This window comes from Hemibagrus wyckioides, linkage group LG16 (assembly GCF_019097595.1).
Source record: "Hemibagrus wyckioides isolate EC202008001 linkage group LG16, SWU_Hwy_1.0, whole genome shotgun sequence".
Lineage (NCBI taxonomy): Eukaryota > Metazoa > Chordata > Actinopteri > Siluriformes > Bagridae > Hemibagrus > Hemibagrus wyckioides.
This window is the reverse complement of record NC_080725.1, coordinates 6,825,591-7,113,948: the sequence shown is the minus strand read 5'-3', so window position 1 is coordinate 7,113,948 and position 288,358 is coordinate 6,825,591. Positions and strand designations below refer to the sequence as shown.

Below are 288,358 nucleotides of genomic sequence, written 5' to 3'. Positions count from 1 at the left end.
CAAAGCTCATCCTAGTCTCAGTGGTGCGTCACCCATCGATTCTTTTTCTTACATTGCTTGTGAATTTCTTAACAATGTCATAAAATTTTGGGTGATTAAGTTCTTCTAATGTAGCTCTTCTGGGTCACAGCCACCAATTTGGTATACTTTGGCAATATCAGAAGGACTGAGAACATTGGGAGCCCGAGGAGGGAATACCAATAAAAGTGACTTCAACTCAGTGCAGAATTTATTTGAACAATTAAAATCAAGAAGCTTTTATTGCCATTTCAACCATATACAGCTGACGCAGCACCCAGTCAAATGAGATGTTTCTCCAGGACCCTGCCGCTACAAAAGACAGAGCTACATTGAAACAAGAGATAAGGACTGAAAGTAAGTTGTCCTAGCCACATAAAGTGCAACATGTGCCACCTAGTGCAAACAGTGTAAAGACAAAAAGAATAGACAACAGATAATACAAAACAAAACAGTGCCGACCAGTATACATTCAGTATATTATGTTATACAGTATATGTGCTAAATAGGAGAACTGTAAAAGAGTGTTCTTGTAAATATATACACTTCTGTATAGCAGCAGTTGGTGGCAGTTTAAAATGTGTGCAAAAACAACAGCAGCAGCAATTGAGTAAATGTGCAAATAAAAACATCATGTAAACAGTTGTAATATGGGTGGAGTTATAGGTTACGTGGATTCACATAGTTGAGGGAGTGAGAGTTCAGTACAGTTCAGTCCTGGGTGCTGTGGAGCCTGATGGCTTGAGGGAAGGCACTGTTACACAGTCTGGTTGTGAGGGAGATGGGCTTCTCAGCCTTCATAGAAAGTAGAGACTCTGATGGGTTTTCTTACTGATGGAGCTGGTGTTGAGTGACCAGGTGAAGATGAACACGAAGGAATTTGGTACTCGTGATCTCCACAGAGGATCCATCGATGTACTGTGGAGAATGGCCACTCTGTGCTCTCCTAAAGTCAACAACCATCTCTTTAGTTTTGTATTAGATATTTTACAGCCTCATTTGTATATTGTGACACCCCCTGTACAATTAGAATAGTGTTCTGACATTTTGCATACTCAAAGATGTCTTAAAAAAAAAAGATATTTACATTTACCAGGTTTGTGGTAGGAGTGAGTGAAATATACCCTAGTTTATTATAGATTTAAAGATAACTCACCCATGCCAAATGTTCAATGAAGGAGATACAGCATATAGAATGTTATTTTGTGTATAGATATAGAGGTTGTTATCCTCAAAATCCTAGTGGGGTTGACATCTTCACCCGTCGTTTGAAGAAAGCCATTAACTATGTTCTCATTGGTGCGTCAGAAGGTTGAAAAAGTTGCACAGCTGCATTTTGGATCATTTGAAGAGGACGAATTGTGTTCAGAAGTAGACCTGCCAGCAGAGGGTTGCAGTAGTCCAGTCTTGAAATGACGAGTCTGAACAAGCACCTGAGTAGCCTGTGTGGATAAAAATGTCCAAATCCTTCTGATGTTATAGAGAAGAAACAGACATGAGCATGTAACATTAGCAACATGCAAGGAAAAGGACAGTTGATTATCCATGGTTACCCCAAGGTTGCGAGCAGTGGCCAAAGGAGAGATCAGAGAGTTGGGCAGGAATATTGCAAGATCCTAACTTGGTGATGAATCACCTGGGATAACAAGTAGTTCAGTTTCACTGGGATTGAGATTCAGCTGATGAGCCCTAATCCACGATATGTCTGCCAGACATGCTGAGATCTGAGCAGAAGCCGTGGTATATGAGAGCGGGAAGGAGAAGATAAGTTTAGTGTTATCAGCATAGCAGTGGTAAGAGAACCCATGTGAGGATATATCTTCGCGAAAAGAATGAGTATAGAGGGAGAAAAGGAGAGGACCATGTGAGATACCAGTGGAGAGTCTGTGTGGAGCAGATGTCGATTCTCTCCATGTTACTCGAAATGACGGACCTTCCAGGTAGGAAACAAACCATTCCCATGCTGCTTCACAAATTCCAAGACTCCTGAGGGTGGACAAGAGAGTCTTGACAGAGTCAAATGCTGCAGAAAGGTCAAGGAGGATGAGGACAGATTACAGCTTGGCTGATCTCACAGCATGTAGTTTCTCCATGACAGCCTAAAGGGAAGTCTCTGAGGAATGTGCCACTATGACACTGTTTGGGATCTTGGAGATTGTTCTTAAAGAAAAAGAGAGAAGTAGGTTACTTTGGAAATGTAATAGGTTACAGATTACAAGTTACTCTTTAAAATGTAATAAGTAGTGTAACTTTTCAATTACTTTATAAAAGTAAAGTAACATTACATTTGATTACTTTTTTTTACATTACTTTTAAGTTTCTAATGGATATTTTCAACAAAATCATTTCCAAACCTTTATACCAGGCAGGGTTAACCTTACAGTAATACTCAGTAAAATACAGTAAAAATCTGAAGAGAGTCATCATAATGTATGCTACAGTGCTAAAAGAACCAAGTTATATTAGAGCTGACATTACCAACACATTTTCAAGGAGGAAAAATGTGAGCTATACATTTTCTGTCAAAGGGTTCATAAATAGAAGTGTGCCTGGTAAAGGCAGCAGGGACGATTTTAGGATTTTCATTTAAGGGGGGGGCTCAGTCCCCAATGAGGGTATAATAGTAAAAATAAATAATAAATAAATAAAAAATAAAATAAAAAAAGGTTTGACTAACAGGGTAGGATTGTAAACTTATTGCAGCATTCCACTGTATTGCATAGATGTGTATAACATTTGAGTACTGAACAAGCCAAATACGAGTCTTCCTGATCACACACACACACACACACACACACACACACACACAGGATTGATATTTGTTCGGAATGTTTTGAATACAGGTCTTGAGTACACTATGGGCTCGATGAATGCACAGGCACGTTTTAGTGGATTTTTTTACACTACAGTAAATTGACTGACCACTCCGTCACCTTTTATTATACAGAAACGAGTAATATCTCATTCCAAACTAAATGGTCTGCTTTTTTTTCTGTACACTCACAATGACAAATTTTACATTTTAAATATATTATAAAATAAAGAAAGGCTAGGTTACATACCAGCAGATGCTTCCTCAGGTTCAACATTGAAGCCTTTGATGCTGAAAGCATTTTAACAGCCGGCAAACAAATTTTGCACTGAACTGTTATATTTGGCCCTTATCGGATTTCAGGATGAAATTATTTTTAAATTTCCAGGACTGAAATGCATTTATCACTTGCCATGGTGGCAACTCTCAGACAGTGTATTAGCCTAAAGCTTTCAGCGGCAATGTGGATTAATGTAATTGGCAGACGCGGCGCAAATTCAAACCAGAGAACCAATCAAAAACATCAGAATAGCACCGCTTTACAAACTCTAGCAACAAATTTATATCATTTAACATATCCTAGTTTTTTTAAAAGAAAATATTCAGATGTAACTATTTGTAATCTTTAACATTTTCAAAAGTAACTAATTTAATTACATACTGTATTTCTCTAAGTAACTAACGAGTTACTGTTACATTTATTTTGTAATTAAGTTACGCAACGCCGTTACATGTAACTAGTTACTCCCCAACACTGGAGAGAAGAGATACCAGACTGTAGTTGCTGATGTCTGAGGGAGACATGACCAGATGCTATGGATCCATTGATGATTGTAGTGATAAAGTGCAGGTCGTCTTGCAAGATGGTCTGGAGCATAGTGGGAGAGACTGGGTCCAGTGGGGAGGTGGTACGATTGCAAGACTGGATGTCTTGTAGAATCTCTTCTGCTGAAAAGGTTGAGAAATGTGACAATGAAGGAGTAGTGGAATCCTGGCTGTGCAATGTATGCATAGGCAGGGAAGAATTGAAGGTCTGGCAGGTTCTCTCAACCTTCTCATTGTGAAAGGAGGCAAAGTCTTCAGCAGTCAGGGAGGATGAAGCAGGTCGAGCTAGGGGGTTCAGTAGTGAAGAGATGTGGAGCTTACGAAGATCTTCTGCACAATCTTCAAGCTTTTCCTCGCAGAAGGCAGTCTTAGCAGAGATCACCATCAGAAGAGAATTTGGACAGGAGCACGTAGTAAGAGGCAAGATCTGTGTCGAGTTGCGATTTCTTCCACTTGCCCTCTGCTGATTTTAGTTCTCTCCATTTGCTGTGCACTACATCTGACACCCAAGGGCAGGACAAGCTTAATTGTTTAATAACTGCCAACTTTAGGGGTTGAGGGATGTGACCTAGAGATAACATGGAGTTAATAATATTGAGAAGTGGCTCTTCCACTGTATGTAGAACTTCTTTCAGTAACTTAGTTGGAATGGGATCTAACAAACATGTTGATTTAGCTGTAGCGATTAGTGTTATATATATATATATATATATATATATATATATAGAGCACTTCCCCTCCTATACTTGTAAAGAATTGTAGTTGTAATTATGGGGCTTTAGGCAAGACTGGATGAGTCACTTCCTCTAGATCATTTGTGTTTACAGTTTAGTAAGAAGTTGAGATAGATCAGGCAGGTTAATTGTGAATCTGTCTTTAGTGGTCAGAATAATAGTTCTACCAAGTCAATAAAGAGGTGAAAAACAGCTAATCTGCTCTACACATAGTGTGTACAGTATGAAGTAGTGGTCTGTGACCTCACTTTAAGGTTGAATATCCAAATCAGTGGCATAATTAAATTTAGTGTATGGCTAAAAAGATGAGTTGGTCCTGTGATGTTTTGTTTACACCAAAGAGTTTAAGTCCATAAATGCGAGTCCTAAAGCATTATTTGCATTACCTATGTGAATGTTAAAATCTCCGACAATCCACACTTCATCAAAATTAACCAATGTGCAGACACTTTTAGAAAATCAAAATAGGGCCCTGGGGGTCTATACACTGTGGCCAGAGCAAGACAGCAGGGATTTTTTTTGTACATCTCAGAGTGCAACATTAAGAACAAGCACTTCAATTGATTTAAACCTAAATCCAGAGTGCACCAGTGCTTGGGGAGCAAGTGTTCTAATATTTAGAAGCCCAAAGTTGTTTGCTTATTTGACTTTTTTCTGGTTTAACTGAGAAAATTATTGATATATCTTGTAGTGTATTTATTCTTTGGAGGAACAACACTTGTATCAGTTAAATGAGTTGAAGTTTAACCATCAAAATTATGACTTGAGATACGACTCATCAGTCAGACAGTTCATAGTGTCCTGGAGATGTTGTGCAACAGGAATTCCTCTCCAACTCTGCTGGGGTGCAGACTATCAGCATGGGAGAGCCTAGGATGCTCCCAGAAAACATTTCAGTTATCAACAAAGTGCAATTTCTGTTCTTGACACCATGACTGTAAATATTCATTTAAAGATTCATTTAATCTACTGAACCTCTCAATTCCTTGTTGGCACAGTCTCAACCAAGTCCCTCTTCAGGATCTTCTGCTTCAGCCTGGTGATGTTCATGCCAGCATGGAGGACAACAGCATTGATGTTCTTTTTCAGGAACATGGGTCCCTGTGCAGCAACATTGAGAACATAAGCACAGAGAAAACAGACATCTGCATATGAATGCTAAATTGTCGTCAGTCTAAAGCCGATAGGTTCCATAATAGACTTGGCTGCACTCGAGCCACTGCCCCTAGCCTACTTAAATAAAAAAAATCAATCATATTAGTGCAAATAAAATCAAATTACTTATCTGGGCTTTTTCATGTCGTTCCTCACACGGTTTGTGATGCAATCTCAAACACTGCATCTTTCTTTTAAACCTCTTCATCCTGGCAGGTAGAAAAGTTTGAGAAATTGAGCAATTTGTTTCTCTTGTTGTTCATGGAGAGCTCTGATTGGATAATCACTAATTGGTGGTTAACTTAGTTGGGGAGGGGTGAGCTCTGTCTTAAGCATACAGGCAAAGTGAAAAGTTCCTTGGAAAAGTGCAGCTCAGGCCTCGGTGGATGAGGGGAGCAAGCTCTGGCTCAGGAAGGATGAAAGTTGTTTGAGGCATGGTTTACACAAATCAAACTGACAGATTTTATTAATTTAAAAAAATAACTTAATGCTGTTTAGTTGGCTTAGTTTTAAAGCAATACAGTAAATATGATCATTTTTCATGACCCACCTCCTTCTAAAAATGTGAGCATACTGCATTCACTTAAAATTCTGAGATATTAAAATGAATTATTTTGTCAACCTTGGTGTTTAATTTCAGGCAAAAAGCAAAGATTCCTAATGCAGTTATCTGTGAGCAAAACAGAAAAGATGCTAGGATGATCATGTCACACAGTTTGTCCTCCCCCACTGTCTCAATGTCAACTTATAAACTGCAGATATTTAGATTGTGATGTTATACTATTTTAATTATAGGAACCTTGTGTAGATATTTTTTTTTAATCAGAGAACAAGGTCTAATATTCTACTCTATAGGGCTGTTTTATTTATTTATATAGACAATGTTATATCAGACATAACATTATGAGCACTGACAAGTAAAGTGAATAACAATACCATTTGACAATACCATTACATTATAAAGCAACATTACCATTACATAATAACATTAGCATCCAGTAAATATCTTTTTCAGGTCTGGACGACATCAAGGACCACATGGAAGAAGAGACCTTGAATCATTCACCAGCTGTTTGCTCCAGTGCCTCTGATGAAGAGGACTTCTTTGCAAGCATGAAGCCAACTCATTGTCAGGAAACTGTTAGGCAGTTAGATGGTTACCTTGCACAGTATTTGGATGCAGAGAGAAGAAAACAACTCCGAAACCAAGGGACAGGCTCTTTTGACACAGTGGAGGGTGAAAAGAATTTACACTTCTCCTTGACTGTTCAGTCCTGGCTTTTCAGTCCCTTTTGAAGAAGTATCAAATCACAGAACTATTGCCACTACTGATTAGGCTTAATTAATGTATACACTTTGTTAATGTAGAATAAGTAATGTACATTAATTGGAATTATGATATATATATATATATATAGAGATGTGTGTGTGTGTGCATGTGTATATATATATATACAGACTATATTGCCAAAAGTATTCGCTCACCTGCCTTGACTCGCATATGAACTTAAGTGACATCCCATTCCTAATCCATAGGGTTCAATATGACGTTGGTCCACCCTTTGCAGCTATAACAGCTTCAACTCTTCTGGGAAGGCTGTCCACAAGGTTTAGGAGTGTGTTTATGGGAATTTTTGACCATTCTTCCAGAAGCGCATTTGTGAGGTCACACACTGATGTTGGACGAGAAGGCCTGGCTCTCAGTCTCCGCTCTAATTCATCCCAAAGGTGTTCTATGGGGTTGAGGTCAGGACTCTGTGCAGGCCAGTCAAGTTCCTCCACACCAGACTCTGTCATCCATGTCTTTATGGACCTTGCTTTGTGCACTGGTGCACAGTCATGTTGAAAGAGGAAGGGGCCAGCTCCAAACTGTTCCCACAAAGTTGGGAGCATGGAATTGTCCAAAATGTCTTGGTATGCTGAAGCATTCAGAGTTCCTTTCACTGGAACTAAGGGGCCAAGCCCAGCTCCTGAAAAACAACCCCACACCATAATCCCCCCTCCACCAAACTTTACACTTGGCACAATGCAGTCAGACAAGTACCGTTCTCCTGGCAACCGCCAAACCCAGACTCGTCCATCAGATTGCCAGATGGAGAAGCGCGATTCGTCACTCCAGAGAACGCGTCTCCACTGCTCTAGAGTCCAGTGGCGGCGTGCTTTACACCACTGCATCCGACGCTTTGCATTGCACTTGGTGATGTATGGCTTGGATGCAGCTGCTCAGCCATGGAAACCCATTCCATGAAGCTCTCTGCGCACTGTTCTTGAGCTAATCTGAAGGCCACATGAAGTTTGGAGGTCTGTAGCGATTGACTCTGCAGAAAGTTGGTGACCTCTTCGCACTATGCGCCTCAGCATCTGCTGACCCCGCTCCGTCAGTTTACGTGGCCTACCACTTCATGGCTGAGTTGCTGTCGTTCTCAAACTCTTCCGCGTTCTTATAATACAGCTAACAGTTGACTGTGGAATATTTAGGAGCGAGGAAATTTCACGACTGGATTTGTTGCACAGGTGGCATCCTATCACAGTTCCACGCTGGAATTCACTGAGCTCCTGAGAGCGACCCATTCTTTCACAAATGTTTGTAAAAACAGTCTGCATGCCTAGGTGCTTGATTTTATACACCTGTGGCCATGGAAGTGATTGGAACACCTGATTCTGATTATTTGGATGGGTGAGCGAATACTTTTGGCAATATAGTGTAGGTGCTCAGTTGGGTTGAGATTTGGTTTGAAGTCAATGGCATATCATCTACTTCCTCCACAGTTTATCAAAGCCACCACACATATATTTTTGGCAATATAGTGTATATATATATATATATATATATATATATATATATATATATATATATATATATATATATATATATATATATATAATTTTTTTTTAGAAATGCGGGCACAAGATACATCCATTTATTTCTGAGGTTATATTTTTTGGAGTACACTGATAGGCTTCATTAAGCAATAGGTCCTCCAGGACATCACCACACTACAGCTAACCAAACTAGATGTAGCTGACAAGAAGAACTGGCTCCAACCAAAGGATATTGACATTGGCTTTGGTGCTGAGTCAGTCCTCAAGGTAGTGTGGTACTCTAGAAAGATTTCTTAATAAATTTTGTTCAGCAGCAGCAAATATCAGTTTATTATACAAATTATGACTGCTTAATTCCCACATGCAGAGAAGAAAAATTGTTAAGCTCGGAGTCCTTGAGTTTAAAAGAGACTGCATGCAGAGACTTTCAAACATTGTCAGGAAAATGCAGGAGAAGAGCCCTCTCAAATATGCAACAGTTAGGCAGATGGTGTGTCTGGACCCCTCTGTCATGTTCAGACTAGTGCAAGAGGCAGATGAAATGTCTTGTTCAGATATTTCTGCAAGACATGCAACTGACAGGAGTTGGTTATTGCTGGTAGGAATAGAATAGAATAGAAGAAGCTTTTAACAAAAGTAAGAGGTCAGGACAGAGAAATCTTTTGAATATTTTAATAGCGTTGTTAACACGATCTGACCTTTTTTGCTTTACCTTTTTAGATGTTTAATTTCTCACATCTAATAGCATTGCTTTTACAAGTTTCTCCTTTTCAGTGCATTGCGTCTATGGTTTGGCCACCCTTGTTGTATAATTTTTTGGATGATGCTGAGCTCATTTTTTTTGAGCGCTCTTGGAGCTCAGAGTATCTCTGCTCACTAACAGAGACAAAGCTGAGCATAGAGATACACTCTAGACCTTCAATTTTTTCTCGGCTAGTTGTGCTGTGTTGTGTCAGGCAGCTCCATGTCTTTCTCTTGCCTGTATCTGACTGTCAGGTCATACCACTGGAGTTGAAGATGCATGCTTTGTATTTGCATGGGGTAGGGAGGAGGATTTCTTAAAATATCTTCCAGAGGCTTGTGGTCATTGTACGCCATGACATGGTTTCCAAAGGTGAAATTGTGAAACTTTGTACAGGTGTGAACTACTGAGAGCATTTCCTTCTCAGTTTGTGCATAGAAAGTTTCTGTGTCTGGCAGCGATCGAGATGAGACGGCAACTGTATGATCGTCCCGCAGCAGGACAGCACCCAAGCTGCTGCTGCTGGCATCACAGAAAATTTCGACAGGCTTGGAAGGATCAAAGAATTTTAGCACTGGGGACTGTGTGCATAAGTTTTTTAATTTGTCAAAAGCTTGCTGCTGCGCTGACTGCCATGCACACTTGATATCAGTCTTTAGAAGCTACCTTGCATCTGCCTCACTGAGATTTGGCTGGAACTTTGACAAGTAGATACAATAACATAGCCTAGGAAGCGATGGACACCATCCTTGTTTGTTGGTGCTGGCATGGACTTCGATTTTAGCTGGGTCTGCCTTTAGACCCTCAGCTGTTATTAGGTGTCCAACATGTGATTGCTTGATGTGGCATTTATCGAAGTTAAGGCTCAGATTGTAACTTGTGGCTCTCTGAATTACTTTATGGAGGATTGCATCATGCTCCTTTTCTGTGGGTGCTGCTATCAGGATGTCGTCCATAATGCTAATCGCACCACTGATCCCCTCAAGCATTTCATCCATTATTCGCTGAAAAATCTCCGGTGAGTATTTCAAGCCAAAAGGAAGCCTCAGCCACCTGAACCTCCCAATGGGCATGTTGAAAGAAATGCTTCATCCAGATCTATCTGCAAGAACCCAGATTTCACATCCAGGGCTGAGAAGACTTTAGGGCCAGGGATTGCAGAGACTACTACTTCAATGGTGCACACTGGGTAGTGCTCCCTCTTTATGGCCTTATTTAAATCTGTTACCGTTGAACTCACCCACTCAGTCAGTTGGTCGACTTTGGTGATGTATACCATTTTAACCATCTCTTGTATTTTCTCTATTTTCTTTCTGAGCGCCGCTGGTTGAATTCGAACTGGATGAACTACGCCTTTTGCATTTGGGTCAGTTTTGATCGTGTATTTGCCTGGCAAAGTTCCCGTAGTATGCGCTAGCTCTGGATAATCATCTAGACCAGCTGGCACATTCTGTGTTTCCATTGCATCACTGGAGCATTTTCCTTTGTCTTTCAGATTTGTTGGCTGCAATGCATCCAGCTGAATGACTAAGCCTAGCACTGCAGCTGTTTCGCCACTCAGCACGTTTTCTTGTGAGATATCCACAATCTCAAACTCTGCTATTACAGTAGCACTCTTGTATTTACTCCAAAGATTAAGAACCGCTGCTACTGGTTTTAGCTTGTAGTTGGAGTATGACTTCAGCATTCGATGTGAACGTTTAAGCTCACCAGTGTGCATAAGTGCCTGATAATTACTCAAAGTCAGTGTATTGCACTTTGCACCAGTATCAATGGTACTTTCTGTGACAGAATTTCAATGTCTGCTGTCCATTTGTCACTACTTACATCATTTGTCTGTGTCAAATCAATGTTGAGAATTTCCTCATGTATAGTTTCTGATTCCTCCTCAACACTTACTGTGCTGACAGATCTTTTGCGACATACTGCCACCCAGTGTTTTGGCTTCTGACAGTAGGAACAGACAGAGCCTTTTGCTGGGCATTTTCCTTGATTCCAATTGTGCTGTGGGTTGTGGGCCACAACTTTTTGGGGCGGTTTACATGCATTTTTTTCTGAACATATTTTGCTTGATTCTTTTGACAGGCTTTTTTGTTCACTTCTTGGTATTTTGTTTTCACATGCACTGCTCGCACTTGAGACTCTTCTTCCCTGACGGTTTAAATCTGCTTCTGTGAAAGTTCAAATTGCTGAGCGATTTCAAGTGCTTTCGGCAGCGTTAAGTCTTCTCCTTTGTCTAACAGTCTTTCTTGGACGTGCTTTTCTCTGACACCCGCGATTATGGCATCAATAATCATGTAATCTGGATCGGCATACTCGCAATCCATTAGTATAGGTCTCAAGTCCTTCACAAAGTGGTCAAAACTCTCAGCAGTCCCTTGCGTTCTTTGGTTAAAACAGTGTCTGGCTATTCTCATTTGTCCAAAACTTTGAATGGATCATTTCTCTCACCTTCCACCCAGCTGAACGTCTTGCAGATTTCCCGGCCCTGTTCACCAATCCACGTAACCAGGTACCGTCTCTACCTTGAGACAGAGAGAAAGAAGAAAGTATCCCTTGGACAGAGCCAACAGCGAAAGTTGGCAGAGGATTACTTAGAGGAACTTAAAAAAAGGACTATACAAAACACCATACAAAAAGTTGCTGAAAGTCTTTCCAGAGATGCAGACAAATTTGCAATGGACGCTGAGGGCAAGGCTGGCAGTAAGATGGCACAGCTAATAACCAAGTCAAATGCTTTGAGGAGGGCCAGCAATGGCCAAAGGAGATTAATGTCACACAAACACACACACACACATACATCTGCAGACTCATGCCAAGATGTTTGTATGTTTCAACAATGCATCTAACCTGTCTTCAGTACTGTGTTCAATTTGAATAAATTTACTTTACCAGTAATTTTGTGATTCTGTATTACCTTTGTGTTTTTTTCTGTGTGTGTGTGTTTTGATGTCATTATATAAAATTAAATTCCATTTTAATGCTCTTAAAAAGGTCTTAAAAAGTCTTAAATATGACTCGGAGAAACCTCCAGAAACAATTGAAATCCTTCCCAGCACTCTGCAAGTTGTCTTTAAGAGTAAATACAGCTTTACCTGCTTCAGCTGCGTCTGAGAGATGTTTCAGTACAGCGGGTCTTATTTTCAGTCCCAAGAGAGCAAGAATAGACTCAAGCAACTTTGAGAACCAGCTCTTTCTCAAGCTGAACAAGAGCTTCTGTAGCTTTGCTTAAACATTGGTATCCTCTACTGGTGGCAGAATGTAGCTGATTTGCAGAGAAATCTTGATTTGGTCCAGTTCTGTTAAAGGAATATCTACATCTACTCATCATACACACTTTCACATATATGCACCTGCACAGACCTATACATATTCATGTACATTCAGTGCACCTGACATGACAAACACCATGATATGCCTTATAATGTTTACTTCCACAACCCATTGTGAGATGTTGTTATTCTAAATCATGTGATTTCTAATGGCAAGTTATCTTTTATGTTTGTATATTTCAGTGCCATGATTTGGTCAACTTTTATTGTTGATATTTGACCACCAAGTAAATTCTACTCTATTCTTTTAATGTATAGCAGGATAGAATTACTGCATAAATACTTGTAACTGCCCATTCCACACCAAAGCATTAGTTAGCATTAGACTGTGATGAATTTGAACTTACTTAGATTCTTGCTTGATATTTGTTTAAAACGTATTCCTAGGACACAGGCGTGTCCAGCACACATTAATTATTCTGTATGAGTTACCAAGTCAGACTGTGCTGCTACAGTACTAAACATTTTTTTCTGCCATGATGCAAAGTCAAGTCAAAGTCAAAGAAGCTTTATTGTCACTTCAACCATATATAGCAGATGCAGTACACAGTGAAGTGAAACAACGTTCCTCCTAGACCAGAGGTGCTACAAATAACACAAAGTACAGTAACGCAGACAAACATAGGGCTCATAGTGATAAAAAAATTAAACTATAATTTAAAAATGAAAATTAAACTAAAAAAATTAAACTGTACTTAAGTGCATTTGTAAACACAGACCCTGTCTTTATGTAATGGTATGTTTTGTTGTGTAGTGTCCACGCACAAAAACCTGTGTCCTGTAAACACTGACACACGCACGCACACACACACAGTATAAAATAGAACAGGAAAGCTTCACTGTTCACAGATCCTGCTATTTTACAGCCCCCATATGCCCCTTGCATACCTCCACTGCCCAGAATAATGTTAACTGTCATCTTTACCGTGTTCATTTCTAAGGCATGTAGGAGTACAGTGACATTATGACAGTATGAGAAAAATGACATTAGAGCTAGTATAAATATAGTAGTTTTTTTAAAGTACATCCAAAATGCTGTCCATCCAATGTGGCCAGAGCAACAATTAGACTCACTGTGACTAAGCATGCTATCTGGTAGCAGAACTGATCTCACTGAAGTTTCCAAGCACCCCTAAGGCTCATAATATGCATCTGAGCTTGCATCTTTTCCGTTTTTTAGCACTCGCAAACTTTTTCCGCGCTCTACTCTACTCCGCTCTAGAGCAGACTTAACCATAGATAGGTTAGCTAGGGGCTTGAATTTGGGTCAGCAGTGTGGGAGTTAAGTCATCAATCTGAGAGCCAAAGGAAAGGCAAAGCAGGTGTGGGCAGGTGAGAGACACAGAGCAATAAGAACCACAAATAAAGTACAGGCAAAAACCGAAAACAATCATGGGTAGGTCTGCCGAGTTACCCCAGTGGAAGCTGGACGATCTGACTGGAGTTTATATACACTGTTGACTGGGAAAGGGGAAACAACAGGAGTCCAGCCAGTCCAGCCACTCCTTAAGATCCATACAACATGGCATTCAGAAGTGTTTTGGGTGATGTGATGAAGGACCCACAGTGCATTGCCGCCTCCGTCCTCCTGCTGAAGTTCAGTACAGGCTGGACAAAAGATGAGAGCATCTTAAAAGCAGGTAATAAATCTTCATTAATTCAGAATCCTGGCTTCTTTGGCTATTATTTAAATAGGTTAGCCTTGATGGTTTGTTGAGAATGGAAACTTTAAAATCACACAGATATACATCAGAAAATGCCAACAACAGAGAAATGATTCTCCTAGAAACAAGACTTGCTCTGATGAGGATTACTTCTTTGCATCCATGATAAAGACAGGAAACTCAAAGGTTAGAGAGCTTGACATGCCCGTCAACAGGAGGTATGGATCTCTTGCACTCTTTTCCTCAACTAAAGATATTGTCACTGAGACTCAACACAAGTCTCCCAGTGTCTGCAGCTTGTGAAAGACTCTTTAGTCATGCAGGCGTTCTCTTCACTGCCAAAAGATCACGACTCGAGTGCAGAAATCTGGAGAGCAAACTGTTTCTGAAGCTCAAAAGTTACCTCACTGAGTGAATTTACAAGTTACTTAGTTCATAGCTTTTTAAAACACTTTCATGGAGAGTGTTGTGTACAATTACAGACAAAAATAACAAAGAAATATAATGAAAAGGTTTTGAAGGTATAGATTTTTTTTATTTTTTAGAATATGATTTTAATGATTTATGATTGTCTGACCTTCCAACTGTGTGTTAGATTTACAGCTGTAAGTTTAATTTCACTTTGTTATGGAAACTGAAAGCATGTATAAATGCACACTGCACTGAGCTTGTGCTTTGAGGATCCACTAACACATTTATTTTGACATTTGCCTGGTTAATGTCATTTTATTAATAACAAATGAAAAGCAGTTTCTGAAAAACTCAAACCGGTCCATCTGACACCAACAACTATGTCATAGTTACAGAGATAACACTTTTTCCACCATTCATCATTATAAATTTGTTAGTGAGTGTAAATGCATAGCAAGTTTAGAGAGCCTAAATGTCACAATGATGCATTTACATGAGAAGAGAAAGCACTCCTTTACATACTGGTGGAGTATGTTGCATTTGCAGTGTGAAACATGCATGAATTAAAGTCATTTACTGACCTGGATGCAGGAAGCAGATTTGTGCTGCATGCTGGGTGCAATGGGGATCATTTCTAGAGGCACATTATGACCCCAGACTTTTGCTGTAAGACTCATTTTATCCTGATTTGTTGTGATATAGCCCCTTCTCATTTGATTTGCTTATAAGCATGACAAAAATCACAATAAATCAGCAGTTTCTTTATAATATTTCAATGTGTGTGAACATTTTTGTAACATGCAGGTAAATGTAAAGGAAAGTGAAAAGACAGAAACCTATTTCTGGTGTTTATTCAATACAAACACATCATTCATTTCTAAATTATTATATTTGTGTATATTTGGGGAAATAAGATTAAAAAAAATCATTAACAAACACTGAAATCTAGCAATGATTGTGGGAGGCAGGATCATTTTAGTTGCATGAACCTTTACATGCTGCTGGTTGATAAAGCAACAATTTCACTACATTTGTTTGAGCAACCTGTTTAAAAACAATTTTATTTGAAATTTTTATTTGTAAAGTATCATTAATAATTTCCTTAATTAATTAAAAAAAAATCTTGTTAAAACTTGTGCTTTTGTTTTGTGATTATGTGAACAAACTTATCTTTGTTGTATTTTTGTTGTCCTGAACAGAATCAGAAAAACAAAATGAAGCGAGGAGTAGCTGAGGAAGTACAGGGCATCACTCTTAAGGGAACATTGTACCAAAAGGTGGTCCCAGTTCATGGGATTTGCTGTAGCTTTAGATAATTTAAACTCATTTCTCAACAATGTGAGCTCATATTGTCATCACACCCTGTTTGTGCATTCCATGTGCATGTGTACATCTGAGTGTGGAAGTGTTAGATCAAAACCTAAATAATGTTTAATAATGTATAAAAGTGCTAATTCTGCTGTGGTTATTTCTCTGTTATAGGATACAGATATTAGAAAAGATCAGTGAAGATGCAGAACCTCAGCCTCTGGAAGAAGCAGAAAAGGCTTCATCCCTGAATGAGTATAGTTCAGAGGAGAGCAGAGAGGATGAGGAGCTACAGCCTGAGAGAAAGAGCCTGAAGGACTTCAACTTCCTCAGCATACTTGGAAAGGGTACGTTCGGGAAGGTGATTTTGTCTGAGCTCAAAGGCACTGATGAGGTCTATGCGTTGAAGGTTATGAAGTAGGAAACGATTTGGGAACAGGAAGCCATCAGCTGCACTCTTATGGAGATGCGGATCTTGGCTCTGGCCAGTGAACACCCCTACCTGACCCACCTCTACTGCAGCTTCCAGACCAGCGAGGCATTGTGCTTCGCAATGGAATTTGTGAGTGGACGGGATCTTGCATTTCACATCTCCCACTCATGTGGATTTGATGAACCCCGCACCAGATTTTATGCTGCTGAGGTCGCCTGTGCCCTCATGTTCCTCCACTGCAACGGGATTATTCACAGAGATCTCAAACCCAGAAACATCCTCCTAGATGCCGATGGCCACTGCAAGCTTGCTGACTCTGGCATGTGCGCAGAGGGCATACTAGATGGCAAGACTACCAACACGTTTTGTGGCACATTCGACTACGTAGCACCAGAGATAATACAGTATTGTGAATACAATATTGTGTTGTGTTGATAATACAGTATTGTGACACATCAGTTGATTAGTGGGCTCTAGGTGTGATCATGTACGAAATGATGACAGGCTACAACCCGTTTCATGATGACAATGAGGAGAAGATGTTCGAGTCCATCGTCAATGCTGAACCGCATTATCCATCAAACCTCACCAATAAGGCGGTCAGCATCCTCAAAGCGCTTGTGATGAAGAAGCCCATGGATCGTCTCGGCTGTGTGGGGTCCCAGGGCAAGGAGAAAGCCATAAAATGTCATCCTGTCTTCAAGAAGATCAACTGGTCACAGCTGGAAAAGAGGAAGATCACCCCTCTATTTCAACCACAGATAACATCGAAGGGGGACGTCAATAACTTTGAAGGCAGTTTCTCCTGTGAGGAGCCCAAGCTTTCTCGTGGGAAACACTCCTTCTTCATCCAATCCATCCAAGAGGAGTTTAATGGCTTCTCCTTCATTAACACCAAATATTAAGTGTGTTAATCTAATATTAATTTATCATTTTGATGTTTAATTCTTACTGTGTTAATAAACAAACGTTTTTCCACATGGAAGACTTATCAATTGTTTTGCGTACAAATTTACACGTGAAGAAAAGAGCAAATCAAACATGTTCAACCATAAAAAGTGTTATAAAAATTTCTTTATATAACAAAAAGTCTTGTAAACTTCAATACTCTGTCTGGAGTATAATATATATAATATAAACAGATGAGAGCAACTGTGTAGTGTACTGATAAGAAACTGGTAAAGAAGGTAATAAACCATGTGACTCGCTTTATCATTTTGAGTTGAAAGATATAATTTGATATAATAATAATAATAATAATAAAGACTAAAATAAATCACAGACATCTATAATATGCGCTGCAAAGCCAACAGCATTGTGGGTGACCCCACACACCCCCTCACACACACTCCTCACCCTCCTGCCCTCCACAAAAAGGTACAGAAGCATTTCAACCTTTCAACTAGACTGTGTAACAGTTTCTTTCCTCCAGCCATCAGCCTGCTCAACACCCAGAAATGAACTGTACTGAACTGACACAAACACACACTCATATTCAATATACATCTTTGTTTACAGCACCACCTTTTTCCAGTGCTGCCAAAACGGTTTATGTTCACTGTACATTACACTTTAATGCTGTTTAAATGCTGTTTTTGCACATCACACTTTGCAATCATATGTGTACATGTTATTTTATTTCTTACACTCTTTACACTAGGTTGCACACTATATACTTCATGTGGCTAGATTAGCTTAGTTTTTAGTCCTAATCTCTGTGTTGTTTTATGCAGTTTTGTGTGTCATGTAGCACCAGGATCCTGGAGGAACGTTGTTTCATTTCACTATGTACTGCGTCTGCAATATATGCATGAAATGACAATAATAGCTTCTTGACTTAATACCTGATGTTACACTGACCTCAGGTAAATTATTATGCAAATTATGCAGGATAAAATAAATCACAAGGAAGAAAAATTAAATAAGTAACTCTGCAGTATAGCGTTCATTTCTGTATGTCTGTGTACAACAGAGCTTTGAGCATCATAACTGCATAAGCTTTAGGACATAATTGTCTAGATCCACATAAAAGGACATAAATACAGAAACATGTTAAACACTACAAAAGTGTAGGTCAAATGTCACTAGTTTTCATTCCACATATCAACAGAACTGCTTTACAATGTTGTCAAGGCCATTATATTGCTTTATTTTATTTAAAGAGAACAAGAAAATACAAGTTACATCAGCGATCACCAACTTGCTACAGGATACTAAAAATAGATACTAAAATTTAGTATAAAATAAAATTAAAAAAACAACAACACCAAAATCAAAAAACTTTACCTGTCTCTCACTAAAACGAGCTGGCCAGCTCACTTTAATTTCAGATACTGGAGTCTTCAACTATCTCGTCTCCTGAGAGAATATGTGTTGCTCCAGGTTGCATCCACAAAACTCATGTCTGTACTTCTCTTTTTCCTTTCCTAAGCCATTGATTGTCTTTCATCTTCCAGTGTTTTCTGGTCTTTTCCTGTGAGCAGATCTGAGAAAAAGTGTTTAGGCTAGTTTTACTTTTCTCACTGTAAGTACCTCATAACCTGCATCCCTTAATTTTGATCTGTAGTTTCCCATCTTCCATTTCAAGTCAAGTCAAGTCAAGATTCAAGAAGCTTTTATTGTCATTTCAACCACATATAGCTGACGCCGTACATAGTGAAATAAGTGAAAACAACATATAAGTAAAAACAGAGCTAGGACTGAAGTTTGTCCTAGCTACATAAAGTGCAACGTGTGCAACAGGTGGAAACAGTGCAAAGACAACAGCAGAAACAGGGAGTACAGAAAAACAACACAGGACACATAGCGCGGAAAAATATGCGCAATGAAACAAAATGGAATGTGATTGTGCAAACTTGAGAAACTGTAAAAAACAGGTATCTAATTACATATATGTTTGTAAACATGTATATAGCAGCTTGACAATGTGGATTGTGCAAAAAAAATAAAAAATTCAGTAGCGGCGGTTGAAGTAGTGCAAATAAGAAGTAAATATTATATTGTGAGTTTGTTCACACAGGTGAGTGTGTGTGTGTGTGTGTAAGAGAAAGAGACAGTTGGTATAGTTTTAGTTTTGGGTGTTGAGGAGCCTGATGGCTGGAGGGAAGAAACTGTTACACAGTCTGGGTGTGAGGGCCCGAATGCTTCAGTACCTCTTTCCAGAGGGCAAGAGGGTCAAAAGTGTGTGTGAGGGGTGTGTGGGGTCATCCACAATGCTGTTGGCTTTGCGGATGCATCGTGTGGTGTAAATGTCGGCGATAGAGGGGAGAGAGACTCCCCTCAGCTGTTCTCAGCTGTCCTCAATATCCGCTGCAGGGTCTTGCAATCCAAGACAGTGCAATTCCCAAACCAGGCAGTGATGCAGCTGCTCAGGATGCTCTCGATGTAGAACACTGTCGATGGTGACTGTGACTGAAACCTATCAGAGTGACTGAATAGGGTCTTCAGCATCACCTTCTCCTTTTGTAGTTTGCTTTTCGGAAGCTCTTTGAGATTTTATTGGTTTAGAAAGTTAAACAACTTTGAAGATGTTAAATGAACCTCTATGGAAGGCTTTTTTTTTTTTTTTTACATCAGAAACAACACAAAGAATATCAAAAAGAACAGTGGGATCACAGAACACGTGTGTGTGTGTGTGTGTGTGTGTGAGAGAGAGAGAGAAAGAGAGAGAGGCTTTATTGTCATTTCGACCACATATAGCTGATGCAGTACATAGTGAAATAGAGAGAGAGAGAGAGAGAGAGAGAGAGAGAGATTTTAGCACGTACACAATAAAAAAAATAATGTAACATGAATAAATCAATATTTCCTTTAATTGTACAGGTATGAAGTCGAGCTTAATGTCTTATTATCATGGTATAAATTCACTGAGCAGTTTATTAGGAACAGCTGAATGTCTACACTTTCATGAAATTCTCTAATCAGACAATTGTCTGGCAGCAGCGCTTTAAATAAAATCCAAAGATCAACAGTGTCGTTTAGTTCAAAACAATCTGCAAAGTTATGCCACCTACTAGTGTTTTGTATCCAGTCAAATATTTAGCCAGAATTGCAATAAAGAACAAGTCCTGTGAAAACTGAGCTCCCCTGGTACCAGGGGTAGGACAGGGCAGGAATCCTTTCTCAAGCATACGAAGCCTGAATGTTACTACATATGCAGCATACCAGAAAACCAGGAAGAAGCTCAGCTATAGGACTACCAAGACCATTTCCACCCAAAGCAGAGCACATAGAAAAAAGACAGAAAAATTGTGTTGCAAGCAACATGTTACAAAAAAATCTGGGGCCTGAAAGCTGAGATTTTGCAGATTCCAACGGTATGAAGACGACCAAAACTCACTGAACCCGAAGCACTGATTTCACTTTTACCTTTGTGCTTCACCATCATAAATCATATTCCAGTACAAAGCTCCATTTATTCAATTTAACCCCATGTCTTTGTCACTAGATAAAATAATTTTTCGTGACCTCGGCTTATTTTCCAGGAAAGGCTTACAAAACAAAGAATGCAGTTGGCCAGCACAAAATTTTCTGCCTTAAATTGGATAATGCTTCAAAGGAATTAGGGGCCTGCCATTCGATTCTATTGGCTGTAATGTTTCCATGGGCATGTCAATCATCCAAACGAGCCGATGGGTTCTCGAGAAATCACTGTGCGTAAACAGTGGGGATTTACATCCCTGCTTTTCATTTAAATACAGAAGCATTCACACCGTGATGCCCTTATATACAGAATTTGATGATGTTCTTCATTTCTTTCACTTTTTTATTACATTCAAAATGGGTGGAAAAGAGAAGAAGCTATATATTACACGAGATATGCTGGATATATTGAGAAACAACAGCAGGGCTAATATTTTTGTCCTTCACATGAATAGTGAACAGGAATACCTTATATCATCTGAAAGATATGTAAACCTCTCTATAACCTCTTCGATACATAATAGATAACGTCTTCTAGCAGTTAATGGTGAGAGATTATATAACGGATTTATTGAAGTTTTCGGCCATGACTGCATGAATCCAAAGAGATATACACTCTAAAATTGTACAAATTTTGTCATATGGAAGTTTTTATTTTATTTGTGTTTTTGCTGTTTTCCATCTTCTCTTACTCTGTAATATATATGTGATATGTACTTATTCTAACACTCCTGCAGCAATCTCACACGTGTTACCTTTATTTTGGTACCAGAATAAAATTGTTTTGTCTTTGTCTAATTGCTTGATTATTGCTATATTATCTGTTTTTCAGTAAGTATAGCCACCAATCAGGCATAACATTATGAGCAGTGACAGGTGAATTAAATAAGACTGAGTATCTCCTCATCATGGCACCTGTTAGTGGGTGGGATATATTAGGCAGCAAGTGAACATTTTTTCCTCACAGTTGATGTGTTAGAAGCAGGAAAAATGGACAAGAGTAAGGATTTGAGAGCGTTTGACCAGGGCAAATGATGGCTAGTGATGGCTAGACAATTGGATCAGAGCATCTCCAAAACTTGTGGGGTGTTCCCAGTCTGCAGTGGTCAGTATCTATCAAAAGTGGTCCAAGGAAGGAACAGTGGTAAACCGGTGACAGGGTCATGGGCGGCCAAGGCTCATTGATGCACATAGGGAGCGAAGGCTGGCCCGTGTGAGCTGATCCAACAGATGAGCTACTGTTGCTCAAATTGCTGAAGAAGTTAATGCTGGTTCTGATAGAAAGGTGTCAGAAAACATAGTGCATCACAGTTTGTTGTGTTTTGGCACATAACAAACAAATTGATCTGCATCTTAATATTATAGTACAGATTTTAGATTTTAACAAGTCTAAATTTTTTACAAAATAGGACTCGTCACTAAAGTGAGTGTTACCTGAAGGAAGTAGACGTCTTCATGTGTTTGTGAAAGCTGCATCTAGCTCATTGAGACTCCTCTTGGGATCAGTGATCTCCAGCTCGTGTTGCTCCAGAAGTTGTTCAGCTCGACATACACTGTAAAAAATTACAGTAAAATAGCATTTTATAGCAAAAGACTATAAAATCCAAAATAATATATCACCATAGTGCATGCATTGAAATTCCCTAAATAAAGAAACAGTATACATCATTTTTACTGTCCTAATATGTAAAAAATACACATTGTTACTGTAAAAATAGACGATTTTGGTCAAATTAACAGTAAAATAACATCACTTCATAAGCATGTAGTTACCCTTAAATGAAATATGTTTATTTAAAGTTACAATATAAAACATTTTACCATTCAGCAAAAACATACCTTTTATACGGAAACAAAAACATGGTACGATCTTCGAGATAAAGGGCAGGTTTGATATTGGCCTATAATTGGACAGCTGACAGCTGAACCAATGAAAATTCTGGAAGACTATTGGTAAATCTCTCTGCAGTAGCATTTTACTGCAGTTTCACATTTTAATTGAAATAAGGTTGTGGAACAGTGACTAGGTTTTCTATGTTTAAGCCGAATGTTAAAATAAGATCCAGAGTGTGACCTGCATTATGAGTGGGTCTTATTACATTTTGATTAACACCTACTGATAACCTATTGATTGATCGACTCTGTGAATTTATTTTTTGTGGCTACAGTTAGGTTAGTATAAAGAACTTTAAATGTGTTGAATTGATGTCTGGGTTTCTGTGCGGCACCTAGCTTATCGTCATGAATAACTGTGACACCTCCTCCCCTGCCTGTTAAACGTGGTTGATGTATATAGCTATAAACAGGCGGACCAGATTCATGTAATGTTACATACTTGTTTGATTTAATCCATGTTTCTGTTAATGAGAGTACAGTAAACTCCTGACCAGTAATCAGTTCATTAACAATAAGTGCTTTCGATTGAAAGAGATCTAATATTTAACAGTCCTAGCTTCAGATCAAAGGTGCTGGCTGTGCATTAACTATGATCTAGTTTTATGTTAATCAGGTTACTAAAACTAATTTTCTGATTGTTTATACATTTTTGTTTAGCTCAGGGAACAGACACAGTCTCAATGTTTCGAACCCTGGGTGATGACTCATTGCAGCTAGCAGACGGTCGGATTAGCTTGCTTGTCTGCTCCCTGGCTATGCTGCAATAAATGAGTGGGATGGACACCGTCCTGTCCTAACAGGCCAGCTTTGCCCTCAAAAGAGCTCCAATTATCTATAAAGCCCACATTGTTTTCAGAGCACCACATGGACATCCAGCAGTTCAGTGACCATAACCTGCTGTATGCTACATCGCCATGTCGCATTGAGATGGGACCAGAGCATACTACAGCATTGGACATCGCCTTCACTAATTTACACGCCTCTACAATATTACTCTTGGTAACCTCAGACTGTTGAAGGTGTATATATCGTTAGCTCCTACATGGAAGACTATCTTTGAGAACCTATGCTTTTCTAGGACCCTAAGATTATGTCCGGTGCCCTGGCTCCCGGAATACACCTAACTTGTTCTGTTGGAGCCCCCAAAGGCCTAGCTAATTTCACATGCCTTAAGATAAAGTCTCCTATAACCAGAGCTCTTTCAGGTTTCTCAGCGGGTGCTTCACTGAGGAGAGCACTAATGCCGGAGGGCTCTAATGCCAGAGTTGGGGGGTTACTAACTCCACCTAAGGCATCCAGACTTCCCCTTACAGACACTACACTACTTTCACTGTCACTAACACTCTCTAATGTCTGGATGCGCACCTCTGAAGCTAATATCTTCTCAGTCAGAGAGCTAACCAGCATACACTTATTACGAGTAAAATTAATGCTAACAACGGAGGAAGAATTACTAAACATCCTGCAGCTCACACTCTGTACAAGCTGAAAATTTGCCATAGTTTATGATTACGTACCTTTAAGTGAATTTAACCTGGATATTGAAGAGCTCAGAAGTGGGTTTCCTCCGATTGCTGTTTGAAGACCGAGCAATTAACTGAAATAAGCAAGTAAAACATTTGAAAACAAAAGGTGACAGCGTAAAATATTGAGGCAAAAGAGAAAATTAGACAGTATAAACTAAGATTAAAACACAGACACAGGCAAGAAACTCGTGGTAAGTGCCACATTCCCCCAAACACAGTGATTATTTCTCTTTTTCCTGTATTGCAACTATTTTTTTTCTGACTTGCCGAGGAAATAAAATGAGATAAAAATGAGAAAAAAAATCTCTAATACCTGTCTCACTGACAAGTATTCATTCTTTTTTTTAGCAGTCTACTGTAAATTAGACTATTAAAAAATAGTGCTAGATTTTCATTTTTATGAGCTCACACAAAATATGTCAAAGAGGGAATAGCTCTATTCATTTTAAATCCACTTGTCTCCAACTGCATGCTTGCATAGTTAATATCTCTGACTTTAAATGGTCTCACAGCTAAAACAGCAGAGCAGATCAGTCCCGCTGTCATGAGGTCCAAGAAACTGCCTGTGAAGCTTTAAGATGAAGTTGTTAGGAGGATAAAAGCTGGAGAAGGTTATAAAAAAGATTTGAACCTTCTAGAAGCACTGCGAAAACTATTATAACAAAGTGAGAAAATATGGCACAACTGAGACACTACTGAGATCAGGCCAGGAGTGCTCGGGTAAGAAGAGCAATACAATTCAGATACAATGCTGGAGGTGTTAGAGAGCTTACTGGCTGAAATAAAAGTGCAGACTTCAACAATATCATCAGCGCTTCACTGATCTGCCAGAAGGAAGCCACTTTTCAGAAAGGTCATGTTAGAAAATCTGAATGCTTTGGAAGATGATCTTGTGATCTGATGAAGCTAAAGTTGAGACACTCGGTATAAAGGCAGAGCATAATGACTGAATTAGAGAGAAAAAGACTTGTGTGTTTTTTGGAGTCAAAACTCAGACTTGAATCTAATTAAAAATCTGCGTCACAACCTGAAAATTGCTGTTCATCATCTAGACTGGCAGTGTTGTGGAAAAGTTGCACTGAGGAGTGGAAGAAAATGTCAAAAATCACAGTGCAGTAGCTCATAGAGACACAACTGAGACATCTGTAATATCTCCAAGAGCACAATTCACACTGAGGGGGTAAATATTTATCAGTGAAGAAGATTTAATTTTTTAGAGGACATCTAAATACTTTATTTCCGTTTATTTTCAATAGAGAATAACTTCAAAAAGAGCAGAAAAAACTGATATAATTAAATTTGACATTGCAGTACAGCCAACAGAGAAATAATCACTGCAGGGTGAATGCTTTCTGTAGGCAGTGTGTAAATGTGAGCAGCTCAGTGTTACAGATGTGACTGTGTGTGTGTGTGTGTGTGTGTGTGTGCGTGTATGTGTGTGTGTGCGTGCGTTCGTGTCACAGCTGTTTAGGACTTGTCTGTGCCTGCTCAGTGGGGTAAAAAGTGTTAAGTGCAGGCCAGTGAATTACACACACCTTCTGATTAGCAAGACTCTTCTCCCCTGTGCATCTCCTAGTGTCATTTACGCATAGTATGTGTGTGTTTTTGTGTGTGTGTGTGTGAGAGTGTGAGAGAGAGAGAAAGAAAGAAGTGCTATTTAAGGTGTAACATTTTGTGCATTCTTCTAATGCTAAGTATCCTTCGGAAGCTCATCATTTATACATTTGCTTTATCATTTTTCATTGATAGTTGCTAAAATATGACAGTACAAGAAAGATAAGACTGCAGCATAAAATGCTGCCAGAAGCTGTGTGTTAGCATGCGATTCTAGCTGCTGTACGTGCTAACTAGCATCTAGTTAAGTGAAAAGCATGCTGAATTTTTAAAGGACATCATGTGGTATCTTTTTAAACACGGATTAAACATCCCCTGTTGTGTTTTTGTAACATGCTGGATAAAAACATGTTGGTCAGTCTATCTCTGTTTCCTCCCTGATGGGTCGCAGCATTTGGCAGCTGCTTCTCTGGTCGTGAGGTGATCAGTCTTTGTCATGTTTTTGGTGCTAACAGAAAACTACATGATGGGAGCACAGTGGTGTAGAGAGCAGCCCGGATACCTCACTGCTGCAGGGAGCCGAATTTCATCCTGAGCTCAGGTTACAGTCAGGGAACAGTTCTGGATGTTCTTCTTGTGTATGTGTGAGTTTTTTAGGTTCTGTGTTTTCTTCTTACTGCCCAAAACATGCTGTTAGGTTAGATTGGGAATGCTAAAGTGATCATAGATGTCAATATTTAATGTGCAATATAATATCTACCACTTTATATCCATATTCATCATATCATTCATACCACATCACTGTACCATATACAGATGTATTCACTGCAATCACTATATTCATTACTTGTATCTTATTTGTATTTTATTTTTATTTGTATCTCATTTTAATTATTATTATTATTTTTTTTACATTAGTCTTAATTGGCTCTTAATATCAAGGACAGTTGTAAAAAGCATTTCACTACATGTCACTCAGATGAGGATGTGTTTCCCTCTAAGCCTGGTTCCTCTCAGGGTTTTTTCCTCATATCATCTCAGAGAGTTTTTTCTTGCCTCCTTGAGTATTTCCATTTAGTTTTAAACTTTGTCATTTTTATTCTATGTTTTTATACTTCTTTAAAGCTGCTTTGAGACAATGTCCATTGTTAAAAGTGCTATATAAATAAATTGAACTGAATTGAATTGCATGTACTGTGTATGATTGTGTATGTGACAAATTTGAATCTGAATATGTGTGACGATAAAATTATCCCCAGTGTTCCCAGTATAGGCTCTGGATTGACCACAGCCATGACCTGGATATAGAGGTGGCTGAAGATGAATGATGAAAATCAGAAACACTGCATGTGTGGCCTAATTTACACCTGCTATTAACTTTGAGTGATCTTATTACTAGTAGGCAGTGCTACATACAGGTGTGAACAAGGTCCAGCGTGAGCTGAACACCATCCTTTGTAGTAGTTAGAAGTAACCATGTTACATGTGCAGTGTGAATAACTTGATCAGCTGCATCATGGACCTAAGCTGAAAATTCAAAAAACAAGGAAAAAGCTCCAAATCCTGAAAAAAGTTAGAAAATTAGAAAAAGCATTATTAAACATACACAATACATTCCCTGTCCACTTTATTAAGAACCCATGTACACTTGTTCATTTATGAGTTTATCTAATCTGCTTTGTTCTAATCATGTGGCAGCAGCACAATATATAAACTCAAGCTTTGATTAATGTTCACATCAAACAACAAAATGGAGGGAAAGTGTGATCTCTGTGATTTTACTGCCATGTTTTGTTTGTATCAGCTTGGCTGGCTTGATTATTCCATTTATTTATATAAAATCTCTTGGGAATTTCAAATGCATAAGTCTTTAGGATTTTAGGAAAAAAAACATGGGGGCCTGCCAGCTAAAACACCTTGTTGATGAGAGAGATCAGAGGAGAATAAGCAGGTTGGTTTGAGCTATAAGAACGCAGACAAACATGTGGGGATGTGGTAGCTTAGTGGTTAAGGTGTTGGACTACCTGATGTTTTTTTCCCCTGTATTTTAACATTCTTGTGTCTGGGTGAGACTGTTAGGGTGAGACTGTGCCCATGACAGCCTTAGATTCCTGTTCTTGGCTGACAGGAGCAGAACCTGATGTATTCTTCTGCTGTTGTACTTCATCCACCACAATGTTTGAGTGATTATTATAGTCCCCTTATATCTTTCCTGTCAGCTCAAACCATTTTTTTTCATTGTCTGTACCACTTAAAACATCTGATCTATACTCAGGTCACGGGGAGCCTGTGCCTATATCTCAGGCGTCATTGGGCATCAAGGCAGGTGTTTCCCCCCAAAGAACTGTCACTCACCAAGTTATTTTTTTTCATCCTATATAATCACTAGTGTGTGAAAATCCCAGGATATCAGCAGTTTCTGAAACTCTAACCAACCCATCTGGCACCAATATCCAACAATCAATGTGTTATCCATCGCAGGGCACACACAGTCACACACTACAGGCAATTTAGAGATTCCAATCAGCCTAGAAGCATGTCTTTGGACTGTGGGAGGAAACCAGAGCACCCAGAGAAAACCCACCAAGCACGGGGAGAACATGCAAACTCCAACTCCACACTCCACAGTGAGCGGGAGCGAGACTCGAACCCAGGACGTTTTCCTCTGACCTCTCTAATCATCAAGAACTGTCACTCACCAAGTTATTTTTTTTCATCCTATATAATCACTATTGCGTGAAAATCCCAGGATATCAGCAGTTTCTGAAACTCTAACCAACCCATCTGGCACCAATATCCAACAATCAATGTTAGAGAAAACTGCATAAATTTGCATGAGTATAGGCCTTTCTAATAAAGTGGACTGTGAGTGTTTATATTTATTTTCACTTTTAGGGAGTGTTAAAGCATCATTTCTGAATGAAACCACCTTTATTTATTTTGGTTTTATACAACTACAATAGCAACAAAAAGCATATCTTTGTTTTTTTATATTAGCATTCAAATGTAAATGTGTGTAAATTTATGCAAAACCTCATATGACCTCTTAATGTCGAGTTTGTCTCCAAACAGCTGTGAATGCTAACAGATGGAGGTCATGAGATACATTTTTTTTGTAGTTTTTCATATTTACAAGGACTGGACATTTTAACACTTATATTTAACCGTGTTACTATCAGATCAGAGTGTTACCTGATCAATATCAATATGATACTTCATCATTTCAATTTATTTATTTGATAAGCACTTTTAACAATGGACATTGTCACAAAGCAGCTTTAAAGAAATATAAAACTTACAAAGTTTAGAATTAAATATATGAGGAAGAAACCTTGAGAGGAACCTAACTCAAAAGGGAAGCCATCCTCATCTGAGTGACAACGGAGAGTGATTAGAAATAATTTCTTTTCTACAGCTTTATATAATTAAGTAGATAATTATAATTTCTGAATTCATTATAGATTTAACACTAATTCCTTCCTGCCAAAGCCAACAAATGTTCAGTGATGGAGACCCAAGCACAAATCTGACCAGAGCAACAGCAGTTTAAAGCCACCGCCATGGTGGTTCTGTCCACAGCAGTCCCATGTATCTCCAGGAAAATCTCTTATTTGCGTCTGGTTTTTCGATTGATCCCATCTAATACCAATCAAAGTCAAAATATCTCAGATACTTTGGACCGTCACACACTGCTGTCTTCCTCAGCGCACACACATGCTGAATGTCTGAAAGGGTTTGAGGCTGCCAGTCATCCAGCTTGTTGTATGAGGAGAGAAAAGCCATTAGAAGACAGGAGGAACCTCCGTGAAGATTTACCACCTGTGGACGTCCTCTACATCACCCAGATCTGCCTGTTTGGATGTATTACTCTGGGCTTGGATTAATCAGCAGCTTCGCTAAAGCTTGGTTTCAAAAACACAGAAGGTGTTTAGAAATGCTACTTTAACCAATGACCTGCGATCGCCTGCAGACATGCAGCCTGTTAGGTGCCATGTTCCTGAAAAATCTCATAGAAAGGGCCAGGAGGATGGGGCAGTTTTCATGTTTCATGCTTCAACACTGCCCTCTAGCGGACAAGGAGAAATTCCAGCTAGTATACATAGAAGTACTTGGGCACATGTAGAAGTACCAGACACAATAGGCAAGTTTCCAGCCACTTTTTTGTGTTGTCGATAAAGTGAAAATGCCTTAAATCATTTCCAGCCTGTTCCCATCTAGATTTGTGATAAAATTTTCCAGCTTACTGTCATTTTATTTTCACAAATAATATCACGAGAAGGTGTCAGAATGGAGCAACTTCTCGTTTGATAGGGCTCCATGTTGGAATGATTAACTTGGTTTGATATATTAATACAGTGATATTTAAAGACAGAATTCAGCACACACCTTATTATTAAAGCTTAATATGTACAAGCAAGCAGATAAAACCATATTCTTAATTCAAGAAGGCGAGACGGATGTGCATTTATGCCTAGGGACAATATAGGGCTCTCTCTGTGTGTGTGTGTGTGTGTGTGAGTGGACCGGCATCCTGTTCATGAAATATTGCTGCTTTGTGTCCTGTGATCCCAGAAGAGTAACCTTAAGGTTAGTAACTGCCCAGTTTACACCATCTGATTATTTATTTATTTATTTTAATTTTTAATTACTCTATTCATACTAATACATATTTATATAGAGTCAAATCGTGCTTAAAGATGACCAACAATGATTAAGATATTTATCCATGCTTAGAAATAGAGACATAGAGTATGTAATAGAAAATGGAAAAAATACACTGATGAAACATGAAATTATACTTGTTTCAAAATTATTATTAGACATAATTATGATGTTAAAACTGAGCAAAATATCTGTGATGATCATTTTAGTAATTATCAGGTTGTCCCTTGACACAGTAATCACGACTCCGGTGTGTTTCATTTTATTTATTACAAACAGCAAATAGATGGTTAGACACACACACACACACACACACAAAGGAGAAAGACACCATGTGAATATCACTGTAAGGTTGCATACCACAGGTTGAATGGCACAGCTAATTATCTTGGGCCATTTAAAAAATCTCAGAAAGCGTGTCTGTCTTTGTGAATCACAGGAAATCCAATATTCACTGTGTAAAGCGAGTGCATTTTAGCTGTATTTGTGCTGCTTTGAAGGATGATAGCTATCTGAATAGAGGAAATACCACCATCCTGTTGTTAGCTGCCTGTTAGGAGAGCTTTTAGCCTTGGTGTATTCACATTTAGTCTTTAAAACAGCTTCTTGTAAGCAAGGCATTTGATTATTTGATCATCCTAATGAGATGAAGGTATTTCCTTAATGAATAGCTGTATCACTGGAAGCAGACTGTATCACAGTGTAAACTGGTAGCTTTCTGGTGCTTTTCAAATTCCCTATGTCAGCTTGGCACAGTACACAGCTTTTCCACTGGCTGTATGCAGCCTCTCAGTTAGTATTCATGGCACCTTTCTTCTTTCTGCAGCTTTGGAAACTACTTTTTGGAGCCTGACACTGCCATGTAGCTCACGTCCATCTCACACACACGTACACAGACAACTCACAGCCCAATGGAGAGGCAGCCAACAGCGTATAGATTTTGGTATTGCATTATTTTCAACATATCAATATGACACGAGAAAAAAAAACTATAAGCAACAGAAGCAGATCAATCTGCCTATTAGCATAATGTATGTACAAAATATACTGTAAAATAGGTATATGTACATTTCACACATACACATGCAAGTATATACAGTGACACAATTGGTTCTAGCTATACAGTACTTAAAAATGAACATAGACATGCTTCTCAGAAGCAGTGAAATGGATTAATGTCCTAGACATTGTATAGCACGGAAGCATAATAATGATAATAATAATAATAGTAGTAATAATAATAATAATAATAATAATAATAATAATAACCACGTAATGTCTTATTTGGGTGAATGTCCTTGAGCTAAAATTAGGACTGGTGTATGCACAAACATCTGCAGGCAAATCCAGCTCTAAGAATTCACAGCTGGTGGCTTTTTGGAGCTGTCTTCAATGTCCTTCCCAATCAACTATTTTTTTTCTCATATACAGACTATTTAAAGAGGCTTACTGGGGTAAAAAATGAACCACAGAATACTTGTATATTAGGATAAAGCAGTCTGAAATAGTTCTACTATTTACATTATGATATACTGGTACAGATGATGATGCCACCATAATTGTTTTTAAAACCTAGTGGAGTTTTTAACAGAACTTGATGAAATGAAGACACAAATCTTACACTCTGACATGGCAAACTTCAGTTAGTAAGATTGGGATTTTCTTATTCCTAATCTCTGAAAATCATTTGAAAGCATCTGAGCTATTGTTTCATTGGGAAATGCAACAGCAGAAGTGATATTTTAGTGCAACACCAAACATTTAATGGATCTGCCTTATTTACTGAGGTGATGGCGAACGCAGCATTGCATGCTTTAGCATAATCTAATCTATAGGTATTAGTACAGTATTATGCTCAACAGACAGACATCTGCAGGAATTAGAAGTGCACCTAGATGTAAAGACCTTGTTCACCATATCTGCACCGATAAGCACAGCTGAGATGCTGCAGAGCCTCATATCACTTTCCCTCTGGCCTTTAATTCCGATTATCATTCCGCTTTCCTCATACAAAACTATAAAGCTGGCAGTTCTGACCATCCAAAAATAAGTGCCTTTCTTTAGTAGTATGCCTGTGAAAATATTGTAGAGTAAATAACTGCCATCAGATACGGGTTACACACTTCTGATAGCATTAAGTCACAAATACTCATTGCCTCTAGATGATTATACAACAGGTCCAGTTGTCTTGACTTGCACTAGAAGTAGATAATTCGGAAAAGATGATTAGAGGATTAAATACCTTCACAGGGGTTATTTCCATCTAAACATCAGTGTTTCACAAGAATGTCTATTTAGGCATTTTCATTATAGCTATAAAAGTTCCATCTTTCTTGTATTGCCAGCATTAACTTACTAGACGTCCACCTTTACATCCTCATTAAACTAAACACTTTACTACTTTCTCGCCTTTCTCTTATATAACTTCACTAGTTGCAGCATACAAAGTTTGTAACATGGTCCAAACCCTGATTCAAATCTTAATCCCTACCCTGTTTGTGTCCCTGGTCCTAGACCAATCCCTGATCCTTATTCAAACCCTGGTCCTAAATGTCATCCTGGTACAACCCCTAATATCAGCCCTGTTTTGTTTTTTTAATCCCTGATCCTAGTTCAAACCCTGGACTCCAGTCTGTACTCCATATCCAGGCTCAGATCTTGGTCTCGGGGCCATCAGGATCCAGAGGTTGGAAGGAGTTCCGAATGCGAGCTGCTTGAGCAGCACAAATATGGCCAAAGGCTTTGTTATACCATTCCGGAGACTTCCCCCTTACAACACAACACAAAAAACGAGATTATTATTATTAAGAAGATTTGACTCTACTGAATTACACACAGTGCAAAGTCTAGATGCAGACTGGAGTAAACAGGACACATGGAATAAACAGTGTTTCCCACAGATTCATATTATACTTGGGTATGGGTTGAGGAACTGATGGTGTATTGTAGGGGGTTCTATTATTATTTAATACTGAGTACACAATTCTTCCTTTAACTCCAAGGACATATGTAATTACTTTCTATGATGGCTGTACTCATGCTCGACGCATGCGAGTGGAAGAAAGCTTGAAATGAATTCTTGTTGTGATGGCGTCACACAATGCATCTTGGCCCAAACCTGCAGAAATTTCAGATTTAATTTTTAAAAATTCCTCTAAATGTTGTGGGCTTGAATTTGCATTAATTTTTGTAATTGCAAACTTATGGAATCCTGGAGGGATTGATATCTATCTATCTATCTATCTATCTATCTATCTATCTATCTATCTATCTATCTATCTATCTATCTATCTATCTATCTATCTATCTATCTATCTATCTATCGAAATGTCTTAGTGGACTGTTCTCTCTGCTGGTGACTTGCTCCTCTGTTTCTGTGGAAAATAAGAGCATGCTAATATTAGAAGCTCCTCTGTCACTGTCCCTGTGCCATGAATTTAAGCGAGCTAACTGCTAATGCAGCAGCTTTTGAAAGGTAACTAGCCAGCAGTAAAACTCATAGGGTAAATGATGTTTACCCAAGTATTAAGAGGAAATGCTAATATTTAAAATCCCTGCCTTGCTTCCTGTGCTTTTTCTCTTTCATTAGTAAAGACTTGGAAAAGATTAATACATTATAATACATATTATTAATACATTATAAAAAAGGCACAGTAAATGAAAATATCTTTATAGTAACATTCATCTGGGATTTCTGTACATATATATATATATATATATAAAAGATTATTAAACCTATTTCTAGATGTTTGTTTACTAATATCATGCTTTAGATTTTGAGTTTTGTTCTAGTAACAAATAGATTTGCAAATTTTAAGCCTTTATTTCTAGAAAGAAGCAATAGAGGAACAGAGTGCTATTAGTAAAAATGTAAATTGAAATAGGTTTATAAATATTTTATAATCTTCATAAAGCATCAGTGTTTCACAACTATTCTATTTAGGCATTTTCATTATAGCTATAAAAGTTCCATCTTTCTTGTATTGCCAGCATTAACTTACTAGATGTCCACCTTTACATCCTCATTCAACTAAACACTTTACTACTTTCTCACCATTAAAAAATGTAAATTGAAATAGGTTTATAAATATTTTATAATCTTATAATAGTAAATACTAGATAGATTATTATATATTTAAGATATTGAATACCACTACTACTGCTTCTGATGGGAAAAATTGTATACAGTGTACATTTTTGCTAGTGATAGTGAGCCTCGTGTGCAGTTTACTAGATCATTTTAGCTAGTTTTATCTGTGACAAAATGATCTCAGGTTTTCTCCCAGAAGACAGCCAAAGAATTTAAGGATGTTTTTAGCTTGTATGGTTCCTAACATGAAACATCACAATAAGTGAACCATTTTACTGAAAGAGCACTGATTATAAGCACATACTTGAGGTCTTTTCTGCAGATGTGTGTGAGTCTCGACTTTCCTGACCCACAGGGCTCAAGCAGGTAGTGTGACTCCAGAACGATGCCCCGTACCCCGCCCATAGGTGCACTGTCCTCATGCTCAATGGAAACTGTCACTAATGCACACACACCCTTCGTTAGGTCTGTCTGCCACATCCTAAAATAAAGAATATTTATGTATTTAATGAGAAAGAAATTCCATTCAATAAACAGATATCCACATATGTACAGATGCATACATACTGCTGCTTACAACACTGCCTCTCGCTTAGAGCAGATTTTATGAAGCTGCAGGAAAATGTCTTACTCAGAGGTCTGTAATCACACTGCCCTGCCAGACTCACCTTCAGAAACAGAGATGCAAACTAATTTCTCTAAATCTGGGATTTTCTACCTTGCTATAGAATTGAAGGGATTTCTGGATCATTCTTAGAAAATGCAAAAATGCAAGGTTTAATTTTTTATGGGTTTATGAAAAACCGTCAAATGTACTGTTATAACTACAAGGAACAGGTAATGATTTGGGGAACCATTTGAAGTCAGTTTCAGACTGGTTGATAACATATTCTCCATGTCAGATTATGCAATGAAGATTTTCTGATAACCGAATAAAGATGTTCGATTAACTGAGTTGAAGAACACTGGAGGCCGCTCGCTGCTGCTGGACAGGTTTCTACTTAGAAATCATGAAGATGGCCCAGATAGTGGAAAGCTGTTTTAGACAAGATTTGACTTCAACAAGATAGACTTCGTGTTAAAACTAGAATGAATTTCCTGGTTACACAACTGCAAATTTTGGACCACTTATAAAAAATAATTATTTATAATCACACTCTCTGGTGTCACTCAGATGAGGATGGCTTCCCTTTTGAATCTGGTTTCTCTCAAGGTTTCTTCCTCATATTGTACGGTGCTTTTTCCTATCTCTGTCTCCTCTGGCTTGATCATTAAAAATACATTTATTTATAATGTATATTTTTTTAAATCCTGAATGCACATTTGTGACACGCTGCTTTGTGACAATGTTCATTAAAAAAGTGCTACACAAATAGAATATTGATCTGAATTACTATATTCTATTTTTGTCATCAGTCAGCACAATCCTGTCTCTCTCTCTCTCTCTCTCTTTTTTTTTTTACTAAAAAACAACTAGCTTTTCTGTCCGTTTATGTGGAATGCCTCTATTTGTAGCTGTCCTGTGAGTTTTGAGTAATTCTATGCTTTCAATTCAGTTCAGTTTTATTTGATAATGAACATTGTCACAAAACAGCTTTATAAAAATATATACATTCAGGACATAAATTAGATATTTTAAATGTTAAATTTATCCATAAGGTGCAAGCCAGAGGCAATGGTGACAAGGAATAACTCCCTGAGAAGATAATACTATGCTTTCCTCCTATTGGTGGCTTTCACATGAATGTTGTTGTAGCAGTTAAATGCTTAATACAACAATTAATAAAAAAATGTTTGGCAACATTACCTTTTTGGAAGCAGTGGCAATAAATCAGCCATCAGTGAGCATGTCACATTATGTGTTCCTAGACTGTTTATTGATTTGGACCAACTAAATATTTTACTGAAGAAATTATACTATGTATGATTTTTAGTAGACAAAATGAAGGACAAACTCAAATATAGAGGTAAACATACCGGAGTACCACAAAGTCTCTGCTGGGGTGAGGGGCCATGCTGTTGAGAGCATACTGATACACTTCAGTCTGTTTGTCCAGTGTTTCCAGAACTTTCCATTGTAGGAGGTCATTGTCCCAAAGGTGGCGCTCTCGCAGAACCCGGTTCAGCAGCACAGACGGTGGAGCCTCCACTTCAACTGAGACACGCCAGCGCCGGAGTGGAGTTCCATCACCCATCTGAGAGACAGGAGGAGACATCAGTATGTAGGTGTGTGACTGCACCGATCCAAAAATCAGCCCGATAACTTCTGTCAGCCTGACTTAATGTTAGTGTATGCTTAGCTTGAAAGTGATAAGCATCCAAACATGAATATGATTGGTTAGAAGCTTTTGATTAATTTTCTATAACAGCACAGCTTACACGGTATCAACTAACATATCTTTAGTAAAGCTTTCACATTAATGAATGAATTATTATTTAGAGAGGAGATGTTTATGAAATCGTCAGTGATTTGTAAGTCAGGCATAAAGGTGTAACTTTATATTGACAAAGTCGTCAGGATTGTAAGCAGTTTCTTTGTAACGTGAAAAGCTGCATTATTTTTCTTATTCATTTTTAGAGAAATAAGGCTGATGCGGGAACAACAGAGCATAAGTAATAACAGGAACTAAATTGCTTCGCATACATCCTACAACATTAAATTTAACTGTAAATAAAGAAAAAGTATGATGTGTCAGTCTTTATTTAACTAAATTGTTGTGGTATAAAAGGAGTGAATTATTTTTGGATGTGCCGTTATTGGAAAATGAATCACGGTGAGATGGTGACAGCCTGAGGCGAAGCATCCCAAAGCCACATGGTTGAAAATGTTCCTATAACTGCAATCCAGTGTGTTTTATTCCTCACATATTATCATATGAAATTGAAGTGTAATTAGTAATTAAACATAGTAAGCAGTGATATGTTGTGCATTATGAAAGGACCTGCTTATAGCAACTGCTTTGCTATAACCTCAGCACCTGGGAACATGGTGTGCCAACAACAGCCTTGAAACCTTAACACAGAGAAAACCAAAGAACAGAATTTGGACTACCAATGTAGTACCAATGTGTTAACATTCGTTGATGAGCCACAGATACACCTCTACCTTATTAGTTCAGGTTTCTGGGTGTCCACCACTCTGCTCATCTGTCCTTGACACTTCCTCTCTCGTTAACGGAATAAAGCTCAACTTGCTCCTCAGATCTATCACTTGTACCATTGAAAACTGCACCACACTATAGAACTACATCTGCGGACAAGTGTGTGACCTGAAGGTACAACTGCAGGTAGTCGGAACACAGAAGCCTGACATTATAGACATTTATCAAAAGCGGAGAGTGAGTGATATTATCAAGGACGTCTTCCATCCCTGCCTTGAACTGTTTGTATGTCAGCCCTGAGGAAAACAGCTACAGGAGTCTGCACTGTCGCACAAAAAGCCTCAAGAAGAGATTTTTTTTCTTCTCAGCTTCTGAGAGTTAACTGCTAGCTTCATCCTAGTAACTAATGATCAGCATTAGACACCATACTATAGTCTACTGTACAGTAGATAGATAGATGTCATACTGTCACACTCGGTTGCGCTGTGGTACAATGTTATTTTGAATGGTAAGAATGACCTCCTGTAATGTTCTCTGTTACCCCGTGTTGTGTTGTAGAGTGGTGTTATTGCTGTTTTCTGCAATTATTTGAAAGTGCTGGCACTTTACCACACCTGCCATTTATATTTGACTGTTATAAATTATTGCTATTTGCACTATAATCACTGGAAATATCCACTTGTGTCACATTGCATGCATCATGCTGTTTAACTCTACCACCATACTATTTATCTCAACTACTGCACTATAAGTGAGTCGGTGGTCGCTTAGTGGTTAAGACCTTGTGCTGATTAGGAGGTCATGAGTTCAAATCTCATCATGGCCATGCATCATGGCATCAAGCCAAATATAACTATTTTTATTTAACTAGATGGGCATTTACATTACTGACATGCATCATACTGTTTATCTTAACTTTACTGAACCATAACCTATTTACATTTGCACAGCTGGTTGGATGCTTACTGCATGCCATTGCATCTGTACTTGTTCTCTGACAATGACAATAATGCTAACCGATGCTAACCTTTTTGTATGTGAGCTCCACGTTGTCGATGGTGGGTTGGCTCGCCCAGCACTTGCTTTTGTCTCTGGCTTCTTTTAGCAGGTTTTGAATCAGTCCTTCCATGTGGCACCGATAGGAGCCTTCCTCCTCCTCCTCCTCATCTTCTTGTTCTTCTTCCATATGCGGTTGTATCTGCTTGCAAAGGTCGTCCAGAGGGGGTGCTAGTACCTCAGCCTCCACATACGAGTTCCTTGACTGAGAAATCATCTCCTGAGGGACCTGCAGAGAACAACAGAGATGTGATTCATATCCTGTCAGGAGGAAGCCTGTTTTCAACTGCACTGGCATCCAAACTGAAATGTTATCTATGCTGTACCACAGTGTAACATATGCACATTTATTCTTACTCTTACAGTGCATAGGAAAATGCATATAAAGAATTTTGTGTTTTCAGAACATTTTCTTATGTGATGACTTCATGCTCTACGTTTACATAATATAACACTATCAAAAAACTTTTTACTTTGACCTTTTAATGTCCTCATTAAATAATTATAAGAATAATTCCTCATATCAGGTGTAAGATATAAATAGCATACTTAAACCACTTATACTTATACTTACACTTATACTTAAACATAAACCATATAAATGATGAACTACTTTTAATTAGATTTCAGTATGAATAAATTATATGTCACAAGAATGACACTCAGTGATTGTTGAGAGTTTTTCTTTTTATGTAGCTGAATGTCATTCACAGAGTGCACTGTGTAGGTTATAGAGAATGGAGCAAAAAGCAGTAATAAAAAAAAATTAGTGTGAGAAAATAAATAAACACAATATTAGCATCCATATTGCCTCTACATATTTTTCTTTGCTTAGCGACACAATTTTATCCTAAGATTTCAGCACTGTGTAGAAGTGCTGGAAGTAAATTTTCTCTCAGTGGCAGTATAATATTCAGCTTTATGCTTGAGTCTCCATTATTGAACATTTCATGGCTTTGGCAGAAGGAATTTATGTTAAATCTATAACGAATTCAGAAATTACGCTGATGCTCATACTTATCAGTTGCTCAAAAGCTCCTGGTTACATAATTCCACTGACTTCTGATGGATAAAAAAAATATAATTAATTACACTCTCCAGTGTCACTCAGATGAGTATAGCTTCCCTTTATCTCAAGGTTTCTTCCTCATATCACCACAGGGAGTTACGTTATTTTACCTTTGGCTTGCTCATTAGGGATAAATCATTTAAACGTTCTAATTTTCTAAGTGCTATGCAAAAAAAAATTACTGTATTGAATATATTTAGATATACTGTTAGCGGCGGTAGCAATGTAAGTATAATACAGTCTTTATTTTCATTCAAAAGCAGAGCAGGACTTATTGAGAAAAAAAATAAAGGTCTCAGTTGTCTAGATGATGGAAACACTTTGTTTTTAGAGGTGACTCTAACCTCAAAGAGTCGGTTGCACTCAGTGATCATGTGGGCAAGCCCCTGAGTAGCAGCAAGGTTCTCATTAAGATCCTTCTGGTCAGGACGTCCTGTGGCGTACTTCTTCTGGATTGACCTGTGAAAAAGAATATATTTAATTCTGCAATAAGGTGCATTTGTTCAAGAAGATAAACTGTGCAGATAAATTCGTAGTGAGAAGGAGATACTACTCTAATTTTTCACTCTGTCTGCTGAAGCTAACTAAGCAACATCCTGGTGAAGAGCTACAGCAGAGTTAGCTCCCTCAGGCTCCAAAATAATAACATCACATGCTCGAGGCTACATTCAGAAAGCGACTGCAAAAATAATATGCCTGCCTGATACCTTGGTGAAAGGTTGTCATTCTTCATAATGTTCAAATGAAAAAGTGATGGGGCGAGGCACACAGCCAGGTTCATTGGCGTCATCTGATTCTCCTCTACAGAGGAAGTGACATCGCTCAGGAAACACAGCAAGGTCTGCAGCACTTCACGGTTCTCATCCGCCATTAGCATAATCGCAGCTCGCACTGCCTGCAGTCGCTGCTCTTTAGGGACTTCTAAAGCAAAAGACAATGAAAGAAAGAGAGGTAGATCTGTGAGATGCTTTCTTACATTACACAGTGTGTGTGTGTGTGTATGTGTGTGTCATTTTTCAAACACACTTACGCTGATATATATGGAGGAAGGTCTCTCTGAGTTTGCTGGTAAGCAGTGGTTCAGGAAGGTCTCGGAAAAACTGCTTCACCATGTCGGCCACATCATATGCACACTGATCCTCATAGTCTACAGACTCTGGAGAACTCTCACACATCTGTCTCAGAGCCTGGATCCGAGACTTCACACCAGACTTACGGAAAAGCCCCACCTGTAAACAGGAAAGCCTTGAAAATCAGTACTATACAAAGTCTAGAGCCATGCCACATACATACACACATTATTTCACATAACAGATATTCACATATAGTCCACAAGACACAATTATAACTGAATTTACACAAATGAATCAGTCCAAAAGTTTACATCTCCTTGATTCTTTATACTGTGTTCTGCTCTTCATAAAAAATCTAGTTATTCAGCATCTTCTGCATAGTTGACCCCTTACTAACAGAGGCTATATGATTTTAAGATCCATCTTTTCACACTGAGGAAAACGGAGGGACAAACATTGCAAACATTTTCATCACTGATGCTCAACACGGTACAGTTGGAGCCAGGGGGGTGTAAACTTTTGAGCAGGATGATCAGTGTAAACTGCTATTATTTTGGTTAAAGATCTTTTTCTTTTTCATTTAGAACTGTCCTTCAGAAGACATTTAAGTCATGTTTCCAGAAGACAAAATAAAAACAATTGGGACCAATCATCCTGTTCACAAGTTTATACCCCCCTGGCTCTGAACATATCATGTTGCCTTCTGGAGCATCAGTGAATGGTTGCACTTTTAAATGGATCTCAAAATCATATAGCCAGCGCTTGAAAGAGGTCAAATATGCAGATGATGCTGGAAAAGAACATTTTTCTGAAGAACCGTGGGCAGTTTAACTGCTCAGGACAAACAACACAGTCATTGATCCTTATTGAAAACATTGATAACATCACTTATTGTGACTATATGTAAAAATATGCAGTGAAATATAATAAAAACAAAGTGCAATTTTTATAAACCCTCTTATTTTTTGGGAAAAATTATGAAAATTATGCGTATATAACTTCATGACCTTGACTGTAATTGATGCTGTACCTGGTCGAGGCATTGCCTTCGAAGGTAGCGTAGTGCTAGCTGGAGGCAGAGAGGTAGAGGCTGGCCATATCGCTGCACATGGACAACCAGAGGCACTCCATACACACCCTTATCCTTGTACTCTGGTCCCTTCATCCGCTTCATGAACTTTGGCACTGACCTAAAAGCAAGGAGAAGTACTTAAGTGTTTGTGTACAGTGGGAAGTGTGTAGATGATTAAACCAGGGTCCACTGGGCCAGTTGAGCTCTCCTTTTACACTAAACTGCTACTACAATTGCAGTCTTCAGCCTGGATTCTTTTCACTGACTGGAAAAGCAGCATGACAGGATGTGAATGTAGATAACTACAAAGAACAGCATGATTTCATTCATTTTCTGTGTTTCCAGATCGTTGTCTTTCCCTAGCACACATGTTCTCTTTCATTCCTCTGTCGCCTACACAGCATACTGTACAGAGCAGACACTGAGGCTCTTCTGAGCAGTTCTGATGCTTTCTCCTGATATGGCCGGATAATTAGGTATAAGGAAACCCCAAAAGAGTAGCACACATTAAACCCTCACTCAGAGGTGCAGGGTATAAAATACCACCAGTTTAATTGTTTCCACTACAGAAAATGTGTGACTAAAGTTACTATGGCCAACTCTTTATGCTCTATGCTACTGTTTTAGTTCTAGTCCCTCAGAGGGACCAGGACAGGAAATGAGAAATGTTTCATTGTAAAATATGATCATACTTCTTACATATATTCATTTGAACATGCTGCCAAAAAACATTGTTTTTAAATCATTGATCATAAACTAATGCTCAGGTGACATTTACAGTTAAATTTCATGTCATTTAATAGATGCTTTCATGTAGAGAAACTTGGAAAACATCTTTATGCTATTTCAGATTGTCTGGGGATAACAACAATCTAACAGGGCTGATAATTAGAGGGACAGGAAGGCAGTATTTTGGCAGACCTTCCACATCATTAAATGTAACTAGAAACTGATAGCACAGTGATTCATTTTTCAATTAATAAAAAATGCAATTGTCGCCATTTAGAATAAGAAGGATAAATCTGTTTGGTATGTGCTGCTACAGGAAAAAAATCAATGTGGAATGATTATTTTGGAGCTTTGTGTGGCTATCTATCTATCTATCTATCTATCTATCTATCTATCTATCTATCTATCTATCTATCTATCTATCTATCTATCTATCTATCTATCTATCTATCTATCTATCTATCTATCTATCTATCTATCTATCTATCTGTCTGTCTGTCTGTCCGTCCGTCTGTCCATTGATCGATAGATAAATGCAAGAAATAAAAAATGCTCTTTCTCTGCATATAGACATTGCGTCACTCACCATGTCCAGCCATGCTTATTGGACATTGAATATTTCTCCATGATGGCTGTGAGACGGAGCAGTGAGAACTTCTGCAACAGACTGAGCTGGCCCGCTGACTGGTTGGAGAGCTGTAATGAAGTTCCTGATTGGCTGAGGCGATTAGACATCCTGAAGCTGGGCCATCTGAGACTACAGTTCAAAATCATCCAAAAATATATTAGAATAGATATTATATCATTATTATACACTTGTTATACAATTATATAATTATGCTATTTTAAAAATTGCTTGAGAAAATTACATAAAAATTTTTTTCAAACACAGTACCAATATTTGAAAAAAAGACTAAAATTTGATTTTATAAGCCTGTACTTACTAATTTGTTAAATATTATTGCTATGTTTTTTGTTTGCCACACTGACAAAATTTGAGAAGAGACAAAATAAATCTAAGTAATTTAATTAAACATAATCAAATTAAAACATATGAAGACAGCAAAAACTGACATATGGGTGTGGCTGGGTGTGCTTTCATCTAAACTTAATGTGAAATGCATGAAAAAAACCCCAAACAATTTATTCAGCTACGATGGAATGATCACTTACCGAGGCCGAGTGAGCGACGCACCAACCCCTGAGTCCCGCCTCTCTCTTGTGCTTGAAGCATCTGTTTCATTCAAAGACACTCCATCTCTGTCTCCATCACTAGGTGTCTTCACCGAGGTCCCTTCAAAATCCAACGTGATCTGACTGGAAGACTGAGCATCCATCATTTCATGGTCCCGTTCCCCATCATCCTCACCTTCCCCCTCAGGCAGCACATTTTTGGACCAGTGATCCACGATCTGCTGCAGGCCGTTCACATGCTGCAGGATGTCATCAAGGTGCGGGAACAGGTCCTCCTCCTTCTCTAGGTCCATAAGATCTCCAGTACTGGCATACAGGTGGGAACCTGGAACATTGTCATAAATGCTAATGCGGCTGCTTCGTGGACAGCAGCGTGTCATGGGTCGGTTCTCTCGCCCTGCCCATTTCCTGTTCCTCGACGGTTTATGCTGCTCTGATTCTTGAACCTTCCACTTCCCTCCCTCCCCATTGGCTGTAGTCAAACTCTCTATGGACAGTGCTTTGGGAAAAGTCCCAGGCTTGTGGTCCTTTGGGATGTGTACCATAAGATCCTCATAGGAGTGAAACTCATTCCTGCGATTATGTTCTATTGATGTCCTCTGCTGGCTGTCATGAGGAAGCACATTCAGATTTTCCAGATACATGCCTGCACGCTTGCTGGTGTTGTGTGGTTCTGGAATATGCTCCTGCATGTTGGGTGTGCTCTCAGTGCTTCCACCCGTCTCAGATTGGCTGGTCTCCTCGCTGGTAGTGAAAACAGATGGGCAGTTGCTAGCAGTGGGCGTGATTTCAGTGTCACCTGGCATTCCGTTGAAAGTGGGGATGCAGCGCAGTGTACGTAGAGCCTCTGGTTCGCTCTGGAGAATCGGCCCACTAATTGTCATGGCTCGCCGCTCTGGACATGCCCGCAATGCCCCCCACGAGCGTCCCAGAGTCTCCATTCGCCGAAGGAAGTCCTTGGCACGTGTGCGGCCGTGTCTGCCACTCTTTGCAGGAAGCGTGTTGTAACGAGGCAGGTCTGGGTACTGGGGCATGCTTAGTGGGCTGAGAGATGCAGACTCTGGCATGACAGACAGTGAGTCCTCACTATTTAGCGAGCAGATCTCAGGTTCGCTCAGATCAGTCAGGACACTCTCACTACTCACAGTCCTCCGCCGATCTCTTGCCCCCAGGATCAGATCAACGTCCTGCAGGCGAGACCAGCGCCGGCTGCTCCACTCAAACGTCCATCTGTTGCTGATGGCCAGCAGGTCGTCCTCGTCCGAGTCCTCACTCTGCAAAAGAAAAGTGTGTATTTATTTAAATGTGTGGTGGCTTTGATAAACTGTGGAGGAAGTAGATGATATGCCATTGACTTCAAACCAAATCTCAACCCAACTGAGCACCTATGTGAGATTCTGAACAAAACAACATCTACGTTTGCCATTTGTTAGTGAACACACAGAGTCGTCCCTCTCACCCATGATGAACTTGTCTTCACACTTATGATGTCATCGCAACCTGATCCGACCTAAACATAAAGGCCTAAACATAATATGAAGCATTTTCTTCTAGACATTTTGCTAAAAAGTGTTCATTTCCTCTATGTATGGAGACCTATGGGACACCCTGCAGTTCATAAAAGCTGTTACAGTGCAATTATTTTACAACAAAACTCACTGCTGTTTATATAATAGCTCAGTTTTACACCTCCACACACATGTTCTTACATAATAAATTGCATATAAAATATATATTACAGTGATTAGGTGTGAGAAAATCAGTAGGGAAAATCTGGAGGAAACTCACATGAACATGGAGAGAACATGTGAACCTCCTAAGATAACGGATTAATAAATCGACACTGAAAGGTATTACATTTAAGTCAAATGTAAGCATTCTAGAAAAAATTCAATTGCCAAATCTTTGACTACTTGCAGTGTTTAAATGTGAGTACATAATGCAAAAACCTTGTCCATTTATATAGTAAACCTCTGGGCAAGAGCATGATAATTTAGTAACTTACTCTCTTCTTAGGAAATCCTACGTCCAGTTTCATGGAGGCACACTTGTTTAGAGTCTGAAGCCGCCTGGAAAATAAACAGTCCACATGTCAGTCACTGAAGCATCAATTCAGCTCCAAAGAGAGTCAAAGGAAAAGAGACAATACTATGCAGATCTTCCACACAAAATCGCATGAACCTCTGCTAGCCCCTCCTACACTCAGGTGTTGGAAAACCCAAACCAGAGATCTGATAGGATGATGGGATGAGTTGGGGTGGGTCTGATAACCAGGAGATAACCGCTTTCTGTCAGAAGGAAGGAGAGCTGAGAGAGTGGGGAGGAGCTGATTGGCTGTTTTCTTCCTCCTCTTTGAAGTCACCCTTAAGCAAGCTTTAATGTTCTAATCTGTCTGATCTTCACCCCAGGAGCAGGGCTGTCCACTCCTCAACACACACACACACACACACACACACACACACAAACACCCTGCATTTAAGACTACACATCACTCGTTTAAAGTGGCAGAATTTCCAGACACATTATTTCACTCATAAAACATTGGCACCTCCAACACGTCATCCCGCAAACATGTCCGTGACATGTGCCAAATAACTCTCTTAACCTCTGCAACTTAACACCACAGTTTTTACTTCACATATATTTTCCTGACCTGACTATGAGCTTGATGGAACTATTAAGCCTTATTAAACATCAGGAGCCCAGACTGGCACAGTTATGATGAGAACATGCCCTGTGCTCTGTGGTAATCATCACCATTCCCACAGACTGCAGAGCTCAAACAAAATGTGTGAGTGTGTATTCTGTGACAGTAAAGCTTTCAGCTCTCACTCTGTCATTACTGTCATTAGAGAGGGTACTGAACCTGCTAGAAAGCCTCACAGCTATCACTCACTCACATACAAACACATGGACAGCCATCTGTTAGTGTGGCACGCCAGCCCCTGGCCCCCCGAGGCTCCCTCAAGCTAGCAAGAGGACATCAGAGTGAGCTCCAGAGGGGAAAACATTAGGCATCAAAGCAGCAGAGACAGGGACAGACTTTATAGAGGACACAGGTCAGACTGCTCCAGAGGTGGGGTCGCCACCTAGGGACAGCTCAGGCTTTCCCGGGACTGGAGATCAGTGGACACTTCCATACTTTCTTTTTTCAATAAGTAATATTCATAATAAAAAACACACATCCTTCAAGAGAGTAACCAAAAGTTTAATCATTTAATACTTCAGCTTAACAAACTTGTTTACATTTTTTTTTTGCCTCAAAAGGATTTAAACTTCTTAACCCTTTAATGTTCTGTGCGACCGTTTGGTAGAGTCACTATATTTCATTAAAATTTTTTTTTTAACTAAACCCAAGCTGATTGGGCAACCGTTTGATAGAGGCCTATATTTAAATACTTATGAGGTCTGTTAAAAAAACAGTTATATATTGTTGTTATTATTGACCGAATTAAATAAATAATGCAAAGTAAAAATTTTTCTCTTCTTTTTTTTTGTTTGCCATCAAATTTTACAAGATTGATGAATAACAATCTAAATCTGACTGCAGAGCAAAATAATCAAAATATTCCACTTTCCTCTCTTTCCCAAGACACTGTATTATTGACTGATATTATTTACTTGATTCACAACAAACCAAACATTGTAATAACTAGTAAAATATGACAGCCCTAGCATGCTGGAAGAAAAGATTCTAGAAAACACACACACACACACAAACACAGAAACCAGATCCATCCACTTGACATTTGAAACATTTCTCTTACCGGCACAGAGGCTCCACCAGATCTTTGTCCAGGAAGTCATGGTCCTTTTCCACAGCAGTTATGTCAATAGGAAACTGAGAATCTACAGCAGAAAAGACAGAACATATTACCAGGCTGTATAAATGAGACAGAATAAGATGGAACCATGATTGCAGGAGACACAAGAAAGTTAATTTATACTTTTATAAGGGTCATACAGACAGCTGGATGTTATATTGAACATGCACATGGTATTGTGCATGATAACAGTCATCAGGATCCAGTTGTGTTTAGTGTTAAATGTATTTTGGAGACAATGGTAATAAGTAGAAGTGAGACAATGGGAATATAGAGGCTCTGTAATGGCAGTAATGTCACTAAGTGACACTGATTTTATCTGCTACACTGCTGTTTTTACAGAATGACTTTTTAAAACATTTATCTCATTTATAAAGCTGAGGATCCCTGGGTTAAGGTTATTGGGTTGACTGCTATTTGTAAGAAGTGATTAAATCATATAAAATATTTATCTGCCACACTGCCAATAACTAAGCAATATTTACCCATGATTACTAGTATTAATCATTGTTGCGTGGTGGGTCAAATTGACACGTTTTATATTTTTACTAAAAGTGTTTTGCATTTGTTGTAAATCCTACACGTTTTGCAGATGCATTTTTGAGGACCAGGAACTGTATTAATCTTTTGTTTCTTCTCCTTCAATTGTTGTTCATCACCTGTATTTGATAAATCAGTTCAAAATACTACACATCAATTGAAACTTTGTTCCATTTCAGTTTTCCTTCTAGGTTTTAAGCCACCAAGGTCTTTATTATTATATAGTTTTTAACAAAACACAAAAAATGAATGAAACATTCATTGTAAAAAGTGATCTAATAATTTCAAACAGGTTAACTGGAGCTAACAATGAAAAGGATTAACTGTGCCAACAATGAACACTTTCAGGCAGTAGCTAGTTCCAGGAGTGAGGTGATAATTATAATAATTTATTGACAGTAGAAGACTTCATTGATTAACACAATTTCATTTCAATAAATAGCATATATGTCTAGTCAATCAGATTATGACTAGTAAGTTTAGCTTCACTTTTTGTCATGTAGCTTGCACTGTAGCTTGCTAGCTTTGTCTGGATTCACACGAAAAAAAATGACATTTTCTTTCCCAATTAGTGTGTGGGTTTATTTCTTAATAAACCACTGGGATGTGGAACAGGATAACAAGCCAACATTTGGGTCTGTTTAGCTGCGCCAACATGAACACAAAGCTGCTGAAAATGTGTAGTTAAGAGGTGAAGCAAATGACTGTATAACAATCAGTAAGCCCCTTATTTCTCACTTTATCCTGGGATTTAATGTGCTCTAAGTACCAAAATATAATCCTGGATAGCTAACATACTGTGAAATCTATACTCCCATGTGAAATCTACAAAAACATCACCAAGAATCAGTGATTTTCCAGTAATATGAATCTGTTTTTGTATAAAAGGGTTGGTTATCTGGTCAGGTTACTTCCTTTCTGTTTGATAGTGACAGAGACATTTAGACGAGTTTGATATAAAATTTAGATTGCTAGCATCAGACTTTACAAAAAACCCTTATGCATCATCACCTAACACAGCTCCAGCCAGCTGAATAGAAAAGCAACATTTTAGAAGTTAAAATAATGAAATTAAAATCCAAGCTTGCTCATAACACTCATAAACTCACAACTCAGATAGCAAGGTATGAGAAGACACCACCTTGGAATGTCTATGGTTTCCATCTTTCCATTACTTTATCACGAAGTCTATAAAATCCATTAAATTTATACAAGTGTCATAAAAAGCTGTCATAAAGCAGGGAAGAGGAAGACTTTTGACTCTTCTGACGGGCTTGTGGAAGACTAAGGCAAAGGCCTGTGTTTTCCAGGCTTTTTTTCCCATGACCCCTTATTCCCTGTGGAAAGGAACTGCAGACTGGAAATAGCTCTTCTTGGCCCTCAAATGAACTGAGAGAGGAAAAACCTCCCATTTTTAGAGTGAGAGCACACAGCTGTGTCAATGCAGCCGGCAAACCATTCAAATTTGCTGACAGAGGAGAGAGACAGAGAGGCATGCATATCTTATAACCTAGCATATAAGCTATGCAGCTTTCTCCAGAAATATTGGCACCCTTGAAATTTAGCAAAAAGGCATGTGTAAAATAAACATTAAACCCAACAATTCATTTTTGCTTTGTTCTACCAAAATTATATTATTAGAACTACTTTGTCAAATAATTGTATTTTCTCTAAGACATCTATGTGCCAATATGATGACAGTTGGCAGGGACTATACCCATGAGTTCAATGACTATGACCAACGAAAAAGAAAAGAAAAATAACTGATAGTTTAGCCGATTTGTTTGCTGATGAAATGAAATGTAAAATTTTGATGACAGTTTTTTGGAAGAGTTAAAAAAAGTGAACAAAAAAAATGCAGCTCCTGAGCGTCACCAAACACAAATAGAAATACAAATGACATCAAAATCATACGTTTTGCTTGTGCACACCATCAGCAAGTTTGGTGACAAATGAGGACTGGATATTAGGGAAAGCACATGATAAATCTGTTAAAAGATCTTTCAGGCCTCAGGGCTGTTTTGTGGCTGGTATGTCTGGGGTTCTTGTGAAGATTGATGACATCATGAATGAAGTACAAAGATATTTCACCTCAAAACCTGCTTGCCTCTGCTAGGAGGATCAAACATGACTGTAGATATGCTGCTAATTTAATAAAGAAATGTTTAAAGCAAAAGTCAAATGTGTTGTAATGATAAATGATCGTTTTGAAATGAGTGTTTTGTAGAATTAAAATCACTCATGTATAACTAGGTAGGATATTTGATATGCTGCTTAATAAACTTTTCAGATATTTGCTCTGTAAGGAGGTTTGCAGGATGCAATACTGGATCTCTCCCATTGTGTGTTAGCCTTGCCGTTTTCAAAGCTTTATGCAAAAAAACTAAAAAGCTAAAAGCTTTAGATTTGTGCTGTTGAGGGAGGAAGCAAAACTATTCCAAACTGCATAGCCTTTACGTCATATACGTAATGAGAGAAGAAAAATGTAGCTAGTAACCAATAATACAAAAACCCTAGTGAATATACTGAGACACAATTTTCTGATCAGACTCTGAATGCGTGTGTGTGTGTGTGTGTGTGTGTGTGTGTGTGTAGACATGCCATAGGTAGAGTCAAACCAGGTACCTCATGACACTAGTAGATTCTTGGGAGTCGAGTCCTTCATCAGTTGACATCACTGTTCATTTTTTCAATTACTAAAAGCACTTTATATTAAACCAAGAGATTCAAAGTGAGTCTAGCTGATTAAAAGTTTTATGGCAGTTTTAGGAAAGTTTATAAGTTCATTCATTGGATTCACTGCATGGTGGCACACTAAAGAGTCTGCTTCATAGGTTGTGAGTCACTTGCTGTTTTTCTCTGAGAAGCCTAGTATGAGTTTAAATAATGTGTTTGCCCATCCTTTTATCTTTTCTGTAAAGTAAATGCATTATTTTTGGTCAAGCTATGTTTTCTTTTCTGTTTTTTTGAGTGTGTTTCTTTGTTCAGTTTCCTGTAGACACCGCAGACTACTATCACTTCCAGTGCACTTATCACCCTGTTTATTTGCATGTGAAAGTTGAAGTGCCTCAACAGGATGCTGCGCTTTAATTAAGTGCTGTCATGAGTATCTCTTCTTGTAAAATGGACTGCTAAATCAGCACTTTTGACGCAATGTGCGTTCAGATGAACATCACAGCCTTGTACACAACTAATAAGTAGTTCAACACTGTATCTGTCTAAAAGAATATTAATTGGTCTCTTGTCATTTAACTGAATCTCTGTAATGTGGTGAACTGTTAACTTGGGATTTGTTTAGTGCAATATTTAGTCATATTAGAGCCAGCTACAAAATAGTATACATGAGCTTTTCACAGAAATCTAACAACAAATAGCACACTGCTGCAAAAGATAGCTAAACTGTCGTAAATGCTGATCAGTGCAAATAGTGATAACTCTTCATCCTCCTTTATTCATATGACAGATAAAACGAACAAAAAAAGATTAGTTTCCCTATCCACTGCCACATCAGCAATATACAGTAAGTCCTGCAATATCGTCCTTCATGAAAAGTGTGGATGTAAGCAGATTATCCTGGCATAAACTCTTCAAAACTTATACACTTATAACCATATACAAGTTTTGTCAGTGTGAAAAGATATATCTCAACATCATAAATCATATAACTGCTGGAACAGGGGTCAAATATGCAGAAGATGCTGAAAAACAAATAATGTGCAGGCCCTAAATGATATTTCTGAAATATCACTACTATCACATAATGTAATAATAACAATTATAATAACACAAAATTAAGAACTGAGCCAATGTAAAGTCTTGATTTGGTTCATTTGTGTAAATTCAGTTATTACTGTGTTCTGTAAACTAAATGTAAATATCTGTCACGTAAAATGTGTTACGTGAGCTCATTCAGAGCAACATGAAGCTAAATTAAATACAATGTATAATATATACGCATATATAATACATATAATATATACACGTTGTCTTACCCTCGTAGAGCTGAGCATACTGCGGAAATCCAGCCGCTCTCAGCCAATCACACGCCTCCTTTGCTTCAATCTCTAAATAAAACAGACAACAGGTAATTAGCCCTTTGATTGGCAGCATGCATTATTTTATCCATCTGTTGTGCCTTTATCCACACACACATCAACACCCCGTCAAGCAACACATCTAACTGAAAAGCAGAGCGGAGAACACACAGCTAAATATAATGCCTGCTTCAGGAAGGACTGATCAGCAGGTGACTGAACAGCATGTAAATCTGCACACATACCGTAAAGTTGCACACACACAGGTGAATGGAAAACCCAAGATATTTTACTAATACAGAAAGAAAGAATCTATACAAATACAGAACAATTTCAAAAGTGCAATTTACTGAGAAGCTCTGGGTAAATGCAGCTGAATTTGTATTCTTTCTTTTAAAATCTTTTTACTTTTAGACAATGCTTTATACAAATAAAAAATAAATACATTTTTTTATTTGTATAGCGCATTTTTTTAATGTAATATGCAAAGACAAGCTAAATTTTTATCAGCCAACATTAAAATCCTAAAGACATTCAAATACAATAAAAACAGTACTTTTCTAAAAGACAAGTAAAGGGGTTTTTTTTCTGTCATTTATCCACACGTTAGAAATAATGATACATACGAGGCAAATCCACTGGCCATACAAAGCAATTGTTAAAATGGAGATGAGACAGGAAATGATCTTACCACATTATGACAATTATACCCGCTTTCTTTCAATGTTCTCGGAATAATTCTGAGAGAGCTGTGTAGTAAGAAGGTGTATTATTGCTGATAGAAAGCGATCAGTGCTGACCGCTCACTGGCTGTGCTTGAGTTCCATCCTAGCAATGAGACCGAGTGTGTGTATGTGAGTGTTTGGTGGGTGTGTATGTGTGAAAGAGGGAGAGAGAGAGAGAGAGAGAGAGAGAGAGAGAGAGATGGACTATTCTGCTCTCTCGTAAACAGATCTGATACAAGTCTTTTCCTTTATTTCTCTCTCTCTCTCTCTCTCTCACACACACACACACACACACAGAATGAAAAGCTCTCAAACAGTTGCAGTGATGACATATAAAATGTTTGAATGAGCGCCCCATCATTAACAATTCACCACAGTGTTGCACCAAAGGGGAAAAAAACATTTGAGCAATGTTATGTGTGAAGATGCACCTGTGCTCCTGCAGTGATGTCAGATCCGAACTATGATGTCAGATTAGCATTAGCGTGAAAGAGAAATTCATTTGTGAAAATGTATCATGTATCAGTGGCATTATACTGAAACTTAAATGCCATTCGGTTTACAGATTAAGCGGAGATAAAAACAGGCTGCTGTTTGGCTCAAAATGATATCATAATTGCTGAGTTCATTTAAAGGTTAGATATACGGTCATAAATGTCAGCAATGGCACACAGTAATTGGTCTTATATTCAATGAGTATCAGGGTAGTTCATCCATTCATGTTCAGTAACCACTTTATCCTGGTCTACACCCTGAATAGGACACTAGGGCGGCATGCACAAACTTGTTCACACACTCGTTGTAGCCAGTCCACCTATTGACACTGTTTCCTGGTGGGAGGAAACCAGAGTATCAGGATGGAAACCCAGAACATGCAAAACTCCATAATAATTGCTAATCTCAGTCATTGTGACATTCATTTGTATGGGTTTAAAATGGGATTCCAGAAATACAAGGGTGATCATTTATCTTTTTAAACTCCCCTTCACAAGCCTGAGCATTCAGATGTCATATACAGTATATCCCTGACATCTCATAAGAATTTAAGAATAAATAAAATATTTGCACACACACTATAGTAAACAGCATCAACAGCAATAACATCATAACAGACACTACATGTACCAGAATACCAGAGTATCTAAATTACAAGGACAGCACAGAACTGCCCACATATGTAAACTATTAGAAAGAGATGTGGAGGGCCTTTCTGAGGGTGGAAACAAGGCTATCTGGGGAAAAGCTCAGCGGGGTGCAGCTCGACCCACGCTCACACACAGGAAGTTATTTTATATCTATTCTGCCTCTTTAAAAGAATGTGTTTATTTTACTTGTATATAGACAAAAAGGTCACATTCTTCCGTGTGTGTGTCACAGGTCAATCTTACTGCTAATGGAGCATAGAAAGAACAATGTAAAGAACATTTTGATGTATGAAAGTCAGATTGTTGCAATTACTGGAATCAGATTCAGTGGATCAGGTCTAAGAGAGTCCACAGGAGACTCCTGGGCTCGTTTAGTGCTATATTAAATGGAACTCTAAACCTTTGAGAGAATTCGGGTTAGTGGCAAAAGAATGTAAAAGTCACGGAATCTGAAGCTGTGGGAACAAAGTGCTGCTGTTTTTTTTCTGCCACCCCTTTTAATTAAACACGGACCCCTGGCATCTTTGGCGACAAGAAAAAACCCAGCACAAAGCCACACACCAATCAACCCATACAAACGGCCTGCCATCACACCATGGCAGCACAAAACATGAGTCGTTTCATCACCTCACCAACACAAAGTCATGTACCTATTGTGTGCCAACAAACCCCACACAGAGCAATCATGGTCCTGTGGCACTCTGCAGCTCTAATCCTGCCCCACCGAGGCCAGTCCAACAGCCCCACAGGCTCAGGGCCTTAAGAACAGCCTGCAGGAGACAAAAGAGGTTTGAAAGCCACCAATATTTGAGGCCAACAATAAAAGGCATTCTCCTTTTGATTGAGCAGGCAAGACCTCATGTTACATAAGAACACCACCTAGTGTCCTTAGAATTCACTCCGGGCCAATAATGTCTCTTTCAGGTCTCTTTTAATCCCCCTCATGTACTCCCCCACTCTCATTCTCTCATTCTTTCCTTCCTGCTTCCTCACTTTTATTAAGTGCTCAACTCTTGAAGCTGGTGCCAGTGTAGCGTCGGTCACTGTTGGATGTGAAAGGGGCTGGAATTAAAGCACTTCCTGTAAGTTTGGTTTCCACAGCAGTATTAAGGAAGGCATGGATGGGCTGCCCCTAGCAACAGGGACAACATTTCCTGCAGTAAACAGAGAGATGGCAGATGAGAGAGACGGGAATCATTTTCAATCCAGCCGGTTCAAACACACAATTAACACAAGAGGACAGAAACAACTGTGTCTAATGAGATCTAAACACGCACACACATGCAGGATTTTGAAATTCAGGACCTTTTGCTTCACATCAAATACACAACTAAACACACACACACACATACACACACCTAATAATTTATTCGAATTATTTAAAATGCACCAGTTTGTCTAACCTCACAAACCAAATCCACCTAACATGGAGCCTGCCATGGCAAACCATAGCTGTGTCCCTACTACTCTGCTATACAGTAAGCAAACAACAGTACGATAAAGAACGTCTGAATTCTCAGTATTCATAAAACAGTAGGTGCAAAATTCTAGAATTATCTACTGTGATTTCAGTAGGTCTCTAGTATATGGTGTTCTAAGATATAAGTAAAGCGTGGGGTTGGGGGTTTGATTCCTGCCTCTGTCCTGTGTGCTATGAAATTTGCATGCTCTCCCTGTTCTTTCCTCCAGTTCCCTTCCCCTACTTCAAAGATATGTTCTGTAGGCTGACTGCTGTCTCTAACCTGTCTGTAGTGTGTGAATGGCTATGAGTGTGTGATTGTGTATGTGGTGGGTTGATGCACCATCTAGGTTGTCCCCTAACTTGTACCATGAGTCCTCTGGAATAGACTCCAGGCTCTCTGTGACTCTGTGTAGGATAAGTGCTACAGAAAATGGGTGGATGTATAAATAAAGTGTAATATTATCAGTCAGCTGTATTCTATATCAGCTTATGCTGTATTTGACTAAAGGTCGTAACTCATTCCTGACCTCAGACCAGGGAAAAATGGAAGAATCTTGGAATTCCTAGCTGGGAACTCGGTACCTATAAATGAGTTATGTCATATATACAAGTATTATCTCTAACTCAATCAACATACAGACATATTAGTTTGTTAAAGCTACAGCATTGATTATATAGTCCATGTTTTCCCCCACTCAAATACGATATCTTCTGAGGTAAGTCAGATGCTTTGATTTAATTTACGTCATTGTCTCTTGTCACTCGAAAATACAACAGTTTCAAGTATTTTGTGGACGTGAAATAGATCTTGAAAAAATTGTGAACACAATATACTCATGCATAGCCACTCCACCTTAAAAATAACCAGCATGTCACATCAGTGAGTCCAGATATTACACAGAAACTGTAAAAAAATAAAATAAAATAAAAAAATTTAATGAAAGCACTCATTCTAAACCTGGTGTTTATTTGTGGATCTCTGTTCGTTTTACTATTTTACACGTGTTGCTGGTCAGTTAGTGGAAAGTTTGTCACTGTTGGTTGCTATAGCAGGCATAGAGTGGATTCATTCTTCATGGATAAATCATCTGCCAGATAAATGAGTTTTACTGCAGATAAATCAAACCCCACTTTGGTTAGTTATCCTATGAAGTGTGGGATGTCCTCAAGATAGAAATACAAACACTACTGAAAAAGGAGCTATACAGGACAATATCGACAACAGACAAGAGAGTGTGTGAGTGTGTGTGTGTGCTTGATAACAGAGTGTAACACAGAGTGACTCAGCGTAGTGGAGAGGTCACAGACTGTAATACTTGTACTGTAAACACCAGACTATTCCCTGACTATTCTCCAGGAATGGAAAATCACTTAGTAGATTCTTAAACAAACAGTTAGCACATAGCTAGATCTAAATCATATGCTGTCCCCTGACACACACACATGCGCACACACACACACACAACTCTAAAAGTGATGGATGACTTGCTGTAATAATCAGTTTTGCTCTACAGTTAAGCTTATGATCACTTTTCTATTAGCACTGAGAATATCAGCAGTAGCAATGTGTGTGTGTGTGTGTGTGTGTGTTGGGGGGGGTTCTTTTGAGGTCACATATATACGCACTGGATAGCAGGCCTCTAGAGTGACCTCAGATAACCACCCCTCCTTTCCCACCAGAACACAGACACACACACACACACACACACAAGCACATGCACACATCTGGATCTCCGCCACTTTCCCACACATACTGAAGTACTTTCAGAACCAAGATTTAAGCTCCTCTCTAACATAAACACAACTCTGGAATTCCTGTGTTATGAAGCCTGTTAAATCTAACTCCATCTAACATATTCAGATATTATTCCTGAAAGTTACGGTGTAGATTAACCAAACAATTAAGATTGATTCGTATAAGTCAAACAAATAAAAATTCACAGTTGAATAATGTGTAATTATTATTAATAAACTTAGGTGCAAGTGACCCATGAATTGTCAGCATAAAAACATCATAAACTGATATAAAAAAAAAAAACATAAAATACACTTCCTAAGCATCACAAAATTAGGATTTTATTTTAAATGAGTTTCCATTTAAAAGATCTAAAATGTAGAAGATAAAGTGTATTACCTTTAGGCATCCGTATTTCAGTAGTCAAGCACAGGGTTCATTGCTAATTGTAAATTAATGAACATCTGGATTTATCAGACTTCGTCTGATCTTCTGATATGTTCCTCTCTTTTTCCTTGAAAGCTTTTATTTTCCTTCTTTTTCCCTCCACTCCTGCCTATGACCCCTCCTCTACTCTCCCCCTCCCACTCACAACAGCTGGATTATGTACTGTCTGCACACAACCCCGTCTCAAGCATGAGAGAATCAATCACCAGTCACATACACACAAAGTGTGCAACAGAGGGAGAGACAGACAGACAGACAGAAAGAAAGAAACAGACAGAGAGTGAGGAAGAGAAACAGAATGACAGACCAAGAGAGACAGACAAACAGAAAGTGAGACAGAAAGACAGACAGCGATAGAGAGAGAGAGAGAGAGAAAGAGAGAGAGAGAGAGAGAGAGAGAGAGAGAGTTTGACTGTAGAGGCAGACTGTAAAAGTAGTGAAGAAAAAAAATGCTACAGCACAAATTATGTCTTTTATACTGCAACAAAAATGATCAAGTAAGACAGACACCCTAAAGAGGCACAGCTCTGTGTGTGTGTGTATGTATGTGTGTATGCATATGTGTGTGTGTGTGTATGCATGCCAGGATTGAAGAAGGCATGAGACACACCCTCGCCATGAGAATCACCGTGAAGTGAAGTGGCAGTAAACCACATGAACTTCCCACCCCCCTGCACCTCAGTCTCCCCTGCGTCCAAACTCTACTGAAGAGTACTACACACACACACACACACACCTATCATATATACAGTATACTCCTAAACAAGAAGGTGCCAAAAACCTTTCTTTAACATTTATTAAAAATGTTATATATGTATATTAAAGAAAATTAATAAACATGTATAAAAAAGTTATAGAACATTTATTTAATTACTGACAGAATAAACAGGACAATCTCCTACATCTCCTAATAAATAACATTTATTCTGGGATGTTTTTTTCCTTTTCTCTTTGGCATCATAAAAAATGTATTAAAATTCATCCATTTTTAATGGATGGTCTCAGTCTCAGTCTCCATGGTTCAGAAATCAGAGCACTGATCAAGGAGTCGGCCATTTTAAAGGCTGCATCAATCGCAAAATCCTTCCAGTGGATCCCTAAAAAATCTCCTGCAAATACAGCAGAGCACGCGATGCTCACTTTGTTCCTTTACCATCGAGTTTTCTGAAGCCCCACATCTAAAAAAAACCCCAAAAAACCTCCCAACAACTTCCTCTACAAATGTAAGCAGTTTTTGATTTTTGTTGTAGCTCTCAAATGATTACATACATTGACTTTATCTGACTATAAATGGTTTGAATCTAGCAACTTTTATGTGTTTAATAATTTTTTTTTTAAATACACTAGCTAGGCTGTGATTCTGTTTTATATCACATACACTATTAGTATTTTATATGTTTGCATTTGTACAGCAACTGATTTCAGAAATTGTGTCCCAGTATGGTCGTGACTTAACCCTAACCTTAGGGAGCTGATTGAGACGTACCCAAGATTATGATCACAGATTGAAATATACATGGAATTAATGGTGCTGCTGTACTTGAAGTATACAGTATGTAGTCTATTGCCTAAACCACATAAGACAGACACTATGGCCTGCATTACAAGTAAAAAAAAAAAAAAGGTAAAAAAAGAGAATATAGTAAAATATTGGTCACATTGCAGTTGTTGTCACCTGACAGCTCCAGGATGCCTGCTTCAATCCTAATCACAGATTATTATCTATGCTCTAATGCTGTGTCTGTATACGTTTGTTCAGTGTCTCCTTGCAATGAACTGGCCTTCCAATCCCTTGCCATATTGCTGCCTTGAACCTGGAATAGACTCCAGAACCACCTCAACCCCACTATAATGCAGGTGTGAGACCACCATCTGCTTTTTATTTCTTATGATCATTGTTAATTTACTCGTTGATGGGATTGTCAGAGGGGGAATAATTATTAATTAAGATAGAACAGCGTTAATATAATAATAATAATATTATCTCCATTTCTTTTGCTTGGGGGAGAAGGATTTGGTTTGTCTGTTTTGAAATGTAATCTGCTTTTAATGGAAACCTGTTTTGTTTTATTGTTTTCGGGAAGTTACTACACCTTTATAGGGAATAAATAATGGCCCATTGAATTGGGTGCTTTCATATTAGTCGACTGTTAAGTTTCCTTAATGGAAAAAGTCACAATGCAACACTACTGAATGATGCTGTTTGCACCAACAGAGGACAGCAATGAGCAACAATAAATTCAGTGCACGCAGTGCCCACAAATAATAATGAAATAACAAAAATAGTTTGCAGCTGGGATTTTTCATCTAGTTTCACTGCTGGGTGAAATTTATTGCTGTTAGAAGACAGGGATTTACATTAACTTGTGATATCGAGCCCCAGGGAATCCAACCGAAGCTCTGTGGAGTGAAATAAGGGAGGGAGAACAGCTCTTGCGTGCTCCCAGTGTGGGGAAACTTCATCCTCAGTCAGGTCACAGTAGTGTGGCTTTAATATGTCTGCCAATGCCAGCCTTGTGTTCTTGTGTCATTCAAGGCTTTTAAAACCTGGCCTGATTAGATGACCATTTCACTTGGATTTCATTTAGTAGATGTGAATCAATTGACCCATCGTGTGATTGCTAAGCTGCATTGCTTCACCATTCACTATAACAAAGACTCTTACAGCATGCCATAGCATGCTGCCAGAGTGACTTATTCATACATACAAGTATGAAGGTATGCACACACACACACACTCACACACATACAACATTATGTTGAAACAGAAGACAACATAAGAAAAAAGTATGAGCAGGATGAAGAACAATCACATCTGAAGGGTATCTGATGTTTAAATCTTTCATGATTGGACCAAACCCTCTCACACCAAATGCACTACTGAACAGCAGCAGCAGAAGAAGATGATGATGATGACGATAAAGAAGAAGCCTTTATTTGTCACATATATGTTACAACACAGTGAAATTCATTTTTTTTTTGCATATCTCCGCTTGTTAAAAACTCGGGGTCATAGCACAGAGTGAGCCATGATACAGCAACCCCAGACCCCCCAAGACATCATAGCAGCTCATTAACCCCAAACACACACACACACACACACAAAATATTAATCAACCCTCTGTACTCACACACAGTCACACACAGCTAAGGGATATTTTAAAACCTGATCATTTTTTCTTCAAATTATTTCATCAGCTGCTTTCCCTTAGACTCTACACTGTACTTAACATACAAGCACTATAATCAAATCACTAAGGTTTGCACTTAAAGTGTGCATTTGGTTGGAGGATAAAGTGCTTCACTGTGCATTACTGCAGCGATTATCTCTGCGTTAAGAGCTTGAGAGCAATTCAGTTGTTGCTCAGTTTGCAGCTAGTAGCACCACAAACGCTTCAAGAGTCTCAAAATAATACGATTTAGTTCAAGAAACTATTATTGCGATATGTTACATCAGAAGTACATGAGAGTTAGAAGTACCATTTATTGTGTCTAATTTAGACTCTGGCTGGATAATAAAAGCACATAGTGTGTGCTGTGAGAGCATGCTGGAGCAAGGACAGACATGCTCACAGGATCTTGATTTCCCGAGATCCTGCAGGACTGCACAGCTCAGTGGAGATAGCATCCACCCAGCAGTGTCAAGACAGTGTTGCAGAATTCCAACATGACGCCAATCACAGCCCTGAGCAATACCAGTGGTTTAAACTGATTCAAAAAGGAGCGCTATCTAATATAATGATCTATGTGATCATGTGATCGATGTGATCTATCTTAAAAAATGCTCGATGAATGTACTTTTTCAGCCTATATTAAATGATAATTAATGCTCAGGGAAAAAGCCAAATTCAGTCACATAATACAGATTAAACCATTATATAAAACAATATGTAATCCAATAATGAATTAAATACTGAAAAGTGTTAGAGAATTCAATTAAATACAGAGCAAAAAGGCATTCCATCTAAAATAATTTTTTTTTTTTTTTTTAATTAGTGACTGCATATGCTGCTAGCATCTGATTCTTCAAGAACACCTAAAGTCCAAACCATGTGTCCCAACAGATTCAAGGCTCTTTCAGCCACTTCACACTGGGTGTGTGTGCTGTGGCCCATATGAGAGTCTTCCAGTATTCTCTGCAGCGCTGGTCTAGTTTCAGACTCATTTGATTCTAATGAACCCCGGTGCATTTGCATTCATCTTACATCATCACAAACGCAGATGGAGAACACAACACAACTCACCATATTTTTGGTTTCTTATTATTTTGGCACTATTACATGTCTGCAATCTTATGAGTTTTGTTTAACTGTTCATGTATACCTCTTCTGTGTCCCACAACATTCCCCTGTCACTCATGGTGCACGTGTGTGGTGGAAACTAATGATGTCGTTATCGGCTAAAACATACACACAGGTTACTGTACTTCCTGAACAAGTGTGGACGCGAGTATGAGTTGTACTTACGTTCATGGGAATCGTGGCACATTTCCAGTGCAACTAAAGGAAGTCTCAGGATCAGTACTGTGCACTTGCTGGTCCACAAGACAGGTGTCACGTTACTGATTTTTCATGCAAACCTGCTATTTTAGTCTACACTACCAGTGTGAAAGCCCCCTTAGAGAAAGTTCCTGAGATACAGCAAAAGAGAGCAAAAGTGGGTCAGTCATGTGCACTGTGCACTTCCCTTACCTTGCTCTATCTTGTGGAGCAGCTGCTGGCGGGCGACAATTCGGGCCAAACGCAACCCAGATCGCTTGTGGCGACTGTCCAGCCTCAGGTAAATGTCCTGAGTCTCAGGTGTCATGCTCCCAAAACTCTCAGCTTCTATACACTTGTCTGTTAATTCCAGTTTCATTACATCCATCTCTCTCTGTCGCTCTGTCCACAAAAAGTTGTGGATACATAAGGGAGGTGTCTGTCTTCCCGTGTCTTATCTCCTGGACACTCCTTCAGCTTTCACACAGTGAGACGCAGCTGTTCCACATTCCACAATGCTGAGAAACCCACTTCCACTCACACTGGGAGCAGCATAAAGACTGTTTATAACTTTGCAAATACATACAAAACACATACGCAAGAATCCAGGCTAAGGAAACACTCCTCACTGATCTACCCACCTCATGGTCATGTGACTGATAAGCGCCAATAAGGACAGGATATTGAAAGAAAAATCTCAGCCAAATATGTGCTTTATTCCAAAGCATGTGAGGCCAAAAAAATCTGAGCAGTAGTATGATTTATTGTGCATGTGTGTTCATGTTCAATTTCTCATCTCAACCATAATGCTAAACAGAAACACCTGAGTTTACACCATTTATACTATATTTGTACATTATAGACAACAGAAAATTATATATATTTATATACTTCTCTTCAAGAGGAAGAGAAGAAAATCATTTTTTCCCCTCAGCAATAATGAAAGTGAAATGCAGTGAAATGAATTACACAGATGCAGATCTCCCTCTTGTGGCACTTAATGCACAAACACATACAACATCATTTGATTTATTATTCTGATTTATTTAATCTGATTTATTGCATGCTGTGTGTTTGAATTTGCAAATAACAGCATCCCACCCACACAGACACACATACACACATATGCATTCACTCTAATTAAACTAAGGTGAATGCTAAACTAAGGCATTTTTCTTGTTTTTGCTGGTTTGTTGAGCTTGTGAGTGACAAGAAGCTGATGCTGCAGCATGCCTTTACACACACACACACACACACACACAGCCATGTACATTAAGCAGTGTACAGTAAAACTGCTATTCTGTACCCCTTTTTGCTCTTTGCCTTGATATGTATTCCTGCATAACACACACACACACACACACACACACACACACATACATCTCACATATCTACTGAATATACTGAGTTGAATTACGGACAGGTTGACATTGATGTCTGTGCTGCCCTACATTCTCCCTGGCTGAAAAGAGCTCACTAACATTCCTCACTAAATGCCTGAGCTGATACAGAATACAGATTTAGGATCTGCTCGTCTCTGTTCATCTTGATTAGATGAAAAACATCAAGGGAAGGCATAATATATCATATGCAACCAAACTGACCAGTGACCGAAGTGGGTTATATATTGTACACTAGACTGAGGCAGAAGTGGTCTTCAAAAATCCATAAATCTCCACATCAAAGTAAGAATTAACCCCTGATTTGCCACACCGCTTCCACATGCTAACAGGACAGGACCTTGCCAAAAAAACTGCAGGCAACAGATTAATGCTTAGAGGTCACTGACCTCTAGTGGCCACCACTTTAATTTAAGAAATGAACAATAAAAATGTCAAATGAACAACTAAACCAACCCTTTACATATCCCCCATTTCATCATGCATTATTGGGTGCATGTGGACCTAAATCCAAGCGCACCTTGGTCAGTCTACATCAGGAGACATTCCACATACCGTAATCATACGACGGAGCCGGGAGTGGGAATCCCCGAATTCCACCTGCATTAAATTACTAGGAAACTGGAACTAATCCACTTAAACTGCTCATGAAGCTCATGAGTTTTAGAAATGATACTTAGCAATATTTGTATATATATATATACACCATAAAAAAGAAAATCTGGAAAAATAGCCTGGTTTAGCATTACCATTTGCTATAGCCTTGGAATATCATTTAAAAATATATCTGCTGAATAAAATCATATGATTGAGAATGACAGAGAATTACCTGTATAGCACTGCCATTACAATTTTTTTTAATTCATTAATAGATTTGTGTGCTTAAACAGCACAGAGTGAGAAAATTGTGTGCATGCTTGCAGACACTTAGTGACTTTGCTCTAGTTTTAAGTAGGTCGTATGAATTATTCAGTATTATTCAATTATTCTTATATTATAATTCAGGCTCTCTGGTTTGTATGAAAACAGTAGCATTATGCCTGGCGTTTTTAATGAAATAATTCAGTCAGTACCTTAACAAAAAATCTCACTGAAGCCAATATGGAAAATGGAGCTTCAATAATCAAAGAACACATAAACAGTGTAAGAAATTATGAGGAAATCCTCCTGGTCAGGATTCCTGTAGACTCCGAGGCTATTCCAGGATGCCTGGTGCATCTCATTCACACTGAGGGGCAAATTTGTAGTAAAATCAGTTTTGGGATGTAGAAGAAAACCAGAGATCCGGGAGGAAACCCATGCAGATGCTGCAGTGTAAGACATTTCAACAGGGTTAAATTTCGAAATGAAAAAGGTTTAAAGGTAAAAATTTAAAGGTAAAAATCAATTTATTTTTATGTATCAATGTCAATGATTCGCCATCAGTTTTGATCCTTCAGACACTGTCAGGCTGGAATGTCGATAAGCCTTGATACCTGTTGAGGTTAGAGCGCTCATTACTTAGATTTTCCCCCAAAATACAGTAGCACTGGGCTTGCAGAGATTATTGAACACAAACACTGTTTGCTATTACAGACATGTTGCAGTAGAACCTCGTCCTAGCGTGAAACTTATTTTATGATTTTTACAATAAGGACCAAATGAGATAATTATTCAAAACCCAGAGAAAGCAAGATCAGAGCAAGACCACCCACTTATTCCAGCTTCTCTGTATTGGCTGCAAACTTTTACTAAGAGCCCCTGAGAGATAATATCTAAATATATTAAAGGTCCTACATCGTATTATTTTTGAACATGTCTGTATTATTCCTGTATGTTATCGACTGTGTCTACTGTGGAAGATATTTCAAGTTATTTTTACACTGAAATCCATGAATTTCTGGAAGGGGGTTCTCTCTAACCCTAACCCCTAACTAACTAACACCAGGTTTTCACTCAAACCTTCCCACTAGACATTATTTTCTGCCCCTGTGAGCTCATATCTGACTTGAATAACACAGAATAGGAGAAAGATGATGATGAGCAAAACATCCAAGCAAAACATTTCAGCATAGTGATTCAGTACAAGCGTAAATAGTTGACATCAGCTGTTTGTAACTGTTTATTACAAATCCAGTGCTGGAGTATGACGCTTCATCATTTAATGGCATAAACCCTACGGTGAAAAGAATTGATTAATAATGCTGTGTTGATTGCAGCCATATTCAAATTAATTTCTTGCACGAGAAATAATGTTTTGAACAGTGTGAACAAAAAGGATTTATTCCATACTGAGCCCAAAGATATAAATACTAATTAACAAGAAAATTATTTGACTGTTTCAGCATTCTTAACTAAAATGACAAATATTTTATCATAGGTTGTCCTATAGTCCTGTCGTATCTTACATGTTTTTTTTTTTTAATTTTATTCTAATCTCTGCTTGAATTTTATTATTTTTTATTTATTTTATTTGAAATAATGTCTTGTTATTGAAAAGTCTTATTGGAGTATTTTATCCTCTATTGGTCATTAATGGTTAATAATTCATGGAACACAATGTATTAAACAGTTCATTTCTTTTATTTAAAGCTTACAAATTCTGTGTTGATGATGAAATATTATCACAAGATGTGCTGTACATTAAAATCTCATTTAGACCTGAACAAGAACCCAAATGGAGCATATTAAAAAAAATCCCATAGACATGGTTCTACAGAATATTTATAACTTGTCCTATAAGCAATTCCACTAGGAATCTTCTAGAAACGGTTCCAAAATATGACAGAAATGCTAATTAGAACCCTGTACAAGTTTCTTATTGGAAATCTTCAAGGCTGCATCCAAGGCTACAAACTAGCCACTTCTACAGGGCATCATTTGGATGATAAAGTGTTCCAGCTTTCTGAACAGGAACAATTCATGAAACGTATATATCATACATCGTGTAATAGACAGCAATGTCAGAACAATACTCCAGCACCAGAACGCACAGTTTCTTGGCTGTAGTTCACAGTGTGTGATAAACTGCTGCTTGTTGACTAAGACCAAAGACTTGGCTGCTATGCAAAACACAGCTGGCGAGCATGCTTAGTATGCTGGTGTGCAGTTTTGGATTCAGCCACACAGGAAGGACAGAGCTGTGAGCATCTGAAGGAGGTGAAGATTCAACAGAATCCAACGGAAATCTCAGAGGTGTCAGAGATCTGGAGCTTATTTCACGGGATCACGCCATATGACCTCTTCATGTTAATAAATTAAGCAATGTAGGAGAAAGACAGTTATGGTGTGGAGATAACGGTACATTCCCAAAGAACTAGCAAACTGCTTTTATTGCATTTAGAAACTTGTAATGGCCAGATTAACAGAAATAGGGGGATGAATGTAAGGAAGAGTGTAGTATGTCTCAACGCATGCAGGTCGGAAACATTAACTTCAACTTGACCTTCCCAAAATAGCAGACACAGCGCTCGCGGCGCTGACATCATTCTGCGGAGCTCGCCGTGCTCGCGCTCACAGCATCAATAAGTTCACTAAAAGACTGAATAAAAACTAGGAGCATGCGGCGCGGCTGTACTGACCTGCGAGGCGTCTGTCTCGGACATTTTTCCAGAGTAAATCCCAAGCCTTGGACGTGGAGTCGCGCAGCTGTTCGCTGATCGAGCGCCGCAGCTGCAGCTTTGTTGACTTTCGCCTCGTCGTCATTGTGAAATATGACGCATTATAACGCGTCCGCGATGCACCGTTATCGCTCCCGGCTCGGACCCGCGTTTTTTTTTTTTTTGCCGCAATAGTCGTCACTCCATCTGATTCGTGCCGCTGCGTCACCATGCGCAAGAAGAGTCCAGTCACATTTTTCTCCGGCTCGAGAGAGTGTCGGTGAAATCGCGCGCTCCGTGCGTCATACTCATTGTAGCGGACGCACGCGCACGAGAGAGAGACTGAGCAGGGGAGAGAGAGAGAGAGAGAGAGAGATGTCAGCTAGAAGCTGGTGAGAATAACGGAGCCCGAGACTGATGTGAAGTTTTCAGCAGTGAACACACTGCAGATTGGTTTGGTAGCCTCACCCCTAAACACTGCATGCGTTCTCTCTCTCTCTCTCTCTCTCTCTCTCACACACACGCACACACACTTATTTGTCTACACCTAAAACTAACCTTAAGATTAACTTCAGTAACCAAAATAAAGCATTTTCCTCTCCTTCTTTCTCTCCCTTTTATGATAAAAGCTGCAGTTTTTTAAAACACTTTCCCTTGTGGGGACCAGACAAATGTCCATAAGGTCGGAACTGTCAAATATTCCTATCCTTGTTTCCCCCAAAAGGAAAAAATGCCCTACCCCCAACACACACACACACACACACACCACTGTTCTCACATTATTAAAAGCAAAATCGTTGCTCAATGTTTTTTTTTTTTTTGTATTTGTAGTGTAGGTAGCCTTTATCCTATAACTCAAAATTGGGGACCTAACCCCAGGGACTTGGGACACAAGGCGGGTGGAAACCCATCACAAGGCACAAATGCACACACACTCACAAACCACAGACAATTTAGAGATTCCAATTAGCCTACAATGCATGGCCTTGGACTGGCAGAGAAAACAGGAATACCCTGAAGAAACCCCGGAAGCATTGGGAGGATATATACAAATTCCACACACACAGGGTGGAGGCAGGAATCAAACCCCCAACTGTGGAGGTGCCAGGAAAACATGCTAACCACTAAGCCAGTGTGCCCTCCCTATGTAGTACCATATGTAGAATATACAAGAAATGAAAGAGACCATGTAATGAAACAGAGAGGCCAAAGTGTAGAATGTCAGCAAAGTATTTCTATACTCAGAGGGCCCGTTTTATACAGTCCCGTTGTGGGGGATCAAAAATAAGACATTTTTCATTACTTCATTTCTGTTAACCTAATTTTTTTAAACCATCCATCACACTCTCACATACTCGTGTCTGTTTCTTGGTTACTATATTGATGACTTCTGCTTCCAAGAATTGTGGGTTCATGCTTAACTCCATAACCATGGACTTAATTTATCTTACATCCACTGACCACATCTTTGAACTTACAGCACAAAATTATGTAGCACAGTGCATGTGTGTATTTTTACCACCAACAGCTGGTGTACTGACACTGCTATTATTTTATCTCTCTGCTTACCAGATGTGTAATCACTCTTCATACGGTGTAAGCTATCTTTGTATCCCAGACTATTTCATTCCTTCTGATGTGTATATACATTTTCAAGGCTGAAATGCAATCTACTCATGGTGATGAACGATCATTTTAATGAATTTGAGAATAAATTTCCCAGTAGATTAATTTTCCTACAGGGAGATAATGTAGTACCATGCTGGCAGATCTACCAAGGTACCAGCTAATAAGGGCTTGGACCAGCATCAAAATGCCATACAAGCAAAACATGGTGTCAGCTAAACCTACTAAAATGAAAAAACAAAATAACTGACCCCAGCGACTACGAAGCCATGCTGACATCAGCTATTACGGAAATCATTAAAGTTTCTCAGAAACCAGTTTAAATTCTTTACACTTGGCCTGCAGGGCAAATTAATCATCAGATTAGTGTGCACATCAGATGTCCAATGCTGCTCATCATTTTTAATAAACAACCTTTCCAATCTACCAGTGAATATATGAACTATGCAGATGACACACTCGTAATGAAGATGCCTATTATACCAATGATGAAATTGCACATAAAGACACTTCTGTGTCTGTCTTCTGTCAACAGCTAGCTCCCTATATTCAATTCAATTCAATTTTATTTGGATAGCACTTTTAAAATTGGACATAGTCACAAAGCAGATTTATAGAAATCTGTAACACAGGATATAAATGATGCATTTTAAATTTAAAATTGTATTTATCCAAAATAAGCAAGCCAGAGGTGACAGTAGCAAGGAAAAAGTCTATGAGATGATATGAGGACAAAACCTTGAGAGAAACCAGACTCAAAATGGAGGCCATCCTCCTCAGAACACCAGAGGGGTTCTGAGTAATTTCTCTTCTATAAATTGCACAGCTGAGAATAAGTTTATTCCATTTCCTGGGGATCACTTTGTGTAACATGATATGATGAAATTTTAACATTCATTTTAAGCAAGCACAAACTCAAAATACCTATCTTTCCCCATTTACAATGTGAGATGAGCTCTTATCTACACCCATGACTATCACTGTCTGTTTTCATCTTGTGTTATTATGTTTCCAGCCTCTTCAAAGCCAGTTCACTGGTGAGAGCCTACTGGATTCCAGTTTCCCCACAAGAGCTGTTCATCTGCATAGAATAAAATAAAACTTCAAGAGCAATGCTGCTTCTCAAACATGTCATATCCACAGGTAAAAGCCTGAATAAATATGTTTCAATGAAGGTTTATATGTTCTGTTTCTCTGCACTGAAGTTTTCTCTGGAAACATAACTGAATTAAAATTGGAGCCCACCAGAGAGGTTTACCCAGTGGTGGCCTGTCAGGGCCAGCAAGGCCTTCTCTGCTGGCTTAAACAGCAGTGATCTGAATCACTGACTTACATTTTAATATATTTAAAATATTTTTCCATGAATGTGTATTAAATTATTCCCAATAGTCTATTCTCTACATTTCATAGCTTTTCTCTTGGTTGTGCTGCTTCCAGTAGAGTATATTTATGATGAGAGTATTTATCCAATCATATTTCAACCAGTGGCTGACATCATGTGTTGCCAGGGTGAAAGAAATCTGCCTTAAGGCCTTCAGAATCAATAGTGCAGGCGCCCGTAGCTTAAAATAAGTGGCAATGAAATTGTTACATTAACCAATCAGATTTCGAGTTGACGTCACTGGGGCCATCTAGCAGGCATATGATTACGTCCTTTGATTGGATAATTGGAGCAGTCAGAGGCAGCGAACTGCACAAACTAAATAAAATATATATACTGTAACTCACAATGGCTGACAGAGGAGAAGAAATCGATTTGGTCGCAGACGTCCTTACAAATGCATTTTCAAGGTGGACTGTAATAAAATGTACTATTCCTTGTGAGGTGTGAAATACTGTAGCCTAATTTAATTTTTACTTTGCTATTTAACGGTTGATTAGTATCTATTGCCGTGGCATCATAATGATGGTATAGAGGTGGATTAATTCAGGAAGGATACCAGTGAAGGCCTAGGTGTGAAATGTACTGCCTGCCACTGGGTTTAGCTTAACATGTAACATAAATAATAATTTAAGGGTTTTTTATTATTATTTTATTTTGGTAACAAATTACATTTAAAATATATTGCTCAGATGAAGTTGAACTTGTATCAGTGATGGAATAACACAACAAATACAAGAGCAGCATGAAATCTGAACTGCACAGAAACATCGTACTTGCTCAATAGCAATAATGACTCTGCAAAAATAAATGCACACGCACACATACACATACACATACACATACACATACACATACACATACACACACACACACACACACACACCTGGGGCAGGTATTTTCTTTTTTGGGAAGTGGGAGGAAACCACAGTTTCCAGAGGAAGCCCATGTGGCTATGGGAAGAACATGTGAACCTCCTCAGAGTCAGTAACCAAAGATCAGGATTGAAAGTGAGACACCAGAAAACCATGAAATCAATCAAACAAACAAACTACCAAACAAAAACACACCTACAAATCAAATATGCAGATTAAATAACTGAAATTAAAAAATGTCAATAGTTTTAAAAAATCTCACACTATCAATAAGTCAAGTGTTTCTTAATATTTTTAAGAAAAATATGATACTTTTTTTGTTTTTACTAGATTGTAAATCAACTTAATTACTTAGTATATTTTTTCTAACTTCTACTTACATGAAACATACATGACTTGTGATTCTCTCTCTCTCTCTGTCTCTCTCTGTCATACTCTCATGGGATTGGAGATTTATGTCAGTAGGTATTGGTGATGACATGCCTGGCAGGAGGTGATGAGAGAAAAGAGGAAGAAACCTAATATAGCACCCTTACAGCCAGTATCACACTGCTTTTACTAGTGGGACACTGTGATGTATAATCAGATATATGAATGTAACTAAAGAAAACCCTGCATGCCCTTACTCCCAGCACCATGAACCTGGGCTTCTGCAAGTGTCACGCTGAGGAGGAAAGATTATTTATACAGGCGAACCCTCAAAATAAAGCTAAAGGGTAACCTTACTCCAGGGAATATAGGACATGCAGCCAGCCTGGCGCTGAAAGGGTCTTGGTCCCTGTTAAACTGTTAAAGATTATATTTACTGCTTACTCAGGTGCAGGATGTTTGACAGGTACAAAGGATGCACAATGTACTTTTGCTTACTCTTTAATCAATCAGCTATATACAGTGGCCTGAAAGTGCAAAACAAATAATGCAACAGCAAAATGAAAACACTATGAAAAATATGAAAAGGCAACAGAAAAATCAGTTGTCTACACTAAGAGGAAACGTGAAGCTACTGATGCTGTAACTCCTGCTTATTTTGTTTAAGGAAGCAAGGTTATTCAGAAGACACAAATATTTTTTATACCTGATTATAATTGCACATATTTACAAGGCTAACTAGATAATAGAATGAAAAAGCAGTTCTTTTACAGCAATCATGGATCTGACCTAGTCTGACCAAGTTGTTGTTATTAAAGTCTAATTGTGCCTGACTTAATTTTTCTTTTGTATGAAGGCTCATAACAAAGGACATGCATGATCTAGAATTCTGTGTCTTTGCCAAAGCATTGAAATCAGTGTTGTTGGAATATTACAAGGCCAATACCTTGTGTAAATATTTTCAGCCATCTCTCTAAATTGCTGAGCTTATCTATTAAAGCACAGCTTCCCTATATAGCAGTGACATTTCATGCAGAATCACAGGAGGCCTCTTAGATCATGCTAATAAATATGCATGTGTCAGACTATTCTGCTGTATGAGCATGCCGTTCACAGTGGATCCGTGCATCTAAAATTCTCAAATGTGTCACTATGCATCTGTCTACCTGAGAATTTGTCCTTCTCCAATTGAAATCAATCAGAACAAGAGCCCATCCGAGACCTTGTTGGGACTGAGCCAGATCTCAGCAGCAGTGTGCTTTTTGCTGGCATGGGAATAGCTCCACCATTTACAGAAACTAAAGGGCAAAAGGGGACTAATATGCTTACTGCACACCTATAATTTCAGAATTTATTGAGACAAATCACTGGCTGTTTCAGAAGCTGTCCTTGCAGAAGGCACTGCAAAAGACAATCCTCAAATCATTTTTATTTCAAGCACTAACAGAAAACACCTGCAACACATCACTTACAGAGAGAGTATAAGTGTTAAGAGTGAGTTAATAATTAAAGGATGAGGTAGTTAAGTGACCAGTAAGGAATGCAAGGCCATGAGAGTTACCTGGACATGAGCCCTAGTCAAAACATGCATTGTATTTGGTGAAATTCTTTGTGAAAGGTCAGAAGAGAAAAAAGAAAAACCTTACACATGCTGCATATGTCAGTAGAATACTTTAATACCCGCGCATAATAGGGGCTAAGAGACATCTTATTGACAATACATTTATAACGTTGTCCCACTCAGTCAGCCATTTTTTAAAAACATGTATTTCAAGTCAAACAGATACTATAAACTTGTTCAACCCAAAATCTCAAAATAGATTTGACGAAAATCTGAACCCTTCTGGAGTTCCTGCCTCCAGCTTGGGGCTCATCCTCAGATCTCACTAAAACAACAAAAACACACCATCACTGTTTCCACCCCTCTGGCTACTTAAATTGGTTTCTGAACCACAGATTGTTATCACAGAGGCAAGGACCTCTGGGATCGAGAAGTGGCTACTCTGGAGCTGAAAGAAAACCTAATGGATGCAGAAGGAAACAGCAAACATGAGAATGCTTGTCTTTACAAACTGAGGTCTCTGTTTATGTTGGCCACCCAGAGCTGCTCTCTTCCCTCTGGCTGGTAGACAAATGTATACTCTGGGATTACAAACCCACACCACCCCAAATTTTGACTCCCTAAAATAATGAAACAGCAAAGAGTGGAGCTGTGTTACAAACAGTTCCTCATACATTTACACAAAGACACACAGGACTGATGAGGTAGAGCTTCTTAACCCAGTGAAAAGAGCATAGATAAACTCCCTCAATGGTAAAGTCATCCTGTTTTCCTATCTGTTGTATTCTATAATCAACACCCACACTCATACACGGACAAACACTCAACCCATTATGACTTTCTACAGAGGCGCATTTGCTGTTTACATTGAGGCTGGTCTTTAGCTGCACACACACATTTTTGTGGCGCTAATGATGCTTGTGCCACAAACAGACAAAGTTATACAGGCCAACCACAAAGTCAGCACAAACACTACACAACTAAGCACTCTGCATGAGGGGTGGGTCTGGTAAAAAAGAGAGAGAGAGAGAGAGAGAGAGAGTGTGAGAAAGAAAGGGGGAGGGAGAGAATGAAAGAGACAGAGACAAACTGTGTTACAGTGTTAGTGTGATGCCGTGCAGATTTCAGGCAGTAATGAACTCGGTGCCCTGCATCAAGCCAGCTGTAACTGCACTCCATACTGTACACACTTTGTCAGTAAGATATAAAACATGATGGGGCATGCTGTTACAGGAAATCAACCTGAAAGCTGATGATTTTCCAGTAACAGCACAAATGTTTTATTTAGAACCAAACCTTTTAACCATTTATGGTTACGTTTAATGTTGAGGAACGTCTGTGAGACAAGTTCACATCAGACATGAGAATGGGGAAAAAGTGTGATGTCTGTGACTTTAACCGTGGTATGGTTGTTGTTAGCAGATGGGCAGGTTTGAGTATTTCAGAAATTTCTGCTCTCCTGGGATTGTCACACACAACAGTCTCTAAAGTTTACACAAAAAAAAACATCCTGTTTGTGGAGGATCTAAAACACCTTGTTCATGACAGAGACCATAGGAGAATGACCAGATCACAATAATTTATTAGGATGATGTCTCCTGTTGTGGCCAATGCACAAATTTTATATATATAGACAGTATGTGACAGGTATAAGCCAACGTTTCTGTCAAACTGCTTGGCATTGTGTATCTCACTTGTAGGCAGCAAATGCTGATAAAGAATCACTGGAACAGGAATCAGAATACTCCATTCTCAGGAGAGGAGCATCGATTTTAACAGTTAATGAGGTTGGAACGAGGTTAAAACACTCTGCTGAAACTATGATCTCGCTTTATAGCAAATAATCTGAATTAAATCTAATATAAGACAGAGAGTCCGCTTATGATGTACAGCACCATTTCCTTCGTAAGATATATTGCAAACATTGGAAGAGGCAAAGGGGAATTATGGAACGAATAATAAAAAGTAAAATATGTCTCCTTTTTCCAGGACTGAATTTATTGGGATAATTTTAGGTCTACTGTGTGGATTCTGAGATATGGTTGGGATGGAAATTTCATGGAAACCTGGCAACCTGTGCTAATGATATTAGCTCTGCTGTGGTTGTCTCACACATGAGAAATACACCTGCTGTATGACTGTTTCAACCTGTTTAGTTGCTAGATACTGGGTTTCTCAAAAAAAAAAAAAAAATACAAGATTGTAGCCTACAGCATAAGTCAAGTATGATACTTACTTAATCTTGATTGAAGCCATGTTATTAATGTCTTTCTGCCCCACAGAATAGCTGCTGCAGAGTAATCCACTCTTGACATCTTCTAAGCCAGATTCATGAGAGAATTTTACCCAGGAGGCTTTTCTTAAACTTCTCAAATAAGCAGACCTACTTTGCCTAAGCCCATTCATTCATACATTTGTCTGTTTGTTCATTCATTTAGCTATAGTAACTACTTTATCCTGATCGAGGTTGCGTCTTCTAAATTTGAAATAAAAACAACTTTGATTAAACAATTTAATTGTAATTAAAATCTGTCTTAAAATGCATTCGTATTTAGAAATAAATGTATACATTGACATTAACATCACTAAATATGTGTGTGTGTGTGTGTGTGTAAGCCTCAACTAAATTACCCATCAGCCCCAGCATGTTACACGTCAACATCACATATTGCCAATGATCATTCACACCAGTGCTATGTTATACCTAATCAGCTCCTGTGCTTAATTACTGGTTACTGTATGTTCCATAGCCTGGCTTCTTGTTACACAGTTTTGGTTCTACACTGTTTCAATGAAGTTTACATTTGTGTCCGCTGCCTCAAACAGTTTGCGACAGTAATGTTAACAATTTACATTTTTTACATTCACATTAGCTTCTGAAACAAATTTCAACCAAGCTTTCATTAAGCTAAGCCTTCATGGCAATAAATAATAAGGAATAATTACAGAAAATTCTAGTGTGCCCAAACTTAGCGGTAGTGTAGAGCACAACTCTAAATACAACAATAAATAATAAGCTAAATTCGCATCAAAACACACAAATCTGCATTGAATAACTGCCTGATGCTCAGATTTGCCATAATAGTAGATACAAAGATTAAAACAAAAAAACTAAATCGACAGAATATTATGTAAGTTATTATGTGTATGGGCTAAATCGCTTAAATGCTTGGCTTATTATCTTTTAGTTATGCAAGTAAGGAATTTGGAGCAACTGACAGGGCCCGGAAGTGTAAAGGGTTAAACTGAAATTAAATTCAGTGGAATATGTTATTTCCTTAAATCTGAAATAACAACAACTTCCTATATTTTCATTCTGGCAGCTCATAAGAAATTTGAAGTGAAGCTCCATCAGCAACTCCTGTTTGTTTTGCCCAAAAAGAAAATTTAATGCCACCCAAGCGGGTAAAACCAGGTGGCACAGTCGGTCGGAAAATTCTTCTTGATGCCAAACCGTCAAAGTAAGAGAGAGAGAGAGAGAGAGAGAGAGAGAGAGGGAGAGAGAGAGAGAGGGAGAGAGAGAGAGGGAGAAGCTCTTCAGTGCTAAATGCTGAATTAGCACTTGCACTCCCACTAAACGTACAGCAAGATAATCAACCATTTCTTATTATAAATAAAACAAATATTCAGTGTGAACTCAGTATGGTCTCAAAATCTGAGGTGTTACTACTTAGATGTATTAAATGTTAAGTTAATTGATTAAAAATATGGTGTATTTTTAAGTGCTGAATGATTTTCTCTTTACTGCATGGAAACACAGCAGTTTTTATTGTGTGGGTTTGGGGTTTTCATCAGAACTGAATGCCACACAGCGTGAAAGTAATTAGACTCACGCACACATTTACCAAGACACACACATGCACATATGCTCGCACTTACACACACACACACACACACACACACACACACACACACACACACAAACATTCTACTTCCCCTACACATACAGTACATACACATAAATACACCTAATCAGACACATTCAAGTGAACCCAATGTGCCAGTCAGTTACTGCCAGTAAATATATAGAATATACAGTATATGCTGTACATTCAACAAAATTACAGTGATATAAATCATGTACATACTTAAAGAAGCAAACTCAATATCACTAGCATCTTGTTAGAACATTGAATGTATAAAGGTCAATTTAAACCTAAATCTCTACAGTGAACACTGTTGAGATTACTAAATTAAACAATCCAAGAGAAATCTAGTTTTTACAAAAATCTTTATTTCTATGAGAGCATGCTTCATACAGAGTGTGCAGTTCCCTGCTGTGTGGTGAAGGTGTCCTCTGTCTCCTAGCAGCCTCACTCCTGTGGATCATTCCCATGCAGCATGCCTGAAGTTCCCAAGTTGTGGAATGCTGCTCTGCGTTCTGTCACGTCTGCTCCCAATGACAGAGGCTGAAAACCAACGTCCAATCTCATGTTTCTAATCAGGTTACATACACGTGTATTCACTTTTCCTACATGACAGCCATTAGACTTACTAACCACACACACACACACACACACACATTTTATCTATTTCTGCATTGATATTATTAATTATTATTATTATTAGATATTATTAATAGACTCAAAAGGAGAATGAGATTCAAAATCTTAAACCATCAGACAGAATGTAATAAACCTTTCTCCATTTTGTAATAAATATATATTGCAACACAGTATATGTCGACAGCACAAGAAGAGTATTATTTCAATCTGACGGTCTGATAGAGCAATTCTGTTGATAGATTCAGATACTGTGGAAATGTATAAAAAGATGATAGCAGTAGATGGATTTGATAAATCCTGACACAGAGCTCAGGAATTTGACCTCAGATTGCTTCAGGTTGCTTCTTTCTTGACAAATATCCTCCTCAGCTGTGTAAGCAAAGTGTGGCTATAGGAGGTGAAAACAGACAATTTAGAAATGGTGTATAATGAAGAATTCAGAAAGCATCTCTAGTGTTCTTCAGTAATGATTGTGGATGTATTGAAAAATTAAGTGTCATACTGAACCAGGATCCTCTCAAGCTCAGACTGCATGGGGTGTGTCAGTGAACTGACATCTTTAGATCTCTCTACACATCCTCTACTGACTACAAGTCTGAGCTTTGGCTGTGCTCCTCATGGACATTCAGAGACTTGACCTGAAGCCAGCCATGGATTGTTGTCATTCTGAAAGGTGAAACGTCTGAGGTCATGTGCACTCTGGAGCAGTGTTTCTCCAGTATATGAGCATGATGTAATTGGCAGCATTCATATGAATCTTGATTCTGAGCAGTTTTCCTGTCCCTGTCTCAGAGAAGCAACTCCATGGCATGATACTGCCACCACCATGCTTCACAGTAGTGATGGTATTAGCCAGCTGATAGTACACCATTTCAGCAGACATACATCTGGGTGTTTAGCCCAAAGAATTGAATTCATCAGTACAGAGAATCTTTGTCCTCATGCCCCCCAAAATCTTGTTAGTGTGTGCCATATGCCTTTTACTCATGGATGGCTTCCATCTAGCTACTCTTGTGGTTGATGACTATCCTTCCAGCAGGTTGGGAAAGATCTAAAAAACCTCTAAAGCTCTTCTAAAGCTTACTGAGCAAGGCCTACTGAGTTTGGCTAGATGGCCACTTCTTGGAAGAGTCCTAACTTTTTCGATTTCACAATGATAGAGCCCACTGTGCTCCTGGGAACATTCAAAGTTTTGAAAATGAGTTTATACCCATACTCAAATCTGTGTCTCAACACAATTTGATTATGGACATTTACAGATAATTCCTTGAACTTCATGACTTGGTTTTTGGTCACTGTGCACTGTGAATTGTGGGATGCACCTGAGCTCAAGATTTGATACACTAGCTAATACATATTTGCATCTATAAGTGTTCACTTTGTCTTAATGCATTATTGTTTGAAGATTTGGAATCTTAGAAGACTCTTAAGGATCTTAGAAGTCCTGTGTTATCACTTCACTAGTTTATTCAGCTACTCAGTGATTTCTAACAAGTTTCAACATGTGAATGTTTATTTGGTCTTTTGTAAAATATTTCTCACTTACAGTTCATCTGGTTGCCTCTGCAATAAGTAATGAAACAGTACTAAAAATTCACAGTAAGACAATCAATATAGTGTCATTTCAGCTAAAACACACAGCACACTGAAGCTATGGTTTTAAAATTTATCTGCACTACCCTGTGTTGAAAATCAGCGATGCAGACTATTTGGAAGACTGTGTCACAATGTCCGGGAGTGCAGAGGCATACGCCTTGCAACCAAACTACAGGCCTATTGTGCAGCAGTCATCACCACCTTGTTGTATGCATGTGAAACATGGACTGTATATGCCAGGCATGCCAAAAGGATCAACCATTTTCACTTGACCTGCCTCAGAAAGCTTATGAACATAAAGTTGCAAGACAAAATTCCAGACACTGAAGTACTCACTAGGGCCAAACTTCCCTCTATCTACACCCTACTTCAGAGGTCACAGGTTCACTGGGCAGACCATTTCACACGCATGGCAGATGTACAACTCCCAAAACAACTGCTGTATGGTGAGCTATCATCTGGAAAACGACGCACAGGTGGGCAATGCAAGTGCTTCAAGGACAGTCTGAAGGTGTCCCTCAAGACTCTGGGGATATCTTTTGATTCCTGGGAGGAGCTGGCACAAGATTGCTTGGCATTCTGCAGCCAGCAAAGGCTTCAAGGAGGCCAAAGCAAAGCATGCAGATGATTCAAGAAGACGACGCACAACCCCCAAGATGAGGGCAGCTTGCACTTCAACATCTGCCACCGAACACAAGTGCCCAACTTGTGGGAGGTACTTTCATGCCAGATCGGCCTAACAAGCCATCTGCGGACTCACAGAAACAAATCTTCCACATAATTTGATGTCAAGGTCATCTTCGACTACAATGGACAAACATCATCATCAATATTGTATAAGGCTAACTACTAAAAATTTCTTAGTCTGTAACTCTTGGCTTGAACACATAAAAAAATGTTTTTTATACTGGTGAACTGGTGAATAGCAATGGCTGAGTACTGTAAAGTCCAAGACCACCCTGAAACTCATCTGGCCTGAGCTTTATGCTGATTCCTGATAATACAACAGAAAATATATAGGTCAGATATGAGGTAGGCATGTAGTATCTGACTCTAGTGAACAGTCTTTCTCACTCTCTCAATCATCAGTTAGAGCAACAGTGTACAGAAACAGGTCACACTGTTCTGGTGGAAATAGATGGAAAAAATCATAACATTCCCAAATGTTTATCAGTATTAGTATTCTAGATTACTAACAATGTCAGAATGTGTATAAAGACACAAAATAGAAAAGAAGAGATCTGTCACAGCAAACCCACTCTTTCCCCCAATCACACACGGAGTCTTTGTCTGGTAACATATTATGTCCTCGGGCCATGGAAAAAGAGTGAGTGGACGCTCTTATGGAAAAATTCTTCCCTTTTTTCCCACATCCTGTGAGAAACAGGAATGACAGAGACAAGAGCACTCACTCACTAAGGATGGAATGACAGTATACACACTCACACGCGTGTGAATACATCTTCCCATGTCTCTTTAGGTCATGGGTTTAGGGGACATGAAAATGAAAGGATTAGGCCAGAGTTGAAATGGAATTGAAATTTTGTGGTCAATGTGGCTCTTAAGCTTTTAAGCATCTATGAAATAATGCAGTGTTATGCCATTTTAATTCCCATGATGAGATGAATGAGGTAAATCCCAAAGTCGGATTTGGGGCATGAACTTTGCGGGAATTATGTTTTTTCCTGTTTCATAGAGCCTGGTTACACTAGAATTGTGACCTGTGAGTCTAACATTCTGCCTAATGCCTAAGATTATTCCTGATGGAGAATAATGTCCACTTTAATGTTTAGGAACAGACCAGTGTAAGGCATGTTTGTGTATATTTTTGTGTTTATATCTCCTCTGAAATATAGGCATATCAACATATTATCACTATTAATTCTAACTTTTAATTTATTATTAAAACTTATTATAACTTGTAGCTGTCAATTCATACAGTCAAAATCAATATCACAGCCTATAGTGAAGAGGACTAACAATTAATTCCTTCAGTAAAAGAAAATAATGGAAAAAGAAAGCAGATATGAAGCCTCTAAAACCTCAACAAAGCATCATACTGCGTTTGTAGAGGGTAAAGCAAAAGGACATTCATTCCAAAAATGGCATAACCTTAGCTCACAACACTGAGAATCAATTGCAATATTAATTTCCATAAAAATAAAGCACCAGCGGAATATTGGAGACATTTTCTATGTTTAACATTCTCCACATAGTTTGTATAAAACCTGATTAAATGCCAGGAATAGATGGCACCCAATCTATACTGATAGATTTTTATTGATATAAGGTCAAATTACACATAATTCATCAAATTGCTTAGTTCTTATTAACACAAAAGGATCTTTCAAACTGAGGTTATTCATTTGTCAGCCAAGCCTTTATAAACTCTTCCATCTTTCTACTTTATGAATTATTGAAAATGTTCTGCTGTGCATTTAACACTTGTACAACTAATGCTGTCGTTACTAACATCATACATCTCTTAGAGCCTATAATAAGCCCATATGTTCTACACTGGCAGCTGGAGGAGTTCCCATGACCCCCGTTTATGGATATATATCCATAAACACAGACTGCAGCATTCTTCCCTCCACCCTCCCCTCTGCTGTCTCCTTCACATGCACAAAAAGGCAGCATGAGCATCCCTGAACCCATAGCACATGCAGCGGCGGCAGCAACAGTCTGGGTTGACTATATTAAACACAGCAGAGGGAGGACGTGAGCGGCACACTCTCCTATCTGCCTGTCTCTCTCTGCCAGGTACACATACACAGAGCAGATTGACCTACTAAACATGCACACACAATCCACTCATACTCACCCAGCAAAAAATACTAAGATATACATCAAAGTGACCTGATTAAAGCTCTGAAATATGCATAAGTGTTAACTAATACACTAACTAATGTTTACAATACCTATTATAGCTTTTTGCCATGTCAAACATTAACAATTAACAATAGTTATGCAAATGAATACACATTTAACAGGTGTGTGTGTGTATATGTGTGTGCATGTCTGTGTGTGTGTGTGTGTATGTGTGTGCATGTCTGTGTGTGTGTGTGTGTGTATGTGTGCATGTGCATGTCTGTGTGTGTGTGTGTGTGTGTGTGTGTATGTGTGTGTGTGCATGTGTGTGTATGTGTGTGCATGTCTGTGTGTGTGTGTGTGTATGTGTGCATACAAGAATGAGTTGAAGTAAGAGGAGGGTGTCATGAGGCAGGAACTAAAATTCCTGGTGGTTTACCAAAATATTTCTGTTCTTAATACTTCCCTCTCACCTTATTAGTCTCAGGTCAAAATTATTGGTATGTGACATTAAATTACTCAACACTGTCGATGCCCATGGGTTGGGTTTTGGTGAATGACAACAATATAATCATTTGTAATATCAATTTTATTTTTAAAATTACACTTAATTAAGGTAATAATTAGCTAAAACTTAGTAATAAAGGACTAAACACATTTGATGTTCCATGTTTAAAATTAAACTTAACCACTACTGTTTATTTTCAGTACAACAGGCTGCAGTGATATTTTTTGTTAGCTCTTAATCATACAAGGTTGACTTTCATTACTTTCTTCATCGGGGTTACAGCAGATCCAGAGTCTATCCTGGAGACATGTATAGATATAGACATGAGGTGGAAGGGATTGCACCCTAGATGGACTGTAGTCCATTTACAGGGCATTACCCACACATTTGCACTCTCATTCACACTTAGGGGCAATTGTCCTACCAGCATGTTTATTTATTATTTTTTGCGATGTGTGGAAAAAAACAAAAAACCTGAGAGGAAGAACATGTAAAACTTCACACAGACAGTAATCCAAACTCAGCATTGAATGTGGAGCTCCAAGAACTGAATCTGGAGCTCCAACACTAGCACAGTGCCTCCGTGCCACCCACTGTTCTGCAATTACATAGCCCAACTCACGTAAAGGAAAGACAAAGCGGATGTTTACCATTTAATGACTCAACAGCATATTGTAAACTTCTGTACATCTGCTGAAAGAGCAGAGTGCACACAAAAACATACACTGTATTCCTCAAACATTCACACACACGAATTGTGTCACAAAAATGTAATTCTTCCCACACAAAGACACACATGCATGTGCATACACACACTCTCCTGCACCGCCAGCGCCTGTCTCCATTAAGGTCATGTGAGAGGCCGTGGAGAGCTGAAGACTGGCACGACCCATGACCTCAGAGAAGTCTCTGGGGCCCCATTACACACATGCACACACTTCCCCAATGCCTTCAGCAGGAGACCTCCCGATAACAACGCTGAACAAGTTAAACCCAACCCTCTGCAAACACTGTGAGTGGGGTCACGCAGCATGAGAGACGGCCCCTTGCTGCTAAAGAGTGGTCAGTGTGACGCCTGGCTCTGTCAATCACAACCACAAACACTCCCTGAACAGAGTAAGAAGAGAATAGAGTTCTCTAGACCATGCTCAAACAAACACACCAACACAGACGCCAAGAAATTGGCGGATAAGTTTGAAAGTTCATAAACAATGAATAAGCTATGTGGCAGAACACTGAATTCACCAAATAATCGAGAGAATTCTTAGAAACATGGCAACTTTGCACCACCCATTAGCTCAAGCAATTATCATTATTATAACGATTATTATAGTGATCATCTCAGAATTGTATACATACACACATAGAGTTCAACTGCATACTTTGGAAACTTATTTTCAGACAATAAAATGGAAAAAAAAGTTTCAAAAATCTAAATGTCATAAACTCTGGGTACCTCCTACTATTCTACACCCATCTCAGTACACCACAGAATATAAAAACATTTCACAATCTTGATTTAGAGATGACAAAACTCTTCCTGGAATTACCAAGGATATTAGGCTTGTCTATCAATGTGTTGATTGAAGTGAATTTAAGAAAGAATACCTTAAGATGATACCTTATTTTAATAGGCTTCTAAAATATAAATATAAGCTATTATTTAATGTTACATCAATCAGCACTCAACTCAAAGCCCCACAAATCCAAACAGGTTTCTGTGGTGTACTCCATTCTTTTGTTAAAGTGTGTTTTTCTATGAACATGTGGTGTGCAGTAAAAATAACCTATCATTATATTTTGGGGTGGTAGAGTTTCAACATGCTGAAAAAGCCTGAGTCATTCCCGGGAATCCAATTTTGCCTTCATGCAAGGAAATGGATATTAGGGAAGAGGCCTTGTGTGTGTGTGTGTGTGTGTAAGCGAGAGAGGGAGCATGATAGAGAATACGAGTGTGTGTAGGCTTGTGTATGAGTGGAACCCAAGCTTTTATTTTTATAGCAAGTACTGAAACCTCAGTACTGCTCATTCATCATGAATACACACACACACACACACACACGCAAACACACATTGAGGTCAGTTGGTTCACTTACCTACTGTTCCACTGTCCATTTTAAGCTGCACCTGAAATTGCAGATATGTGTGAGTTGGACGCAGAGAGACAAAGCAGGAAAATCTTTTTCACCTTTGACCTTTGACCTCTTAAGTGTGATTAATGACATAAGAATGCTTATAATAACATATCCAAATCCAAATGGGGGAAAAAGGTATTTAGCCACTAAATGAACACAAGTTGACATAACATCATTAATCCACAATAATTAAAGTAGAACAATTATGATTGTTAGTGTTTGTATATCATTATTGCTCCTACTTTTAATCTATTTAAACAGTCTCAGAAAAAGTCCTAGAAAGAGACCTAAAAAGTGCACAATTTAGAGGCCGGTTTAAAACCAAAAAGGCATCTCAATTATACTTATATTCAATATGTACTAATACTAATTTGTGGACATCTGACCATCACACTCATATGTTGGATCCAAAAAGTAGAAAGCACATTGATGGTTTCAGACTCACTTGATTCTGTCAAACCCCAGTGCATTTGCATTCATTTGCATACATTTGCATACATCATCACAAATGTTCATGGAGAACACATCACCACTGTTTGTTTTTCTTTTCACTGCTATTAAACACTGTAAGGCATCTCACCTTTTTTGTGTCCCACAATGTTCCCCTGTCACTCATGGTACATGTGTATTGTGAAAATTAACGCTGTTGTCATTGGCTAAAACATACACACAGGTTACATTATTGTTCATTTCTGAACAAGTGTGGAATGGAGAATAAATCGCATTCACATTTGTGGGAATCCAGTTCACCTGAGCCGCCTACAGGTAGCCTCAGGTTCAGTACAGTGATGTACTTCCTGGTCCACATGACAGCTTTCACATTACTGATGTTTCATGCAAACCTGCTCTGTTTCAAACTGAAATGTCAGTGTGAAAGCCCTATACACAATTTCCTGTCACTGGACCTAAGTAGCCCAAACATGTTCCAGAGTGACAATGGCCATGCACACAAGTGAGGACCAAGAAGATGTGGTTTGCCAAGGTTGGAGTAAAAGAACTCGAGTGTCCTGCACAGAGCCCTGACCTCAACACCACTGGATTGAGATCAACACCTGATCAAGCTTTGGGATGATCTGGAACATCGACTGCATCCCAGGCATACTTTCCCAGACAACTGTACCTGACCTCTTTAATGCTGTTGTGGTTGAATGGACAAATCCCCACAACCACACTCCAAAATCTAGTGGAAAAACCTCCAAGAAGAATTGAGATTATAATAACAGCAAATGGACTCAAATCTGGAACTGGATGTTCAAAAAGCACATAGGGGTGTAATGATCCGGGGTCCACAAACTTTTGGCCATATCTCAATCAGACATCTCAAGCTCTAATAGTGCCACATAAGTATGTTTTTGTGTTGTGAGGCATTTGGAGATGGTTGGGAGCTGACACAGATGTTCCAGTTCAGAGAATCCTGGAATGCTGATCTTGCTCCCCTAACAAGTTCTCTCATTCATTGATTTAAGCATCTATTACCTAGAGAGTGCCATCAGACAGAGAGCTTCTACATGGCAATCAATAGCAACTCTTTTTCCAGCCAAAAGCTTTACTATGATAGTCTTCACTAAGCCTTGTTGAGTTGTGCCCCGTGTTAACAGAAGAACGAACAGGAGCCAGAAACCTTTTGTAGTACCTGGAATAAATCACCACAGTGTCCCTGATCATCAGTACAGAGAAACATCCATTGAAACGTGGTATGTTAACTAGTACTTTTGGGTCAGATGACCACTGGGTTAAAACTGTCCTAGTCGTTAGATGCATGATGCAAATCAGTTGCATGATATATGTTGCAGCTAGCACATCTTTTTGAACTGCTGCTCATGCTGCATCACAGGGCAACTGAACACACTTAGAAGAAGAGCCTTAATCCACACTGTCACTTCCAGCCAGACAGCAAAGACAATTCAGACTTTGACTGCCATAGATTGCTATGGCAATGCCAGGATTTGAACACAAGATTTCCTAACAACAGAGTGAACGCTTTTCTGTTCCATTCAGGATTTTTGACCAGTAACTTGTTGGATCTTCAGCAGCTCTAAGACTTAACTTGAGACATTTCTAAATCTTCTAATTACTTGCACTCTAATCTTCTACTATATCTGCGGCTTTATGAACTGAAATCCTCATTCAGACTAAAACACAATGCTTCTGAATTTAGTAAGCCTTTGTGGTCTGCAGTCAGGCAGCCAGAAACCAAAGAACTTAAGAAATATGGATCACTGGGCCAAATGACTTGCAGTTCTGCCTCCAATTGAATTAAGTGATTTCTGCAGTGTGTTTATGGAGCCCAGAGGGAAATAATGGAGTCTTTTAAGTATGTTGGTCCAGGAGCGCTTTATGATCTGGTCATGCACATCCACCCTGGCTGTGTGAAGTGTAGTCCATTTTTCCTTTGTTGTTCTGCAGATGGCTGGATTATGTGTAAAGATGAACGTGAGTGTGAGCTGTGGACAGGCGTTTGGACAGCTGCGTTTTATCAGTCACAGCTGAAGAGAACCCTCACTGGAAACAGTTTGTAAATGTTTGCTGCCTAAAACGTGTACATATATACAAAATTAAAAGTACGCATTCTAGCATGAGAGTAATTTTTAATTTTGGAAAATGAAATGTCCTGTTGATCCTATGTAATAAGAACACACCTAAAAAAGGATCAAAGTCATAATATATAAATGACTTATATAAATAAATAATAGTAATCCAAAATGTGCTTGGATTTCACTAGGAGTTAATGTTTTATTATTCCCTTGTCATCGCTCCCTCTGGATTATGCATAGAGCTTTTGAGATGGGTTGATGGTAAACATGGATTAATCATAGATCATCACAATCACTGTGACCCCAAATCCCTGAGTTCCAGGCAATGCCTCATACTGAGTTTCGAGAAGCGTATCATTTCCAACTGATCCTCCTGAAAACAGAGGAAATGACTCAACGACACTTTAATGAGAGTAGCCTATCCACTTGACCTTGTGGTTTGCTTTTGTGAATTTTAGTACTAATTTTATCCCCTGATTGTCACACCAGTGCTTTCCTTATATTTCTTCAGCTCAATGATTATAAACCCATAAACACTATTATCAGTAATATACACACATTCTACAATCCCTTTATGAGGATGTTTTCATTTATACAGCCTGGGCAGTGCTGTTGAGCATATAATAGCGGTCATCAAACTTTTATGCATTAAAATTTTGGCATCCCAGGAGAGTAGTCCGACTCACAGGTACAGGAATCATAAGCTTAAGAAATGTCACAAGACACCACAAGAGTGCTACAGGTCTCATTCAACTTAAAAGATTACACTAAGTCATTACAGCAGCACATAAAAATGTGATTACTTATAATAAATAACATCCTTTAGAGGCTTTTTTTGGGGTGTAACTGCAGCTACTGTACATAGTGCAGGGGCAATGCTGCAGTTAGATAGACTAACTGAAAATGTCCGAAGGACAAAAGCAACTTACAGACGTTTTCTACTGTATATGATAAATCAGAAGCTATATATAATATTACATTTCTAAATCTCAGTCCAGAAAATGTTTGGTGTCCAAAACAGAATATTTGCTGTTCATATTTTTTGTCACATACAGCAAACACAGAAAAGCGGAGTGTATCAGCACTCGTGGAATGCTTCTTGTGCAATTCAATTACTGGATCTGAAATAAGGAAAATATTTAATCAATCAAAAAAAAAAAATCAAACCAAAGAAAAGCCTTAGGAAAAGAAAATAAAAGTAGATAGATAACGCACACAAGGACAGAGGTACTATTTATCAATTTTGATTTGAATGGGGAACAACATCTATGTTTGGAATTCAAAGGAAACACAGCGTGAAGCCTGCATATATTGATGTATATATGTGCATCAGCCTACAGCTAATTTAAAACCCACATGTATGCAGGGTGCACTGAGATGGTGAAGCAACTGTGTACCAGCTGAAAATCAAACAAGGGTAATGACATGGGAAAGAATGATTCAAGGCCACTGGGAGGTATGTAAACATGGGGGCGATTGTGTCTCTCCATCAAAGCAAGCACTCAAGGTCTTCTGGTCAGTTTCTCACTGTCCTTATCACAGCATACAGTCAAGCAAAAGAACAACTCGAGGTCTGAGGACTGTTATTCCTCAATAGAAAAGAGGCAAATATAAACCAGCCAGACATATAAATCCTCCCACCCCACAAGGATGACATAGACTTATAGGATATTGCCAAAGGTAGGTTATTTTAGTGCATATGCACATGAATTTAAACTTCAGTACTATACTACAGTACTTGACCTATTACCTTCCCTTGATATCCCCTCATCCTTCCCACAACACAAATCAGAAACTTGTAAGAGGAAGTCTAGCAGCATCTGCAAGCCAGACAGCTTGGATTCAGCAAGCCAAAATAACACAGACGTCATTTTAGACAGGACAATTGTGACGTCCAGAGTGTCTACAATTTTTGAAAACAAACATTTCTGCCATGACATTTTACTAAGGCAGCCTGCCAAGGCTTTTGTCGGACTTGAACAACACTGCAGTCATACACTGGAATGTATTATAAATTAGTTTGCAAGAAATCTCAATGGAATTACAAGTAAAAAAGCACTGTGGTGATTTTAGCTTACCTCACAGTGACCCAGCTGAGACCTGTCCTCTTTACTCAAGACAAAGTGGGTTTTCCACCCTGTTTGAACCTGCAGATGAGCGATGGATTTGAGCTACAGTCCCAATTACAGCTGGCCTTGGAGTATTAACAGCCTTTCAGGCAGAAACACAGCAGTGGGCTTGAGCTAAATTCTGTCCAAACTAGGTTATTCCTGCTGTCACACTGCACAAAGATTCTGCTGTTGATCAGTGGCTTTAAAAGGCTCTTGGTAGAAGTAACAAATAGGAGCACATTCTCTTCTGAATCGTTCTTCACTTAGACATGATAAGAAAAGAATTTATAGGACTAAAAGAAATCTATGCTTCTTGTCTCTGCGTCTCCCTGATAAGCCTCATTTGTAACCAATTCCAGCTTATTTGGTTGTTTGCTATAGTTATTGTGTTGTGCCGTTGTGTTGACCCTGATGTGGACTACAGTGTACCCGAACACAGATGCCAGTAAGCACTGCTGGAGGCAGGAGGAAACATCTTCATCAAAGATCACTTTTGTTCTCTGTCCCAGTAAGGCAGATACAGAGAATGATGCAAGCCTGCTATTTCTGTGGCATGGAAGGCTTCAGGGGGTGGGGCAGGCGTTACAAACATGCTTTATAATAAAAGTTTCACTTAAGTCTTTGTCACCCAGCCCTGAGCACCCCTAACCCTCTGTACAATGCCCGCCTGTATCCTAAATTCTCTCTTGGCTCTGGAGGAATGTCCGGCTGGGAACAGGTCCAGTCTGGGTGCCCTTACACTGACACTCATTCTTCAGAGCACCAAAACAACTTTTCTTCAACACATCAGGCGATTCAGCCTGTCAGCATCAGTCCATACTCTTTTGTTTATTGTACATCAGTGCTTAAATGTGTAGTTTTCCATCCCAATCTCTGCTAACAATATCTGGCATTCAATCATATTGGATTTATGTTCATTCAAGGTTATCCAAATTATCCAAAGTTATTCCCGGTTCATTCCCATGGCCAATCAACCCGGTTATCCAAGTTCAAGAATTAGAATGTCATTAATGTCTTATTGGCATTAGCATGGATGCTAGTAAACACACTAATTCTCTGCTAAAACCTCAAAACCTATTACTGTATCTCCAAACATGTTACATATTTAAAAGCAAAATGCAGCCACTGTCAGTAAGGAAACCTTCTCACAAATTCATTTCTCGACAGAATAATGAACTACTATAAAAACAAAAGCACATCCAGCTTCTTATTCAACTGGATTGAACAAGGTCAGTGGCATTTTGATTAATCAGTCCTCTCTTTTTTGTGAATGCTATGCATCCTACGTATGTGAGGAAATATTTTGATTACTTGGATCTTTAAAAATGAATACAAATGCCCCCAGCTACTAGCGGCTACTTCCCACTATAAGTCTACCAGCCACACTGCTCATGCTGATCGCACCAGTTGCACCAGATGTTGTGGTCTTCATTTCTGATGCAGTAAAAGGCTCTCATTTTGAAATCAACAATTCAGCCACAGAAGCTATAAATAGCAGAGCTTTCGGCTGGGTGCCAGATGGAACACAGTCTCTAAAACAAACAAGGTTGTTTTTTTATTATAGAAAACCTGGCTTTCTTGACCACAATTATCGTTAATTAACATACAACTCAGATTAACTGGAGAGATCACAGCTCCACAGATCCTGTGTTGTGTGCTGATTGGCTGATAAAAATGCTGAACAAGTCTCAGGACTATATTTACATGTGTCTTCCTGTCTGTGGGATTACTGGAGTCATATCAAGAGAAAAAGCTGGGAGTGAGACAACAGACCTAAGCAGACATCTTCCTCCTATTTCCGCTGAAGTCAACGCTTTCTTAGAGAAACTATGTAGATAATAAACTTTAAAATTTTGACTCTATGAGTTGGCATTTCAAAGAGACCAATAAGCATTGTGCACTGTATTTTAAATTTCCTGGTGAAGATGGTTGGTTGTGTCAGGAGATATGCAATGCTGAAGAGTAAAAGGGTGATTGGGCATTCTCTAATCTCCCCTTTATAATCAACTGGCCCTATCATTGGATGTTTTTAAGTCAGTTTTAAAGTCTTTATACTTGTTGGTGGAACCCAAAGATATTTGTTCTGATAGAAAACGTTCAAACATTGTACAGTATATGCAGTTTGTTGTTTGTATTATAATGTTGTTATGTGTGTATCTGTGTTGATGGTGCTTGTCATTATTTAATATCCTCATTCACTTTGGTCAACACTGTGTGCTTTCTAATGTGCTATATAAATAAAATTGAGCAGCAATATTGCATCAAGGCATGACATGTCTAATGTAAATGAGTTGGACATTCTTATGAAGCTAATTTAACATCCATTTCAAGCATTTGGGGGAAGTGGTAGCTTAATGGGTAAGGTGTTGGACTGCTGATTGAATGGTTGTGAGTTTGAATCCCAGGTCCACCACACTTCACTGCTGGGCCCTTGAACAAGGCCCTTAACCCTCAGTTGTATGAAATGTGATAAAATATCTCAGCTGAGACACTTGACTTTGCATAAGGGTGTCTGCCAAATGCTGTAAATGTAAGCAGACAGGGACTAAAACCTTAAAGGGACAAAGGACACCATTTACTTAAAAACTGAAAACAGAGTGATGAATTATGTGTATTCTTGTCTTTATGATATTTTCTGTCTCTGTAAGCTTAGGTTTCATATTTATAATAACACCAATACATTAATCCAGAGCTTTATCACAATTTTATGAATGATAAAAGCACTTCAGTCTTTTGTGGGAGTCTGCATACTGCATGAATTTGTACTTGCACTCAAGCATGACTGGGCGGGTCTGTCTGTGTGTCAGTGTGTGTCTGAGTTTGACTTTGTGCCATTCATAGCAGAAGAAATTCCACGCATCCCTTGCTTTCTCCCAGCTTCCAGTACGTAAAAATAGCTCTTCATCTCACAAACAAACACTGGTGCTGTGTTTAGTGCCTGCAAATCTGGAGTCGTAAACTACCAGGCAAAGGCCCAGTTGTCAGGGAGTAAATGGAGGCTCTTTCCTCATAATTGTTGCCATTACTTAGGCTGGATTTGGGGAATTTCTATTTTAACAAGAAGCTGCTCAAAGACAACCATGTGCGGTCAAGACCTTTATTCAGAGGCCAAGAGGACCATAGCATGGCTGAAAAGATTCTCTCCTAAAAGGGCTTGGAGGGCTGATAATGTATGTAGAGACCTACATAAAACACCATTATAACTCTTAAAGTACTGCATTAGGTCCTTTTTCATGGCTGTATCATTAGAGACTCCAGTAACCCGAGCCATGTACTGCTCTCACTGCCACCATCAAGCAGACAGCATTGCAGCATCAGGGCTGTGGGGCAGCTTTTTCTTGCTGGCTTGTTGAACTGTAACTAATAACACCAGCACAACCCACTCTACTGTCCATACAATGCACTTTAAACTTGACTGATATGTGCTCTGATAGAGACTCTCACTGATAGCTGTAATAGGCCTCATGTGCTGCTCAGGACAGGCATATCTTCACTATTTTGCACAATTCCATTTGCACTACTGCATATTACACTACTCATCTACATGTTGTGCTCCAAAACTACATATCTGTATATGTGTACTGTGCATTGAATTCTACATGTTCTGCATACTGTGCATATGGTATACAGTATATTATGTGTATACTGTACATACTGTTCATTAGTTATTGTGTACATTAGAATTTGTATACATGTATTTTATGCTGCACAGCTACAGAGAACACACTCAAGATTTTTGTACACTTGTGGTTAAGGTGAAGTGATTTAATTTTCTCTCCCCTAATAACACTCTGGAGGTGATGCTACTGTACAAAGTGGAACTATGTAAAACGGGTAAAAAAAAGAAGAAATAAAGGACAATGATCATTCTAAGGCTGAAGAAAACACCAAACATTGTAAAGTGTATATCCTGACTCATGGAGCTCCTCTGGAATTTGGCCAAAGCTCATGTTACTGAAAAAGCAAAACGCTGACTCTACACCTGAGATGTAATAGCTCAGGCCATGCTCAGAAAAGAATTGGGAAAAAAGCAGTTTTTACAAAGACGCGTATTACTAAATCTTGTACCAAAATATACGGACCACAGAACCAGGCTACAGGCACCATGTTTTTTGTTTGTTTTGTTTTGTTTTGTTGTTGTTGAAATTGCATACATAAGATGAATTACGTTAATATTTTGCCATTTAGATTAGTAAGCTGGGTGGTTTTTATTTGTACAGAAAATATAATGCAATGCAATTTGAATGATTTAACCAACTGTGTATGTATGGTTGTAAAATGATGTATTAGAATAAATACGGTATTGTAACTATAGTAGATGAATATGACATGAGAAATGTAAACTTCTTTCACTATATGAATGTGCTAGTTGTGTGAATGGTTCAGTAATTCTTACAGAGTTTATTTATTTTTGACATTGTTTCAGAATAATATGACACCATGAAGCAACATGGCCTTGATCTGAGATCTATTCTCTTTAGTCTTTAATCAGAACTGAAAAGCTTATTTTACCACAACTGTTTATTTTAATTTGCTCCAAAATACCACCCCTCTCCATCACTAAACCACACTTTGGACGTAGAGGGATGAAGTCAAATAATTTATAGAGGGTAATCTATCAATTGGGACCCCTACTTGGGTTTCAGACAATATCCATTTCGTAGAAGAATGCTGTGTATTTGGCAGAGAGAGACATGAGCCCAGGATATGGCCTCTTGCATGGTCGAAAGAATTTGAGGTAATTTAAAAAATATATGCTTTACAAAATCTATTTCTATGCAAAAGACTAACCCTATAGATAAGCCCATCTAAGGCATGAAAGGACTGAGAGGGGACATAGTGAAATCTGAGAATTGTGTATATATTAATAGATATCATAATTTAGAATTTGTTTGGTGTTTTGTTTGCATGTTATAGAGAACAAGTTAAAGACAGCATCTCAAACCCAAGAGCAAGTTAATGAAAGAAACAAAGCAAAAAAGGCTAGACTCAATCTCATAAACACTTTTCTCCCTTCCTTATACTACATCATATTTACCTTGTTCTAAAATTAACATAATTTAAAAATTAATGGTGGCACAGAATTGTTAAAAATAACTTCAGTATATAATGTCTATTTCCTGCCTGAACTTTAGGCATAACAGTTGAGATCAGTCGCAGAAATGTGTACAGCGCCCTCTGCTGGTATGACTCGGTGTAGGCCTGGTTGTAGAGCTGTTTACCTGGACTGAAAGCTTTCAATTCCTGTAGAACATACTACAGCACGCATTTACTTTTCATGTTTATTTTAAAATAAAAGTACTATAACAGGTAGTCCTTATTTATACTAATAACTGACATAAAGGTTTCAAACAGGAGTGCTTTAAAGAGATAGTAAGTTCGGGAAGGGTCTAAGGGCTCTAAAGGGGACCAAATGGGAATGAATGTTCGGCAGAATAAATTTGTTCAACCAATTAAGATGACAATGCAAAGAACTGAATGTTAGTGCAAGTTTACCTTACTAACAGAATAATTATACCAGCATTAGCTGAAGATGTTCAGTTACAGTAAGGTTTATCAGTGTTAGAACACAGTGTACTATAAAATAACCTAAAGCAGTGCTTTACAGGGAAGCTTGATCAAGCCCAATGATTCTTGATTCTTGAATGAGTCTCAAATGATATGATATAATGATAAAGCCCTTTTCTCCTTACAGCTGAAACTTGTTAAGAATCTTTTCACGTAATCTTAAAGGAGCTTTTATCCTGCACCCACCTGCTTAATATCTAGATCATGTCCTCTATTTCAAACTACTTTAGTTAAAATGTCTTAGTGTGGTGTTCTGTAGTGTTCTATAAAAAGAGCACTTTGGTGTCTGTACCACACATTGACCTAACTAGGACTTAACTAGGACAGGAAAGAAAGCTTGTGTTTGTGATGTGTTTGCGGTGTAAAATCTCTCACCTGTTCCTCACTGAATGTGATCCCATCCTCCTGAACCTCAGTGCTTGTGGTATCTGGTTTTGTTTCTGTAACAGTGGGTAAAGCCTCCTGTTCCTTTCTTGACTTTCTTCTCTTCATCCTGGCTTTGTACATACTCTTGCGTTTCTGACTGATGATGAATTGTCTGTGCAGCCCAGAGGAAAAACCACTAACAACATCATTGATGTTGTCATCATCATCATCACCCTGTCCTGAGGGCGACCCTCCATCTGAACTCTCATAACTGAAGAGTTTGTGTTCAGGTCTGACAAGATCATTGTACTGTGCTGATTCATTCCTGTCTGAGAAAACAATTGCGCTTGGCTTATGTTTTATAACACGGGGCAGTGGCCGTGAAACCTCTACCAGGACAAGGTTTCTTGGGTCACACAGCTTGCCAAAGTCCCAGACTGATTTAGCACCCATATTCTGGAGCCGAAGTGGAACAGATTGGGGTAAAACTTCTCCTTGCTGGTGGCTCGAGGCTGTTCCTGGGACAGTCTGGGATTTCTAAGCCACTACAGAGCAACTAAAGGCATACATTCTGCTCAGTTCAAAGTTACTAGCTTACAGTTAAGCTAGAATACTTCCAAAAACCTTCAGATGAACAAATATTTGTTGATCAATTTATTTTTCCCATATGCCTTTCTGAAACCTGCAAACAAAAGAAAGATGAGATATATTCTGGTGCTTGCATTACCTTTTTATCTTCAGTTCAACCAAAACATGTTGTGAAAAGCCCAATTTCCATTCTGTTGAAACGCTTATTAGATATTCTGTGCATAATTATAATTCAGACTTCTGTAATCACCACCTGCTCTCAAGCCTGGATATGTCAGGACGAGTTATCACTGCTACTGTCTGGGAGGATTTGCATGTGGTGTGGTGCTGTGGATCCAAAACCATTTTATCCAAAAATATCTAATATATATATATCTATATATAAAATACATGGCAGTCACAATAGAATTTAACCCATGCAATGTCCAAGCCATCCATATAGTGCACATTTCAACAATGACAAACATAACAGTGCTGTATGCAACAGAATGAGTATTGGTTACCTGAATCTTCAATAGTCCATTAAGTCGATTTTAGGTCCATTTAGCAAGCCACTGCAAATAAGACAGAAACCTTTACATTCAAATATCTGGTTGTAAATGCTGTGAATGCTGTGTTTCTGAAGCTACCTGTGTTAAAGGAGACACATGGACTTAAGTGAGTACCTACACAGATAGGAGGAGACTCTTCCAGGGAAGGAGGCAGTGTGGTGTAAAGGTGGGGGGCAGAGAGAGAGAGAGCGAGAGAGAGAGAGAGAGAGAGAGAGAGATAGAGAGAGAGGTATGCAAATCAAGCTTTAGATGAAATGTCAACATGTATTTCCTTTATATTTACCTAATATTTTTGTAGCAGTATGTGTATATCAATCGTAGCCTGTGAAAATCCTTCACACGGTGAAACTTAGACATTTTATGTGCTGAACACTATGAGCTTTCCTGAAATAAAGCTATTTATAAACTATTTATAAAGTTCTAGCATTTGAAGCTCAGATTACCCCAAAGAGAAAAACATTTTTCAGAGATTCAGAGTTCGAGTTCAGCTGAAAAACACCAACACACAACTAATGTGTACTGATTTACATAGAATTTCATTATTAAAAAATATTAAATGTTACCAGAAGTGCAAACATTCACTTAATTAAACCTTGTTTTGGGACAATATACAGTATTTATTCTTTCTTAAATACAGATTTGATTTACTTCTTCAGGATTAAACCATCTACCAAATAAACAAATACAAAATCACTATATATCAGTTATACACAAAGTACAACATTTAAAATATAAATATATAAATATAATTAAAAAAAATATATATATATATATATATATATATATATATATATATATTATATTTCACGGCTCTGAAGAACAGCAGTTATCATGTTAAACATCATCCAGACTCCATATGAGTCAAAATGATTCAGTCATTTAAAATTCCTCTGCACAAGCCTCACCTGAAAAGTATTTCTGCGATACCTCGGCCTTGGAACTTCACACACTTAGAGATGTAATAGTAGTTTCCATTCCATTTCTGGTGGACAGAGATTCCTCTGACACTCTAACAAGATTTTGCCGACATTTTCCATTTCACATGCATTAGCGTTATTATCTGATAAGAGACACCATGTTGTTTATGCCAAATAGGATATGAAATTCTAGCTTCACTCAGGGACACACACACACACACATACACACGTACACCTCTGTCTTACAACCTGCTGCAACATGCATTGTAAGAGATATATGGATAATGTTCTGCATGAATTAGTACACTGCTAACAATCTGCACTATAAACTATTAGTAGTTAATTATACTTTAGAATAAAATATAAATATGCCACTACATTTGTTCTGCTTCGTTTATACTATAAAGACAACACAGCTTGGATGAGAAGGGATTATAACTCTATGAATGTTTATACTCCCTGAAGGGACTATAACTCCTTGAAAACATTTATGAAATTTATGGTCCAGGGCTTTGAAGCGGTGATCTGTTCCAACACAAAATGAGATGTTTAAATATTGCAGGTACAGAGTAACCCTCCTGACAGATAAGCATATGTGCAAAAAAAGGCAATTTGGTAAATCCCCATGTAAAACCCATGATATTTTGATTTCTACTGTAATTATTTGTATCACACTATACAACAGTTCATGTCCACTACTTTGATGCGTTGAACGGTGTACCAAGAGTGCTTATATTTCCTATAACCTCACTGGGACATGTCACAGCATGTATCACTCCGCTCGTCTGTGTTCGGCATTTACAAGTCCACTTACCATCAAAAGACATGACGAATAATTCTTTTCAAGAATATAACTTTAGACTTAAAGTACAAAAGCAGATCAGACAAATACGAAAAGAAAGAAGGGACTCCAGTTTTCCCAGAACACCTTTAACAAAAATGAACAAATGAATGTGAGCTAGCTAGCCAGTTAACCAACATGCTACATGCAAGTGAGTTCAGCTTCTTAGGGATATGTTTTAACAGAGCAAAAATAAACAGAATATTTGGCCATGTCGTGTCTGAAATGTCACTTACTAGAAATTAAATTCTTGTTTATGTAATCGTTGTATAAAAGCAAGATTCAGATATGCAATTAAACAGTTACACTGAACATCACCAATATTCAGTGTAATATTTTAACTACAGTGGAATTAACAGGAAAAGCCTATGAGAAAAGTACATAATCGTGCACCAACATAAGGGTCCTATCTGGCAGTTTAATACAATGTCCAGCCCTATAATTTTAAAACTACAGTTATTCATATATGCTGAAGACAATACACAAGCGAGAATGTTCATGAAAACCTTGCAAGGCAATCTCATACTTATATGAACTCCTCAGTTGTAAAGTGTACAATAATCATGTGTATAGTGTCTATATTGTGTACAGTGTGTGGACTGGTATGTCTTGTTTTTACTCTGAACTGCAAAAAGTGATGAGTTGTGAAAAAAAACAACAAGACATTGTTGAAAAGCCCAGTGTAAGGGTGACGTGCCATCTGTGCATAGACACGCAATTCATCACCCTGTCAGTTGCTTAGTTCATCACCAGGTGTGGTGGACTGAACCGTGACTAGCACCTACATGGATATTTCTGCTCTCTCATTTCAGGTGAGGCTGAAAATATGAAAATATCCACTACTGTGCCTCCCACTAAGAACGGGACAGGTAATGATCGTGAATCACTTTAGTTCAAACACTAAAATATTGCAACACAGAACGCACTTTAACAAAGCTTGTTATAATATAATACATTCTTTTTTGAAAGATATTTAATTTTTTTTAATTCAGCCTGATGGACATAGTGTACATAGGTACTGTGTTAAGTTACTGTGCACAACATTTCAGATAAATGCCTGTGTCAGAGAGAACGTTTGAGCAGTTTAATGAACAATTTTTTAAAAATGGTGTTGGAGGAATCTGTGCAAGTGGAGTCTCGCATAGTGGACAGAAATTACTGTAATGTTCCAGGGCAAAAAGATTAAATCCACCAGGGCAAAAACACTCTATACCACTCACCATGAAATGATAGCAGTGATATTCAGCATGTTTACATCTTAGACATTCACTATGCATTCCTGCAGGCTATTAAACTAGACAACACACACACACACACACACACATACTCAGGACTGAACTGTACATAACTCTCTGTCTCTCACACACACATACACACACCCACACACTCTCTCTCTCTCTCTCACCTATGTGGACAGACACACTCGCACACACATAACTTACATTGTTCGATACTTATTGCACTACCTCAACCCCTATGTTTCGTCATCTGCTGCTATATTTATGTTTATTTCTATTTTGCACTACCTCAGCTGCTGCTATATTGTATTTTTGCACAATACATGTTGTCAGGCCCCAAAGTTCATCATCATCTCATTTTATTACATTTCATTTACATTTCATTGCACGTTCTTTTTTTTCAGTGCTAAGTGTCCTGTATTTTTGTGTTGTCTTTTTTGTATTTATTATTTTTGCACTGTCTTGTCGTTGCTTTGTTTGCACCTAGCTGCACACTTTTCACTGTATGTGGCTTGGGCGAACTTTCAGACCTAGCTTTGTGTTGTTCTTGTGTTTGATCTTTATGTTGTATGTTTATGTAGCACCAGGTCCTGGAGTTTCGTTTCACTATGTACTGCATCAACTATATGTGGTTGAAATGACAAAGCTTCTTGAATCTTGAAAGTGTCAAAAACATCCTGACCTTGAGCTTGTTAGTCTCATAAAAGCATGTGGATATGTTGGGTCATGAACTTCCCTACCCATTCAGTACCAGCATTTTAATCTGCGGTCATTTTCACATTTTGATAGAATACCATTAATAGTTGTTGTTTTTTTTTGTTTTTTTTTTAAAGTGCATATAAGTATGAATTTAGAAAGGTTCATTAAAGCATGCTTTCACTTTACCACACTGAAACAGATTTATTTTAAGTATATTTCAGCGTGCTTTGAATATACTATGATGCATACGTATTCCTAGAGTGTTAGAGTGAAATTAAACCATATTTTATAAGCATTACGATTGCATTTCAAGTATACTAGAAATGTACGGAAACTCAGTATGCAGGTTTTACTACAGTTTATATAAGTCACAAAGGGTCATAACATACAGTACTTAATATTATTTAATATTTAATATATGTCACCATATTTAAAATATTATTCACTCTATTATTATTGACAATAATATTACAAATAGTCCAAAATCTGTAGCTTCCCTGCTTGGAAGATGCTAAATAAAATAGTTATTCAAAATATCTGCCTATAGAGGCGAATAGTGAAGCTCTCGGGCAAGAGTATGTTTAAATTTCAATTACACAATGCACATAGTGATTTTACATTTCAACATGTTCTACTGTTATTTCAACAATACGTGTATGTTGATCAGTTACATATAACAAATTATTTACCCTAAACTGGTTCACTCAGTTCAGATGACTCATGAACATATTATTAATAAATAATAATAAACAGCCCTCCCTTAAGGATATCATAAATCAAGCCCACATTACCAAAATGTCTATATAGCTGCTCATACACACTAAGTATTACCAGTGTAAGTTTCATTTCATTTAAAAGAAGATCTGCATTCACTTTTCTGGATTTTTGCACTTGCCAAACTTCCTAATGACCAATCAGTGACCACCACTGTTCCCAAACAACCAATAAACTCATCACCAGATTATCTTATCCCTTAGGGTGTTACGTCATATGTACGTAAGACGTAATGTGTTATTGCCAAACGCGCTGGTATGTCCCTCGGCGCTTTCCGTACTACAGTCTTGTGACAGCTGTTGTGCGCGCGCGCAGGTTTGTTGTATTTCGCGGGAGAGGCAATCAGCGCGCGCGCTCAGCCGCACAACTGTTTATATTTTCACTCGTTTCTGAAACAACATGAGTTTGTGGGTTGATAAGTACAGACCAACATCTCTAGCGAAGCTGGACTATCACAAAGAACAAGCAAATCAGCTAAGAAATCTGGTAAGGACTGCATAACGCCCGGTGTATTTACTTGGTTAGCTAGAGTGTTAGCCAGTTAGTGTGTGAGAGATAAAATATCAGCACTGCTTTCACACAGTAATAAATGATCATAAACTGTTCCGGGACTGGCAATTAAAAATAGACAAAATTGTATATGAGCTAATTAGGCGGCGGTTGCATCAAAGGCTACTTGTATTAATAAACTAAGTAACCAGTTTAACCTAACTAGGTTCAGGTTACAGATGTAGGGTTAGTGGACATCAGAGTAGCCGCAGAAGGCGCGTGATTGTGCACGTGCCCCAGGATGGAACATAATGATAATAATACATTTTTTTTTTGTTATGCCGAGCATACTGTAGATAAAAGTGCGAACTAAAATACTTCACATATTGAACAAAACAAGATCTGTAGTATGCATGGGGTCAGTTTAAATTACAGGTAAAGCAATAACTTATACACCGGTGGTGTAAATCAATACATAAATATAATAAAGTTTGAAAACTTATTATGGTTTTCTGTCATTCCATTTATTATGATGGATGTTGCATCAAAAGCTGAGCAATAATATAAATTTGTCCTCTTGTCCCCCTCTGGTTGTGGAATTTCGTAAAGAATGAGAAATATAAGGATTGATACGAGGGGGAAAAAGTTGAGTATTCTCCCAGTTTACTTTAAAAAAAAAAGGATCTGTGCTTCATATTTAATTTCAACCAAACTTTCACTTGATCGATTCCGTTTTTCGTCTTCAAGGAAATGTCATTACTTTGTTAACTATACTATGACGATTAAAGACTTGCTAAATGTCCTCGATCACCAGTGAAGGATGATAAAATGTGACCAAAAGGTCTAAAACCTCCAAAATGATCATTTGCCAGAAGTTCAAAGACATTTCTTTGCATATCTTTATAATTAGTAATATTTTGCAAATGGCCATAAGTGTGCTTAAATGTTTTATTCAGGTACAATGTGGCGATTTCCCACACCTGCTTGTTTATGGTCCGTCTGGTGCTGGCAAGAAGACAAGAATCATGTGTCTCCTCCGTGAGCTGTATGGCGCTGGGGTGGAGAAACTCCGGATTGAACACCAGTCCATTGTAGTAAGCACTATCCTAATGTTCTGAAAACTCCTTTCAAAAGTGTTAAATGCTTGGGGATGTAACCGCTGATTAAGTCTGTAAATTAACAATAACTAAACCTGTCAATTCAGTGCATGCTTCTGAGTATTACATTGATAAATATTTCCCCATACAGGCCCCATCTAAAAAAAAGATTGAAATCAACACAATTGCCAGTAATTACCATTTGGAGGTGAATCCAAGGTAAGCTGACACTCATTCAGGGTGCCATTATTTTATTCTCATGGTTTGACTGATCCATTGGTGTGCCTGGTTTTGTAGTGATGCAGGGAATAGTGACCGTGTTGTCATCCAAGAGCTGATCAAAACAGTGGCTCAGTCACAGCAGATCCAATCCAGCACGCAGAGAGAGTTTAAAGGTCAGACTAGAATTGAAATTTAATTATATTCAACATAGAGTGTTTGCATGTTTATCACTATTGGCTGCACATATGTACTGCTCATATGTATTCTTACCTCTTGCTGCTCTTCATTGTGTCGTACTGCTTTTTACAGTGCCTGAATATCTAAAAATTATTTTTTTGTAATGTGTGTAAGTGTTGAAGGTCTCACCTGCTCCTTGTATGTGCAGTGGTGCTGCTGACAGAGGTGGACCGGCTCACCAAAGATGCACAGCATGCCCTGCGCCGGACCATGGAGAAGTACATGGCCACCTGTCGCCTCATCCTGTGCTGCAACTCCACCTCTAAAGTCATCTCTCCAATCAGGAGCAGGTGCCTGGCTGTGAGAGTGCCACTGCCCAGCACAGAGGAGGTAACTACCCTAACCCCTCAAACCATCATAGATAAAACAGGCTTTTATGTTTGATAGAGGTGGAAAGCCAGACACGTTGCTTTCACTAGCCTGCTGTGTGGGTGAAATAAGGCTGATTTCTAGATGGCTGTGAATATCTGCTTCCACACAACTACACTCAGGAGCCATTTCATGTTAATACAACTAATGGAGCTTCTCTGACAGTTGTGAGGCCATGAATGGAACAACACTAACACATTCATGTGTAAAATGTGTCCCCACAGAAAGCTATTTTATATTAACATGTTGCATATTGCTCAAGTCTTTATTTTATTTGTTACTTGTTGTTTAACTTTTTATTGTCATTGTTATGGTAAAAATACTAAATGACTGATTTTCATTATCACTGAATCTCTTGACATCCCTATTTCATCATTATGCAACAGTATAGTTAAACCACAGCACCCTATGCAGTTACAGCATGGTGGAGGTTAGAATGCAGCTCCCTTATCATTTTTTCCCATTTTGTGGGTGTGACTTTTCAGTTCAGTCTTATTCTGTGTTTCAGGTGTGCAGTGTTCTTATGGGTGTGTGCAAAAAGGAAGGGCTTCTTCTCCCAGCTGAGCTGGCCAGACAGATCGCAGAGAAGTCAGGCCGCAACCTTCGCAAAGCCCTACTCATGTGCGAGGCATGTCGAGTGCAACAGTGAGTGAAAGCCGGTGACTGTGACAGGAGCAAGACTGGATATAGATCACTGTTGTGAAACTGCTTTATATATATTTCTCAAAAACTTATTATAATTTGATCAAAGGAAACTGCAGACATCATATCATTTGTTTATTTAACGTGCTGCATTGTGAAAACTGATCTTTTTTTCTACCTGTCCTCAGGTATCCTTTCTCTGCGGATCAGAACATTCCAGAAACAGACTGGGAAGTGTACCTAAGAGAGACAGCGAATGCCATCATCAACCAGCAGAGCCCACAAAGGTTAGTACTGTATGTCTAACTGTGGTGTCACTACCAAGCCAACTTGGGGTCTCGGAACCATGACAGTTATGTGTGTTAGTATTCATGGGTGGACAAATGATGATAAATTCATTAGTGAGCCCTAAGTACAAGTAAAAGTTGCCTGGTTACCTATCTACCTAAGCTTAAAAGTGGTAGTTAACATTGTGGAATAGCACAGGGCAGTTAAGTGTTTTATTAGTTAAGTGTAATATTATTCAAGTCTGGGTAGAGTTTCTTTGTCGGTCAGTTGTCAATGTGTCATCTGTGCAAGCTCATTGGTTAATAAGCTACCACCAGCTTGCTCATGCCTCAGTTGGTGTCTGAAGAAGTAGCGTGTACTGGAGTTACAGCATTGTCATGCATCACACCACATTAAATTTGATGTCAGAAAGGAATAGGGTTTTGTTAACCCTGCTTGTTTGCCTAGGAATGACAAGGATTTAAACATGTTTCCTTGGGATGTTTAAAAGCTGTTTTAAAGCTATTTTAAGCTGATGGACTTAATGATTAGATGCTTCCTGTTTTATTGCTATATGTAATCAATTGAAATCTTAATTTGTTCCTTTCATTCAAGACTTTTGGAAGTTCGGGCAAGACTTTATGAACTGCTAACCCACTGCATTCCGGCAGAAATCATCATGAAGGTATTATCTGACTAATTCTAATCATATCAGCCCCTCTTATGTGCTTACCAGTTCAGAGCTACATAAATCTTCTTAAAATAATTAATTTTAAGTTCATTTTGTGTGTATTCACTATTTAGGGGCTTGTGACTGAGCTGCTCAGTAACTGTGATGGTCATCTGAAACCTGATGTGGCTCAAATGGCAGCCTATTATGAACACAGGCTACAGCTGGGCAGCAAAGCCATTTACCACCTGGAGGCCTTTGTGGCGAAATTCATGGCTATCTATAAGAAGTTTATGGAGGATGGACTTGACAACTTCATGTTCTGATTCCTCTCCATCATCTTTCTATATTTTTGTTTTGGCTCTAAAATATCAAAAAAAAAATTTCTCTGTAATAAACATAACCTTTGTTAAGATTTTGATGTTTGTGTTCATGTCAACACAGTGTATTTTAGACAGATAAGTTGGAAAAATGGGGGCTGGAGAGTTTTGGGTGGATCAAGTAAAGACTAATTAGTGTAGACTTTTTGTCATGCCTCAGATGTTTGAACCTTGAAACAGTGTGACGAGTTTCTACTTTTAGTGGAGTGCAGAACAGCTTTATTTTTTTTTCCATAAAATTTTTCACAAAGTATAACACCTAACAAAAATTCAGCCCACTTTTTTCATGTAATAAACTCAGTACAGATACTCAGAACAATAGATATCCTTATTAAAGTGCTGCATGTTTTCTCTACAAAACACATCAAGACCATTCTAGAATATGAATGGAAATTAAGGGCAGGAGAAATTTTTGACTATTTATATATAGTCTGTATGCCAACTGAGAAGCCGTTTGTGACACCTCTGGGCACTTAATAATAAGCACTTGGTATTGATTGGATTGCAAATACTTGTGTCTGTTAGTTGTATGTATAAATATACAAATATGTAAGATTTGATAAAGAATTCTACAATTTTGACTAAAAACAAGCTGCTTCTTTTTCAATCTGGGTTCATTTAAATATATAATGTGCGTAATCGGTAGCACTTCCTCTTGCACCATAGCTTTAACTAACCCAAATCACAGACCTGTTAGTTACTTAGGTCTTTTCGTGCAATAGTATATAACAACACCTATAGTAATTAGCATGGCAGAAGCAACCAAAGAGATGAAGCCTACAACAGGGCGTTTGGCCAGCACATTACACACAGGTGAGTGTTCAGGTGTGTGGGGACAATGTTGTGGAGGACTACCGGGGATTGGGAACCCATTATTGTCAATAATTTTTCTGTAGTGTGTTAGAGAGGATTTCACTATGTTCTCCTCCTGCACGTGGCCATACATGCCAAAGCCAGGGTCAGGCCGGTCGTTAAACGCGTAGGCAAAGTAGCCTTTCAAATTGACCCCATCCAGTGCATATGCTGGAAAAGAAAACAGACAGTTGAGAAACTATTAATAAGCTCTAATCTGAGTTGAGTTATATTGATATAGCTGGATTGTTAGCAAATAAACAAGATAAGAAATCTACTAAGGAGTTGTTTAAATATTTTACCAATATAGGTCATATGCCGTTGTGAAATGTCTCTGTGGCTCACATCAGTGTTCAGAGGCTCACTGAAGGTCAGTAAACTAAGCCTGTACTGTGCTGTGTAATGATTAATTGGCTTTGATGGTATAAACTTTGTGTACTCCAATAGTACTGAGTGAATCATCCCTCATCAAACTAAGCCTCAAAATGTTACAGCATATAATCTATTTCATTCATTTTACACCTTGAACACCTTATATTGAAAAATATTCTTCAGTAGGGATGAGCTTACCTTTTAAGGCCTCATTGATGTAGTTGTACAGATAGTAAACCCGCAGACTGTCTTTGAATCTGGCTATGTCTTCTTGAACCCCATTGGCCATGACATAAATGGGCACACTTTTGTAATGTGAAGCAACCCAGTTGAGGGCTTTGCGCAGACCCCAAGGAACCACTGGAGAGTTACGCCTTGGAGACATTATCCAGGTTACATCTGAAATTAGCTGTACCTCTAATGTGTCCTTGAATAAATATTTATCCTCCACTTCATCATACACCATGGAGGTTGTGAAATGACTCAGGGCAAAGAAGTCATAGGTGCCTTTGACTAGTTGTTGATCCTCTTCACTGAATGTGGGTAAGTGGTAGTTGAACAGGTCGATAGGGTTTCGCTGCTGTAGCCACTGGCGCATCACTGCTGGATAGTCTCCACTGCCAAAGATGGGTTCGGCAAACCATCCTACACGTAGATCCAGAACTCGCTTTGCAGGGGCCATGTCTTCTCGGTTGAAAGAGAATGCAGGTTCAACCCAGTCCATATGCAGCACCAAAGAGGCTTTACCACCTTGTGACTGGCGAAACTCGCTGTCATACACACGCCAAGCTAGAGCATGGGCACGAAGCAACTGGTGGCCAACTGCATAGCCAAGGTCTTCGTCATTAGGTTCATTCAGCGTTATCCATAACTTAACGTGATCTCCAAGCCTTTGAAAACACAGCCTAGCATAACTAGCAAAGGCCTGCACTGTCTCTTCACTTTGCCAACCTCTGTTGTTCTCCAGCGGTACAGGCAGACTGGACAGTTTTCCAGTGTGGTGCCAAAGAGTGACCACTGGGGTGATGTTGGCCCTCCGGAGCTCACTAACAAAGCAGTGGTAATAGCTTAGCAAAGTGTTGTTAGCTTCTGATACACGGCCTGTAGGGACTATTGAGGACCAGTTGAGAGAGAAATGGAAATGGGAAACATGCATGTGTTGGATCTCTGATACTTGTTGCCGAATTGCCCCAAAGTCAGCACAATGGTGCTTTCTATGCATGGGAACTTCCACACCTTCCAGTTTTTTCAGTTTTCCGTTGTCTGAGATGTTCCAGACATACACACTCGAGTCAACAAACTGCATAGGTGTGGTCTCCACCTGTTCACATATACACATTGTCAAACCACATTAGCATATTAAATAGTATATTGGAATATTATATTAAGAATTAAGGACCTGCTAAGAAGGTCAGAAAATAAAGACAGAAGACAAGTGAAAGGAAAAAACTGATGGCTCTGTTATGATATGTGGTTGTTTTCAAGGCATGGTCTGAGTCACTAAAAATCATTACAGTTATTCTGTCTAATCACCTTTATCCTATGATAAAACATTTCTATTCTGATTGAGAGGTGTCTTCCAAGATGACAAAGCACTTAGTGAATGGTTTATAAGTATGGTAATGCTGTTAATAATATGGTATGGCCTTTACAGAACGAGTGGGCAATGACAAAACTATCATAAGTTCCAGCAATACAGGACAAATGGAGATCTCTTAAAATTTTCCGATTTTGAAATTTTTATCATTAAATACAACACTTTAACATAAAAGTAACTGGTAACTGGTACCTTCCTCAAACTATTGCCATAAGATTGGAACCACACAATTGTATGCAATGTCAACTTGTAAGAATGTCTGCACAAAGCTGAGAAGCAAAGGGAAGTCCATGTTAATGGACATGGTTATGGAAAGTGATGATCAGGTGACCACATACTTTTGGCCATGTAGTGTATTTATCATTCATTTGCACATTGTGTAAAAAATGTGGGTGTGGCTTGACATTGACGCTTGTGGGCTTCCTGACAGTCAAGACATTTTTTTTTTCATTATTAAAGTGTGAATATTTAATTAGAAAATCCTTTCTAGAAAGTAGCAAACAAGTTACTGAAAACCAAGCTGAAATGAACAGATTACAAATGAATTCATTTCAACTTATGTATTGTAAAAAATTTTTAACTAAAATTATGATTATAAGAATATATTATGGGGTGTATGAGTCAGGGTGTCACTCTGCAATCCTGAAATTCACAGCATTGTAGAATTTTGCATTCTACACACCTGTGGTATGTGCGAATAGTTAAAACTAAATCTCTGTATAGCATCGAGCTGACATCACTGTTATAGATTTGAATCCGTTTTGTTTGGCGTTTAGTTTTTGGCAGTGAAACTAGGTCACAGGCGAACACTCCAGGATCATGCACGGAGACTGGGTTCTCCTTTCCGACCTTTGAATCTTTCTACTCACAAAAGCCATAATGACAAACAGGGTCAGTGAGGTGAACAAACTGCATGCAACAAGGGTTCGTATTTAGGGTAGAATCAAACTCTAAAAAACAAAGTTCAGTTCCCGCCTCAATAGTGAGTATATTTACATGTACACTGACACATTCATTATCTAACTTGTGCAGAATTAAGCAGTTTAGGATTTTACAATTAAGGATGCAGTAAATTTTGCCCAATTTGGGATTTTCAGTGCTGTTTGCAATTTAGATTTTTGTGCATGTGTTCAAGGATAACTTGATCTAATTGGAGAAGACTCTCTACTCTAGAAGTCCAAGCTTAACACAGACAGACAGACAGACAGACAGACAGACAGACAGTTTTTGCAGGTAACTCATGGGTTTCAATGTATTTAGACAAATTATTGCCAATATTTTGTAGATAGCAGGGTATTTTACAAATGTATTCATATTAATGTACTTTTTAAATGTATTAATATTGACTTCCCCTTAATTTCAAACAACTTTTAACACATCCAGGAACCAAAAGTTCACTTGAAAGTTACAGTCTGCCTTTATATGTTGCGTATGATTAACCCGTGCTGAAGCCTGGTGGTTAAATAGCATACCTCATTATTATTATGCCTCAGAAGTTTGTTTTTCAGCTCTCCACTTGATCCAAGATCAAAGTATACGGAAGTTTTGGTTAATGTGTGTTTCACAGAAGACTTAAGTAGGGCATTTAACAAAGTCTGTAACAACTCTAAACATGTCTAATAACATTGTACCTTAAACAGTAGCCTTAACACTAGCCTTAATCAGATTTTTCTAAACTTTTAATATGCTTTTCATTTTTTATTAACAATATTGTGCTATAAAAATATCAATAAAATGCCTGCTGGGTGCAGGGGCAAAATATTAAGTGTTAGACACACCTTATGTAAATTATCTATAAGTAATCAAACTATGTGACTAATAGTCCCTGTAAATAAATGTTTTTGTTTTTTAGATTTGCATTTTAGAACTATTTAAACCTCAAAAAAGTGTACCAGAAAGTGCAGCGATATAGCCAGTAAAAGATATTTTTTCTTTAATTAAGGTATGATTTAAATAAATCACGTTGTTCTGTACCTGTATGGAGTTTGCAGCTACTCCCCATGTGAAATCACATGGAAAAACTCCAACAAGAGGCCTGTTCTCTGGGAGCTGAGGGAAGCCATTCTTCTCGATCAGTTTGCTATAAAACATGGCTGAGGTCTTCGGCTCTCTCGTCAGGTGATCAGATTTGAAGTCTACGTAGTAAAGACCACGCCGTATTCCATACTCCCGATGCCACTCAAAACCATCCAGCAATGACCAGGCGGTATATCCAAACACATTCACTTTATCCAGTCGAATTGCTGAAAAGAGTGAGTAACAAGAAGAAAGTACATCACTGTGTGTTCATGGTTTAATTAAAGTGTGACATTTTAAAAACGTACTTACATTTTATAGGACTTTATACTAATTATATACTAAGAAATCAGCTACGGTTATTTACACATGCCTACTGTTGGACTGGTACATGATCAGATTCATGACAAGTGTTGAAACAACACAAATACAAAATAAAAATGGTGAAAACAGTGAAAGCACTGAATATGAATTCAGTAAAGTATTATTTTGGCAGTACCTGGTGAGCATGTATGGTACTGTTCCTCTTCTGTGGTGTGATTTTTTATTAGCAAAATAGTTGCTGTGGTATTTAAGTTTTTGTTCATTTCTAGTAATACCATGAGTCAAAAGTTTTAAAATATTATACCTAAGAAAATGTGTTTATATGTAAAGATTAACATTCAGATTTAAGTAATTTAGTGTTGATGGCCAAGCTGATAATTAACATCATTAAAGCATGTAGAGGTTAAAGGGGTTGCTAGCTAGAATGTGTCAAAATTTGCCACTAAACTGTTCTTGAACAAAATACAACCTTACAGTATAATACTAAGATTAAGACTTTACAAGATTTTGACTGATTTGTGCTTTAACTGTGGACGAATTTTAATTTTTTTATTTATTTATTTTTTTTTTTACTATTCAGCCAGTGACAGATTACATATTTGAAAGTGGAAAATAAAAACTAAAAATTATTTAACAATTTTAACTAGCTAGAGTCAGTTCAATACGCCCTTTTGACTTTTTTGGAGCTCAAAAACTGAGAGCTGTGTTTAGGTTAATTAAGTACATTTCTGCTCCCCTTCACCTACCCTTCAGAGTCTCCACTATGAAACGTTTGAGGTAATACATGTGCTTGGCATCCTTTGTTTTGGTATTGCCATTGACAAACCAGCCGCTTTCCACCACAAAGATGGGAGGTTTGTTGTACTCTGAGTGAACCCAGAAGAGCAGCATGCGTAGATCCAGATCCTCAATCTGCCCAAAGCGCAGGCTGTCGTTAATCAGCTGGAAACTGAGAGCAGGCCCATGAGACAGGGCAAAGAAATCGGCTGTTCCATTAACATACTCCTTCTCTGCCTGGGTAAATGACGGTAGTCTGTGCGTGAGGTTGTGCTTCATGCATGGTGGGTAATCTCCATTTACAAACAGAGGATGAGCAAACCAGCCCAGAACAAAGTTCAGCGAGCACTGACAAGCCCGCCGGCTCTCCTGCCTCGTCCTGCTCGGTTTGATCCAGTGAGAAGCCAGAGCTATGGACACTCTCCCTCCCTGTGGGGCACGATAGTGCTCATCATATACATGCCATGCTGCAGCATGAGCCTGGTGTAGGACAGTGAGAGGCAAATTGGTCAGATGACAGTTCATCATGATTTTTCAGAGTGTGTGAGAAAAGATCTAATTTATTTACACAACATTCTGGTGTCATATATGATGTATGCACTCACTGAATAAACATGTTTCAGTTAAAATATTCACAGAGTGCTCATTTGGCATGATACAGAATATCGATGTCTTGAACATCACAGTAAATAATACTGGTAAAATTATTATTTAGTTGTTCATATCATGTATTGTGATATTTCCTTTTAAAATTCAAAATGAACCCTTATTACACACAGCATCATCAGAGGTAGTAGAATACAGTGCAGAACATTTGTGAGTGGGAACCTAACTGCCCTGAAACATGTATACTTAATAATCCAAATAGTTCAGCTAATCAGAAGGAAGTGTTATGGTGGATGTGTTAAACACAAAGCCATTTGGCCCTCGTGAACTTATAAAAAATTCTGAAAAATTATACAGAAATGGCCCGTAATACACTACTGCTAAACATTTTTACCATCTGAACTGGATTCAGATCCAAAGTATAGCCAGGTGAAGATTACCGTATAGCTGGAGTATTTCAGTACATGCAGTTCGCTTTCTGTTGCAGCTGGCTTGACCACAGCCTGAAATTCTTTTTTTTCTGTGATTAATTAATTGCCTGTGTTTGTGCGTTGTGCTGTAAGTGTAAATTTGTCAGTAAAAGAGCAAGCACATTGTTCTGAGTGATCTGAGACTTCTTCCAAGCCAATTCTACAAAATATCAGACAATGGTTCATCCACTGGGGTATAGATAGATAGATAGATAGATAGATAGATAGATAGATAGATAGATAGATAGATAGATAGATAGATAGATAGATAGATATCGATAAAATATATTTTCTAGTAATAGAATGTGAATTTCATTAATTTACAACACAGATCTTGCAAGTGATAGTATGTAATAATACAGTATATCTGAAAGCAAGATCTATTTCTGCTCTGCTTTTCAAAATGAGTGGACAAGCTTCCAGTAGATTGGTGGTTATTGAGAGAATATCAGTACCAGGTCAGAATCGAGTACTCTATCAAACCCTATCATAATGAACACTGCATCCACAGAACAGCTGAGTAACATGCTGATTTTGTTCTGCATTGTGTATGTTCACTGCATTGTGTATTACCTTTAAAAGATTATGACCAACTCTAAAAGGCAAATCTGGATCGTTTTTAATCCCAGGTGCCACAACTCCTGTCCCATATCCGTGCCAGGCCACGACAAACGGATTGTCCATTGTGATCCAAAACTTCACATCTGAGCCGAAGGTCTGAAAGCAAAAATCTGCGTAATCCCTGAACAGATCCACAAGCACAGGGTTGCTCCAGCCTCCGTACGCGTTTTGCAGGCTCTCCGGTAAATCCCAGTGATACAGAGTCACCACGGGCTCCACTCTGATCCTCTTCAGTCCAAGGATGAGATTCTTGTAATAGTCAACTCCCTTTGCGTTGTAAGTACTCCTCGTGCCATTAGCAAAAATCCGCGACCAGGACAGAGAGAAGCGGTAGTGGGTGACGCCGAGCTGCTGAAGCGCGCGCAGATCTCCAGCTAAATTGTGGTAACTGTCACTGCCCACATCTCCCGTGACCACACGACTCCCGGCGCGAGTGAAAGTGTCCCAGACCGACTTGCCCTTGCCGTCCTTTTGCCATGCGCCCTCCACTTGATATGCGGCGGTGCCCACGGCCCATATGAAGCCCTCGGGGAAGGTGTCGTACAAAAATGCTTTATCCTCTGGATAAGGCAGTTTACTGAACCTGTCCCACGTGCGCATCCCGGCACCTGGTTCCGCCACGGTCCGCTTCCATAAAGCGCATGTACTGAAAATCAGCAATAGCCACAGATCACACATTGCGCCTCGGAGGATGGCCATCTGAATAAAACCTGTGGGAAAAGTTAAGCGCTCTAACTATGAGAGTTAATCTTCGCTTTGAGGCCTAATGTGTTAATAACCGACCGTGGCTCATGTGCGCGTGCTTTTCTACCGCTAGTGTAGCTGTCAATCATTAACCGGACAGTGCACGCGTAAAGCGGTTTCCAAGCGCAGAGAGCGCTCACTGCCAGACGCCGCATCCCCGAGGCAGCTTTTAAAGAAGGTAATGGAGTAATTACTAGGCCTTCCTGCAAACAAACAAGCCATTTTAGCTCATTAACTGTAGCTCTACTGCCTAAATAGATATGTTTGGTGTATTTAAGACGTTAATGGAGCTTTTACTATGCCACTGGTTCTGCGCAAACAAATGCGTCTCTCGTTGAAATAAAGTAAACTTAAAAACAATCAAAACATATGCAACAAACAAAATCAACACATATATGCACGAATTCATGAAAACACACAATGTGGCGATTAGATAGATTGATATTTGCAACTTTATTGTCTTTGCAAAGTACAGGTACATACCAACGAAATGTTTAACAACAGAGGTTAACAATGTGTTTGATATTAATACTGAGTTGTTAGTTTTAGATCCTCTTTTGCACCTAAATTGCACGTAAGTTTTATACAAGGCCTAGTTTTTAGCTTCATCCCTGTTCACTCCCCTGTGCTAATTAATACGCAAATAATGATCAAAATGATGTTTTATAATGCTTTTAAACAGTGGTCTGAATAAAGACAGAATTTAACATGCTCATGTAGGAACTGCTCTGCTTGCCCTCAGCAAACAGCTCTGAATTCATTTGTTTATCTTCAGTAACTGTTTTATCCTGGTCAGGTTTGTGGTTAACACTAAACGAATTATTATAATTGTAAATAAATAAATATAATACTTCGTCACAAGCTGGTCTTGTGTTCTCGGGCCAAATAAAGCAGGGAAGATTAACAGGGTTGTATGTAAAAGGTTATAACATCATGTTCCCAGTCATGATTTTATTAGGCAGCTGAAGCGGAAAAGGTCATGTTTTCAGGGCAGTAAGTTCATCTGACATTAGCATAAGCATCATTTACATGGACACCTGGAATATGAGTGTGTATAATCTAATAGAGCATGGTACATCGGTTATTATTAGTAAAGACTGTCTACCAGGTTGTGCATAGAAGGTGGACTGCTGATTGTACTGAGATATCCAAAACTTGCAATGAAAATAGTGTCATGAATGACAACATATTTAGATGTTTATTGGAAACAGATTATGTACTGACAGGATGTGTGTTGGTTATAGTGGCTCAGTGGTTAAGGCATTGGGCTACTAAACAAAAGGTATTGAACTCTCGGCACTGCCTAAGCTGTTGACATTTTAGGTATAATTAGTAAATGTAACTCTCAGATTATAAAGACAGAAATAAAAGAACGGGGATACACACACAATACTATACATAATAACATTTTATAATTTTGCACACTGATTTGTGTGCTCTAATTGTGGACCAATTTTTTTATTTATTTAACTTTATTTTATTTTATTTCATTTCTCTCTTTACATGGGTTCTCAGTTCCAGTCATTGTGACTCACAGAGAGAGAGAGAGAGAGAGAGAGAGAGAGGGAGAGAGAGAGATATTTGTTTTGTTTTGTTTTGTTTTGGTTCATTTATCATTTTCACATGAAAACAATCTGACCCCCACATGACAAATATTTCAGTTATAGCTCATATCCTATGGCCACTCGTGGTGATCCATTTATTAAGTTTAAAGTTGGTTAGATCCATTGGTTGATTTGATTCATTTTGTTTTGTCGATTATTTGCTTCCTTTAGACTTTCATTCAACTGAATAGAAGACTCTCTCTCTCTGTGCCCTGTAGGAAGAGGAAATATACTGTCTTGTTATATACTGAAGCTACATACATTTTACTTGCCAACTAATGACCTTGTAATATTTACCAGGATTATTTAAAAGTAATAAGAGGTGCAAATTTCAATTAAAATAATGAAGATATAAGCTAGCTACTTGTATCATGGCTCATGATGCTGGAAGATTTTAAACACTAAAGGGCAGAATCCGTCAGCGTCACTGTGCACACACAGAAGGGTGTCTTTGGCTTCATTATACTGCTGCACTTTGTAAGAACATTTGCATTTAAAGCTCAAGCACATAAAGCTCATAAAAGCTATGGCACACATATGCCCTATCTCTATTCTGGCAGGCCTCCTGTACAGTGGATCCTCTCAGTTCACCTAGGCTACTTTTGGCTTATTAACCTTTCTTTATTGCTACCTTATCTGTTTACCTTTGCCTTTGCTAATGAAAGCTTGACACAAAATCATGTTTTATAACTGTTCTGTTGGCTATAGGATTAGGAAGCATAAGTGATGGGCAATCAGTTTCACCTTTGCAAATGAAAGTGGCAACAGGTACACTGAAGAGGCAGCAGCAAGACAATCCCCAAAAAGGGAATGGTTTTGCAGGTGGTGGCCACAGACAGTCAATCTCTCCTTATCATTCCTGACTGATTTGTCTCTAGTCTTGTGCTTTGTTAGGGTTCTTGTCACTATTGAGGCAGTAGTAGCCTGAGTCAGTACCTGCAACCCAATCAGGTTGCACAAGCAATGCAGCTCCTCCAGCATGGCACATCCATACATGCAGTCACAAGGTGTTTTGATGTGTCTCCCAACAAAGTGTCAAGGGCATAGATGAGATACAGGGAAACAGGTTATTACATGAGAAGAGCTAGACAGGGCCGTAGAAGGGCAACAGCCCTGCAGCAGGACCGGTATCTGCTACTTTGTGCAAGGAGGAACAGGAGCACTGCCAGAGTCCTACAAAATGACCTCTAGCAGTCTACTAATGTGCGTGTTCTTGACCAAATTGTCATACTTCACAAGGGTGGCATGAGGGCCCAACATCTTCTAGTGGGACCTGTGCTCACAGCCCAGCTCTGTGTAACACAGGAACACCAGAATTGGCAGGTCTGCCATGTGACAGACGTGAAAGAGTTTGGAGGCTGTGGGGAATGTTATGCTGGCTGCCATCATCAAGGTTTGGTGGTGGGTCAATGAGGAATATTGGGGAGGGTCACACAGACCTGCTGTTATGTACCAAAATGAAATCCTTAGCGCCACTGTCAGACCTTATGCTGGGGCACTGGGCCCTGGGTTCCTCCTGGTGCATGACAATACTCAGCCTCTTGTGGCCAGAGGGTGTAGGCAGTTTCTGGATGATGAAGGCACTGAAGCCATTGATTGACCTCACATTCCCCAGACCCGAGTTCAACCAAGAACCTCTGGGACATTATGTATTAGAGCATCCAAAGCCGCCAAGTAGCATCACAGTCTGTCCAGGAGCTCACTGATGCCCTGATCCAGGTCTAGAAAAAGGTCCCTCAAGACAGTATCTGTCATCTTATCAGGGGCATGCCCAGACGTTGTTAGGAGTACATACAGGAGCCATACATTATGACATTATGAGTTGCCATGATAAAATCTATATGTTCTTAATGCAATGTATATAAGTAAAGATTTTCAAAGATTTTGGTTCATCAAGATCCAATGTGTGACTTTAGTGTTCCCTGATTTTTTTTTAGAAAAGTGTATAAATACATAAATACTTACTCAGACCAGGCATAACATTTTGACTACCTGCCTAATATTGTGTTGGTCCCCCATTTGCTGCCCTGACCCATCATGCACTGTACAGTATATTCTGACACCTTTCTATCAGAACCAGCATTAACTTCTTCAGCAATCTGAGCAACAGTAGCTTGTCTGTTGGATCAGATCACATGTCTTCACTCCCCAACTGCATCAGTGAGCCTTGGCCACCCATGACCCTGTTTCCGGTTCACCACTGTTCCTTCCTTGGACCACTTTTGATAGATACTGACCACTGCAGACTGGGAACACCCCACAAGAGCTGCAGTTTTGGAGATGCTCTGATCCAGTCGTCTAGCCATCATAATTTGTCCCTTGTCAAACTCGTTAAAATCCTTATGCTTGTCCAATTTTCCTGCTTCTAACACAACTTTGAGGACAAAATGTTCACTTGCTGCCTAATATATCCCACCCACTAACAGGTGCCATGATGAGGAGATCATCAGTGTTATAATCACTTCACCTGTCTGTGGTCATAATGTTAGGTGTAACTGGTGTACATACATGTAACCTTTAGGTCTAGCTGGGTGACATTTGCACCATGGAAAGCCTGAATCCTACCTTATCTTACACAATGGAACAGTTATAAAACATGATTTTCTGTGATGCTTTTATTAACAAAGGTAAACAGGGAAGGTAGCAATAAAGAAATGTTATTTGTTTTAGAATGACACAGGTTAATAAGCCAATAGTGGCCTAGGTAAACTGAGATAGGGGTTAGAGCATATGTGTGGCATGCCTGTATATGCATTTTCAGTGCATAAGTTCATTTTCAGTGTATCAAGATATATAATAATATGTGTCCATTTTTGTATAAAAATAAATTCAGTTGTTTTATAGATGTCAGTCAACTGTTTTATAGAAGGATCTAAATTTTTATCCATTGACCCACTGTTGGTATGTGTGGTTTCATCCAGTTGTTAGATTTTTTGTGCAGTTAATATGAATACATCTATAATATATCTCTGATTTTCACTACACGTATCCTAGGGTATCCCTTCAAGCAGGAAATAAAATCGGTTCTATTTTTATGGCATCTATTTTAAAATCTCCATCAAATTACAAGAAAAGTCATTTCAGCCGATTCTAAATCTTTTATTTGATATTCTTGCAATTTCAGGAAGTGAAAGACAAGCCTGTTATTGACTTGTACAAGAGTAAATCATGGCTGCATCCCAGATAAATTTCTACTTCCTCACTCAACTACACTACCCATTTGCGCCGTATGTATAATTTATGTTCTTTTTTTTACCACTTTTTGACCTGCCCAATATAATCCCCACAAATTCTTGGAAAAGAAGTCTGTTAGACAGTTTTTAATATGTATATTATATGTATGGAAACCATTTAAATTATACATGCTCATAAAGCAAGATCTTAAAAGACTTTAATACATTGCTTCCTTCAGAAAAACTGCCAAAAAATTTGAGCTCCCAGTGCAGGACTTTCCAGCCACATGTACTGACAGCCACCACATACACATTCAATGTAAAGGGGTCCTTCCACTGTCTAGCAGTTTCTTGAGAATGGTTAGTGTTCACCATTTGAGGAATAGAGTATTTGAAGCCCGTGTACTAGGGGCTCTAAGAGTCAGTATTCCCTTTTGGACGCCTGTAACTATTTTCACTCATACATACATGTTATTAGATTCTACATTTGGAACCAACATATGTTTCCCATGTATGCTTCATGAACAAAATAGCAGCGTTGGCAGGGTAGGTGTTACTTGGCAATCAGCCTGTCTTAAAATTACACTCCTATAGCTATGTTTTTAGGTGAAACACTCTTTATAGACTACATTTTGGACTACATATGTTATCTGTGTAGGTTTTAACGCTCGAGGTCTGAGTTCCCATGTTCATGCTCTAACAAGGTGCACAATGATGGTATGTCCATGGCTGTGTAAATGATAATGACAATCCATTCATGCAAGTCAGCTTGTTTGTTGTGAACTGCAACATGCTCATAAATACTTGTCTATGATTGGAAAAAGTGACAATATTAAATACAAAACATATTTCATGTTGCATAATAATAATGAAATATACATTGTGTGCAACATTACATTACACTTATTAATCCATCTAGCCATTCATTTTCTGCATCACTTATCCTATACATGGTTGCAGAAGAACCTGGAGATATATCCCATGGGACCTGGGGCACAAGGCAGGGGACACCTTGGAAGGGGGGGCAACCATTACAGGGTACAATAACAGACCCCAGTATTTTGCTGTATTTTATTTATGTTATTTTATTATATTTTGTATTTGCACTGATCCTCTGTGCCTTATCCCCCTTGGGGATAAATAAAGTCTTTTGAATTGAATTGAATTGAATTGAATTAAACTAGGAAATACTAAACACACCCACACACACACACACACCTAGTCACACACTACAGACAATTTAGCAGTTGTGGCCAAAGTACTTAAGTAACAGTAGAGATACCCCAGTTAAAATGTTACTCCAGTAAAAGTAGTCCTCAATTTGAAGTGTGTGTGTGTGTGTGTGTGTGTGTGTTTGTCCCAGTTTGTGTACATGGCACAGATATTTGTGCATGGGCACTACACAAGAAAAGGGACCCTTATATAAAGACAGGGTCTGCAGATTGTAGGGTCTGTAGAAAATAGTAAGTACTACAGCGGGACAGGCAGACTTGGTCACTCATACAGAACAACTAATGTGTGCTGGACACTACTGTATCCTGGGAATCAGTTTTAAACAAATGACAAGCGAGGATCTAAGCAGAGTGACTTTAACAGAAACTTGCTGCTCTACAGATTCAGAGGAAAAAAAGTTCATATTCAGCACTAGTCAATATTTCAGTATTTAGTAACTAATGCTTTAGTGTGTTATGGACAATTACAGTATTTGTGTACTAATCTTATTCTGCTTTACATAAAAAACTGTGAAAAAGAAATTTTACTTGGTGACTGGTCAAATATCAACAATAAAAGTTGAGCTATTGGGGTATTGTGTTTATATATAACATCAGTAACATTAACATAGACTGCTGTTCCAGGGTTACTGATTATGTTACCTCTACATGTTTTCTCAACTTTGATGAATTCTTGTAAGAAGAAATCATATGTTAGTGAAGGAAGAGATAATCGAACCCCCAAACCCAGAGGTGCAAACACCGTTTTATACATTTATTTTTGTGTTTTTGATTATTTTATGTACAATATGTAAATACTCTGTTATAATTATGCTCACTACTCCAAATTCAAGTTTACAAGAATCCACAAAAGTCGATTTGATTTGATATAAAATGATTTCATTAACAGTTTTAATATATGAATATTCTTTTCATCACGTGCTTATGATGTAAGCAATATCTAACCAATTTTAAAGCATCCAATCAGCATCCAATATTCTGTGCTTGCTTTACGTGTTTAGAGACTCTTGTGGTTTAAATCTTTTCTGTAAAACGCGTTTAATCCAGACGAGTGAAAAGGTTTCTGGGTGTGGACTGGCCTAGTGTCTCATTGATTACTCTGTATTGTCCTTTCTGTAATGATTCCTGTTCCTGCACAAAACAAAGTTAGACCCCGTAAAACTGTATAATAAAGCTATAGAATAATGGCTCATATGCCCCCTGAAGTGCACTATAAATTCAACTGGGAGACATTTGGAATTGAGCCCATGTTATTACGCTGGCTCATTACGCGCCTCGCACCTGCTGCCAATCTTCTCATCAGCTCATCACTGTCACAGGCCAATGCAGTCTGCACTTTACCACCGACAAGGGCAATAAATAAGCATTTGTGTCCACGTTAGACCTACATATATCGCGATGGAGGCCTTAACCTTTTCTACATACAATTTTGGCGGCTATCCTGGCTATTTCCCCTTTTACCATGGAAACACTAAATTCAAACATCAGAACTGGAACAAAAAGGCCGGTTTTGGTGGCATGCCCGAGATGCCTGATTATTTTGAAATCTACAAACGTGCTCAGTTAAAAGCTATTTTGTCTCAGGTCAACCCGAATTTAACTCCTCGCCTGCGTAAGGCCAACACCAAAGAGTTTGGGGTGCAGGTGAATCCGAAAGTAAACGCCACAGTGCAGTGCTCTCTCGGACCTAAAACACTGTTTTATCGCGAGGACAAGTGGGACTCTCCGAAAATAGGCAGTCCGTCGAGACCCAGTCTTCCCAGCACACCGGTGAACAATGTGCGTTTCTCCCGTCCCGTTGCGATTTACTCCCCGGTGTTTGACCGCAGATTTTTCTCAATGCCAGCCCGCGCTGAGGAACTGGACAGGGACGCAAAGCCGGGCAGCTCCGAGGAAGAAAACTGCACAGAGGAAGCGGAGAAGCGCGAGACCGAGGCTGCACAGAGCGCCAGAGGGAAAGAGCGCCAATGCCCAGCTTTCCAAAGTCGCGCGCCCGCAAAGTTTAACTTTCAGGTTGGTTGAAACGTTTTGGGGTTGGAATGCGCTTTAAAATGCTCTGGCCGCACTATTTTATTCATACTCTTTGTGTTTTCTCCAGTTTCTGGAGCAGAAATATGGCTATTACCACTGCAGCAAGTGCAACATTCGTTGGGAGAGCGCGTACGTCTGGTGCATCTCGGGAACTTGCAAGGTAGCCAAACATGCTGGTCGCGAGACTGGAAACGCACTCCACTCCAAATGACCGCACTTAACCAGTAGCAAGATGCATAGGTTGGGATATTCCGGACTACTGTAGCGCTTATAAACTGCGATTTAAAGCACTGTGTAGCATCACTATTCAGAACACATTCATGCAAAAGCACCCTGCAAAAAAGTTTTGTTTTGATATTCAGTCCACATGGTCATCTGCGTAAAAACAGTTCTATACACTGGAGACATGTATTGATTTACTGAGTCTTTACCCAACGTCACCAGTCACACATACCATGTCATGTGGTTCCATGTCAAATAGGTTTCTTTTAAAATTGTTTACCTACCATATGTAGAATACTGCACTTTGGTGTTACATTTCAAGCCATGCAGAGGTGTTTGTCCTGAAAGTTGTGATGCAAGTGTCCATTTTTATGCATGTTCAGATGTGCAGAACCTGTTTGTTTAATGGGTTTAAACTACAGCTAGCTTTACCATTGCAAGCTCTGAATCTAGTAAGAGGGTGATGGTACACCAGCATCTGCAGTAGTCTTGATGTAGTTTGGAATGTAACTGGAGGTGACTCCGGTCTTGCCAAGCAACAAGGCTCTGCATACTGGCATGGAGTGTGTTTCTGGCCTTAGCTTTCAACTCGTTGAATAGAAACTTTTGCTTTAAATATTTTACCAGGTTTACTTCAAGCAGCACTGCAGGAAGTGTCAGGCTGGACTGAACCCATATAGAGTGGAGTCCATTCAATGTCAGGTTGGGTACTGCTTGTTTTACTAAGCTTTCTTTAGAGATTTTAAGGTTTACATTTTATTGGGAGAAAGATAATGTGATTTTGTGGTGGGCTTTTTTTTTTTCCCCCCATCCCCATGACATCCTTATCTACTGTGACCGCTTTTGTTAATTATTGTATATTCTACTTCCAGGGATCAAGTACAACACCTCTAATGGGGTTGTTTTTTTTTTTTTTTTTTTCCCCCCTCCCCTGCTCAGGTATGTGCACGGACACGCTGCTGCTGTGAGAGGAAGCAGAGGCACATTGACATTCGGCGTCCTCATCGCCAGGACCTGTGTGGCCGCTGCAAGGGCAAGAGGCTGTCCTGCGACACCACCTATAGCTTCAAATACATAGTCTGATTGTCTCCAAACTCAAAACCAAACTTTTTATATAATATTGATGGCAATGAATTAATTTTTGTATTGTATATGTATTAAACTCCAATAAAAGGTACTGCAGCATATCCTGTGTTGGTTTTGTATTAGATGGTGCTTGTGCCTTCCCTTGAGTGTGCTGCCCTCCTCTGTGATGTGGCAGTTTGAAAACTCTTTGGTTTCTTGGTGGAAGTACAACTCACTCTGGGTTGTTGGGTATTGTAATACTATATAGGAGTGAGCTGACAGGTGGGTGGAAAACTGAAAAAAAAAAAGATAGCTGCTTTAGTTTGTTCAGTACTCTCGTCTTTTGGAACACCTTATATGGAAATGTGTTGTGTGCAGAACCACAGGAGCAACAGATTTTTCTTTTTTTTTTTTTTTCTTTTTTTTTTCAAATACAAATTTATAATTGATTTTATGACTGTAATCCACTCAATATTAAACCACACAGATCCTGATCATGCTTTATGGGTAGGTAGAGTAGCATACTCTTTCCCATGTCAATCACAGCAACACTAGCGATCTTGGGGCTCTGTGAGTTTGTGTACGGTATGTGGAAGAGGGGAGATTTCCTCTCCCACATCTTTTGAGTGAGCAGCAGTATGAAAAAGATGTGGCTGGTTCATTTGCAGGTCTCTGGGAAGCTTGTTTCACAAATTTCAGTTTCAGATGGTGTAATACAAATTCACTAGACTGGAGGGGGACTGGAGAGAAGTCAATGAGCTGAAGATGAGTCAAGGGCTTTCCTTACAATGTGAAGAAATGTCACTTAGCATACACACAAACACAACCAACCCCACAAAATTAGCTACTGGATGTGCATTTTTTGGATTGGCTGGTCTCATCAGAAAGGGCCAGCCAGAGAAGGTGAGGCCTATGCTTGCTATTTTCCTATATAAAATAGCCAATGATTTCTGGTGCTTAGTGCTGCTCTGTGTATGGTCATGCTGTTTGACTACTAAAACCCTGCCGAACACTGGTCTTACTGGTGTAGCTAGCATTGTCTATACTGGTTATGTTGTGTTTAAATTTCAAATATATCTTTAAATGCCAGAGAGCTGAAATTAATTAATAAATTTGATAATTAATAAATGTTTAATAAATAAATTTTGGAACTGTGACATAAATTATAGGTTAAATATATGTAAGAACTAAGCACTTACTTTTTTTTGCACTGAACTTATTTTGAGACTGAGACATAGTTATTAAATAGAAGTATTGGTAACGCTCTGTGACGGAAAAGTCGTGCTATGATTCAGAGGATACAGGCCGCAAAAAAGAATTAATCTGCTAAGTCTTTATTTTTTACTTGACACTTAACAGCACCAAACAAAATTACTTCACAAAAGCTGTAAAAGTAACTATAAACTATATACACAGTGTAAAATCCCTAATCTAAGACTTTTTCCCTAGGGAAGACAATGTACAATCTCTGCTGGCATGCACATTTCTGTACACAAAACAAGTGACCTGCATGAAAGAGCTCCCTTTTGGACTTTGTACAAATTTTTCAGTTTAATTTAAATAGTTTTGATAATTATAAGTACAACAATGCATGCTTGGCAGTTTTGAATGACACACTATAGACCTATTTCTCAGATAAAAATGCATGTTGGTATATCTTGACAATACAAGTGAGCAAGAGGCAAGTCTGTATACAGTAGTAGAAAGCGACACATTTCAAAAAGTAAAGGGTCTAATAGTGTCACTAACATTAACCTACACTTGGATACATTGATATTTACCAGCTTACTGGTTTGTTTCATATGGCAGCTAAATGACAGCATGCCTGTGTGTGCGCGTGCATGTTAATGTTAAGTTCAGTGTTAAATAGTGATGAACAGGCTCATAAACACAGTTACGAAGAGAAAGGGCTCTCTAGTATGTCCAATTCACAAAATATTCTTGAGCAGTAACAGTAGAAAGGCATTCAGTTCAGATTATCTTTCATTGCACATTTCCCAATGAACAATATACAGTGCAGACACATTTAGCTCCAATCTGTTTCCTTCCTATATATATATAATGCAGTATTTGTCCTCAGTAGCAAACACAACTTAGTCTTTCTTTGTGATGTTTGATGTTGAAAGCTCAACATAGTGCAATTTCCTAAACATATAAAAAGGTGGTAGCGTGAATTAATCTGAAGCGTCGCACAGTAGCAGTTCTGTTTCTCCAGAATTGCTACACATTTGAGAGCCTGAAGACAAGCTCATTCTCAGAACCCTCTTTTTCCTATTCAGTGCAATCAACGGCAATTCTCTGATTTTTCCTAAGTAGTTTGCAAGTTTGTAGGACACAGCCGTGAGAGGGTTGCAGCACTCCCAGACAGCGCAGTGGGTATGGCCTGGATCAGGTGGGGGCAGTAGTGAATGTGTGTAGAGGAGGGGCAGAGTGTCTAAGGAGGGATCCAGCGCTGCTTTGGGGTGCTGCAAACGTCCTGTCAGAGACTCACTGCTGAAGCGCTGGAGTCCGGGAGGCATGATGAGATAAGCCGGGAGTCCTGAGCGCGGCGGATCATATCCCGAATCTCACTGCTGAGCTCCATCAGCTCAGTGCTGACCCGCCCCACATCCTGCTCAGAGCCCACCAGGGCAAACATGCCCGTCTGGCCCAGAGACTGATGACGGAAGTAGATGTTCAGCAGGGTCTGCACTTCGTCCTCTGAATTGCAGCCAAAGATGTCATTTGGCCAAAGCTGTCTGCAAAAAGAAAAGAAAAAGAACAGAATTTGCTGTGTTAAATGTGCAAATAAACATTATCTAAATACTTATACAAAGTTTTATTTCTGGTCTTATTTTACCAAAGATCTATATGCTCACATTTCTCACATCTGAGTGCTTCACTTTATCTAATTACAGTTCTTGGTCTCTCCCTTGCAGCCAAAATGATATATTACAGAGGTCAAATTGCCAAAAGTAACAACTCTTACACTCTACAAATCTAAAGTGCAAATCTTTGTGCAACAGTATCTTGGTAAACTCCTTCACATGGTTTAAATCATGCATGTAATTTTAAATGTCTAAGTCCGGAGTTCTGTAATTTTGAAGATATGTTTCCAAGTAACTTAATCTGTTCTGAACTGAGTGCTACTAGACATTTCTGGATGTCTCGGTTTTAAATAAGCTAGTAGTATGTATGTGTGGTTGTGTGTGTGTGTGTGTATGTGTGTGTGTTTCTACCCACAAGAAAAAAAAAGTATGGAAACCTGCAGTTATTATTTAAAAGCCTTCCTTTTTAAAACCCTGTGTCCTTTTACCTCCTAAGATTAGGATAGATTTAAATGTTTAGTGTGTGTGTAGGGGATAGAATGGGGTGGAAGGGTGACCTGCACTGGCGAATGTGGCAAACTGCTGTAGTATACTGCCTATTCCTTAGACACTCAAGCACGGCCTGTACTGCTGCCTCTGAGGTGGTGAAGCTGGGTTGAAATCTGGATTGTTGCTGGCCCTCCTGATTACTCACTACACCTGCTGCCAACCGCAGATTGGCTTTCAGCTCCCCGAGCTCACGGGACATGTTCATCAGCTGTGGTACACAAAGAAAAATACATCAAATGAGATATGGTCTTTATGGATATGAAAGTCAAAATGCTAATTGTAAATTGTCACTTGACAATTTCCTGCACTACACATTTATTTGGACATGCACACTTCATGTATGATGGTGCTAGATACAGTTTTGAAATGGTCACAGTACCTCTGGCACAGAGTTGATAGCGCTGACTTTACTGATCAGTTTACAGTAGCACTGAAATAGGAGCAGGAGCTGAAAGTGCAGTTTGTACAGACGCTGACACAGTTCCAGTTGCTAAAGAGAACAAAATACAGAAATATTACACGTCTATATATATTCTGGATTAATTATGGCAAATAAAATGTAGTGTATTTCTTCTACACAGTCTTTCCCTGACTGGCAGTGTGAACACTGCATTTGAGAGAGCATGGACTTACAGCCAGTGTTTCCATTTGCTGCATTGTAAGCATGTTAGAAGATAAGACAAAATGAAGAGAGGTAAAAATACAAGGTGTTAATAAAAGAGCATGAACACAGAAAGAAGCATAAAATTATCCGGTGATTAGCAGGATCACTATTATTAAACAGAACCAGGGAGCTGGCTTATTTTTATTCATGTGGAAGATAAAATCATAGCAGGGTGAAGGAGAGATAGGGCACATATTCCGTCAAAGAAGAAAGAAAGCTATTACATAACTTAGATTTCAACACTGCAGTATAGCTGAATTACTTCCATTCTAATGGTTTGTGATTTCTGTCCAAAGACATTCTCCCATTATATATACAGGGAAGCCTGTATATATATATATATATATATATATATATATATATATATATATATATATATATATATATATATATATATATATATATATATATATATATATATATATATGTATGTATGTATATATATATATATTTTTCTACTTTCTATGGTGACCTACTATCACCATAATCAATTCACATAGATTTTAGAAAGTGAAATGAAAAGTAATCATTTAATCTTTTGTTAGATTGCGAAAAATACAAGAGTGTGACACTTGACAACTGACTATATCCAGTTCATGCCTGCACATTGTTCTTATAGTCACATTGCCAGTGTTAGTACTGTTAGAATTAATCCCACTATCCATTGCCCATCAGATGAATATAGAGTTCCTTTCCAGTCGGGTTTTTCTCATTCTTCTTCTTCTTCTTCAACTGATCCTAAATCAACGTGATTTTTTTGTAAATCTTCTTTGTTAAAAGTGCTATACAAATAAAATCGAACTGAAATGAATTGAAGAGTGTTGCAGGGCATATTGAATTTACCCTGATACAGTTATTGGCATGTGTTCTGAGTGAGTAGAATTCCTATTCATTTGTATGTGGCCATTAAGAGACTCTGTAGTAATTCCTTTGCATAACCAATACTAGATAGGTGCCTTGATCATTTCTATAGGCTTTTACATAAATTAGCAGTGTACTGAGGCTTATTTTTGAACCTTTTCTTCTGTGTCTCCAGGTTGACAGGTGATCACCCCATCATCAGGACACTTGGGAAATGTTGACTTGCAATTTTGAAACCACTGAAAAAGACAGACAATATGCAGGTCAAAGAGGTCCTGAAGCAAAGATCTTTACAGTTGGTCAGGTAGTTGTCCTTTTTATGAAAGTGTGGTATGACCTTATGTGTGTAGTTTTAACGTACTGTGATGGCTGCATCTTCTCTGCTATTGTAAGTGTCCAGATATTCCTGCAGCTCCAAAACACCAAATTTCATACTGCCCAAAAGCCCACAGGACATGATCTAAAACAAAACACAAGTAAGACTCTTTGCTTCACTTTTTGAGAAAAATTCATGTTTATTGCACAATGATGAATACAATAATAGAAAGTCAGACCAAGCATAAAATCACATTATCTAATGATGATACTCACGGTATCCGCATCCACAAAAAGCATGGGGCAGTCAAAACATGTGTTTAGCATCTGAGATGACCTCATGAACTTTGCTCCAATGCCCTTTAAGCCATCTCCAAGGTAGCCAGCAGCATCACTGGTTAGGGAGCAAAACTTTTCCTGGATGTTCTGAAGACAGAATGGTTTTGGGTTTTTTTTTTTCATTTTCAAATAAATGATCACCAGACAAAGGAATTCAGTGGAAAAAATGTCTAGCAGAAATAAGTTTGTTCATGATGACGGAAAACCTGTTTGTGATGATGAAAACTTTGTTGTTACTGTAACACATCTCCAGTTGCTTTGACTTACTGCTACTCGAATTTTTTTACAATGACTTGAAAGGAAAACTTCCTATGAAGTTCACTAGAGGGCGTCAAAGACATAGAAGTGTTTTGGCTCTATTTTTTTTTTTCAAAACAAAACATTAATTCATTCATTTATCCACAGTAACTACATGATCCTGGTAAGAGCCTATGCAATCCAGAGCCTATACAAGGAACACGGCCATGATGTGGCCACTAATCAGGAAGGGAAAATACATGTACATAAGTACATATGCCATACATGCATTTCCAAAAGCTATAGGTATGTGTACTATTGGCTAGTAGAGTAGGTGTTTGCTATTGGTTGTGGTATATATAAATGCTATAGCAACAGTAGGAGTCATAGTACCTGGAACAGGGAGTAGAAGATGCTGAAGGTATACACAGCACATGAACCATCTGAGTCACTCAGCAGCTGACTGATGTGTGTGCGCCATGCCTCCTCAGCATCATCGCACACTGTGGGCTGGAAGGCAGCTAAGATGGCGGAAAAGAAGGGTGATGGGGGTGGAGGAAAACCCAGCTCGTCCAAATCATCCCTCTCCTCTCCATAACTATAGCTATGGTGAAAAGAGGAAAGGAGCTCACTCTTCATGCTGTTCCGTGTAGGTATAATGTGTAAACAGAGCAGAACAGATTTTGCATTATATACTCAGACCTGAGGTTCAAAAAACATAACAGCGATATCAGAAATATCACCCATTAGGGAACAATAGATATTCACGCACTGTTCTCTTTTAATAGTAATTTAAAAACAACATTTCATAAAGTCCCTGGTTAGTGCCATATGCATTACTCAAACAATATAGGTTTCCTGGTGGAATAATTAGCTTTAAAGGTGACATCAGTAAACATATTAGTGTGTGTAATAATAATAATAAAAAATAGAAACATATCTATTGCTGATGTCTCTAGAGCAATTAACATCCGACCATGTATAAAACACTTAGGTTAACATTGATTTTGGGCCAGCATGGCAAAAGAGTAGTGTTTGAAAGAGGGCTCATTATTGTGGGCATGGATGACAGGAGCTGTGTTTCTGCAATTAGATCAATGGGATAGACATCAGTAAATACTGAGCATGATTCATTAGTATGACATGTGAAGAACAAGAGAAGAGCAAATCTTCCTCAGGGGATCATGCAGAACATGATCAGACAGCCACCTAGAGAGGGATATTATCACATTTAAGAGTTCAGTGGAGAAAAACTTAAAATTATAAATTACATTACCGTTGGTTTATAGATTTGGGGGAAAAAAGTGATATCGTCAGTACAGGGATCTTTCTCCTTCACAATATTATCGAGAATGGTGTTTATACCTCCATTACAGTTCCAGAGAAGTGTAGAAACTTTACCAAGGTGCACTGAAACTGCCTCTGGTGGCTCATAATGACCAGACACTTATGCTGGATTTTACCCTTCTTTATTTGACAACACTTGAAATATTCAGAAGCAACAACAAGAATCAGCAAGGAATTATTTATTTATTTTTTTACAAAAGTAAATTTTATTGATTGAAGCAGCATCTCAGCATACCCATGCAGGAAGCTTTGGTCCATCTCTGACCGATCAGGTTCTGATGGAATATCCAGAGTGAAGCTGGAACCGCAGTCAAATCCCGGAGGCAGCTCGCTCACACAAAATGACAGGTCGTCTTCCTGCACATTACCGCGCTCATCTTCAGGCAGTGGCTGCATAAAAAATGCACAACATGGACTTATTAAACCCTGCCTTCATATCTTCCCTTAATCATTCTTTTCTGTTTAGTTATTTGCACTGGAGGTCATATTGCCCCCAGCCATAATTTCTTAGTAGCATATTTCTAAAATTAATTTGAAAACACCCCATCATAGTATGTGAGTACATATAGGACATGATGAAGGACAAAATTCATTTACTTTTTAAAGTCATTTTAATAGTGTTTTGTAATTCTTTGGCCCAAATCTGGTTCTAATCTTTGTATTATGTGCCTTTTAGTAAAAAGCATTTTCAAAGTGATCATGTTCATGTGGATGGGTTCCCTTTTGAGTCTGGTTCCTCTCAAGGTTTCTTCCTCATGCCATCTAAGGGAGTTTTTCCTTGCCACAGTCGCCTCAGTCACCTCAGGCTTGCTCACTTGGGATAACATCTAGGACTGTCTGTTTGTCTGTTTATATGTTTGTTGTTTTCTTATGTCGTTTCTCATGTAAAGCTGCTTTGAGACAATGCTCTTTGTTAAAAGCGCTATACATTTTAAAATTGAATTGAACTGAATGTTGGGCAATATGATCCTTCATAGCATTCCTTTCAGTGACTTTTAATTAGTTGGCAGAAAAAGACATGACAGGTAAAATATTACTCACCGGTGGAATAATGGTGTCATCTGGAAAAGACATCCCCATGCCTGGTGTGGTTGCACTCAGAGAGTGTGGGTCCGCCGAGGTGTCATAGGAGGTGGACAAAGAGTCAGTATGATTGGTGTCCTCTGAAGGAGACAGATTCATTGTCTAAAAGAGAGAGACATAATATGTGACTTATTTTGTTTCAATGTGCAAAACACTACTTCATAATTAAAATGAAAAAAAAAAAAAGAACAGCAAGAATTGTGTGCCATACAAGCTGCGAGTGATGTGAGAGGCTCTGGCTGGTGGAGTTGGACTCTTCCTCGGATGAGTCGTCTGAGTCGTGTTGGGGATCAAGCGGCCCGAGACTGGGTGTGCTGTCTGAGTGCTGGCTTTCCTCCAGTAGCTCCGTCAAGTCTGTGCTATCCAGAGAGCGCCGCCGTACTCCCCAGTTAAAGTTGTCCATGCTCTCACCCTGCAACACACACGTCCATATACGCTCCTGAGTGACCGAAAGACTGCAACAGACTGTTAAACACTTATTGACAGGCTAGATGCCCAATTAGTCTTTTAACCTTTTACTTTTTGTTTTACTCTATATGCTAAAGAACGCAACACATGCATACTTGCAGGTAGTATTTTCATTTTGAAACTGTACTTCTGAGGAATTTCTTAAGATTTTATTTTATTTTTTTTGAGGCCTCTATATAAAATCAGACTGAAATGTCTAGGACTGCTTATATAACCATAAGACACAGCCAACATGCATTGCCTACATTTATGACGAGAAATAAAAAGACATTTCAATTGCTTAATAGAACTACAACCCTGACTATATACACACATGCCTATACAGCATACAAGCCACTGTCATTCTCTAGGTCAATCACTGGCACACACATGCTTACCTGCAGTTCCTGGACAGCACAGGAGAAAAAGAGAGACAAATGTTATCCACACAGCAAGAAAGACCAGTGATAAAGCAAACCATGTTAGAGAAGACATCAAATGAAGTCTGTTAATACTCCAAGGAAAGAAAAGGAAAAGAAGGAGAAGCACAGGTACTGCAGAAAGGCACGTTTTGTTAGAAATTATAATAAGAATAAAACCAGGTAATTAAAGTGTACTATAACTTTCTGCAAAATCTCATGTCACAATCTGTTTGTGAAAAACTGATATTAACAAACGCTAGACATTCTGTGATCTATGCATGCACAAAGATATGTTTTATTGATTGTTTCTAATTAAAGACCCAGATTAATTAATCTCCCTCTGTAATTACCTCCCCGTCTTCCAGCTCCACGTCAAGGAAGTCAAAGTCCCGAAAGACTCGAAACTGCTGCTCAGAGGCAGTGTCATCTAGAGTGTCCTCTCGTGTGCCATCCTCTGAAGACACCTGGCTGGGCTGCCGTTCCATCAGTTCCAGATCACCACAGGAGGAGAAGATCACCTGGCAAAAAAAAACATTACTGAGTTAAAGCACATTATTTTCATGCGAACAAATTAAATGTTAAAATCAATAATGAACCTAATCGTTGTTAAAACCAGGTGGTGCCATAGCAGACACAGGCTTTTTGATAATTTTATTAACAATTTATAATACAGCTCAGATTCACAGCAGAGTAATAAAAGGGTTGGAGTTAGCACTTACAGATGGGTTCTTGCTGAGGCCGACCTCCTGGCCGCACAGAGAAAGCACGTTCACCAGCTTCTCACGTGTTCGTTTCTTAGAACACAAAGGAGACTGTCATAAGTCTGTCTCAAAGGGACAGCTTCCACTTGACATTTATAGTAAATGTATTTTTCAGAACAATACTTAAATAATTTTTTTAACATCGTGTCCTTCTCTAGTTTCTAACACACCAAGAACAATGAGTATAATACTCACACAGTTTGCTTATATTTAGGCCTAAATTCAAAATCTGTTCATATGTAATATTCTAACATTTAAAGAAGCTACTAAACATTGTTTTAAAAGGTTTTTGATCATTTTCTGATGTGATATGTGACTTTCTGAAAGTATGAAATGACATTTAAAAATGATGAACATCTTGGCAGAGGTATGACACTAATATCTGTGTCTCACCTGTGAGGACTGTGGCTTCTTCCAGCTCACAGGCACCAGAACTGGGTTTGAGCTTGAGCCAGATGATGTAGACGAGGTGCTACGGGTCACTGTAATGGCACGGGCTTTCCCATCTCTACCTCCTCTACCCTGCAGTTCATCATACCTACGTCCAATCACCGGTGTCTACATATACACATGCATACACACACACACACACACACACACACACAAACACACACATACAGTATACATGTGACTAGATTGTGGGTAAGATTTTATGGTGCTGTAGATAAAACTGTACTGGGGTACATTTCCTGATAATGAATCTTAGTGAATTACAAGTTTCTAGTTTTTTTTGTTTTTAGTTCTGATCTGAACAAAAAGTGTTGCGCTTTTCTATTAAAGGTCTGATATAATTCCATTAATTGACTGAAGTATATTAGATGGACTACGGATGTCTAAACGGGAATAAAATTTCCCAAACTGACCAGAGGTACACAGTGTCAGCAGTCTTAAGCCTTTGTGTAGATAATCACTGTAAGTCCCTGTGGAAAAACAGCATAATTACAAAGGCTTTTATCAGTCTGCACTTGTTCCATCTGGACCGGATATTGCAGCTTTCATTAGGTCATATAAGAGTCTGAGATATAAGAGTCTGAGTGCACTGAGTGTTTCCTGTGCCCAGTGCATAACACAATGTTCCAAAACTAACAAGCACATGAGGCACAAAATGGCAGTTACTTTGAGCAAAATGAATAGGATCTACATCAATAACAGAGTAGTGCACTGTATCTACTGCAGTTCAAAATCTTTTTGTGATATTCACACAGACCACAAAGAATAACTCTTTGCAAGTTCCTCATGCCTTTTCACATCAGACGTTTTGGTCTAAAATAATTTTGTTTGTTAATACCACAAATTTAGGTTTGGTTCTCCATGCAAACACAGGTCTGGCGTTTGACACCTCACCTCAGGCTTGCTCACTTGGCATAACATCTAGGACTGTTTGTCTGTTTGTTGTTTCTTACGTAAAGCTGCTTTGAGACAATGCTCTTTGTTAAAAGCGCTATACAAATAAAATTGAATTGAATTGAATTGAATATGAATGCAAACACCAAACATTTTACTTGGATGAAATCAATCTGTAATGAATAATCTGAAATTAAAGTATTCTGTTATCAAAATTTCAAAGTGCAAACAGAAACATCTACTGGCTACGTGGTTAGATGGATTAGTCCTACTATTACCTCAGAAATATCGAAATGGAACTCCAGTGTTTTGCCAGGCAGGGCTTTGGATGAGCCATCCCACATCATGCGGCTCACTTCCAGGTTGGCCAAATCCCCATGAGCATAGGATGGCAGGGACAAGCTGGCTGAGCGAGACACCACTAGCTTCAGCACGTTAAGGGCCTCCTTCCAGTGAGCAGTCTGAAATACACACGTTATACACATACCATGTTCACCGTGTTCACTGAACTTGAACATTTTGGATTGTTCCAAATTGGAATTGAAATGGGCTTAATTGGTATTTTTACTTTTTCAGTGACACTATATATGTAACGTTTCAGTGTGCAAAATATTTTTATTGTGACATAAAAGCGTATTAAACCAAATAACAGGCATACGTCGGTTGCACGGATATTCACTTCCACAATTAGCAGCTTTGTACCTATGAATAGCGCTCATTCTTTTTGGCAAAATTCTGGCAAAATTTGGCAAAAAGCTCAGTCATATTATATGGAGTCTATTATATATATTGTTATTATACTGTTTGACCTACTCTGAAGATACAACTTACATGTACAAACTTCTCGATGGTTTTGAGCACCTCCACATTGAAGGCTTTGACCTGAATGGCTGCCAGGTCCATATGACTTAGAAGGCTGTAGATGATCTGCAGCAGGGGCTGTTGCATGCTGGGTAAACCTTTATCCAATAACTACAAGAGAGAGAAGACCACCACAGTGTGACTTGTTTCATAATCATTCCTTTCTGACTCCAGTACTTTTGCTCCTACAAATATTCTAATAAACCATGAAAGTGCACTGAAAAATCTGAAAGAATTGCATGATGTAATCATGTCAACATGGGCCAGAATCTCAAAGGAATGTTTGCAACATCTTTTTGGCTGTTTTGAGTGCAGAGGGAGTTAGTATAATGTCCCTAATCATTACATATTTGGCCAGAAACATAGAACAGGCAATTTACATGTGGGTTTGCTTGATCTGAATTAAGACAGGACACTGTAAGACACTCACCTCAGCCATGTATGTGACCATGCTGAGTGTGATGTCAGAGAAGGCCTCATGCAGATAGCGACAGACCACACTGACCCAGGAAAATGAGTCTCTGGTGTATGAGCGGGTTTTGTACAGAGTCATCACATGAGCCAAGTGAGAAAGTTTTGCATTCTTCTCCTTCTCCTCCAGACATACCTTCAGCATGAGGAATGACACACAAATAAACATCGTTTTCATAAAGAAAACTACAATGTAGACCTGCAGAATCAAATATTTCCTTTATAAAAAATATTTTATAGCAGTTCTAGAAGAATTAAAGGACCATGACGTTGATGTGATTCAAAAATGAACAGGTTTGAAAAGTGAGACCTGAGCTATCCTCTCGGCACTCTCTTTGCAAAATTGCGTTGGGGAGTCAAAGTGTTGCACCATGTTAGGCAGCAGACAAAGTACGTTCAGAGGGAAACCTGAGCGGGAGATAAAAAAAAAGAGAAAAAGAAAAGCTAGTTACATTTGTTGTAGTTATTGTTAATGATTGTTACTTCTTCTTTCTGTGCACATGCACCACCCCTTAAGAGATTCCCCAAGCATCTAAATGGTGTCTATTTTTGTGTATATATTCTTATAAATATTATTTAACAAAACCTAATACAAAACATTTGGGGGTATTTTATTGGTTATGTCAGCAATATAATGTCTGATTGAATATGGTTGGAATAGTGCAATCTGTTCACCTATAGACTGAGATATGTCCACTACAGGAACTCGAGACACAGGTGTAAGCTGACAGAAGAGCTGCAGTGTAAGGTCGTTGGTGGCTGGTGAGGTAAAGCCTTTTAGTAGAAGCTGCTGCAGGCCAGAGAAACCACTCCACTTAAGCTGAGCCTGGAGCTTGTCGAGGCGCTCACGGTTCTCGGGCTGTTCAAGGGGTACTCGTGCCAGTAGCTTGTGCACCAACCGCAACGCCATTTGGTACTCAAACTCAAAGTCAGACTCCATGAGAGAAACAGCCACCCAGAAGACTGTGGCTAATAGGTTGGCAGGATGACTGGCGTGGCTTAGCTCTGTTGGGTTGGCACTAGCATCTGCACGGGCAGACGAAGTGGATGAAGCACTGCGAGCTGAACGGGCCAAGACTTGCTGGGTGCAGGCCTGAATGCGGTCCAGGGTGGCACTGCGCGGAGGGTCAGAAGATGAATGTTCACCACTCTCACCAAACTTTTTGGGCACGGAATAACTCCGCTGATGTCTGTTGCGCTCAGCTGTACCATCCTGTGTCAGGTTGAGCTGGCCTGTGCTCTTGCGGTTAGAGCTGAGCTTCCCACTCACCAGAAAGTCTGGAGATGAGGATCTGTGATAAAAGGAGGACATGGATGGATTGGTGAAACAGTGCATTGCCTGTCTTTATGCCAAATCAACTAAAGACATAGTAATGCGATTTACACTTAAATAATGAATTTAGAAATAATCATTGAAAAATCTATTCAAAATTCATTCATTGATTTTTCAGTAAGTGCACCATTATGTTGTTTTTTTTTTTAAACCCTTTCAGAGAAATTTGCATGCTGTATTAGTGTTAATGCTAAATCCTCACCTAGTCAATGCTGCCATCAGGTCACTGTTTTTGAGGCATTCAGCCAAACTATCCACCACTGACTCCAGAGTGAGCAGCACCTCCATCACATAGCCCTGAGAGAGCAACCAATAAAACAAGACTAAATATTCTGACACACAGAATAAACAAATGCAAAAAAAAAAAACGCACAGAAAAGACACACACACACACACAGTTACATCTGTACACACCTGTACCTCATCTCCATGCTCTCCCACCACTTCGACCAGGCGTGACAGCAGGTCTGAGACAGCGTGGGCAGATAGTGGCTGCCTGAGGGCTCGGAAGATCTGAAAGGAGCGACCGGCATAGTGGCGCGATGAGCTACACAGAGCTGTCTGCAGTGCCACATCGCTCAACTGTTGTTCCAGGTGGAAGTCTTAAGAAGATGAAAAGGTGTGTTAAAAGCAGATATATTGTCCTAGCCCTAACACATTTAAATTGCGCCACTCAAACTTCAAAGTAAAGTGCAAGTTTCCACTGAGTTGCAGCATACTAATAGCTACCTGACTTGGATTCCCTGAACACGGACACCACATGACGCAGGAAGTTGCTGAGTTGCTCCGCACTCTTGGAGTTAGGGTTCTTCGGTGTGATGTCCTCATGGCACCATAGAGGTCCAAAGGCCCTGCATAATGACAGGACAGTACTCCAGGCACTGTGTCACCATAAAACCACCACCACCAAAGTCAGACAGAATTAACAGACAGGCTAGTTTATGATTCTTCTCATGACCCTGTTTATACTGTTAATCTGACAAATGTGTACTTTACATGAGATTTCTATTTTAGATTTGCAGTGACCTGGTTTTTAAATAGAAATTATGTATATAACCTGGCTTCAACATATCGTAAATTTTTATTTCTTTTTTGTTGTTGTTTTTTTTATTTATAATTCATTAACTTTATTTTGTTATTGTTTTTCAACACACACAATATGGCCAAAAGTATGTAGAGCCCTGACAATTGCAGCCATATGTGGGCTTTTACTAAACTGCTTGCAAACCAAACCTAGTCACCAGACCAGTTATATGATTGTGGATAGGTGGTTTGCTCAGTTGAAGTACCTGGTTGTGAGGAACTCAATGAGTTTGTTGGTCTTCTCCTCAGACTCAGTTGGAGACTCTTCCAGATCCTCAAGTTCAGCTGTGATCTGAGGGAGGTTCCCCATACTGCCCCCCAGGCTCACACTGGAGGAGGTGGAGGAGGAGCTCATGCCTGAATCTGCCACAGGAGATGCCTGCCACTCTCGTAGGAAGTCCAGACCACCTGTATAGGAAGAACAGAATAAGGTTGCATCACAACAAAAGCATCAGTATTCTCAATGATCAGCTAAGACATTTTTTGTCCTTAATTTTTTTTTATTATACCTGTTATAGGTCTATAAGCACATCTGTTACTGTGACTACACCAGCTCTTTCACTGTTTCTATAAAACATGCATGCTCAGTTGGGTTGAGTTCGGGTAACTGACTTGTGTGCCGTAAAAGGCTCTTGGGCTGCTTTTCTGTTTGTTTTAAGTCATTATTCTTCTGTATTGTCTGTATTGCTGTCCTATCTGTCCTTTCAGCATTTCACTGAATCTGAGCAGAAATAGTAGATCTTCATCCTGCTATCATCTTTCACATCATCAGTAAAAACCAGTAACCCAGTTCCACTGGCAGCCATACATGCCCATGCCATAACACTGCCTCCATAATACTTGACAGGTGATGTGGTATGCTTTGGACCATGAGCCCATCCTCTCGTTCCCCATACACTTCTTTGTCCATCACTCTGGTACAAGTTCATCTTGGTTTCATCTGTCCAAAATAACATGCTTTTTTAGACTTTAAGTTTTCTAGAAAAATCTATCTGGCCTTTCTGTTCCCAAGTGTTACCTGTGTTCTGCATCTTGAGGTAAAGCCTTTGTATTTATGTTCATGAAGGCCTGATTATTGACTTTAACATTGATATACCTAAGCTCCTCCAGAGTGTTCTTCTCTTTATTCTGTGATCATCCAGTTTAGTTTTCTTCTGTGGTCTTCCAGACCTTTCGGGTGTTGCTGAGCTCACCAGTACATTCATTCTTTTTAAGAATGCCCCAAATTGTTGCTTTGAAAGATTCAGCATATTTTTTGCAACATAATGATGGCCTCATACACTGGCATCTACATCTCTTTGAACCGCAAACTGATTCTCAATGATCAACTACTTATTCCTGTCCACTGCCTTTGGAGTCTGTGAAAACTGAGGGACTAAGTAAGAAAACGTGTACAATTGCTGAACAGTCAATACAATGCTAAAACTTCTTAAATTAAAGGAGAAAGTCTACACTCCAATCACATCTTGGCTGATTTATTTCAAATGCACTGTGGTGGTGCACAGGGGAAAAAAATACAAAAACTGTGTCACTGTCCAAATTCTTATGGACTCGATTTATTTCTCCCATATGTAAATGAATTTGTGCCGCTGTGCATGTGTCAAAATCTTGGTCCGAAATACTGATTTCTTTTTCAATTCCTATCCATCTAGTTGATTCATACTACAGATAAAGCACTAGCAATTAGAAAAAATGCACACGTTTATTGTGGTGAGACAGTTGCTGTGCATATTTTTCCTTCTGTAGTCCTTATAAACTTTAGGCTTGTACTTCACAATTATAACTGTATCAGCCTTCACAATTAAAACCATTCGAATCTAAGGTGCACATGCTAATTGGTGCTGTGTGTATTTCTTGTCTATAAGGCTAAAGCTTTTTCTGCTGGCCATTTCACTATAATTTCATCATGCTGTTGGCAATTTCATAATGATTCTATACTTTGCATGGATTTACATTCATTTCTGTACCTGTTTGCAGGTATTCAGGCTGGAAACTGGATTTAATGGTAAGTGTTTTGTTGTCGCTGATCTCCCTGGTGACCAGCAACACAGAAGCAATGACCTGGAAGTTGTTGTTGCAGGAGAGAGCAATGAGCAAATGTAGAAGCAGCCGCTTGCTGTGCTCAAAAACCTCAGGCCGGTAGTGATCTAAACCTGAAAGAGCAGAATAATACCCAAAGAGGTCAATGAAGTGACGTTTATGTTTTGCCAACTCATTCATATACACATGTGCCAAAATAGTGACTCTCCAGGTCCATGGGCATCTAGAGTCTAAGGCTTTTTTTTTTTTTTAAGTTTTAGGCACTTTATAACAACAGTGAGCTAATTAGATCAAGATATTCAGTGGATTGAATATCTTTAAATAAAAAATTGTTTATTAAAAGGGTTTTGTTCAAAACCACTGACAAAAAACACCCAAAATAATATATCTGCAGATGGAAAAAGCCTCATATTTCAAAACAACAACAACAACAACAACAACAAAAAAGCTTCCTGAGTAATTTGTTGTTGCGGTAGAAGATAAAGTGAAGTGTCAACAGTGACATATGTGGGAAAGGTACTTATAACAATAGTACAAAGTATTTGAGAAATTAACATTGTATACAGATCTCATGACCTGAATGTTAAAGAAGCAAGACTATTCAGTAAAATGGGATATGAAAAATTAAAGAGACCTGAAAAACATGCTTAAATTGAACAATTACACTGAATTAAAACAAAACATTAATTTATATTAAATTCTTGTAATTCTTGCAAGTGCAGCTGAAAAATTTTCACGTGCTTTCCTCTATGAGATAAACATGCCTGCATAGTTTTGACTGCAGATAAAATATCACAGGAAGAGTTCTGTACAAATCTGTCGACGAGAATGCAATGGAGACAGCAGGTGATTATGACAGAAAGAGTCTGAGAGAGATAAGCTATACGTTATGGCATTTCTCTCCCCTCCCTGTTGTTCCCTCCTTTTTCATCACAGAGATTTTTTACATTTTTGGCATGGTTGCATCATATTATTCAGCTTTGCTGCAAGCTGCAATTACAGCTGGGAATGTAGGCGCTGATGTGAACAAATACCACAGATGGGCCTTTTTAACACAGTAGATGTCTTTAGTGACATATGCATAGATGGAAGCACATACATGTTTAGTACATATATACAAAAATATGGGATTCATGGCTAAAACTTTACTCATTACAATCACATACATAGTTGGGATCCTGGGGTATCCTGCTTTAAGCTTTCTTTTAACAGTTTCAAGTTAGACTTGAAAGACAGAGAAAAGAAAAGAATGAAACAAAAGCAGCATGTGTAAGAGTGAAAGCGGTATTACCGAGGAAGAGGGCATGCAGCAGGAGGGGCAGATGCAGAGCCCAGTCCTCTCGCACACTGTGATCCACCACCATCTCTGTCATGAAGATCACCGCTATGTTACACCTACCAACATACATCAACACTCCCATGAGTCCATGTGCTACAGAGATCCCCTTTTTTGGATCACAGCTGCTATTTTTGTAATCAATAAGAACATTTAATTAAAATCTAAATAAATCCATGTAATATATATACATATATAAAAATCAAGGACATATTTATTATTTTAGTTTTTTAGTGCCATGGAAACACTGCTGGTAAAAGCAGCTGTTGAAAAATGGTAATGAACTGTGAGTCCGGGCGCAAATTTTTACCAAATGTGCTTATTATTAGTCAATTAAATTAATATTTTATTTGCATAGCACATTTAACTATTCACATTACAAAGAAAGCAGAAAAATGTCAGCTAGCCCTATACTGGTGGGAACAAGATATAAAACATATAAAAAATGGATTGGACATATAAAAAAATTACTTTTTTTCTTTTTTAAATAGTCAAATACCCATTTTTGGGGTAAATTTGTTTCTTTAAGGGGAAAATATAAAGAGGAAATCTCCACATATTCATATTAGATGTAGATACTTGCTCCAACATGAGCTGACCTAACATACACTCACCCTCCACTGAATGCTTTTAGCACTGTTCCACTTTTATAAAGTAAACACTGCCTGTCAGGAGCCTACTGCAAAATCTCATGGTTGTCTTAGCAGTAGAAAAACAGTGCTTGGTTCATACTCAAATAAAGAATATCAGGCACTCTGCACTAGTAAAAACCTTGTCTAGAAACTGAAAAAACACCCCTCCATGTTCACATACTAGGCCTGTCTGTCCTGCATATTGCATTATTGTATGCTTTGTAAATGTTTGTGAAAGTTGTGTCAAAGTGCATTATTTACAATGCCGTTATAATAATACATTTAGCATCCCAAATGTTTAATTGAACCTGTAGTCAAATGTACTAGCAACACACTGTAAGCAGAAGGCAGAGCTTTGTCACCTGTGGAGAGGCCCTCTAGGTGTGATAGTTTCAGGCAGGTAGTCCACTAGCGGAGCCCAGCAACCTCCATTAATTGGCATAGGCAAAGGATGAGGCCGGTTACTCTCCAACACACTGAGTAGCCAGCCAGCATATGGGGGAAGAGGATCATCTGCATAGACCATAACATCACAGCAGGTATTTAATGCAGTTATCTTTACAAGTTAAAAATAATAAGTAATTTACTCAGATTTTTGGAGCCAAATTTCAATAACTCTGGTCAATTAATTCTGCTAACAATTTGAAAATTTTCTTTAGCTCAGACAATTTCATTAAAATATAATTAATAATCAATATTAATAATTGCTTTTATTTACTAAAATGATAGCAAAAATTATGCATACAAAATAAAGTGCCACTATTTAGACTCGTTAATTTAAAGACAACAGCAATAATGTATTTTTAATAATGTATTTTTGAATAATACAATCTGAGTAAATCTGTAAAGCGCAGCTTCTGCCACTTGACTATACAAGACTAGACAAAGTGCCAGTAGTCCTCCAGAGTATGTGTGCTGTGCCATCATTAGTATTATTATAAATCTCCAGAATGGTCTCTCTGAACAGACACACCAGCTATGCAGACCAAATACATAACAAACACACCCAGTATACACACAAACATGCATACACCTCTAAACATACGTGTATATTTGGGTACATGTGTAAGTACAAGATTTAAACTGTTGTCTGGATTGTAAGCAATCTGGATTGAAAAATACTGCATGGGTGTTGGAAAAAGTGAAGTAATGTTCAAAGCATTATTAGAAATTCCTAAAAGGTGGTCACATTGATAATTCCTCAGATCTTCCATACAGTAATAAGCTATCAAAACTATCAGGATATATCGGTTTATGCAACACTAAGATGTGATTCTGCTTCATGTGATCATATTCTTATGCATGACCATGTCTGGGTTCTTCTAGTACTGCTTTGTCTGCTAGCTTATGGCAACAGCTTATGACAATCCGCATGTTAACCTGCACTTACATCCAACTGCCAGTGGCTCCCTGTAGTAACATGATCACAAAACATTAATCATACACACATATAAAATATTGTTGCTCTGAGCATGTAATGTGGAAAACGCTTTCCATACTACACAGCCAACATTTGTGAAATCTCAAAACTGAGAGATCAAAGACAAGTGGTGAATGATAACGATGTACTGACTTTTCTCCTCATCATAGGAGCCTCCGGAGCTGTTACTGTAACGTGACTCTAGCCGGTTATGTGCCCGTGCAGCTTTACTAAACCTACAGACACACACAAAAACAAACACATGCAAACATCAGCACTGAATACACACTAAGCACAAAGGCACCTAAAAATTATTTGCAAGAAAGGAAATACTTTTACTGAAACCGTATACTAAAAAGGTTTTAGTATGAGAAGCTCAATCTCTTATCTACGGACACAATTACCTCTCCTCATTTTCACGAGCAATCTTTGCCTCATCCGTGTCTTGGATGATTTCCTGCCCTGCTACAACAGTGTTGCTGCTGGATGTTGTCCCTTTATCACACATACAACAAAGCAAAGATCAGGAACAAAACAGACCACACAGAGCATTAAAATGAAGAGCAGAAGATCTATGGTCACCTGAGGCCACAGCAGAGATCTTACTGCTGGCTGCGAATCGGTAGAAAGGTGGGTTATCACAATGCAGCACTACAGGGTTCACAGGGTCAGTCTGCTGAAGTTCAAACAGCAGCTCCTCCATGGTCTGAATCGTGTTGTTACGACACAGATAGATCACTACTTTCTTTATCTGGAGACAGACGGAAAGCACAGGCTTATAAGAGCTGAATGTTTGACACTGATCTTTGTGTCTGGTGCTACAAAATGTATCACAATTTCTACCAAAGGTCCCCAAAGGAAAACATTCTGGTGTTCTGTTGACACAACAGAAAAAAATCATGACAGAGAAAGTAAAACAGTATGAGACAGTAAGACTTTTTGTGTGTCCTTACATAAGGCAGAAGCGTGGTGTCACTGCTGACTCCACACAGACTAATAAGGAACTGCAGCGTGATTCTCAGATTGTTGCTCCATTTCTCATTGGTCACTAGAGCATTCCATGCATTTTCCATCTCTGGGCCTGCAAGCTCGTCACCATACTTAGGAGGAAACAAAAAGTGAAATGGGTTTTTAAATTAAAGTAAAGGAACACCACAAAAGCAAGCAGCAATAGGTTATATTTACTTTAAAATGGCCTTCGTGATACACTAATGATACATACACATCTTTGATGTTGTACTGTAATGCTCAATTAAATCAGTGACCATTTGTGACATGATACAGTAAACCAAAGGAAATGTTAGACAATATTAACAGAAAAAGTCCTGTACCTTGGCAGTCATGTACATGAGGTTGTTGAGAATGAGAGAAGTGGCCTGCAGCGATCCCCAGCCACTGCCTCTAAGCGGGTGTGAGAGGCCCATGCCATCTGCATGCTTTTGCCCCTCCTCCTCTGGTGTGCAGGGACTGGAGGCAGGGGGTAGGAGACCTGTGTCTACCAGCTCAATGTTGTTCAGCCAAGGGAGCAGGTACGTGAGCATTATCTGCCTTCCATTGGGATGAGTGGTGGGAAATCTCTGGCTGACCTCTGTGCAAGTGTCAAAATAAGAAAGAAATAAGAAGAAAAATAAGAGCAGTGAGTTGGGGCAGGCTCCGTATTTCGCACTTATGGCTTAGTGCTACTGCTCTGAAACAAACACACAAACAATACCTGAGAAGAGGGGGAGAGTGAGCTCTGGGTACATGCAGGCAAGCTGGTTAGAGAGCTGTGAGAGTGACACACTGTAAAGGGGAGGCAAAGGGCCATGGGTTCCATACAAGATGTTCCCTGACTTTTGGCCCACAATTCTTGTAGAGTACACAGACAGCTTTGCCTCCAAAACCTGAACACACAGCAAAAAACAAATAAATAAATAAATAAATAAAAAAAAGAGAGAGAGAGAAGAAGAAGTGAGAGAAACATTTTCATTTGGAATAAATCTTTTGGTGGATATGACTTGTATCTAGATTACTGTATTTTACAGAAAATTCATTAATAAAGTAACTGACATTAAATATTGAAGAATATGTATTTAGTGTTTTAAGTATTTTATATTGTAAAATTATTATTAAAGAAAATTCCAGTCTCATACCTGCATAAGCTGCATGGAGATTTCATAGATCTCTCTGCTGGTGTCAGATGATTTAAAAAGCACTAAGTTCAGCAGTGTAACAAGGTCACATGGATAGTTTCTGAAGAAAGAGAAAGAAAGATTTCTTATCTTTCATTGTAAAAAAAAATCTACTACATCACTCCAAATCGTGTGTAATAACACTGTATGACATATCACCATATGATTGCTCATCTTTCCATGTTAATAATATTAATTGTCTACCATCAATATAAATATCCAAAATATGTGCTACACTCTAGCATACTTATACATTATGATTTTCCTACCTGCTCCCACACACTGTGGCAATGGCTTTAAAGCAGCCTGAGGCCAGCTGGTAGGAGCCAGTGAAGCAGCGATCCACTGCCCAGTTAAACAGGTTTGATTGATCTGGGTTCAGCTCGAGGAGGAGAATGACCACCTCACAGCCTAATCGATGCACCTGCAGCATTTGTGGGATAAAGACTAATAAGTCAGACAATCTTTTTACTAATTTAAACTCATGTTGATTTCACAATGTCTTATTTGATGTTTTTTCCAAGACAAAAAGACTTTATTTAAATTATAGAGATATTCTTCCTAGTTTTTTTTTTTTTTTTGGACTAAATAGTCAAATAGGCCATAGATATTTAATTGATGAAGTTTGGAAATAAAGCATGCAGTTAAAATGAAACCAATTGATAATGGAACACAGAATATAGCAAACTCCGTCTTACCCGCAGATCATGGCACCCAAGGATATTGTCTAGCCACTTGTAGAGATAGCCGTCAGTAGACAAACCTACATTATCAAAGACTGGCCCACAACATAACACGGCAGACATAGCCTGAGAGGAAAATGCACACAAACAGACACAATCACCATGTTAGGTACCTAACATATGATGGTCAAATTCTTTCACTGTTTTTCGCCTCATTCACCTACCATTAAATTAATGACACTGCACACTATGCCCTAACAATGCGTCAGAAAAAGTCTATTTATAGTATATTTTATGTATATTAATTGAAGTTGTACAGTACTGGTAGCATGTTATCTCATACTACAGTACATTGTACCTTCATTTCACCTTACTGATGCAATCTAAAGCCCTTTAAAGATCTGTTTTATTCCTCTGTGAGGAATTTTATTGCAATAAAAATGTGGAAAATGTTTGCCTTTCCTGCAACCAAACCAAATTTGTAAGCAATCATGTGTGACTCATTATTTAGGGACAACATGTGATGAAAAAGTTGCCAGAGCCATAGATGTATGAAGTGATGATGAAATTAATTGATTATGATAGGTCAACAGCACTCCTGCACTATCTAATTTATAGTACTAGCAGTACCAAGGATTTGGTCATTTTCTGTACCTTTAAAGCACAGTATTGGTAGCGTGTGATCTGGTGGTTGCGGTCACTGTATCGGTCCAGAGGAGTGAACATGACACTGAAGGGACCGGCCCATTGGCTGAACAAAATGAAGAGGTGATGCCGCAGACTCTGCTGGGGAAACAGGAATCGCCTGTGGTGCACTAGATGGAGAGTGATAGAAAATAAGCATACAGAAAATAAATGATTTGACAGTACATATTATTATTATTATTATTATTATTATTACTACTACTACTACTAATAAAATAATATAAAAAATTATATATATATATATATATTTTATTATTATTATTATAAACAAATAAAAATAAATAGGACAAAGCCTTATATCCCCACATGGAATATTTAATATCCAAGAGGAGTTCATAGTTTACCCTATCAAGATCAGAAAGGTTGGAATGTATTACTTTTTTTGATTATGTAAAGGTAAACTAATTTTTTTGGGCTTGTCAACCATAGTGCTTCTGATTTGGACCAGTTCATTCACAATCTTGTTAAAGATGCTGAAACTACTGTGTAAATCATTCTGAATATTTCAGGCATATTCAATTTGGATATAAATCAACGAGGTAGATTGTCAAATGCTACCTAAAAGAATACAAAAAATAAAATAATAAAATAATTACTCTCCAATCCAATTCAGTAACACAGAGTCATTGGACACACAAACCAAGTGAACAGTTTTTACAGAGTTGCTGTAGATACCTGGCACACACTGGATGAGGTTGGCCACCATACCGCTGAAATGAGCTCTGATATCCTTCAGGATCTCCAACTCTTTATCGTTCTCTGCCTCCAGGAGCATGCGTGTCAGATCCACGTACTCCAGGAAAAGAGCACCCAGTGCCAGAGAATCCCTCTCTAATGCACCATTAGTGCTGTAGAGTGCAATGTGTGGTTTAATGTTACATCTGTGTTTCTTAATCAAAACTTTAATGATAGAAATTGCAGAACTGGTGTCAGTTCAGTGAGAGTATGCACAGCCCACCTGTCACTGATGACCCCTGAGTCAGCCAGCAGCTCAAAAATACGGAGCAGCTGCAGCCTCAGAAGATCTCTCCTTTCCCGACGCTTCTTATTCTTCAGAGAGAAGAAAAGAAGAAATAATATGCACATTGAGCATAACCACTTCTCACTAGCAAAAAATATAATACTAAAAGATGAGATTTTTAATACAACATACCTCTGGTCTTCGTTCTAAGGCTTCTTTCATGAGTGGATGGAGTTCCTCCACTAGCTCCCTAAACATACACAGCAGCAACAATGAGATACACAAGTCAAAAATATATTAGCAAACTTTTTATTGTTAATTCACAACACAGGTATAATTTCCTGAATGCATATTTTGTTTTTAAAACTCAAAATTAACCATGTCAAAAATCAAACATTAAATATAACACATTATTGAAATTTGTTTCGGAATTCAACCCTAAACTTATGAAGCCTTCTGTAAGTTAAATAACTGAAACTGAAAAATGCATTGTGCTAGGATAAAATGCCTTTTGCTGTCATGCTTTATTATGTTCACTTCAAAGTAATGACAATTACGAGTGGCATGACAGCTATTCGTGTTATGAGCAAATAACGCGCATACATTGTCTGAGTGAATACATGCTTTACAAGCACATACACAAAAATCTAACTACAAGATTTGTTTCTCTAATGCAGTTCATAGAAATCTAGCCAAAGGCTCTGAGGCAATTATTGAAATAAATCTAGTACAATATTACAAGTTTAATGTGCTTTTGCTGTTTTGTGTGTTACCTGAACACGAGGGAGTTAGTCCGGCCAAAGCCCAGCACTAGAGACTCTGTGATCTCAATGCTCTCAAGGCGCATGAGGGGAACCAACTGCTTGAGAAGCCAGGCTACTGAGGGAGTTCCAATCACCTGCTTACACATATACAAACACACCCACAGACATTGTCCATAGCTAATCTTTTGATCTTATACATTCTACATGTATATATTGAGACTTGTCATAACTATAATGAATGGTCTTTAATTCCTTGGATGTTTTCAATTCCTACTCAGCAAGGATTGCTGGGTATTTAAAAAAATACCAAATCTTAGTTGGAGACCTTTGCTATCAGTGCACACTGGTATGCATTCTCCTTTAGAGTCAAAAGCATCAGATGGTTATACCACGTGGGGCATGTACCTTGTTATCATATGTGACGCTGCCATCAGGAGTGGTAGCCATAATCTCAGGGGTGGAGGCCCTCAGGTGACCCGGGCTCATGATACTCGGCTTGGCAACACCCAGGCACAGAATTAGGTAGTTCCTCCACAGGGTCACATAGCTATCAGTGGGCCCTGCTGTGCTTGTCTTTTTGGCATATACTGGACTACTGCAGGAGGACAACAGAAATGACAAATGGTCAGTTTGATTAAATTCAATTTTCTCCTAAAATTATCACAACCCTTTGGTCTCTTATAAAACAGCTTTTTGGATTTGGTGAATCAACAGGTTCAGATTTAAACAGCTTTTACTATTTCCCTGTTTATTTCTGTGCAAAAAAGTGGACTTAACTATACAGTTTTTGTTTTACCAAATCAAAATAAAAAATATTTTTAAATTTTCACTGTATTGACTGTTTTCTAACTCACTTGGGGTCTACTAGAGGCATAAGCAACTGCAGACGTGTGAAGGCATAGGGCCATGCATAGCTCAGAGCCATGGGACAGTGTTTTGGCAGGTGTTCCTGTCGGAGAAAACTGTAAAGACACAGAACCCAGGGGTCCTTCACTGACTGGGCAAAAATCCACACATGAGATGGGCTCTTAACGTCATAGTTGCTGTTGACCAAACGTGCATTCCACTCCACCAGCCACTGTAGGTCCACATGGTGACTCAGCGGCAAAGTAGCCTGAAAGTACACAAAGTCATAGAGTTCTATAACATTCTACAACATTCTACAAAGCAGACATCCTTTGACATTGCTACAAGGACATTAGAGCACTTACTGAATCAGACACAGCCACGTGGACAAAGCTGTCAAGAACTATGGGGCTGAGCTGGTCCATCACCTCGATCATTGGCTTATCGTCATCCTGAAAGATTAGAAAAATCCAGCACTCATGTTACTGCAGAACTAGGGCCAGTTAATGTTAATCATAAATATGATCTTGTTTGGAATATATGCTACATTGGTTACAATGATCAGTTCAGTGCTTCAATGACAACCTCAATTATTTGGGCCCATCACTCAATAATGTTTTTTGCCCCCCATGACATTACTAGCTTTGCTTCACAAGAATTCAAAACAAACTGAAAAAAGTTACCTCTGCCTGGCCAATGGCTGTGAAAAGCAAGCGGATCTCTCTGAGCACAGTTACTGCAAGTTTGCGTGTGCTTGTCTGGCAAGAACAGAGCAGAAGCAGGGCCAAACCCTCGACGGCGTGCAGCACCGTGGAGTGAGGGCTGCGTTCCACTGGCAGCCTGGAGCTCCCACCTGCCTGAAAGTACATATGTACTTATCAACTACAAATGAACACATGCTGAGCACACACACACACTTTTCTTTTCTAAATATTTACACTACCAGTCAAAAGTTTGGACATATCTTCTAATTCCATGGTCTTTCCTGATGTTTATTTCTTTCTACGTTGTAAAACAATGCTGAAGGTGGCCAAAATACACAATAATGTCCTTTGAACAGTTGATATTGAGATATCTCTGATACTGATGCTCTGTAAAGCTGTCATAACGGCTCTAATCTGAGGTGCTGTTAATTGGTGATTTCTGAGGCTGGTAACTCTAAATGAACTTCTCCTCTGCAGCAGAGGTAAATTTTGGTCTTGCTTTCCTGGGATGGTCTTCATGTGAGCCAGTTTCATCATGGTGCTTGATGGGTTTTGCAAATGCACTTGACAATACTGTTCTTGCAAGAACTATTCCAGAACACCTGACCTTCGTGTCTTAAAATAACAACCGACTGTTTTTTGTTGTCATTACATATGGATTCCTTAAGTCCATGTGTGTTATGTCATAGTTTTGAAATCTCCAGTATTGTTCTAGAATGTAGAAAATAAATCCCTAAACAAAAAACATGGTGTGTCCAAACTTTTGACTGGTAGTGTACATCTAGATGCAGTAAACAACACAGTACCACCCAATTTTTAGGTGAGAAAAACATTGGAACATTCTTAAAGTAAATTAAATTAAATAACAATATTTAGTTATAAATATTATACATATCCTTGCTTGCAATTTCTACAACAAGCTGCATTCTTCTTTTGTGATACTTTTCCACGCTTGTATCAAAGCTTCTGTCAGTGGTTTGTTTTGGAGGTTTCTTACTTTTCTCTCTTTTCAGGAAGTGAAATGCTGTTCAGTTGAATTAGGTCTAGTGATTGATTGACTTCCACTTTTTTCCCCTCCAGAGTCCTGTGTTGTGTTGGCAGTGTGTTTTGGGTCATTGCCTCACTGCATTATGAAATTCCTCCCAGTTAGATTGGACGGAATGTTTCTGTAGACTTCTGAATTCATTCTAGTGCAAGCATCATGAGTTACATCATTAATACAGATTAGTGAGCCTGATCCAGACACAGCCATACAAGCCTAAGCCATGACACTACCTTTGTTGTGTTTGATTGATGAGCTTGTATGTTTGCTTGTATATCTTGTGGTACAGCCTCTAAATTTGAACTCTTCTTCTTATTTGGATGGTGGACTGTGATACCTTCGCCCCTGCCCTCTGGAGTTTGTTAGTGATGTCAATGAATTTGTTTTTTTCTTCTTCTCAGTCCCTATTCTTCTGTAATCTAACTGTCTGGTTGTTGTTAAATCAATGGCTTATTCCTTTTTTTTTTTTTTCAGAACATTCCAAATTGTTTTCCCTCTTTTCTCAGCTTCAATATGGCTTGCGTTTCTCCCAAGGAAAGCTCTCTGGTCTTAATGCTGGTTTATCCTTTTTACAACAAATGCAGTCTTCACAGGTAAAACCAAGAGTAGCTATGTCTGTTTTATAATCAGTCTGACAGCGCACACCTGGCTAAAAGAAACACCTAGAAAATGTGTGAGTTGAGTGCAGGTGCTATGATCAGGTATAACATTATGCCCACTGAGAGATGAAGTGAATAACACTGATTTTCTTTCATGGCACCTGTTAGTGGGTGGGATACATTAGGCAGCATTTTGTCCTCAGAGTTGATGTGTTAGAAGCAGGAAAAATGGGCAAGTGTAAGGATTTGAGCGAGTTTAACAAAGAACCAAATTGTGATGGCTAGACCACTGGATCAGAGCATCTCCAAAACTGCAGCTCTTGTGGGGTGTTCCCGCTCTGCAGTGACCGGAGACATAGTCATGGGCGGCCAAGGCTCACTGATGCACGTGCGGACTGAAGGCTGGCCCGTGTGATTCGATCCAACAGACGAGCTACTGTTGCTTACATTGTTGAAGAAGTTAATGCTGGTTCTGATAGAAAGGTGTCACAATACACAGTGCAGCACAGGTCAGGGCTGTTTTGGCAGCGAAAGTGGGACCAACACAATATTAGGCAGGTGGTCATAATGTTATGCCTGAATGGTGTATATTCATAGAAACATGTAAACTATTTCTGCAAAATAAATCAACTGGAATAATAGAGGTTCAATAAAAATCACTGATACCTTGCTGTGTTCTATGCTCTGAGTAAAGACTTTTATGTATTGGCAGAAGTGTCTGTTGTAATATTAAGATTGTTTACAAACTTTTATTAACAATAAAAAAACTCAGCAGTGGCATCATAGATTAAGAAGACCTTGTAGTTGTAATGTACTGGCAGTGTGAATATTTTCTTTTCCGTGTTGACTTAGCACTGCTTGATCTAACATGTTATCACTCATCATTGCAGTATTACCTCTGCTGAGCGCTTGCCTGGAGCCTGGAGTGCCAGTCTCCACTGGGTGAGTAGCTGCAGCAGTAATTTTACTGAAGTGTCCTGTAGCCCCTGCTGTGTGTCCTGCACCTCCCGCAGCAGAAAGTTTGTGTAACCAAACAGAACATCCTCTCGCCAATCAGAGAAGTCCAACAACAGACTCTGGAGAGAGTTCTGGGCAATTAGACGGAGCTCAATATCCATGTGGACTGTCAGCCTAAATAACATCACACACACACACACACACACACACACACACAAGAGCTATTTGAAAATTTTCACCATTCCAGCATTGTATATAAGGCAGAAAAAGGAATAATAATAATAATAATAATAATAATAATAATAATAATAATAATAATAATAATAATAATAATTACAAGTAGAGATGAACAGAAATTATAATAAAACATCAGTAAAGTTAATAATGACCAGACTGTCACTTCAGTAAATTCAGTAATAAAACAGTTCTGCAGGCTGAGCACCCACATACATGTCTCTTTTTCTATGCTTCCCCTATGTCTGCCCTTTTTTGTTTTCTCATATTACTGTTAGTTTTATCAAGGATAAAGATCTTTGCTATGTTGTTTACTGGTGTCAATTTTTTCTCTGCATTCCATATAATGTAGTGTCTTTTATATGTCATTGGTGAATGCCCTTTGTTGAATCTTTTGCAGGATTTTGCAGCAGATTTGTGTCTGAGTATGCTCTGGGAGCAGAAGAAGCTTTCTCACCTTGCTAGCAGGTCAATAAGTTCGGGTTTTGACATGCCGTCTGGAAGGATGCGGGGAATGGCTGCCACGCATGTCCTGAACAGGTCAATCTTTGGCTTCCTCTCACCACTAAGAAAAACAAAGTCAGAGAGAGAGAGAGAGAGAGAGAGAGCAATCTACAGATGACTGATTAGAGCACTGTAAACTTGTGATATAACCACAAAGGACAAACAGGCTGTTTGTAGAATATACTTAGATTTGGTTTAACCTTAGGCTTAAATGTAAATGTCATCCTTTGAGTTTATGACACCCGCAATGACAGCTGGTACTACAAGTGAAACTTACGTGATCATGTCCTCTGGTTCCTTGTTGAGCATCAGCACATTGGTAAGCATCATACAGCGGCCCACCTCCTTATCCAAATGCCTCAGGATGTTATCAATGGCCTTCCTCACCTGTGAGTAGTACAGTGCCATACCTAAAAAGGGTAAAACACCAACAACGTTATCTTTATAATAGAAAAACACACACCAGACCTTATTTAAAAAGGCAATATCAGAAATTATGTGTTTTCCTGACTTTTGAAGATAGTAAAACACAAAAAATGCACAGTCATAGACATGCACACAGACACACACATACACTAGCAAAACCTGATTCAGGCAAATGCAGTTAAATTCTGATGAACAACAGTGAAGAATACATCTAAATGCACAGACATGAAGAGCCCATACAATACATTTCTAGTCTACAAATAAATTGAGCAAATCTATGTCGGCCTCTCAACTTTTTCCACTTGAACCTGGGCAAACCCTGACCTCACTTTGTGCCTGCTGGAACATGTTTATGCCTCTTAGTTCCAGTGACGGTAAAGACTAATGCTACATCATACAAAGACATTCGAGACAACTAAGTGCTTCCAAATATGTGCCACAGTTTGGAGAAGAACCGCACGTGTGTGATAGTCAGATGTCCACATACTTTAGTGGCCACAGATGCAAACCCACACACTCTCGTTCCTGTGTATGAACTGAACACTCACCAATGAGCTTAGCCTGCTCTTCTGTTAGAGTCTTGCTCAGGTAGGTCTTCTTCTTCTTCAGGGTGTTTCCTGAGGGCAGTGTAGCACCGGTGTTGGGCATGGGTGGCTCACCGTCTTTCTGTTGCAGGCTGTCCGCTATGACCAAAAATGCTCTCAGAGCAATGTTCATTCTCTGTATAACACAAGCACACACAGTGACACTCTCAACAGGTATTTCCTTATTTTGAGGGCTAGACAGACTATAAAGTTTTGAACTGTAAGAACTGTTATCAATACTGTCACTTCCTGCCCTAAAATCTAAATCTAATAATTTCTAATACCCAAATGATATCAAAATATTATAATAATTCATTTAAACATTTGCGTTCATCATTACAGCTTTAACAGCTAATATTTATGCTAAGACTCAAGCAAACTGAGACTACAGAAGACACATTACCTCAGGATTAAGACTAAACGCCTTAGCTGATTTGCCAACACTGAGTAGGTCACAGATAATTTCCTTCATAGCAAAATCCAGTCTTTCCTGTTGCACAAAGAGACACAGGTGTTAGATTTAGCTCAAATGCATCATCATATGTCAGGACTGAGATCAGATAATCAGAACTGCTCAAAGAAAATTCACTTGTCTTTTAAGTGTAACGGTTGGAAAGTAGAGATCAGGGAGACCTAAATGAGACATTTCTCAGCTATGTGTCACGTGATATGTGGGTATGCAAGTCACACCTGTGCAATAAACTGGATTATTTTGACAAAGATGTTGAGAGGCATGTCTCGAGGGACGACGCTTCTAGATCCTTTAGGGAACAGTGTGGAAATGATGGAGGTCAGACGGCTGAGGAAAGATTTGGAGAAAATCAACTGACCGTTACCATTTTATTATCACCATGATTGTTATAATTGTGATCATATCAGGACAAAAATAGGATTACCTCTGTGTGGCTGTGTTGCTCTCACATTTGATCCTGATCATGTAGACCCACAGTAGCCGATACAATGACTCCAGTGCCACACGAGCCATTTTTTGATCCTTGTTCTGAAAAAAAATTAAAATAAAAAAATAAACAGATTACATTAAGACAGCGCAGTCATTTTATTGTATTTTTAGTAGAATTATTAACTTTATTATTATTAATATTTATTTTTTTTATTTTGTTCTTATTTACAAATCCATCCACGCATTTATTATAACTGATGATGTCGGTTTACATTAAAGCTCCAGTCTGACATTGTGTTATTAGGTAACAGACAGCCCCTTTAAAGAAAAGATCTGACATTAAAGACAGAAAGAGAAACAGAATACATGGGATAGTATCAGATTCAATAGGAGCTTCAGCACCCCCAGGCTGTTTTGAGATGTGTCCACCTGTAGAACTGCCACTGACTGGATAAGTCTACAGAGTGTTGTTTGTGAGCAATACCAGGGTATCAGCAGTTTTTGAAACATTCAGCACTCACTGGTGTACCCAAATCGCAGACGAATGCACTATTCTTTGCTATTGTGAAAACGTGTTCAGACTGAAATTCTGAACAACAAGAAATGCAGTTCAAGTACCCAGATGATGTACTTATTCAACTGAAGAATAGACTCCTGGACTCTCCTACTCACAATCTGTGAAAAACATTCATATAGAGATCTGGACTCTGCTATGACAATAATGTTGCTGCTACATACAGTACCAAACTCCACAACAATATTCTCACTTTAAGCTTAATTTATAAATATATGCATCCATCTATTTCACCTTCTTCTACTTTCGGCTTTTAAGCAGGGCCTATTTTATTTACAGATATTTTACACAGATGTTTACAGATATTTTACTAAAACCTTTTTGCACTAACAGACTTGTTCCATTTAGCATCACTACAACAATTGTATTCTGTATTTTATTTATGTTATTTTAACTAGACTTCCTGCACTCAAAAGCTGCAGCTTTGCTTAAGTGGCGGAAGAATGGCGGGGCTACCAGAAGCTGATGCTGGAGGAGTAAGAATTTTCAAGATGATTGAGAACAGTCCGGTGAACCTGACATCTTACAAATGTCTTTTAAATTAAACTACAGAGTGTGATCTATTTTTCAAGATTAAAAAAATAAAGTCACTGCATTCTGCCAAAGCTAGTGATGTAGCATTACAACCGTCATTTAGCATCGATTGTGAAAAACCTACCATCAGGATTGTGCAAAAAAAAAAGTTTTCCATTTGAATTGATACTAGCCTTTATTGCATTGTGTATGGTGCATCATTTGGGGCACAGCTTAAGATAACCATTTTGATGTTTGATGTGAACACTCACTAGAGCTTGACCTGTATCCACATTATTATATGAATTACGCTGCAGCCACATGATTCGTCCGGCCAGTTTCTAATCCTCATTCTCATAACTGTATACATTTTGAATAACATGTTTAGGATAAATAGCTGAATGCTAAAGGTTAATGGATGAAGAGGACGGACCATGTGTTCATCCACTAAGCGGTCTCTTGAATTTTAACACCTAATATTCAGAGCCTTGATGTAATTTGTTATAGTAAAGAGATTGACAGGCTTTGGTTTTTATGCTTGTATGTTTTTAAATCACACCTTGAGATTGGACAGGCAGTTGTTGAGGAAGACATGCCATCGGTTGAGAAACACCTGCTTCTGACTGACACACAGCAAACATGTTACCAACGGATACAAGGCCTGCAAAAAAAACACAAATCCAGAGATGTTAGTGAGGTGTCGTATTCCCACAGTTACTGGAGATTATTCAGTATGCATGTGACATTTCAAGATAATTGAAAAGAACTAGGTGCTAAAATCAAGTGTTGGGTAAAAAAAATGCTGATAACACATGTTGAATAATTATAATGAGCTGTGTTTTTTTTACTTTAGTTTAAGAAAATATTTTAAAATGGCCGTCGTGAACATCCATTTACAGAAGGGTTATTCGAAAAAAGAAAAAAATATATATATATAGTGAAGGTCCGATAAGTTTAGGTCTAGATATGCATGACTGAATGGTGACAACAGTCACCTTTAATACTAATCTCTAAGGGTTAGTCAGTGTCTGTTAATAATAATGATTAGCTTAAAACGATTATGTTCACTTTTGTCGTGGTGTTTCACTTGTATACCTGGAGAGATGCATACTTCTCTGTCCATTATTCTTTATACATTCTTTAGCATAAATGTAAAGGACTTGTTTCAATACAAGTCACAACACGTGATTTGCCTCAGAAGTTGCTGTGGTTTATGTTTAGAAAATTAAAGTCACTAATTTACAGACAGTTTTTTTTTTTCTTCATATGGTTTCAGTATTTTTTGAGTTTTAAATGATCTGAAATACTTCAGAGTTGCCAACTGAAGATACTGCCAGCTTATTGTTCTCAATAACAATCCTATGAAAATACAGTGACTTAGCAAAAAACATTTCAAAGAGTCCATCAATCACACTTTATGAGCAGATGGCACACTGTCTGAGACATTATAAATAACTATTCTCTCATCACAGCTCAAGTCGTGTCTGATAAGAGAGCTCTAATTAAATATTTACGGTGATAGGAATGACTTAGGGAACATCAGGCTAACAATTAATGACAAGGAAATCAGTCATACAGACATATCCTTCACACTCAAACCCATAGCGAAGGCTCTAGTGTGAATGCTCATGTGGAATGCTTGACCTCTTTATGTGTAGTGGTTAGCTAACTCTGGAATATGCTGTGCAAGACAGCAGCCGCAAACACGCCAGCTATGAGACGGGTTACATGATACAAACAGACGAAGACCGAATCACTCACCAGAGAATGCTTCTTCCTGGAAGAGAGGTCCAGGGTGGTGTCATACAGACTCTCCACGAAGTTCCGCAGACATGGCACATTTACCTCATTCTTCACGCTCTGAACAGGGATGCAATACAAAGACATTCTCGATTTACAGCCCACAGAAATTATGGTTCGACATTATCATATTTCCATTCAGGGTGTCTTGGCGTCAGAAGCAGGGGTGGAATGGTATAAAAAATTCACAGTATGATAACCCAATATCAGCTATCAGAGCGTGTGATGAGACAACATTTTTATTCATAAAGCAAACATCTTCACGTGTTTATTCAGTGTAAGAGAACTGAAGAAATAGAAAATAAAAAAATATAAACAAATATAAAAACCTACAATAGACCTAATGCTTATAAAATTTCATGTTTAGTCAATGAAAGTACACAATTATCACGGTTTTAAGCCAGAATCTACATTTAAACTTGAATGGGCTATATGAAAAAATGTTTACAAATGTAAAAACATTTTTTTGGGGAATAAACAAATATTTAAATGGCAAGTTACTATGAAAAGATTTATTGGCTGGAAAGAAGGTCATGTATTTTATTTTGTATGGTTTGTATATTATTTACCTGTTTTCTATTCTATTTTAAAATAATAATAATAATAATAATAATAATCTCTGAATAATGAAAATGCTGTGTTTAGTAAGTTTGAATACATTTTTTCAGGAAAAATTAAAATAAAAGTTTTTATGGAAATTAGCCAAAAGTAGAGTGATAGGATTCTGTAAAATTCGACTGATTGTTACTGTAAATATTAAAAAGTGCATTTGCATTATTTATTATAGTTTTCTTGAACTGTTTTCTTTTCAAACAAATTGATTCCAGTAAATCTCAGTAAAAGCTAAAGAATTTTTTTTTTCTTACAATACCATAAACAGAAAATAAACAGATCTCAGACAGGCCTGTGTGAGAAATTTGAAACTTACAGCTGCCACTGGGACCAATATCTCCACAAAGAGACCAGCCAGACAGTGCTTAATGTCTTTATCCTTCACCTCTAAGAAGTACTGGGCACATTCCTGCAAAAGTAATTACACACTGAAAATTAATCACGCACACACCCAAAATTTCAACTACTGGCCAATGAAGTCTTAAAGCTAAAATTTGTAGGATTATGATTGCACTGATAATGCTGCAAATGATCATCAGACTACACTAAAGAAGTTCTTCTAAAAAGATTACTGCACCTGCATGAACTGGAATGAAGCTTCAAAGTCTTCCACTGGGTACATCTTAATGCGGAAGAACTTGATCCCCATGATGAGACTTATGATGCTCTTGACTACATAAGGGCTTTGTTCCTTCTGTCTGAGCTCCTTCAGCTCTGATATAAACTTCTTCCTTACTGCAGGAAACCTAAGGGACCGAAAGAAAGGAGAGTTGGAAATTAGGAAAAGAGAGAGAGAAAGATCAGACAAAAGAGTATGCAAATATGATCATTACCAGTGCATAAATAAACATTTACATTCATGGTAATTTGCATTTTAAAAGAGTTTTCTTTTTGATATATTGGGTCTGTCTTTATTGTTTATGAACTCTCTGTATGGTCTCAAATTGAAGACCAGAGGAATTTTTGTGTACGTGTGTGTGTTTGTGTTTGCCTGAGTAAGTGTGGATGTGTGTGAAGCTTGATTGCCATGACACAGGGAGAGATCTTGAGCTCTATATTTAGAAAGGCATCTGGAACGGGAGAAATGGGAGGAGAACTCCACTCACTCTCTGACTTTCTCTCTCTTCAGTTCTAATGCTTCATTTCTGATAGCCAATCCTTTTCCCTCACACATTCAGTGAATTGAAGGGCTCAAATTGACCATATGCACCGTACATTGATTCAAAGATAGCATGAACAAATAACATAGTTTTGTGAATTTGGATCGGCATAGCTACATTCTTTTTACACAGCGTCTGAAAACACTTAGTAGTTCATTAAATATGAACCGGCGTCATTAACATCAGAACCCAGTGACTCTGCTAAAAGAGGACTGGGTTCCATTTCTGTGTGTCATTGATGTAGCATACTCAGAAGATATGCTGACACATCCTCCATCAAGGGTAATGGGCATCATTAAAGCTCCATCTTATATCATCCTCAGAGTAAAAAGTTACAGCCATCAGAGTCTGCTTTAAACCAGGTCAGGATTAAGAGGAACACAGTTGGCAGCAGAAAGTTGCATGGTTGGTAAAATATTTCAACACCCCATACTTTTTTTAAAGACATATCACTATTATAAACTTTTATAGAAAGCTGGTGGCAAATGGTCAGATAAATAATTGCATATAATTAATAACAAATATAATAATAATGAAAGAAAATTAATATAATCCGCTTACATTTATATTTAATAAACATTTATTTACAGTACAGACATTTATTGTACATTGCATAAATTCAATTTCTTTCTGCAGTGCAGATTTCATTAAAAGAATGGGAATGAAAGGTAACACATAAGCAATAACCTAGTATATAAAGTCTATTACTAAACACAGTAATATTAATAAAGAAATTATTAAATACTAAGTATGCTGAACAAAAATCCTGATTTACCGCATACACAGATTAGAACTATACCTTTTGGGTAATTTAGAAATAGTGACAGTGTTATATCTCACATATCACTAAATAGATGCAAGTTATGTTGCAAAATGACATTACATTACAATTACATTACATGACATTACACTAGTGATTGTTATTGCTGCTTGATAGTGAACCTCGTGTCGCCGGAAGGATTCACATTTATGGGTGTCCCATTTATTTGTGGAGTCCAACAGCTGATTGCGGTCACGAATAAAGCACTTAATCACAATTAGGCAATTAATTTAATCCAGAAGCACAAGATTAAATGACTGAAACAGCACCCCTTAGCATAATGTACCAAATTTGGAATACTGAAATTAGCATCAAGGCAAGGACAACAACAACAAACAAACAAAATGCTAAAGTTTAAAACGTACCTGGATTGAGCCACCACCCCAACCACTTCAGCATAAAGATCAGCCACAAGGTGCATGTTGGATGTGTTTGGCCCTGTATATCTGTGGCACAGAACATCAATCAAACATCAATATAATTTTTTGCTTTTATGAATTACAGTGCATACGGCTCTCAACCTATCACCAAGAGATTTTTATAAGTTTCTTCTTTACCCTTCTTTATATTTAAAGTGCTTGAAGGCCAGGTTAACGACTTCTTGAATGAGTCCATCCAGAAGAGGGTGAAGAGGGATCTAGAGCCACAGGGACAGAGACATAACTGGTTAAGAAACCCCTCTGCATTAACACCATCTCAGCTTGTTAAGAATGTTAAATTCTAACCAAATGATCAGCAACACATTCCAAAATATTCTAAGATTAAAATATATGCATCTTACCTGTTTTAAAACTTCAATGAGAACCAGAGAAAATATGAAGTCTATTGCTAAATCTCTCCTTTCCAGCAGATAATCCTTCTGTTGTTCATCACTGAGGCCAAAAGAAACAGACAGTTCAGAACAATATTGTAATAGTGGACAGTAAATTAAGCTAGTTTTAGCAATGCTGACTAAGTAAAGTGAAAAGTGAATGCAACGACAACATCCTTTCAATGTGGAATATATCTATATATGGAAACAGTCCGCTTCAATGATATCAATCATTTATGTGGAAAAAACTGTATAGTTATAGATGTGTTGGTTTGTGAAATTACTATTAAATAGCTAGGCCTAAATATTAGAATTAGGAGATATTTCATATATTCTCGAAACTTGGGACTGGTAGATGATTGGTTAGATATTCTAACTAACTAACTAACTTCCTGGCAAAATAATGAATAATGGAGGGCTTACTTTTTGGACTTGGTGTTGGCTCGAGGTCGGTACTCATGAGACTCGTCCTCTAGGCCATTCTGTCGCTTGTACCAGTCAAAGAGTGTACGCAGGATCGAGGGCAAGCAGTATTCAGCCAGAGAACTCATAGTGCTAATAACCTGGGAGAGACAGGTTTTATTAATAATTTGTTACTTTTCTTAAGTATAATATGCTTAGATTTTAATTTAAAAAAAGAAAACAGGTTAAGGTCAACAAAGCTACATGGAACTGAACATTTTTCACTCGTCATTTTAAATCTTGCTTAAAACCTTTTGTAAACACACACTGACTGACAGACAGTCACACACATTCACTGAAATGGGTGTATTTGTGACTGAACAAATCACAAAAAAGACTGAAAAGGAGTGTGTGATTGGTGCAGCTCTGTGGAGGCTGAGAATTTCGCGTTGGAATTCAGGCCAAAGTGGTAAAGTCATGCTCCAGAATGACGGGTGTGGGTGGGCTAAACCAAACACAGGAAGGGAGGAGTGTCTGCATGCGGATGCTCAGCATTCCCAAACACAGACACAGACCCACACACACACACACACACACACACAGCGTTTAGAGGCTGTATTTGCAGGGGTGAACTAGGGCTACATCAGAGCAAATGGAGTTCCCCAGCTATAATTAATTTAAGGTTAAGGCACAGAGACTAGAGCATTAATTAAACCAAATCCCTTCATACACAATAAGTCCAAATGTACATCTGACACCTGACCATCTCTACACCCTTGCCACAAAGTTGGAATAACATAATTGTATTAAACATTTTTAGTATACATCAGTATATATATATATATATATAATATTTTATACACAGAACTCAACCCCACTGCTCACTCTTGGGATAAACTGGAATGCTGACTGGCATAATGCTCTTGTGGCAGATGACCTTCCCAGAAGAGTGGAGATTATTCTTCTGGGGACTAATTGTGAAATGGGATGTTCATCATGGGTAATGGTAATGGTCAAATGTACACAAACTTTTTGTCATGTAGTGTGAGTGTAGATCCTGTATGTCACAGATTTAAATATGCTTGATTATAGTATTTTGGTTCCAAGTTAATCTGAAGACATATTGTATCTTCTATTGTTAAAAGAAAAGTAAAATTTGATCTTGGAAAAAAATCACCTTTTGTTTCCTTCCTACTCTGTGAAAATCAGGAAACCTTTACTGATTAATAATCCAAATAATCTGCTTTGATTTACCTGATCAAACTGGTGATCTTCTCCCCTCTGTAGAGATTTGGTCAACAGCTTTTCCTGCAAAAAAAAGCAAGAAAAACAAGAAACTGTTTAAAAAACCACAAAACTTTTCTTTACTCCATCACCTGTTTCCTCCATTAAAAGTGTGACAATTTAGCATACACTGTCTGTATTACAAATCATAACAATTATAATCATAATTGCTATAATAATTTAGTATATGACTATATAAAATAACATTAAGAGGACTTTATGGCATAATTATGACATTATGAAGTCTTTAAGCGTCAAGCAGTGTCTCCGTTTATAACCCAGTTTTGCAAAAATTTGACTTTATAAAGGGCCCATTTGACAGCATGTAGAATAAAGAAATAATACAAGAGGCAGAATCACTGTTAATATTAGATCTGTCAAATCTGTAAAATGAATATTTACGTAACACTGCATAAGCATGTCAAGGTGGCAACTAAGTAGGGCATTTTTATTTCTTTATTTTATTGTTACAATTATTATTACAGATTATTCTGGACAACATGTGAATGAAATGTCCATTCAGCAATGAGAAAAACTTGAACTTGAAATAAGTTTTTGAGCAGGACAGGACAAGACCTCTAGCATCTATACTATTCTTGTTGTTTACAGAAAGGGAAAGAGAACAAAACTCTGTTAGCAGTCAGTACAGAGATGATGAAGAGAGTATTAACAGCTAGACAATATTAACAGCTAGTATATGTTAGAAGATAAACAATGTAAAATGTTCGGTCCTACACTGGGGCAACTAATCAGCAGCTCAGTGTATAAAGACAGAGCTTTATGTGGTGTATATTACAGGTCATACCTATCCTGTCACTGGTGACATGCTTGCAGGTTATAAGCGGTTCTTAAATATGCGTGTTAAACCAATAACATTTTTTTCTCCGTCACATAAGCGTGTATATGTGCCAAGTATTCATAAGTAACTTGATGCTAAGTTCACACCTCTTCCTCAGCGTATGAGTGCACGCGTGTCTGTGCTATAAAGGGTTTGGAGCGTGTCAGTTAGTTCCCAATCATCTGACATGCACTACCTGTTTTTCCAGACTACACATGTAAAAAATCTAAAGAAAGAAAACAATTAAAGAGCTTTATAAACAAAGAGCCTCTTACTACCTTTACAGAGGTTCATTCATTAAAACCTGTCTCAACAAAAAGAGAACATGACTGATATGTTGACAAAGACTAACAATTATCAGCTAGATGTCTAGGAGTTCCAGTTGTCTGAATATTGTCTCAGCGATATTCAATTTCTCATTCGCTCCATTTGATTCAATCATTTATCATTTAATGATTAAATTAATATACTCAGTTTAATAAATAAGTGAAAATTTACATTGTGTATAGATAATTATACCACAGCGCTGTTCAATTCCTAAATCTGATTGATCAGAAATTCCTAAGTGAATCATTTTAATATGTTTTTGCCTGCATGGCAAATCACAGGTTTTGTTATTAATGCATGTGTTCTAATATGGTCTAATAAGCATTTCATGCCTTTCTGAGGGATGTTCCACACTGAAAAAACAGTATGTTTCCAAATCATTGAATTCAGGTGTTGTTTTTCAGGGTTGGGCTTGGCCTCTTAGTTCCAGTGAAAGAACCTCGTAAGACATGGATGAGTGAGTTTGTTGTGGAGGAACTTGACTGGCCTGCACGGAGTCCTGACCTCAACCAGATAGAACACCTTTAGGATGAATTAGAGCGAAGACTGCGAGCCAGGCCAAAACTGGGACGTCTGCCTTTACCTGCACATGAATGTAATATGGAGTTGTCCCGCCATTTGCAGCTATAACAGCTTCAACTCGGTTTAGAAGTGTGTTTATGGAAATTTTTGAAAATTCCTGTGGAAGCGCATTTGTGAGGTCAGGCTGTGTTGGATGAGAAGGCCTGGCTCACATTCTCCGCTCTAATTCATCCCAAAGGTGTTCTATCAGGTTGAGGACAGGACTCTGTGCAGGCCAGTCAAGTTCCTCCACAACAAACTCACTCATCCATGTCTTTATGGACCTTGCTTTGCTTTGTGCACTGGTGTGCAGTCATGTTGGAACAGGAAGGGGTCATCCCCAAACTGTTCCCACAAAGTTGGGAGCATGAATTTGTCCAAAATGTCTTGTTATGCTGAAGCATTAAGAGTTCCTTTCACTGGAACTAAGGGGCCGAGCCCAACCCCTGAAAAACAACAGCTGAATTTGGGTGTCCCAAAATCTTTGGCAATATAGTGTATATAGTGTATAAGTGGTCAATCAGATATCTACATTTCCAGAATGACATTTTCACAAAATAGATACATTGCTTGTATTAAACATAATTTATACAGGTTTCTTAATTACTGGATTTAATGATGAGTGAATGTCATTAATCCACGTAGTTGAAACGTAAACCAGTTACACTGTGAATCTCACGAGGACGTTGACGATGATGACAACTACATCATAACTACAATATAAATTTAAGCAATTTAAACATGTATGGTAGAATAGTGCAGAGCTAATATGTCTGTTGCAACACACCAGTGGGTTTGATTGTCAGTGGACGGATGTTCAAAACTAATTGTGTTAACTCAATCCCATTGGACTGATGTGTACATTATTTTGAATTAAATAAATTTACCAAGTTTTATTTCAGTGCACATAATCAAAGGCTTAAAAAAACAAAAAACAAATAATAAAAATACGATATAGTGTTATTTATAACAAAGCTCTTTTTTCATTGCCACAATAAGGATTATCGTCTGTAAGAAGATGTTTATTTAACATTTATAGAATGAGTCTTTGTTGCTTTGTAACGGTCAGTATGTTTTTGCTATGAGACATTCTTCAGGACTTGTCACATTATGGTTTCTCTGTAACTTAACAAACTGTATTTTTTTTTTGTTTTAAAAAGATTAATTTGAAAAGAAAATGAAAAAAAAAGATACTGCCGGGGAAAGGGGTATTTTTTCAATTAAAGTAAATTAAAAAATACTGCTGGGAAATTCGGGGGAATAAAACATGCTGTTACTGAAGAATAATCAATTTCGGGTGGCAACAGTAACTGTGTATTATGTTACGCAATTTCACACGGCCTATTAAATTGTTTCACTGCCTTTATATGATCTAATACAATCTAAATAAATATTGTATTCTCTTTATCCGCTATCATCTGACATTACCTGAAAACGACATTTCCTTTATAACAAGTCAAAGCTTTGTTTGGATGGTAGACCATTCAGTACATGTAAATTTACAAGCTTTGCAGATGTAATGCATGGAAATAGACGCAAGTGCAACCTACATAACTTGGGCATTAATGTTTAATACACATATTCATTTAGGTATCAGGTTAACTTGTGCAAGAGATTATGCTTAGTCTCCTGTGAAAATCATTGCAGAACCCAGTACATCCATGGGTGAAAAAGAAATTTGTAAATTTGAACATTATTTACCAGTGGCTCTGCCATGATGATGCGTATCTTGCGCTCTGAAAGCAGGGTGAAGTTGGCGAAGAGGCTCTTGAGCACATACTCGCCCGGTTTGCTCTCGGGGTCCACGGTGAGTGGCATGATGGCAGGCAGCCCTTTTCTCTCACCCGGACTGGTGCTTACTTGTGGAAGAGGGGGCTTACCTAAAGGCGACGCTGCCAACAAAAATACACACAAACATGAGTTAAAATCTAGCATTTTCATTATCTGTTACCGTAAACATCCCTGTCAGTCCGATAGGTTCAATAATATTCTAATTCTCCCTGGACATGTGTGCCATGTAAGGAAGGTACAAAGAGAAGCCACTCAATAAGAGTTTCTAGGACAACCTGAATAACAATAAGCAATGAATTGCACCATCATCATCTGCATTCCTAAAAAAAAGGTCAACACAGACACTGTTCACAATCTCTCTCTCTCTCTCTCTCTCTCTCTCTCTCTCTCTCTCACACACACACACACACACATACACACAGTTAAAACGAGACTTTCTCTCCCACAGACTGTGCTGTGAGGTACATGCTGAGTTTGTCATGTGCACCTGACGTTACCAAGCCTGTTTGTCTGTTATCTCTGATCTAGTTTGACCCTGACTTGTTTCCTGATTTTTGTGCTCAGTCTCTGCCTAGTTTATCCTGTTTGCTGAAGCTAAGCCTGTTTGTTGACCCTGAACTTGTCTCTCATTTTGGATTTGTCTGCTTGTCTCTCATTAAAGAAAGTTAACTACAACTGCAGCCTTCTCAGCCTTCTTCTACAGGACACACATCTCAAAGCATTTAGACAAATTAGAACTCTTTTGGGACATTATAGTCTGGTCAGACAAAACAAAAACAGTTCAGCTTGTCCTTTTTAGAATAAAGGGTTGTGTGTATGATCCTAAGAACACCATACCCAGAGTGAAGTACAGAGGTGGAAGGGTCATGATACATGGGTGCACTGGGGCATTATAATATATCATCAAAGGAAACACGGATGGTAAGCTGTACTAAAACCTTTCACTGGAGAATATCATATCATTTGCCAAGTAACTGAATCTGGGAAGAAGATGGGTGTTTCAACAAGACAGTGGCTTAAAATGAAATAGAAAATAACTAAAGAAGGCCGTGAATCACCAAGTCAATCCCAATGAAAAGTTATGGCGGATTTTGAAATTGCAAGTATACAATGGGACATGGGAAACTATGAATTATTTTCCAAAAGACATGGGCTACAATGCTGCAAACAGCAAATTACATCTTACCTTAAACATCTCAGTTGCAAACAACAGCTTTGCAACTATACCGATCAGGCATAACATTATGAGCAGTGAGAGGTGAAGTGAATAACACTGAGTATCTCCTCATCATGGCACCTGTTAGTTGGTGGGATATATTAGGCAGCAAGTGAACATTTTGTCCTCAGAGTTGATGTGTTAGAAGCAGGAAAAATAGACAAGTGTAAGGATTTGAGGAAGTTTGACAAGGACCAAATTGTGATGACTAGACGACTGGATCAGACCATCTCCAAAACTGCAGCTCTTGTGGGGTGTTCCCAGTCTGCAGTGGTCAGTATCTATCAAAAGTGGTCCAAGGAAGGAACAGTGGTGAACAGGAAAGAGGGTCATGGGTGGCCAAGGATTATTGATGGGGAGCGAAGGCTGGCCCGTGTGATCCGATCCAAAAGACGGGCTACTGGCTACAAAACAAAAATGTCTGAATACTTTACCTTCACGGTATATTGGTATAGTGATTTACTTCCAATCTGTCAAAACACATGAACCCATGACATGACATGGTGAATAACTGGCCTGCAGTATTTTTGAAGAAAATGGTATTTGTTTGCCACAAACATAATGTTTAGTTTTTCATCTTGTTTCTTGTATATTTTAGTTCACACTCCTATGATCTGATCTGTCTATGGATACTGTTCATGTATCTGCCTGTATTATATGAAGGAATCAGACTGCTGAATCCTAATAAAAATGTTTGTTTATGAAATGTTGGTTTATGAAAGACAAATTGGTTTAAGCTGAAGTCACAGAGAGCAGCTGGTGTTTTTCATTTTAGGGATGATCATGTCACTGGAGTTGGCTGGAAGGTTGAGGAAACCCCACTCATGTGGCTGCACAAGCTCGTGATGTATGAGACTTAGCATGTATGTGTTATTTTATAATATAAAGTTATTTTTATTATATATATTGCTACTTTCAATCACTGTGAAAAGTCACTATTAGACACATGGCAACTAATTCTTAAATATACAGTCTCTAAAGCGCAGTATTGCACTAGGGCAAGTTACATTTAATTAACAGACATGAAAACAATGAAAAATAAGTCTTCAGAATAAAATAAAGCCGTATTTTGTAATATTGAATAATTTGAGCTGTTAAATATAGCAGCATGAGCAGCATAAGTACTACTTATATCTAAATGATTTATTTTCTTAATCTTTATGATTCAAAATCAACAGCTGAGGAACTCACTTGCAGTTTCGAAAGTGAATGGGCCTAAATGCTTAATCTGTTGCTCAATGGTAGATCATTATGAGGCCATCAAGTTGAGTAAAAATTACTTAAACATGTTCGTGAGAGACAGGACTGGTCACTGAACCAATTTATGACGCATATATTCTGCTTGCATTGTAAATAAAATGAGAGGCTTTTGTCTGCTGAAAACTGATCGGGTGAATATAGTTCAGATAGCTTATGTGTCAGTCAGTTAGTCATTAGTTACAGATATCCTAAGGCAACAGTGCCACAAGACTGCATTCATTCGTGCTTAATAAGTACAGAGGCTATACTAAAGTTGCTAGGACTGAACTCAAAACTTGTGTTTTGACAGCTCGAGGTTTGTGACTTAACTCTAATTATTCTCAACTAATGGGCTTAAGGGAATGAGAAGGGAGTGTACTGTAGAGTGGATGCTTAGAAGAGGAAGACAGGAGGAGGGTCACACAGCAGGGTGCAACTCGGACGGTATTGCAAAATGTTTTGCCTGATTTATCCTTTTGGCCAATGCAACAAAGTATGTCCAGAATGTATCCTCCCTTAACAGAGGCTACAAAACACAAACTCACGCACTACCAGTCAACAATCTTCTCAGCTCATATGCAACAATTTGGACACATAAACAAACACATAAACATCACACACACACACAATTAATATACTGTCCATCCATTAGCACCTACCCAAACCCTTAATAAAGTTGATAAAGCTGGTCCGGCTCCAGCGGACTGGTGTCACCTCCATACTGTCCCTGTTCCAATAATCCCAAACAGTCTAGCCAACTAGCTCCATATCATCTCCGGCAATATCTTTTCCAGTAACTTCCGTAAAAGTGACCCTAGTAGTCCCATGTTCGCTGTGTGTTCAGTTTGTTTTTATATGGAGGCTCACTCCAGCTTGAGAGGGATAAATCCAGTGGTGCGACAGATAATTAAGATCCTAGGCTGCTGGGTAAAGGTAAGTTGAAGGGAAAACAACCTTCCTGTGTGAATCCTTACAGCCATGTGTGATAGCAGCGAGCCCTCTCTGAGGAGAAGGTCAGGCTGGAATTTCAGCAAAGCCCAAAGAGAGAGGAGGGAGGGCCAACATGTAGCTAAATTTAACCTCAGCACTCATACACAGACACATACATGTACACAAATACATTCACACACTTTTAACACATGCATATAATGTACACACAAATAATCTCTCTTTATTGTCAACAAGCATGTAAACACACATCTTAAATCTCACCAGTGACATCAATATATCAGCCAGGATATATTGATGGATATATAGCAATTATATGTGCAAATCCAGAAATCATTGCAACTAGCAAGCCTGTTTTTTAGTACATCTAAAACCAAAATTTTCTTTCTCCCACACACATACACACACAAACCAGTGAGCCATGTTTGTCAGCACAGATATATCTTCATGAGCTCTGGTTAGTGTGCTTTTTTGCATATTAGCTCATCATCTATATCTTGTGCAGATCACAGAACAACACAGAGAAGACCACCAAAATACACCAAGACCACCAAGCTATATACAAATATACTGATTAAGACACTTTTATTTAATGTGGTTTACTATGTATAGTGGCTGCAGTGCCGCTATATACAGTTGAAACTTATGAGCCTTGCTTAAGGGTGCTACAGTGGTAGGATTTTAACACTCAGTCTTCTGATCACTAGGCCAGAGTCATGCAAACTGAGCTACTGCTGCTCTGATACATGATACTCATACACAATGTGAAAAATAAAACCCTACATAAGTCAAAGTTAAGACAAAACAATGATACAGTGGACGATGATGTTCATTTTTAAACATCCGACAACATCTAAAACATCTTTAAAGCATGATTCAGCAAGTTGTGAGTCTGCAGGATTTAGGCTACGTCTACACGAAACCAGATAAATTTGAACACTGTGTTTTCATATAAAAATGCTCCGCGTCCACATTGTTGTTTTCCAAAAGTTGGTCATATACACTGAAACGCATGAGTAAAACATAAGACGCTTCGACCTGCGTCATTTCCGTCTGGCGTTTATTTACTTCACGGCTCTATGTCCTGCTGTACATTGTCGTCCACCATCTTAGCTGATTTGGTCACATGACTGCATCACGTGACTAAAAATGTGTCATAGTTTTCCAAAGCCTCTGTTTTCACAGTCCAGACTGCGACGCAAAAACGGAGAACATTTACAAAAAGACAGCTTTCGTTGACTAAAAATGGCGTCTCATTGTGGATGGAAGGCTAAAACGGATAGAAAAATATGTGTTTTTAAACAAAAAACGTATTAGTGTGGACATGGCCTTATACAACAGGTCTGTGACATGCACTGCAAATCTTCAGTAATCTTAGATTTGAAAATCTATCCAATCAGTTAATTTCCCCTCATTTTGTTCCACTTTCTTTTTGTTCCTTCACTTTCTCTAATGTTACTAACCCTTGTATGCCGCACACACACACACACACACACACAAACAATGAACAATCACCTGCACAGAAATTGGGTCAAGCGCTGTATTTAACATTCTTACAGTTTACCTGTCAAACTGCAAGTGTAAGAGAGAGTAATGAGTGTAAGTCATCAGTTTGTATAGTTTCAGTATTAGGTACTGTATGCTACTCACTTTCAGTTGTTCACGGTCTGTGCCACTAAACTAAAATTGCTCTGTGGAACCACTGAATGAAGAAAACAGCCTTATATACTGAAATATTTCGGTTTTAACCAGTTACTTCATATAAACATTACTGTGATAATCATTTACAGTTTACTGAGTAATAACAACTTCAGATTGTTTAAGACAAACAGAGACAGAAAGAGAAAGAGAGATAAAAAAGTCCAACTACTTTCTACTTAAACTTCTGAACACATCCTGAGTGCTCCAGTCTAACATCAGCTTGTAAATAGTACAGTCTTTCACTGGTGACATGTGTATAGTGTTTCTGTTTCATGGCTCCAGGGTTCCCAGATCATTTCTGGGATCAAGTTGTTATCTGGGGGTAGTTCTGGATATTCTCCCCCATCTGATGGGAATAAGTGTGAATTGTGGCCTGTGATGGTGGCATCAAAAGTGATGTGACTGGCTACAGATCTACTGACTGACTAACTGACTAACTGAATGACTGAATAAATGACTGATCACCCCAGTGATCCTGACCCCTTCTGCTCTCCAGACCTGCCTAATCCATCCTGATTCCCTACATCTGACTGAAGTTCTCATCACCTGAAAGCTGCTCACTGCTGAGGATGGCCCCATATGGACAGGCTGAAGATACATGAGATTACTGTGGATGGTTCCACATAGAAACCATAAAGATGATATAGAACTGCAGGACTACAATTGCAATAATATCTTTAGGACTGCAATTGTTATGAACAATGGTGCACTCAAGTCTCCATCAGTGAACAGTTGATAATTTCAACAAGACTTTATGTTAAAACTAGAATGAATTCAGAAATAACTCTAATGCTCATATTCATAAGCTGTTCACAAGTTCCTGGTTACACAATTGCACTTTTTGACCAAATAGTACACAGTATCAGATGGGAATTATTTATAATCACACTATCCAGTGTCACATAGATGAGTGTGGCTTCCCCTTTAAGTCTGAATCCTCTCAAGTTTTCTTCCTCGTATCATCTGAGAGAGATTTTCCTCGCCACTGTCGCCGTTGGCTTGCTCATTATGGATCATTTATAAAGTTAAAATTCATATTGAAAAGTTACATACAGTATTTCTGTGACAATGTCCCTTATTAAAAGCGCTACACAAACAGAATTGAATTCAATTGAAGTTTAGCGATTAGACCGTTGAGAAGACATTCATTTCACTGTAGCAGACAAAACAATAAAACATAAAGATTTGCATGTTGCACTAAATCACAACGAAGACACCTTCATGTGTACACTGTGTGGCGAAAACTGTACCTCATACTTAGAATGAACTTCTTCTGCTCCAGTCAGAACCCTCACCATTGCACTGCACTTCCAGCCATCAGTACCTAACATCCTTCATTCTATTCTAGTCTATCATATTAAATTATTTATTCATAAATGATTTATCCTAGCCGTAGTCCCACAATCTGGTATGTTGTGGCCATGGGAGCCATGAGGCAAAGATGCAAACTGTAACATACGCATTCACACTTTTACACACACCTGGTGACAATTCACCACATGCATGTCGGGAGCAAAATGCAGAATCTGGAGGAAAATAACATGGACACGAGGAACATGTGAGAAGTTCAGACAGTAACTTGACCTCAGGATGAAACCAAGGATGCTGGGGCTATGAAACATCAAGAAACTGTGCCATGCTGCCACAAAACCAACACAATGTGTGTGTGTGTGTGTGTGTGAAAGAAAGAGAGAAATGTAATGGATTTTCTGAGTGGTTAACACTGATATCTGGCCACCTGCTCACCTGATCACAGAAACCGCACTTCCATACTGAACAAACAAAAACAATCAGCAACTCCAGCAAATAACCTTCATATAAAGTCAAGCCTGCAGTGATTATATAAGACCACAGTGGAGGTTCAGATCGCACACACAAGACTCCTCATCCTCACTGTAATAATTCAACATGTATGTGTCTATAGGATGAGGAGGACAATCCAGTCATCTTTACTTCACAGTGCCTCAAGGATGGAACAGTGAGCACAAAAGGAGGAAACTTGAAGCCATGCAAGAGAGAGAGAGAGAGAGAGAGAGAGAGAGAGAACACAAACACCTTCTGCTCTAATGCACCTGACTTTTCTCTGATAGCATGATCTGCTAACGCACACATTTACCTTCATATATTCACAGCACAAGCAGTGGAGAAAGGACATAAGGATACATGTGTGTGTGTGAGTGTGAGAGAGAGAGAGAGAGACAGAGACAGAGAGCAAGAGAGAGAAGCCATAGCATCTACTCACGGCTGCTCCAGGATTTCAGAAAGGACTTGATGCTAATCTCAAAGAACCCCGAGTCCTGTTGACTTGTCATGTTTGCTCTGTCTCTGCAGCAATGCAGGGATATAGGGATAAGGAGAGGCAGAGCAGAGATGCAGCAGAGATAGAAAGAGCCGCCTCGCTAACTCATCCTGGGTCAGCAATGAGCAGCAACTCTCGATTCTCTCTCTCTCTCTCTCTCTCTCTCTCTCTCACACACACACAAACACACACACACTGACATTCTCTCATCCCCCTCTATCTTGATCCCTCCCTTCTTTAAGAGGATTGGCTCAGAGGGCCTAGAAGTTGAACATAATTGTCCAGAGGGACACAGAGAGTGGAAGAGATAGAGATTAAAAAAGGGCGAGAGAGAGAGAGAGAGATAGAGAGAGAGAGAGAGAGGTCTAATTAAATCCTAAGCTGTTAGTACTGTTAGTACAGGAGACATGAAGAGAGACATCCTGAGGCATCACAGAAACAATACACTTCCTCTGTTCTTAACACGTCAGACTGTACCTTTAACTCTGTTTGGGCTGTACAATCTCTTTATAAAGCAGAGTGATTGATACGATTAAAAATATAATTAAATACATTCAACACAAATAAATGAACATGACTCATCAGGAAGATGACTGCAAGAGAAATCAGGAACACTGCAATACACTGACCAGGCATAACATTATGACCACCTGTCTAATATTGTGTTGGTCCCCCTTTTTCCCAAAACAGCCTTGACCCATCATGCACTGTGTATTCTGACACCTTTCTATCAGAACCAGCATTAACTTCTACAGCAATCTGAACAACAGTAGCTCGTCTGTATCGGATCACACGGGCCAGCCTTCTCTCCCCACGTGAGTCAATGTTGCCGGTTCACCACTGTTCCTTTCTTGGACCACTTTTGATAGACACTGACCACTGCAGTTTTGGTTCTGCTGCAGTTTTGGAGATGCTCTGATCCAGTTGTCTAGCTATCCCAATTTGGCCCTTGTCAAACTCGCTCAAATCCTTATGCTTACCCATTTTTCCTGCTTCTAACACATCAACTTTGAGGACATAATGTTCACTTGCAGCCTAACATATCCCACCCACTAACAGGTGCCATGATGAGGAGATCATCAGTGTTACTCACTTCACCTCTCACGGCTCATAATGTTACTCCTGATCGGTGTATATATGAGTGAAAGGTAAAAAGAAAGGCTTTTTTAAGTGATCCTGACACAGTAAACATACAGTAAACAGTAACCATACTAGTTCCTTGTTAAGTTTGGTGACTGTAGTAGATTACACAATCACACTTCTGCTCACTGAGAACATGCAGCAGTTTGACTATAAACATGGCATGCTGCAAATTATCTTGAATAAACGACAGCTCAAGGAGGTTTCAGTATTTATAATTAGAAAATAAGGAAATATGGATAAATAAGGTTCTCACAAATTATTTTTTGTCCCAAATGAGAAGCTTTGCCTAATAAACATACCTGGCATCACGCGAGTATGTGCAACTCTTATCAAATTTCAAGCAGCATAAAAGCATACAAAATTCTCTAAAGAGAAATCACAGATACCAGAGGCAGCCACGTTTTTATTCATTTGAATTTCAACATTTTAACTTCTCGAATCATGCTCAAATCCAATAGTGACTTGTTTATGTGCCAAAGCCTAAGCCATATCTCGTGCTACAGGAGCATTTGCAGCATGTACAGCCTTCACTTTGCCTGTATACACATTGTGTGTGTATTCAAGCTCTGCAGGCAGAGTGCAGCCACGGGTTTTATTTAGATTTCACTCTCAATAGCATGTGTAAACTATAGCTTAGGCACAAGGTGTCAAAGGAAGCAGGGAAAGTGTAAGGCAAATAGCACATATGCAGAATGAAAACTATGCAGCAGTGCATTGAAATTATTCCTACAAATATTATAAATATAAAAACACTGCATGATTACAGTTTGAAAGCTTAAGGTTTATAAAGTGTGTTCTTGACAAGAATTCTATGAAAATAACTGGATTTTCTGCCATGATCATTGGAGCGCCATGTTCCAGGTCTGACTTTACAGACTTTACTTGGTGGCTGGAAGAACTAAGACTGTATGTTGCACTGCTGGCTGATGAGTATCAGTACTGGTATTTGTCCAGCTCTCAACTGGAATGCGATCCTATCTGTCAGAGGAGCACGAACGACAAGAGCCGACGTACAAGTTCTCGTACAAATGACTTCCAGGTGAAGGCAGTTAGACTTCAAGTCTGAGACAGGCATCTGGCAGATAACCAAGACCAATCGTCCCTATTCTCTTTATCTTCACAAATGGTCTTGTTCTTTTTGGATGATTTGATGCCCTTCCCCACTTACTCCTAGAACAAGAAGGCCAGAAATAGATAAAAGTACCAATTTTAAGTAAATTAGCCTTGATAATGGCCTTTAACTGGCACAAGACACAGACGTTATCACAGCTGGCCTGCAGACTCCTTAACCCTTTATGCTGCATAAAGCAATCAGTTCCTTCTGGCTTCAGATGTCTCATTATTTCTATGAAAATACTGCAGGCCACTTATAACACAGCTTTTCCCATGATTAACAATGTCTAATTCATTGATGTTAAAAAATTCTCATGCATTTTAGCAGTTAATGTTGTGGAACATCTGATAAATTCCTGTGCTCGCTTATGTTATAGCCATGATGAGCAGTCATTCTGGCCTCACACCTCTCTCTCTCTCTCTCCCTCAAAAAACCCACACCATTTTACCAAGAAAGCACAAACTCCTCTGTCCTGAAGCACTGTTACAAAGTGCTTAAAACCAGGAATCCTTCCACAAATGTTAAATAAATGTCTCCTAACCAAAATGTCACCACATCAATTATTCAAAGTTTTACTTTCTTAAACATGTTTTTAAATCTGTTCCTTATTAGTCTCATATTATGTGAAGCTTCTGTTGTAAAAGTCACCATGTATGAGCTGTTACTAAAGTACTGCAATAGAACGAGTGCATTAATACTAACCCAGGGTTCATACTACAGTCAGAACTGTCCGAGTCGTGCCTTTATCCAAAAATAATGCACACCATCTGAACATTCAGGTTTACCACACTCTGGTATGAGAAAATATAACTTGACTTATGGATGACGTAACCAAAAAAATGAAAAAGAATTCAGACTGAACAGCCGACAGCGCAATAAAAAATTATTCTGGAGCAAAAGGATCTGTAAACCTAAATATACAGTTTTTAAACTCTTATTTAATATTTAATCCTCAAGAAACTGTAAAACGTAACCTTTCAGTTAATCATTCACATATAAATAAAAAAAAATAGAAGACTAAATGTGATGAATATGTATTGGATGACAGTGTTTGCACTGGCCAAACATAAGGAATGACTCGACGGTTTTTGTGCTTCTTTATAGGTCTCTGCTACTGCTGAGTCTTCTTAGCTGGCTTGGAGCTATCCCAGCTGCCTCTTCTTACAGCACGCACAGCAATCACCATCTGTCTCCACAGCAGCTGCAATCCCATTTATTCAGTCTTTTCTTGAATCTTTTAAACTTCATTTGATCAAAATCTAGCAAGATTTGGTGCATTTATTCATCAACTTTCATCAACCTTCTCTCTTTTCTCAACAATTATTCCCAACTTTCAAACGTCTTAGACAATTCCAAGCATTCTCACAGAGACCCAGCTGTTCAGACCTGACATTGGAAATGCAGTAAAGTGCTCTATCGTAATATACTCACTAGCACAAGTCACTGGTTGCTGGGAGTTTTAGATGGACCAGGCTGAGGTGAAATGGCACCTCATCGAAAACAAATGATATATCAATGCACGCTCACTTTACGCTCACGCAACAGTTTACAAAGTCCCAAACTCAGCACACAGCTCTCGAGAGGAATTCCCTGTGACAAAGACACTCTTCAGTGAGTTAACACTGAGGCTTCTATGTGAATTCCTGAGCGCAGGCAATTCACACACCTGTCTGAATAGATGTCTGAAAAGGCAATCGGCTGTACTTAACTACAGAAAGCAAGTGATGGATTCCTAAATATATAATAAATATAATTCGTTTATTTATTTCTTTGTAACATATTTTTTGTAGCATTAATGGAAATTTCCAGTACGTCATCTCTAGCTACATCCAGCACATTTCCCTGAACTATCCACAGAACGCAAGTCACTGCAGCTGTCTATTAAAATTTTACTAAAAACATTTGAACATGTTAAAAGGTTTTAGTAGCTTACATACAGCATTGGTTTCGCTGTTGCTTGCTTATCATAATACCTTTATTGTTATGGTTTTGTAAAACTAGATCATTTCAATAATCATTTTTAGAATTTTATATCATTTTAAGGCAAATTTAATACTATAATAATTGTAATAATAATCTAATAAAAAAAAAAAATCATCAGATGATGATAAAAGAAAGAAGAGACTCCCCAGAGCTAGTCAAGTACCCGTCATAGTGATTGTGAACGTGGCTTCTTCAAAACCTTTCTCCACTTGCGCCACAAAAGTAAACAGAACAATCAGCCATACTGTTTCTGAATTGTCGTTTACCCAATAGTAATTTCTTGTTTATTGAATTGTTGTATAAAGGCAATATCACTCAATTAAGAGTGCAGAAATACTGAACATTGACCTAAGCTGAATCACAGCCATGTCGATATTCAATATTACCACACTCTTGCAATATCACTTAATTATAAATCCATTACAAGTAATCTCAAAGAAACGGGATTTGTCAACACACAGTAATTGTTCACGCTAAGCACACAGTAACAAGCTTCAATAAATTCCTATTTTTCTTTAATGGCAAAATTGTTTCACTTCTTTCTGTGTTTTTAAATTCTACTGCAAAAATTGCATGGTACAAACACAATTGCAGTTAACCTTGTTCTTGTTCCAAAACCATTTCTTGTTATCTGCCTCAGGCTTTCGGACACTGCTCTTCTTTCATGTGTCTAGGTGTACACTGAGGAATCTGATCATGCCTATTTTCCATGAAAAAGCCCTCACAGGACTGACAGCGCACCAGCTCTGCTCACTCAAATTACAAGCAAAACAGGAATACTGTTTTCAGTTAAACAGTCTACCAAATAGCTGGTGAACTAATCACATGTGAAGCGTGTGTGGTAATGTCAAAGGCTGTCATTACTCTGCAATGACATAACCACGTTGTGTCATACCAGAGTTTAGAACGTTTAATAGAGTTACCTCAGACAGACTTGTCCTGCATGGCTGTATACGTGATATGTGAAGTTTTAATAGGTCTTACAAGTCACAACAGATTCACAACTGTTGAATCAGTAGCTACAGATTTAAAGTGACTCTGGTGAACACTAGGACAGTTGTTAAGAATTCACTCAAAGCTGGTTCAGTATGAAGATATAATGCACTGTAGGATATAGTACACAATAAACACTACCTGGTGTTTCTTCTCGAATAATCGTGGGTCTTTTCTTGGGCTGGATCTTTCGGAATTTCCCTTTGAAGTCTCCAGGTGTGAACATGTCCATGGAGAGGTTGGCCATCTGGACCAGGACAATACTGTCCTGGCTCTGGGCATCAAAGGAGTTTGTGTCGCTTGGCACCGCATCCTCTTTAGGCATGTCCGATACCAGGGTGACCGAGAGCGACCGCGTTCACTTACTCAACAGCATGGATACAGCAATCTGGCAGCCCGTTCTTCCAGTCTTCCTTCACTTTGCCTCCTTTTCTGATCTCTTGTCTTCAGTAGTCCCCCACGCTAGTGGTCTTTCTTCACTGATTGTGTCAGTAGCATTTCCTCCTCGGTATCTGTGTGCTGAATAAGTGTGAAGTCTAAATGTTTGTCAGACAAGCATGTGTGGGGGAGCCTGTGCTGTCGCTGGTCGAGGCTGTTTAGCCTGTTACAGTAACACTGCTGAATGAGGCAGGTGTAGGGTTACTCAATCCAGGCCCGCCTCTTTTCACAGGAGGGCGGGATGGTGGTGAAGTGTAAAAATGGAGTGTAACGGGGGTGTGAAAATGAAGCAGGGTTTTCTGTGATTTCAATCTTTTTTCAGGATTTGCTCGATAAACAAACTCTGTGATTGTCTTCGTGTAGCAAAAATTCGCATATATGTGTGTGCTGTTTCTCTAAAACTCATCAAGAAAACACATCCCTTGAGTATTTCTCCCAAATCCTTTCTCCCGAGTTTCTACATTCAACCAAGCTGAGATCTGTGAAAACCTCGGATGTGTGTGCATTTGTAAACCACTTTTTGAGACGCTATAAAGATGATTAAGAAGAAGCTGCATATACACAATGCCACAACTGCTAGTCTCTAATGAGATGTGTAGTTTAGCCTGGTTTAAGGACATTAAGCTAATAAATGACCTCCTGTTCTCTGACCTGCAGACATTGCTGACATTTTTCTTTAGGGAGACACAGAAAGAGGAGTTTTATTCTCTGTCTCTTGAGCCCAGGTAATTTGGCTCTAAAGAGAGGGAGGGAGAGGGACAACATAAACGAGAGCAGAGGAAAAGGCGAGCGAGGAAGAAACTGACCACACCATAGAGGAGACTGCAATCTAACAATAAGATCTTGATCCTGATTCATTAGCTATGATGTCATGCCCTAGGGCATGCTGCGACCCTGGAAACTTCTCTTAGTCTAAACTTACATAACTGATGCTGAGACATATATGATCCGAGGTTATAGGCAAACAATCTGATGTTCTTATTCCACTCACCTGAAAAAAATTAAATAAAATCTGTGTGAAGTTCACATCTGCTTGTTGAATCCTCCTTGGAAAATGAATGCTCTCTCTTCTCTAAAATATATTATTAAAATGTTGCTTAATTGTTCTCAGGTTGTTTAACAACAAAGAGTCTGCCGGCTGTGCTAGCAGGAGAGTTATTAGACAGCTTCACTATTTTTTTTCTCACTTTCTCATTTATTTTTGAATGAGAGAAGTAAAGGTGCTGCTTACCCTGAGCCTATTCAGTCTGCTTGACAAACCAGGTAACTAGGAATAAAAGACTAATTGCACCAACACATAATCTTCTTGTCCCAGACTCTTGGGTAATTGATTTGACCACCCTAACAGACTATAGAACAAAGCACCTAATCCCACAAACACACACACACACACACACACACACATAAATGACAATCACACAACGGCAGGTACTACCAGGTTGCACAACTCTCTTTTCCTCTACATCCTAATTTCCTTACATCCAGCTTGAAATAGGAGGAACTACAAAGAGCAAAGAGCAAACACACACACACACACAAACACAAGACATGGGCACACCCACTCATTAGTGCTAACCAGTAAACAACTATGGAGGGGCTCTCCCCCACCCAAAGACACAAACATAAACAATACATACTGTCTCTGTGCTCTGTTTACTTAACATGAACAAAACTTACACACATCCTGTGATTCAGCCACACAGTTATTCAGCCACACAGTTGACTGCTGTTCACCTAGACTAACACAAATGATTCATTAAACATAAGCATGCACACACACACACTCCAAAGAATGCCATTGGTATTTACACAATCAAAATCACACAGAGTAAATAGTAAAGATTACTTCAAATCCTTAGTGTTTTTAGTAGTCGGAAAACAACGAGTGTGGTTTGAAGAAGCTGCATTTTGCACTCTACTTTGCACATTATTTTAAAAATATATTAGCCCTAAATTATTCTGATCTGCCGTGAGTCTCTCTCTATCTCTTGTTTTAATCTTTTCGTATGTAGGCTGCCCATCTATTTCCAGACAGTTGATGTGATCTAAGTGCTAGTGGGAACAGTCATCCCAAGGCCATTAGCCTACATGATCTGTGTGTGTGAGCAGAAATACTTCTACAATCAGGAATTGAAAATAGCCTGAAATGTATATGAGCTGTGGGCAGCGGTAGCTCAGTGGTTAAGGCTTTTGGGATACTGACTGGTGAGTTTCACATCCCATGCTACCCTGCTACCACTGTTGGGCCCTTGAGCAAGGCCTTTAACGCTCAGCTGTATCCTATTTCAACTGTAAGAGGCTTTGGACAGTCGAATGAGGTAAATGTAAATCATCACAACAACCTTTCAACCTATTGACTGCTATCAGCCACAGATTCCCAACATTGTCCAACTCCCTGTCCTGCACATTTTAGTGTTTTCCCTGCTCTAACACTCCCATTTCAACATAAAGGTTGTTAATTAGTACAAGTTCTGAATATTTAGCTGAATCAGTTGTACTGGGAGTAAACATTAAAATGAGTAAAACATTCAAATATGCAGGACTTGGGGTATTCTGGGATAAGCGTTGAGAACCTGTGCTTTTAACAGAAGTAGGAAGTATTATTCTGCCCTCTAGTGGCCTACAGCAAGAACAATTCGATTCCTATTTTCTTCTCTTTTTATTCTTCCAGCTGGTCAACACTACACGTTATGGCCATATTTGTGGAAGCCTGACCAACAGACCCGTACATGCTTTTTGAACATCCCATTCCAGATCAATCATCTCTTTGTGTTATAATAACCTCCACTCTTCTGGGAAAGTTTTACTGTAGCATAGCTGTGAGGATTTAGTCGTTCTCAATGCAGATTATTTCATGCAATTAAACTGTGTGAAAAAGAAAAGCAAACATTCATGACAACCTATAATGTAATTCGAGAAAATGAGAACAATGTACAGGATTTCTTTTAGGCCTGTAGTGGATCAGAGATAGTCAGCACATGGGCTTAAATATTTTGATGGCTAATCAAACACACTACTGCCAGACACTAGCACATACCAAGTCAACAAAAGATGGTGAGGGAGAGCAGGGGAAAAAAATGACAGGCAAGAAGGCTGTGATAAGTATAGATCATGACTCCTTCTGCTTGTTTAATAATTGAGGTGTATTATTTTAGCACTTTTAAAGATACAGTCATCCCCAAAGGAGCACACAAAGAAGACGGGATAGCACTTCCCCTGTGTTAAACAATGGAGACATGGTACCTTTTGAATCCATACATCATTTCAAGTGATCAAATATATTGGAACATGTGACTGACAGGTGTTTCTTGTTGCTCCGCTGTGCCCTGTTAGGTTAAGTGTTTAAACAGGTAATATCTATGAATGAACTCTTGGCCTGAGCCCTGGGTTTCACCTGCAAAGACTGCATTTTTAAGAAAGAATAACCCGAATTGAAGTCAGAGAGCTGCCTATGGGAGAAAAGCAAGCAATTTGGAAGCTGAGAATCGAGGGAAAATCAATCTGCACAAGCAATTGGAACAGCCAATACAACAATTTGGAATGTCCTGGGAAAAAAAGAGAAAAGAAACCACTGGTGTACTAACAACCAGACAGTGAAAAAGGTGGCCATCAGCAGTTGAGGAGAGAAACTGTAAAAATAACAGCCAATGACATCAACAGGCTCCAAAAGGCATGGGTGAAGGTATCGCAATGCTCAACCCCAAGTAGACTTTGAGAGCAGAAATACCACAAGATGTAAACCAGTGATCAGCAGTAAAGGTCAGAAGGCCTTTACTAAAAGGCCAGAACTGGAAAATGCAAAGAAATACAGAGATGTATCACAAAACTCCGGAACTTAGATTAACCTCTACCAAAGTGATGGAAGGGCTATGATCCAAAACACAGCGGAAGTGGTGTTATGGTTTTGGCTTGCGTGGCTGCTTCTGAAACACATTAATCTTTATTGATGATGTAACTTATGATGGTAGAAGCAGAAGAAATTCAGAAGCTGACAGAAACATCCTGTCTGCCAATTTACAGAGTAATGCCTCCAAGCTAATTGGGAGGAACGTTTCAGCAGCATTTCACCTCCTTAAGAAACCAAAAAAAAACTACTGAAAACAACGACTGACAGAAGCTGCAACGAACTTGTAAAAGCAATACAAAAGAAGAATGCAACAGTTTGGTGAAGTCAGTGGGTTGCTGGCTTGATCAAATATTATTGCAGCCAAATATTATTTACTTTCATTTACTTTAAGACTATTTGTTCCAGTACTTACTTCCAATACTTGAGGTAGAGCCGCAGTAAGAAACAAAGGAGACCTACACTACATAGCCCGAAAATAGTTCGACACCCATATGTAGATCTTCCCCAAATTTCTTTGTTATGCTGTACATGCCAATTTCCCTAACCCAGACTTCCAGCATGTACAAATGAAATCATGAAGACATGGTTTGCCAAGGTGGAGTGAAAGGGGTCAATCTGCCTTGACCTTAACCCCATTGAACACCATTAGGATGAATTAGAAGATATGGAGCACCCAGGATGGATGACCTTTAGTGAAATATGGAACTAACAACATTTAACACCCAGATTTCACCCTAAAACAGGGACCATCACCATGCCGAGATAAAAGCAACTTGGAATGAATAACTAGCAGCTGCTGAAACACAAATCAAACTGGTCAATCTGGAAGATTTTTCTTTTCCAGTCTTTTTCAGCTGATAAATTATTGTCCCATAGCCTGATGAAAATGATCAATAATTGTATTAGGTTTTGTAATGACCTTAGTATTATTCAGAAACTGTTAACAAAGATGGTCTATAAGTAATGTCCACAGCAGACAAGCTCCAAATTCACAAAGGTATTAAAATTTTATACTGCATGTAGGCCAGAGGGTGAAATGAGGTCGAAGTTAAATGATTTTTTAAAAATCACATACTATATCTCATTGGACTATTAAATTAAAATCGTAAACAGAGGTCGCTAAAGGATTTTTTTTTTTTTCCCAGCAGAAGTGTTAGTATGAGCTCAGTGAACGCGCCATTTTATAAACCTGGTGCGCGTGAACAGCAGCTGCTTTGTTGACATCAGCATCACAGCATCACTTCGACACCATTTCCTCAGACCGCGGACCAGAGCCTGATCTAAAATACATTTCTCAAGTATATCGATATAAACCGTTCACAATCTCAAATCTAATAAAACTGTATAGTATTTTAAAACAATTCAGTCTTTATTGCGCTCACACTGATGCCATCCTGCTAGCCAGCATGTAGCCGAGTCTTCATCGCTCTGCCTCGCAAACGTTTAACTGCGAAAAAAAAAGCACCAAGACACAGCAAATGCCATTTTTGATAATTAAAGCGTCGGTCAAAATATTTCAGTACCTTAAATCTTTGTTTAAGTCTTTGTTAAATTGCCATTTCTTCCTCCACGGCACTGTAGAAATCTTCGGATCTTCCACTTATTCTGTCGCGCGTCTTCTCGCCTTAAGCGTTTTTCCATCGACTGTCAGGAAAAGACAGAGAGTGAGGAGAGCGCGGCTCCGCCCTTGGCAACCAATTAAATACCAGACTTCCCCAGAGCCGCTCGCTGATTGGATAAGCATCACGTCATGCATAGTCGCTCTGTCGCTGCACCTGTAGGGATGCTGCTGGATGCTGATGGCGTGTGCACAAATTCATAACAAGTAAGCACACGGGAAGGATGCATGAGAATTAGATCCAAACAAACCAAGGCAAAATACCCAGATTGTTGACACAATGATCTGTTTAATTTGTAAATCAAGCACTATGTGGCCAAAGGTTTGTGCTTTTCAAACGCTTAAGTCCAGTTTTAAACCCTCTTTGCTTCAGAGAAAGCTTTCCACTAGATTCTGAAGCATGGCTGTGAGGATTTTTGCCCGTTCAGCCACAGGGGCTTTAATGGGGGATTAGTTAGGGACTAATGTCAATCAGGGCTCTTAACAGATCTCTCCAGCCTTGGCAAACCATGTCTTTATGGGTCTTGATTGTTGCACAGGAGCATTTCCCTTAGTTTCAGTGAAGGGAAATGGTAATGCTACAGCATACAAAAACGTTCTAGACGATTGTGTACTTCAAACTTTGTTGCAACAGATTGTGGGAAGCCCTACAAACCTTTGGTCATTTACCTTTCCCATAATCATCAAAATATGTTTATTAGGGATGATGAAAATCTCTAAAGCAGGGGTGTCAATTCTTATCCGCAAAGGGCCAGTGTTTTTATTCCAACTGAGCAGAAGTCACACCCCTGCTCTATAGAAATGCTTAAACACATATTTATTTAGTTACTGGATGGTGATGTAATGCAAGTGACTATAGTACTGCTTTTTTTGTTTGTTTGTTTTTTTATTTTTTTTTAGAAATGTATGCTAATTACTACAAATGTTATGTTTTATTTTGTCTTATTTGTAATCTTGTTCGGAGTATAACAACCACACACAAGCAGCCTCATTACCAAAATTGTGTGAATGGCAGGAACAGGGTTGATAAATATATATGATAAGATATATTATAACTGCTAATATACACCGATCAGCCTTAACATTATGACCACTGAGAGGTGAAGTGAATAACACTGATTATCTCCTCATAATGGCACCTGTTAGTGGGTGAGATATATTAGGCAGCAAGTGAACATTTTGTCCTCAAAGTTGATGTGTTAGAAGCAGGAAAAATGGGCAAGGATTTGAGCGAGTTTTATCAAAAGTGGTCCAAAGAAGGAACAATGGTGAACCAGCGACAGGGTCATGGGCGACCAAGGCTCACTGATGCATGCTGGGAGTGAAGGCTGGCCTGTGTGATCCGATCCAACACGAGCTACTGTTGCTCAAATTGCTGAAGAAGTTCTGATAGAAAGGTGTCAGAATACACAGTGCATGATGGGGCAAGGCTGTTTTGGCAGCAAAAGGGGGACCAGTTAGATAAAGTATTTAAAAATAAATAAATAAACTTACAAAATCAAAAAGACACCCATTCAGAATAATGACCTTGGAATATACCCTGGATGGGACATCAGTCCAGCACAGGGCACCATGCACACATATTCACACACAATTTAGCATCACCAAGCCACAAGTGGAAAAATATGTAAGACTGCAAAAACAGTAACCTGTGCTCAGGATCAAATCTCTGGGAGTCTGGAGCTCTGAGGCTGTGATGTGTGCCATGTGCTGCTTCCTAGGTCCAAAACGTAGTGAAGTTCATCAGGGGAAAAATGTTTATTTAACTGTGTGCTGTATGGTAATTATTATAGACAATTGTATGGTTAAAATCTGTATTTAAAAGATGCACATAGCTATTTCAAAGAAGCTGGTTCATTTTAATTATCATTTCCCTGCCAAGCCATATAAAAAATATACAGTGGTGACCCAAGTGGGAAAAGTCTAATAGAAACGCTGATGCAAGACCGAAAGATGGCAAATGGCAATGACAAACATTAAAAAAAACTTAAACATGTACAATATATTATTACTATAGCACATATAACACATTGGCATTTCATTACATTAACAAATAAGCTATAAATAGAGCATCTCTGAGTGCATATGCCTATTTATACAGCGGTTTAAAAATGGTTAAAAAATGCTTTAAAAATGTGAAAGGTGAAGCTCCTCTTTATACACAGTACAAATCTGAACATTAACTTCAGATTGTAAATGGTCTAAGAAGACCCTTTGGTGTGCCACAGCAAAACATTCCCAAGGGGGTGAATTAATATCTTTAGTTTTCATTAGTAGTTGTTTTCTTATGTTAGAAATACATTCAAACGTTTGAATTGATCAGATAACATTTGTGAACTGTACGGTATATTCAGTGAGATGACTTGTACTGTTTCTGATAGAATCATCAGAAAATTGACTTATAAATATTGCACATGTGTAAAAGAAATCCTCTACAGATCATTCATTCACTCATTTCATTCAAAGTGCATTCATTATTACATTTCAGGTGACCTACCGACGTTAAACACAACACACTGCAGCTGTGTGAAGAGCATCTGATTTCCTTATGTATTTGTGCATTTTACTCTTCTTTAAGATGCTGGCTAGTACCATTTATTCTGCTTTGATGGAGGCAACAAATATAATCTCCCTTTTCCCTGTACATACATAGCAATGATGCCTTTGATGCATTCATTCTCCTGAGAGAGAAAATTAATCTAGATCCATACTGCTATGTAGAACCCACTTTCCAAGAGTCTAGACCAAGAGTCCCATGTTGTGTTTTCTGTAGTACAGCCTTCAGTTCCCATGGATTGCAGATGGTAAAGATGAGGTCAGCACATTTCTAGTCCATCAGCCATATCGGGCATCCATGTCTGGATAGGAGACCCGGGACAGTTTGCCTTTTGAATGGTAGAACGTATGCCTGGAAGTTTCCATGTAGATTGTACTGCTGGTGAGGCTCTTGCGGTCTTTCATTATGGATGAGCTGCGCTGCCAGTGGCACAGTAACAGCTCCACCTGCTCCCTGAAGAAGCTGGTGGTCAGTGTGTAGAGGATGGGGTTCAGGGCGCTGTTGATGGGCAGGATGAAGATCACTACCCAAGAGTTTATAGTACCTGCATGTCATGAATACAAGTAACAGTTTATTCTGTTTTTGACTTATATCATATATATATATATATATATATATATATATATATATATATATATATATATATATATATACACCTGATCTTTGTAAATATATATAAAAAATTAATATGACCTTTTTAAAACAAACAAACAAAAAACCCCTTTAAATGACCTCTCCTGGCTTCAGGAAGCATGTGTATCTATTCCAATATGTTTTAGTTATAATAATATAAAACAATCATTCATTAACTATATTGCTGATATTGCTATTATATGTTATTGTAAATTTTCAATTTAATCTCAGTTTGCTAGTTTTGTATAAATAAAACTTTATCACTAATAAGATATAGTAAATAATTTTGTATATTTGAAATATACACATAGTAAATGGAACGTTTTTCTTGTGTTACAATCACTTCAGTATTAACAATATTAAATATCATTTAAAAAATTCAGAAAAAAATTATGTAAAATTCTGTGACTATCACACTAAGGAGAAAACATTAAATATTTATGAACACATCATCTTTTTGTGGATGTGCATTATAATAAACATCAGTCATAAAATAAACTGCAGTCTGTACATGCCTGGTATCTCCATTTTCAGAAGGGAGAACGTTTTGACCAGGAATATTGGAATCCAGCAGAGGGCATCAGAGAACACAATGAAGAAGAAGCGATTGGCCACAGCCACATCTTTGTGCAAGCGATTTCGCACATCTGTGGCATTGATGCCAGTCTTGTAGATGGAGTAGAACATGCTGGAATAGCAGAAGACAATGACGAGGAAAGCCAGCAGGTTCAGTCCTGTTAACAGAAGAAGGGCTTAATAAGATATATAATCCACAAACACATATGGCTGTGGAGCACACAAAGCAATATGTATATGAACATCCATAGAATTCTGTGTCAAAAAAAGCTGAAGGCCTGTTCCATCACTTTATTTTGATAAACTATGTGGCTAAAAGTTTGTAGATATCTGACCATCGCATCCATATGTGCTTTTTGACCACAATTCCATATTTAAGCCCTTTTATTGTTATTTTAACCTTTACCTTTCTGACAAGGCTTCCCACTAAATTTTGAAGCATGGCTGTTGGGATTTTCCCATTCAACGACAAGAGCATAAGAGAAGTTTGGCACTAAAGTTGAGTGAGGTGGCCCGGCACATAATTGGCCAACAGTTCAGTAAGGATGAGGGCAGGGCTTTGAGCATGTCAACTCGAGTTCTTCTACTCTAAACTTAGCAAACCATGCCTTCATGGACCTCATTTTGTGCACAGGAGCATTGTCATGTATGAATAGGTTTGCACCCTTAAGCTACAGTGAAGGAAATGCTACAGCATACAAAAACAATTAAGTGTTTGCAACCTTTTGCCACCAGTTTGGGGAAGAACCACATGTGTAAAGGTCAGGGGTCCACCTACTTTTGACCCTACAGTGTATGAACAAAGTTAAAATTTTGAATGAAGGAAGGAAGCATATCTCTGTGGGAAGGATTTGTGAAAACACTAGATGGCATTAGACCCATTATATAATGTAGCTCATGATTTCTTGAAATTATGGTCAGTGTATCAGTAGTACACTTAAAAACACACTGTATACAACACTAGCCAATACAATAAACTACATAACACTGGTCTTATATAAAGTTTAAAAGAGCAGACAATCAGCATATCAGCTACTGAGAAGCACAAAAAGTCGGTTAACACATGGTGTGCTGCAAAACCTCCTGTTCTTAGATTAACATAAACCAATATTAATAATATACAATATAATAATAATATATTTTACTATTTTTTAAGCTCTACTTTTTTTACTCTCCTGGCAGGTAATACCATTGTATGATGGAGAGATGAAACTGTAATAAAAACTGTAATTTATTAAATTCTATAATTTTCACACACACTCATTTCAAATAAAATATAATTTCTGATAAAGAAAGACAGATATTTTTCAAAAATTTGAATCAGTGTGCTTAATGTGTGTGTAATCATTTCAGTGTCTTGTTGACTGTACCTAGCACTTTATAAATACCTTCGCAAACTAGATCCTTCAGTCAGGTCTTCTGTTTTTATTGGTTTCGATTTGATTACAGGGCAAATATACCACAGCTAATGTTATTAGCTGTAGATATTAGCATAGTAGATATGTGAGCTGTAGATATTAGCATAGTAGATATGTGAGCTGTAGATATTAGCATAGTAGATATGTGAGTCAGCACTTATTTCTACCAGTTTTTTAAAACTTAGTTTTAGCCTGCTCAGTGACTCTGTGAGCATAAATCTATTGGTCAGCACCATGGTCTATTAAGAGTCCCCAAGACTTGATTATAATTCTCCACCAGTTTTATTTAAAGCAGTTAAAACCAGCTACACTACTTTGTAAATAAAAGAGTTTAAAATCTGTAATATTATGCAAACATTAGAGACCACCAATTGTTTTTCAATCAAATGAACAAAAAAATATTTATTTTTAATTATTTGGTAGTAAACAATTATGATGGGAAAATATTAAGTACATTAATATATATATATATATATATATATATATATATATATATATATATATATATATATATATGCACACTATATTGCCAAAAGTATTCGCTCACCTGCCTTGACTCGCATATGAACTTAAGTGACGTCCCATTCCTAATCCATAGGGTTCAATATGACGTTGGTCCACCCTTTGCAGCTATAACAGCTTCAACTCTTCTGGGAAGGCTGTCCACAAGGTTTAGGAATGTGTTTATGGGAATTTTTGACCATTCTTCCAGAAGCGCATTTGTGAGGTCACACACTGATGTTGGACGAGAAGGTCTGGCTCTCAGTCTCCGCTCTAATTCATCCCAAAGGTGTTCTATCAGGTTGAGGTCAGGACTCTGTGCAGGCCAGTCAAGTTCATCCACACCAGACTCTGTCATCCATGTCTTTATGGACCTTGCTTTGGTCACTGGTGCACAGTCATGTTGGAAGAGGAAGCCAGCTCCAAACTGTTCCCACAAAGTTGGGAGCATGGAATTGTCCAAAATGTCTTGGTATGCTGAAGCATTCAGAGTTCCTTTCACTGGAACTAAGGGGCCAAGCCCAGCTCCTGAAAAGCAACCCCACACCATAATCCCCCCTCCACCAAACTTTACACTTGGCACAATGCAGTCAGACAAGTACCGTTCTCCTGGCAACCGCCAAACCCAGACTCGTCCATCAGATTGCCAGATGGAGAAGCGCGATTCGTCACTCCAGAGAACGCGTCTCCACTGCTCTAGAGTCCAGTGGCGGCGTGCTTTACACCACTGCATCCGACGCTTTGCATTGCACTTGGTGATGTACGGCTTGGATGCAGCTGCTCGGCCATGGAAACCCATTCCATGAAGCTCTCTGCGCACTGTTCTTGAGCTAATCTGAAGGCCACATGAAGTTTGGAGGTCTGTAGCGATTGACTCTGCAGAAAGTTGGCGACCTCTTCGCACTATGTGCCTCAGCATCCGCTGACCCTGCTCCGTCAGTTTACATGGCCTACCACTTCGTGGCTGAGTTGCTGTCGTTCCCAAACACTTCCACGTTCTTATAATACAGCTGACAGTTGACTGTGGAATATTTAGGAGCGAGGAAATTTCACGACTGGATTTGTTGCACAGGTGGCATCCTATCACAGTTCCACGCTGGAATTCACTGAGCTCCTGAGAGCGACCCATTCTTTCACAAATGTTTGTAAAAACAGTCTGCATGCCTAGGTGCTTGATTTTATACACCTGTGGCCATGGAAGTGATTGGAACACCTGATTCTGATTATTTGGATGGGTGAGCGAATACTTTTGGCAATATAGTGTATATAGGCAAATCTGCCTTAAGGCCTTCAGAATCAATAGTGCAGGCACCCACAGCTTAAAATGAGCAGCAATGAAATTGTTACATTAACCAATCAGATTTCGAGTTGGCATCACTGGGACCATCTAGCAGGTATACAATTAAGTCAGCAATTTCCCGTCCTTTGATTGGATAATTTGAGTAGTCAGAGGCAGCGAAACTAAATAAAATATATATATTTTAACTCACAATGGCTGACAGAGGAGAAGAAATCAATTTGGTCGCAGACATCCTTACAAATGCATTTTCAAGGCGGACTGTAAGCTAACTATTTATATATAATACATAATTTACATATTAATTATTATTTTTGTATATAATTATTCTTGCATATTGTAATGTCAAATCAGCATGTGAGCCATGCTGGCTTTTTTAAATGTCTAAATTTACATTTAAATTTGAGTGCATTTGAACAGAATGACAAATAAATCAATGATGCTACTATATCTGTATGTCTGCAACTGCATTTTATTTCTTAGTAAAAAAAGTAAAGTAAAAAAATATTGAAAAAATCACCAAGGAATATTCCTGTTGAGTAACCCTTAGCGGTGGGCTTCTCCAGCCTATCAGAATGCAGGGGGAAGCAGACTCCATTGCGTCCATAGTAGTTGCCAAAAAGGTCGTCACTAAGCAGAGGGACACCAGCTATAATCAATCCTAGCAGCCAGATGGAGACCAGCACCACACCAGTCTGCATTTTCCCGGGTCGCAGATGACTGAAGGGGAAAACTATGACCAGAAACTTTTCCAAAGTCAGATAAGTGAGGAGAAGCACAGACACTTCGGAAGACAGCATGGCCAGGAAACCAATGGTCCGGCATTCCTGGCTCTCCATCCAGAGCAGTGCGTTCCGATTGTACTCACCGCGGAACTTCACATCAAACACGCCCAGAAAGAACAGGTAGACCCCCATCAGACAATCTGCACCTACAGACAACAGGAAGAAAAGTACAGAGATTGAGGAAACACTTAGGGAAACACTTAGGGAATATCTAAGTCCTTAATAAAGGTAAGGTTATGTCTAAGATTTCACATTTTTAAAATATTACATAAGGTTTCACTTAGTTCAGGAAATAATTGATTGTTCATTCTAATGGGAAAATAAATGTTTGAAATAAGCATAATTATCCAAAAGAATAAGACTATTTCAAGAATGGATTTATCTAGTAAAGAGAATGAGCATACATACATTCATAATATTTTACTTGATAGGCAAATGTTTATATATATATATACATATATATATATACACATAAAAGTAGGGCTTTGTGGTTCAGATGATTGTATTGCAATCTCACAGCTCTAATGTTTCCAGTTTAATTCTGAGACTTAAGTCCTCCTACCTCCCAGAAGCATGCCAACAGGTTGATTCGCTATGCAAATTAACTCCTAAGTGTTCACAGCATACTCTCCAGATCAACTCCTCAGGCTAAAGCAGTTAAAGAAGATGAATGATTGATGTCTATGAAGTTTATCAAGTTCATTTAAAATGTCTAGTAATGGAAGGCCAAATTCTGAATGCAATTTTCTGAGCTGAGGGACATTTCTCCACTCATTTGAGGAGCTTTAGCTCATTACAATTTATAACACCATTTTTATATAAGTGACTGTCTGCACACATTATCATCCACCGCTGATAATGGCTCTGGTAATTATCTTCATGCTGCAAAAAAAGTCAGACCAAAAAATTGTCTGAACCTGTGCAGCCCAGATCTCACAGGACAGGATGTCCCTTTTTACTGAGATCACACATACCACAAAACTCAGCCACAGACAGATTAAAACACAGCATTTATCTGATCATGACAATCTTTCGCATTAAATCTTTTCATGATTTATTTTACTGCGGTTCTTGTCCCAATCATCTTTGTTTCACCATTATTCTAATAAAGTCCATTCCAGTGCCTCTGTTGTATCATTTACACATAAATGGCTTGTCTTTTTAAATCTGATCATAGTAACTGAGAGTGAAGCACTTGATTTTTTTTTGTCATCAACACAAAAACTGTTTGGCAGTTAAGTGTGTGTTTGTGTGTTTCAGTAAATGAATGAGTGATAGATGGCTTGTGTGCTTTCTTTGTGCAATGTAAACCCACAGCACAGGACTTTGATGCACACTGCATGCAGGTTGTTCTCTGCACGAATGCATGATCGCATTCCAATAACAAAGAGATTTCCAAAGCAGGTGATGAAAGCCATGACCCAGACAGACACTCTTAGGATCACGTTGGCCAGTAGGTCCTCAAATGATGAGATCCCGTCTGTATTGGGTTTGCACTTCCGCACATGGGGTGCGTAGGAACAATAGTGAAAATCCTTAAAGTATCTGCACAGGAGAATATAAAAGCTGATTAAGAATACATATATAGAGAATGCGCTAGGCAAATCCTGATGCAGCATTAACACAGGAGGAGCTACAGCACGTACATGTAAGACAGTTTGCTCATTGGGAGGAACATCTTCGTTTGTATATCAGGAATCTCAATGTCCTCTAGTCCTCTGCAAAACACAGCCTGATATCAGTTAATTTGTCTTTATTTGTCACATATACATCACTACACATTGAAATTCTTTCTTCACATATCCAATCCTTGGGGGTTGGGGTCATTGCTCCTGGAGCAGGGTGGGTTGTGGGCCTAGCTCAAAGGCCCAACAGTGGCAGCTTGACGGTGCTGGGGTTTGAACCCAGATCTTCCGGTCAACGACCGTGAATAATGCTGATTTTAAATATAGCCACTTTGCACAATATGATGTCTTTTTTCCAAAATCACTTTTGTGCTTGTTTACTCACAGAGATTCAAGCTGAATCAGGTGATCGAAATGACCAGCATGAATGTGAAGCAAAGGATTGTGGGATATATTTCTAAAAAGAAATCCAAAAAAATAAATGAAATCATGTAAAATATAGTCATTTTATTTTTATTTAAGACTAATTAGACATATTTTATATATAATCTGATTTAGTGATGCTATATCATTCTAATTATTATTAGATTACTGAAAAATAGAAAGACAAAACTCACAGTTTCAATAGTGATTTTAAATTCTTGAATATGTTGTTGGGGAGATCTGCAATCCTGTTGCAGGACAAATCCCTAAAAAAGCAGGAAAGGAGCAAAGGAAATTATGTTAGTAGAGGCATGTGCCTGTGGAAATCCAAGCCATAGACGTAACCGATTTTGGATCAGGTGAAAATGTACTTATTTACTAATAGGAAACAGAGGTACATTGCTTTAAAGTTCTCTTGTACTCACAGCTCTGCCAATGCTCCAAGTGACTGAAAAGTGTTTTCGGGAAGAGTCCTGATTTTATTGTCACGCAGTGATCTAAAAACAGGAAAAGTCAATTATAAAATCCATGACTAATGAACACTCAGAACAGTATCTGTGATCATCTTTATTTTAGATTTCATAACAGCAGATATGAGCTATAGTGAGCAGCTTGTATTTTCTCTCTGGGGCACAATGACCTGAAGTTGACACACATGCAAACACACACACACACAAACAAATATATACACACACACACACACACACAGAGTGCTTTTTCATTTACTGAGACTGGGAATGTGTTGTGAATAAAAGAATGGTTTCTTGCCTACAGCACCAGACAATGCACCTTACCAACAAGGAACAGATCTCATCAGGGTCTCTGGTTCAATTCAGAGCTCATCTTACTGTGTGTGGAGTTTCTGTGCATGATGTCTCTCTGTGTTCTCCAGTTTCCTCTAACCTCCCAAAAACATGTGAGAATGTGTGAATGGTACTGTGGTAGTGCTCACCATAAACCTGACCAGGATAATGCTGCTACAGAAAATGAGTGCGTCACTGATCGCTTGCTTTAATGGTACATCTTATTGATTTTCACTTTGATGAAGTTATACAATTAGCCAATCATGTGACAGCAGCACAACGCTAATATCATGCAGAGCTTCAGTTAGCTTCATGTTCAAATCAATCATCAGAATGAAGAAAAAGTATGATCTTTGTGACTGAGCTGCATGAGCTGGATCGAGTCTTTCAGAAAATGATGATCTCTTGGGATTTTCACCATTTACACAGAATGGTGTTCTGTTTTTCACACCATTCACAACAAACTCTAGAGACTGTTGTCTATGAAAATCTCAGAAATACTCAAACCAACCCATCTGGCACTAACAACCATGCCACAGTTAAAGTCACAAATATTTTTCATTATGATTTTTAAATTTGAACATTACCCGAAGCTCTTGACTTGTATCTGCATGATTTTATGCATTGTGATGCTGCTTCATGATTGGTTGATTAGATAACTGCATTAACGTGCAGGTGTACAAGTGTTCCTATTAAAGTAAACGGTGAGTGTATTTTGATCATTCATTAACATAACAACACTATCAAAACTTAAGCATGACAAATATAAAAATACACCAAGGCATTAAAGAACTTACAGTACTGTGAGTTCACTACATGTCATGAGAGTGGAGCAGTTCAGTACTTCAATGTGGTTCTCAGCAAAATCCCTGGGCAGAGAGAAATGGTGTAAAACATCTAACATACTGTATAAACCTCAGAACAGAAATGAACAGTTTTACATACCTTTAGATGTGTTACTATTAAACCCCTTTAATCCTTGACAACAAATGAAAACAACGCAACATACACATGCATGTCTCGTTGTTCCCACAGATGGGCTAATTTCTGTGATGACTTGAAAGCAAAACCCACTGGAAAAGGAGATTCTATAGCGCTGACATAAAACCTACTACCCAGATGTATTGGCATTGAGTCAGTGAATGACTCTTCTAGCATCTATCATTAGCAATCAGCTCAGGCTTTCAGACTCAAAACAGACAGTGATTCGTCATTTAGATAGAGATAGAGAGAGAGGGAGAGAGAGAGAGAGAGAGACAGCCCACACAATATAGCAACTGATATCTGTTCTCCAGCTTTCTCTCTGCTGGCTGCCATCAGCACTGCATTCTAACTACAGCATCTCACAAATCAAACAGGCCTACCATGATGATGATGATGATGATGATGATGACCAAAGGACAGTGCACATATCCACACACTAAAGCAAAGCCATTATTATATAAGGACGGGATTGCAAAGCTATCTTTATTCCCATTCCTCACTTTTTGAAAGCTGAGTTAGTTTGACTAATATGAAACAGCTCATTTCCACCCTTGTCAGAAGCAATGCTTTTCATAGCAGCGGGTCAGTAATAGGTTTTTGGAAAGAACGCATCAGAAGCCAGTCGAATACTCATGTGCAAAGGCACAGTGTGTACCATTTCCATTACTCTGAACTGAAAAATAATAGTGAACCTCCAAAAATACCTTTACATATGTCTCTCTTCAAAACCCTGCGGATCAATGTATTGGTATGTATTGTATTATAATACAATGTATTATATGAACCAGCTACACAACTTTCAAAACACAAACATGTCTCACATCACAAACACCTATTGATCAAAACACCATCACTACTTCTCTTCTATTGAGAGCTATCAAAGTACAATAACCAACTCACATACATATGTTTCTACTCCATATTTTGGTTTGTATAGTAACTGTTAGTGGTTTTGTTTCTGTGACATAGACAATAAACACAATAAGCACACAATTGTATAGGATGTCTTATGTTATATTTTCCATTAAATGGGGAACCTGCTCCAGCATGTACACAAAGCAAGGTCCATAAAGACAAGGTCTGCTAAGATTGGTGTGAAGATCTTGAGTGGCCTACACAAAACCATATCCTCAACCCTACTGAACACCTCTGGGATTAACAGGAGTGTCAAACTGGCACCAGACCTCCTTGCTCAACATTAACGCATGACCTCACCAATGCTCTTGCGGCTGAAAGGCCAAATCCACGAAGCCTCACTCCAAAATCTAGATAAAAGCCTTTATATACACTGTAAAAATAAAGGTAAAAAAAACCCGGAAATATTCCGGCAGCTGGGGTGCCAATAATATTTTGTAAAATAACAGGAAAAAACCATCTTGTAAAATTACAGTAATTTTCCATTATTAAAATACAGTTTTTTGCTTTAATTTTACATGAGATATTGTGTATTTTTGTTTGGCTTTTAATGTTTAAAGAAAGCCTAGAAGCATGTCTTTGGACTGTATCCAGGTGATATCACACAATCTCCACAAACACAAAGCGCGGGAGCGAGACTCAAACCGAGGATGCTGGAAGTGTGAGGCAAACATGCTTACCACTAAGCCACTGAAGCTGTTCCCAGTTACTCCCACACGAAAACTCCTCCCCCCGTGCGCTGCCGCAATTGATCAACTCTGAGTTTAGGACAGCAGCAGAGCTCCTGATAATCCACGGGTTTGACCTCTGTCAGGTGGCTCTGATAGGTGGGTTTGCTGTGATAGGAACAATGTCACCTGACAGAAAGTATATTAAATAATGGTCCAATTTATAGATTGCGTTTATTTTGTTGCATCCATGTCCTACGTAAATTGTATTTCATCCATATTTAAATGATTTTGGTTAATGTAGATAGAAAGCAGTGCATAGATTTCGAGATTCCTAAGCATCTAAAAATGTTAGATTAGACATTATACACTATATAAATAAATAAATATGTATATTTTTTCTATTATATATGTATAATAATACAAGATGCCTGTCAAATACGAAACAAATCTATGTAAAATTATTGAACCATTATTTTTTATTTGTTAATTGTCACTAATTGTATCTTATTTTAAAATGTATTCCAAGTATACAACTAGAATTTAACATTTTTTCTGTTAAATAAAAAATGAATATATGTGAAATTCTGATACATTTAACATGTATTTTAACAGTCCTTTAGTGTGAAAAAAAACAAAAATTTCTTTTAAAAAAATGGAAATTTTATGGTTATTCATAGTTACAAACTTTCCGTGGTATTTTACCTTAGACATGTAAATTCACAGTATATTTTGGTCAAATTAGTAATATTCTGTGTATTTCAAAAATACAGGAAAAATCTGTAAAAATTAAGAGTAAAAATTCTGTAAAAGTACGATTTTTTTTTACAGTGTAGGTTATTATAACAGAAAAGAGGGTCTACTCTGATAACAGTGTCCATGGTTTTAGAATGATTTTCAACAAGCATAATAGGCATGAACATACCTTTGACCACCTATATTCACCATAATAGTGCTGTGATTTGCAACACAACAGAAAAAGGAGTGTTTCTATTTGTTGAACTGGTCCAGTCACTCCTTTCGTCAGTGCATCAAGTAAATGGTTATCTGGTTCAAGCTAAGGAAACTACAGAATGAAAGGCAGACACTGTTCCCCTGGATCACATGCACACACACTAATGTTCAGGTTTATTCACGGTCCATTAGTCTAACTGGTCATCTTAGTACTTTTCTACTCTCAGAAAGCAGCTCCTTTATTGTGACTATCCTCCTGGAAGTCCTGGTAAGGTCACTCTGACCAAATACTACACAGAAAAAATCCTCTTACAAGAGCTCTCTGAACTGATAAAGCCATAGCTGTCTCTCTGTCTCTAACTCACACCTAAAGATGTAGGGAACAAAAGAAGAACCAGACAAATGGCCAACCTAAGCACTTTGAGGACATACCAGAGAGAGCTCCACTTTTGCTCACGTGTGTGTTTGATAAAAGCGGCAACTCAGACTGTAATGAGGCCATGAAACACACAATATCCTCTTCTTAAAATTCCAAGAAGCAATGACTACATGACCCGCATTTATCCTCGGATGTAGATGCTGCCATTTAGACAGACATCCTGTGGGACTCAGAGAGCCACATGCTTCCTGTGGGAATGAGGCAGAAAATATTAATTACATCTGTTACAAGACAGATGCTGTAACTGTTCCGTATTAAGGTTTCTTAAGGCATACTACGGGCTGTTCTGTGATCAAGACACTTGTTACTGATGAATAGACTCTGCTACTCTCTTTTCTTCTCAGCTATAAAAGGCAAAAAGAGGTTCTTCGGAGTGGGGACATTTTTGGGACCACAATTTTTGTTACTGACAGTAAGAAACTTCATAAAATGATTATTTTCCATTATTTTTTTGCATTGGTTACACTTGTGGTAGAAAAAAATGCTTCATTTCCTTACTTCCCAACAAAAATGGCAATGACCCATAAATGTCTTTTAGGAAAACAGTTTCTTATAAAGTTCAAAGAGATCCCCTGTCATGGCACCTATATTGTTAAGAATATAATCTTAATGCATTTGTTCAGCCACCAAGACATGCTTTGTGTCAGATCATATTTATTTTTCCTTTGCAAATTGCAAGCAATTCTCATAGTTTCCGCTTCTCGGTGCATACCTTGTACCTAAATCATACTCATACTTTCCTAAAACAACATTATTTAGCTGATTGATATGGTGAATAAAAAAAGCTTATATTTATTTATTTAAATATATAAATCAGAACTAAATCATTACTTCTAATGTAAAAGCTGTGCCTCCAACCTCAGTGTGACCACATCACAGAAAAAAAAGTGTTGCCTTGGTAACATGTCACCAAACCTCTTGGTTGATTGACTACGTGTACACAGGAAAAAAGGGAACAGCTGTATAAGTTCCCTCTCAGGTTCCATGAACCTGATCCACATTTTTTTCTCTTGAATTAGACAAATGCACTCGATCAAATGGCTGCTATTAATTAAGCATATGAAGAAAACAGATTCTATTCATGTGGGCTTTATTTGTTTTACTTATGTTGTCCACACATGGTTCAGAGAATGAACAGTCAGTGAAAATGATGTCACTTTGCACTGTGTTCAAAATCAAATCAAGTAAGTCTATTTTACAATTTTTTCCAAACAATAAAGTTTCTTCCTCCATTGCTTTTGGTCAAATTACTGCTTGGCAAGGTGAGAGTCTGAGCTCCATACATATTTTTCAAGACAAAAAATCAGTTAGAACAACACAAATCACCCGACACTGTAGTTCTGGGCCAGTTCCTGTAGCTCAAACTGCCAAGCGGTTGTAATATAATTATACAGCATACAAATAAGTTGTAGAAAGTTCCCTCCAATGTAAATATACTTTCTGCAAGTGCAAAGAGGCACTTCTATCTCCTCTCTAAAAACGCAAATCAGGATCTTAACATTCAGAAAACATGACACAGTGCAACTGATGACTTTAAGCCAAACGTGAGAATTCAGATGTAATGGGGATGTGTAAATTAAACAGAGCATTCTGGGTGCTAGGTAATATCAAGGATTTTTTTTTTTTTGGGTCCACTATCCAGCATATGATTAGGAGTTTGTGTCCTCAAAGTAAATTGTGTAGATTTGGAAATATTATAGTATATCAGTCTACATACAAGAAAGAAACCAGAAGTCCCATAATTGTACTTCTTTCTAAGATATTTGAGAATCGTCATAATTTCTCACATTGTCCAATATAATCTGAAACTGAGAATGGCTGTACAGAAAGGCAGCAAGCCCTGTTTTGCAGAATTGTAGCCAGACACCAAAAGGAAGAGAACCACTGGGGTTTAAAAAAAGCTCAATGGCAAGGTAACTTGGCAATCATACATCATAAATAACTCTGAAACTGTGACATCGCAGCAATTGCAATCAAGAGTGGCATGAGTGTGAACAGATAAAATAGCTTTGTGTCTTCTCGTATTCTAAATGATAGTAATAAGATTTGTTTTATGATACAACAAATTCTATATATTGTTATACATGTACTTTAAGTCATCAGTTTAAGACAGAATGCTACAGAATGGTCAGTAAACAGAAAAGTGGACTTGTTGAGGATGATAGCACTCACAGCCAGCTGAGCAGAGGCATGTAGTTACAGAGGCTTAGTTCAGACAGCTGTACCAGGGATGTGTTCACCATGGACCTAAGAGAAACATGGCATAATCTTCATTATACTTAACAGCCAAAAAACCTTCAAAATGCTTTCTTCTACAGAATCTTTGCATATTTTTTGTACTTCAACTTACTGCCACTTAACTAAACTCCTACCCATCACACTAAGAGCGCTAAATAAAGAAAGCACTTCTAATAAGCTGATAATCCTACAAATGCATAAATTATTACACTTTTCAAAAACAGCCAGTGAGCAGCTACACTGATGCCAGGTCTAACATCCAGCTTTGGCTAAACATTATTGCAGGCATTCATGCAATCCCTCCTGTTTTCTATTAAACTAAAAAATAAAAAGCATTTTTGTCAGAATGCCAAAGACAAAAATAGTGATGAGAGAAGAAAATAAATAAAAGACACGTCTATGAGGACATTTGTGTGTGAGTTCTCTGTATATACATATAAATATTAGAGACAATAACAATGCAACAAGGAAAGTACAGGTAGAGCTAACAGTAAATATGTTATAATAAAGAATATAAAATATAAATGCACATTTGTGTGGAATGCAGGAAGTAGTTTAATGTCATTCCTACAGGTTTGCTTATATTAGTAATCAAGAAGTGCAAAAGAGCCCATGTAGCAAGTACATTATTGAGTATAGAGTTTGTGATCCTTTTACCAACAATTATTTTTCTAATACATAAGTGAAACATGTAGGACTTGTACAAAAGATTTGATATGTTATGGTTAAGGGGTAAATTTAAATAAATACCAAAAAATAAATTATAATTATAATTATAAATATAAGTAATTATAATAAATTATTATAATAAATCTGTTACCCTTTATATATTTTGTGTAGGAGCTCTGCATTTTAACATCAGTGTACACTAGAACAAGTTATCACTTAATAACATGCCCAAAGAGCAGTCTCCTTATGGTCAGTTTGTCAGCATGTGACAGCCCCCACCCTCCTCCTCCTATCTCTGCAGCAATGTTTTGGCTGGTTCTCACATCTCCACTGTTCTCCCCAATAAAATAAGGTGCATTAATGTACTGCATTCACTTTATGTCATTGTAAAAGGCTTTATCAGTAATCAGTGTTATGTTTTATTTAACATCGGGGAAGCACTGAAAGAGGTAAAACTGGAAAATGTGTTTAGAAAACTGAATAAGCAGCACAAACAACGACACAAATCTAACACTGCGGGAATAATCGTAATGTTGATGATAATTTGGAAGTGATTAAAGCTCACTGTTTCCTGGTCTCCTGCACCATTCAGCACAGACACATTTCAATAGATTGTGCAGCTCAACAGTGAAAATTCTGGCTGTGGGGAAGCAGTTTCTAAGAGGCAACTAGCAAAACACACACACACACACACACTCACAAACACACACGCACGCACACACAGTGGGGGTTTGACTATGCATTATTCCTCTTGGGGTTGGCAGGTCTTAAAATGTGGTTGTCTTTTATTTTATTAGCCAAGTAATAATAGGCAATGAAAGCCATGTGTGAAGGAAATGACTGCTCCCGTTTTTTATAGTATATGCTGTGGTTGTTTGAGTATTGCTTTATTTGGGGGGTTTAAGGGGATGTTCTCAAAAATAGGTCTCATGGGGATAAAAGTTTGAATGCGGCTGTTCTAAAAGAAAGGGTGAGCATATAGAAAAAGAACTGTGGTGGTGCCCAATGGAGCTGCACAGTTCTTAAGCATCATATACTGTTCAATCAGGATGTCAGTTATGATTTATATCCAGTGTAATTAATCATTTTAATTTAATAAGCAAGGATTTTTGCACGAGATGGCAATAATGCAGTAATCAACAAAGATGAATCAAAGTACTGTGACACCCAGCAAAGTAAAAGAGGATGTGATGAGTATCTAAAATGAATTATTATGTGCTTATTTAAAAATTTACTCAAAATAATACAAGCCATTACATGCCAAAGTAATTATCATGAGAAGGCTTCTGTAAAAAGACCTTTCACATAGCTAGCACAAATTATTACAGCATTACACATATAGTACAGCTGAGTAAACCAAGATTTTATCGATCAGATGAAAGAGAAGTATTAATCAAGAGATGGAAATTACTCACAGAAATATCAATGACTTGAGACCAATGAAAATATCATGGGAGATGCTCCTCAGTGGGTTGTGATCCAGGACTCTGAGAAGAAAAGTGTTAAGACATGAGTCTGCAGTATTACCTCTTTGTCTGTAAATACACTCGTAGTAAAGGTTTCCTTGGCTGTCCCTTAAAGGTGCTATATATAAACTTACAACAAAGAGTTTCCCTAGAGAGAGAACCCATTTAAGAAGGTTTGAAACCTTAAAGAACCCTTTTGTAAGATGAAAGCCTATAAAAATGTCTCTTGTACAATATGGTGTGTAAACTTGATTGATATTCTTACAGCTTGACTGTGGATATTTGGTAATAATAATAATAATAATCATAATAATAATAATAATAATAATAATAATAATAATAATAATTAAGGAATAAAATATGGGGTGTGCTGTAACAGGAAAATAATCCACACAGGGTGGTGTAATGTGGTCTGGTATAAAATAAATTATACATTTAATATAAACTGTATAATATTTAAAATGTATTAATGATCACTGTGCTTGTTTTATCCAATTATTATTGCATTTAATGTTTGGTAACAGGTAGGTTAGTTAGTTCCTGTTATCACTTACATTATAGCAACTGCACACAGTCATTCCCTCAAAAGCCTCTCTTTCTTTCTTACAGGACAAAAAAATAAAAACCTGGTCAAGTTCATAAGTTTTCAGTGACAAAACACCTCGTGGGTGTAAGAAAACGCCGACACAATTATAAGTTTTTAAATAAACAACAACATTAGATTTTGCCTTAGATTGTGTGCAGTGTATTAATATAAATCATCATTTATACAGTTTTCTAAGCAAAGTTTTGCCACAAAATGAAGTAAACACAACCTATTAAAAAATCTGCAAATGTAAATGAATCATTCCTTTATATTTGTTGTTCTTTCAGCTGCTCCCTTTTTGGAGTCGACACAGCATATCAGTTGGTCCGCATGTTTCAGTCTGGGAGAGGTTTTACCCCGGATGCCCTTCCTGACAGGACCCTCTTATTTTAGCTGGGCTTGGGGCCGGCACTGAGAGTTAACTCTTCAATGGCTGGGTTAGCTCCGTGTCTGGGAATCAAACAAGGGCCACGGCAATGAGAGCGTGAGATCCTGCCACTGGACCACCAGGAGGCTAATCTTTGATAATCTATAGAAAACAAAATTGTGGCATGTACCAAAGGATTTGTACACCCTTCCAGTTGTAAAGTCTCGGAACTTGTTATGCCTTAACTGACGTCTTAGGTCTCGGATTCTTCAAAAGTCGTGCTAACACTCAACAAATATAGGCTCTTTTATGCAGCTGACAGAAGATCTAACGATGGCGCTGACTACAAAAGATAGAAAGGCTATTAAAAAAATATCAAAGCACGACCAGCTGCAGTTTTTACTGTCTAAACTGTCACAAAGAAATGACAGATGCAACAGTGGAAGTCAAGACAAGATCTGGAAAACCTGCAGAAAAGCTTAGCTGACAAGATTGGTGGTGCACCTTACTACTCTACAGCGGTGCTTGAAACATTGAAGCACTGAAGGACACCATACATGCAACATCTAGATCATCCAGATGCATAGAAAGACAACTTTTGGCCATAATCACTAAAGGTTTGTTTGGGAAAAAAATAGGAACAACATTTAAGGAAATAAAAATTTGACAACAGTTAATTATGCGGTAGATCTATCAGGATTTGTGTTGTGTGGCAGCCAGTGGCAGAGTAAACATTGCACAGGTACAACTCATTCTATTAAATAGCAGCAGTCAGTCAGAATACTTAAGCTAAAAAAGAGACTGGTGTCTACGACAGGACGACATAGAGCATAGAAACATAAAACATAGCCCATAATCCATCATGAACCACTTCAATAAAGACACAAGCTAAAGCTTTGGAAATGGCCCCTTAGTCTCGATCTGAACAGCACTGAAAATCACAGTGCAGGCAGGACTGCCCAAGAATATCTCTAGAAACTAGAAGCATTTTATAAGGAAGAGTGCAGTAATATAAGTACTACACAGCATATTGTCCAAAATCTTACATATGCCACATTTACTATTTCAAATTGTGTGTGAATGTCTATCAATAAATATAAAGTAACTATTCATTACATTTGCAGACAAGTGTTATTAAAAATAGTTTGTGTTTCTTTTTCATTTTTTTACTACAGAAATCAGTAAAATATGTAATTATGTCAGTGGTATAATTTTAATGTCATAGCACTATTTTTGAATGTCTGTACTTTTGTGGAATGTTTCTGATTCATGTAATATTCTATTCCATTAGATGTGGTTTGATTGAGGCAAAATGAAGCTACTGATCTACCGAAACTGTCATTTAATATTTCTTTTGAAAAGTGTATGAGAGCTGATCTTACGTTCCCTTGAAATTAAATGAAGTTTTGTTTCAGAGTTAGCCTTAAGGTTAACTATAAACTACAAAATTCGCATTTAGAAGACATTGTACATTGTACAGTTTCTCTCTATCATTTATACAGATCAGCAGATTTGAAGGCATCATTCGGTACTTCAGATTTTCTGTCCAATCAAATGCTCTCTAGAATTGGAGGTGTACTGTACCTAACTAGCTATCAAGTATAGATTAGTGCTGTGATGTAAGCTAAATGCTACAGGCTATTTATAAAAGGTAGTAGCCACTTGAATATGTCCTGCTCTGACTTTCTGTTTCAGTGGAAATTCACATCAACACACTGAATAACACTGTGACATTCATGGCACTTCACAAGGACTTTAAAATGCCATTTCTGTGAAGTATGTGCTGTACTCACAGCCACTGTAATTTATGGAGGTCTCTGAATACATCAGGATTCAAAGCAGCGATGTAGTTCTGACTTAGGAACCTGTAAAGAAAAAACACAATAAAAATAACACAACGTGGGTTTCAGTTGCAGTACATTGTCCCACAAATGTTTACATATTATTGTACCACACTAGCACAAGTTTCAATAGTCAAAGCTTGATTGTCTTTTAGTAAAGCCATTGGGAAAACATCTTTATTTTTTTAATCACAGAGATCGTCATCAGTGAAGATACGACAAGGAGAGGCAGATTTTCCAAATATTGTTGAAGACAACATTCTCTGAGCAGCCGAGCAGCTTCTTCAGTCTGAGGAACGTTGTCAGGATTCCACAAATCCTAAAGGTCTTTTTTACTTGTACTTTGACTGATTTTGTCTTCAACCTACTATCCTAAATCCTGTCAACAATGAAAATCTTAAATGGAAATAAACAGAACATTTTAGAATTTGCAATATTTAAAACAAGGCAAGTAAATGTTTAATCTCTTGAGTATTTAATATTCTGCATCTAAATGCAAGAACATTTATGATATGGACCATGTTAATTGCTTTGTACAAAAGGACATGCTTTTATACTGACGCATGTGTTCAGATGACTCTCTGGTGGATTTGATCTAAAATGGATCCCAAAGTTTTACACCAAAAAGTGCTTGAGTGCACACTGTCATTTAAAAAAAAAAGGAGGGCGTACCAAACACTAAAACACAATGCAGAATAGAAGCATTTTGCACTAGTAAATATATAGATAAATAAATAGTTCATGTGACTTAAAGGCTTTTACCAATAGCTGATGTATATGATGACACCAGCTTACACATTGTGATGGGAATATTTCATTTTGAGTAAAGAGCTCATTTCATTTTGCACAGAATAGACAAAAATAGATGTGTGGATAGTTTGGAGGACTAGGTTAAGGCAATTCAGGGAGGTCTGGGATAAGGACTGGGTCAGGGAGGACTGGGTCATGGAGGACTGGGTTAAGGCATTTTTGTGACTTCAGACACAGTATCCCATATGTTTGTAATCACCTGAGACCAACTGTGATATTCACTTAATAATTATAACTTCTTGTCTAGTTCAGAACATTGAATTGAAAGATTAATTATAAAAAAGTTATTTTAGCGTGCATAGACAAATTGTGAAATCTGTTATTCAATGGTGTAAAAACATTGAAATATTTGAAACACTTTTATACACGAGTTGGTCATGTTCTAGTTTGTCACATTTTCTCAGTTGATAATATGCAATGTTTTTGTCTCCTCTTTCCTTTTTTTCTTGTAGAGGAAATAAATTCAAATATGATCTTGTTAGTGTTATTGTTAAATCTGCACTATCATGCATTGATGCACCTGACAGATGACAAAAATTCTAATATTTTACTTATTACTAACAGTGATTTGTTTGTCCCCAGTGAAGTCGGCACTTACAGACCTCTGCTCAAGCTTCATTGTTCTCAGTCATCCAAGTAAAAAGCTATATATATATATATATATATATATATATATATATATATATATATATATATATATATATATACATACATATACTGTATATATATATATAACACTGAAACAGAAATTACTTTTCTGACTTGGAAGAAAAAGATAAGTTTATGACATATGCAGAAATGCTAGGCTTGCCTCCGGCAGAGTCATGAATGCCTTTCTGTATTCTATGCATACCAGATGTGAGGTGAGTGGTGAACATACATGATTGGTTTTTAAACAAAAATTTGACAGGATTTGAAAGATGCATATTTTCACATTCCAATTGTTTATGGCACAGAGCTGATTCCTCCACTTCTAATAAGTCTGTTTGTTTTTGTTTACCTCTGGGTTATCTTTAGCAACGAGAAAATTCAGAAAATGTGCTGGAGTTGTCCTATAAGCAAGCAGGTGCTGAGGATAATAATAATAATAATAATAATAATATGAACATTGTAAACAGAGTAATTGTTTGAGTAGTTTTTGAGGTTTTTTTTATTTATTTATTTTAATATTTTATTTTATTATTTTTATTTTAAGCTACATTTATAATTTTTTTCACATTAACCTTAACACTCTATATGTATCTGTTGACGTGCACTCAACCTATTTAGTCACCTAGTTACAGATATGTACCAAAAGCATATCAGATATTTGTTCTAGAGCCCCTTTAAAATAAAATGACCAAAGTCATAGCTCATAGCATCATAGCACACTCACATTTAGGCTGCATAAATCCCAGCATCCCTGATGGAAAACGCTTTCCTATACATCCCTGACAGTCCCAACAACAAGGGATGAACCAGATGCTACTGAGCTCTCATGTGGAAGCTCTAAGATTGCAAGTTCTTTGTAGGAAACATTATTTGATGTCTTCAGCAGACTGCATGCTTACCAGGACAATGCACAAAGCCAGTAAATGCACTGCAGGAAGCCAATAGCCAGGAACTGAAAATTCCAGAAGCCAGTGGTTTACCTACTGCAGAGTTGAAGTCTCACTTAAGAAAGAGATTTTACAGAGTAAATGTTGTCATCGCACCACATCACTACATGTGCCTTGTGGTTAATGATGTTAAGTTTTTCCACTCCTAAAAAATTAAGCACCGCATATCAATGACTACGCAGTTAAATAAAAGGACAGACATGCTACAAAATAGATTTTTATGGTAAAAGCATTTGGTTTTTGGTGTCATAAATACTTTGTTATCTTCAGCATTCTGGGAGACATCCTGATGTGACAGTTTTCAGTTATTCAATCCTCCTTAACATACACAGAGAATTCAAATTTCATGTTCGGGCAGACAGTTTATTACTTTGAAAGATGGCATGCAGCTTTTGTTAATATCATCGCTATTATCTTTATATGAAAGCATATTCACAATAGTCAGCCTCTAGACACCAAAATCTACACCACTCAGGGACCTGTACAGACAGGTTAACTGTCTGAGCAATTCTTATCCTCAGTAGAGTACAAAACTTAGCACAATGAGCAATTCTCCACCTCAGGTATCTAATGTGGAATCAGACAGCATTATCAGAATGATAAGTATTCTTATCCTCAATTAAAAAACAGCATTGCCTCAAGTTGCCATCAATAACCTACCTATCAACTGAGTGATTCACCTTTTTAAGATGTAGCAGTATTAACAGTATGATGATTCTCTGTCTCAGGGTATTCATACTATTTCTTCATGCCTAATAATATCTTGCAAGGCGCACATCAGGACATGTTATGAAACCACAATACAACAGCATTCACTAGATCCAAAGGAAAAAACCTGGCTGTCTGTAAGAAAGGGAAGTATGACTTAAGGTTATATATGTAACTGTGGTTCTACAACTGAGTGAAGAACTGGTTGTGATGTGTAGTGTGTTTTGTAATTTTCTTGGAAGCTCTAGTTGCTGTGTTTAATAAACTCTAGGCTAAAGAAATATGGTGTACAGGACATATCACTAGTCACTAGCTTGAATACTTATGCTCACGCTTAGAATTATGAGTGAGCTTATGCCCATGTATAAACTTATTTTTAATACTTAAAGGAAGTAGTTTTAATGACATTAGCAACACATGATCTAAGACTATAAAAAATATTGCTGTCTATTCATCACCTTCCTAGCCTCCTGGTGGTCCAGCGGCAGGGTCCCGCACTCTCGATCCCCGGGCAGGGCACTAACCCAGCCACTGAAGAGCTAACTCTCAGTGCTGGAGTGCTGGATTAAATGGGAGGGTTTGTGTCAGGAAGGGCATCCGGCATAAAACCTGTGCCAAATTGAAACATGCGGACCAAATGATCCGCTGTGGTGACCCCAAATAGGGAGCAGCTGAAAGAACAACATTCATTGCCTTCCTCTGGTGCAGTGTGGCATTTTTTCAGTATGCACGAACATGGTTTTTGAGCATTTCTCTTGTCTAGCTTTTCTCTAGTTATGCAGTACTAAGATATGCAACAATGTCCATTGCACTAGGCAAATAAAATTGAATTGAATTAAATATGCATGTCTCCATGATGCATATCCATGTACCACAATCATATCTTGATCCTGTATGAGCAGATCCTTATTTTGTATCTACATATTCCACAACCTTTATGCTAAAATGAATGTTGATAAATGCAGGAACGGTCCCTCCATAGGAAGAGAAGTAGGAAGAGGAGCGGCCTGGAAGAGGTGCATTTATTAAATCTGAAAGCAGATTAGAGGAAATGACTGTGGGCATAACCCAAATACAAAATAATTGCCAGGTCACCTGGATCACTTGGGTTGGCAAGAATGGCCAGAGCACGAGTGTGACATATTGGAGATCTTTTATAGACTTCATAGCAAGGGTCACCGTCACAAGGTGATGACTTTGATTTTAGTACATAGCAAGGAAACAAGCAAATGATCCACTCCACAAGATCTGGAAACTGGCCTTCTCTATGCTCTTAAAACTATGCACACTTTATATCACATTTTGTATAATGTAGAGTATTGTGGTTGAAGCAGGTCATGTGTGGTTTATTGTGTGTCCTTATTAAGGAGGTACTGGGGAACAACTTGAGAAATAGTGATTAACGAGGCACATCTGAGCTGTATTGTCCCTTGATCTCTCTCTCTCTCTCTGAGCAGTAAGCTGTATGTTTAGGCTGAAAGCAGAGTAAAAGACAAAACTCAGCAGAAAATGTTTAGTGAGCTGGAAAGCTGCAACAATGTGTTATTGACTGACTTTAATGCTGAAGGCACAACCACAAATAAAAGACCTTTGGTCCGCTGTGTTCTCTTCCTGATATGCTGCCTAGTTGTTACATTGAGCAAAATGATTAAGTGATTCCAAAACACTCTTTTCAGAATAAACATTCACATCAGAAGAAAGAACACACAGATGTGTCTATGCTGTATGCATCTAATAGGAAAGAATAGCATAGATTTTACCAAATAAAGAATAATAGTGGAAACTCAATGCTGTTTATATACTAAACACATATATGAATTACTGGCTTGATGTTTTCTGTATAACATCAATCATCAAAAAAAGTGTGGACAGCCCATGACCCATGGCACTGCAATGGATAGAACCACTTTGAGATCTTCGAACTGCTGTTGCAGCAGTCAGCTTTGTGCTCTGGTCTGCATCAGTGAACGTTTGAAGATTTTGACAGGAAGGAAATAGTGTTAAGTGTATAAATAAATCTAAAAGAAGTTTTCTTTTCCTTTTTTAATCCTTATTCTTATATTAATTCACTGAAAAATTCTGTCAATGAGATAATGAACAAGAAAAGCTGCTCTCATGCATGGTTGATGACGTTGTCTACTAGTATTACCTCAGTTATTTCCTAGGGCAAACCTTGCTTGTGTTTTTCCCTGAGCAGATCAGATAATGTGTCTTTTAGATTGGACAAACTCTAGGATTCTAGGGATGTTAGGCATATAATATTCAGTGTGTTCTTCCTACTACTGACAGCATACTTTGTCATTATGCCACAGTAAGTCAAACTTGGGTCTATAAAGGTCAAGAACTTGTCAGGACAATAAGTCAGTGCATGGCAATAGACTGATATCATCCTCTTTCATTTCAGTAACTCCTTCACCAAATGTAATCATTCAGGAATGAAACATCTGTACAAGAAAGTGTTTTGCAGGTATACAACATGCAAACTGATTAGATGATAAAAGTCCATGGCGTGATAATACGTTTGGTGGAACCCAATATCACATTGGGTTGACACCATGACACAAACATGTGAGCACTATAACAGATATGTGGGATTATCAGGACAGTTCACAAGCTGATAGATATACAGTGAGGGAAAAAAATTATTTGATCCCCTGCTGATTTTGTACGTTTGCCCACTGACAAAGAAATGATCAGTCTGTAATTTTAATGGTAGGTGTATTTGAACAGTGAGAGGCAGAATAACAACAAAAAAAATCCAGAAAAACACATTTCAGAAAAGTTCTACATTGATTTGCATTTTAATGAGTGAAATAAGTATTTGATCCCCTACCAGTCAGAAAGATTTCTGGCTCCCAGGTGTCTTTTATACAGGTAACGAGCTGAGATTACAGTAGGAGCACTCTCGGGGAGTGCTCTTAATCTCAGCTCGTTAACTGTATGAAAGACACCTGTCCACAGAAGGAAGCAATCAATCAGATTCCAAACTCTCCATCATGGCCAAGACCAAAGAGCTGTCCATGGATGTCAGGGACAAGATTGTAGACCTACACAAGGCTGGAATGAGCTACAAGACCATCGCCAAGCAGCTTGGTGAGAAGGTGACAACAGTTGGTGCGATTATTCCCAAATGGAAGAAACATAAAAGGACTGTCAATCTTCCTCGGTCTGGGGCTCCATGCAAGATCTCACCTCATGGAGTTTCAATGATCATGAGAACGGCGAGGAATCAGCCCAGAATTACAATTGGTAACACACTACGCCGTGAAAGACTGAAATCCAGTAGCACCCGCAAGGTCCCCCTGCTAAAGAAAGCACATGTACAGGCTCATCTGAAGTTTGCCAGTGAACATCTGAATGATTCAGAGGAGAACTGGTGAAAGTGTTGTGGTCAAATGAGACCAAAATCCAGCTCTTTGCCATCAACTCAACTCGCCATGTTTGGAGGAGGAGGAATGCTGCCTATGACTCCAAGAAGACCATCCCCACCGTCAAACATGGAGGTGGAAACATTATGCTTTGGGGGTGTTTTTCTGCTAAGGGGACAGGACAACCGCACCGCATCAAAGGGACGATGGACGGAGCCATGTACCGTCAAATCTTGAGTGAGAACCTCCTTCCCTCAGCCAGGGCATTGAAAATGGGTCGTGGATGGATATTCCAGCCTGACAATGACCCAAAACACACGGCCAAGGCAACAAAGGAATGGTTCAAAAAGAAGCACATTAAGGTCCTGTAGTGGTCTAGCCAGTCTCCAGACCTTAATCCCATAGAAAATCTGTGGAGGGAGCTGAAGGGTCAGCCACAAAACCTTAATGACTTGGAGAGGATCTGCAAAGAGGAATGGGCCCAAATTCCTTGAGATATGAGATGTGTGCAAACTTGGTGGCCAACTACAAGAAATGTCTGACGTCTGCGATTGCCAACAAGGGTTTGCCACCAAGTACTAAGTCATGTTTTGCAAAGGGGTCAAATACTTATTTCACTCAATAAAATGCAAATCAATGTATAACTTTTTTGAAATGTGTTTTTCTGGATTTTTTTGTTGTTATTCTGTCTCTCACTGTTCAGATAAACCTACCATTGAAGTTACAGACTGATCATTTCTTTGTCAGTGGGCAAACGTACAAAATCAGCAGGGGATCAAATATTTTTTTCTCTCACTGTAGGATAGAAGGAGGCATATTTAATTCAATGAATTTCAGCCGAGTTGGGCTTTATTCAGAGTTGAAAACATAAGCAGGCAAATTAAGTCCAATGTTACACTAATATTTTATCCTTAAATCCACAGATTAGCCTTATGTCACACATTTTGTGCGTTTAGAATATGCAAATGAGTTGTGTTTTGTGAAAAAACAGGAATTTCATCATGACATACTGTGGTTATATTAAACTGTCAGACAGTAGTCTAAGGCTTAAGCTGAGAATCTCATGTAACTGATGCAATGACCCTCCAATTCTCACACAACTCTCTGAGCAGCTTTGAAGTCAAGATATGTATACGTTTATTTTGATATTAGCTCCTCACTACACATTTGAAACTTTACTCTGATTATGGCACAGTGAGATAAACATTACACAAATATATCCCTCTATTCCCTTCCTCAGTGCTACTGCTCTGATGAAACATCCAACATTATCTGCAACTTGCATCATACAATGAAGAGCTTTGGGGCTATTATTAATCTTTCATCCACATCATTCAGACAGAACTATATGTATGCAGTGTTTTAAGTCTTGTGATCATTCCAGCAAACTTTAAGCTCTTAAAACATCATGCAGTTTACTTTGTTAAAGTATATTTTGTCGAAAATGCCATGTATTTTCAAATTAGTTGATCAGATACAAGTGCAGGGTTAACGGGGGCACTTTTCGCTCTTTTCACACTCTGAGGATGTGTTAGAACTAAGGATGTGTTAGTAATTTGTATTAATCCTTGTCCTGTATTTAATAAATTGCAGGTATTTCAACAATATTACCACTATATGATCACTATATGGGGTAGTGGTAGCTCAGTTGGTCAAGGCTCTAGATTGTTGTCTGGAGGTTCTGGGGTTGTTTGGGGTTCAAACCCCAGCACTGCCAAACTCCCATTGTTGGGGCCTTAAGCAAGGCCCACAACCATCCCAGGGCTACTGTATCCTGGTTGACCCTGTGCTCTGACCCCAACCCCCAAAGATGGGATATGTGATGAAAGAATTTCACTGTGCAGTAATATATATGTGAAAAATAAAGGCTACTTACTTATATGTTTAGACTGAAATGTAGTTTTCCAAAGAATGATGTATATAACATGTTACTATATTGAATCTATGTGCATTGTATTGAATGTTTCTAAGTGTGTGTGTGTGTGGTACAGTGTAATGTGAGGCATGTTTTGATGGAAATAAGTGAAATGTGACACTGTATGTAAAAAAAAGAAAGAAAGAGTTTATTAGTAAATGTTGCTCAGAACAGCTTTGGATATGAGTGAGGCAGAGACTACAGAACTGAGTTTGCAATGTGTATTAATTCTTGTCCTGTCTTTGATAAAAATGCAAACATAGTCCACCAAAGCCAGTAGTGGGATTTCTTTGTGGCGCAAGATGAAGTACGCTACATGTACGCTTCATTTCATAGAAGAATATAAGCTGGCTCGCTCACTATCTATGCTTCCTTCTAGATAACAAGCTAGCTATTATGCTTTTAGCTTAACTAGTTTAGCACTCAGGATAAAATAAACACCAGGGAAAGTGTTTTTTTTTTCTTTTAGTCCACTTGTTTAGGTTTGCAACTTACTTCACTCTCAGACTCATCCTGATGTACTACTCAACCGAGGTTTAGCAATTCAATCTAATTACAGAGAAAACACAAGTGGAGACCTACATCTCTTCAATCATGTAGGAGCTCTGAAAAACAACTTTCCCAGTTTCCACTGAATTCCAGCTGTTAGATGGCTTTTTTTGTATAGCAGTTTTAGCTCTTGAAAGTGGGAGAATTGACACATAGATGAAGTGATGCATAAAGAGAGTGGATTAGCATGTGTTGTTGTTGCCTCCCTCAGTTAACTGTATAAAAATATCCATACTAACCATATCTATTGTTCTTATAAAAAAACTGAATAAAAAGGACTCACAGTTTTCTCAGTCTGAATAAGCCGCTGAACGCACGGCTGGATACTGTGTGAATGCTGTTGTTCTGCAGAAACCTGCAGAAGAGAGAATTATACAAAGAAAGCTTAATCACATCCTGTTATGTGAAGGCACTAGATTAAAAACTCAAAATTCACCATAATATAATGCTTACTTACAAACCACAATTAACTCAAAAGCTAACACATATTACAATAATTGTTTAATGATTGTTTTCGCTTAACAATAAGTACTGTTTAATATTGATCTGTTTAGCTTTATTTTAGTGTACTTTCTAATTTATATGTCCTTTATGTAAGTTCTTTGTTATTTATATGAGTGTTTAGATCTGATCTGTCAGGGCATAGACTCCACAAGACCTCTGAAGCTGTGGTATCTGGCACCAAGATGTTAGCCACAGATCCTTTAAATCCTAGAAGTTGTGAGTTAAAGCCTTCATCACTTGAACTTGTATGCACATACCACAGAGGCATAATAGTCTGTCATATAAAAACAATAATACAAATTGTGGGGTGATTCATGTTAAAATGTGGGTAGTTGCTGAAATCATTGTTTTTAATCTGAAACTAATTACAATGTGTGTGTGTATTTATATATATATATATATATATATATATATATATATATATATACATATATATATATATATATATATATATATATACATATACATATATATATATATATATATACAAAACTTGTAAAAATTTGTTTCTAGTACATTTGTAAGAATTTGGGGGATTTTAAAGATTTCTTTTTGTTATTATTTGTTCATTTATCATGGGGGGGGGTGTCCTCCTTTAAAATAAGTCTTGATAACTGAGGGTGGATAATTTTCTGAATTTTCTGCATGTGACTATTGAAGCTTTACTTACTGATATATTCCTGGGAAAAAACATTTAGTAAAATGTTTTTTGGAAGTGATAATTATTGCTGATATTTAACTAATGTTCATACATCTAAAGGGAATAATTTGAATTCAGGGCTCTTTAACTATTAATAGGGGATAGTAAATAATATGATTAATACTGGATGAATAATTTGAGCATATTATTGGTGTGTTTTAAATAAAACAATGCCTTAGTATAATACGGTTTAGTTTAGTATCATGAAGGCAGAACAGCAGGTAGTGTTGTTGCCCACAGCTCCTGGTACAGGGCTCAGGTTATTGAGTTTCATGTTCTCTCCATATCCAGGTTGGTTTTGACTTGGTTCTCAGGGTTTTCCCCCTCACCCCAAAACAAGTCAGTAGGAGGATTGGCTACAGTTTGATGTGAATGAATGTGTGAATGCCTTGTGCCAGACAGACTCCAGATTCACTGTGAACCTGGCCAGGATAGAGTGGTTACTGAAGATGAATGAATAACTATGAGTAGATTGAGGGTGTGTATGTTCATATCAAGTGAATTGTTCAGTAACTGTGGATTAACATAGTTCTTTTGTCACAAACACAATACTGAGGAGGATGCCAGTGCTGGTAATCTTGTTTTACTAAACCGCAGCAAACAAAGTTTTAGGCTCAAAAACAAAAGGTCAGGTGATCAGCAAAAGGAATATGTAAAGAACAGGCAAGGTCAAAACAATGGACAGCAAAATATCTGAACCAGTAGAGCAAAAACAATATCAATGACTTGCTATGCATGAACAAAAGGAAACTGACTGTATACTTTGCAATGTGACTGAACCTAAAAGAGATTTTTAAAGGTGAGCAGTGAGCGTGTGAACACGTGAGGTGTAATCAAAAGTCCAGCGACTGTGAATGTATGAGTGTAGCTGTGCAGTAGGAACTGGAGTCCGGTGCTGCAATGTTTGTAGGCAGTGGTTTGTTGAGACAATGGTAAAAGGAATCTGTAGCATTACTTGACCTGAAAGGTGCCTAAATTCAAGGAATCAAAAATTAAGAAACAGTTACTTTGCAAGGTGTTCCTCTGTCAGTTCATAATATATTCCTCTGTCAGTTCATAGATAAGAATGATAACAAAAGGTCTACAGTAAATTCTAAATATAAATCTCTGTAAAGAAAAGCCACATTGAGGATGAAAATAAATCTCACAAAATAAAACGGATTTTGTCAGAAACAATGTCAGAGAAGAAGAGAATGCCATATTGTAAAAAGGCTGATCACACTAAACAATGTTTTATCAGAAGTATGGTAAGCCTTAAGAACAGAAAGACCAGGTAACAAAACAAAACTGAAAACGTTCTGGGACAAAGTGTAATAGACAGATAAGAAACTATATTACAACTAAGAGAAATGAGACAAAATAAAAAAATAACTTCCCAACTAAAGAATAGAAACTTATTTGTAATGATGGCATGTAGTGTACTGAATCATGAAATGCATTCAACTAATTAAAGCTCTACTAACAGGACACTGCCCTGAAATTATTCATTTTATCAGGGCCAAAAAGTGGGATGTCAAGTCAAGTCAAAGTCAAAGAAGCTTTATTGTCACTTCAACCATATATAGCTGATGCAGTACACAGTGAAGTGAAACAACGTTCCTCCTAGACCAAAGGTGCTACACATAACAGACAAAGTGCAGTGACGCAGACAAACATAGAGCTAAACACAGAGATAAAACTAAACTATACTTAAGGTGCAATCTTTAGTAAAAAACTAGACATACAACAGAAATGCACAGGATGACAAGACAAGACAGTGCAGACAAACAACATATAGACCGACTCTGTGCAAAAGAAGTCATTAACTATTCAAGTCACTTGATCAGTGACGGATGGAAGGGATCATGTTTTATGTAATATTCCTATATGTTATGTAAGTGCTTCATAAAATGCAGACCTTTTTTTTTGCACACAGCTCTATAATCAGGAAATTATGTTTCCGGGTTTAATTTTCTTTTTGTATGTTTTCAGACAATGCAGCAAGACTCAGCTTCAGACAAACTAAAGCACTTTATCTTTCTACAGCAAAACAAAAAATTTATAGAAAGAAAACTGTGTGGATTAGGTGTACTATTTAAGTAAGTAAATTATCTTCAACTATTAGCTATTTATCACATCAGACTGGAAAAGGACAGATCACATTCTTCATATGTTGAGCATTATCATCAGTACATAATAAATTCTCTAAACCACTTGAGATTTAAGGGACTGAGCTGGGAAAAAGACTTTGACACTAATGCCTTATTGGTGATTTAGAGGCTATATACTATGTGTGTATCTTCAAAACACAAATAAATCCAGGAATATTACATAGCTTTTGACCCAAATCATGTGTTGGAAAGCAGAAACACCAAAGAAATTTGAAATGCATGCTGCCAAACATGTTGGCTTACAGCTGCAGCTGTAGATATTTAATATTTTTATTTTTTAAATATTTAAAATTGAATTTTTCTTAATATTCAGACTTCACATACTATATACAATATGGTGAAATATTTGTAGACATCAGACCATCAGACTCATATAGTCCAGATTTAGTCCACCCCCCCTTTGCTGCTACATCCATCCATCCATCCATCCATCCATCCATCGTCTATACCCGGTTTATTCCTAATTAGGGTCACGGGGGTCTGCTGGAGCCTATCCCAGCGCACACTGGGCGAAAGGCAGGGGTACACCCTGGACAGGTCGCCAGTCCATCGCAGTTTGCTGCTACAATAACCTCCAAATATTGGAGACACTGGTGTCAGGTAAGGAGGGGTGCAACTGGTATTCCAATTCATCCCAAAGATGATCAGTGTGGTTGACATCGGGGTATATATATGAGGGTAGGCAATTATTTCAAACTATATTAATCTGAAGGAGGCCTGGTATGCAGTCAGAGTTCCAGTTAATCCTATGTGCTCAGGTTTGAGAGAAACTGTAATGCTACACCATACAAGGCATTTTAGACAATTGTGTTCTTCCACTTTTTGGTAACAGTTTGGGGAAGAACCACATAGGGGAGTTGGGGTTCGGTGTCCATGGTGTTTTGGTCATGTAGTATATATTCCTGTCCAAAAGTATTATAATCACAAGGCCAATTTTGTTTTTTTGGGTCTCAAAAGTTTGGAAAATAGTGTGAAAAATAAAAAAAGCACTGAGTGAGAAGCAGTTCTTTGGGTGAAAATGTCTTGTTGATTAAAGAGGTCCAGTATGGGTTAATCTTTACCAGTAATAGTCTCAGATTCTAACAGGAGTGGACTTCTGCTGTTGTAGACCATCCACCTCAATATTTGTGTGTTGTTTGTTCTGAGATGCTTTTGTGTTCACCACGGGTGCAAAAAATGGTTATTTGTATTACTATAGACTTCTTGTCATAGAGCTCATTCTGCTCAGACCTGCTGCTCCATCCTGTGTAAACCCTACAGACTTGATGTATGACCATGCCACAATTGAATTCACAGAGATCAGACTTTTTCTTCATTCTGATGTTTAATGTGAACATTAACTGAAGCTCTTGACCTGCATCTGCATGATTTTATGCATTGTGCTGCTGCCACCTGACTGAATGATTTGTAACTGCATAAATGAGCCGACACGTGTTCCTAATAAAGGCGATAGTGAGTGTATTTTTTCAATGCAGCCTACAAATCTCCTCAATTATTCACACTGGATTAGGGTTTCTTCCAAATGCTATAAAAGTACATGTAAATAAACCTTCTTCATAAACACATCATCATTAATCTTTGACTACAGTGAACACTACCTTTTGGTTTCTTTGATTTAATACTGAGATGAATGCTTTGTGGATACTCACAGTCGCTGCAGGTCAGTATATTTAGAGAAGACATCATCAGGAAGCTCTCTAAGGTCATTGCTCTTCAGGGACCTGAGAAGTGATACAGCACAATGGAAAAAATAAGATATTACTGTGTTACTATTATTCATCTCTGAAAAAGATTTAATATATCTCATTCAGAATGCAGTTAAATGAATTGCACTTCCCAAAAGTCCTTGCTTTAGTGAAAAATATATTGTAAACTTTCACCTAAAAGCTGTTGCTGTATTCATAAAGACTCACATGAAAGCATATTTTTTTATCATACTTAGCAGTGTGTAACTTTATAGGAAACAGCTGAGAGGAAGCTCTAAAGGTTTTCCCCCCATGTCATCTAAGGGTGATTTCATGCAGATTTCAGTAAAGCTGCTTTGTGACTATTAGTGTCTATTGTTATATGGGCTATTGAATTTAATCGGAAATGAAGTGAACCAAATAAGGACATAATTCCCAAATAGATAACACCCCATCCAAATGGCATATATCTCAGTGTAAGACATAGATGTTCTTATCTAACTCCAAGCTGTATTGCCAAAACAAAACAAAACAAGAAAAGATGCATTCCAGTGGGACTTGTCCTAATTATCTGCCACACAAAAAAAGAAATGGTAATCTCAATGAGAAGAGTACATACAGCCAAGTCACGTTAGAGGAGAGGAGAGGCACGATACGCAAGTTCACCCCCACACATTCCACTTCTGTCTTGGTGCAGTCGCAGCTCTCTGGATACTGCTGAAGAGCTGAAAGAAATCACCAGGCACATGCACACTTACAAGTTCAGGTTAATTTGTGAAGCTGTAGTCACAGCGATGAATACTAAAAGGCAGCTCTGCTGCTGCTTTATCCACCCACTGGGACCAAGAAGTATTGTGATGCATGACTATTTACACAGTGATGGCTGTCAGCAAACACAAAACATGCTTTAAGACATAAAGTACTACATCATTTAAAAAAGGCATGTGGGCTGTGTGATGAAAAGGTGTGTGTGCTGAGCATGTGATTTTTAACTATATTGATCAGAGAAAGTTTTAACCAAGCTCTTCACCTTTTTTTAATAGAAAGAAACAGTGAGAAAGACATAAACATACAGCAGGCATCAGTGAGGTCCTGTGGTTCAGCTTTCTTTGTAATGGTGCGGTCAAATATGTCAGCCCATCCACTGTTATCACCTGAGGACAGAAAGCCACAGATATTTCAACTGAGCCAGCTGGCATTTTGGTTACACATGCAGGTAAATTGGTCAAGTTGAATAAATATTTGTTACAAGTTGTATTATACTTGTTACTAGGAGTTGCCGTGGAATCCAGTACCACAACCCACAACCTGTTAGATGGAACCCAGGTAAAGCTGATAAAGTACAGTGTGTATATCTGTGTTGAAATTGAGACAACTGAAGTATGCAGGAAGGTAGAACAGGGTTGGTGAAAATATCATTTAATAATTTCATTCTCTTTCCTCAATCAGCCACTTGATTAGGAACATCTGCTCATGCATGCAATTATCCAAACAGCTGCACAATGCATAAAATCATGCAGATACGGGTCAATGTTTACATCAAACATTAGAACATTTTTAATTTTAACTTCTCAGTGACATAATTGTTGGTGCCAGATGGGCTGCTTTGAGTATTTCAGAAACTGTTGAGCTCCTGGGATTTTCATACTCAACATTCTCTAGCATTTTTACACAAAGGAAAAGTAATTCAGATTAAGCAGCTTTATCCTATGATAAAAACATTTCTAACCTAATAAAAACTGATATTAAGCAGCATCTGTGTAAGCAGAAATGTCTTGTTGAGGCAGGTCAGAGAAAAGAAAAAGAAAAAGCATCTCAGAATGCAGACAGACCATTTACAACACCCTGACCCAGAGCAACTTGCTTTTATACATCTGAGCAGTTGAGAGATAAGGGCATTGCTCAAGAGCCCAGCAGTGGCAACTTGGTGATCCCAAGATTTGAACTCACAACCTTCCAATCAGAGGTCAAACATCTTAACCACTGAGCTTCCACTTTTCCACTCCTGTCAGCTGAGAATATAAGTCTTGGAAGAGTTTGAAAGATTTGCAGAATGAAAGTGTATCTGGCAAATCTGTAGCAATTACGTGACAAAAATAATCTCAAGACCAAAACCTGAAAGCAATGTTTTCAACACTGTGGAATTCATGCCAAGTATTGAGGCTGTTCTGACAACAGAGTGTCCAAGCCAGTACTAGTAAGGGGGTTTCTCATAAAGTGACCACAATACAGTCAATACTCTTACTAAATTATTATGTTTCAAAATGCACTGTTTACATAATGCTGGGAAATACACAATGCTAACAGCCAATGGCTGGCAAACTTATTGATTTTCATTAAAAAGCTTCAAGGGGCAGAGTCAAACATAGAGATAAACCTGAGAAAAACACATTAATTTGATAACTAGTAATTAATAGGAGACAAAGCAATACAGTGTGATTCATATCAGCTGTCAATTTTTTATTACCACATTTTGTTGTAGTCATTAAATAACATATCAAGACAAGTGACTTGATGAATCTTTATGCCCCTAATGTACATAATTACCACAATGATCTTCATCTGCTCCATTCTTGCAGTCTCTGTGACCATTGCATTGGAGCACCTGTGGCAGGCACACGCTGGTATTCCCACAGGGGAACTGGCCGAGTGGGCAGCCCTCCATCATCATACTGCTGGCAAGCACGGTGACTGTTTCAAGGGGGAAAAAAAATAAAATAAAATAAAATAAACAAAATATAGAACCTATGACAGATATTCTAGCATTAATGATACAGTATAACCCCCATTACATACAATCATTAACTAAACCTGGAATCTGGAGCCTATCCTTTGAACACTGAGCACAATGAGTATTCACCCCAGGTGGGATGCCAGGACACCTTGCAGATACTTAGTCATGCCCTCCATCTACAGGCAATTTAGTGCAGCCTGCTTGTGTTTGGAAAGTAGGAGGAAACTGAAGAACAAAGAGGAAACCCAAGAGAATCGCACAAATACTAAACAGAGCTGAGGTTCAAACTGGGGACCTTGGATCTGTGATGCAACAACACTACACATTATGCCTACAGAACCACACATCATAAATTATATTGTTCCAATGCCAATGGCAAATCATTTTTTATCCACTTGAAACAGATTCAGCTAGTTGGCAGGGCTGTGAACAAAATGAAAGGCTCTGTTGCTGGTGGTGTCAGGCTGGACTTGGCTGATAATTACAGCTATTCACTGTAAAATAATCACTGTCCAAAAATCATGTTATGTTTTACTATCATGTTACGTTTTTTTTCCCACACCTTGGGCAGAAATTACACTGCTATATTTCATAAAATATACACCTGGAAATGTATGTTGAACCGATTTGAAATTGCCCCTAGTTGTCAATGTATGTCTTTATGGTAGCCCTGCTATAGACTGGCATCCTATTCAGGGTGGATTTGCACCCTGTGCCCAGGTTTCCTGGGAAATGCTACAGATCCACTGCCATCCTAACCAGGAAAAAGCAATACTGAAGCTTAATGATGACATTTTTTAAATGTGGATGTAGGTTGACTCATATTCTGTGTAGAAGTGAATCGAAAATTGTTCATTATTAAATGTTCAGTGAATTGTTAGCATTGTTTGAGTCTTTATCTATAAGCTTAACAACCTTTTCTCACAAAATGCATTTTTCTTTAATAAAGCTCTCAATTGTTAGTTCCATAAAGATTTATGTTTCTTAACTGTTATTCTGTCATAACATATGTCATTTTGTTAAGTCTGTCACAATAAGTGTTTACACCGAAAACATAACATTTTGACACTGCAGGTGACAAAATCCTGACTGACAGTGTCATAGTTTCCATATTAATCAGATCTATTATCTTTTCCTGATCAGTGAAAAACTAAAGGAAAAAACAAAATAAAATAACATAGTAAGCTGTTGGGTCAATGTAAGCCACCACATTTACACTATGCAGCTTCACTACGCCTTGGTAAAGGTTCTCCAAATCTCTGGATCTGTTCTGGATGAACACCATTTTTCTAAAAGTTATTCCCTCGGCTGGTGTATTGATAATGGTGGAAGCTGCTGGCTAACACATTGCAGCTAATCTCCCATAGCTGTTCAAAAAGTTTGAGATCTGGTGACTGTGAATGCTATGACTTATTTTCCTATTTATCGAGTCATTCGGTTAGCCCTGTATGCTCTATTGGATAGTGACATTGTCATCCCTGAGAGACCATTTTGGACCATCTTAGTCTCTTAGACCATATTTATAAGCTCGCTAGCTTATAGGTTTAGTTTGTTTTTTCCTGCATAGCTCTCTAGTATAACGTCATTTTTGGTTCCAGACTGTCACTTATGTAATTCAATATCTAAATGAGCAGGATTTATTTTTAAAAAAATGGCATCTGACTACTAATTGTGAATACAATTAACCACAGTGGCTGGTGAACCCTGACGTGTTATTAATTTTCATTTTTAGTTAAAAGGTTTTTTCCCCTGGGATGCAATGGTACCAAACCACCAAGAAGTTTGAGTGAAGTTTGCTATTGTTACTAGGAATTAGAGAAACAGAAACGACCCAATTATTTAATATTTTACATAATGTGTTTATTAAAAACTTGGACTGGATAATAAAAAGGGATACATCAGAAGTGATTGTACATGATGCTTTTGTTGTACAATGATGTATTTTAATCCCCTGACTCAATAATCACTTCTTTTTTATTTTTAACAACACAATCCTATGCAGCAGCTTATAAATTGGATAAACTGGCGGCCAAATGGCACAATAGATAAGTGTATGGATGGGGGATGAATGGGCTTAGGATGGATGGCATATGCTTTCTTCCCTGTCAATCACGAGACACCTTCCACTTGAATTGTGGTCCTTTGTGAGCTTGTTTATGCAGAACAAGTGTGTTACGCTGCCTTTTGACACTGTTCAAAAATATGCAGAGGTTGGTTTCATGTGTCCTGGAAGAAGCGCCTGTTTGCCTTGCTCTCCCTGGCTGATGGCTGTTGTGTGATAGGGGAGAGAAATTGCGGCGAGGGGAATGAATAAAGCTATGAGGAATACAGTTTATTCTGCCACTAACCCTTATCATGTTAATACCATAATATTCTCCTACTCTTCTCATGTAACTTTACATGTTAGGGTTCATTTTGAATAATGACATTTAAAGTCTCTTTTTTATGTTATTATACAACAAGTCCCACTGCAAATAGCCTAATGAAAAGCTTTCTAAATTATTGTCAAAGCATTGTCGGTGATTCAGAACTGTAAGGACACGATCCAATTAAAGTCAACAATGTGATGAAATAATCAAGCCAAAAGCAAAACAAAAAGGCTGCTTTTTTATACCGAGGATAATTAGTTGTGTGTCATAGGCGCTGCACTATGCACAGCTTTTAATATATGTACATGCAGCACAGTTTTAGTTCAAAGTGTTATGGACCATGTACAATTGTTGAAAGCTCATGTCACTGCAGGGAAAAGACACAATCCAATTATTGCCCACACTGTGACACAATAACCCATCCAAAGGCACCCGAGAAGGCAGCTTGTTCCTGGAAGCTGGTGGTGTTAAGCATAATAATATAACCTAGAAAGAACATCATCTATAAAAAGAAACTATTAGCTCTTTAGAAGTAAACATAAGAAACCTATTAAATATAAAAAGTATTACCTTTTTCGTGCTAACCTGCAAATACACCACCCTTACCTGAGGTTGTGGTTTTACTACAAATTTCTATTTTGAAGGACACCCTAACCAGAACCAAAAATGCTGCTAGGAACCATCAGACTGGCTTGTAATTTTTCAGACACAAATATATATGAAGCTTTAGGTATGTCTGGATTCTGGGCATCGAACCAAAGCTAATAAATTAAGTAAATATTGCTTGTCTGCTGCTGATCTCACTGTAACAAGTTTTACATGTTCCATCTCATCAAGGTTGATAAATAACTACGTTCAAATCTAGGATGATCCTGGGATGTTCATATTTAAGAGTTGTAATTATGACACCAGATATGATCAAGTCACTTTCCTCAGAGCAAAACCTTCTCTTAATTAACCACACAAAATCTTTTTTTCTCTACTTCTAGGAAAGGAAGAATAAAGAATGTGCATCAGTTGTGTTTTGCTGTTGATGTTTTGAATAAATTTAAGACGCCACTGTAAACTATATAGTTTTTTTTTTTTGTACATTCCTATCACATTTTTGCAGGCAGTTAGCTTGTTTTAATGTAAATCTAAAAATCATGACAAAGATAAGTCATTGCTAAATACTGAGTAGAGGTGTGTAAATTTTATTTCTCTGAAAATGAATGACAACTCTTAACAGGTACAGATACCAGCATAATTTTTCTTTCTTTTTTATGCATTCAACACCTTTTATAAATAACCATATAAGCTTAACTTGTCTATTTCTATTTATACAGAAATATGGATATAAATCTATGGCGGCATTCATGTGGGTTCAAATTCAGTTCAGTGAAGAATAATCTTAATAATCTTTGGTTCATCAGATATGTGGTTTGTGCAAATAGGATTGTGATTCCAGCCTCATCATTAAACCTTCATTGAACAGAATCATAATGTTCTCAAAAATATCACAGGCATGCAGCTTGGCATTTAAACCAAGCCCCTCCTCACCCCAAACACACACACACACACACAGACACACACACACACACACAAAGAAAGCAGACAGATATAATCACACAACACAAAGCTATCTCTCCTGTTCAGATTCTGCATCACTCATGAACCCAGGCCTCAGCTGTATGTGGATATTCTAAAATCATGTAATGTACGTACATGTAATGTACGTGACAGTGCCCCAAACATCCAAGAAAGCATCTCAACATTAGAAATCATCAAACCCATAGAACAGTCGCAAGAGAAACAATGTCTGCAGACTAATGAAGGACTTATGATTAGGGCCATACACATCAAAAGCCTCATCAATGGCCTCATTCATGATGTATTGTTTAGCCAACAGTGTGAATCACACATGCTGATATCTGCCACAAGAATAAAGCAGCCAAAACCTGTCTGGCAAAATGCTCTGATGATTAACCAACAGAGAGCAGCTCGTATTGTTTCTGCCCTTTTTTCAGTGTTTTTTACTGTTGTATTATTTACTAGAATCACCATAAACATTAGCAAATGAAACACTCTCCAAATATTTTTGGGATGATGAGCGAAACATCTCCCCACAAGTTCCAATAAAACGGCGTCATATTAACCTCAAGTTAAAATGCCAAGTCATAACTCACTATTTTTAATTTCTCCTTGAATTTAGAAGACAAGAATGAGATTGTCATCAGAGTCTCTCTCTCACTCACACACACATACACACACACACACACACACACACACACAGAGTATACTGTATTAACACAAAAAAGATATTGCACACTTTCAGTGTCCTTAGCAAACTGCAGTTGAATGCTTCTGATGTTTTTGATATTTCAGGGAACCACACCCTGAAAAAGCCTGAAAAAGCACACACCAGAGAGCACCTGCAAAATTGTAAGATTATATGATTGCTTGCTGTTAACTTCTTTTTCATGGAGAAAAAGACACAAAAACAAGGTCTGCAATAATTACATTTTCCTTCCCTGCCAACAGAGGTCATACTTATCAGCGTACCAGCATAATCACAGCCCTGTCACATCCTGTTTAGAGTTCCTGTTTCTATGCTAATGAATATTGTCACATTATGAATCTATGTCATTCACTTGTGTATTCCAGCTGTATTCTTCTCTTTGCCTTTACATCTTCTAACCCTTGCTTCTTTTTGTATTTGATCTTTGGGTAACCTTCTGCCACTGTTTATTATTGTTTATTGTTGTTTTTGTTAGTGTTCTTCTTCTTCTTCTTCTTCTTCTTCTTCTTCTTATTATTATTATTATTATTATTATTATTGTGCCTGATTTTGAACCATATTTTGGACTCTGCTTGTCTTTTTGCTTTTTATTAAAACATCGGCACACAGATATTTCTCCCATGTCTGTCTTGTAAGTGCACTATGAATCAGACAAATCAGATGAATTAGACCTGACAAGATCTGTTCTGGTGCTATTAAATACCACACACAGTAGACAAACCATTCAGAATGCCATGCTATTCTTTAATTTTAAAGAAGGATGACTAAATGGACTGATTCCTTTTCTGCATCATTTATTTATGACATTTTAGAGCAAGCTATAGACCTGTATTCATTTTATTTTTATTTTAGTGTTTCATTTCGTCACCCTCAACATGACTAATACTGACAGTACATCTTAATAAAGAAAAGGAAGAAATGAGATTAGTCACAACTATATGTTACATCTACAAAAATGATTAATTAAAACACTAAAAGAAGGAAATTTTGAACCATTGCGTCACGGGCACGCCGGCCCCAACAGTACTTCCCCATTCTCAGTCTCCTGATTACTAATTACACCATCTGCACCCAATCTCCCGATGCGTATTTAAAGAGTTCACTCGCCAGTAACAGCGGTGAGTATGAAGACTGTAAGGCTTATGTGCCGTAAGTGTGCCTGCCTGCCTGCCTGCCTGCCTGCCTGCCTGCCTGCCTGCCTGCCTGCCTGCCTGCCTGCCTATAGTGCCTTCTGCCTGCCTATAGTGCCTTCTGCCTGCCTATAGTGCCTTCTGCCTGCCTATATTGCCTTCTGCCTGCCTATATTGCCTTCTGCCTGCCTATATTGCCTTCTGCCTGCCTATATTGCCTTCTGCCTGCCTATATTGCCTTCTGCCTGCCTATATTGCCTTCTGCCTGCCTATATTGCCTTCTGCCTGCCTATATTGCCTTCTGCCTGCCTGGACTTATTAAAGTGGCATTCGATTCTCTCTGCCTCTTGAGTCATCTCATTACACATTGGCAGTCTTCAGCAAAGAGCATTTATTTTTGTCTTATTAACTTCATGAACATTCATCAACATTTAAGGTAATTAAATGAAATGTAATTAAAAAAGTTTATATGATTCTTATGTAAGAAATCCAGTCAACCATAAGAGTGCATTACACCACCTTATTTCTTCCTAGAAAAGCATGCTGGATTTGACTTTTGAAGATGAATTTTTCAAAGAGGAGAATTTTTTTTTTTTTACTAGTATACTCACCACAAATTTTTAGAGACTAAGTTACAGTATTGTTCCAAGTTTGGAAAAAATGGATAAAACTATACAGTATAACAGCAACTTAGGTCTGTCTCTTCCAAAGCCTATTATTAGAGTGTAGAAACAAAGTTAGAACATTTTTGGAAACATTTTCATAAATGTAAGTTTTGTCTAACCAGATTTTCTGGGTTTTGTTTTATTTCTCAATCCAGTTAAAATGTGTTCATGTGTGTCAGGAACTGCTGGACTGTTCCCTGCTAGGCCTGAGGAAGGTGCTGGCAGGTGAACCCGAGAAGCCTGCTTGTTCGTGTGTCTTGTGATTACCTGTCCTATTGTTCTCTCTCCTGATCGTCTCACCTGTTTACCCTAACGTCTAGCCCTATAAATAGGGATCCTTTTGTGCCTGTCTTTGTCCGTGATTGTTTTACTGTTACTTGTGCCGTGGTTCCGTCTCTTCTCCTGTCCGTCTTTAGTATCAGTCTTCAGTATTTTCAGTTAACCACGCCATGTCTCGTCACCCGTCTGTTTCCCCATGTTCTGTCTTTATGTAATAAAGCAGCACTTTGCTGAATCCTGTGTCTGGGTCTGCGTTCAGCCGCGTGCTAGCGTGGGCACGCGCACCACGGACGGCCTGGGTTCGAGCCCTACCTAGGGCGAGGATCCTGGCCATGACAATGTGATTGTATGATAATCACTCATAAAAAAAAAAACCATTAAAAAGCTGGGTTCATTCAAGAATGAGACTAACATGTAAACTGTTCATTAATTAAGTGTGTCACTGCAAATTGCCCTTAAGAATCTCCTTTAGCTAAACACTTAAAAAGACTGCTATGGTAATAGTAATTGCATGAAGGATAAATATCTCTGGAACAGATCTGCTGTGTGGGAGGGAGAGTTCTACTTGTTTTTTCCTTTCCCCTATCGAAACCTTATTACAATCCCTTTGAAATGATTCCAGTGGATCTATCAGCGGTTCCTTCTGTATTTTGGAACAGTTGGTACATTTCCCCATTGTCTCCTTTCAATATATTGTGGTGAGATATTATTGTTGTAAACTCTGACAAGAGTACTCGTCTCACAATTTTCCCCATTCTCGTCTTGTTAGAGTTGTCAGCAGCCCTCTGACGCAGCTCTGCCTCACATCACAGAATCCTATTATCATATGAGAACAATCATGTGTTCATGGTATATTCCTGTATTTTTAACAGCTGCAACCACACATAAGTAACTTTATTTTGAATAGACATATGCTCAGTGTCCACTTTATTAGGAATACTGGTATACCTGCACACTCATGCAGTGATCTAATCAGATTGTTATATGGCAGCCGCACAATGCATAAAATCAAGGATGTTGGTGCCAGAAGGGCTGGTTTGAATATTTCATGAACTGTTGATCTCTTCTAATCTCTTGGGATTTTCGCACACAACAAACTCTACAGTTTACACAGAACAATGGGAAAAACAAAAAACATCCTATAAGCACTGGATCTGCAGGCTGAACCACCTTGTTGATGAGAGATCAGAGAAGAATAAGCATGCTGGTCTGGGCTGACGGAAAGTCTATAGTGACTCAAATAATCATTCTTTACAAGTTTGGTGTGCAGAAAAACATCTCACAATACATTAAATGATGAGGTTGATGTGCTATAACAGCAGAAGACCACATCAGGTTCCACTCCTTTCAGCCAAGATTAATGTATTTAACTACTCATGGAAATGTTGTAAGTTTGAATCCCAGGTCCACCAAGTTGCCACTGCTGGGCCCTTGAGCAAGGCTCTTAACCCTCAATTGCTCAGTTGTATAAAATGTAAGCTGCTCTGGAAAAGGGTGTCTGCCAAATGCCAAAAATATTAATGTAAGAACAAGAATTACAGGGGTTGGACAATGAAACTGAAACACTGGCCAATTTAGTGTTGGAGGTTTCATGGCTAAATTTGACCAGCCTGGTGGCCAATCTTCATTGATTGCACATTCCACCAGTAAGAGCAGAGTGTGAAGGTTTAATCAGCAGAGTAGTAGCACAGTTTTGCTTAAAATATTGCAATGCACACAACATTATGGGTGACATATCAGAGTTCAAAAGAGGACAAATTGTTGGTGCACGTCTCGCTGGCGCATCTGTGACTAAGACAGCAAGTCTTTGTGATGTATCAAGAGCCACGGTATCCAGGGTAATGTCAGCATACCACCAAGAAGGACGAACCACATCCAACAGGAGTAACTGTGGACGCAAGAGGAAGCTGTCTGAAAGGGATGTCCGGGTGCTAACCCGGATTGTATCCAAAAAACATAAAACCACAGCTGCCCAACTCACTGCAGAATTAAATGTGCACCTCAACTCTCCTGTTTCCACCAAAACTGTCCGTCGGGAGCTCCACAGGGTCAATGTACATGGCCGGGCTGCTATAGCCAAACCTTTGGTCACTCGTGCCAATGCCAAACGTCGGTTTCAATGGTGCCAGCAGCGAAAATCTTGGGCTGTGGACCTTGTGAAACATGTATTGTTCTCTGATGAGTCCACCTTCACTGTCTTTCCCACATCTGGGAGAGTTACGGTGTGGAGAAGCCCTAAAGAAGCGTACCACCCAGACTGTTGCATGCCCAGAGTGAAGCATGGGGGTGGATCAGTGATGGTTTGGTCTGCAATATCATGGCATTCCCTAGGCCCAATACTTGTGCTAGATGGGCGCGTCACTGCCAAGGACTACCGAACCATTCTGGAGGACCATGTGCACCCAATGGTTCAAACATTGTATCCTGAAGGCGATGCCGTGTATCAGGATGATAATGCACCAATACACACAGCAAGACTGGTGACAGAGTGGTTTGATGAACATGAAAGTGAAGTTGAACATCTCCCATGGCCTGCACAGTCACCAGATCTAAATATTATTGAACCACTTTGGGGTGTTTCGGAGGAGCGAGTCAGGAAACGTTTTCCTCCACCAGCATCACGTAGTGACCTGGCCACTATTCTGCAAGAAGAATGGCTCAAAATCCCTCTGGCCACTGTGCAGGATTGTATCTGTCATTCCCAAGATGAACTGATGCTGTATTGGCCGCAAAAGGAGGCCCTACACCATACTAATGAATTACTGTGGTCTAAAACCAGGAGTTTCAGTTTCATTGTCCAACCCCTGTATATGCACAAAGATTCCTGTTTTTGCTTGACAGGAGTGGAACCTGATGTGGTCTTCTGCTCTTGTAGCTCACCCACCTCATGCTTTGTGCATACTGACAGGCTTTTCTTCTCCTGTGATTATTTGTGTTATTATATCTTTCATGACAGCACAAACCAATTTGGCTGCTTTCTGCTGACTTCCCTCGTCCTATTCTGGTACCAACATCCATGCCACGATCAAAGTCACAGAGATCACATGTTTTTATCCCATAATGAGCTGAAACACTTGACCTGTATCTGCATGATTTGTACAGTGCACTTCTGCCACACTGATTAGATAAATGCATATAATAAAGCCTAATAAAGTTGAAAGGTGCATTTACATGGACACTTTTTAATCAGATCGGACTGAATTCAATCAGATTGACGAATCTGATTGCAGCGTTTACATGAACGCGATATAAAGTAATCAGATTGTTAAGCGTGTTTACATGACACATGATTAGAATCGGATTAGATCTTTTGACATGCGCACAGTCCACGAAACATCCGTATGTCATACGTCATTCGTATCAACATCCTTCGTATCAAATGTCCTACATCATTCTTGCGTCATTGCACATGCACAGAACATATTCCAGCTGATTAAGTGTTTACATGTCCTCTCGATCGGACTAAAATAGTTTAAACCACCCCTTACCATCCGATTGAAATTTTAATCGGATGTGGCAAATTCCATCCGATTGACGTGTTTACATGACACTTTTTTAATCTGATTGTGCTTCTAGTCCTGTTACGATCGGATTACAAGTGTCCATGTAAACACACCTAGTGAGGGTTCCATAGATGCACGTGGATAACGATCTCAATAAAAGGCTCAATGCTGTCACAAATGACATTATTTGGTGATTTCAGTGAAAGTATAGTTATCACACCGGGGAATTCAATAAAATACAGTGTACTATTAATGCAGGGACAATGTTGACAAAGCTGTTTTCATTCTGAACATAAAATATTACAGCTTTGTAGTGCACTCACATTTGGAGAATGTAATTAGGATCAGCCAAGCCATTATACCTACCTAGCCATTACCCTGTTTTTCTGTTTCCTCTTTTTCTACCTTGCTTTAGTTGCAATTATCATTTTTGGATCACAATTCTAGGCTGTTGTTGATTGTACACAACATAACTATCTGACAGTTATACTGGTCCAATGTGTTTTAAATGGATCCAGAAGAACACAAATTGAGTAGCAGTGACAAGATGTGTATCCACCCCAGTAAATGCCATGCAATGGGGATTCCTTTTAAAACAATGTAGAGGATTGCATAACATCATGAATGACCCATCAGGACTGTCTTCTACTGGTTAGCACATGGATGTCACAGAATATTCTGTACTGTTCCCAGTGATGCAAATGACAGCTGAGACGGCGGTCAAAATTTCCTTTTGAGTACAACCTTAAACAATAAGTGCTTAGTGCTTTCAAGAAAATATCTCCTTGCTTGTCTAAATGGGCCATGGTATAGAAATCCAATGAAGCCAAAATATGAGCAACAATTTTATGTACTTTTACTTATACTGAGCAGTTTAGGAAGTTAGGGAATATTCTTAGTGCCTGTGTTGTGATGCAGAGCTGCTCAGTGTCTTCATGTAGGAGGGAGCTGTTTTGGCTGTAATATGGACAGCTACGGGAACCCAGTGGAGGGAACAGAGCAATGGATTGATGAGAGAGCTCTTTGGGGGATCTGATTTTGCACATGGACAAATTATAAACACGTTTTAGGAGAAACTGCGAATATTTATGCCCATTGCATCCGTAGTTGCAGGTTGAACGCTTTTGTACAGTCCAATTTGTTGATTTTACTGAAGTGTTTCTAAGACTAACTGGGCATTACAAATCATGTTTATCTTTTTTATGCAGAAGCCAACACAAATCTGAGAAGTTGTACTTGACAAGCTCCATCTCTCTCACACATACAGTAAACAGGTATCTGCTTTGCAATGGTGTTATTGAAAATTACCCAGTTTCTTTTTCAATTTTCAAACTTGATCTATAAACATCACAGTTTGTTGGACTGGATTTCCAGTGCAAATTATTTCTGTTACCCTCATAGCTGTTACTGTGGCAAACAGGGTGTAACGTCTGGGACCCCCGCCCTATGCGGGGCCCGTGGTGTGTGTGCGCACGCCAGCACACGGTGTAATGAGACCCATGCGCAGGATTCAGCGAAGCACTGCTTTTATTACATTTAAGACGCGGCATAGGGAAACAAACGTAACAAGACATGGCGTGGTTAACTAAACAAAACAAAACCTAGACCTTAGCTTGGACATGGAACCTAGCAAACAAAACCCCAACAGAAACCACGGTACAGATAACAATCATAGACAAGGACACAAACACAAGGATCCCTATTTATAGGGGTAGACATTAGGGCTAATGGGATACAGGTGACACAATCAGGATAGGAACAATAGGAAGGGCGTAACAAAAGACACACAAAGAAGCAGGCTTCCAAGGTTCACCTGCCAGCGCCCTCTCTGGGCCTGGCAGGGAACTGTCCAGCTGTTCCTGACACAGGGGCACCTGTACTTTTTAGTAAAGAATTAATAGTTTCTCACTTTTAATACTTCTGTAGTTTTAATTGTTTATTTAACAGCAGATTATGATGTCTATACACAGCAGACTATACAGTAAACAGAGTAAATTAATACTGTGCCTATTTGTCCAAACAGTACAGCTTAGTTTGCACATTGTATAAGTCTATATAGGGGAAAAATCTTTTGCTTTAAAGGAAATTTATCACTTAGATCACACGCTATGTAACAAAGATGTGTGAAGATGTGTTGGACTGTTCTTTTAATCTTACTCCTGGAAACCCCTGAAGAAATTTCTCCCACAGTTATTTTAATTATCCTTTAAAGCTAAATAACATTTAAATTAAACCCCTGCACTGTTGCGTAGTGATTTCCATCATGACCAGTGCTGTGTGAAAGAGTACATTTGGCACCATGGGTGGCACAACACTATCCAGTCCCACTCAGCTGGTTTATAGCAAGCTGCAGCCCCTAGTATAGACAGACTCAGGGTATTTTTGAACTGCCAAAGCAGATTGATTTTATTTACATAAATTTTGACACTTTTCCATATATAATTTTAGGACATTTGTGAAAGAAACAAGCAACAAGCAAGCAAGAAACAACTTAATACTGCTTGTCCCCTGGAATTTGTTTGTGAAGATCTAGGAAACCTGATCACATACTGTAGACACTTGAAACCTGTCATATGTGACACCAGGGGCGTCGTTAGGGCTAATCATTCGAGCCCCGGATGATTTTAATCTAGCGCCCAATGTTTTATCCCGAATTTTGCCACCGGAGTGTAGAGGAATTAAGTAAATGATGATCGTTTTAGTTGACCATTGTTGCCGTTTACTGTACGCGATTTTGACTGACTCACACACACACACACACACACACACACACACTGACACACACAAGGTGTGTTCGACTTGAAGCGCCGATTAGTGTATGATGCCAAAATACCACGAGAGTGTACGCTCAAATATGCTCTAGAACCACTCTTGCGATACTTTGATGTCATATGCCTATCAGTCTGCACAGCGCCGTTTTAAGTTGAAAACACCTATACACACACACCACGTGATTAAAATACCTTACAGCCCATGAGCGCGACAGCAATAAAAAAAACAGTCACACAACAATCTTATTATTCAGATTATAGCCTAACTTTTAATTTTTAATGTTAACACAGTTGATAAAAGTAGGCTAACAAATGCATGTTCTCAAAAAGGAGGCCCACTGTCTCTGATTCTGAAAACCCCTGACATATAGGACCCTTTTGATTATTATTCCATCCCCAAGACATCCAAAAGCCTTAAATTAAATAAGCCTAAAGATAGATCTAAATAAAATATAAACTGTTAAAGCGCTAAGACATTACAGTCTGAACATCATGACTTTCTATTATTCAACTAATAGAAATACATATATGGCTTAGGTGAACAATGGGCCAGAACAGACTCCATCATTCGGCTGTTCTGTCAATTAAAAAAGGAATTCCCAGCACTATAAATACTAGCATGCTAATTGCAGTGGCAGGCAGTGCATTTCACACCTAGGCCTTCACTGGTGTCCTTCCTGAATTAATCCACCTCTATACCATCATTATGAGGTGACGGCAATAGATACTAATCAACCGTTAAATAGCAAAGTAAAAAGAAATTAGGCTATTAATAAAATATATATTTTATTTAGTTTGTGCAGGTCGCTGCCTTCGACTACTCCAATTATCCAATCAAAATTGCTGACATAATCGTATGCCTGCTAGATGGCCTCAGTGACGCTAACTCGAAATCTGATTCGTTAAGGTAACAATTTCATCGGCACTTATTTTAAGCTACGGGCACCTGCACTATTGATTCTGAAGGCCTTAGAGCAGATTTCTTTCACTCTGGCAACACATGATGTCAGCCACTGGCTGAAATATGATTGGATAAATACTCTTGTCATAAATATATTCTACTGGAAGCAGTGCAACCGAGAGAAAAGCTATGAAATGTAAAGAGACTATTGGGAATCATTTAATACACATTCATGGAAAAATATATTAAATATATTAAAATGCAAGTCAGTGATTCAGATCACTGCTGTTTAAGCCAGCAGAGAAGGCCTTGCTGGCCCTGACGGTCCACCACTGGGTAATTGACCGTTTTGCTCATGTCAAGTTTCGGAGATACTCTATTCAGTCCACCCTCAAAGAAATAGGATAGAAAAGTCACCAAGAGCATGAAGTAGACAAGATACAAGCAGCAAGACAGATGAGAGATGAGGGAAGAGAAGAGAAGAGAAGAGAAGAGAAGAGAAGAGAAGAGAAGAGAAGAGAAGAGAAGAGAAGAGGCTGAAAAAAAAAGAAAGAAACAAAGAATAGTACAGTACAGTAGTGGCAGCATAAATGAGGAATGAAATAAGAGGTGCAAGTATAATACTGATTATTGTAAAATAATAATAATAAAAAAGGATCTGCACGGCACTGCTCCGCACACAAGCTGTAAAAGAGATAATATTGCATGGCATACCTGTGAGAGAGAAAATGTAATAACTTTAATGAACTCCTTTTTTAGTAGTAAGACTCTGAAATGATGGGAGGAGTCAGAAAAAAGATTGAATTAAATTTTCTAAAGTTGCATACTGCTTGTGTTAATTTTTGTTTATTATTAAACAATATTACATAAAAATACTCTTACAAAACGTGTTATTCTTGCTTACCCCCTCTCCCTATTTAGCCCCTGATGTTTCAGGCTGAGCCCCTGATGTTTTCACATCCTAGAAACGCCCCTGTGTGACACTGCATTTTTATTAATGTTACAGAAGCAGTAGTTAACAGTTAGAATACAGTTTATTTCCATACATTAATCAGATTATTATGCACACAGTTTTCACCATTTTCACAGTTTCACAGAGGCAAAAATTATGTACCTAATGCAGAGGATTTATGTAATCCTTTAATAGTCAGTCCCAAGTTGAGTTTGCATGACAGATTATAGGTGAAAATTTGTGGCTTAGTGATGATTAATGATTAGTCTGTAATTTTAATGGTAGGTTTATCTGAACAGTGAGAGACAGAATAACAACAAAAAAAACAGAAAAACACATTTCAAAAAAGTTATACATTGATTTGCATTTTATTGAGTGAAATAAGTATTTGACCCCTTTGCAAAACATGACTTAGTACTTGGTGGCAAACCCTTGTTGGCAATCACAGACGTCAGACATTTCTTGTAGTTGGCCACCAGGTTTGCACACATCTCATATCTCAAGGAATTTGGGCCCACTCCTCTTTGCAGATCCTCTCCAAGTCATTAAGGTTATTTGGCTGACGTTTGGCAACTCGAACCTTCAGCTCCCTCCACAGATTTTCTATGGGATTAAGGTCTGGAGACTGGCTAGACCACTACAGGACCTTAATGTGCTTCTTTTTGAACCATTCCTTTGTTGCCTTGACCATGTGTTTTGGGTCACTGTCAGGCTGGAATATCCATCCATGATGGGGATGGTCTTCTTGGAGTCATAGGCAGCATTCCTCCTCCTCCAAACATGGCGAGTTGAGTTGATGCCAAAGAGCTGGATTTTGGTCTCATTTGACCACAACACTTTCACCCAGTTCTCCTCTGAATCATTCAGATGTTCACTGGCAAACTTCAGATGAGCCTGTACATGTGCTTTCTTTAGCAGGGGGACCTTGCGGGCGCTACTGGATTTCAGTCTTTCATGGCGTAGTGTGTTACCAATTGTTTTCTTGGTGACTATGGTCCCAGCTGCCTTGAGATCATTGACAAAATCCTCCAGTGTAATTCTGGGCTGATTCCTCGCCATTCTCATGATCATTGAAACTCCATGAGGTGAGATCTTGCATGGAGCCCCAGACCGAGGAAGATTGACAGTCCTTTTGTGTTTCTTCCATTTGGGAATAATCGCACCAACTGTTGTCACCTTCTCACCAAGCTGCTTGGCGATGGTCTTGTAGCTCATTCCAGCCTTGTGTAGGTCTACAATCTTGTCCCTGACATCCATGGACAGCTCTTTGGTCTTGGCCATGATGGAGAGTTTGGAATCTGATTGATTGCTTCCTTCTGTGGACAGGTGTCTTTCATACAGTTAACGAGCTGAGATTAAGAGCCCTCCCCGAGAGTGCTCCTACTGTAATCTCAGCTCCTTACCTGTATAAAAGACACCTGGGAGCCAGAAATCTTTCTGACTGGTAGGGGATCAAATACTTATTTCACTCATTAAAATGCAAATCAATGTACAACTTTTCTGCAATGCGTTTTTCTGGATTTTTTTTGTTGTTATTCTGCCTCTCACTGTTCAGATAAACTTACCATTAAAATTACAGACTGATCATTTCTTTGTCAGTTGGCAAACGTACAAAATCAGCAGGGGATCAAATAATTTTTTCCCTCACTGTATGTCTTTATGATCACAGCATTACCAAGAATGTTGACGAGATTAAAGCTCATTCCTGTGGCTTTTACATGGATGCAGGTAATGCAACATTTGATTGACAAACAATATTTTCTGAACTGCTGCCATATTTTCCATCATGAGGTATGTTCGGTCACTTAACATAAAGTGCCTTAGTAAGGTGTTAGGCCATGATGAGCCACCAGACCTGCTTCAGTGCACCTTGGCACATATTCTACAAGTCTGTAAAACTGTAATGGAGGGATTAAAAAGATAATTCCCTCAGTTGCTGTTTTGCTGATGGTGGTGGAGTGCTATCTAACACATTAGTGGAGATGTGTTCAACTCATTTGAGATCTGGACTGAGAATCACCATTTTCATCCAGTTTGGTCGTTTGGCAGTTCCTATGCATCTAGCTCTCTCCTTTAACATAAAGACTACCAACTTGGTCAGGGAAAAAGATTAGAACATTCTTCTTTATCCAATATATGTCAAGCCAGCCACAGCATATCCCGATGCCCACAACTGACTGTTGCTCTGATTGACAGAAAAGAAAAGTATGCCATCACTCCCACCCAGAGAGCACAAGAAATTTCCCCCTTTGGCTTGTGGAAGTGGACGGCTGTGGCATCATCTTGATTCAACCTCACTTTCCATTAATGACAGGGTGAGCACTGTGCTGCATAACTCAGGAGCCCGTTTTTATACCAGTGGCACACACGATTTAAAGCTTTATATAAAAATCCCATATGATGGCCAAACATGACATGTAGCCTTAAAAATAGCCACTACAGCCACAATAGCCATTAACTACAGCCAAACTTGTAGGTTATAATTACAGTAAAGCAACCAAACAAATAACCCACAATGCAGTAAAAAGTACAAAGCTGCAACAGTGTTGTTCATTTAAATTTTCAACATGCCTAACTCAAAATTTCATTCATTTATTAGACCGCTTGATGCCTATTAAACCTCTTTAAAAGTCCACGCTGGTTTCTGATGTGTTATTAATTTGTGGTGTATTTAGCAGCCACTGGATAAAGTCAGAAAAAAACAGAGCACATTAAATGACAAAGAAGGTTGTGTGCTTATAAAATGTATTAGGAAACACTTTCAAATTAAACACTGATTTTATGATGCAGCTTTTAGCCCCCTGATGCTTTTGGCAAACTCATGCCCACATATTAAAAAGGTATTAAAATGAACACATGCAATGCACACCTATTTCTCTGCGGGGTTTGTGAGAATCAATAACTAGTACATATGTAAATATTACATGCTTTGGCAGTTGGTAAGTCACTCATTTGATCCATCAGATACAAACGAAGACAATTACATTCATATTTAGTGCAACACAAATACAAACAACCCAAACTGTGAAAAAACCAAAACCATAAACTCTGAATACAAGGTAGAAAACAAAGACTGTGGTTGAGACTATGTATGCACAACACCCACAAAATGATGGCATCAACAACAAAAACTCAAAAACAAATTTATAAAATGCTTGTGCAATTTTCTCAGCTTCAAAATGGTTTGCAAAATGGCTGGCATTTGTTGGATACAGACAAATGGTACCAAATTATAATTTGTTTAACACATTTAGATGTAAATATCAGGAATTGAAGGCTGATATTCTGACCAAAAAAAGGCCATGTTGTTCGAAAACTTTTGAAAAGGACACTATGTGCAATTCACTCTGTTTTCTTTCATATTTTTTGGCCCAGCCTTTACCCTGTTCATTTGTATTGCACTGTTTGTTTTATAGATATGTCAGTCTAATCTTTCTGATGGAAGTAAGTGATATTGCAATTCGCACTTTTTATGGTGTGACCTACAGAGTAAGAAATATCAGCAATTTAATTCTGATATGTATCAGACCTTACACACGAGTGTGTGTGTGTGTGTGTGTTTTGGAGAGGGAGGTTGGTTTGGGAAGGCAATTTTGCCGTGTGTTTCTGACAGAGATGCCTAGGCTGAGCAGATCACCTTGTTGTTCAGGTTGAGGAGAGTGTAGATTGTCTGACAGATATTTCCAGATTTTTTATAAAAAGAAGCACGAACGGCATATATAACATATACATCAACAACAACATCAACAACAACAATAACAACAATGATGCGTCTTCTCAGTGGTTCTACCAGACTTGGGAATGAACTTAATTAATCATTAAGTTTACGTGATTAGAGACTTTAAGTACACTTTATTGTCGGTTTAACGCCGTTGATGTATTTTTTATCTAAATAAATATCAAGATAAACGTTATATAGAAACAGCAAGTCTCTGCGCGTCGTCAGAACTATAGTGGCAAGCGCGCGCACGAGACGGAGAACCGGCACGGCCCAGCATTCAGCGCTTTAATAACGAGAAGTTGCTCAAACGCTTTCCAAAACAAATGTAAATAATTTATACTCAATGCAAAGATTTAACAGCTGTGTTGATAAGACGTATTATATCACGGACTGACACAACATGGGTAAAAAAGTTCTTGCAACAATAAGGTTACTTAGGTGACAGTGATCTGTCTCATAATAATAATAATAATAATAATAATAATAATAATAATAATAATTAGCGTACTTCATGTATAGGCTCTACGTACTAGACACATAATATCTACATATAATTAAAAAAAAACTGTAAGACACATTAAAATAAATAAATAAATCACACCAATTATTTCTCCAGCCCCGAATCCCTCCCTATTAAATCCTACATTCATTAATCACTTACTGTGAATTTTTATCAGATTACACCCAAACGACATACATTAACAAACACAAAACAGATGATTTTTTTGTTTGTTTGTTTGTTTACCTTGAGCTGCTATTAAACTCAGCTGAACCCGGAGAATAATGAGGGCTAAGTCTGTTAAAGTGAGTCTGCCACAGCTCCTCATAGCGCGCTTCCTCTCCACACTGTTCACGCGCTCCTGCAACTCTCGCGCTCAATGCACGGGTATAACGTAAGAAAAAAAAGATGTTTTCCCATGTTTCACTTCCAACTGGAAAGAACTGATGAGAAAATAAATCCGGATATCCGACGTGAGTACGACTAAGTCTGGCGCGCAGAGGCTTCAAAAGATTCACGACGAGCCCTTTTGTGCTGGCAACTCCGCCTTCATTCAGTCCCGTCATTGACGAGTTTCAGAAGGTTGGAGAAATACAGGACAGTATGTTAATAGGCTGTTTTTGGCTCTCCACTCGTGCTTAAAATAATATAGCTTAAAATCCATGAGATCACACTGAAATCTATGAAAAGATGTTGGTAAAGACCTTTTCTCTTTGGCATTGTTCATTTGTTTTCATCACCTTTGCCACTGTTTGACAGATGAAATGGATTTCTTTCTAAGTATGGCCAGTGAAGCTGGAGCTCGTGGAAATGTACCAGTGTACATGGAACACCTCAACACACTGGCAGCTCCTGAGATGTCATTATTAGCATCTGCGTCCAAGGCCTGGAAGGGATCACAACCCTTCTCATCCATCATAAGGTATCTCATCAGGGAGAAAAGAAAAGGGAAACACGCTCAAGCAAGAGAGAGCCCTTAGGGTGAAAACTACAACTTTGTCTCCTTTGTCTCGTGTCTGTATTCTTGCTATGTCATCACTCCATCAAGGTGGCGTCGGGCTACAACAAATGATAATTGAAAAAAATAATCTAATAATTTCTTTATAATCCAATCATAATTTAATTTTAGAGTTAATTAAATTTAGAGTTTTAGAAGCTAATAACCCAAAATTATTTATAAACAATTTTATCTTGAGCCTTAGGTGTTCTGTCAGCAGGAATTGTCAGGAATAAAAAGCTCTATGTACAAATTTCAACAGTGAGTCTAATATTTTAATTATCTAACACATTTGTTTACTGCCTCAGCAGGTTTCAATAAGATATTCAACTTCTGTTTTCATTTTTCTACCCTCACTGAATCAGTATACAAGTTCTTTTCAATTATGTAATAATAATATTGACTGGTTTATTCGGGATTTTATGTGTATTGGATGTGTTTTTCATTGATATGCTGCTCTGAAATCCATCTTTGTTTGGCATAGACTGCATTGCGTCATGCTTATACACTATATTGCCAAAAGTATTCGCTCACCTGCCTTGACTCGCATATGAACTTAAGTGACGTCCCATTCCTAATCCATAGGGTTCAATATGACGTCGGTCCACCCTTTGCAGCTATAACAGCTTCAACTCTTCTGGGAAGGCTGTCCACAAGGTTTAGGAGTGTGTTTATGGGAATTTTTGACCATTCTTCCAGAAGCGCATTTGTGAGGTCACACACTGATGTTGGACGAGAAGGCCTGGCTCTCAGTCTCCGCTCTAATTCATCCCAAAGGTGTTCTATCAGGTTGAGGTCAGGACTCTGTGCAGGCCAGTCAAGTTCATCCACACCAGACTCTGTCATCCATGTCTTTATGGACCTTGCTTTGTGCACTGGTGCACAGTCATGTTGGAAGAGGAAGGGGCCAGCTCCAAACTGTTCCCACAAAGTTGGGAGCATGGAATTGTCCAAAATGTCTTGGTATGCTGAAGCATTCAGAGTTCCTTTCACTGGAACTAAGGGGCCAGACAAGTACCGTTCTCCTGGCAACCGCCAAACCCAGACTCGTCCATCAGATTGCCAGATGGAGAAGCACGATTCGTCACTCCAGAGAACGTGTCTCCACTGCTCTAGAGTCCAGTGGCGGCATGCTTTACACCACTGCATCCGACGCTTTGCATTGCACTTGGTGATGTATGGCTTGGATGCAGCTGCTCGGCCATGGAAACCCATTCCTTGAAGCTCTCTGCGCACTGTTCTTGAGCTAATCTGAAGGCCACATGAAGTTTGGAGGTCTGTAGCGATTGACTCTGCAGAAAGTTGGCGACCTCTTCGCACTATGCACCTGAGCTTCTAGGTCATCTTCAGTCAGGAAATTTTGACTGATTGTAGACTCCTGCATACCTTGTTGATGCTGCAGTGTAGCCTGACCTTGATGAAGTTACTAAAAGTGGCTTTTTTCCTGATGTCCTTTTTCTTTTTGCATCCTGCCAACCAGCACCTCCTGTGGATTCAGCTCTGCAGCAACAACAAGCTATGTAGGAGTTTAAAATCAGCTTAATCAACTCTGACTGAAGTTGACCTAAAAGCTCTAGGAAGATGATACCAAAGTCCCAGCATTAGCTAAAACCCTATTCACCAAGCTCTCTCCACATATTCTTTTCACTTCAATGTATCACAAAAAGCATTGGTTGGGACCGTATGCTCAACCCAGGTCATGGCACCAAATTGAGGTAGAGCAGGTTTACTACAATCTGCTGGTATGTAGTATGGTATGGTAATAATCACTTGTGTAGAAGTGACCCCCTTACAGATGCTGGTCAATTTCACAATTAGGGACTGACAACCCAGGAAATGAGAGCCATTCTCAGGATGGCACACAGTCAGTGGAAAGAAGCCACTACACCATGGCCAAAACAACACTGGACATAACATTAAGCCATTCCTGAAGGACCAATTATGCAGGGAAGGTTTGCCAAAGACAAGCCACTGAACACCTCTGACACTGCTGGACACAGGTCATGTTGATTGAGGGAGGGCTCTGATCCAAGTTGCTGCTCCCTAAGAAAATGGCAACGACTTGGATCAGAGCCCTCTCCCAATCATGGCCTTTTTTATAACCTTTCCCAGACTGATCATCAACATGATATAAACCGTAAATGATCAAATGTCTATGTCCCTTCACCTACTGATTTCCCGAATGACATGCATAAGCTCTTTAGATGAGTCAGAACCCACTAGGCAAACAGGTCAGATGGCATAATTTCAAGCATACGCAGATCAGTCTGTATGTTTAAGGACATCTTCAACCCGTCTCTCACTGTTTCCACTTTGTGCCTGTACTTAAAGACAATAAGGCATCACCTGGGAAGTGGTAGCTCAGAGCTTAAGGTGTTGGACTACTGATCAGAAGGTTGTGAGTTCAGATCCTAGGACCACCAAGCTGCCACTACTGGCACTCCTTGAGTAAGGCCCTTATTCCTCAATTCAGCTCTATTAAATCTAAGTTGCACTGGATAAGGGCATCTAACAAATGTAAATGCAGCTAATGAAATGTAAATGGAGACCTGTATCATCAGCACATGATTTGAGAAGCATGCCATAAACTTGTTTTGAACCATGTTTCATATCACCTCTGATCCTCTGCAGTTGCCTACCATCATAGGTACAGTGCTCAGTGTAAATCAGTACACCCCCTTTGAAAAGTAACATTTTAAGCAGGATCTCAATGAACACAAAACAATATCCAAAATGTTGACAAGATTAAGTTTTATATAACATGTATTTAACTTATAACATGAAAGTTAGGTTAATAATATAAATATATAAAGGTTAATAATATAACTTAGAGAACAAAATTCTCAGTTTTACTCAAATTAGGGTGATGCAAAAATGAATACACCCCATTGAAAGTCTCTGGTGCAAACCACAGGTGTCCAGCAGACAGTTGACTATAAAAGGGTGTTACTTAAAGAAAACCCCTTACCACATGGAATAGAAATGTCACAAGACCTGAGAAAGAAAATAATTTCTTTATGCCAGAAAGGTGAAGAAGATCAGCAAAGTTTTATGTATCAGTCAGTACCATCTCACAGAGATGTCCAGGTCGTCCACGGAAGTTAACACCTCGACAGGAGCATCTTCTGATGAGAAGCGTTGAAGAAAATCGGCATGCAAGTTCAATGTAGTTATCTAAAGAAGTAGAAAGCCAAACTGGGGTGACTGTTTCCCGTGACACAATACGAAGTACACTGCAGAGGAATGGCATGCATGGGTGCCGTCCAAGAAAGAAGCCTCTCCTAAAGCCCAGGCACAAAAAAGCCCACCTAGAGTTTGCCAGGGCTAAAGATGAAGACTACTGGGACTCTATACTCTGAAGTGATGAGACCAAGATAAATGTTTTTGGAACTGATGGCCTCTAAACTGTATGGCGTCGCAAAGGTGAGAAAAATGCATGGTGCCTACAGTGAAACATGGTGGTGGCAGTGTCCTTATGTGGGGCTGCATGAGTGCTGCTGGTGTCGGGAAGCTGCATTTCATTGATGGCATCATGAATTCACAGATGTACTGCTCTATACTGAAAGAGAAGCTGCTACCATCACTCCGTGCCCTTGGTCATCGTGCACTTTTCCAACGTGACAATGATCCTAAACACACATCTAAGGCCACTGTTGGATTTCTGAAGAAGAACAGGGTGAAAGTGATTCAGTAGCCAAGTATGTCTCCTGAGCTGAACCCAGTTGAACACCTATGGGGAATTCTGAAGAGACAAGTTGAGCATCACTCTCCATCCAGCATCCAGTCTCTAAAAGAGCTCCTTATTGAAGAATGGAAAAAGATAGATGTTGCAAAATGTCACCAACTTGTTCATTCCATGCCTAGAAGACTTGGTGCTGTCAAAAATCATGGAGGCCATACAAAGTACTAGATGTAGTAGTTTTTGTTGTGGTGTGTACTCATTTTTGCATCACCCTAATTTGAGTAAAACTGAAAAATGTGTAATCTAAGTTATATTATTAACCTTACTTTCATTTTATAAGTTAAACAGATGTTATATTAAACTTAGTCTTGTCAACATTTTGGAAATTGTTTTTGTGTTCATTGAGATACTGCTTAAAATGTTACTTTGCAAGCACTGTATACTGTTTGTAGATTACAGCTCAGCATGCACCCTCCATAGTGCCTTCTAGACTGGACACCAAGTTCAGAGACCTGGGACTAAAACTTTCACTGTGTAGATGGATCTTCCCTGACAGGTCGAGATCAGGAGGTAAGGTTAGGCTCTAATATTTCCTCACCACTAACACACAGATGTACCTTAACGATGAGAGCTAAAATCCCTCTCCTCTATTCACTGTACAACTATGATTGTGTGGCCAAAAAGACGTCCAAAATTATTGTCAAATTTGCAGACCACACCATATTAATTATCCTGATCTCCAAAAACAGTAAGGAGGCCTACAGAGAAGAGGTTAAAACCCTAGATCTGTGGTTCCAGGAAAACTACCTCTGTCTGAATGTGAACAAAACAAAAGAAATGATTGTGGACTATATATTCAAGTGCTATATATTCACATCACCAAGGACTTCATCTGCTTAGAGCACTTGAGAGCATCATCAATGATCATCATGTCTCTTCAACCTTAAATGCCTTAAATCATTGTGTCTCAATTTTCAGGTCCTTCTACACCTGCCCTATAGAGAGCATCTTGACTGGTAACATCGCCTGCTGGTATGGGAACTGCACAGCTCTTGGCTGCAAAACCATGCAGTGTATAGTTGGAACTGCCTAGGGCATCACTAGAGTTGCACTTTCCTCATTATTGGACATTTATGCAACATGGTGCCTGGAGGGCCCTGAAAACTCCCAGCAACCCAAAACAACCTGCTCACACTTTCACACCTTCTGGTAGACAAAACCGCAGCATCATTACATACACAAACAGAATCAGAGACAGTGTTTTACCCACATACCAAAAGACTGTTGATCAGTGGCAAACCACCACAGCATCTGACATTTTACACAGTGTTTACATGCATATATTTAGTCTTCTTCAGTGAAATACATAGTTATTCATAGTTTACACATTGATACTTTCCTTACATGTCATATTTCATGCAGTACATAGATAACATATTTATATTTTATACAATGAGCACATTATTTATTTATATATTATACATGCTTTTATTCCTTTTTAATTTGTGCACTGCTTAGTTTGGAAACTTATCACTCATCATGATGTGACTAAACTTTAAACTCTAAAGTTTTTGTGATCATATCTTATTGATTTGAGGTGTCAAAGGACTATTTGCTACGGACTCCAGTTGACATTTAAGGGTTCTGCCTTTTTTCACCCCTGCCTTTTGGACCAGTTACTTATTAGAAAACGCATCAAATGACTGAAAGACTTTTTTCCTGAAAGACCATAATATACTTTTTCTTTTTCTGTATCACACCATAGCTATATGCATAAAAATTTGAAAACAAATAGCAAAAATAATTTCAAACATACCCAAATGTGTTATGCAAGCACTTTTCTTCTCATTTACAGACTTAAAGGGAAAAAAAGCACCTCTCCTTATAACATTGTGTCCATGATGTAGAAGCATTAGATCTGAATGTCCAATATGTATAAATATTAACATAGCATATATTTTGCATGAAAACTGTTTTAGGATCATTTAAGCTTAAGGCATACAACCTGTATCATATAAATAAAACGAAGGTAATAAAGCAGTTTCTGGTTAGAGTTGAAGAACCGGGAATCCTGATAAGCCTGTGATATAGTGGTCACATTTTTAGGCAGGAGCTACCAGACAGTGGTGCTTTCGTGATTAATTGATGCACAAACTGTTCCCTAAATGTTCTCTACACTGGAAATTTTGCCAGCAAAAATGATTGATGTTTTATATAGATTGTGAACCTTTAACACTTAAAAACAAAGATATACAATCAGAAATATGTCATTCAGATTCCGATCATTTCTTCTGTATTGGATAATAAGCTGCCTAATGCTCCACAAAATGTCATTAAAAAGCAACTCCTACAGTGAAGGGAAACTGGATTCAGATACTCTTGTTTTTGTTATTTAATACTGGTAATGCATTTCAAATTACACACATAATGTCTTTTGACTTTTTCTTTTAGGATTTATAAAAATGGAGAAAATGCACGTATTTAAAAGTTTAAACAAAGATTTATTTTTTTTAAGATTTTAAAGATTTCGTATTAAAAATATTATTTTTTATTAAAAACTAATATGCTTTTCAAGTCAAAATTCAGAGGGATTCAGGTATGGACTCTGACTTGGCCACTGTCGAATATTCACCTTTTTGCTTTTAAACACTCTTGCATTGCTTTGGCTTTGTGTCAGGGCTATCACAATGATTGCCTGCTGCACTTTTACCCTACTCTCAGCCATTGTACTCTGTAACTCTTCAGAGAGACTGCTGGCCTCACTGTGGCTTCCCTCACTAGTCTCTGCCTTGTTTACGTGCTAAGGATTATCTAGGGAGTGCTTAGGTAGTGTGATGCAGCTCCCTTGTCCTTACTATTGATACAACAGTGCTTTCTGGGGGTTATGAAATTCTGTTATTCCAATCTTCTTTTATTAGATTACAATTCTTTCAGAACAGTCTCCCTTCAATGACAGTTCAACTGAGGTGTTTGTTGTTTAGAAAACGGGAGCTGTAATAATATTTTACTGGTGAAGGCCAATTATTTACTGTGTCCCTGGTGTGACAATAACTTTCACATTTCAACAGCTTTCAGTGGGATTATTTCTTTGAAATACATCGATCATTAACTTGGATTGATTCACCGTATTTCTCCGTAAAAGACCATGAGCTTAAAAGTAAAATAATGACAGGAAAATTATGTGTATTTATTGCATTTGTTATTCAGACAAACCTGATCAATTCCAGCTGTGTTGAATACAGTTCAAGCCACAGAACAGTAAGAAGTAATTCACTTTTTACTGGTCTGTGGTCATTTTGGCCTAGTCCTCTTGGCAAATCATCTTCTATTCCCAAGGGTTACGAGGGTCACTTTGAAGGACTTGCAATTTCAAACTTATATACAGGTTATATACCTATAGTTACCTAACGTTTTTTTTATCCTTTACTTCTGTAAAGCTGCTGTGAGACAATGCCCATTGTAAAAGACGCTATACAAATAAATTGAATTGAACTGAATTGAAATAATGCCTCAACCACTGCATTTCACTGTGGTTATGGTGTTCTTGGGATCATTCTTTCTGCTAACATGACAAGCTGAATTAATGCCAAAAAATTAACCTTTTGTTTCATCTGAAGAGTATATTGTTCCAAAAGAGTTATGGTTTGTCTAAATATTTTAGACATGCATGTCTGTGCTTCTTTTTTTAGCAGAGGAATTTTACATGCCTTGTAGGAATGGAGATGATTACAGTGCAGTTCATCCTGCATCTCTTTTCAAGTGACTGCTAACTTCTCTGTTGCCTTCCTTATCATTAATCTGAGAGCGTGTAGTGAAATGGTGGTGGCTCGGTGAATTTTCCACCTGCATATTATCAAACATCTTTTTCCATTTCCAGGACTGTTGTTTCTAATGTTGTTCTAAAGTACTGTGGGAGCTTCACCATCAGGTGCAATTTGCACAAGAACATTTTTTGTAGCATATTGCAGCTTTCCCGTGGATTGTAGACCATGGCTGTGTGGATTTCTGCACATTCAGCCATAAGAATAGGAGTGAATGTTAAAAAATGAGATCTGGCATGCAATCAGTGTTCCAGTTCATCCCAAAAGGTGGTCAATAGAGTTGAGGTCAGGGCTCTGTGCAGGCCACTCAAGTTTTTCCACACCAGCCATATGTTGGCATTATCATGCTGAAAGAGATTTTGGGCTACGTCGCTTAGTTCTAGTGAAGAGAAATCCTACTGCCCATTGTTACAGCATACAAAAGTATTGTAGACAACTGTGTGGTTCCAAATTTTTTAATTTTTAATCTTTAATTTTTAAGAAATTAAAGCAAATTTACTTTTGCATGGGCTCAAACCTTACCATCTGTAATGGATTATACAAAGTCACAAAATTAATTGTTAGCCATGCTTTATGAGATGAAATGGAGGGATGTGTGTGTATTTGAGAGAGAGAGAGAGAGAGAGAAGGAGAAAGAGTCTCTGTAATACTGTCAGAGACATATAGATGTTTATTACATTTTCAATAAAATCGCATTAATGCATCCAGTTGCAGGAATGACATAGAACAAAATAAACCATAATTCATACCTCCATCCATTTTCTGAACTGCTGTTCCTTCTTAGGGTTGATGGGAGCCTGAAACATATCCCAGGGGACTTAAGGTGGGAGGACACCCACCCAGTCACACTGTTTACAATTTAGAAAAAGCAATTAGCATAACACAAATTTCTTTGGACTTGGGGAGAAATGCAAAGTACCCAGAGGAACCCCCCAAAGCACAGGGAGAACATGGAAACTCCACATACAAAGGGTGGGGGTGGGATTTAAGCCAACAACCCCAGAGGTGCAAGGCAAATGTGATAACCACCAAGCCACCATGCCCCCTGTAGTAACTCAAATTTAGATTAGTAAATTGCTAAAATAGTAGTAAACTGCTAAGTATATACACCTATCAGACATAACTTTATGAGCAGTGACAGGTGAAGTGAATAAGACGATTATCTCCTCATCATGACACCTGTTAGTGGGTGGGATATATTAGGCAGCAGGTGTCCTCAAAGTTGATGTGTTAGAAGCAGGAAAAATGGACAAGCATAAGGATTTGAGCGAGTTTGATGGCTAGACGACTGGATCAGAGCATCTCCAAAACTGCAGCTCTTGTGGGGTGTTCCCGGTCTGCAGTGGTCAGTATCTATCAAAAGTGGTCCAATGAAGGAACAGTGGTGAACCGGCAACAGGGTCATGGACGACCAAGGCTCATTGATGCATGTGGGGAGTGAAGGCTGGCCCATGTGGTCCGATCCAACAGATAAGCTACTGTTGCTCAAATTGCTGAAGAAGTTAATGCTGGTTCTGATAGAAATGTGTCAGAATACACAGTGCATAACGGGTCAGGGCTGGTTTGGCAGCAAAAGGGGGACCAACAGAATATTAGGCAGGTGGTCATAATGTTATGCCTGGTCAGTGTAGGTACTGTTGCTCAATACAGATTTTCCAAAGATGCAAAGAAAAGAAACCAGGATCTGTTTGTCAGGTGTACTGTAGCTGTTTTAGTTTTGGCTGTACCCTTTATATACTGGATTAGAAGTAAAATAGTGACTAGGATTTTAAAGTTCAAAAGGTCTGGAGATCAGTTTTAATTGTATGATACATCTACAGTCACCGATCACTTTATTAAGTACACCTGTACCCCTACTCTGGGCAATTTAGAACATTAGAAAAAGGTCTCTGATTTTGGTTAGTCTGTACACTCTGTAGCTTCAGATTTCTGTTCTTAGCTGATGGAAGCAGAACCTGATGTGGTCTTCTGCTGTCCTAGTCCATCTGCCTGAAGGTTTAGTGTGTTGTGCCTTCTGAGATGCTTTTCTGCTCATTACAATGTGGTAATTAGAGTTATTTGACTGTAGGCTTCCTGTCAGCTTGGACCACTCTGGCCATTCTTTCATTAACAAAGCATTTCCACCCAGAAAAATGCCACCCTCTGTATGACTCTGTAAAAGAGATGACTGTGCATGAAAATCACAATTTTCATAACAGATTTGCAGTTTCTGAAATATTCAAACCAGCGTGTATGCTTAACAACAATAACAACTGTTTCTTTTTTTTTTTTTTCTGTGCTTCTTTTTTTTTTAAAGCTCATCATACTCTTTATTGACCCTAAAGGTTCATGTAGGAACAACAGTAAAAGGCACAAATTCTACATCTGCAACAGCTGTAACAAACTAATTTCCAGGATGATCACAGCCTTATAGTCATCTATAAAAATTTTTAGTACATTTCCTGCACCTGACCCGTTAACAGAATGGCAAATCTTGCAGTGGTAATTATTTTAGCTCTTCTAAAATGAATCCTACACAGTCCACCAAAAAGGAACTTACATATAGATAAAGCTACAGTGAGCACAATGTTTGCATTAAAAGAGCGTGTCCAGACATAATTTGGACACTTAAATATGATATCATGCTTTGCCCACATAAAATCCCCTTCTATCTGATGTGGCACAGTTTTGTGGGCGTCAGCACAGCCCCAAGAACAGCAGATCAGCACCATGGACAATGGCAGTCTGGGACTTAGTGGCTAATCTTGTTGAGTTTTTCTTTTATGGTCTGCTCACAGAACATATAAAAATGCAGAAATGCTGGCCACAGAACTTGGTCCTGCACCAGAAGCCTACACAGTACGAGATGACCGAGGCCAACATGCATGATGTAAATGCCATAGAGGAAACACCATAGGATGCCAGAAATTTCTAGCACATCCCAACACATAGCTCTTCCCAAGCCACCCTGCAGGGGCTCTCCAAGTCATACCACATTCTATAAAAGAACATTAATGATTATGATGTATGTTTTAAAGAAAATGCTTTCAGCATTTAATTTGACTAAAAGGATGGACAATTTAGGTATCCTGATTGAGTAAACATCATCTGGAATGATGATTTTATTAACTACACTAAGTAATCAGAGAACATTCAACATTTTATAATGGAACATTAATTTAACAACTCTCAAATGGAGGACAGATTGAGTACTGAAATATAGCTTCTTTACAAGAAAAAAATCTAATTAAGTATATGTACAGGCTAATGGGTAGGAATTGGCAAATGACCAAACTAGGGATAATAGCATAGGATATATGCCACAGGGATGAACCAATCCCGTATATTTACATTTGTTGCCAAATAATGTAAAATGTCACAGGTGTGTTTCAGGCAGGAGGGTTAAGACAGTTTGTTGTCTATATTTACATGTAAAGGTCTTTGTCACACTATTCAAAATCACATGTTCACAGTGCAAACTGCACCTCTAGCGTGTAATGTTGATCTTTGCACCTTGTCTTCTGGCTGAAAACACTAAATAGGAAAGTTACAACAATGTTCAATTTTAAATGTTACCTTTTGTCTGTGTATTAATATCCTGTTATTTTTTTGTTGCATTCTCATTTTTCGACATTGCCAAACGCTCTTCTGGCTCTTGATTTTGTAACTGGTGGTAACTTTGGATTAATAAACTGTTGAAAATACGCATCCATCTCAGCTCACATGGTGTGAGAACAATTTTTAAAACTGTCTGTACGACACAATTAAAAGGAAAAAAGTCTTTAATTAAATAATAACACCAACCATTGCCCAGGGTTCCTGGGCAGGGAACCAACCCAGCCACTGAGGGGTTAACTCTCAGTGCCAGTCCCAAACCTGGATAAATTGGGAGGGGTTGCGTCAGGAAGGGCAGTAAAAGGACAACAACAACTGAAAAAAAGTTGATAGATGGTAGATGTTTCCCAAGATTAAGGTTAGATGACATTCTAGTGTTTTTGAACAGAGATTTATTCAAAAGAATTAAGCAAAAGAAATTGAACTCTGTGGTTAACTACAGTATGAAACCACAAGATTTCAGGGTTTTTTTTACCTCCCATAAAATATTTTATGATAACTGCTTATTCACATCTGGTTAACATAATGCTGATTCAGCTGATTGTATATGTGTTAAATAACATTGTACATGATGATCATAAAGTGATAAATTAATCATTGTAAAATGAATAAAAGTCAACAAAGTCATTACAATTCCATATTTAACAATCCCACATGTCAAATGATGTGTTCAGTAATATTCTACTATTTACCAGCTGTTATGGCGAGAAACAGGATTAACGAACTGCAGTAAAGTTTTTTCTCAGTTTCAGTTTAAACCCTTCTAACCTAGCGACTCCCCAGCATGGGGACATTGAGGAGACAGCTGATGAAGTCCTGGAGGTCTACAGCTGGAGGAGAAATTAATTCACTGACTCAATACTAGATATCATACAAATGTCAAGAGTTCTGACCTTTAAATTCAACCACAGAGAGTTTTTGGCAAAGATAAAACAAGAGATTTCATAATATCTGTAGAGAATTGCCAACCATGAAATCTTTCACGTTTCAAGTACAGTAAATCAAAAACACTTAAATTAATTATTAACAAATAAATAAATCAAATGTAGAAAATTACAGTTTTTCAATTCTGCTCCTGAAGAATTTTTGTTCTAAGAAACACTGTTCCAATAAATATATAAGGAATATTTTTAAGCTTGTGGTTATAATTTAAAATCCCAGACCTGTCAGAGAGCCACTGCTTGGCTCTGCAAGTCTTCACTAGTCAGTCACTCTGAATAAAACCATTTGCCAAATTACTTTTGCAAATATTAAAAATGCAAATATTAAATATATAGCCAAGTGTTAACAAAAAATGCAATGCAAATAAAAAAAAAAAAACTTCAATAAAATAAAAACTAATTTCCCTAAATTATATATGCTTACAACAGGAAAGAGAGCTCCTGGTTTAGAGCTCCTCTCTGTTATCTCTGCTAAGGTTCTGCTGGAGCAGATCCTCAGAGTCCATCAGCCACTGCTGGTACACTGCCACAGGGTTGATGTTCCAGTGTTTGTGGAAGGAGATGGGGCTCTGACGGAGCAGCAGCTCTTTCGGATAATCATCTGGACGTGCCTGTGGGCCACAAGAGAGACCATTTATGGCTTGGCAGTGTATTTATAGTTCTCCACAAATTATAGCATCTATTAAAGCATAAAGCTCTATTTAAAGGCTGAATACACTATACACTACTCACAAAAAGTTAAGGATATTTGGCTTTTGGGTGAAAATTATGGAAAATGTAAAACGTTCACGCTACAGTGATATCATGAAAGAAGGGCATTTAAGTAGAAGCATGCAATGGTGATTTCCTCATCTCAAACAATTTATTGAAACGAAAGCCAGTGGTGGATATAACAACAACAAAAAATGTCAATGTCTCAATAATTTGTCATGTGCCCTTGACCATTAATTAGAGCTTGACAACGACATCTCATGCTGTTCACGAGTCGTCTTATTGTCTGCTGAGTCATGGCATTCCACTCTTCTTGAAGGGCGGCCCTCAGGTCATTGAGGTTCTGGGGTGCAGGGTTACTAGCCTCTACACGGCGACTCAGCTGATCCCATAGGTTTTCTATGGGATTCAGGTCTGGAGAAAGTGCAGGCCACTCCATTTGAGGAACCCCAGCCGCCAGCAGCTGTTCCCTAATGATGCGACCTCGATGAGCTGGAGCATTGTCATGCATGAAGATGAAATTAGGGGCACAATGACTGGATTAATGATGTTATTCAGGTAGTATTGGCTTGTCGCTGTACCATTCACAAGATGTAGGGCAGTTCTGTATTGAGTAGGCACACCTACCCAGACTGTAACACCACCACAACAGTGGCTGATGCATAGCACTCTCCTTGATGTCTCCAACATCATTGGCGGCCTTCATTTCTGCTCAACGTGAATCGACTTTCATCAGAGAATAGCACTGAGGCCCACTTGTCCCTCGTCCAGCGTAAATGCTCCCTGGCCCGACGCCTGTGCCTGGTGGTGTGGTCAGGTACTCTTGCAGGTCGTCTACCACGCAGCAATGATGTAAATGGTTTCGAATGGTCTGACGTGAGACTTGGGTGCCTCTCATCTCCCTTAAATGTGCCTGGAGTTGAGTGGCATTCATCATCCGGTTCCGCAGGGCACTGTTCACAATGAAGCGGTCATCAATGTGGGATGTGGCCAAAGGACGTCCACTTCTATGCCTTTCTGTGACTCTTCCAATCTCTCTCTATCTCTGTCGCAACCTGCTGATGACACTCTGACACTCTAAGCTCAGTGGCCACTTCCCTCTGAGAACATCCTGTTTGAAGCCTCACAATGGCGAGGTACTGTTGATCAATTGTTAGGTGTGGTCTTGGTCTCATGATGTCAAAATGTGAACAGCATGATGAAGAGGACTGTTTAAATACCAATTCTAACTGAACCAGAAAATTTATTGGTTGATTCATGGATCAAACACCAGTAGTGAATTTTGCCGTTAAGCACATTGTTAGAGAACAGCAAGTTATGCAAAAAGTACTGAAACACTGAACAGTTGGACATGTGCATTCAAAAGTGTAGAGAAGATCAAATTACGTTCACCTGTAAAGGTTATAGTGCATTTTAGGTTTTAGGTTGAGTAGTGTATATTATATATATATACATATATATATATATATATATCTATATATATATATATATATATATATATATTTATATATATATATATACATATATATATATATATATATATATATGCAAATGAAGGATAAAAAAATGTAATAATAAATGTTAAAAAAAAACGTGTATGTCTATTACCTGGTGAAACTGTGGACTGTGTGTAACCGAAAACCCCAGAGTGTTAAGGCACATTCCTAATACCATGTCATCTGGAGCATCTTCCCTGTAACAGCTACAACCGCTGGAGAGGATTTTCAACACTGCCACTCTACTGAACACCATACTGACAGAAAAATGTAAGAAAAATGAAACAACAGGAACAAACATGCACAGAGACAATATAGAAGACTGGAGCATAATTATGGAAAAGTGGAATTATTAGCTGAGAGACAATAAGGTTTAAAGTCAAATCAAGCAATAAATGTAAAGACATACTGATACTGAATACTACAGCATTGGCCACAGAATATACTGTAACATGTTACACAAGAGCTGTAATGTGAATTTCACGCTTGAACTTATCCTTATCGATTAGCCATAACAGCCCAAGCCACCTGCCAAATAGTGTGTAGCAGATACAGCCTGTAAGTCCTGTAATTTTTTTCCCAGTTTCAACACCTTCAACTCTTTGTCATGTTCCTCAAACCATTCCTCAACGGTGTTTGCAGTGTGGCAGGATGTATTATTCTGCTGAAAGTGGCAACTGCCATTAGGGAGTACTGTTGTCATGAAGGGGTGCACTCGGTCTGTTAAAGCTCATCCATGTGAATGCCAGGACCCAAGGTTTCCCAGCAGAGTCTCCACTGTCTCCAGTGGCTTGCCTTCTTTACATAGTGTATCCTGGTGCCATTTCTTCCCAAGGTAACCAGGTAGCCCATGCACCCGGCCATCTACATGATGTAAAGGAAACCGTAATTTATCCAGAATGATTCTTTGTAATCAGATAATCTAAGATATTCATTTACATCTCTGGAAATTATCCAGAGCAACTGACTGATTTTATCCCATTTTTATAAAACTGAGCAACTGAGGGTTAAGGGCCTTGCTCAAGGTGGTCAGCTTGGTGGACCTTGGATTTGAACTCACAACTTTGCAACCGGTAGTCCATCAGCTTAGCCACTAAGCTACAACATCCACTGTCTGGGTTTTTATGTTGTGGCTGCTTGGGGTATCACAGGGACTCTTCATGTAGAAATAAAACAAGCACCACCAAGCATCAACAAATGCATCAATAATTGAATAGAAATTATTATTTATTCACAAATCTCCATTGGTGAGTAACAATAAACTAAAAGACGAAATTAGGAAATTCTATCTTTTTAACTCTGCTCCCATTTTACTCCTGCTCTGTTGTAATACAACCAGCTGATACACAGCATGCAGTGAGAGAAAAAATCATTTGATCCCCTGCTGATTTTGTACGTTTGCCCACTGACAAAGAAATGATCTGTCTGTAATTTTAATGGTAGGTTTATCTGAACAGTGAGAGACAGAATAACAACAAAAAAATCCAAAAAAACACATTTCAAAAAAGTTATACATTGATTTGCATTTTATTGAGTGAAATAAATATTTGACCCCTTTGCAAACATGACTTAGAACTTGGTGGCAAACCCTTGTTGGCAATCACAGACGTCAGACATTTCTTGTAGTTGGCCACCAGGTTTGCACACATCTCAAGGAATTTGGGCCCACTCCTCTTTGCAGATCCTCTCCAAGTCATTAAGGTTTTGTGGCTGATCCTTCAGCTCCCTCCACAGATTTTCTATGGGATTAAGGTCTGGAGACTGGCTAGGCCACTACCGGACCTTAATGTGCTTCTTTTTGAACCATTCCTTTGTTGCCTTGGCCGTGTGTTTTGGGTCATTGTCAGGCTGGAATATCCATCCACGACCCATTTTCAATGCCCTGGCTGAGGGAAGGAGGTTCTCACTCAAGATTTGATGGTACTTGGCTCCGTCCATCGTCCCTTTGATGTGGTGCGGTTGTCCTGTCCCTTTAGCAGAAAAACACCCCCAAAGCATAATGTTTCCACCTCCATGTTTGACGGTGGGGATGGTCTTCTTGGAGTCATAGGCAGCATTCCTCCTCCTCCAAACATGGCGAGTTGAGTTGATGGCAAAGAGCTGGATTTTGGTCTCATTTGACCACAACACTTTCACCAGTTCTCCTCTGAATCATTCAGATGTTCACTGGCAAACTTCAGATGAGCCTGTACATGTGCTTTCTTTAGCAGGGGGACCTTGCGGGCGCTACTGGATTTCAGTCTTTCACGGCATAGTGTGTTACCAATTGTTTTCTTGGTGACTATGGTCCCAGCTGCCTTGAGATCATTGACAAAATCCTCCAGTGTATTTCTGGGCTGATTCCTCGCCGTTCTCATGATCATTGAAACTCCATGAGGTGAGATCTTGCATGGAGCCCCAGACCGAGGAAGACTGACAGTCCTTTTGTGTTTCTTCCATTTGGGAATAATCGCACCAACTGTTGTCACCTTCTCACCAAGCTGCTTGGCGATGGTCTTGTAGCTCATTCCAGCCTTGTGTAGGTCTACAATCTTGTCCCTGACATCCATGGACAGCTCTTTGGTCTTGACCATGATGGAGAGTTTGGAATCTGATTGATTGCTTCCTTCTGTGGACAGGTGTCTTTCATACAGTTAACGAGCTGAGATTAAGAGCCCTCCCCGAGAGTGCTCCTACTGTAATCTCAGCTCCTTACCTGTATAAAAGACACCTGGGAGCCAGAAATCTTTCTGACTGATAGGGGATCAAATACTTATTTCACTCATTAAAATGCAAATCAATGTACAACTTTTCTGAAATGCGTTTTTCTGGATTTTTTTGTTGTTATTCTGTCTCTCACTGTTCAAATACACCTACCATTAAAATTACAGACTGATCATTTCTTTGTCAGTGGGCAAACGTACAAAATCAGCAGGGGATCAAATAATTTTTTCCCTCACTGTACTAATAGCTTAAACATTAGCTGCATTACCTGAAATGCTTTTGTTGTGTGCAGGTGTACTACTTATTCACAGGACTGAGATAGGGGCTAAACCTTAAAAGCACTTGCATTCTTCAGTTCCATTCTGCAGTTTATTCGTGTTGCAGTTCTATTCATCTTCTGCATGATTTGTCTACCGTTTGACCATCTGGAGTAGACAAAATGGTACTGCAGATGCCTGGGACAAGCACATTACAGATCCAGCAGTTTTTCATTCACACGTTCACTTTTTCATTTAGAAAGGTTTAGAAAGCTGCTTATATAACAGTGACAGCACTTTCTTTTTCACTTTGTTCATTCAACAATCAGTATAAAGACAAACCTCTACTTTCTTCCAAAAAATAAATGTTTTAAATGCAGCATGCTCCAATTGGATTCTTAGTGGAACAAGACATCTTGATGCTGTGGCGACACATTAGTTTGCTTTAAAGAATTCTACACAGGACAGCACATTGGCATAGTGGGTAGCAGCTTCAGGCTCACAGATCCAGGGTCCTGGGTTTGACCCTGAGCTCCTAAGGGTTAATGACTGTGAGTTTTACATGCTCTGCCTGTGTTTATGTGGGTTTCCTCCGGGTTCTCCTATTTTCTTCCATGGTCCAAAATCATGCACGGATGAAGGTTATGCTAAATTGCTTACATTTTCACATTACAGCAATCAGCACAACATTGGGAGGTTGATTTTACAGACTTACCCTCCACCACCGGTGATATAGCTGTAGCCCCTCTTAGTGAGGGTATAGCCATAGCGCTCACCGATAATCACAGCTTCATTAGGGTCGTAACAGCGCAGGTGTCGCCGGAGTCTGGGCAGACTGGAAAGCAATCACAACACACATCATTTTTATCTCTCTCCAAGAATATAGCAGGCTCCATTGCAACTGAGACCAAAATATGTAGAACAATATGTTTGCATCAGCTGTGGCAAAAGCACAGATATAAACATGTATTCTGAATCAGGACACCTGATCAGATGACAAATTTGATGTCTGTTCTTTAGCACCCAGTCAGTTCTTCTCTCTGGGTGGACCTGTTTTTCAGGTTCACATTAGCCTGATTCTGGTCCAGCATGCTACAAGTGAGGGGTTTTTCTTTTTTGCATAGGGACAGCATGTACCTGTGCATTTCACTATGCTGCCAGACGTGTTACCTTATCAATGTGTCATCGTCTACTAGGAGTAGCCATGGTGCCTGTGTCACTTCTCCACTGAGAAACCTCCTTAAAATTGCAAACGTCTTTGCACAGTGCCCTGAGAAACAAATCGAACAATTTAGAATAAAATTATACTGTGCTGTTAAAATATTAGTGGCTTAGTGGATGGGGGTTTAGAGTAAGAGTGTAAGCAATATATAGCACATACATTATGTGATAAATAACAATATCAGTATCATTACATTAAACTGTGTTGTGTGCTATCTCTCTTTAGAAAAAGAAATAGTAACCTATATTTATATAAAATTCTCATGTAGAAACCCCAGAGTAAACCATTATAAAGCTATAGGGTAAAAAAAAATGTTATTAGTAAGATTAACACGTCTCTCTACAAAGAGGTGCAAAAACAGTGCCTAATTGCTTGGTTGTTAGTTATCAGGCCTTTGATGCTGCATTGTAGTCTTAGGCCGAAAAACACTTCAGATGTTGTATCTTGCTAGCCTTACTCCAAAGACAATAAAGCAGCATGACTAATAAAACATAAGAAGTTGCAAAAACAGTCAACCATAAAAGGCAATGACAAAGAAAAGACAGAATTAGTAGGCAAATGAATCTTCTAGAAGACCCAGGATGCTGCAGTCACTGCTTACTCACACACATCTGTGTCCTGTGGGTGATAATTTGGTCAAAAAAGCATACACTGGGAAAAGACTGTATTTCAGAATATAGGCCCAGGATTATGACTATTATGGACAGATAGAGGAAAGGAATAGATTAGCAAGAGGACAGGAACTTGGACAGAGAGATGAGGGGAACAGAGATCTGTTCAAGTGTACACACACCAAAAGCAACAGTCATTTTCTGATTAACAAATTTAAATAACACACACACACACACAATCAAACTGTCTGGAACCTGCCATTTGTTCCAAAATACACTATATTGCCAAAAGTATTCGCTCACCCTCCAAATAATCAGAATCAGGTGTTCCAATCACTTCCATGGCCACAGGTGTATAAAATCAAGCACCTAGGCATGCAGACTGTTTTTACAAACATTTGTGAAAGAATGGGTCGCTCTCAGGAGCTCAGTGAATTCCAGCGTGGAACTGTGATAGGATGCCACCTGTGCAACAAATCCAGTCGTGAAATTTCCTCGCTCCTAAATATTCCACAGTCAACTGTCAGCTGTATTATAAGAACGTGGAAGTGTTTGGGAACGACAGCAACTCAGCCACGAAGTGGTAGGCCACGTAAACTGACGGAGCGGGGTCAGCGGATGCTGAGGCGCATAGTGCGAAGAGGTCGCCAACTTTCTGCAGAGTCAATCGCTACAGACCTCCAAACTTCATGTGGCCTTCAGATTAGCTCAAGAACAGTGCGCAGAGAGCTTCATGGAATGGGTTTCCATGGCCGAGCAGGATTAGGAATGGGATGTCACTTAAGTTCATATGCGAGTCAAGGCAGGTGAGAGAATACTTTTGGCAATATAGTGTATGATACTAGGCCCTTAATAAACACTGACTATATTAAATATGAAAGAGAAAGATATTACATACTGTACCATAAAAGATGCATTACTCTACAAAAACCACGTCAAAGTCTTATCTTCAGAGAGAGAGTTAGCGAGAGAGACAGACAGAGAGAGAGATAGAGAGGGTATGTAAGAGAAATACAGATTTTCCATTCCAAGGGCTGCAGCTGGAAAAAAAAAACAGTGTCCTTGCAGATTTTAAAGTATACAGAGACAGCTATCTATTTAATCTCTGAAGAATGGTTACATTTTCAAAGGTGACCAGTATCATGCCAAAACAAGATTCCTTTGTAGAATGGGTATATCGTATACCAAACATAATGTCCTAGAAATTTCATATCTCTACATCACAAAAAAGCGCAACAACAAATGGGTGTGTAAATACAATAAAACTCACCATCAGATGTAAGCATACCTTTTACTGGTATACTAGCTATGGAAGAGTATAGCAAGCATTTAGTAATAAGCTGTAAAAGATTAAATGAATAATAAAACATTTGTTTGTTTTTTCAAAGTGCACTGAAAAGAAAGTTCCTCACCAGACTCCACCAAACCCAACTCCAAGCACCTGTGGACCTGCACAGTGAGCAGCAGATATGCATTAAAGGCCTTGCTCAGGAGCAGGCTCCATATCTCCTTGCCAACATCCCACATGCGACACTCCCTATGATAGCTTCTATTGACATAATGGAGGGCTTCATTGAGTTTTTTGAGGATGCAGTCGCTGCGTGGGAACAAGGTGAGAATGAATGTGCTCTATGACTCCAACCCATGCTGTCGGGGGAAGACCAACTTGCAGTCCAGCAGCTGCTGCCAAGGACACAGCTGGAGTATCCTGAGCGTCAAGTGCGTAGTCCTGTAGCATGTCGAGACGAACAGCAGAGGAGCACCGCCGACGCGTTCAGGCAATGAAGCTCACCAAGTTCAGCTGCTACATTTGCCTATGCTCAGCAACTGAAGGACTCCTGTGTTTGGTGGTTGCAGGCAGCCAGCAGAGGAGCAGAACAGATAATTGTGCTGGTTGTACCACTGGCACATATCCCTGGATGGAGCCATTTAGTTGGTAAATTATCACCTGGCAGTAGTCCTTGGTACAGGCTTCTCTCTTTTTCCTGTATTTCCCCCTCTCCCTCTCCCCCCTCCCCTCGCTGAAACCTCTCTCCTACTGGAGCCCTGAACCTGTCACCTCAAACCCGGTTTTCACCTTGCTTTCCTCTCCCTTTCCCAGATCTCTAACTTGCTCTCTCTCCACAGACAGCCATTAGAATTTACTGCATGAAGGCATTGCTTTGTGCTCTAGTTTTAGTGGAATACAAAATGCAATACATGGAAACAGTGGCTCTTTACAACATCTCAGCCCACAGCATTGCAGAGGCACTCATCAAAGTTACCTCTTAAAGGGTCCTGACTGACCAGGGCACTTATTTCATGTCACACACTCTTTGCAAACTGTATGAATTATTGAGGATTGAAGATACACTGGTTGATTTAAGGGGATTGATATTGGTAAAATTAATTAATAATAATTTAATTAGCATTAGTTACTAAAATTAAAGCCTTGACTATTAATATCCAGGTTATTGTATGACTGATTACTTGAAGAAAGGTATTCATGACTGATAAGTAACAGTATTTTTCTCTACTCTGGTAAAACTCTATTCTTTTATATTATCTTCTATTTTAATTGTCTTCAGAAAAACGTTCTTCTTCATATTCCATAATTTGTAATTTTATATGCAAATGAGCATGAATCAGTGACTATGAATTTTAATTTATGATTAGTCTTTTATGGCAAGTGATTTCATCCCTGAAAAAAGATGCCCTTCTACTTTGAAGGGGTATGAATATCAGCTTAAAATGATATAAAAGCTAAAAATGAGTTTACATGGTTCTGGGACAAAATCTGTGCTGAGTCTGGGGTAGGCCTTCACATAGGATATTAAAGAAAGGTAACAGAGAAATTTACACACCGCCTAAAAATATTAATAGTTTTTTTTAAATAATAGTTGTTGTTTTTTTTGTCCTTTCAGCAAATCACCGAATCATTTGACTGTAGAAAATGTAAAATCCATGCAGAATGTTCATCCATTGGAGTAACTGACAGATGACGGTCACTAACAGTGTAAAGCCCAAACAGTAATGCATGTCAAAACCAGCATAATCCATTTACATCCCATAATATCTACATAAGTTGTGAGTTTAGCTAGCCATTGTTAATTGTTCAAACATCCTCTGACAATTACATGTTAAATCCTCTTAGCATGGCATTGCTGCCTGGTTGCATGGGCAATCTGTGTGGTCTGCTCAAATGAAAGGTCTGCCCAATATAAATAGGGAACAAGGCAACCTTAGGCAACCATACAGTATATACTATACCCAACTAAATATTCCACTTCTGTAGGTGTATAATATTTGATTACTGAAGTTAGTTATGCCCTGTACTGTGTTTATTAATCATTTTGACATCCATGACTTCTGGATATTTTTGGTTGCCATTTTGGTTTTCAACCCCATACTGATTACGGCTCAGGTACCAGAGAATGATACCAATACAAGACACACTTTTTAGTATCATTTTAGTGCAATTGATGTGCTGGGAATGAACCATCACCCAGGTAATATATGGTTAGCAGTGGCCCCATAATGGGGCATTTCCATTAATAGGTAGAGAAGGGCTGACAATTTGTGCACATGGTCTAGAATCAGTAATTATACATCCAAAAATCTCTCTATATGGTAAGTGGAGCTGATAAAATGGTCAGTCAGTGTACACAACAGGGAATGGTTGAGTGTTATATTAGGTAATTAGGTGGAGTAGAAGCAAATTAGCCTCTGGGCTGTCCACCAAATACTAGGTGGGGAGGTAGAAGTGAAATGAGTAGGTATTTTTAGCCCAGAAATGGCACTGCATGTTCAAGATATTTGTGACCCTGCATTTTTAAGTAAAGCTGCTCATGTATTTCTGAAGCCAAAGAAGACAAATACAAAAACACACAACACAGCTATAAATACTGACCACTCTCCGTGTTGGGGACTCCCAGGTAAATGGTGGGGATGGCTGAATCAGCAATATCACTATAAAATTCTAACAGTGCAGCGTCTTTTGCCCAGGTTTCCTTCACTACAGGCACTAAAGGAAAAAAGCATTCATAGGAACACAAAAGAGGAATGATAAGACATAAATGAGGAACAAAAAGAAGATTAATTAAGGATTAGAGACACATTGGAATCTAAGATGTATTTTTCTTTTTAAATTCTAAAATGATTCTAGGTATTTATTAAACAAATCCTAACACAAGCTTTCAATTTAACTGAACAGATATATGGACAATTAGCACATCAAACTAATCCAAATTATTCCCAAATACATGATGAAACAAGCTGAAATGTTGCTGACTTTTCAAAAAAGCCTTTGCGATGCAAAATAAGGACAACCAAAGACGGACATTATATTAAAATAGTTTTAGTAGGGCCCCCAGAAAGTCAGGTACTAAGAGTAATTTTTTTTCAGCTGGGAACAACTAATTCATTTTAACATTTAAAAAGAAAAAAAAAAAGAAAAAATTACATAATCTTTTACTGATGGAATTTTCACACTTGGCCCAAAATACAATTTGAGGCTTGTCTGTGGGAGGTGTCATCACTGCAGTTTTGTGTCCACACAGAATTCCTTCCAAACTACAGATCATGGAAAACAACCACTTAATAGACGCAGTCTCTACTTCTTAGTGAGAAAAATGCAGACAGATAAATGCACCTCTATCTTGGTGGAATTTTTGACAAGTCTTCACTGCTACAAAAAGGTCCTCCCTCTTCACTAAGGTACCCTACAGAGAGAGACACAGTATAAGAAGATATAGAAGGATTGGGGCAGCTGTTAGATCTATGGTCTGAAAAATTCTTACAAAATAGACTGGAGGAGACAACATGTGATATACGCAGAATAAACTAGACAATATCAATATAAGCAAAACACTGTATATTTTAATATCAATTAGATTTTAACATAACATTTTAACATATTGTGATAGACAGACAGACAGACAGACAGACTTACTTTAAAAGCATCCATTAAGCTCTTTAATGATTTGGGTGCAATCTGTATATTTTAAACAATGCCAACGCCACATGCAACGAAATAATATACCTACACAGCTCGGCAAGTAAGAGTTGACAGTGGTAGCACAATGCTCAGTGTTCGGTGAGCCGTGAAGTTCAGAGCAGAACTCATGCACAGCAGTTAAAGCAGGTCCTCTTCCCTCCTCCCAAATATACAGGGCAATCTGAAGAAAAGTTCATATCATTACACCATTTAAACCATGCTAAAGTGCACCTTGCTGATGATATAGAACAAATAACAGGATTTTTATGGAACATACGGGTATACAGTGAGGGAAAAAATAATTTGATCCCCGGCTGAATTTGTACGTTTGCCCAATGACAAAGAAATGATCAGTCTGTAATTTTAATGGTAGGTGTATCTGAATAGTGAGAGGCAGAATAACAACACAAAAATCCAGAAAAACGCATTTCAAAAAAGTTCTACATTGATTTGCATTTTAATGAGTGAAATAAGTATTTGATCCCCTACCAGTCAGAAAGATTTCTGGCTCCCAGGTGTCTTTTATACAGGTAAGGAGCTGAGATTACAGTAGGAGCACTCTCGGGGAGGGCTCTTAATCTCAGCTCTTAATCTTAATCTCTTAATACAGCTCGTTACCTGTATGAAAGACACCTGTCCACAGAAGGAAGCAATCAATCAGATTCCAAACTCTCCATCATGGCCAAGACCAAAGAGCTGTCCATGGATGTCAGGGACAAGATTATAGACCTACACAAGGCTGGAATGAGCTACAAGACCATCGCCAAGCAGCTTGGTGAGAAGGTGACAACAGTTGGTGCGATTATTCCCAAATGGAAGAAACACAAAAGGACTGTCAATCTTCCTCGGTCTGGGGCTCCATGCAAGATCTCACCTCATGGAGTTTCAATGATCATGAGAACGGCGAGGAATCAGCCCAGAATTACACTGGAGGATTTTGTCAATGATCTCAAGGTAGCTGGGACCATAGTCACCAAGAAAACAATTGGTAACACACTACGCCGTGAAAGACTGATAAAAGAAAGCACATGTACAGGCTCATCTGAAGTTTGCCAGTGAACATCTGAATGATTCAGAGGTCATGTGGTCAAATGAGACCAAAATCCAGCTCTTTGGCATCAACTCAACTCGCCGTGTTTGGAGGAGGAGGAATGCTGCCTATGACTCCAAGAAGACCATCCCCACCATCAAACATGGAGGTGGAAACATTTGGGGGTGTTTTCTACTAAGGGGACAGGACAACCGCACTGCATCAAAGGGACGATGGACGGAGCCATGTACCGTCAAATCTTGAGTGAGAACCTCCTTCCCTCAGCCAGGGCACTGAAAATGGGTCGTGGATGCAAAGAGGAGTGGGCCCAAATTCCTTGAGATGTGAGATGTGTGCAAACCTGGTGGCCAGCTACAAGAAATGTCTGACGTCTGTCAACAAGGGTTTGCCACCAAGTACTAAGTCATGTTTTGCAAAGGGGTCAAATACTTATTTCACTCAATAAAATGCAAATCAATGTATAACTTTTTTGAAATGTGATTTTTTTGTTGTTATTCTGTCTCTCACTGTTCAGATAAACCTACCATTAAAATTACAGACTGATCATTTCTTTGTCAGTGGGCAAACGTACAAAATCAGCAGGGGATCAAATAATTTTTTCCCTCACTGTAAGTAAGTGTACAAATGAAATAATACTGAGAAGCAAGGCACACATTCAGTATACAGACAGGTATAAGAGGCAAAACCAGAGAGTTTGAAACTGCCTCTTGGAGCATGAAATCTCCAGGACAGAATTTCTGAAAATTAAAAACAGATTAATTCATTAATTTATAAATGCCTCCATACGCAGAATTAAATTCACATCACCTCAGATGCAACAAGTCATGGGAATTTTTAAAACCAACTAAAATATTAAAAAGACAATGTTATGCACAATAAAACTGCAATGATTTGCCAGTAAGGTATAGGCAATCAATCAAGTGAGTACTCATTTCATGCATGCTTAAGTTTCACATATGTAAGGACCCAGCATCTGTGCTCAGAAAACAGGAGTGTTTCTACAAAGTTTGTAGAGAACAACTGTTTTACTAAACCACAGCTTTATTTGCTTCAGCTGGCAGGAATAATCACTATCCGATATAGATGGCAAATACTGAAGCAGTCAGGAAGCAATAACGGTCTAATATATGTATGTGTATACATATATATTTTCCTGTAACACAACATGCAAGATATTCATATTTCCTGACAGAGTACCAGCAAATAAGATAAAACAAAATAGTAGATGTTTTAAAGCAAAATATAAAATAAATTATTAAATACCAAAAAATTAAACATCCAGCAAAACATATGATAACATCAGCTACCTGAGCCAGCATACTGATGACACTGGCAAAATCCTGGAAAGGCTCAGACCTGGACTTTTTAAGACAAACATACCTCATGCTTAAGGTCGATGGTGAAATCTGATTTGGGTGGCTCATGCTTCATGTAATCAGCTAATCTGAAATTCCAAACGAATTACATCATATGATATTTGTCTAATGCAAATCACCTGAGAAGCATTTCTTAGATAAAAAAAGGGCAACCAGACAAACTCACAGCCTCACCTTTTAACCAGAGAGCAGCTAAGGGCCCAGCCAGCAGCAAAGTCAGGGTAGCTGAAAGCAGTCAGCTCTTCTGAGAAGGCATAGTGGTGAATAATTGTCGCACTAGCATCATAAAGAGCTCTTCCCAAAAACCACTCCTGGTGAGAGATAGATAGTCTTTTACAACACCACATTTAATGGCATTTTAGTATTGAACCTGTGGCCGACACGCCAAGTTCTCTTGGCCACATTACCTTTCATCTCCTTCATGTTCTGACACAGCACAGCAGTGTCTAGGCATGCATGACACCAGTGAGACACTTAATTCTATTAAACACAACATTTTCCCTCTGTGAGGTGCTTGGTGTCCGTGAATGATGATGAATAACATGAATAAGACAAGAGAACTTCTGCCTGTTTTATTGTACATTGCTCTTTCAGCTCTCTGTGCGACATCTACCTGAGTTTGAAGGTGTGGACACCCATGCCTAAAAGAAATACAAGGCAGGCAGTCCCCCTTGCAGGCATGTGAACATGAAACTAGAGTGTGGTGTCATAATGATGCAAAACAACTGATGCTGGATTTTGTGATTCAAAAGACAGCATGCTTCTATCTGGGGTCTCTGGATATGATTCAGCAGGGGTGCATGTGCATACAACACAATATCTGACAAGTTATCAGTAACTCAGTGACTTGGCCCAGCAAAAAATGAGGTGTCAAGTAATGTGTGTTCACTGTGGGTTGCACTCCGCCGTCTGACCCTACTCATTAGATTACCCATCACAGCTAGGTTAGGGCATGTTGTAGGGACCTGCGTGCTGGCTGGAGCCTAACAAGACCCTTCATCAGACACTGCCCCAAAACAAGAACTGAAAATGGTAACTGGCCTGATAAAAACTCCCAGTTATGTCCTAGAAATAACATAATTTTGCTCCTCTGTTTTTGTCTGTTTTGAGAAATATAAGCATTTGAGTTGCACAGTGTCACTGGATCTTGAGCATGGCTATTTAATTGTGGGGGATAAATTACAAAAAACATAGAAATTTTCCTTTCTGTTGGCCTATTTTTATAACCTATTTTAATAAGTGACCTGCAGTCAATTATGAACTACCTGTATACATTTGTGAAATGTCACATGGACAAGAGTGCTGTTGTACAGAATTACTGAGTAATTAACAATTACAAATGACAAATAATTATTCTGTATATTTTTGCTCAATCAATGAAAAGAGTTCCCATAGAAGCCACAGCTGAAGAGAGAGAGAGAGAGAGAGAGAGTAATTTAGAAAGTGTAAGCATTAAGTAAATGAGCTGAGAACTGGAACTGGAAATTTATGTAGTAAGTAAGCTGAGGAATACAAACAGTGCAATGTACCAGTGCTGTTACACTGAATATTATTATAATATCAGCATTCTTGGAACCCTGCTTATCCAATCAAATAAGTGGACACAAACTAACTGTTCTTACATAAACATAAATAAAATCTATATATACACCATTATACAGCATAGTCTACAGTTTATACATCACTATGTACAACTATATCTTGAAATAGTACTTCAATCTTAATCTTAAATCAGTCTTTTTTTTCTTAAATCAATTATTTCTACATTAGACGTGATACTGTTTAGCTCATACTTCAAACATAATTTTCCATGATTCATCCATAACACATTATTTCATCAAACTTTGCTTTTGTGATCATGACAAGAACATTGAAATGTTCTTAATTTCAGTGAGAAAAACACAGGTGAATTTTTAAAGAAATTTCTTGAACTTTCCAGTTTTATATAAAGTATAAATACACGCCCCTCAATCCAATCAGTTTAGTTTAGTCCCAGCTGCCTAAATTAAAAAAATGTCAACATTTTAAATAGATTGCATCAAGATGCTATAAGAATCCAGCAGATGATTTTTGCTACATCTGCAGTGAATTTATTTAAGTCAAAAGCGAAAAAGTACCCTGTGGAACCATCTGCAAAGAAGTATGAGGCAAATCTGGAAGGTAAGGTGGACACTTGGTTTTAATTTTTTGAAAAGATTATATTATATAAGAAATATTGAGAATCCCTTACACATAAGTCATGTGTAAAATACAGTTTTACTTTATGCTTTTGCAGAATGATCCAGAGGGGAAAAGAAAGGCATGAAGTTCACTTTTCCAATAATTTGGCAGGAAAACACTGACCACACAAGCAACTGTTATTTCTGCATGGTGGACCCTTGCAAAAATGCAACTGCAATCACGGATCCAGACCTTCCTTCATCCATCACCCTGGTGCTACACTGCCTTGAGCTTCCCATACCCACTACTGGAGAGAGCAGCTATCTTGAAGAGCAAGTCAGAGAGTGAGGGAGACGCTGAAAATCCAGATTACAATTTCAGAGGTGGAGCTGAGGAGAGAAACCCATACTAAAAGACCTTAATGATCTGTGACCTCAAAGATCTTGGACAAAGGCTAAAACAATGGAACTGAATGAAAGTGTACAAGTTGCAAGTCACACGTGGCATCACCAAGCAATTTTTTTTTTGTGGAACCTGAGAAGGTGCTGATGCCACCACTTCCCATCAAATTGGGCCTTATTCAACAATTTGTCACAGTTATGGATAAGGAGTTTTCAGCTTTCAAGTACCTTCAAGACCTCTTTGCTAAGTTGTCTGACACAAAAGTCAAAGCTGGTGTCTTTGTTGAACTACAGATAAAGAAGATCCTGAAGTGCAAGTAATTTCCCAAGAATCTTGCTAGGAAGGAGAAAGAGGCTTAAAACAGCTTTGACACAGTGTTTCAGAGCTTACTGGGCAATGACGAAGCCAAAAACTGTGGAGTGGATTGAGACTCAAGAAGTACAGCACAGTGGATTAAAGGGTTTTCATATACTTTATGCTAATCTTGATAAATTAAAGAATATGGGAGCATACTCAAAAGGTGAACACTGCCACCGGGATATACACCAGGATATACTGGACCAAAAACAATGATGGGATAAATTGATGTGAAACTACATTTGGGTCTACAATATCTCAAAAAAAGGCTCTTGGTGGTAATTTTATTCATGTTGTTTTTTTTGTGAACCAAATTAACAGCAGGTCACATCATCCTAATTTCCTTTTAAATAGCTTTGTCTAAAAGTACAGGCTATAATGTTGGTTACCTGTCCTTGTTATCTATTTACCATCAGTACAATACAGGCAGCATACCAGCAGATATAGAAGGTACCTGATTGTGGCAGTACATTTCTGCATTATTTTGAAATAATTGGAAATATTATCAATTTACAGGGAAGGAGTACTTACTGGACTTACATGCCATTTACTTACTGTGCTGCATTTTGCAACTGTAGGTGTATATGTATGACATATAGATAAGTATGTTAGACAGAAGCAATACGATAGGCATTTTTGATTAACTAGCTGGTAAGATAATGCCAAAATCTGCTACCTACTTTAATGTTGTTATACCCACCCACACTAAGTTTGCTAATTAAATCTGATACAAACAAATCTAAGATACATCAAACATACAAAAAACCATATATATATATATATATATATATATATATATATATATATCTCGGGTTGAGGTCAGGACTTGGGAGCATGGAATTGTCCAAAATGTCTTGGTATGCTGAAGCATTCAGAGTTCCTTTCACTGGAACTAAGGGGCCAAGCCCAGCTCCTGAAAAACAACCCCACACCATAATCCCCCCTCCACCAAACTTTACACTTGGCACAATGCAGTCAGACAAGTACCGTTCTCCTGGCAACCACCAAACCCAGACTCGTCCATCAGATTGCCAGATGGAGAAGCGCGATTCGTCACTCCAGAGAACGCGTCTCCACTGCTCTAGAGTCCAGTGGCGGCGTGCTTTACACCACTGCATCCGACGCTTTGCATTGCACTTGGTGATGTATGGCTTGGATGCAGCTGCTCGGCCATGGAAACCCATTCCATGAAGCTCTCTGCGCACTGTTCTTGAGCTAATCTGAAGGCCACATGAAGTTTGGAGGTCTGTAGCGATTGACTCTGCAGAAAGTTGGCGACCTCTTCGCACTATACGCCTCAGCATCCGCTGACCCCGCTCCGTCAGTTTACGTGGCCTACCACTTCGTGGCTGAGTTGCTGTCGTTCCCAAACACTTCCACGTTCTTATAATACAGCTGACAGTTGACTGTGGAATATTTAGGAGCGAGGAAATTTCACGACTGGATTTGTTGCACAGGTGGCATCCTATCACAGTTCCACGCTGGAATTCACTGAGCTCCTGAGAGCGACCCATTCTTTCACAAATGTTTGTAAAAACAGTCTGCATGCCTAGGTGCTTGATTTTATATACCTGTGGCCATGGAAGTGATTGGAACACCTGATTCTGATTATTTGGATGGGTGAGTGCGAATACTTTTGGCAATATAGTGTGTGTATATATATATATATACTATTTATTTATTTATTTATTTGTTTGTTTTTACAAATATACCACATATATTTGCATAGAAAATATGCAACAATATTTTAAAAAATCAATATCAAACTGAATAGTAAATAGTGGAATAGAAAAATAACTCACTTTCCAAGGGTTAAATCTGTTGAGCACCTGCAACAGTCTGCGTAAACTGACAATGGTCTCCTCCTCCAGGAAAAAAATCCACAAAGATTTCTGGCAGTAACGTTCAGCCAGACTGAAAAACAAACACTTTCAATATGTTAAAATTTTGAAAGCCCTAGCAAGTCAATGTTAAATAGAATGTGTACAGAAATAGGGCTGGCAAGCCCATTTAAATATTTCAACAAATTTGGAAAGATGGAAATTATTCTGAATGGGAAAACACTCAAGAACAGCTCCTCCAGAGCCTCCAACAATCACAAACAGACTGTTTCCTCCACCCTGACATCTAGGTTTGTCTGTGTGTGTTGAAAGATTATATACTTGATATTAAAACATTCTTTTAAGTATGTAATTGAAGGAACCATGAGAATTACAGTTCATTAAAGAAATAAACATGAGTTATTGTGAATTAATTACTGATGTACAGTATTGTTAGAAAAGGACCTTTATATATGTGAAATTGTCTACAACTAATATGCTTGTTCACATGCCTCTATCCTGTCTTACAGATGAAAGTGGTGCTCACTGAGGCAGTGCAGGAAGAATCCCCCAGTTTCCATCATATTCTGACAACTCATGGAGAAGCACTACAGCTGGCAAGCTCTGCAAGACATCCAGAAACCTGCTGAAGAGACCTTTTTCTTGGAGAGTAGCTTTTTTAATCAAAATACTTTATGTTAAGAAGTAGGCAGAGTGGCAGGCAGTCCATGTGTGGTTTGTTTTGCTCTCATTCTATCACTATATTGTATACAGTCAGGTCCATAAATATTTGGACAAAAAGTTTTTGTTACATCTTTTTATTTAAGGGTATTTACATCCAAACAGAGTGAATGGCGTCTGATTGTTTATTCTCTCATGATTTCAGAAAAGTAGGTAAAAAAGTCTAGAGATGATTTCAAAATGTTAGTTCAACTCTCAATATGAAACTCCAAAGAAAAATCAATGGTTGGGGAGCTGTAATTCCTACACAGTTCATCTGATCTGGATGTAAATACAGATATAAAATGTTTACACAGCCATATTAAAGCAGCTTTTTGTGATATAAACCAAGATAAACCAAGGAATTGCCATTTTAGCAGGGGTGTGAAGAATGTTATATCCATTGTACATGCTGAATTAATATCCATTGTTTAATCTTAACTTCAATATACTATGGTAGAAAGCTAAAATAACAACACATGTCCACGCTTAATATTTATTGACCTGACTGTACATGGAACATGAGTGGCAACAATTTAAAGTGTTTCATAATTAATCATAAAGAAATATATAAGCTTTTCAATCAGTTGACATATGCAGATTGTTTTTAAGCAATTGCTGAAATCAGAACTCAGGTCTTTCTAAACTCAGCAAGTGATGCACAATCACTATAATTCCTGTGCTCAGTACACTTTACTGCTTTAGAGAACGCGCATAAATCAAACAGACACTGAACTCAAGTAACACTGGATGGAAAGCAGATGAGAAAATAAAGGAACTAGTGAGCTGGCTTGTAAGTTCAAAGCCTCACTAATCTATGGAACTATTCAGTGTTAGATCATAGAGCAAGTGCTACTGTGCCAAATCATTAGTGCTGCTCTAGCTTTGACAATAAATACACAATGTCTCAACAAATGAATTTAGGGAACCTTGGATGAAATGTCCTATTTATAAACCTACATGGAGAAATGGGATGTTGAATCTGGTAGGTCTAAAATAATAACTGTATTTTGGATGTAAATAATGTTTGAAGTCTTGCAAACTGAGCATTACGGTGTTTTTTGATTGCAAGTGTAATCATGTGAGAATCTGAGTGTGCTCTCATAGCCCGAATCACAGTCCTGTAAGCAATCAACCATGACTCAAAATCATTTACTCTGCCTCCACTAACGGTAAGACATTCGAGCGTTTGATCAATAAAAAGCACGGTACCAGTTTAAGCTTTAATTTAAAGTCACTGTCTTTCACAATTGCTTTTATGGCATTTGAGGAATACAGCAGGTGCCTTAAAAAATCTAAAAAAAATAGTGACATTTTTAAAAAATGTCAAAACTAATGCCCTTATTGCCAAAACTGAATATTTTTGCTAAAAACTCTTGAGACAGTTGGCAATTCTACAGATATTCTGTGGATGATTTTTTTCCCATTCACAAAAGAACAATGTGTCTGTCATGGTTAATGGCAAAATGATCGATTACACCATTTTCCGTTTTGAACAGAGTAGCTGGGCAGCACAACGACAACTAAATTACTGAACTAAATGTTATGACATCTGCAAACAATGTGAAGCAAACAAGGCAATCAAATTATAATCCATCAAAGGGCAATAGTCCATAATAAAAATAAATGCTGCCTACTGAATGGATTTTAAATGTTTTATTTATTCATTAGTTGAGACATAATGTACCATTGTTATCTACACTTCTGGGATTGCTTTATGGGATCTACACATATACCAGGAGGAGCTGCAAACACATCCAGATCTCCATTGTCTCAGGAAATTTAGAGCGCTTTGAAAGTTTAAAGCATGCCTCGTCTACGTTCCTCCCTAGTTTTCTTTTTCACTGCACTTGGCAAAGCCTAGTTTTGTTTGGTTTTAATATCTAGCTACTGCTTTTTGTAGCTGAAAACAAGCTTTGCAGATCCTTAAATCTTGGGGTGCACCATGAGAGAATAAAAACCATGGAATAGTGATTGTGAATCATGTAAGAAAGATTAGCTGGATCTACCTGCTCTTGGGCAAAAAGGTGTGCTCTCCTTCGCTCTGCCCTCTCAACGTGGTACGAGTTCTTTTGACTCTGAATTACAAATACAACTTCGCTTATTTCTGAGAGAGAGAGAGAGAGATCAGATTGCATAGCTTAAAATTGCATAGCTTAAATCATCTTCATATATACTGATGAAAATACAAAGACAGACAGGCATTTCTCTACAATTACAAAACTATAGTTTCAGGCTGCTGATTATTCAATACACCTTTATATAATAAAGTCAAAATGTGTTTTACACAGTTGCCTGATGACCATTTAAAAGCCCCTCATCATGCACTTAGGTCACTTTAGGTAAGAAAAAGGCAAGACATGGTTCCCTGTGCAGGCAGACTAAAGGGCTGCAGGGCAGCTGTTAATGTTCCCTGCTGCAAACATTCATTGGTCATGATGAAGCTTATATTCTACCTCAACATTAAGAGGTCTCTGTTTTGCTGGTAAAACTCACTTGTGACTTGGTTAACAGAGGCATGTATATCGGATATTTTCTGTGGAAACAAAGAATAATAAAGGTTACACTCAAAGTGTGTAGAAATAACACATTGTTAAGACGGGAAAGGACTTTAATGATATGAACATCATTAACACAGTAATTGATAGCTTTAACTAGAAGTCTGACTCGTCAGACACAGAGCAGGACCCAGCAGTTCTTTATTAAACCCCAGAGTTCACTCTGATGGTGCTCATTTGTGTCCAGATGGACTTAAAAGAACAACCCCCTGTGTTCATGCAAGCACCAGGATTCATGTGTAGTTAGTGTTCTTCTCAATCATTTAAAGAAATGCCCACAACCCATTATACAAGTCTTAGAAAATGTTTCCCCCTTCAGATTTGCTTTAGAAAAAAGCCATGCTAAAGGATTATCAGTTCACCCTTTACACAATAGATCAGAATTTTAGCTTTCATTTCCTGATATTTATATCTAGATCTGTTAAATAACTTAAAACATGCCACCTTTTATCTGAACCCACCCATCAAAAATATTGGAATATATGACTGACAGGATTTTCTGTAAGAATGGTTGTTTACTATTTTTTTTGGCCCCCAGTTTTGCCTGTGAAAAGAACTGGCTATAGGAGCAAGGCATTTCTCAAGCAAAGCTGAGAAAAGAGGGAACAATCTGTCAGAACCATTGCACAAGCACTGGACATAAGCAGTGCAACAATTTGGAATGTCCTGAAAAGGAAAGACTGGTGTACTAACAACCAGACATCAAACAGGTCAGCTAATAACAGAAGCATTGTGAAGGCTGTGAAGAAAAAACAGAAACAAGAGCCAGTGACATCAACAACTTCGTCTGGGCAGGGGTGAACATTTCACTGTTTTGAAGAAGACTTTAAGAGTAGAAACATAAAGGCCACAAGATCTGAACAACTCATCAAGTTACAGTAAGAATCAGACTGGAATATGCAAAACACAATACAAATAAGAGTTACAAACATTCTACAAACTCTACTTCAGTGATGGAAAGGCCAAAGTGTTGAGAAAGAAACAACCTGCTCATGATCCAAAACATATGAGCTCATCTCCCAAGCACAGAAGGGGTCATGGCTTGTGCTTGCATGGCTGCTTCTAGAAAAAGCTCACTAATCTTTATTGATGAAGTAACTCATGATGATTGTAGCAGAATAAATTCAGAAGTGTGGTAGGATGAAATTGGGTGGAATTTCATCATGCAGCACTATGTCAACACAATAAAGACTTCATCAGGGGGAAAAACTGGAAGGTTTTAGACTGGGCAATCTAATCACCACACCTGAACCCAACTGGCCATGCATTTTACTCAGAACCAGCAACCCCCGAAAAAAAAAAAACCCTGAAATACAAGCCTAGAAAACACCACAAAAAAAGAAGTCCACAATTTTGAAATTGTCAGTGGGTTGCTGGCTGGACTGCAAGTAAGGGATATGCAACCAAATCATCTAGAGGTTAGTTTATACAGCCGAAGGATGCATCCCTTTGTTCTACTTCTGTTGCTGCTTAGCCATGATCTTCTCCACAAACTAATAGACACTGTACAAAATTTGCTGTGAGGGAAAATATTCATTTTTGGTTAGTCTTTAAAGAGTTTATTCTGTCTTCCTATAGAGCACTGACCCAAATACAATTGGCCATATAAATTCTCCTGATGTGGGAGTCTCTATGGCTTACAAATGACATGTCAAAGGCAATGCAGTTGGTCTTTTGCAATTTCAGCCTTTAAGCCCAGACAAGCAGTTCTGTGATGCACCCCTGTATGAGGCACTATTCTTCTCAATGAAAAGGTTCCCTGCTGTTGATAGAATGAGATCCCACCACTTTTGCCTTCGTAATTTGTAGCTTTTTTCTTAAGGTTCACCAGAGTCTGCATAGCCATTCTGAATGAGAGTTAATTTGTCTATTGGCAGATAAATTTGCTTCATTTGCATATTTATTTTTAATTAGGCTAAAAGCTAGAAAGCTAGAAATAGGTTCAACAATCTTTTAACTTTTGCTAAGATGCAAAGTTTCTGACTTTACAGCATTATGAAAGGTCAGGATACTTGCAGCCTTGTCTTTCACCACTTATTCAGAGTTCTTTCTAGTGGGTCACAGTAGTGGGTGCTAGATAATCTAAGATCCTTTAATGGGCTTCAGTTAGAGCACCCAGATGTTTATGGATTTCTGAATTGCAAACTATTTTCTTGTATATACAAGTACCTTGTACAATAGGTAAGAATTACTTAGTACATACTTGTAGTGTATATATAAGAGTATATTCTTTTACTGACAAGTCATTTATCATCTGCATAATTGTATGCATAGGGCTGCTGCTTCATGACTGGCTGATTGGATAATTAAATGAATGAGCAGGTGAACAGGTGTTCTATTAAAGTGCCTTCTGGCAAACTGTCAATCAAATAGGACTTGCCATTGATCATGGTTGTCACAGATGGTAACTTGGCAACTTCTTTAGGTGGTATACTGTTAAAGGAGGGGCAACATGCTGGAACAGCAAGCTTTGCCAACTTACAGCTCCAGGGTCATCAGTCGGATCTTTAGCTCAGGTTACTCTTTAGGGATTTTCACACTCCGTCTTATCACCATTCTAGTTCCCACTTTCAACCTTCGATACATTTGGGTAATTTAAAAGCAGAATCTGCACGACTTTTCACCTGGGGTTATGAAACCTTGGTCCGAAGCACGATTAGTGCTGCTTCTGTGGTGTACTTTGTGTAAAGGTTTATTGACAATGCAGGCTTTGTACCATCACAGAAACCATGTGTGTTAAAAATGTAATTTTTTTTTTCTTGCCTGTGTGCGTCTTAGGATGCTTAAATCGGCTCTGCTGTTATTTAAACTGATCAGATGCTGTATCTATCAAATCATGGTTGCTGACATCACATATATGTAGATAAGAAGTTTCACCCAGTTTGAGACGTCAGACAGTGTGAAATGTCAGAATGTAACGTTACCTGGGGCAAACAAATAATCCTGGGTAAAGTATGAGCGGTGTGATATTTGAAAGATGATCATTCAGGATTTTGTTTTTCCTGGGGTTTGACCCATGCTTAAACAATTTACAAGTATGAAAAGCTCTTCTGAGTGAAGTTTTCCGTGCCAGTCCACTCTGGTTTCCTCTCACCTTCCAAAAATATTACAGTGGGTGGATTGGTTACACTAAATTACCGGTATGATGTCTTGCATTGGTTTCCCATTCAGTGTGTGTCCCTGCCTGGCACCTAGTGTCCCTCGGACAGACTCAACCCTGACAATGACCAGAATAAAGTGGTTAGTGAAGCTGAATGAATGAATAAACTGGTAAAGGAATTTCAGACACTATTTTAAGCTAACTACCATGCTAAATGTTCACATATTATTTCTAAAAAAAAAAAAAAAAAAGTATTTTCCTTGACCCAGTATTGATGTATCTACAAGTAACAACGTCTCATCTATTAAACAGCCTCGTTTAATAAGCCTCGCTAATGAAATGAGCTGAAACGCAGCGCCCGAGTCCGGCGGTTTGTTCTCACTTGAGAGCCACCTGCTGTCCCTTCCTGAGAGCCGCTGGTCAGAGGACCTGCAGGAAAACACACAGGGAGATGATGTTCAGTCCAGCGTGCAGTCAGGCTTCTCCATCACAAACAGCATACAAGCTAAGACACAACTCCAGCCACTGAATCCGAGTATGGAATTTATAGGTTAGTTTAGCCGCGTTTACTCACCAAAAGACAGTAGAAAGCACAACAAAAATGCCCCATGTCCACCGATTGCGTGTTTAGTCATGGCAAAATGGTCATGGTTAGTCATGGTTATTAAAAACTCACATTGTAATAGCGCTGTAGGTCGAAACGACGTTTCATATTAAACACTCCAAACTCGCTCTATGAATTAGCATTACAGAGGCTCTTCTTCTGAATAGTGAATAAGTAGCGCCCACTAGCGGTCAGCCAGCTTGGTTCTACAGGACGGAATTACCGCTTACCGCTTATCCGATCTATCCTCGGGTCACAGGGAACCTCGATCTCAGGCGTCATCGGGCATCAAGGCAGGATCTCTGGACGGAGTGCCAACCCATCGCAGGGCACACACACACTCTCATTCACTCACACACTCACACACTACTGTACGGGCAATTTAGAGACTCCAATCAGCCTATAAGCATGCCTTTGGATTGTGGGAGGAAACCGGAGCACACGAAACCCACCAAGCACGGGGAGAACATGCAAACTACACGCGCACACACACACACACACACACACACACAGTGAGCAGGAGCGAGACTCGTACCCAGTACGCTGGAGGTGTGAGGCGAACGTGCTTTCATTATAAATTATGAGTTATTAATCATTTAGCAAATTTGAAATATTGCACCGTGTGAATATTGGAGCATGTTATGAACAAGATGCCTCATGATTATCAGCTGAACAAAAATCTCAAATTTTTTAATAACACTGGCTTATAATGTGAAAGTTCTACGCTGTTTGTTTTGATACTTTTAGAGTACTTTAATACATAATCCTTGTTTTGGCTTGACATTGTTCTTATATGTCATTCTTTTGTTTGTTTGTTGGTTGGTGTTTTTTTTTTTACTGTTAGCTGCTATACTATAACACTATTTATTAACAAAATACTATTATTAGTAGTAGTAATGGTGGTGGTAGTAGTAGTAGTAGTAGCAGTCAGAGGTGAAATCTAATCAATAGCTTGACAATGAATCAGTAAGGTTGAGTAAAGTGTTATCATATCTTTACAATGGCATAATAAGCAGGCAAACACAGAAGCTTCTATATTAGGGCAAATCCAATCATCAGAAACAAAATACAGAAAATCAGACTCTATCTAACTGATCATGCAACAGAGCTGCAAGTCCATGCTCTTGTTATCTCAAAACAGACTATCGCACCATACCTGGGCCTCCCTCCAGCTCCATCAAACCTCTACAGATGATTCCAAATGCAGCCCCATGCCTTGTTTTCAATCCTCCCGAAATGACCCAAGTCACACCCCCTTTTTGTCTCTGTCCTCTGGCTTCCTATAGCTGCCCACAGGAAATTCAAGGTCTTGATGCTCATGTCTTGTCTGGAACAGCAGCACCCCCTACCTCCAACACTCTCCAACCTCGACACTCCAGGTTTATGTTCACTCCCAGGACCTGCAATCAGTTAACGACCGGCACCTGGTAATGTCTGGTAAGCAAGGTATGAGGTCCTTCAAACTTACTGTCCATCAGTGGGGGAAAATTTACTTCCAACCTCAATACAAGCAGCAGAAACTGTCATCATCTTCAAAACACGACTAAAGACTCACCTTTTCCGTGAACACTCATTTTAAAAACCTTGTAGGGTAGCACTACTTGTACTGTATTGTCTTCTGCTTGATATATCGCTTTGCTTGTAGTTCCACATTTATAAGCAACTTTGCATAAACATTTCTGGCAAATAAATAAATGTAAATGCAGAAGTAATATGTCAAATCACAAGTTGACGATTTTGAAAAAGGAACAAGACTTCATGACACATGAATATAAACAAAACATGTCAAAATAAGAGTATAAGCAGTAGGAGAACATTGTTAAAAGATGAGGTCCTGGATCCTTAAGAAGAATGTTCATAATCTACCAGAGGGCTTGAGCTGGGCATTGCCTGGGAGAAGCTATTTCCAGTGTCAAGTGACCCCGAAGTCAGGAAGTATCTTTCCTCCAAAGTCAGTAGTCTTGTCAGAGATGTTAAGCTGCCCTGTGACACAGCATGAACATAAGTTTGAAGAAATGCTTTAGTACCTGTAGTATCACAGGGGAGAGCTGGCTGGTGGGTGGGAATTGGCCAAGACTAAATCAGTTAGAAAAATGTGAACTGCACTCTTGCCAAGGACATTCCTCTGTTCATCAGGAGCCACATAGGTTTTTATAGCTCCTTCTTTCTGACTTGTGAGATACTCCTTAACTAGGCATTTACTGTGCAACATGATAGCAAATACATTTACTTTACATACATTTTATATTACTTTAAATACATTTAATTTACAAGTTACTGATAACATGGCACATATATTTATATATATATATATATATATATATATATATATATATATATATATTTATATATATATATATATATATATATATATATATATACACTATATTGCCAAACGTATTCGCTCACCCATCCAAATCAGAATCAGGTGTTCCAATCACTTCCATGGCCACAGGTGTATAAAATCAAGCACCTAGGCATGCAGACTGTTTTTACAAACATTTGTGAAAGAATGGGTCGCTCTCAGGAGCTCAGTGAATTCCTGCCACCTATGCAACAAATCCAGTCGTGAAATTTCCTCGCTCCTAAATATTCCACAGTCAACTGTCAGCTGTATTATAAGAACGTGGAAGTGTTTGGGAACGACAGCAACTCAGCCACGAAGTGGTAGGCCATGTAAACTGACGGAGCGGGGTCAGCAGATGCTGAGGTGCATAGTGCGAAGAGGTCGCCAACTTTCTGCAGAGTCAATCGCTACAGACCTCCAAACTTCATGTGGCCTTCAGATTAGCTCAAGAACAGTGCGCAGAGAGCTTCATGGAATGGGTTTCCATGGCCGAGCAGCTGCATCCAAGCCGTACATCACCAAGTGCAATGCAAAGCGTCGGATGCAGTGGTGTAAAGCACGCCGCCACTGGACTCTAGAGCAGTGGAGACGCGTTCTCTGGAGTGACGAATCACGCTTTTCCATCTGGCAATCTGATGGACGAGTCTGGGTTTGGTGGTTGCCAGGAGAACGGTACTTGTCTGACTGCATTGTGCCAAGTGTAAAGTTTGGTGGAGGGGGGATTATGGTGTGGGGTTGCTTTTCAGGAGCTGGGCTTGGCCCCTTAGTTCCAGTGAAAGGAACTCTGAATGCTTCAGCATACCAAGACATTTTGGACAATTCCATGCTCCCAACTTTGTGGGAACAGTTTGGAGCTGGCCCCTTCCTCTTCCAACATGACTGTGCACCAGTGCACAAAGCAAGGTCCATAAAGACATGGATGACAGAGTCTGGTGTGGATGAACTTGACTGGCCTGCACAGAGTCCTGACCTCAACCCGATAGAACACCTTTGGGATGAATTAGAGCGGAGACTGAGAGCCAGGCCTTCTCGTCCAACATCAGTGTGTGACCTCACAAATGCGCTTCTGGAAGAATGGTCAAAAATTCCCATAAACACACTCCTAAACCTTGTGGGCAGCCTTCCCAGAAGAGTTGAAGCTGTTATAGCTGCAAAGGGTGGACCGACGTCATATTGAACCCTATGGATTAGGAATGGGATGTCACTTAAGTTCATATGCGAGTCAAGGCAGGTGGCCGAATACTTTTGGCAATATAGTGTATATATATATATATATATATATATATATATATATATATATATATATATATATATATATATATATACACATATACATATATACTATATTGCCAAAAGTATTCGGCCATCTGATGAAGTAACAACTACGGGAAATCCAGATAGGAAGATATATATATATATATATATATATATATATATATATATATCTTTATATATATATATATATATATATATATATATATATATATATATATATATATTTATACATATATATATATATGTATATATATATATATATACATATATATATATATATATATATATATATATATATATATATATATATATATGTATATATATACATATATATATATATGTATATATATACATATATATATATATATATATATATATATATATATATATATATATATATATATATATATATATATATATATATATATATATATCTTCCTATCTGGATTTCCCGTAGTTGTTACTTCATCAGATTTCTAAGGGGCTGGACACAGATGAAGAACTATAAGGTGTCTGTCACTGCCGCACTCAGTAGATTGAAGCAGTGTTGCAATCTTTAGGGACGTAATCTATAGAACAGTGTGTGGTATTTTTGTCTTTGAGAGTTTGTTTCTGAAAACACATCACGTACTCAAAGGAAATTGTGTAAAGGACATTCTTTGTCCCTGGTGAGTGACCATGACTCATGAGACTTCTGTCCTTCTCACAGACACTGCCTTTCTGGTTTTATGTTTGACCCGTATTTCTATTTTTCATTTTATTGGTAACAATAATAGTATATTGGATATAGAGAGATGGATTTAAATGTTTGAAAGTAAATATGTTAATAAACTCAATGATCTAAGCTTTGTTACAATAAATAATAGTATAATAATGGTAACTATAGCAACAGTATTACCTGTAGCTCAGAGAGGGGAATATGTGGATGGGGAAGGATTTTGACCATTTGCAGGACAGTATCAAAAAGTACCACATGCTAAGCTTTGATAGGAGAGAAGAATTTGTCCTTGCTCTTTGGGTGCATTGTGGTGTTGTATACAGTTCTGTGTTGTGTACAGAATATATTTATGAGCATTTTTTTAATAAGGGGGTCCCAATGAATAGTGTAGTTGCTTAACAGTTTATCACTGATTGTTAACATATCATTACAATGAAATATGACGGAAGCTTCCAATTGCACAGCAGCAGACTTCCTGTCTGGAGCTGAAAGTAAGCCATTAAAATGAATCTCAGGAAGGAAACAATCTCAGGAAGCAAGCTTATATATTATTAAGTCTTTATATAAAGTCTGTCCTCTTGTGGGGTCGTTTAAACTGTAAAGAATGATTAATCAACTCAAAATTTTAACATTTTTTTATCTAATTAAATTTCTAGATTTTTATCTAGATTGCTGTATTCTTTAATGCCTTTGACCTGTCTATAGTGAAATGTTTAAAATCTCACTAGGTGCTAACAAAGGGCGGTGGTAGGTCAAGTGGTTAAGGTTCTGAGTTGTTGACCGGAAGATCAGGGTTCAAGCCCCAGCATTGCCAATCTGCCACTGTTGGGCCCTTGAGCAAAGCCCCCAACTCACCCTGCTGCAGGGGCACTGCATCATGGCTGACCCTGCACTCTGACCCCAACTCCTAATGATGGGATATGTGAAGAAAGAATGTCACTGTGCAGTAATCTATATACGAGTAAAGACAACTTATCTTACTGGTGGTGCTGATATAAAGCTGTCTGGCAAGATTAAATAAATAACGAAAGGTTTTGCCAAATGGGAAGGGAAGATTGGGGAGACAGCCTTTGCAACAATTTTTGGTAAAACAATTTTTTATCAACCTTTTTTGAAAAGTTTGCCTTGATTGTACTATGAAACAAAGATTTAAGAGCATTAATTTCAGCAAAGCTTTTTGAGCTCAGGCGAAAACCCTTTGATATTGCCCACTTAGTTCTATATTTTAATCTCTATTAACAAGAAGTAGAATCAGGTAATAAAAATTAAAAAGATATTAAATATCAAATATACATGCAGTTAAATTATTTGCCGGTGTAATTTCACATACATATCTGTAAAGTGCGATTGAACTGAATTATGCAGTCATCCAGTCAGGCAATCATGTGGCAGCAGCACAATGACAAATCATGCAGATGCAGGTCAAGAGCTTCAGTTAATATTCACATTAAATATCAGAATGGGTGGGAAAAGTTTGATCTCTGTGTCTTTGGTCATGGCATAGTGTTATTGCCAGAGGGCTGGTTTCAGTAACTGATCTCCTGAGATTTTCACACATAACAGACTCTAGAGTTAACATAGTATGGTGAAATAAAATAAACAAAAAAAAATCAATTTGTTTATTTAATCAATTTATTTAAGTTTTAATATACATGCATGCATTTACTAGTGGCTGCATTACCTACTGTTACCACTAGATGTCCCCGTGGCATCATTTCCCCATTGATTTGTTTCACATCGCAGCCTGTTATGAGCACGTGGTAATGTTTACTGTGTTAACAATGACCTCACCACATGCTATTTGGGTATTACTGAAAGAGTGCAAAACAGATTTATGAGTAGTAAAGGATTTTCAAATGATCTCGATTATATCATGCAATTCATGTAATTTTATATTTATGAATTCAGCATTTTTTTTTTTTTGGTTAATAAGAACAATGCAAATACTTTAAAGTAAATACATGTGACATGACAACATTTAAGAATAGAATAAAATGTTTTTTTTTTTTTCAGTTTCACTATTAATTTACATTAGCAGTCAGAGTGTAAAGAATTGTTGTAGATTATAAACCAAACCCCATGAATTTCTTTTTGTGTCTGCTCCCTGACAGGGACAAATGCAAGTCGTGACAGCACCGTCACAACACTAGTGTATTGTG

The 288,358-nt window shown here is 38.5% G+C and overlaps 8 protein-coding genes across 29 annotated transcripts; 3 read left to right on the top strand and 5 right to left on the bottom strand.

Annotated features, from left to right (window-relative positions):
• The first annotated feature begins 14,267 nt into the window (after positions 1-14,267).
• Positions 14,268-17,162, top strand: LOC131367121 (protein kinase C epsilon type-like). Its single transcript, XM_058412367.1, is given in 3 exon segments — positions 14,268-14,323; positions 15,999-16,677; positions 16,710-17,162. Coding segments are annotated over 3 exon segments (1,188 nt in total).
• A 15,672-nt stretch (positions 17,163-32,834) lies between these two features.
• stard13a (StAR-related lipid transfer (START) domain containing 13a) lies at positions 32,835-89,416 on the bottom strand. 5 transcript variants are annotated; one of them, XM_058412283.1, is made up of 15 exons: positions 89,049-89,416; positions 84,398-84,428; positions 52,058-52,129; positions 47,469-47,550; positions 45,707-45,770; positions 43,681-44,975; positions 43,094-43,264; positions 41,737-41,896; positions 40,664-40,862; positions 40,341-40,554; positions 39,978-40,092; positions 38,536-38,793; positions 36,385-36,602; positions 34,712-34,888; positions 32,835-33,086 (listed from the first exon to the last, which is right to left on the bottom strand). In XM_058412283.1, exons 2-15 carry the CDS (start codon positions 84,414-84,416, stop codon positions 32,969-32,971), a joined length of 3,162 nt encoding a protein of 1,053 aa, XP_058268266.1. In that variant the 5' UTR covers positions 84,417-84,428; positions 89,049-89,416; the 3' UTR covers positions 32,835-32,968. The 5 variants fall into 5 exon arrangements, with proteins under 5 accessions (XP_058268266.1, XP_058268264.1, XP_058268265.1 ...); XM_058412281.1 differs by lacking the exons at positions 84,398-84,428; positions 89,049-89,416 and adding an exon at positions 67,052-67,495; XM_058412282.1 differs by lacking the exons at positions 84,398-84,428; positions 89,049-89,416 and adding an exon at positions 62,305-62,690.
• Positions 89,417-100,909: 11,493 nt separating this feature from the next.
• rfc3 (replication factor C (activator 1) 3) lies at positions 100,910-105,034 on the top strand. Its single transcript, XM_058412677.1, has 9 exons — positions 100,910-101,109; positions 102,069-102,206; positions 102,361-102,428; positions 102,507-102,604; positions 102,817-102,998; positions 103,546-103,682; positions 103,868-103,966; positions 104,562-104,631; positions 104,751-105,034. The coding sequence occupies exons 1-9, from the start codon at positions 101,023-101,025 to the stop codon at positions 104,940-104,942; spliced, it is 1,071 nt and encodes a 356-aa protein (XP_058268660.1). The 5' UTR covers positions 100,910-101,022; the 3' UTR covers positions 104,943-105,034.
• Positions 105,035-105,273: 239 nt separating this feature from the next.
• Positions 105,274-113,582, bottom strand: kl (klotho). Its single transcript, XM_058412675.1, has 5 exons — positions 112,584-113,582; positions 110,904-111,414; positions 109,792-110,060; positions 106,419-107,541; positions 105,274-106,019 (listed from the first exon to the last, which is right to left on the bottom strand). Exons 1-5 carry the CDS (start codon positions 113,328-113,330, stop codon positions 105,694-105,696), a joined length of 2,976 nt encoding a protein of 991 aa, XP_058268658.1. The 5' UTR covers positions 113,331-113,582; the 3' UTR covers positions 105,274-105,693.
• A 6,858-nt stretch (positions 113,583-120,440) lies between these two features.
• Positions 120,441-122,812, top strand: zar1l (zygote arrest 1-like). Its single transcript, XM_058412495.1, has 4 exons — positions 120,441-121,397; positions 121,483-121,575; positions 122,265-122,339; positions 122,577-122,812. Exons 1-4 carry the CDS (start codon positions 120,783-120,785, stop codon positions 122,718-122,720), a joined length of 927 nt encoding a protein of 308 aa, XP_058268478.1. The 5' UTR covers positions 120,441-120,782; the 3' UTR covers positions 122,721-122,812.
• A 1,208-nt stretch (positions 122,813-124,020) lies between these two features.
• Positions 124,021-185,212, bottom strand: fryb (furry homolog b (Drosophila)). 10 transcript variants are annotated; one of them, XM_058411900.1, is made up of 62 exons: positions 185,073-185,212; positions 166,539-166,729; positions 163,082-163,135; positions 161,849-161,988; positions 161,396-161,486; positions 161,172-161,251; positions 160,980-161,060; positions 159,212-159,380; positions 158,951-159,043; positions 157,984-158,082; positions 156,782-156,883; positions 155,131-155,234; positions 154,925-155,033; positions 154,638-154,724; positions 154,199-154,370; positions 153,502-153,634; positions 153,178-153,285; positions 152,426-152,660; positions 149,868-150,041; positions 149,550-149,636; positions 149,193-149,452; positions 148,744-148,933; positions 148,348-148,475; positions 147,767-147,824; positions 147,572-147,663; positions 147,289-147,461; positions 146,563-146,723; positions 145,924-146,034; positions 145,495-145,649; positions 145,187-145,286; positions 144,766-144,937; positions 144,386-144,642; positions 144,008-144,154; positions 143,637-143,805; positions 143,459-143,549; positions 143,208-143,290; positions 141,997-142,147; positions 140,958-141,061; positions 139,594-139,779; positions 137,833-138,034; positions 137,273-137,424; positions 136,958-137,145; positions 136,746-136,840; positions 135,886-136,502; positions 135,521-135,618; positions 135,170-135,346; positions 134,710-134,850; positions 134,157-134,339; positions 132,928-133,092; positions 132,493-132,567; positions 132,124-132,291; positions 131,116-131,316; positions 130,863-131,006; positions 130,057-130,211; positions 128,868-129,078; positions 128,175-128,324; positions 127,945-128,043; positions 127,739-127,822; positions 126,692-126,709; positions 126,438-126,548; positions 126,067-126,266; positions 124,021-125,440 (listed from the first exon to the last, which is right to left on the bottom strand). In XM_058411900.1, exons 2-62 carry the CDS (start codon positions 166,653-166,655, stop codon positions 125,182-125,184), a joined length of 8,916 nt encoding a protein of 2,971 aa, XP_058267883.1. In that variant the 5' UTR covers positions 166,656-166,729; positions 185,073-185,212; the 3' UTR covers positions 124,021-125,181. The 10 variants fall into 10 exon arrangements, with proteins under 10 accessions (XP_058267883.1, XP_058267875.1, XP_058267877.1 ...); XM_058411892.1 differs by lacking the exon at positions 185,073-185,212 and adding an exon at positions 179,406-179,885; XM_058411894.1 differs by lacking the exon at positions 185,073-185,212 and adding an exon at positions 179,406-179,885 and having other exon boundaries at positions 136,964-137,145.
• A 1,750-nt stretch (positions 185,213-186,962) lies between these two features.
• On the bottom strand, positions 186,963-243,248 carry rxfp2a (relaxin family peptide receptor 2a). 2 transcript variants are annotated; one of them, XM_058412812.1, is made up of 18 exons: positions 242,948-243,247; positions 223,447-223,590; positions 221,973-222,053; positions 221,519-221,624; positions 220,864-220,935; positions 216,144-216,215; positions 206,865-206,936; positions 204,068-204,139; positions 201,918-201,992; positions 196,583-196,654; positions 195,408-195,479; positions 195,177-195,248; positions 194,945-195,016; positions 194,581-194,652; positions 194,250-194,479; positions 192,670-193,080; positions 188,873-189,091; positions 186,964-188,268 (listed from the first exon to the last, which is right to left on the bottom strand). In XM_058412812.1, the coding sequence occupies exons 1-18, from the start codon at positions 243,027-243,029 to the stop codon at positions 188,003-188,005; spliced, it is 2,262 nt and encodes a 753-aa protein (XP_058268795.1). In that variant the 5' UTR covers positions 243,030-243,247; the 3' UTR covers positions 186,964-188,002. The 2 variants fall into 2 exon arrangements, with proteins under 2 accessions (XP_058268796.1, XP_058268795.1); XM_058412813.1 differs by lacking the exon at positions 216,144-216,215 and having other exon boundaries at positions 186,963-188,268; positions 242,948-243,248.
• A 10,447-nt stretch (positions 243,249-253,695) lies between these two features.
• b3glctb (beta 3-glucosyltransferase b) lies at positions 253,696-283,854 on the bottom strand. Of its 8 annotated transcripts, none has more exons than XM_058412356.1 (16): positions 283,016-283,854; positions 281,638-281,684; positions 281,294-281,372; positions 278,094-278,133; positions 277,607-277,704; positions 275,425-275,501; positions 274,860-274,971; positions 270,313-270,449; positions 270,143-270,206; positions 267,761-267,892; positions 267,367-267,436; positions 266,626-266,739; positions 262,074-262,173; positions 261,619-261,738; positions 258,056-258,200; positions 254,355-256,347 (listed from the first exon to the last, which is right to left on the bottom strand). In XM_058412356.1, the coding sequence occupies exons 3-16, from the start codon at positions 281,309-281,311 to the stop codon at positions 256,183-256,185; spliced, it is 1,392 nt and encodes a 463-aa protein (XP_058268339.1). In that variant the 5' UTR covers positions 281,312-281,372; positions 281,638-281,684; positions 283,016-283,854; the 3' UTR covers positions 254,355-256,182. The 8 variants fall into 8 exon arrangements, with proteins under 8 accessions (XP_058268343.1, XP_058268337.1, XP_058268336.1 ...); XM_058412357.1 differs by lacking the exon at positions 283,016-283,854 and adding an exon at positions 281,830-281,906; XM_058412360.1 differs by lacking the exon at positions 283,016-283,854 and having other exon boundaries at positions 253,696-256,347; positions 281,638-281,656.
• Positions 283,855-288,358: the final 4,504 nt, after the last annotated feature.

Coding starts and splice junctions, on each gene's coding strand:
- kl (XM_058412675.1), bottom strand. CDS start 113,330: ATGGCCATCCTCCGAGGCGCAATGTGTGATCTGTGGCTATTGCTGATT. Junction 111,415..112,583: donor TTGGTCATAATCTTTTAAAG/GTAATACACAAT, acceptor GTCCTACACCAG/GCTCATGCTGCAGCATGGCA. Junction 110,061..110,903: donor CATAGTGGAGACTCTGAAGG/GTAGGTGAAGGG, acceptor CACTCTTTTCAG/CAATTCGACTGGATAAAGTG.
- rxfp2a (XM_058412812.1), bottom strand. CDS start 243,029: ATGAGGAGCTGTGGCAGACTCACTTTAACAGACTTAGCCCTCATTATT. Junction 220,936..221,518: donor TCCTCTAACGTGACTTGGCT/GTATGTACTCTT, acceptor ATCACTTCTCAG/GTCCCTGAAGAGCAATGACC. Junction 204,140..206,864: donor CTCCATAAATTACAGTGGCT/GTGAGTACAGCA, acceptor TTTTCTTCTCAG/AGTCCTGGATCACAACCCAC.
- stard13a (XM_058412281.1), bottom strand. CDS start 67,301: ATGGTGACGCAGCGGCACGAATCAGATGGAGTGACGACTATTGCGGCA. Junction 43,265..43,680: donor GCGTCGCTCACTCGGCCTCG/GTAAGTGATCAT, acceptor TTTGAACTGTAG/TCTCAGATGGCCCAGCTTCA. Junction 40,555..40,663: donor CTTCCTCCATATATATCAGC/GTAAGTGTGTTT, acceptor CTTTTGCTTTAG/AAGTCCCTAAAGAGCAGCGA.
- fryb (XM_058411892.1), bottom strand. CDS start 179,589: ATGCCTAAAGAGGATGCGGTGCCAAGCGACACAAACTCCTTTGATGCC. Junction 159,044..159,211: donor CTTCATTCCAGTTCATGCAG/GTGCAGTAATCT, acceptor TTACTTTTGCAG/GAATGTGCCCAGTACTTCTT. Junction 153,286..153,501: donor GAACCAGAGGACATGATCAC/GTAAGTTTCACT, acceptor TGTTTTTCTTAG/TGGTGAGAGGAAGCCAAAGA.
- zar1l (XM_058412495.1), top strand. CDS start 120,783: ATGGAGGCCTTAACCTTTTCTACATACAATTTTGGCGGCTATCCTGGC. Junction 121,398..121,482: donor CCGCAAAGTTTAACTTTCAG/GTTGGTTGAAAC, acceptor TGTTTTCTCCAG/TTTCTGGAGCAGAAATATGG. Junction 121,576..122,264: donor GCATCTCGGGAACTTGCAAG/GTAGCCAAACAT, acceptor ATATTTTACCAG/GTTTACTTCAAGCAGCACTG.
- rfc3 (XM_058412677.1), top strand. CDS start 101,023: ATGAGTTTGTGGGTTGATAAGTACAGACCAACATCTCTAGCGAAGCTG. Junction 102,429..102,506: donor CATTTGGAGGTGAATCCAAG/GTAAGCTGACAC, acceptor CTGGTTTTGTAG/TGATGCAGGGAATAGTGACC. Junction 102,999..103,545: donor CACTGCCCAGCACAGAGGAG/GTAACTACCCTA, acceptor TCTGTGTTTCAG/GTGTGCAGTGTTCTTATGGG.
- b3glctb (XM_058412353.1), bottom strand. CDS start 281,914: ATGACTAACCATGACCATTTTGCCATGACTAAACACGCAATCGGTGGA. Junction 262,174..266,625: donor AGTCCCCAACACGGAGAGTG/GTCAGTATTTAT, acceptor TTTGTTTCTCAG/GGCACTGTGCAAAGACGTTT. Junction 256,348..258,055: donor ACAGTCCACAGTTTCACCAG/GTAATAGACATA, acceptor TGTGGCCCACAG/GCACGTCCAGATGATTATCC.